A 288,358-nucleotide genomic window follows, 5' to 3' on the forward strand; every position below is an offset into this window, starting at 1 on the left:
CTGATCAAATTTCTTTTCAGTGTACTGTAAATTTCCACTGCAGCAGAATTAAGTGTTTGACATGCATGTTGGGGAAGTTGGTGCTGATTTCTTTAAGACATGAACCTAACATTTTAGCAGCAACTCTTCAACTTGTTCTATAACAATAATAAGTAGTGAAGTGATTAAGCAAGAGAGCTACGTTAATGTATGCACAAAGTGTAAAGATGAAAAGGAAATTTAATAGGACTGGGCAAAAACAATATTACTAGATATTAGAAGTCAGCCAAAAGTATATAAAAAACCATGCAAACATACATAGTGAGTATTTGACAAACTGGGATTGTCCAATATAGGATAGTCTTGTAAATGTCATGCTATGTCATGCATGGATGTATAGCACTATCAAACCTCTCATAACTACTGGTGAAATAAATCTGAAAAAAATCTGAAAAAAAAAAGTGTTTTAATCTAATTTTTCTAATGAGGGTACATTAGGATAGAAAAGTCATTACTTTGCAGAATGCTGCATTCTGTTTAAGGGGGAGGTTGTGATTTTGGGTTTGGTGAGCAGCCTGTTTGTACTCTTGTGAAAATCAAGATCTGTGGTTCAGATCTTTCTTTAGAAAAGACCCCAGTTTGCCTCATATGAGGCAGCAGGCCACAACTCTGTGTGGGCTGAGTAACTCCACATCCAGTGTAGACATGCCTGTGCTCTTCTTGTGTGGAACAGTTCTGCAGAAACTCTTCCACAGTGTCTTACACCAACCTTCAGGACAGAGGTCTTGGCTCTGCTGGCTGAGGTGTGCTCAGCAGAAGTTCCTCTTCAAAACTTGGAATAAAAACTGTATTTCTGCCAGCTCAAGCTTTTAAAGAGGAGCAAATGCTTCAATCCTGTTGATAGATCAAGGAGCTGCGAGGGCAGTGACCACACAGGCCACACTTCAGGGGAAAATGGGAAAGAAATACCTACACTCTGGTTATTAAAGGATTTTCAGGTACCAGGGGGAAGGATGGGAGGAGAGGCAGAGTTATATCCCTGCCAGAGATGCTGGGCTGACTCTTTGGAATAGGAAAGTGTTCATTGAGTGCTGGACTAAGTGAAGCCTGGTTTCCTGTAGGCACTGGTTGAGTAAAGCTCAACCAGTTTAACTAAGACATGCGGGGGTGATGATTTCAGCCCAGCCCTTATCAGAGCTCTGAAAAATGAGAGAAAAATACCAGGAATGTCTGTTCTGTGGTTCAGGGCTCAACTGAAATTCATAATGTGTGAGGTTCTAGAGAACCCAAGCAGAGGAGAACCCTTGGGTTACAAAGACTTGTAAAAAAGAGATCTCATCAGAGCCTTCTTTCCTCATGAAATCAAGAAAAAAGCTTTGGAGCAACTGTTGACTGGGTCTTTCTATAGACAGCCTCACCTCATTCTTCTGAGGAGGACAGAACACTGTGCAGCTTCAACTGTGCAAAGATGCCATGTTTCTGAGCTCCACAGGGAAGAGGTGAAAGAGAGGGAAAAGAACCTTCTAAAAAAGAAGGAGTAAGGTGTAATTACAGATGTAATTCAGGCTTTAAGTCATTTAAGCTCCACCAAAAGAGATAGTTACAGGAAACAAACAAATGTGAGGACAGCTCTGGTAAATGCAATTTTCCTTCCTCAGCAGCATATTCCTTGTGTCCTTCAACCTCCAATTAAGCCAGGTTTGAAAATAACTCCTTTAATTGCTCTATACATGTACAACAAGTAGGGATCAATGCTCTCTCAGCCAGTCACCAAGCAGTGGGGGTAAGAAGCAGAACAGTGCTGGCTGTCATTTTCTGCTTTCCTGACACAGATTATGAGAGGACATTTGATTTGTTTGAATTGTTTTTCCTTTTCTTATTTTTTTCTGGTAAAGGACCAAATTGAGGTGACATCTGTTTTTCCTTGGCCTAGGGCTTAGTGCTTCTGTCTGTCTGTCATCTTCAGCAGCAAGTCAAAGTAGCCTCCAATGGTAGCACTTCCAAAAAGTCACAGAATGTACTTAAATGACAGGCAAAATAATTGGATATGTGAATCTGAGAAGAGGGCTGGAGGTTTCTGAAGACAATACTTGGCAGGGTAACGGATTGGGCAGTTTTTAAGTGAAGACTCTACCTATAGCTGTTTAAAGTATCTTCAAGAAAACAGAAACTCAGTCTGGTTTTTCTTGGAATTCTGCAGATGTCTGACTCAGATTCCCCATTCCTGATTCTAATGGAGATAATGCATCAGGGCCCTAAACTCTGGCTAACTTTTTAACTCAGTAATGTGAATACATAGTGGTATGAAGTTGGCAGGCTCTGTCAAGAAAGTAGATAGTGTAATGAACATCCAAATTTGCCTACTAAAATTAATCAACCATTTCCCTTTGATTGCAATTCTGATCTGGTTTTGGGTTTTGTTTTGGTTTGGTTTTTTGGGTTCTTTTTTTTTGGTTTTTTGGGTTTTTTTTGTGTTTTTGGATGTTTTGTTTTATTTTGTTTCTATTTTTAACCATTAGATTAATTCATGTTCACAGAAGAATTGACATACCATGGAGCTAAAAACACAGGCAGAAACAACCCTACCAAGATTCTCCAGTCAGGTGTCTGCCTGATTCAATACACTTACCAACCAATCCATAAACTCATCTAAATGGTTTTATCCAGTGGGGAACCTGGGCAAGACACAGGCCTGCAATGAAGGCCACATGTTTATTAGCAAGAATCAGGTCATACAGCCAGGAAAAACTGTGGTGACTGTAGCACTTCAGCATTTTAGGTATCAGAATAATTTGTGTTTCTGGGGAGATGCTGTGCTCTGGGTTAGCACTGAATCTATGGAGACAAACATAACACCTGGAGAGAGCAACTCCTGGTCTCCTGTGCCTCCAGTCCCTGTTGGAAATCAGTGAATGAGACCATCTGTGTAGTTTAAGTTGAGTTTCAGACTGGAACAGACAAGTTTTCAAGCAGTTACAAACAGCTGATAACCGAAGTAGAGGATACAATCCTCACTTCTCCACATTAGCTTTTTAAATAGAGCATATGAAATTCTAGATATTATGTACCAAAGGCTCTAAAATAATATCTCTGTTCCTGTTGCGTGAAAAATACAGCATAAATGAAAATATTGTTTTTTTTAAAACAAATTAGGAGGTCTATGGATTCTTTTGACATCCAGATACTTCACATTTTAATTCCAAGGAAACTCTTTTGAGCTTATGTTTGCAAATATATTTTTATCACTTTCTGGCTTTAAAAATATTTTCTTTATTTGAAAAAGTAAAAATCAATCATTAAAAATGCAGCAAGGTAGTAAAAATCTGCAAAAAATGATCAAAACTGCAGCTTCTTGTCAGGTATATATTAGTACAAAATTAAATAATCCATACTTAAAACAACTTACATGTTTTTGTCTTGTAACAAAAAAATTATAAATAATTTCTCATTGTTTTGGGCAAGCAATAATACTCACTAGCAGCAAAAACTTATGTTACATTCAAAGCATGTAAATTGAGAAGAGAGCTCATTTTAGAAAACTTGGAAAAATCATTTCTGTGGAAGAAAGATACCGGTTTGTTATCTTGACAATTGAGTCAGTCTTTTCAAAATGAAGCACTGAGGTCAGGAACGATTGTTTATTTTATGTTCTGTCATGCGAGAAACTTTCCTGAAATTGGAGGACTGCGTCGTGGTTTTCATTTAGCGGCACATAAGCACCACCTTCTGGGGATAGCCCGTACTTCCCAATGGTTTACAGGACTAGAGCAGATCCCATTTGTTTATTACTGAAAGGATGTATTTGAACTTTTGCTCCTCGATGATATTGTCAGGTTTTGCAGTATAGCAAGATAAAAAGTTTAATTTAATTGATATTGTTAATAATAATCTTCATAATTATTATGCTTACCCAATAATTATTGTTACTGTTGTTACTTACATTACCTCAAAGAATAACAATAACTTTAATGCCAATAAATCTGATTCATGGACCAGAAGTTCACAGAATGATTTTTCCTTTTGGTAAATAATCTAATAGTAGAATAGTAGAATCTAAATATTCTAATAGTAGAAAACAAGTAGAATAGTAGAATCTAAATAATCTAATAGTAGAAAACAAGTGACATTAGATATCATCAGCTAAGCCCAAGGGGATGTTAAGATATCATTGGTCTGTATGATAAACAAACCACAAACTCAATCATCCTCCTATTGGCAGACTACTTAAGAGACATTTAAAGTGCTGTTTATAAGCAATCAGGATATTTCAGAAGAAAGTAGTTGATGGATACCAGAGTTTGATATCCCAGTAAAAATGGGAAATAGCACATGGGGCTGTGGGCCCAAAAGTCTTTGAAATGGGGAAAGAGGATAATGGCTTGTATTTTCTAGAGAATAAGGACGTAGTGTCAGTGGAAAACTGCCTGGAAGATTGTACAAGGAACAAAATAACAAGTTGAAAATGTTTTCCTCTTCATACATGTGAGCAGAAGAATATACCATCTGTCAAAGGCAGAAAAGGCCTAACAGAAATGTGAAAATAAAGCTTGTAGTTTTCCTGTGCAATTGATCTTGGCATCTCAGGAAAAAAAAAATAGTGGCAGTGACACACAGCTTCTGTGAAGCCTTGAACAAAGTGTGGCTTCAGGGCAATGCCCAGGTTACACAATAATTCTGGTGCTCTGAACTTGCCACCAGCCAGGGGTTAGAGGGGAAGGAATGAATGGGCTTTTCAACCCCTTTTGTTGCTCCATCCCAGGAAAGGGGAAAAATTACTGTTTGTTATATTGCTCCCTCTGTAGCTCTGTGGGCAGATAGAAATTTCTTATGGCAGAAAGCTGCACTGATCCTGAGTTTTCTAGATGGTAAGGGAAGAGTTTTAATGCTCTTTCTGTGCTGCCAAATACCCAACAGAGCAAAAAGGAAATAGGCCATATTAGAATGAGGACTATCAGTGTAATAAAGGCAGGCCCATGTGTTTCTGGGATACACTTCCTGAGAAAGATCTGGCTCACTCAGGGCAAGATAAAATAATAAACAATATTAATCACTAATGTCATAAAAGTGCTGTGCTTTGCATGGTGTGTCTTTGAACTATGAGGAAGGAGAGAAACACTGGCAAGACAAAACAGACTTCAGGAACTTCAGCAAGGAACTGCACAACAGGGAGTAGTTTTTAAAGGCACCAGCCATGAAAGAACTGGGCAACTTGTCAGACTGCTTCAAGATTATATTGTTAGACAGCATTTTTATTACAAAGCCTTTGGTTTGTTTTTTTTTTTTTTTTTAAACTTGCTCACAAAAAGCAGATGTTTTAAATTATTTGGTGTTGTTTATTCTGTTAATATTTTGCAGGTGGTAATAATTCTTCGGCCTTTGAAAACCAACATATCAGAAGAAGTAGAAAACCCTCCTTTTCCAAGAGTCCCACTAGGAAAACATGGGAGAAAGCCTCTAGATCAATTCAGAGTGTGATTGAATCAGTCACTGGAATTCTCTGCAGTTATCATGTTATGGTTTATTCACATACAAGATAGGAGGGTCCCAGTATAGAGGAATTTTTAGGGTGAATTAAATGGTAGAATTGTGGAAGAGTGGTGGTTGGAAGGCACCTCCAGAGAATGCCCAGTCCAACCTGCCTGCTCAGAGCAGGCTCAGCAATGGCAGGCAGCCCAGGACTGGGTCCTTCCATGTTTTGAATACTGACAGGAATGGAGACCCTGTAACTTCTCCTGGGCAACCTGATTTTCTGTTCAATCACTTATGCATTCATCACTTATGCATTTAGAAAGAGATTCTGCTGTTTAGACAGTGTTTCCTGTATTTTGGTTTCTTCCCATTGCCTCTTGTCCAGTCACTGGGCACCATTGAGGAGGCTCCATCTTCTTTAGTCTGCCAGCCCCATGCCCCTGATATTTATACACATTGATAACAACCCCCTGAGTTTTCTCCACTCCAGGCTGGACAGTCCCAGCTCTCTCAGCTCCTCCTTGTATGCAGGCAGTCCCACCCAATTGTCTTCACGGCCTCTCACTGGACTCACAACAGTATTGATGCCAATACCCAGCCCTGAGGTCAAGGGACTGGCTTCCAGCTGGATTTGTGCCACTGACGACATTATTTTGAGGCTGAAGTCCAGCCAGCTTTCCATCCACCTCTCTGTCCACTTACCTGGTCTGTATTTCATCAGTTTGTCTATCAGGATGTCTCAAGAGACTGTGCCAAAAGCAGAACTGAAATTGATATAAACACCATTCACTACTTTCTTGCTGTCACCAAGCCATCCAGCTGTTTAGTGAACAAGGAAGTGTGCAAAGTATTCAAACGTATGAGGGACGGCTGTAGCCACAGTACACACTGATTTGACTGCAAGGCTATACTGTTTGACTGCCATTCTTTTCTAGAGAGGTGTAAAACGTGTAATTTGAGGATGTGTGATCATATCAGAAATTGAGAACATCAGTGCTACTGAATTGAGAACATCAGTGCTACCTTGAATAATCACCATGGTGAAGACACAATCAGATCCTAAGGGACTTAAGCACATTTTATAATTGTTTTGGTAAATCAGATAGGTACTTGCATCCTTTTAAAAACTGAGTCTGAGGGGTAAGCTTTAATGGCATTTTTGCAATAACTGATTTTAATTTTCTAAAATGTGTAAAAGTCTAATCCAAAGTAATTGTATTTGTTATCTTCAGACATATCCACTAGATATTACTCTTTCTCATCAACACAAGTAGTGCTTCTAATATGCCCTAGCTTCAGCTACTCTGCTGCTTCTGGCCTTTTGATAAACAGGTCAGCAGGAACTAGAATCTTTAAATGCACATCTATTAAGAGTTGCATTAAAAAAAATTAAAATTTTGTTTCTGGGAAGCACTTAATTTTTTCTGGTTGTTAACTGCATCTTTCATTACAAGTATTTTCCATGATCTTAGTTGTATTTGTTATAGTAGGAGATAGTAATAAAAAACCTCAGTTCAGAAGAAGATGCTGTAAAGGATTTAATGCCTCACAATCAAGGTGAAAAGAGCAATGTGTCTGAGTTTCCAGACACCAGCAAGTCATAAAAAATTCTTTGTTCTTGTCTCAATTCCAAGAACACTGAAATGTCATTTTTAGCTAAATGTAACTGATATCAGCAATGTTGCTTTTCAAAATAATTTCATGTCTTTTCTTCTGACATCAGAAATATGTGAAATCTAATGTTGTCTTCTGACCTGTCATCAGCTCAGAAAAGTTTTTATAATTTACTAGTAGCATTCACCATTAAAACATATTTCTTACTTTTTGCTGCATCTCTGCCATAATTTTCTTAATCTAACCAATACTTAAGTGACAAGAAGAGAGGTTTAAATCTCAGTAGAAGCTGAAAGCTTAACATGTTTCTTCAGAAAAAGTTTACTAAACTCTAGGTGAGCTGCAGGTACAGGGTTTTCTTAAGAAATCTGAGCAGAAGCCAGCTCAGGTGGCAAAAGCAGTGCAGTGTGGCACCATAGGGTGCAGCACTTCCAAGGGCAGCCACCTGCATGAGCCATAGAGTAGCAGCACCTGGGATCTTCCCTGTACCTCCTGCTGTATTTCCTCACTGTGACAATTTAGTCCTTGCCATATGGCTAACTAAGATTGCTGCCAATTCTGTTAGAGAAATATGCTCCCCTATTTTATCCCATTAAAATAGATTGAGCAGATTGACATAATTTCCAATTTAGATATTCTGGCTAATTTCCTTGGAAATTTGCTTGCAGCAGGGAGATCATGTGATCTGTTTTTATCCATATGTCTGACTGTGTGCCTTGGGTGTGATTGTTGCATATTTTAAATTTCCGACAGGCCAAATTATAGGCATCCTGTGTCTAAAATTCTCTTCTTCACATATGGATGGGAGTCCATATAAAAGACAAATAACATCAAGTACACATGATACCACACAATAAATATGACTGCATCACTTGTGACCATTTTGATTTCAACCCCGGAAGTATGATCCTTTGTTCATGGCAGCTTCACGATTCCATACTGTGTTGGAATTTTGTATACTTTTTGTTTTAAACCTCACTTCAATTACAGTAGTTTTCTATTTCTTAGCCTTCCTTTAAACTGTGAGGGGGCCAACCAGATTTCCTTAGTGTTGTCCCTGATTTAACAATACTAAGAATAGATGAGGGTCAGACTTTTCATCCTCAGTGAGTAGTTCATTTGTAATTTTGACATTGTTTTCAGTAGCCATCAGTGGCTTCAAGAAATCCACGTCAATGAAACTGAAAGTCATTTGGATTGAACTTAGTAAAAGTTGTTTAAATTCCTACCCGTGGACCTTTTGTTAGATAACAGGCATAAGGCGTCTATCAAAAGTATCTGTCTTCTTTTGCTGCTATTGGCTTAAAAATCTATGCATAATACTTTGAAAAGCCTTTCAATCCACTCTAGGCTTGCCTTGATCCTAGCAGCCAGGTCTGTTAGCCCCACTGGACTGGGTATTTCTGCTTAGCTTGGTTTGTAATTCTGGTGTGTCGATCAAAACTTCATAAATTGTTGCTACTGACACAAATCTGGTATAAAACATTTTTTACCAGCTCATTTTAATGTATTAGGCACCTTTGTGCAGCACAGGGTACCATTGCTGCTCACAAGTATGTTCCACAGAGGAATGACATCACCCCCTAAACACATACTTGGAGTGTTACCCACTCAATATTACTTGACATCCTGGATTATTGCGTTAGTTATCACACACTATCTTCTACCACCAAACTGGATTTTTATCAAAAGGATATTAAGTAGCTGTAGACTTGGCTTCTCTGCATTTTTGCAGAATAATGTATTCTCTCTAGTTTGCAACAGTAATGATGGTTGGGACCGTGCCCCTCACCTCACTTCAGCCCAGGTGGAAGGACTGTGCTGGAAGATGAAAGCTCTGTGGCAAAGTAGGCTTGAAACCTGAGAATCCCCTCTCAATTCAATATTCTAAGTCTACCAGCTGTTGTAAAGTGGAGTTATACCTGCAGTTACTTTTTCCATTAAAAAGGTGTCTGGAAGATCTGGTATTCTTGGCCTGACTTCTGGCAATTGGAAGAATTAATCTGACAAGTATGGCAGCTTATTTCATCTGTGTGTAAGGATACAGGGTGAATTTTGATTTTGAAAATCTCTATTGGGAATATTTTTACCTAATTAATGTTTTTAAAGGTAGATGTAAAATTAGTTACAACACATTTGGGCCAGATTCAAATGTTCCTGTGAAACGGTTTCTGAGCTCTGTGTGGCTTCAGAAGGATGACCACTGCATTCCATAAAAATGAAAATTTCACAAAACAGCAAAACAAATCAAGGTAGGAAGCATCTGAAACAATAATGAAATTTTACATTTTTCTTTGTATTGTCACCTAAAAATGCTTGATCAGCATAAAAAGGAATTAGTAATTCACACAGTGCATAGTAAAGTATACAGAAGTAATTACCTTGATATTATCCTAGGTCAGCCTAAAAGTCCATCTAGGCCAAAATCCTGTCCTTGCCAATGACCAAAAGTAGCTGCTCCGGGGAAGAGTTTGCAAGCAATACAGGAACATATGGGTGTTTCCCTTGATATGGCCCTTCTACCCTGAGGCAATATGTGACTTATGAATGGAATTTATAAATGTGGGGTTTCTGTTTAGAAGCTTTTACTTACAGGTATTTTGTTCCATTATTTTGCCTAATTGATTTTTAGTTTACATTTATAGTGTTTATATTCAGAAAACCCTGTGACAGTTTCATAATTGAATTATTTGCTGTGTGGAATGCTGTCCTGTCTAAACCACCCCTGGCACGGCTCTGAACCATTCCCATGCATTCTGTCACCGGGCAACAAGGAGAAGAGCTCAGCATGTCCCTGTCCCGTCCCTCAGGAAGCTGCAGAGAGCAATGAGGTCAGCCCTCAGCCTCCTTTTCTTCAACCTGACAACCCCAAGCCTCGCCTGCTCCTCACAGGACATTCCTTTCAGGCTTTGTTGCCCTCCTCAGGATGCATTCAAGGACTTTCACATCAGCACTTCACACAGGCCCCAGGTGAGGCTGCCCCGAGGCTGAGCCCAGCAGGCCCATCCCCTCCCTGGGCCGGCTGTGCCCTGCTGGGAGCTCTGGGATGGGCTCTGGCTGTGCCCTGCTGGGAGCTCTGGGATGGGCTCTGGCTGTGCCCTGCTGGGAGCTCTGGGATGGGCTCTGGCTGTGCCCTGCTGGGTGCCCTGGGATGGGCTCTGGCTCAGAGCTCTGGACCAGAGCGCCTGTTCCCCCATCAGGAAAGGACTGATAGGCTATGTAAACTAAAGGGCAAGAAGGAAATGCACGGGCAGTGGAATCAGGGGTGGGTATCTTGGGAAGAGTATGGGGACACTACCCGGTTGTGTAGGAATGGGCTCAGGATGGACAAGGATTGACTGTACCTGAACTTCTCTTTTTGAACAAAGAATCAAAGGAAAGGTTAAAGAAAATGTGAAAGAAAATTTGCCTGATGAGTACAGCTGGCAAATTGGTAACAGTGAATAAGGAGAAGGCTGAGGTATTCAACAACCTCTCTTCCCAGACCTCTTGTCTGGATGGAGCTCCATCCAGGAACTGGGAGAGCCAAGTCTATCCCATCATAAGAGAAGATCAGGTTCGAGACCCTGAACGTATGTGAGTCTACAGGACCTGACATGCATCCCAGAGTCCTGACTGATGTAGTTCCCAGGGTGCTCTCCACCATTTTTTGAAGAGTCACGGCAGTCAGGTAAAGTCCCAGGTGACAGGGAAAGAGGAAATGTACCCATCTTCAAAAGGGGAAGAAAGGAGGGCCCCAGAAAAACCTGTCAGCCTCACCTCTGTGCCTGGGAAGATCATGGAACAGAATCTCCCGGAGATTGTGCTGAGGCACTTGGAGGACACAGAGATGATTTGGGACAACCAGCACAGCTTCACCAAGGGTAAGTCCTGCTTGACCAGCCCAGTGACCTGTGATGGAATGGCCACATCAGCAGACAAGGGAAGGACTACAGATGTCATTTATCTGGACTTCTGGAAAGCCTTTGACATGATACCCCACAACATCCTGCTCTTTAAATTGGAGAGAGCTGGATTTGATGAATTGACTGTTCAATGGACAGGGAATTAGTTGGATGGCCATATCCAGAGGTTAGTGTTGAAGGGCTGAGAGTCCTGAAGGATATCTGTGCCAAGTGGTGTCCCTCAGGGGTCTGTATTGGGACCACAGTTATTTAACAGTTACCTTAATGACACAGATAAGTACTGAGTGCATCCTCAGCAAGTTTGCAGATGACACCAAGCTGAGATGGTTTGACACACCTGAAGGACAGGATGCCATCCAGAGGGACCTGGACAAGCTGGAGGAATGAACCTATGGGAATCTGATGAGGTTTAACAAGGCCAAGTGCTGGTGCTGCCCCTGGGCTGGGACAGCCCCTGGTGCCAGCCCAGGCTGGGCATGAGCAGCCCCAGAGCAGCCGTGCCCAGAAGGGCTTGGGGGTGCTGTGGGTGAGAGGCTGCACATGGCCCAGCCATGGCACTCCCAGCCCAGAGAGCCAAACGTGTCCTGGGCTGCACCCAGAGCCCCGTGGGCAGCAGGGCAGGGAGGGGATTCTGCCCCTCTGCTCTGCTCTGCTGAGACCCACCTGGAGCCCTGCATCCAGCCCTGGGCTCCCAGCACAGGAACCACAGGGACCTGCTGGAGCCAGCACAGAGCAGAGACAAGATTATCAGAGCACCTCTCCAATGAGAGAATGCTAAAGGAGTTGGGGTTGATCAGCCTTAACAAGAGAAGGCTACAGGCACACCCTATTGTGGCTTTCAGTTTTTTGAAGGGGCCTACAAGAAAGATGGGGACAGATCTCTTAGCCTTGTTTGTTGGAAAGGACACAGGGTAATGGCTTTAGATTAAAATAGGGTAGATTGAGACTAGATGTAAGGAAGAACTTTTTTACAGTGAGGGTAGTGAGACACTGGAATAGGTATCCTGAAAATGTGGTAGATGCCCCATCTCTGGAAACATTCAAAGCCAAGTTGGACTGGGCTCTGATCTGATTGAATATGTCTGTGCTCATTAGGTCACTTATTAGCTAGGTACGACCTACACAAAACCCCTCCCCACTGTCCACCAAGTCATTGTTTATCTGGGCATAAACACACCTAGCCTCTTCAAGATTTTCAGATCAAACCCAAAAAAGTCTATATTTCTGATCATCTGTCATTTGCTATAGACAAAATATTTTAATTCTCTTTGGGGGGTTAGTTAGGTTTTTTTTTAAGGTATATGTTTAAATATTTGTTCCAAGTGATGGGCGTGATTTGAGGGTTCCTCATGAGATCTAAATTTTCATCTAGTCACAAGATCACAGAATCATAGAATGCTTTAGGCTGGAAAGGGTCTTTGAAGATCATCTAGATCCAACCACCCTGACATGGGCAGGGACATATTTCCCCAGATCAGATTGCTCAAATCTCCATCCAGTCTGGCCTTCAACTCTTCCAGGGTATCCACTAAGGTCCTTTCCAACACAAACTATTCTATGATTCTGTGATATTGTTTTATATTTACTCTCAGTCAAATCATTATTTTGAGTCACCTCTGATATTTTTCTTTTTTTAAGATGAAAAGTCCTTCTTTGCTCAGGTTCTTTTCATGTGGAAACCACATCTCTTTGTCATTCATTTCTTTATAACTTTTCAGTTTCCAACATATTCAATTTGGCTCTGAGAAAGGAACTGTGACCAGAAGTAAGGATTCATCAGCAAGATGGATTTATAAGGAAGCTTAACCATTTCTTTTAGCCTTTCATCATAATTCACAGGGTTGTGTTACATTTTGATTTCCACTTAAGGCAATTATTTATCCTGACTAAAGTTTTATTACTGATGCCAAAAACTTAATTAAATATTTGTACATCTACATAGTGACTTTTTTTATTCTGCTAATCCTTTCCTATCTTTTGTTTGTCCTTTCAATGCACAAACACTGAGCATTTTTGCAGTTCCTTCGCAGCCAGCTTAAATCTTGCCTGTTAAAAATGACACTGTTGCTTCACAATGCAAGGCCTTTTCCAAATCATCGACCAATAAATTGAACACCTTGGGCATCAGTACTGAGCTTCTCTTGACTTTCTAGGTAACTTCTCTCCAAGTATTCCTAACTTCCCTCTTGTATCCTATAACCAACTACTAGTTCAGAAGCTCAGGAACTACTCTTTTACAGACAGAAGAACAGATTTTGTCGTCACACTTTTCCCCCGTACCCATAATTATGTCTTTATTTCACCAAACTTAAAAAACCCACAGTGTTACATTCAAAAATAAAAATGGTGACTGAGTGAATGGTGACAAGGATTGGAGGATACTACAGAGAGTGCAATGTATCAGTATGAGAAAACAGTAGAGGAAGCTGATATGACCCTGCAGTTTTTCCTCAGGAAAATATCCCACAGATTTTAGTGGATTTTGGTCCTCCTGAGTTTTTTGGGGCCACGATGCACACTGCTGCATTGTGACCCCAAAACACTCAGGAGGACCAAAACCACAAACTGGTCAGAAAGCTGGAAGGAAAAATATCGTGACACAGCATTCCAAAGTGTTTATGGAGAGACCACACTCCCAGCCCCCCTTACCATGGGTAAGGCTCATACCTCTGCCAATAAAGCATGCAGTGGAAATTTCCACTGCAAGTTACAGCACATTTCCACCCTTTAACCCTACGCACACTGAAGTTTTGCAATTCTTTATGGTAGTTGAAATGTATAACCTTTACTTCACTAAAGATAACCAATCTGCCTTTTTGCTAACCTAACCTAATCTAATCTTTCTTGTTTAATTAAATAAAATGCATTGATACAGTTCTAGTGAGAAATATGAGGATGTAATAATTTGAATGATGAACAGACACGTTACCAAAATCATAAATATTTGTTTTAAATTTAAATAATTTCATACAGGTCAGTGAAACTGGTAATTATAGGTTTCTCAAATACCAGCATTTTTGTTTTAATAGTACATAGTTGTTAATATCTAATAAATTATTTGTTTTATTCACAGCATATTGTTTTTATCCTGAGAATGCTGATTAGCAGGATGCTTTGTGATCAGAAGACATCTCCTTTGCTGTTGGATGGGCTGAGGTTTTTAACCTGTACAACTCAGTATTGCTACCCAAAATGCATGCCCATAAGCCAAAATTTGCATTTGTGAACCACTCAATAAGGTCATGTTCTTACCCTAAAAGGATTAGTATTTAAAGCAGGTAGAATGAAAACAATGTATGAGGTGGGCAGAGTAGTGGCAAGGAGAAATAACCAGTAAAAGGGTAGGAAGCGTTTCCAGGAAAATGTTTTCTAAGGCAAAATTTTGTGAAATAAGAGAACAAAATATCTAGAAATGAGAATGGTAAGAAAAAACAACAATGTATTGGAACTAAGCATGAAGAAAAAATTATATCTGTCTTGGGCACATGAGAAAAGGGAAAAGGAAAGACTGCTTGTTTTCAAGATAGAGTGGAGACATGATAAAATTTCCCAAGATTCCTTCACCTTTGTTTGTGTTTTTTCCCCATTCTTCTATGACAATTCCTGGACAAGCTACACTCGCCTCCACACCATCCTTTCATGTTGTGGTTTGGGCTGTTACTTCCGACTGTGATTCCTTTGCTGCCTTCCTCCACTGTGCTGCGCAAACACAAAACAGCGAGGGAGGAAGGAGAAAGTGGCAAGGATGGTCATGCAGGGTCTCACTGTTCCCAAATATGAGCCCTTTTTCCTGGCAGTCTTAGATAGCAGGATTAATTTTGTTCAGATCCGAAGTTTGAAAACTTAAAAAATATTTGCAAGCTGCCCATTCTTCTGACATCACCAGTTTGTCTTCATTTTATCTGAACACTCATGATAGTGTTATGAATCCAGTGTTTTTAGTTGAAAAGATTTTTTTTTAAGTGTGATCTCAGTTTTAGTTGACCTTTGTAAGCCTTCTTCACTTCAGCTTTTTCATTTTTGTGCAGACTGGGAGATTTATATTTCTCCTATCTTGTCTCATGTATTTAAGCTGTTTATTGCTATTTCTACTTGTTTAACACCCCTTTTTCTTAACATTCTCAGTTGTATATCTTGATACCAAGCCTCATTACCTACTACAACATCATTTGCTTGAAGATCCCTTAAAGATGCTGACATGGAAAGCCATGATCCTGTCCCTCTATTTGACAATGGTCTTCCCATATGGGCAAGCTTTCCACCTGCTATCTCGTCAGATTAACACTTCTTGCCCACAATTTCTAAAAATTCTTCTTTCCTATCTTTTTTCCCTAACATAAAGGGATTTTCCTGTTTTCCAATGTCAGAAACAACTTTAAGGCACAAGGAATTGACTGAATATTTAAATCTCAAATCTTGCTCCCATTCTGTACTGGTGACCCATCTGTATTGTTGCTTACCAGCCCTCCAGACTGTGTCATGTACTGGCTTTAGCAATGATAATTTTACCTTTTTTCCAGGTAACTGGCTGAGATAATTCTGAGTATAGGGTCAGCTGTCATACACAAGGGTGAGAAAGGGTACTCTGATCTTGGCATCACAGTAAAAAAAGTCACTCGTGTTCTCAGGCTTTATTTTCATTGTGTTTATATTGACAAACATTTTTAGTACCATCTAAAAGTTCTATATTAATTAATTAATATCATGATAGATTTTACAAGAATCAGTTTAAAATGGATAAATTAGCAATTATCTGGATTGCCCACCTTTTAAATGCATGTGAAGCATTAGTTTTCTTTCCAGCATTCTGGAACTTTTCCAGTGTCCCAACAGTTACTGAAAATCAACAGTTATGGTTCAGACAATGCTGAACTTTCTAGGTTGTTAAAACTTTAAATGCAAATTACATTGACCTGCTGACTTCTCCCCTGCTTCATTTGTATGATATCCTTTCTTAGTTTTTGCATGGAAATTGTGCAATTATCTCTCTGTAATAAATTAATAATCTATGTTTTTTCTTCTGCAGATACTGTCCAGAAATAATAGCAAATGCTGCCTTTTAATAACATTTTACTATATCTATCTAGCTGTGGCCTATATATAATATTAGGAATCTATTCATTGTTCCTAATATATGAAAAATCTCATTATTATCCCTATCCCTACCGATCATAGATTTCTCTGTTGGAATGTTGATTTCTTTATCAATTATCAGAAGTTTCCAGATTTTAGTTTATTTTTCTTGCTGACAGTTTCCTGCTCCTTACTGCCGCCACATTTATCAGACAATAGGGGGTTTTTCCCAGATTTTTCATGTTATCCTTAAAATGCTTTCTATTACCATTCACACTTTTCTCCCAGGCAGCTGATGCACTGATTTTTGGCAACATATAATTAGGTTTTCCAGAAGCCAATAGAGATGTGTGTTTGAAACTTCAGTTTTCTTCTGTTTCACTTCGTAATCTGCTCAAATTAGAGTACTTGCCACTTCTGGCCACTTGACCTGGTTCTTACAGCATCATCTCCTGCTCTCTAGTGTGATGGGCACCCAGCCCCACACAGTGTGATGCTTTTTTAACCTTTTAGGACACTGATTTGTGAGCATTCAAGAGCTCTATTTCTAACTTCCCAGTGACTTGTGAAACAGCAATGCCATTTTTGATGTAGACTGAGAACTCTCACGTGTTGCCCACTCAGTTCTTCCCAAGTAGTTGAGACTGAGTGTGAAGTGGAAAGTTACAGGTATGCCGGAGAGCAAACCTTCCAAATTACTGGCTGAGGTCAGGCAAACTGTGAGCAGTATCTTAACAGTTCTTTCAAATGACAGCAAACAAAGCTTCAGACCTTGTAAAATATTTAAAGCTGTGTGAAACTCAGCAGTTTTTGCTGACAAAGGTTCTGACTTTGGTCTGGCTGCAGTTTGAATGAGGTTTGCATACACTGAGAATTCAAACAAAAATGTAAGAGGAAACTCACCTAATAGTATCATGGTTTTGATAAAAACCTAAAAGCAAATAATTCTGATGATTTTCACTAAAAATCCAATTATGGTATAAAAGTTATTCACACTTAGGTCCGAGTTTATCGGAAAGCTTAGAGTTGCATTTTCCCTGTCACAGATGTAAGGTCAAAATTCAAGTTGTATGGAAAACAGATGAATCTTATTGAATTATATTAATACAGAAAAATTCACAGCTCTGAAAATATTGTTTTTTCCTCTGAAAATTGCGATTCCCTGATCACTCTTGTAGTACTATTGTGGAGATTCTTTCATCTCATATCAGCTCTTAGCTTGATCTGTAGGAAACAAAATCATAGCATTAAATCACTCTAGAAGTACATTAATCTGACTTTGAAAAGGACAAAGAAAGGAATACCAGCTTCCTCTAACTCAGTACAACAACTTTAAGCTGGTGAAAAGGTAAAACTGAAGTTTGTCTTCTGATTTCAGTCCAGAGTTTCATTCATTGCAGTGAATGTGGAACATTGTAAGGTAACTAAATTCAGCAATCTCACAAACAAAATTAATTTAAGTTTTTTGACAGTTCTTAGAGCAGTATAGGGCTCTTTGTCATGTGCTTTCTTACATTCTCAAACACAAATTTACATCTGATAGAAATGAAATAAAGTGGAAATGTGGAGGCACATACTGTGTACACCTTCTTTCTACACATACTAAGATACATTTTATTGAGCCAGGCTGCTTAGGGCTCAGCAAACCAGACCCTTAAAAGAGCTGTGTGGTGCAGAATGCTAGAATATAATCATTATCACCTTCATTATGACAGGTGTAGAAGCAGTGCAGAATACCTACTCTGCCAGCTCCGACTCGTGTTACAGACAAAATTTGTTTCAGTGAGAGGATAGTCATAGAATCATAGAATGCCTTGGCTTGGAAGGTACTTTAAAGATTATCCTGTTCCAACCCCCTGCCATGGGCAGGGACACCTTCCAGCACACCAGGTTGCCCAAAGCCCCATCCAGCCTGGCCTAGAACACTCCCAGGGATGGGGCATCCCCAGCTTCCCCGAGCATCCTGTTCAGGCCCTCACCACCCTCACACTCAAGAGTTTCTTCCTAATATCAAAGAATTTCTTCCTAATATGAAAGCTAAACTTGTCCTATTTCAGTTTAAGGCCATTCCCCCTTGTCCCATCACAACGTGCCCCTGTAAAAAGTCCACTGAAAAGCAGCTCAAGGATCTCCTCAGAGCCTTCTCTTCTCCAGCTGAAGCACCCCAACTCTCAGCCTGTCCTTGCAGCAGAGGTGCTCCAGCCTCCTGATCATCTTTGTGGCCTCCTCTAGACTCACTCCAAGAGGTCCATTTCCTCCATATGTTGGAGATCTCAGATCTGGACACAGAGGTAGGGTCTCACCACAGTGGAGAAGAGGAGGATAATACGCATCTTTAAATGAAAAAATTAATGGTGGCATCCTTCAGGCACAACTTTCCAATGCTCAGATTTTCTATCACATATTCCTCTCTGTGCAGCTGGAACAGTTAATCACCAGACGAACTCAGCAGGTCCAAGTGTTATCTTCTCTCCTGTACACCAGCAGAAGGAAAATTTTCAAGGAATTTCAGCAGCAGTTACAGAGTGGTGTCATTTCTTTCACGTTGAAGGTCTCTGGATGAAGTGGGATAGCTACCAATCTCCTTAGGGTTTTGCAAATAAATTATTGCTAAGGCTGACTGGGAAAGCTCCAACATGGCAATATCAGAGCAAAATGCCTCTTTCTGTACAGCAGATAAATTCTCCATTATTAAAAAAAGTTTTCACATAAAGTAGGAAAATGTCCATAACTTTAAGATTACAACACTGTTCCATTTATAAATCACTTCATCCTCAGTTTCCTGAAGGAAAACTGAATGGGAAATCCAGGATGTTTTTCATACAAGACTGTAATACTTCTTAATGCTCAGTAAGATGCACTTGGCATCATGTTTGTCCCTTCTGGAACCTATTAATATTATAAGAAACCACTTTCTATCATTAAATAGTTAAAAATACCATCTGTTCCTCCCTTCACGCATGATTTTTCTACCCAGTTTATATTCTATAACTAATTTGGGCTTTGTCTAAATTGTGAAATATATACGTGGACATTAGAATAATATCGAATTAATAGAACACTGTAAAGAAAAATAAGTTTGTTTAAAGAGAGGCATTTACAGTTTTCTAGCAGCTCATAGGCTGTAGAAACTAAAGGGCACTATTATTGTCAGATGAAAAAGGGAAACCAGATGGATTAAAGTATTATAATTAGAAAAGTTCTTAAGAATCTTGTACTAATTGCATAAGAGTGTAATTTTTGTAAGGCTTGAAATAGGATAGAAAAGAAATATTTTGTAGATATTCTCAAACTTTTTAATTTTTAAGTGGTTTTTTGTTTGTTGGGTTTTTTTTTTTTTTTTAATTGTAAATAATGGTGTTGCAGAAGCCTGGAAGATAAGAGGATGTTATGTATATCTCAAACACTGTCAGCTGGGTGGCTGTGGAGCCAACCAGGGGCTGTTGGTAAGAACACATCTGTAAGCAAGAGCAGGATGTGGCTGCAGAAGAGGCCATACACACCAGGGACAGCATTTTTCAGGACAAATGTCCTTGTCCTGGCCTGGAGATATGCAGCACAGCCCAGCACAGCAGGAAGAGGATATGGACTGTGGTGGATATCAAGACCACCCAAGACCCCCAAAGCCTCCAGAAAGGTCTGACAGAATGAACAGCCCATGAAAGCTGATTTGCATAGAAAGAGAAAAATTTATCTCCGAGGTGTGAAAAACTTCTCTGTATAAAGGTGCCCCCTGAGTCACAGGACACCTCATCAGCTGGATCAGCTCTGGAGCCAGGATTGGCAATCTCTCCTCTCCTCTCCTCTCCTCTCCTCTCCTCTCCTCTCCTCTCCTCTCCTCTCCTCTCCTCTCCTCTCCTCTCCTCTCCTCTCCTCTCCTCTCCTCTCCTCTCCTCTCCTCTCCTCTCCTCTCCTCTCCTCTCCTCTCCTCTCCTCTCCTCTCCTCTCCTCTCCTCTCCTCTCCTCTCCTCTCCTCTCCTCTCCTCTCCTCTCCTCTCCTCTCCTCTCCTCTCCTCTCCTCTCCTCTCCTCTCCTCTCCTCTCCTCTCCTCTCCTCTCCTCTCCTCTCCTCTCCTCTCCTCTCCTCTCCTCTCCTCTCCTCTCCTCTCCTCTCCTCTCCTCTCCTCTCCTCTCCTCTCCTCTCCTCTCCTCTCCTCTCCTCTCCTCTCCTCTCCTCTCCTCTCCTCTCCTCTCCTCTCCTCTCCTCTCCTCTCCTCTCCTCTCCTCTCCTCTCCTCTCCTCTCCTCTCCTCTCTTCTCTTCTCTTCTCTTCTCTTCTCTCTCTCCTGCTCTTCAACCCACCTGTTTCTCTTCCTCTCTTTAATCCATCTCTCTCTCTCTTCCATTTCACCCTACCCTTTTACTCAAATAAAACTTCGCAAGCTTTTGCAGAATCTCTGACTTCTCTTCCTTTTTACCACCAGCACTGATGCTCCCCTTCCTCTTAAGGGTGAGATGCCACAGATGGATGTCACTGTATTTAAATGGATATATTGAAATTGTATAGAATTCATGGCATCATATTGGTAGGTTTATATTGGGAGACTGAAAGTCTTAGACAAAAAACTGCAAAAGTAGCAGTAACATAAATAAAATGTATGAGTAGATATGATGATGTTCAATAACGTAAAAATTCCTTTTTGCACAGGAATTTTAAAAGGCCCTTCTCAACATGTCTACTAAAACTAGGTACAAGCAAAATTTGTCTTGTGAATATTGTCCACCTGTTACCTGGTTTTCTCCTTTCTGAGCTTTAAAGGAAAAAAAGCACCAAATAATTGTTTCTTATACAAAGTTTTTTGAGGCTTCTCTGCTTATCACTCTGGAAGGATATCCCTTCCCATCTCAATAAATGTGCAAGTGTTCTTAGCCAGGTTCTCCTTGCTTCTGGGATAATTTCCCCATGGGTGTGTGCTCAGTTGTACCTTCTCACTCCTTTCATCCATAGTTCAGCAGTTCGGGAGTTCTAGGACCCACAACAGAGGCTTGAAATCTTTTGTTGCCCCTACCATAGCTCTCTTGCCTGCTCCTTAGTGACTGAGGGTCTCCTGTACATTTTTTTTTACTCCCTTCCACACTTTCATTCTACCAAAACTACTCTTCCCCTATTTAGAGTGTTTCTTCACTTTTCCTGGTGTTGGTGCATGGTTTGTTTTTCACTCCACTTTAGCTGAAATAAGCTGTGTTTTGGACTCAAAGCTGACCTTCTGCTCATTTGTGTATGTAGATAAGTACAGCTGTTATCTGTTCAAGCTGCTAAGCTGTGTATTCCTCACACGGGTCTGGGAAGAAGAAGCTGACTTTAATCTAAGCAGAGAACAAACTGATTAAGTGTTCTTTCAGTCACAGTGGGACCTTTAGTCAAATCTTCAATAACAACTGGCTATGGAGTTGGTGTTTTAAATTGTGTAGACAAAATTACTCCACAGCTATCGTCGGAGCCATTAGGGTGTTTTGAAATTTGGTGAAAGAACAAACTGTACAAAAAGAAAACCTAATGTGCACATTTCTGACAGCAGGCAGAGCTGAAGTTGAAAGTTCTGACAGCGTACTTGAAGTGGACAAACCTATTTTCAGTTCAACCTTTCAATTGCAAGATTGAAGACAATAAGCATATAAAGGAAACAATTCACTAACAATCAAAATCTGGGCAGTTAGGTTTTTTTCATATGGGCTAAAACTTATTACTACAAAAGTGCTTTTAATAATAGATTTTGCTTTATGTTCTGATTTTGGCCTTGAGCAATTAGACATAACCTTACTTTAACCAGGGCCAAGAATACTAAACCAGGATGCTAAAAATGTGCGTGAAACACAGCAAACAGTTAAAATGAATCTCAAAGCTGTTATAGACTCTGCAGTTGATGTATTTGAAGCCTTGTAGAAGCATTACATGTGTACAATGGGCTACATTATGCACATAAGGGACAGGAACCAGTAGTCATGTTGCTTCAGAAACATCCTCTAGTCCAGAAGAAAGCCTCTATGACTGGAATCCACTAGGGCTGAGATTCTCAAGCAGGTTTTGATCCATGACTTGTGATCTTAAGGAGTGGTACAGCCAAACAGGACTGAGCCACAGGCAGCATGCTTCTGCACAGCAAACACTGTCTTCAGGAGCGAGTTCTTCACAGTGGCAGCCAGAATGTTCACGTGAATTTTTTTTAAAATTTCATTTTAAATGGGTCTAATTAAAGACCAGAAAGGAAATATCCAAGCTAATAAATATACTTCTGAATTTTAAATGTCAAGTACAACAGGTAGAATATCAAAATAATCAAGTTGACCACATTGTAGCATTAGATTTTTAGCAAGTTGGATTTTAAATTTTTTTAAAATTAAATTTTCTAAGTTAATGAGATGATGTAAATTTTCCTCAATTTTAAATTCTTCCCTGTTTAAAGGTATGTCATACTGTGTTATTACTTCTTTGTATCTTTTACTTTCATATTCCCCCTGAAAGAACTCAGGTAAATTGAAGCAATGGAATAAAAAGCCTTTAAAAAGTTCCAAAGTAAAATCACAATTCTGAAGAATTAAAGTGGAAAAAAATGCACTTAACAGTTACAAATAAAGAAGATATAGAAAATAAGTATGTACGTATATTATGACTTTTGAACCTTCTAGGTATGGGAATTTTGCTGGCTGTTACAATAAATGAGAAACTCAGTTTTTAGATGGTTAAATGGATGTGACCTCAATAATTTGTGGAAGAATTCTCTGAGCAATATGCAGAATGTGTGAGGTATGAAAAATAAAAAATAAAGCTGTTTCAAAAAAGCTTGCAAACTATTACTGTTTATCTTGTCACCGTGGCAGAATATAAAAAGTACTCCAAAGAAACCTCGATTGAAAATTCTCAACTAATATTGGGGATTTGACAGAAAGAAATTAGATTTCTATCCAGTCACTCAGGAGGAGTGATCTCATGGTTTGTCATTTTATGCTTCTTAATTAGTTAGAATTAGTAACCTCCTCTCCATAAATCATTATCCTTTAAATTGCTGTTAACAACAACCCTGTTACAACTTAGTCACAAGTGGCAGCAGAAAAATTAAATCCTCAACCCTTTTAAGGATGAATTTTGGAAGTTAAATTGAAGAGGAATACTGAAATCAAAAAGTCAGTTACTGTATATAATACTGTATTTTGGCTTTACATATCAGCCATACTGTAGCTGAAATTCAGCAAAGAATTTGAGCATATGCTTAGGTCCTGTTGAAATAAATGGGATTTAAATCTGAGCTTATGCTATGTATATAGATATATATGCATTGAAAAGCTTTGTTACTTGGAGTGATTTGTTAAACTAGAATTAATCAGAATTCTTTTCTTATGATTTCCAAGTCTTCATTTAAATTAGACTTTGTTCTGACTTGAAGTTTATAAATTATTTTTAGGATGGGAAGTCTGCTGGCAATACAATATGATATATTTTCTTGCACTGAATAATATCCTACCAGTGTTATTTACTTTATGTATTTAAGATGAAAAAATAAAGTCAGGTCAGACTAGAAATACTTTTGTATGATTTAAGATTGCTATATATTTATCCAAATTAATTGTATAACTGACTTTCAAAAAACACCCTGCATAGCCTATGCAAAATGGTATATAGTATAAATCTGTAGCATGCAGAGTAATATACATTGCCCATTAGAAAGAGGAATAAGATTGCTTGTAAAAGTGTAAATATAAGGCAAATTATCTTCAGTAATTTAGTAATGCAGACTGCTTCCATCTTTCATTTTGTGGTCTGCATTCAGAAGGCATTTCATTAAACTTATATATTTGACTGTGAGAAGGGGAATAAGTCTCAAATATTTACACCTATAGGATGTCCTGTGTTTAGTATTATATGTGTGGGAAAGGTTTCTGATGCTCTAAGCTCTAAACTTGAATTTTAAAAAAGAGAACACAGTCTCAGTAAATGAAAAAATCTTTTAATTCCCCAATGAGATTATAGCTCTAATTAGTAGTATTAGAATTGACATTTGTAACGCATCAAATTACATTTTTGCATTAGCTTCTATAAATAAAATATTTTCATCAGCTTTACATTTGCCTGCATGGCAGATGTGCTGATTATTCTGCACTTGTCTGGAAAACACTTAGAAACTTGATATGGAGCCAAAATATGCATGGAGACAAGTAAATTGCCAATTGTAACATTTTTTTGCCAGCAGCTTCCTTAGTCAAGCAAATCAAGTACCATTCTATCAGCACTAAAATCAGACAGCTTGAGCCTCTGCTACCATTTTAAAACTTTCCCTTAGCAAAGACACTGTAGTGGAAAATCCCCAGCTCAGAGGTGGGGATAGAGAAAATGTAATCATTTACTTGTCACTATGTGTGCCTGTAACCGGGACCAGCTTTCCAGGTATTCCAACCCCCAATTACAGGGCTCAAGCGTGGAGAAGGATCAGAAATACGTTAGATAGATTAGAAATGAGACTGTTTTTCTCATTAAAAACACAGAGCTACAGCACAACTACACTGTAACCCTCAACAAACGAGGTTTGTTAAGTTTTCTGCAAGCAGGGGAATGATGATGTTATTGCATGTTCACCTTTCATTCCCCTCTCTGATGGAGCATTTGGGCCCTCTGAAATAGCTGAGACAGAAAGAAAAGATTTTTGGACAAACATCACAGGGTAAGGTCAGGGCATGGGCGATCTGAGAGCTGCATTAGTGTGACAATGTAGCCTAAATACCTGGATGACCAATGTGCCATACAGCTCCCTGTCCCCCGTTCCCAAGTTTGTCCCTTCCCCTTGCTGATGGTCTGTTAGTCTCTATGTTCTACTAAAATAATAGTAACACCAAACAAAAGGGGACCTTTCATATTATGGTCTCCATTCCTCCCAGAACTGAACTCCAGTGTATTTTCTCTTGAGTGACATTTTGCCTCTCTCAGTTTTCTTTACAGCAGAGTTCATTTGACTCATAATGCGAGTGTTTTTCCAGCTTTAAATCTATTCACTCAGAAGCCCCAGCTCTTCTTTCAGCTCAGGCTGGCTGTTTGCTCTGGAGTGAACTGGTCTATGGCTGAAACTGGCACAAGGCACCACAGCTAACACAGCTTTTCTGAGGAAGAGTTACTCCTTGGATTGAACTCTGCCAGGCCTTCATCAATAAAGGTACCAGACATCCTCCATGGCTCTCTAGGCAGAACTGTGGGGGGTGATTTTTAGCCATGCTGACAAAAACTCGGGGGGTAGTTTCTAGGAGGAAAACTCCTTCACAGCGTGGTAGTACCAGCACAGACAGAGTAACTCAAGGTCACAGCCAAACTCGGATCTGGCAGCTCAGGTGATTGGAATTACAAGTCTACTGGACCACCAGAAGTCACCTTCTCAGTAGCAGGAATTTTGTTTGTTGCTGAATGAAACTGTTCTGTTTTTTTCTTATCTGCCCCAGAATTAAACTGGGGCACTGCATTAAAACCAAATATCACTGATTCAGTTCTGCATTAACATGAGATCTCTAGGCTGTAGTTGCCATGTTCAAATACCAGTTGGGGGCTTCCTGCACAAGAACTGGGTTGCTAGAAGGGTGTGTTAAGCATAGCTGCCAAATCCCTCTGCTGCTGTCTGCAGCACACCTGAAGTAAACCCACCTTGATTTTAATTTGCTGTGGAGCTCTGTACTGACATCAAGCCGGGCTGTTCCTGAAACAGCTGTTCTGTGAACAGCTCAGCCAGCTCTGTGTGAGGAATGGGCCACAGTGAAAATGGAGATAAACTTTATCAGCTGTCCTTTTTCATCGATTTGGGACCTAAGGTAGATGAGTTAAAATGAGAAGATGATCTCATTCTTCTAATCCCCCTCAAAATCTCATTCTTCTAATCCCCCTCAAAAAGACAGACACAGTGATTGTGTCTGTGATTGACCTTTCCAAGCCTTGGCCCCTTTTAGCTGCAAAAATTTTGGACCTGATTACAATGCTGGAGATGATGCAGGAGCTAAAGAACTGCTGGATTTCCCCTGGTGGCATTTCAAGTTTTGCATACACATGAGTACAGCTAGGATAAAGCCAGTGGAAAATCCAGGTCATTAGGTTGGCACTGAGCTTTCCAGCTGAATCTGTCCCCATTACATATTACACAGGTGCATTATGGAGAAAAAGAAGTAAGAAAAGAGAACTATCAGTATGCCTGACTTGTTGCTGATAAGGTTTATAAAAGCCATTTGTAAGTGGTTTATCATACAATATTTCCTTCGCAGCCTCCCAGTTAACACAGCCTTATGGATGTTTAGGGCATTTAATTAGTTAATAACAGAATGTAATCAGGTGAACACAAGAGAAGTTTCACACCATTCACTTTCTTTTCTTCTGCTACATTTTATGCAGCAGAATATATCTCTCAGATATCTATAATCTCTCAGATAAGCCTGCAATTTTCTAGCAAGCAAAAGTTTCCCATGTTTCTCAGGCAAAACCTACAAAGTGGTCCTATATTAAAAAAGGGGGGGAAAAAAAGAACAAAAAAAGGCAAGTCATACAGAAGTCATACAGAAAAAGTAGAAGCTTTAGAAATGCTTTCTCAGTTTAGCAGTGCACTGTAGAATGGCATGCATTTGAACTATGTATGTCCCCTGGAAACCCTGTTATTCACTAATAAAGACTGTTGGTATGGAAAGCATGTTTAAGGCACGTTGAACAATAAAAGAACCATTGCACATGAGAAGCAGGAATACTTAATAAAATTGTTACAGAAGTAATCATAGATTTGAAAATTTTCTTTTAACCTTTAGTTTGAACTGGGCACATTTCTATGCCTCTTGTGTAGTTTAAGCAAATGTTTAAATTTTGGTGCAGAAATTGGCAGGTGCCAGAATAATTTTTATGGCCATTACACAGCATGGCCGGCTATATTATGCTAATAATACTGCAAGCATTTTGATTCCAGGAAGCTAACAAAGAGTTTCTACCCTTTCTTAAAATGGCAGTTTGACTGCGAAATTATGTAAAGGAGATGCATCAGCAAAGATGGTACTTTAAGTCACATATTGCTATTTCACAAATGTATGCTGTGATTTATTTTGCATTTGCATCACACATTCCCTCTCAGTTTATTTCTCCTTTGCAGTAAATTCCATGGAAACATTGTTTGTAACTGTAAGCAGCATTATAAAGCTCTGTTTTCACTCAGTGCTGCCTCTTAGTCTGGAAAGAGATGAAGACTTCAGTGAAAGATGTACTGAAGCACATATTTTTTTTTTTTAAGAAACCAAATGACAAGAAGTCTACAGAGAGCACGACATTGAACAGTTTCAAGATGCTAAAATTTCCCATGGGACTGCCAAGCCCACACAATCATCTACCATGATGTCTCCAGCATGGCATGCAGGTGACACAACCGTAATTATATTACAAAGGCATGAAATACGTCAGGTCAGATTAAACAGGTGGAGTTAGTGAAACTTTAATAATTGATTTAGGAGTAATATTACCTAGAATAAATTCCTGATTTGCAACTGCAGATTCATTAAGTTGCTGTAGTAATATGTGCCAGCTACTAGATTTATATATATAGACATATATGTATATATGCTGACTTCACCAACAAGCTTGAATAAGGTAATACTTGGCTCCTTCTGCCCTCCATAGTCAGGAAAAGAGGCAATCCACTCACCCACTAATGTAAATGGCATATTGCTTCTTTGATGTGCTTGGCTGTTCTCGGTCAGAGAATAGCTGACTCTCAGCATGCATTTCCAGCACACTTCTAAGCAGAGACTGTCTGTAAGGCAATCACATGATCTATTACAAACCAATACTTATTTGTGAAGTTTTTGTTAAGAGATTAGATTTGTTTGTGTTTCTGAATAGGAACAACTGTCAAAGGAATTTTTACTTTGAATGAGTCAGCACTGAATGCAATTTCTGTGCCTTCTTATTTTTAATCACAGAAATCTAGAGTTTTCAGTATCTGAGGCAGCACAAACAAAAGATTTTTCCTAGTAATGTATATTGTGTCACAATATAGGTGAATCAAGAGTGTCTTATTTCTTTGCATCTTTGAGAACATGATTTATTAAAGGAAACCCTGGTGTTACAAACACCCGGGACTTTGGGCAGTGGAAGGACACAAATCAATACATTAAACCAGTAGAAGTTAAAAAGAGATCTGAGGCTGCCAAGTCCCAACCATTTGCAATAGAACAGAAGTAAAAGAACATTACCAAAATAGATACTTTTTGACTTAAATACATGGGGCAATCACATACCTAAAGTTATGCAATAATCTTATTGTGAAAGAGTGGATCATCCTGAATTCAAACAAGACTTGCAAGTAGCAGAAGAAAGTAAATCTGGCTTCAGTTTCTTTCTGTCACTCAAGCATTTATTTTTGAAAAATGAGCAGTACCCCAGAATAAAACAGGAGAACATTGGACAGCTTTGGCTTCTTTATGGCTGGCATTCCCTGGAGATACAAAGACACTGGAATCACTGATAGGATTAAGATACATATATTTATTATTCACAATTATTAAGCACTCCAGAAATGAAATCTGTTTAATCAAAAAAGTCCAATACTATTGATGAATTTATGATTGAGAATGATAATTTATACTCAGCCTTTTAGTTAAATTGAGCAATACTGACAGGTACCATTGACTCCCCTTAGGAAAAAAGCATGAGAGAGAAAGAGAGAGAATGTATGCAAAGGTGATTGGGTATGTCTGTGATAGGTGCTACTAAAGAACCTAAATGGACAGGTAACATTTATAACCTGAGTGTGTCAGCTGGCACAGGCAAGACTCAGGAACAACCACAAAACCACAGGTGAAATGTGAAGGGTAAATTTGATTTTGTTACCTCACCAGCCAGGCTATCCCTGAGGCAGCACTCAGGGAGAGGCAAACACGAGGGGACAGAGGCACCACTTGGGGGCTTGGTCCAGGGATTCAAGCAGGTGTAATTTGGTAAGAAGGAAGGAAGGAAGGAAGGAAGGAAGGAAGGAAGGAAGGAAGGAAGGAAGGAAGGAAGGAAGGAAGGAAGGAAGGAAGGAAGGAAGGAAGGAAGGAAGGAAGGAAGGAAGGAAGGAAGGAAGGAAGGAAGGAAGGAAGGAAGGAAGGAAGGAAGGAAGGAAGGAAGGAAGGAAGGAAGGAAGGAAGGAAGGAAGGAAGGAAGGAAGGAAGGAAGGAAGGAAGGAAGGAAGGAAGGAAGGAAGGAAGGAAGGAAGGAAGGAAGGAAGGAAGGAAGGAAGGAAGGAAGGAAGGAAGGAAGGAAGGAAGGAAGGAAGGAAGGAAGGAAGGAAGGAAGTTCTTTCAGACCTTTCTGGAAATGAGTTGGAGGTTTTGGGGGTCCTGGGTGGTCTTGATCCCCCCTACAGCCCATGCCCACTTCCTGGCCTCATTCATGCTGTGCTGTGTTGTGCTTATTCCCAGGAGCCAGGACAAGGACAATTGTCCCCAAAAGTGCTGCCCTTGCTGTGTGTGTTCCCTTCTGCAGCCACATCCTGTTCTTTCTCACAGCATGCTCTTACCAGCAATTCCTTGTTTTTATCAACAATCCTCATCCGTTACCACATAACTTGGGTTGGCTCCACGGCCATCTATGGGTGTTTGAGAGATACACAATATCTCCTTCTGGGATTCTACAGCAACAATGCACCATTCTGGGTACAGTAGGTTTGAAGTAGCACTTGGCTGAGAAGCAGAAGATGTTAACTAACTTCTGGCAAGCCAAACAGCACGAATGACTCAAAGAATGATTCTGGAGGGGTTTTTTGCAATTTAAAAGTCAAATACTGGCAAGAAATCAACCAGCAAGCATCAAAACTGTTCTACTGTACTGCGAAATAATTGGGATGTCTTTGGCTACGTTGAAACTAATGTATTAGATCACATCGAAGGACTGTCCCAGAGGCATAAAGCTCTGCCATTTACTTAAGTGTCATCACACAACACAATGGCCTTGAATGTCCTTGGGTGATAAATTTCATCCAAGAGTCATTCCATTATCTCATTAAGGCCCTTAAATAACCATCTTGATCCAACTTCATACATACATTTGAAAGGTGCTCTACTTTATAATATATAAAGGATGCTGTTTCACTCCATTCACCTACCAGACTGGTGCAGCAAGAAGCAGAAGGATTCTCTGAGAAATCAGAATTCTACATTCTGCCCCAACTCAATACTGTCTGTCCTGACAGCTGCCATAAGGTAGGGCACAAGCTCAGGAGAAAAAATCTCTAAGATTTTTACAAAATTACATAAGACCACACTCTTCCAAAAGCCTTACTCTTACAAAAGACAAAGGATCTTTGTTTTCCTTCTAACAGTGCTTAAACTCATAGCAGAACAAACTCCCAAAACATGTAAAACAGGGACCAAAGATGAATGTTCCCAATGCTCTTGCTTGAAGCCAGGCTCCAGAGAAGATAAAAGCTGTCTGAAAGCAATCCAGTTTGGGGAGAACAGTAACCAGTCTCTAGAAGAAAAATTACAAAGTTAAAACCAAATCCTACTGGATGAGGGATTCCACTAGGCTTTCTCCCTTGTCCAGAACTCATGGTCCATGGGACCATCACATTCAGTCTACAAAGAAGTTTTTGATCATTCATTTCAGTCTTTCCCAAGTCTGAATATTTCAATTTACTTGGTTAGGAGAGACACAGCACCCAGGTTCCTCACAGGACCACCAACATCTCCCAGCACAGGCCATTCTCAATCCTTTTGTGCTGTGCTCTGGGAAGATGCAGGACAGTGAGGCACAGGCAAGGGTGCCTCAGAGAAGACAGAGTTACAGAGCCCATGAATGTGTGGGCTGAAGTGACTGTTCATGAATAGAAGAAAAGAGATGGGTAAGAAAGCCTTGTCATGGAGCTTTGCTCCATCTTGCAAGCACCCATGGAGGGAGGCATCTGTCATGGGTTCACAGACTGTGAAGCCACTGATTGCAAGGTGAAGTCTTATCTCTGAAAGCCCCCACATGGGAGCAGTGACCTGGCCAGCAGTACAAACATCTCCTGCCCCAAGCAGAGCTTAGCATCTCCTGCCCAAAGCAGAGCATCTCCTGCCCCAAGCAGAGCATCTCCTGCCCCAAGCAGAGCATCTCCTGCCCCAAGTTTAGCATCTCCTGCCCCAAGCAGAGCATCTCCTGCCCCAAGTTTAGCATCTCCTGCCCCAAGAAGAGCATCACCTGCCCCAAGTTTAGCATCTCCTGCCCCAAGCAGAGCATCACCTGCCCCAAGTTTATTATCGCTCCCCTAGCTCCACTGAAGCAATGGACACGGCTATTCCCTGGCCAGCCTGGAGGACAGGGGATACTTTCACCTAAAGGTGTTTGAATACACATGTAAGAGATTTTACACTCCTGCTCACAGCCTGCTTCTTATCTCCCTTTATTACTTCTATTCCCTTTATGTTTTTCTTTTTTATCTTTTTTTAGCTGCTCTTCCTAATAATATTCCTTCATTCTATCTAACGTAGGTATAAATATGGTTGGTCTATCAAATACAAATAATTGCCACTTATTATAATGTAAAATTATAAATTTCCTTAATATAGATCCTGTTTTACTGTGAATGTGCATAGCTTTTCATATTTCATGCTTCTTTATGTATATAGAATATTTATATAAATAATCAGAAAATCATCTGAATCTGGGTCAATCCTTGGAAGTGATTTAATACAAATCTAATAGAGATATAAAACACTTTCAGCTCAGGATCTTCGAGACTTTTAGAAAGTATATTTCTGTATATTTAGCCTCATACTTCTTGGAGTTTTGTTTGGAATTTTTTGTTTGTTTGTTAGGGTTTTTTGTTTGAGTTTTTGTTTTGGTTTTTGCTTTGGTTTTTGTTGTTTTTTTTTTTTTTTTAACCGGGTCCACAGCCTGTTGTCTAGGAAAACAAATCCTTTGCTAATCTATGAAGTTTCTGCCCAGTTTTAATTTATCCTTTTTCTTCTCTGAGGTAAACTTCCAAAACAAATCTGCTGGACTTTCAGCAGAAAGATCACGTCCTTTGATCAGCTATTGAATTTTGATTTAGGGCCAAAGCTTCAGGAAATAATTTTCTAGATTTTACTTAATGATATTTTATTTACATTAAAATGAACGGAAGAAACACACACTATTAATTGCTTAAAAGATGCGAGAGGAAAGATGCCTTGTACTTGTATGTCCTTGAATATGCTTGTATATGCACAAGCATAATCTCATCTCCAAATCCTAAAAGTGAAATACAAGCCAAGTTATTCTGAATCAAGTAAGAGTGTCTGCATTTAACACCAGGGAACTCCTGAGAAGAATAAACTTACTAAGCTTAGGGGTTTAATGACCAGTAAATACGTTTTCATCTTGGGTCTCCTTTGGCTTTTGTGCACCAGCTCACTGTAAATTCCAAGGCTGGGCACTAGAGAGTTAATTACTCCTGCAAAAAGCAGTTTCAGTCAGCCTTTCAGAATGTAAGGCTAGGATTTCAAAGGAGCCTAACCAAGTTAAGTACTTATCACCTAATGGATGTCAAAGGGGTTTAACTCCCTTAAAGATTCCTACAGGGAGAGGAGAAACAGTGGGTCTTTTTGATACAATAGAAATAAGAAAAGTCTTGTTCCAGGCAGATTTACAAACACAAAATATTTATTAGTCACCAGGGGTAAGTTTTTTTGCTAAAACTGCAAGAATTTTGATTCTTTTAATATTTTACTGAGGAACTAAGAAATCCTTTGCAGACAAAAAAGAACTCTCCTGGATACCATTAAAAACATTCATGTGAGTACAGTTTGAAATTTTTAATTCAATAAACAAATAAAATAAAATGCACAATACTACACAAAATGAAAATAGATCTTTCCTGACCTTTTAGAAACAAGGACAGAAGCCTTCTGGAAGGCTACAATACACTCCCATCACACCATAAATCAAGATTACCTTTCCAGACTCACTCTTCCCCTTTTGATCTACATAGGCTTGCAAATTTCTTTAAAACTGAAAGCAGAAAAAACTAAAATAGTAAGGATCCTGAATGCACTTTAAAAAACCTGAGTATTTGAAAAGTCCCTTTAGCTTTTGACAGTGACATTTGACAATACTGACAATTTAAATTCACATGACTCAGAAGAAAGAAACAGGCTATGCTACTTAATTGTCTGTCTGGGAAATTGCCATTTCTTTTTATATTTTCTTGTGTTCTTGACTGTTCAGTTATTTGTGTCAGGACAAAAGCAGTATAATTTCTACTTAGAGACAAATAATTTTCAATGTAAAGAAGGCAGTGGTTGACGAGATTACAGCATGAAAGAAGGAGGCAATTTTGAATGAAAGTGCATTTAAAATGAAATGCTTCTCTGGCTATGGAAAGGTTTTTTTACATTAACAGTGATGAGAAAGAAACATAGCTGTAGATAGAGGTTCCATAGATATACCACAGCAAACTCTAGGCCAGCACATTTGTGTAAAAAAACCACTTCAGCTATGTCATAGATCTTTGCTGTTGCTGCCACCTCACTGAAATGTGCTGGCAATGTGCTCCAACATTCCATGTAGAGACTCTCACAAAAGCTTCGCAAAGCCAAGACATTGAATTCTAACACTGACTGTCAGAAGGTAATGACGATTCCTGAAACAGTAACAGAAGCGACCTTTTTTCCCTTATTCCAGAAATCCTAAACAAACATTCCAATGTTAAAAAGATAGTCAATAACGATGCATAAAGAATACTAAAAAGACACTTCTGCAACACAAGTGCCTTACAGCTACCTGGGATCTAAATATAATTAGTGTTCTTCATATCCTAAAGAAAGTGGCTGGAAGGATTCCATGCCTGTAATTGCTACAAGCCTCTGTACTCTCCATCACAGAGCTGGCTCTGCACAAGTTGTCTTTGGCCAACATTCCCTTGGACTGACGTGAGGGCCGGATTTTGACTAATACCATAACACACTGGAAGATACCAAGATACCTGTTTTCCTTAGAATTCATGACACTGCTGACTTTAGCCTGCTGCAGATGAATATTGGGCTCACCCTTGTGCACCTGATGCTGCAGAGCGTGCGTGGCATCGGATCTGAGCAGCCTTCCAGACCGACAGCTTTTGTGGCCTTTCCTCAATGCATCTGTGAACAGGTATTTAGAGCAGGTGCAACAATATAGATCAGGCTCTTTATATAACTTGAGTTTGCAATCTTGTGTCCAGATGCGACATTGATAATCAAGATAACTTTCTTTGAAGCAGTAAGTCTTTTGAGTTCTGCGTACAGGTCCACTTCTGCCTCAGAGGAGAGGTGAAAAAGGTCAGAGAAGGAGACAGGCAGAAAGAAGTTCATATTCTAGTCCCACTGAGGAATCTGAGTTGTAGTCTCAAAAGAGGAAGAAGATACACACCTAAATAGGAAAAGGGTATGATTTACTTGAACTAGGGAGACAAAGGAAGTACCTGCCTGTGTCCTTATTAGGGCTCTCTATGTACTCTTTTAATGCCAGAGAAACCTTTGGGAATCATAAAGTCCCATTTATTTCGGTGGAAGCCTTGCCAGTTGACAGAATACTAACACAGGGCTTTTACTTACGGGGCACTGTTGTACAGTGTAGCAAAACAGAAGTTGTCCCCAGTAGCAGGATTTCTATCCCTTCCTTGACCTGGATCCTTTGCCTTGAAAGCCTCTCATTTTAACATGTTATGTCTTGAATTGCTGGTTCTCTTCCTCCAAATCTTTTATTTATTTCAGCACCTTCTCCCTTTTCCCATACCCTTATGTGCAAATCAATTTGAGGAGCAATGTTCGTGCAGATGGTTTCCTCCCTTTTTTGGCTTCCTCCATCTCTTCCCAATCTAACTTGTTATTTTATTCTTTTACCAAAGTATTATCAGAATATGCTCAGGTCTTTAGCAAAAGTAACCTGACTGTGGAAGTCACAAAATATCTATTAACGAAATCACAGAATCAGAAAACTTATGTTTCGACAGGAAGCAGAAAAAGTTTCCTTGCAAAAAGAGATTGTGTGACTAATGTATTACATTTCCTATCATATAGGGAAGTGACAGAGCTTTCTAAATGAAAAGAAGTCCAATGATTCCCAAAAGGTTTCACACAAAACTAAATGGAGGTCTTTAAAAAAGCCAGGTCCAGCTTTAAGACTGTTAGACACATGAGATAAATGTTTTCCCATTCTGTCCATGAAAGCAGCTTGAGTGAACTTCAGAGGAATGTGTAATTCCACAACACCTCAGCTGGGTATTTCTTCCCACCTCTAGCAAATGCATTGGTGGTTTATGCCTTGGGTCATAAAATTCATCCCTTATTCATTTATGACTCTCTATATAATTGTAATTCATATATATAGTATTTTTACACACTTACTGCTCTCTTGCTGAAATTTGTCTTGTAGCAGTGTTCCAAGTTCTCTTTGTCCATTGTGTTAATAATGTTTTTGCTCAGTTTTAGGGGTTTTATTGGACAGTTTCAGGATATGCAGCTGTTATCTGGGGCTTGGTGCAGGAACACTCAGCTATTATACACAGATATAGTTATTCTCAGGACATGTGTTGAACAGTAAATTGGTTTGTTGAAGGGCTTAATGGAGTTGTGCAATAGTATATAATACTAGCTAGCTCTCATTTCTCACTAGTTTTACACATGTAAAGTATCTTAAACTTCATTTTCAATGAAGATCAGTTATGGAGAAACAAAGGTAAGTAGTTATATTTTAAGAGTATGGAAATATTTTATAGGCAAGACACAAAGGGAGGTATCTGTCATCATATTTCCTCAGGAAAAACCCACAAGAATGTATTTTTCAATGCTGCATTTTAACTTTTATCACTTTCTTTTCCCTAGCAATTTATGTCCAGTAGCTATGGGTTTTATCACCTTCTTTTCCCTGGCAATTTATGTCCAGTCATACTGAGGAACTCTGTGAACACTATTAAAGAATAAAAGTTTTTCTGGTATATAGCAAAACCTGTCATTATCCACTATTCTTGTTATTATAATCTCCACGTAATTAAAGAGGAAACTGACAAAGTATCTGTGATTAGGAGAGGCAAAACTACTTGAGTTTACCTCCTGATTTTCTCTGTCTAGTTTTCTCTTAAAAGAACATAAGTACTTCTCTTTCTCCTTGATTTTCTTTCCACTTGCTGATCTCTTACACAAAAGCCCAATCTGTCAATCTTCACATTTGCCATAGCCCCAGTGACTCAAATCAGGCTTTTGGCTCTAATGTTGAGCAATAGCTTTTGATTGCAGCTAACTTTGTGTACTAGCCTGCTCTGATTTTATTGGAATAAAGGATAATAAAAATACAGCATGTGTAGCTTTGTTCCTGATTGTGTTTGTCTAATGACAAAAAACTCAACTGATAGTATGATAATAGTTTCCACAGTAGCAATATCAATTATAGTAATTTTAATATACTGTATCACAGCTATCACATAAAAACCTATTCATGCAGAAATGCTTCCTTTATCTCTTGTTTACTCTAAAACACCATGAGCTGGCAGCTCTGAGTAGTTAGCTACTTGATCAGCAATGTACATGCACACACAAAGGTAAAGTAATCGAAAGATATTGATGCTGAAAACAAAATCAAAACAAATCATTCACTTATAGGGAGATTCTATCAGCACAGTAGCTTTCAAGAGGCTTGAAGAAGTTTCTCTGACCAGTAAGTTAGTTGATTAAGAGGAAGTTCAGGGCAGCAAAATGCAACCTTGCCATCTCTGTGTCAGCAAGGTCGAAGCCTTTAGGATGTGGGAACTGAGCTCCTTTCTCTCCTTTGTGCCAAACACTGAGAAATCATTCACACACAGGTAGAGGAGCTGGGCCTAAAGCCTGGCAGTGCTGCAGAACCCCTGGCAGCTGCAGGACAGGGTCTGCAAGGAGGGAACCCTTCCTGTACCTGTGCCTGCCAGCGTGCTATGGCAGCGGCTGAAATTCCATTTTCTTCCACTGGGACCTGCCCTTTTGCTCACCCTACAAACCACAGCACCAAACTCTTGAAACTGAGCCTAAACAGGAGGCAAATCAGGGAGATTTCAGTGTTTATCAGAGATGTGTGAAATATGACACTTGCATTCCACAGGACTTGTACAGGCTTTTTTTATAATTTCACTTAATGTAGGCTTTAACAGCCCAAGGTTTGCTTTGAGTATCAGCTTCAAATGAATTCTAAAGGATTCAGAATCCAAAACCATTAAAATATGAATTCTATATAAGAAAATCGAGTCCACAGCATAAGCCCAGGTAATTTAATGACACAGGAGGCAATAAAAAAACCAGTGACTGCATTGTGTGTGTGTGTTTTATACAAAAAGGACTAGACAATTAATCTCTATTTAAGCAAGGTGAAAGAGTGGCATAAATAATGCTTCATGTTTCATATCACAAATCTGTCTGGTTGCCTGCTTAAAAGAATTAGAGCTTAGTAAGTTTAATAGGATTTATTAAGGGTTTGAACAGTCTCTTGTTGAAATCAAAAGTACTTCCCAGACTTCCATAAAGTTCATGTGGTTCTGGCCTTTAGATGCCTCAGGTTCTAGCAAAAAAATCTGTGAAACATGTTAACCATGGTTATCTAACTGATTTCATGTACTGTTACTGACAGACAATTCTTGTGCTTTAAAAAAATTACTAATTAATCAATTTTGAAGTGGGGTTATGTTTTGCCAACACTCTTAGAGAAATACTGTTTCATTTAGTTGTATTGTATAATTAAGGCTTTGTTTTTTAACATCAGATTTGGCAAGGAGCACTATATATTTTTGGTTTGATTGTATCCAAGTTTCAATTAATCACAGCAGTAGAAAGGGACTTAAGGGTTTTATTCCTCTCCCAATTCTTGGGTAAATGAGAATTGAGTTGAAGAATGTGATTTCTTTCCCCACCAGGGGAAAAAACCCCTATTTTTAGCAATCTGAATAGTTATAGTGATCCAACTTTTGCACCCAGAAAATGATTAAGGAATTTCCTCTTCATGTCTCCAGAAGCAAAAGAAGTGAGAAGGGATTGTTCTGCATGTGCTAAAACACTAATGAGCCCTAACAGCTGAAGCAGCTTTTGCTACTCATTGATTTACAGATTAATAAAGATTATTGTTAAAAGGGGTAATTCTGAACATTTCATGACCTCCTTGCACAGTGCAGCAAAGAATTTCATTTATTCTTTGCTCCAGGAATTCACTTTTTACTTGCAAAGAACCAAATGAAGACACAAAAAAATGTAGTACTATGGGACCACAAGGAACTTAATTGATTCTTACAATTCAGTCATCTAATTTGCAAATGGTTGAAAGATAACCCAATGGATAATGAAATCTAGTTTTGCCTGAAGTCTGAAGTAATCATCAAAAGTGTCTGTTCTACTGCACAATAATCTGCTGATGCCTCTTGGAGGCTCCTTCCAGGAGCACAAAGGGCTCCAGCCTATTTTTTTTCAGTAAATATGAATAGTGTAATTGTCTTCCATCTGATGGGTGGGAATCTTTTGGGAAATTGCTCCTCTGACATAACAAAATAGTGAAATAGAAAACAATTTTCCTATCATATTCATCCATTTGCTCTTGTCCTGACAGATGACTGAAGCAGTAACAATCCTTTCCTCTACATTCTTGTCCTCAAAATTTATGCACCTTCAAGGCATAATTGTGTTAGTACCATAACTTCATCCATTACTAACCAGTGTTATGTCTTGCGATACTAAACTACATTTTCTTGCTATTTAGCATTTACTCAAATGCCACTGTACCCTAGGACAGCTACACACAGCTTGATGTCCCCAGTCCCCAGAAAACTTGCTGAGGGTGCCCTCAACACCACTGCTCATGCTGCTAACAAAGATGTTAAACAGTGCTGGTAAATGAAGGTAAAACACAAACCACAGCTAAAGAAGATGCAAACCTACTGCAAAGAGTGTAATGGTTTCAATTTAAGACTCATTCCTCAGCATATGCATCATTAAACATAAGCAGCCTGTTAATCAGTGAATTTTCTGCCACTCAAATGCATTTCTGCAGTACAATCAAGACTTTACAGATGTTTGAAATATCATGCGTATATAAATTAAAGCATAAAAATGAGATTTATAGTAAGTCTTGCAGTTTATTGTGCTTCTGTATTTGATTACAGGTCTGATGGTAATGAGTCCATTTCCTATCCCCAGAGGAATGAGAGTTCAATGTCAACAGAGGAAAGAATGGAAACTCAATGAAAAAGGGGTGTATTAAAACAGACACCAAAAGAGAATACAGTCCTTGTTAACAGCAAGGCAAAATCTCCAGTTATTCCTTAGCAAAAGCAGGTTTTCACTATAATTGTCAAGGCATGTGTGCACCACTAGACCTCATGGCATATTCATTTAGCTTTTGTTTTAATCAGTATTTTCTTGCTTTCCTAGGCATCTCTTCTTCATTCTTTCTCATTCTTTCAGTTCCATCTCTGGACTAGCTCTTAGAGAAGTCTTTGAGGTGGCTGTTAACATGGCTTGAGGTCAGCTGATAGAGCAGATTTTTGGGAAATTGGAAAAACCTTTTCCAGTCTTCTCCTCTTGAAGAGCAAACAAGACAGTGCGTGGTCTGATCCTGTCAGGCTGAGCACAGCAGGAGTTTTATGTCCTAGTCCTCCTTCAATTTTCTTTCACTAATTACTGGAGGCACATTAATTAAAACCGAGCCTTTTGTACATAGCATTAAGTGATACCAATGATGTCCTGGCATATCTATTACAGAACAACTGGAAAGTTGTCAGGATGTTGCATGGAGTTGATTTACTGAGTCACTTACAGCAGAACATGCAGTATTGTCATAGCAACCATGCAGCACAGCATCAGATTTTACATTTTGCAATGCCATGTTGCTGATAACACCCTGTGAAATACATCAGATGGATGAGAAAGGCAGACAAAGAAAAACAAGAAAATATTCTTTATATCTTATATTTGAACACAAAGATATAACTACAAATGACTGCCATAAAAAAAAAAAAAGCCTAAGAAAAAGGCCTGTCTGTTGTGTTTTACAATAAATGGCAGTAAGCATTTTAATGTACACAAAAAGCAGGTATGAATCTACAAATACTTAAATGTTGTGGTTTTTAAAGTATTTACTTTTATGCACAAGCTACTGAAAAGTATTCCACAGAGTTCAGAAGGACAGTTGCCTCAGTGTGGACTACACAAGAAATTATTAATGTCTCTCACTTGGAAGTTGTCTGAAGGGAATCCTTGAGAGTCCATGCTCCTTCTGCAGTCACTAAAGGGACAGTGTCTGTCCAGAGGCAGCTCAGATCACTGGAAAAAATCACTGTAGCAAAACAGCTGCACCTTGCAGGTGAGTTTTGCCTTAAAAAAGCTGGTTTTGAACTAAAAGACAAGTTGTCCTTAAGCAATAGATCCCGGCTGAGGCAGGGTAGAGGTTTTTTCTCTGATGGTCTCTTTCTCAAAGCACAATCCACCACTGTGCCAACACACAATTCTGGAAGTTTCCTCAGGAACTTTGTCCTGGCACAGACAGATTCACAGACAGTCTGACCGCCTCCTCTCAATGCCACCACACTTCCAGAATGTTCCAGACTGACCATGGCCAGAACTCCTGGCGGAGGTTCTGGGGCATTTATGGGGAGAACCAGGGTTATAAAACTCCAATTTCTGATGCTCTGATGTGGGTCCCCACCTGCAACAGACCAGGGCTCCATATCACAACCGCAGACAAGAATCACCCACACACGGCTGGAGCCATGGGTGGTGATATCTTTCTATCTCTTACAGTATCATATCTCTCCTTCCCCGTTTTCCTGTTTCAATATTTCTTCTCTTAGGGTGATCACATCCTCCAGAACAGCTATATAACCCTTTTCATTTTTTCCAGTTACAGTTTCAATAGAATTGTTCACTGTTATATAAGTTATTTAGCACTGTTTTGCTTTAATCTTTTAAAAAAAGGATTTGCTAACAAGGAACCTTGTTGCCCTGCCTCAGGGGCAGATCCCAGCCACTGCCCTCTCTGAGTACAGAGTAGAAGCAGAGCAATGGGGCTCTTAATCTAGATGCATTACTTGAGTGCTTGAAATTAGAAAGTAATTGTAATTTAAGAAAACAGGGATACGGATACAGAAAACAGGAATGTGTTTTCCTGGAGGCCTTAACATCTCTTACAGTATTTATTGACAATTCTTTTCTTGATTCCTGCCTGAAATCCAGAAATGTCAGAAGTATTTTGCTTAGTTTTTACAGTGTTGGATGACTTGTTGAATGCTCACTCATGATGTAGTCCAAAATGTTGGATCAAATTAAGTATTGTTGTCTTGCTAAATACCATGAGTGATTTAAAATAATGGTCCAAATATTTCAAATTGAATCATAAAATTAGGCTCTGAAGTAAAAGTTGCTCTGTACATGTGTGTTTGGATTAATGATACTGCCCTTACATATTTTCAGATAAAGTTTTTCTAGTCTTTTGACTTAATACTGCATCAAGTCCTGATGAAAAATTTGTATACTCTACAATATAAAGCTCATATAGAATGAGTCAAAAATTGGCTGGTGTTCCTCAAAAAGTAGCTGTCTTTGGGGAAATCACCAGTGAATATGTGTGGGTTTTCTAGACATTGGAAGCCTGCAGCTGTTCTACACTTACATCAACAATCCACAGATGGCATAATGATTTAGGAGCTGGCTTTGTGACTCAGGCTTATTTAAAGAATAAATGCTTTAATAAGAAAAAATACCATGTTAAAAGTCTAGCAGTGGGAGTGTGTGGTTCTGCTGAGAGTGGAGAAATGCACTGGGAGCAGCCCTGGCTCTGGGAGGACTGTGTGTGCACACAACAGCCCTGCTCTCCTGCCCTGCACGTTCAGAGGACGTGCTTGGGACAAATACCGTCTGTGTGGGCTCAGATGTTCGTGCCATCACAAAAAGAACCTGTGATGGGTAGAGAATGTGAAGAAAGGCATTTAAAGAACAACAAAACCATCAGGCGCAGGCAACATGAGTTCACAGAGGGAAATTTACGTTCATCTCATCTGGTATCTTTCTACAAGAAGGTCAGCTGTGTAGCGGGTGAAGGGAAGGGAGTGGATGTTTTCCAGGTTTTAGTAAGGTCTTTGATCCTTTTGTCCTTCATAGCATCCTCCTGGGAAAGTTGTCCAGCAGTGGACTGAGCAGGCTCATGGTGTGCTGGGTGAAGAACAGGTTGGATGGCAGGGCTCAAAAGTGACTACATTGACTGGTGACCATTTCTCAGTGGTGTTCCTCAGAGATCAAGTCTAGGGTAAGGTCTGTTCCATGTACTCATCAGTGCTCTGCATGCAGGAGGTGAATGCACTTGTGCTGGTTTCAGCTGGGGGACAGCTAATTTTCACAATAGCTAGTACAGGACTATGTTTTGGATTTGTTCTGAACATGGCTGAGACTGCAGAGATGTTTTTGTTATTGCTGAGCAGAGCTTACACAGGGCCAGGGCCTTTTCTGCTTTTGAACGGCGATGCTGGCAGTGAAGCTGGGAGGAGACAAACCCAGAACAGGTGACCCAAACTGACCAAAGGGATATTCCACACCATGTGACATCATGCTCAGGATATAAACTGGAGGGAAGAAGCAGAGGGGAACATTCGGATTGATGGCATTTGTCTTCCCAAGTCACCTTACATTTGATGGGACTCTACTCTTCTGGAGATGGATGAACACCTGCCTGCCCATGGGAGGTCGTGACTTAATTCCTTGTTTTCCTTTGCTTTTGCTTTCCCTATTACACTCTCTTTATCTCAAACCATGAGTTTTCCAGCTTTTACCCTTCCAGTTCTCTCCATGATACTGGAAAATGAGGGACAGAGTGAGTGGCTGCTTGGGGCTCAGCTGCTGGCTGGGGTTAAACCTCAACAGCACTGTTACCACATTTGATATTAATTATATTCCCTCCTAACATTTTAATAAGTGGAGAATAAGGGTTTGGTTGAGTGATTAATGTATCTATAAATTAAAATGAATGTATTTTGCTTATTTTATTCATGTTAAATAAGGAATTCTCAAATGTTATCTTTGGATAAGTACGAGTAATGTGAGTGCATCATGCTGACATTCCCAGAACCTGTGCTGTCCTTGGAGGTTCTGTTGATAGATACAGGTCTGCAGAGAAGAGTGCCAGAGATGTCAATACAGCAGGACATATGCAGGCATTTTCAGGATTTTGTCTGAACACTAGTTGCAAACGCTTGGTTTTGTTTATTATAACTGAGTGTTCAGAAAAGTGTTAGACTAATAATTAAATTATAATGACTTTGATCTAGGATTCATAGTTACTTTGCCTATCAAAGAACATTGCACCATTCAGAGCTTGAACTAATAGGAATTCATAGGAATTCATTGTGACCTAGGTAAGAGTAGACCCAGGTAACTACTCTGCTTTTTACTTTTCTCTCTCTTAATACAAAATTAATTTCATCTTGATGTGATGAAAAACTACTTATGGAGAAGCTAATTGTTGATTAACTTCCATATTCACAGTTAAAATGTCAAGAAATAGATATGTGTGCTTTATGATTTCCAAATTATCTCACCTTTCTTTTTACTTTTAGTTGCCAGTTTCAGATGATGTTATGTACCAGCTTGGCTGTCACAATATATTAAAGATTTTATTATTTAACGGAGTTTGACAAAGAAAATGAATATAGTATTATGATAGGATATAAGAATAGTGATGCTGAGTGGTACCACAGAATCCTTTCTTGAGCAGTGGTGAGCAATGGATGCTGAGGCTGAGAACAGGAGAGGATAATGTGATGTTTCCACAGAAATACTTTCTCCTTCTCCAGCAGTTATCCTTATGGATATCTATTGATACCACACAACTCTATAAAGACAGTTATAGGGACTTAAAGGCATTAATTTCAAATATCTATATCTGTTGTACAGTTGGTTTCACTGGACAAATTAGACATAGCTCTGTGCCATTACCTTTTCTGCAACTGCCTAATGGCCACCTCCATCTGGAGCAGGGTGTTTGTGAATTCAAAAGAAATAATGACTGAAAAATATTGAACAGTGTATCTCAGAAGGTAACCAGAACGTATGACAAAAGTATAAAACAATGAAATGTTATTCAGAAGCTGGAATAGTAGTGTTGCACATAACAATAACTAGACAGTATTCAACTTAAACTGAAAACTTGCAAAACAAAAATTACAAACTTCATGCAAGACTGTGACTGCTGTGAAATGTGACGATGAAGTGCACACCACAAGTCAAGGACTTACTGAAGTTTATACAGAGGTGGCACATACAATTCACAAAAATACCGAGTTCTAACAGTTAAGGCTCAGGTTTCTGCACCTCAAGGGTTATGTTCAGTTTGGGACTCTCACCACAGGACAATGAGGCGCTGGAGCATGTCCAGAGAAGGAGGGTGTAGCCAGGTGGAGCTCGGCCTCTTCTTCCAGACAACAAGCACCAGGACAAGAGGAAATGGGCCTCAAGTTGCTCCAGGAGAGATTTAGATTGTGTATCAGGAAAATTTCCTTCACCAAAATGGTTGGCAGGTACTGGAACAGGCTGCCAAAGGAAGTGGTAGAGTCATCATCCCTGAAGGTATTTAAAAAAGGTTTAGATGTGGTACTTGGAGACATGGTTTCATGAGGAACTTGGCAATGCTGGGTTAAGGTAGGATTTTGATCTTAGAAGTATTTTCCAGTTGAAAAGTTTCTCTGATTCTTCTGCAGAAGGGTTAAATGGCACACTTTAGAAGTTATGCCAACACACACTGAGTCTCTGACGGAAAACCACGGAGCATCTGTGTGCTTTTGGACTTTTTGCATCTTTTTTTCTTTGTTTCTTTGGAACATTTGATATTGGCTGTGCAAAGACACCAGATTAGACAAGACATAAGAGTCTGTTTCTGCCTTTTTGTCTTGAACTGTTATGATTACAGGCAGTTTGACACCAGGCCTGCAATACATTATGGCCTGAAATCGCTCCCACTTGAAGAATCTGGGGCTGTTGCCATTTAAGAGAGCAGCAGGACGCACGGGCGAAGCTTCAGACCTCGCAGCACAGCGCGTCTGGAAGGAGGGACCGCAACACCTTTTTGTGCTGACGCTGCACTTGGTTCACGTCAGCCTGAGAACAACCGCGGTGCTCGCCTACCCTGCCTGATATTTCATCTTCTTTTTGACAACAAAAAAGCCAAAAAAACCCTCCACAGCAGGCACAGTACGCACGGGAGCTCACCCGTGACCGAGCCCCGCAGCTCCCCCGCCCGCCCTCTCTCCCTCCCCGCGTTCCCGTGACCGGCTTTCCTCCCGAGTCCCCTCCCATGTCCCGCCCCGCGGGCGAGGAGCCGGCCCCGGGCTCCATCCCCGCGCTGTCCCCGCCGCCCGCCGGCGCCGCTCCGTCGCTGTGCGGCTGCGGGAAGCGCCGCCCGCCCGCACCGGCGTCCCGCGGCCCCGAGCGGCTCGGGGGCAGCTTTACAGAGCCGGCCCCGGCGTATATAACATGTCTGATTACCTATAGAGAGAGATGTGTGTAAAAGGGTACTCATGCTGACCTCATAATGAGAAGCGAGCCAATTCCCGCTCGCAAAGGGAATGTGTTATGTGCAGGCACGCCGTGCTCCTGCGCTGGCTGTGACAGAGCCCGGCGGGGTGCGAAGGTGCCCGACCTCCCCAAGAGAAGGGAGTGGCCCGGTGGTCCCCGGGTTCCGCGCCGAGCTGCTCACCTGCAAGAACAGACCATGCCCAGGCCCTGCCGAGGCTCCCGCGGCAGCACGCTAGATCCCAAGGAGGAATGCTTTACAGGTAGGTTTGGTTAGCTATTGTCTTTTGCATGCCTCTTGTGTTCCCCCGGTTTTTTTTGGGAATGGGATAAACACAAAGAATGTGTCGGTTGGTAACAGTGCAGTGTGTAATGCAAAACAAGAGCTTGGCTGGCTGTGCTGTTTTATTACATTGTTTTTATTGGTAATCTGTCGGAAATCTCCAATTCATATTTTACTCGAGGAAAGGACACTACCAAATGTGTGTATGTGGACTCTCTATGTTACTGACAGTGTTAACTCCCCCGCCACTCGAGCTTTCTGTAGCTTTCCTAAGTGCTGTGCCTGACAATGGGTGGGAATAGCATTGGCATTCCTGGCCATACCTGGAAGCAACACTCGTTTTCCTGGACATTCATGCCCTGACGTGCCCTGCACCTTGAGAGCAAAACTGTCCTGCCCTAGCTCCTCAGACTGATGCCTGTCTGCAGAAGTGGACAGCAAAATCCCCTATTTAGGTAGTGAGGAGAGCCATGAATTAAGAGCATTTATCAGTATCATTAGAAACCGATGAGGATGCATAACGAAAACAAGTGCTAATATAAAGGATTTTTTGTAGACAATTCCATCAACCATTGTTTACTACAGGGGTTGATGAATGAACCGAAATTACCAAGAGGACTTTCAAGGGATAAGCCTGATGTTATGACTGATACATTTTAGAGAGGTTGGGCTAATTTGTCAGTTGACCAGCCTTTCAGTTTTTGCTTAATATTGAGCACACAGTCCAGCTTACTCACTGAAATTTATGGATGTGTGAGTGTTGGTGGATCATGACCTCATTACCTGTACAGTTCAATTTCTGCACAAACCCCCTGAGGATTACTTCTGTAGGGATTTATGAAATTTAAATTTGTACAATGCCCTGAAAAGGGTAACAGTTTTTATGCCTACGAATTTTATTGCCCTTGCATTGGGTATTTTACCGGCTTTTACAATAGATTAAAAATTCTAAGCAGTGGGATGTTTCAGTGTTTCTAAAATAATTTTTGGTTACACTTTTTGGCACAGTCCTGCTGGTCTACTGACACAGTTACTTCTGAGCTTGCAGCACTGCTAAAATAACACTCCAATATGAGACTCTCAAAAATACTTTCTTCACTCTAATGTTTGAAATAAAGCCAACTGGGTTACATTTCTCTCAGAAATTATGTTACAATGTTGCTGAGATAGGGTAGTTTTTATTGCTATTTTAATGCCTGTTTATGTTATACCCAGATAAAAGATGAGAAGTGTGCTCTACAGAGGTGAGTGGGTGTGACATATGCTGTATCTATAAACACTTCCACAGGCTGTCACCTGAATTTCCATGGCTAAAGAGAAGTATTTTAAATTTTAAATCTCATCTCTCACATGGCATGCAATGAACCACAGTGGGAGCTAGGGGCATTAGATGGAATTTTTTTGATAGAAGAACCCTTTCCACCCTAATCCCTATCTGCGCTTAGAATCTGTAGCATTGAGAAGAGTGACTTAGGAGAGGATGAACATGTCTTAAAATGTTAAGAGTCTGATTATGCAGGACTGTGCCCTCATGAAGAATCCTTGCTCTCATAACTGCTGCCACTGATGACAGGGAAATTATTTATGTGGGTTATGAACTATTTCTATAACAAAGAGTGTGCAATATTGGAGTCCCAAAAATGTAGCAAAGCTGTCCTAGGAAAAATTCCTTCAGGAGTTTTATTTTGCAAATTGTCAGTTAGATGAACTGTATTCTTTCTGAGTGCAGTGAAACAGAAACTCCCTTCTTTGATGATATACTCTGTGCTGATCCAGACAGGGAGGTGTGAAGTTATTTATTGGTTTCCCTAAACTGTATTTACAGGATGCTGTGTGAATCCAATATAAGCAATGTGCCCTTCATATTTACTACAAGGTGTTTGAAGAGAGCCCAGTGCTGTGTCCAGCAGTCTCTTCGTGGGCCACTGAAGTACAATTGCTCCTGCAGCAAGGACAGCCAGTGGCCAAATATCAGTGATAAATGTTTAAATTCTCTAGAAATAAAATTCAAAACAATGGGTGGTCCCTTTTTTTTCTAATAATAAAAAACTGTCAAGGTTTCATCTCAAGAGTTTTGAAGTACTTTATTTTAACCATACTCAAAATATTTTTTAACTATTTAGAACGTTTACTGTTGAACTTATTTGGAAAATCAGGATTCATGAGGAATTGTTGGAAATTTGTTGATTCACTGACATTCAGAAGAGTATTATAAAAGAAAAATTTCCATTAGCATACAGGTCTGGAACTATGACTAAGATACTGAAGCTGTATGTTGTTGTATAGCAACATGCATCTCTGATACCATTGTGTATGGGAAACTCTCCTGATTAGAATTTAATTTGATTTATTACCTTATTTTTATTTCTTATTTAGTGTTTACAGATTAAATAAAACCCCTTATGTACATATAATAGATGTAGATGGAAATTAAAGCAATCAATCTTGTATTACAATGTCTCTAGCAAAAAAAAAAAAAAAAAATTATGTAAGCTTGCCTGGAAAATCCCCAGTCGTGGTATTAAAACTGATCTTATTTTTTAAGACAGTTGTCTTAGAAAGGATTAAACATGCTTCATAAGAAGAATCAAAAGTATGAAGACTAATAGATGAGACTCTGAAAGTAGGTTTCCAAGGTTTCCAGGCCCACATTTAGAGCTCTACTTAGTGACCTGTTTTTACAAAGGTGCTGCCAGCTGTGTGTGTGAATTCCATAGGAATGCTCACCTGCCCACCACTTCTGGGAACAACCTGTAACTCTGGGTCAGCAATGGGAAATTTCATAAGCCTTTTCTCATAGTCCTTTTAAGTTGATCCATTTTATTAATTTGGTTGCATGAAGTTCAAGGACACCCCCTCATGTCATCTGTTTTAAATATTTAAGTTTTGGCAGAGGAAACCCTGGCTTACATAGAGGGGCCATGGAGGGACTTGAGATGCTGGCTGGCAGCATTGCAGCACTTTCTCTTGGCTGTGAACTGACTCTGTTTGATGTTGTGAACTTCCATGAGTATTTTAAAACCAGAAACTATGGTTCTGTTGTGGGTTTGGCAAATCCTGTTCTTGAATTCTCCTTGAGAGAAGGCAAAAGTTTTTGTTAACTTCCATCTAATTTTAGATGAAAATGGTCCATCACTGGAAATATTGACAGATGTCTTTTGTATCAAAAGCCAGAAACAATATTTAGACATTACCCCAAGCTTAGAGAGTATAGTATTTTGTAAGTTTATCTTGTTTCTTTTTTTCACTATATGTATTTTCTTCTGCCTGTTGCAGTTTTGCGGTCTAAAGTATTGATAGTTTTCTATCTTTTTGCAGCATTTTGAATAAAAATTAGTCATATTATTACAACTCTAGTGCTTCTTGAAGTCACTAATGTACAGACTATCATCTAGCATAGTGAAAATAAATAATTTTATTAAATTCTTTTATGAATTTTATTTGTCAATGTAAATTTCTCAATCCATGTCTCCCACTTAAATGCTAGTCCATTGTTGCTTCTTTTCTTTCACGTATATTGCCACAAAATTTTGACTTAGTGTTTTTTCAAGTAATAGCTTACTTAGCCCATATTCATTAGTGACAAAGTCAAATTTTTTCCATGTGTTTTTTTTCCCTTATTACTTTAGTGACATAAAACTACTTCTGGAGATGTAGCAACTGAAGTCACATTAAATCTGCTTTTCTTCTCAACATCCTCCCAAATTACATGTTCTCATTGAGGTAGTTTAAATGTGAAACAATCAAAATGGCAGTCTTATGTGCAAGAATTTGTTATAATAATAATCAATAGATTCACGAATCAATATATTAATTTCTTTTGGTTAGAGTTCTGTGGGAACCAGCAATCTAAGCTGTAGCATCAAAATAGAGCAGAGTCTCTGCTTCTGTTTTTGCAAATTATAGCAATAACATGCAAAGCTTCCAAAATATGCTGTAGCATATCAGAGCACAGAAACTGGATAATTCAATGTCATAGCCTTATCATTTGATAGGATAAAATTATAAGCTAATTATAAATTGTCATGAAGCATTTGTGTGTTGTGCAATGCTTACTAGGATGCTGTAAAGCAAAAGTTGGATGCAGTTAAAGGTTTTTTAAGTCAATGAAATTATTTGGAACATTATGCAGTTTTCAAGTATCATATTCTATTTGAGAAATATTTTTTTCTGATTAAGAAGGGGATTTCTGTTTGGTTTTGGTTTGTGCCATTATTTTTCTTTTTGTTTGTTTTATTTATTTAATGTTATGGTATGTTGACCCTGGCTTAATGCTAGGTGTTACCAAAACCACACTTTCACTCCCTCAGCTGGACTGGGGAGAGAAAATTATGGAAGGCTTATGAGTTAAGGACAGGGAGAGAACACTCAGCAATTACCATCAGAGGAAAAAGAGGGGAAGTAAATTTAGTATAATACCAGTCAAATTAGAATTAGAATATGCTAGTGAGAACTTAACCCAATTCTTAAAAAAAAAAGTCTTCCCACCCTTCACAGCCTTAGCTTCACTCCCTCCTTTCTCTGCCTCCTCTCACTGGGCAGGTGCATGGGCGATGGCGGCTATGGTCAGCTCTGTCACACGTTGTCTCTGCCACTGCTTCCTTGTCACAGGAGGGACTCCTCACACTCTTCCCCTGCTCTGGGATCATTCCCACAGAAGACAGTCCTCCATGAACTTCTATGGCTTGAGTCCCTTCCATAGGCTGTCATTTTCCATGAATTCATCCCATATGGGCCTACAGTGGGGTCACAGCTCCTGCCAGGGAACCTGCTCCATCATGGGCTGCTCTCTGCACAGGCCACAGCTCCTGCCAGGAACCTGCTCCAGTGAGGGGCTGCTCTCTGCACAGGCCACAGCTCCTGCCAGGAGCCTGCTCCAGTGAGGGGCTGCTCTCTGCACAGGCCACAGCTCCTGCCAGGAGCCTGCTCCAGTGGGGGGCTGCTCTCTGCACAGGCCACAGCTCCTGCCAGGAGCCTGCTCCAGCACGGGCTTCCCATGGGGTCCCAGCCTCCTTCAGGCACACCCAGCTGCTCTGCTGTGGCTCCTCCAGGGGCTGCAGGGGAATCTCTGCTCCCCCCTGGGCCTGCAGGGCCTGCCGGGGCACAGCTGCCTCACTATCCATGTTCTCTCTCTATTCCTTCACTGACCTTGCTGTGTGCAGAGCTATTCCTCTCTCGCATTCTCACTCCTCTCACAGCTGCAATTGTCCTTGTGCAGTACTTTTTTGCCCTTCTAAATTCATTTTCCCAGAGATGCTGCCACTGCTGGGCTCAGCCTTGCCAAGCAACTGGTCAACCTTTACTTTAAAAAATGTGTAAGTTTTTGCTATGGATATGAATTAATGAATTTTCAGTCTTCTGGTCAGTTTGTTAATGATGAAGATGCAACAGATTTAATTTTTAAAAATTGAAAGCATAAAAATTAACTGTTTCAACATCAGAAATAAAAAGTATTGAGATCACAAGTCCTATCTTACCTTCTGAAAGATTTGAGGGAATTTTTTTGCATTTCTTTGAGAGGAACAGAGAAACAGTACTGTCACCACTTTTGGCATAATTTCAGGTGTAGTACTGCCTGAAAATTAGAAACAGATAGGTGCTTATATTCTCTCCACTGTGTACTTAGCCCTCAAAGGTTATGGATCATTTATCTGTGTTTAGGGTAGTATGGAACAAAATTTTCAAAATCATCAGCGTCCCACTTATTTTTTAATGTGTGTATTTTGTGAAGTCTCAATAGCTTTGGAACAGGCAATAGCAATGGAAGTGGAGAGTGGAATGTCGCAGCAAAGACAGAGAGACTCTTACATCTCGTGGACAATGCTGGCTTTTAGGATAGAAGCAAATCTGGTGAAAGCGATTTTACATTATTTCTTGTATGTTATTCTGGCTAGTGCTCCTAAGGCCTCAGGCAGCATTTACTTTTTCCCAGAATGCTCTTTGAAATGGAATGCAGTCTCCATCCTGCAGCCTGGGCACCTTCCATGTCAGGTAGCTCAGGTGCGAGCACATTTGATAGGGCTTCTGTGCAAGACAGGAGGCTGGAGCTGGGACACCATCCAGGTGAGATCTCAGACCAATGCATCTTTCTAATGCATCTTCCAGGCAAGGGCCTATTTTGGTCTTTGAATACAGCAAACATTTTATTCTGATTCAGCAGCTTCAGGGGAGCTGTAGCAAGGGAGAGAGAGCCCAGTCTGTGGTGATTATTCATGTGCAGACAGGTTCTGTGTCTGGACTCTTGGCTGAGGCTGGTGGATTATTCCAGTCCCTGCAGCCAGAGGCAGCTCATTTGGCATTACTTTCTGGTAACTTTTCCAACAACCTCTTTTATCCACAAGTGTCAAGCTACCGAGGACTGGAGCGGCCCGGTCTGAAGCAGGCACTAGCCAGCCCATGTCTGTCTGTGTCCTGGTGGTGCTGATGAGGGCGAATGGCTCCAGCCCACCCATTCCTGTTCCTCTGTGTGCATTTGCTGTGCCTGGCCTTGGGGGCTGCTCCCTGTTCCTGTGGCTGAGTCTGGCACTTCTCTTGCAGCCAGCACAGCCACCCTGCCAGAGGCAGACTCAGAGCAGGGAATGAAGGGGAGAAATGCAGAGGGACAGACCAGTGTTAAAATTACCACATCAACATCACTGTGGTAACTCCTTGATGGCCTTGTGTTACATCCACAAGAAGTTCTGGGTGTTTTTTTCTGTGGAGATCAGCTGCAGATGTGTTGTGCCTGAATATCTGAGAAGCTGAAAATGTAAGTGGAAATTTATGCTTAGGATAAATATATATATAACACAAATATATTTTTAAAACTCCGTTATGAACAGCCTGATTGAGGAGTGAAGATCTTACTGATGAGCTTTGTAGAGTATGCTTCAGGAATTACAAAAAGGTTTTCTTGATTGGAGTAGAAGCATTATAGAACTGTACAAACTATAAATAACTGTGGCAGCCTCAGCAACCTCTGACTTAATCTACAGGCAGCTCTTTGGCTCAAGAGCAGTAGCTGGGATATATTCTTTATATTTACTGCAATATTAAAATACGGATATTTATCTTTGAAGGGTACCATTATGCCGTAGCTTCATGTATTTCTGTTGGTAATTAAGCAGTTATGGTTTTTTTCTTCTTTTGGGTTTTAAAATATTATTGGAATCTTCTCACTATTTCAAATGTAGTGGGCTTTCTTAATTCCTTCAAATCCCCTACAGCCTTTTAGGTCTAGGAAAAGTTAATTCTGTCAGAGAAAGTCAATTGCTTCTTCACAGCAGTTCACTCTTTGCTAATTCCGTTCTTTGGAGCAAAAACACATCTTTAAAAATAGTGCAAGCTTCTGAGCTTGAGGATTACTGAGAAGAGTATGAAGGTTTCTGCAGTTACTCTTTACTTTTCGTATTTTTCCTTAATTCAACAAGAATGCCAGTTTGGGGTTTTTTGTTTGTTTTTAAGGGGACAGAAAAAAGCCTATTCTCTTCAAAAAAATCATATTTAAGTGAAATACTATTGTTCATGTGTGCCACTCCCCTCTAGTGAATAGAAGTGGAATTGCTTCGTGTTGTGCCATGTCATTGACCCCCTAGCTGCAACCAGATCATGGACTTTTTCTTCAACTTTCAATGACAGAGAGTTATCTTTATTTCAGTGGAACAATGTGAACTTTTTTCTGCTTTTTCTATTTAGTAAGAAATAGGCTTTCATTGCAAAGCATGCTAAATTTGTTAAATCCTGTCCTTTGCACACACACAATGCCCAAGTAAAAATAATAAAATTAACTTTAACAACAGCAAAACTGTAGTAGTTTTTCCTCTGTCTGTATATCCCTGGGTTTGAGTGAAATTTTCATGCTCCTTGCCCCTTTTTGCATACATGAAGCATTTATTTTAACAATGTTTACTTTTTCCTTGATAGTTGAATAAATTTTTGGTATAGTAATCTTAACTCTTCCATGATAGGTTGATGTTTGCATTATTAAACCTTTGAGTAATTGATACCAAAGCTCGAGTTGTTTGGTCACAGATAGGTGTGTAGTTCTAGGTAAAAATATCTATCCACATATTTTCACTTGGATATTTTTGTTAAAGAGGTAACAGAGGAAAAGAGTTTTACAAAAATGTTGTGTATGTAATAAGTATTCTGTCAAATGTCAGCTAACAAGGCACCAAGTGTGAGATTTCTCTGGCCAGAGGCCAGTGAAATAGCTCAGCAGTCACCCTAGTCTGAACTCTGTACTTATCAGCCCTGGAGAGAAATACATGCATTTAGCTTTCCATTTGTCATCGAAAGTACACAGCTAAAATATGCTCATAGCCAGAAGCTGATTGTTTCTGTTTACTGCACATGACAGATGTATCAAGCTAGAATGACATGAATCCTGTATGGGGTGGTCTTTAAAAAAAGATCTGTTTGTGTCTGCTTTTTTGCCCCTTAATTGTGTCCTTAATTCATATAATACATGTGTCATTAATTCATATAATAAATGTGTCATTAATCAGTAGTGCTGGTGAAAACAGCTTTTCCTTTTACACTGACAACCAAATTTAGTCCATTAGAGTTGCACTGGCTGTGAAGGCCACAAGCCTAACAAAGTAAACAGCCTGAAGAAGTTGTATGAGATGTAGAAGTAGTGAACCCTAAATCAACATAAACTCTGATGTGAGGCATATGCAAGCAGAAAAATATTTCATAGAAAAAAAGAGTATAGATCCAATATATTTAGTTATGTCTAAGAGATGCAGAGGTATGCTGAGACTAAAATTTGCTCTATAGAGTTCCATATGTTTATTTAGCATACACACTCATGAAAACTGACCCTAGATATCCCCCTTCCTGAAGCTTAAAGAGCAAAATGTATGAATGTAGCTGAAAGTGTAACACATTCTCTTGTTTTCCTTCCTTTAGGATAGTGTACATTTCACATCTTTGCTCTTTTCTGCTACGCAAAGATGAAGTTCACCCTTGTTCTTAAAGGATGGCAGATGTTTCTTTAAAGGTTAAAACACTTTTTTTTTTTTTAAGATAAATATTAAAAATATGAGGCCAAATCCCATGGCATATAGTTAGGCAAAACTCATACTCAGATTTGGGGATTTTAGTTTTTCTTTTCTTAATGTACTGTACTGTATATCACTGCATCTCTTTAGTTTCTTCCTTTGTAACAAAAGGATAAATTCCTGTTTGTTATTGCACAGCATTTTCAAAGCTCTAATTTATAAATACTATTATGGAATTGTTATTGAAAACTATCTCTTCTCTTTTCCAGAGAAATCAGTGCTTGCCCAGCCAACATTTGTTTTTGAGAAGAAGGATCGTTCTTTGAAGGTAAAAAGCCTTTTTTTCCTCCCTTTTTCATTATTGATAAAAATTGGTAAGAAATAATGATTCTGTAGACAATTATCCTGGCAGCAGTATAAGATTTTAGCCCTGCTTAACAATTGTAATAAATGGTCTGAAAATAGAACAAGGAGGAATAGAAAACAGAAACAAGACTTAATGCATATATGCTGGACTGTTATACTTTGTGTCTCTGTCTAGAAAATGATTGTTCTATTTCACTGACCTTTCCATGCTTATTTTTTTTTCCAGCGGCCTGCAGAAGACCCAGTTTGCAAAGCTGAAAATGGTAATCAGCACCTCACTGAAACAGCATAATATAACCGAGTTATTCATAGGTCTGCCTATTTCCTGTGAAAACAGTGTTTGCACTCTTTCTAGGAGCAGGGGCAAATACCAGTTACCAGACTAAGATGTTGTGGGTTGTAGAGCCACCTACTCTGTCCTAATATACATGTCCCTGTCTTCCCTCAAGTTCTTCCATCTTACCTCTCATATTTACCAGAAAGACAAGCTCCAGAAGCCATGAAAATTGACCAAGTGTATTCAGCTGTATGAACTCCTAACTGTCTTTTTGTTTGCTTGGGTAATGTTATAATGTAGCTCCTCATTCTGAATGTTTTGTGAGCCCATGGGCTATGAACTAATTCAAAGCGCTTGCTTTGGGTTCCCTGAACTTAACAGAAATAAAGATTCCCCAGGGCTTTGTGACAGGTGTTGACTTAGATTCCAAAGCCCTCCTGCTCTTAGGTATTGCCTTAAAGCTGTTCTCTAAGTCCCTCCTAGAATTTATTTTGTTCAGGTTTTAATTCAGTATTATAACATGGTGCTGATGCCTCCTGCCAATTACATTATATTTTCTTTTCTCTAGATTTCATTAGTTGCTCCAGAAAACGTGCAAGATCATCATCTTTGACTTTCCAGAAGTCTGACTCTCAGTCTAACACTGGTATGACATTTACCTCCAGTCATGTTTTGATTGGAGTTCTGTATTCTCATCTGGCAATGAAAAGAATGAATTCTCCTACCTAAGACGTGTTTCTGCATTGTAAGCATGCTGCAAGTCATGAAAATTTAAACATTGATACTTGCTGGTAGTTTCCAATGAACACGTTTTTAATTAAAAATGCATTATTTTTTCCATACTTACATAATATTACATAAAGTAGTGAAAAATCCATAAATTTAATATAATTTTTCTGAATTGCTCACACAGTTAAGGGAGGATGAGGTCAGGAAAGGAATTATATCCCTGGCTTCTGGAAGAGATCACTGTTCCGTGGGCAATCCTTTAAGATGTGATAGTTTCCAGAAGGGCCCTCCTGCCCTCCAGCCATGAGCTGACTGGGACGGCTCATTAAGGACTGTGCATTGTTTCCATGAAAATGAACACCAGTCCCTGAGGCTACTGTGCAGGAGGACTCATCTGTTTTACACAATCTGGATTTAACATATGGATGGCACCAAAAAGTACTTCTGAATTCAGGCATTAATATATGTACAGTGTGGGGTTTTTTTTTAATCACATCTAAATGTACCCAAGAGGACTTAAGCTAAGTTCGGTTTACTCTGAAAGTTAAACTAGAATAGATATGTGAGAAATTTTAGGGCATGTCTATTCCAAAAAATAAAGGAGAGTGCAGGAGGAAGCTGGAGCGTTTCCCTCTGACTGCCCACACTGTTTAAGGGATAGGTCACTGTCTGGTTCTGTTTTGAACCTGGCAGTCTCCAGGAGCTGATGCAGAGAGCGTTAGCTGCGTGCCTGAGCCAGGCTGTGCTCCTTGGCCTCAGAGACATCCTGGGGTCAGCAGCATAGACATAACCTAACAATCTGCTTCAGAAAGATGGTGGGTAGCAGACAACAATTTATTCTACTGTCAGTGAAAGCATGACATCAGCCTGGCTAACCCTAAAACTTTTCTTTTTTATTCTCCAAACAAGTGATAATTTATTCTCTTATTCTTTTAGATACAGCTCTCACACAGCAAAGAGGGAGATCATCTTCATTTAACATCCTTCCTACTTTCCCTCCCTCCCAGGCAGGTAAATGAAAATAAATATTTATGTAGAAAAGCAAGTATTAGGCAAAATAAAGATGTGTGCAGAAATGCTTTTCCTGCAAGAAAAGCTGAAGTGTGTTGGACTAATCTGATATTTAGATGGCAGAAATGATTGTTTTATAAGGAGGACAGGTATTTCAATAGAAGATAAGTTTCTTTTTCATAGTTGGGGAGTCCTCTGGGGCAGGGGTGGAATCTTTGAATAATTTAAAAGCGTGCATTTACAGAATGTGATACAAATAATACTTAAAAAACCAAAATGAAATGATGGTAATTACGTGAATAGTTTGCTTGCAATATAATGGTGATGGTTTCTACAGGAATATAACTTTCTGTCCTAGGAGTCTGTCTTCCACCTAACCAGGGATCCAGGGAATATCCTCCCTCTCTTAGCACTAACAGGAAAGATGGAGTGGTTTCAAATCCTAGCCTATATCTGTTACCAGAGACAGGTTCTTGACAGAAACTGGCATAGAGGATTTCTAAACAATGTTAAGAGTCCCCAGCATTTTAAGAGCAGCAAAACACACTTTTGCAATGAAAAAGTGGTGATTGTATGTATTGTATCAGTTGTGCCGTTCTACATGACATGGTACATTGCACCCTTAAGGGGAAGGCAGCACCCAAGATTTACAAATCTTGGGTGTTCACAGTGGAAAGGAATGACAGAAGTCAGAGGTTCTGCAAAAGCTTAAAAAGTTTTACTGGTAAATTACACGCTAAGCATGAAAACTGGTGTAAGTCATGATCTCTTATTGTAACCACGTGATGGGTTGTGGATGAAGGGTTAAGGTGAAAGGGAAGAGAGAGAATTAAAGAGGATTAAAGAGGAGAAGAGAGAAAGCAAGAAAGAGAGAAAGAGAGATTATCAGTCCTGGTTCCAGTATCAGCACTGGTCTGGCTGAAGGCATGTCCAGGATCCTGAGGCACACACCTGGGCTTCACAGGGTACCTTTATATAGAATGGTTTCTTCACCCTGGAGATGAGTTTCTCTTTTTTTATGCAAATCAGTTCTCATGGGCAGTTCATTCTTTCTGGAAATAGGTCAGAGGCCTTGGGATGGTCTGGATGGCCCTACAGCCCATGCCCACATCTTGGCCTCATTCCTGCTGTGCTGTGTTGTGCTTATGGTTGTCCTGGAAAAGTGCTGCCCTAGCTGTGTAGGTACCCTCTGCAGCCACATCCTGCACTTTCTCACAGTGGGTTACTACCAGAAGTCCTTGGTTGGCTCCACAGCTATTTGGATATCAGTGACATACAAATTATCCCCCTTACCTCCTACGCTTTTACAGCATGGTTGGATGGTTGCCATCACCTTCTCACTGGTGTTTGATATCTTTATTAAAATGGTGAAAGCATCAATAGTGCACTGCCATTGTTCTACTAACTCTCCTCACAGAGCAGGGAAGGGTACATTTATTTGCTATTTATTTATTTCTATGTATTTGGGCCTCACTTAATCATCTTAAAAATGCCCAAAACTTGACCAGATAGCATTCAATGTTTCTACAAAACAGGAACACCAGTTTTAAAAGATGAAGAAAGATTTTCCATTAAAAACTTTCATTAACATCCAAAAGACTATGACATAGCCAAGAAACATCTGGTGTTTTCTTGTGCCAAAGTCTGCCCACCTGTAAAAACTGAGACAGTAACAATTATTTTGGCAATCTTTTCCAGATGAATATGCTGGAATATTGCTCAGGTACTACCAAAAGAGGGAGTGGATACAGAAATATTAATTAATGGTTAAAATTTGGATGTACTCATTATTTCATTGTAAATTCCTTTTCTGTAGTAAAGAAGAATAACATATTCATGACCTCAGCTCTTCTTCAAAGAAATCCTGACATCATCAAAAGTCCAAGAGAAGGTAACTGTCATTGTAATGGTTTTTCACTGTAGCTCCACAAAAATATGAATACAAAAAAGAGCAGCTCTTTTCCATACTGAATGATAGCTAGGTATCTTTATGCAGTTCATAACTTATTGTTTGACAGTGTAAATGTCCTATGAACTCTGGTCTCACCATCTGCTCTGACTACTTATTTCCTGAGTGGACTGAATGTAACCTTCCATAGTGAAATTTCACATTTCACATTTTACTTCGGCTCCTGGAGGAGGCAATGGAGAAACCTTTTGGCATCTGAGGATGAGAATTAAATCTGAAATGCCAGAAGACATATCTAAAACAAAGCAATAAATATAAGTATAAAGATATACTTAAATATATAAATACAAATATATTTTTGTAAGTACAAATAGAATGTTTATGTATATAACACATTACTTTTTTATCCTGATAAGATAACACATTGGTTTCACTTCAGAGTTGTGAAGTGAATTTTAGAAACCATTACAATTTTTCAGAATATGAAGCAAATAAACAACAGTAAATATTATTTTGAAATGTTTTGAAAGTTTCAGTTAAGAGGCAAGACATATAGGTATGAATTAGATGTGAAGAAAAAGTGTATGTTTAAATATTTTGTCTTTGTATTTTGCAAGGATCCTTGTCACCAAGTCAATTGTGGAATGTCATTAGACCTGCCACTTTACAGCCCCCACAAGCCCTGACCTGTCCTGAAATTCCTGTAGTATCTCTAATGACTAAGAAAGAAGCATGTGTTCAGGTAAAAAGAAAAATAATTTTACTGGAACTCAAATTAAGGAAAAAAACCAAACAAACATAAACACTCAAAACAATCAAAACCAAACACCAAACAAACCAGTGCTGTTTTAAAGCAATTAATTAATTACTTAATTATGCAGTTAATTAATCATGCATTAAAGAATGCATTATTTTCAAGATAGTTCCCATGTAAGTTTCAGTGGAATTACTGTATCACTAACATGATATGAAATGTTAAACTCATGCTGACTGTGTTTGAAAAATTATCTCTTCTCTGCAGGCTGTCTTACCTTTCTGATATCAGGTTTCTGCAGGAAAATCACCTTTGGGTGTTTTGGATTTTGTTTATTTCGAAAGTGAGATTTTAGTATTTTAATTGAGGGCACTGATTTAGTACCCAGCTGGAGGAAGCTCTGCCAACTACAACATCTATCATCCATATCTGTATCTGTCTGTGTATCCTTATACCTTAGTGACTCTGGATTCTAGCAGATCTGTTAATAGCAGAAAATATACTAGCTCTAATTATCAATTTGATTTTATTATTCCTAGCTATCTGAAGACAGCTCTTATTCATCCACTGAGAATTCAGTAAATTCCAAAACAGCAATGGGGTCATCTATTACCATGAGTCTTTCCAGCTCTCAAAAAAAACAGTAAGATTTTGTTTATTATGTTTCTACATCATCTTGTCACTTGGCTGGTGGCATGCCCTTTCATCATCCATGTCTAACATGATACTAAGCCCATGCAATCTGCACCCACACAGGCTCTCTGGTGTATGTGTGCAGTGCCAGGATTTGTGTCCATTCATATGAGCTTCATATGCCATAAAAAAATGGACTCCTAACTGCAGTTAATCTCTGTGGGACAGGTGGTTTCTCACTAGCAACCAAGCCAGAAACTATTCTGGTTTGCCGTCTCTCTTCTGACTGCATGTCAGCTGCATCTCAAAAAAAGGGTACGTAGAAACTCAGGAAATTTCATTCTTTTGAGGAATAACCCATATATTTCAGTATATTGGACACAAGAAGCATAAAGGAAAAAGAACAGGATTGATTTGGAATACCAGGTGAAAGCTGCAATTGATGCTCTACTTTCATTCACAAAGCAGAACTTCTGGCACGAGAAGCTATTTGTGGTGACTGTGATAGGCTGGCCTTTTTGTGCAGCACAGACTTCAGAATTTGTGTGAGGAGGCTGATGTCCTTGGAGAAGGATGTTTCCCCATCCTCTTGACACTGTATGTGATGGAAAGAGCCCCATTCTTGGAGATTAATCAGATTCTAACTAAAAGCTTGGAAAACTTGTGTCATACGTGACAGAAATACAGTGCTGGGAAAACACTGGCTTCTGGTCATGTGTTCAGCTTTGCACAAGGTTTTGCTTGGGAAACAGAAAGGGTTCAAGGCCAGCACTGAGAAGAAGCCATACTGGTGCAAAAGTGGGCTATTACCTCTCTCTGAGGGCTGACTTACGAGAACTCTAGGTCTCTGGTTGTCTCATGTATTAATACTGCTTGCTGATCTTGATGAGAGTTTTTAACCTGGAAATTGTGAGCATCAGGAATACACCTGGTATCACTTTTGATGAGAGAAGGACTTTTCAAAATTGCTAGGGCCACAGATAATAGATTTCTAATGCTGCCTAATTCCCTCTCCTACCCAAGGAGAGCATAGAATATGTAAATTGCAAAAAAGTCTGTGCCAGGGCTAAATGGACCACAGATAAAGGTTGTGATGCACAATGCCAGGGTACTGAGGAGGCAAGGGAGTTTAGATGCACGAACAACATAGATTCTTAATTCCTATTAAAAAAAAGAACCATTAGAATCATTAGAGGGCAGACACTTGCTGTGATTTTGGAAGAACTAACCTTTTCTATTACATTTAGTGCTGTTGTGATGCCCTCTGGGGACAACATGCAGCCACAGAGTACACTGGGTTTTTAGGAAAATCTGAATGATGGTAATGCATGTAAGAAAAGCTAAATCAGCTGCTGTTGGTACTTTAAATTTAAATTTATTTACCTTCTGTCAGCTGCATAATATCTAGGAAAAGATTGGTGAGTGATTTTCTCCTGTGAAGTAGAGAAATGCAACACAGTGATTCAGTGCCAACAAGTTAACTTAAAGGTACTTGTGGTATTTCTTTCCCTTGTCTTTTTTTTTTTTTTTTTTCACAAACACCATGCTTGGGGTGTTTGGGCCTCATGAATTCTAGAATATCACAACAGTAGTTCTATCATAATCATGGTAAATGTTGGTTCCTTTGACAGTTTAAAACTAATTTAAATACTACCAGGTGCCTACTGCTATTCTGAGATTGCAGAAGGATATAAGTGCCATTCTTCTGATCCATATTAAGTGACTGATGCTGTAAAATACTTACGTAAAATCTTTCTGGCATTGCTGTTTTCTCATCAATAAGAAGCAAATTACTTTATTAAACTCTGTATACATGCTGAACAGTAAGTGAACATTGCAGCCAGACCTCATTGCTAAGAAAACAACTTTTTAGGTTTGCTTTTAATTTCCAACCAAGGCATAACTGTTGACATTTATTTATAAAATAAAATGCAGAGATTGCTTTGCTCTCTCTCACTTTTGCTCCTCTTCCACATCTTCATCTATCCGTTATATGATTCTGTGGAGAGGTGAGTGAAAATACCTTGTTATCCCCCTGCAGTTGCTGCAGCTGTCCATGTTCCATGAAACCACTAATTTTCATTTCCTGGGCTGACTATAATAATAAACTGCAAAGGACAAAATTCCAGTTTGTCGATTCTGATGAAAAGCTTGGAAAACTTGTGTCACAAGTGACAGAAATACAACAGTGGGAAAATACAGGCTTGCACTCACATCAACTCAACTTTGCACAAGGATTTGCTTATATAACTGAAAGGGTTTGAGGCCAGCACTGGAACTGGCAGCTACTCAGACCTTTTTGGACACTCTGAGAAGGCCAGTACCTGAATCATTCCCCTCATAATCCCATCTGAGTACTTGATCCATATTTCTCCTCCAATTGTTCGTTGTTAGTGATCATTCCCTGATATCAGGGACTGTGTTTTGTATCTCCATGACAAATGCCATCCCTGGGGCAAGAACACTTTGCATCCCTGACGATGCATCCCTGGCAAGAACACTTTGTTCTTGTCATACAGCAACATAAGGCTATTGAGGTTTTAATAACATTTTAAGGCTGGCACTTCCAGTTAACTTTCTCTTAAAAGAGAACTGATTGCATTGATTAATTTTTCTTACATTTCTGAATATAATCAAAACAATTTCCTACATTTTTTCTCGAAATAAGCCTCTAATTCTTGTTGTTTTTTAGCTCTTTTGCGGTGCTGTCCTTAAGCTGCTATTGGAACAGCCTAGAAGTAGCAGTTGAAATGTCAGTATGGAAATTGGTCACATTCCAGTGAATTTTAGTGAAAAATGTGTTTAAGAATAAAAACTCATTAACACACTTCAGATTTCCTGTTCATGGCCCAGAACATGCATAGAAGCTTTAAAGGCTGAAAAAACAAGTATTTACTGATTTCTCTGTTTTGCTCCTAGCAAATGTGTTGTCTTAGCAACACATCAAGCATAAGAATGCTAAGGAGTATATTTCTCATTAAAAAAGATGGAGAGAGGTAGTACTCTGTAAGCCCTTCATCCTTGAAGAGGTTTTAAGCACACTGTAGTTGTGAACAGAGAAACTATTTTAGAGGAAATGATCAAAGTTCTGCCAACAAACCCAGCTAATTAACAGGAATATCCTGTACATGACATATGTTATGTTAAGCCCTCCCGAGGATGATAAATACTGTGAAACAGAAGTAAGTGGTGCTGAAGAATGCACCACTTGTGACATAGTATCAGGCTGCCTTTCTGCCAAGTCATCCTTCTGGAACAGAAAGTGAAAATAACTTGCATGGTTTTACCTATGCCAGTAAGACGTGCAGGATTAAGTTCTACAGAAAGCACAAACAATGTACAACCCCTTCATAAAAAGAACAAAACCAAACAAATCAAAACCAAAACCAAACCAGCAGCAGGAACAACTTCCACATAAAGGAGTTTACAAGGATTTTTCTAGTGACTTTTGCAAAAAAAGAACCCTGGTAATTTAAATTGGCTATGTAATTAGCAAGTCCAATCACAATTCTACTTGTATAGAATATTCTTGAATGTAATCTCTAAAATATAGTTGGCCAGTACCAAAGGATTGCAAGTATTGAGTTCGCTTCTCATCTTACATATATCTCTGGAACAGGTAATTGAAAAATGGAAACACTTTTCCCTCCTGTTTTACTCACACCTCATCTTAAGCATTCTGCTATCAAATCTATACATTTTTTCAGTGTTTGTGTGTGTATGTGAATACATTGCCTTCCTGCACTTCCAAAACATGAGGATGATGAAGGAATGCCTGTAAGGCACCAAAGTGTACATTATTCTGCACAGTAGTGGAGAACTTGAAAGGATAGGTGTTAATTGTTGGTAGTCTTTTGGAGGAGCAAAAGGAAACTAAAGCAACTAATTAAAATTTATGGAGTAAGACACTTCCCTGAGGAGAAGTGGCATGCTGTTTTGCTGCTTGTTCTTTGGTCCTAAGGAATGGCCTCAATAATTTTAATGAAATTCACTGTGATACTCTGTTCCTTTTGTGAAATTTTCCATAGAGAATATTCTCAAATTCTCTTAAAGAATTTATCTGATTACTTAGGTGATTACTCTTTAGTTTTTCTTTAATGTTAGGTGTGGTGAATCTTTAAAGCGCTTTAAATGTGGTGAATCTTTAAAGTGCTTTTAAATCACATTCTTATGTTATTTTGTCCCCACAGAAGTCAGTTGCTTAAAGAAAGAAGTGTACAAAACAGCAGCAATTCAGATTTTGTGTTTGGGGAAAACATGGTTGAAAGAGTTTTGGTTGGATCTGCACATGCTGGCAGACTTTTTATCAAGGTTAGTGTACTTAAGAGTGCGATTACTTTTTCAGATATTGGTTCTTTTTAGGTCGTGCTTCTTTTAAAGATGTGAGTAATTATGGTTCCAATGTCTCGTGAGGAGAAAATACCTAAGGATGTGCTGCTGGAGGAGTAGGCATTCCTATCTTCACCACCCTAGAAAGGTTCTTTAATTACTAATGCTTACCAATATGCACTCCTGGATTTTTACTAGAAAAAGAGTTTTTTATCTCTTCCATGTAAAGTGGAACACCCACAACATGAGATAAAACAATGTGGTGGTTCCTACTGCTCAAATAACTTCCATAGTAACTGTAAGAGGTTGGATGGGTTCCCTTCCCGAAGGGAAGCCGACAAGAAAGCTGAAGAGAGACTGTTCACAGGAGTGACAGGACAAGGGGAAATGACTTCAAACTGAAGGACAGTAGGTTTGGGTTTGCTATTAGGAAGAAATTCTTCTCTTTGAGGGGGTGAGATCACTGTAAAACATATGCCTAGAAATGCTGTGGAGGCCCCATCCCTGGAGGTCATCCAGGATGACCATCCAAGGCCGAGCTGGATGGGGCTCTGAGCAGCCTGGTCTAATTAAAGGTGTTCCTTCCCATGGCAGAGAAGCTGGAACCAGATGATTTTTAAGGTATCTTTCAACCTAAACCATCCTGTGATTCTGTGATAAAAAAGTGTGAAGGAAAAAGTGGACACCTCAGAGAGTGTCCATGTTAAAGCATAATGTGCCTGCTTGTGAGGCAGCTTATGCCCTGAAGGGCTCTGGGACAAAAAAGTGGTTCCGAAGCTGAGGACTGCACCATTGAAAACAGATTTGAAATTCAGTTTTCAGTTGAAGTAGGATGAAAACTGTATGCTTATCTGGCAGGTAAAAAGCTTGGCAACCATAGGTTTGGGGTATGTCTTTTGGTCACGATTTTTTTATAAGGTATGAGTTGAGACACTGAGCATTGTCAGGAGCCACAAGAATTTATTTAGACATGACTAAGAAAATTTATCTGCAAAACTGAAGGTGATAGAAATTTTTAAGTCTTCTGAAGTTAAGTTTGTGGTGTCTGGGCATTTTCTACTACTCTTCTGGGAACTTAGGGGCTTGAACTGGAAATGAACCAGTACCTTAACACCTAAATTCTTCAATGGATTTAAATACTCATCCAGGATCCACACAAAGAAGTTATTCTTCTCGAAGAAAGAAAGGTGTTCTGATTCTATGATAGCAGTATTACTTCCTCTAGAGACTGAAATTGGATCATGTGGGCTACTTTTACTCTAAAGCTATTAAAATTGGTTGCCTTCAGCCTAGCATGCTATCATTATTCAATGTTCTATTTGATATAAATGAACATAGCCATTTTTTAAAATAAGAATTCTTATTTCTCCTGTGTTTTTCCAGAGTCCTGAGAAGCATCCCAAGCTGTGCAATGAAGCTGATTTACACAAAGGAGAAATAACGTCCATGTCCACAGGATCTTCTCATGTCAGGCCGCAAACAAGTAAGCATACTCAGCAAACAAGCACAGTTGGCTTTATTGTTATATCTCACTGTATTTTAGAGGATGTCAAATGAGTGGTGGTCAATAATTTTCATCTATTCTCAAGATATCCAGTCATGAATATGCTTAGAGTATGTGCCAAAATCTATTTTCAGAAAGCAGGCAGAGTTTGTTTTATGACATGTGAACTGGACTAACTTCAGAAAGCATGATCTGAATTACTCAAGAAAATACTACAGAATATTATTATTTAGTACAGATTATTATTTATTGTTTGAAGAAAAATGCAGTGACCTTTGTGGACATTGTTGAATTAAAATTTTAGGCTGTCTGCTGCTTGCATTTTTCAAATTCTCATATCAATTACTTTGTTATTTTGGATTATAATTGTGGGACTGAAAGTTCAACATAGACAGATTTCAGGGTTTGTTTGTGACTCTGGTGTGAGATTTCTACTAAGCAAGCCATGTAAACCTAGGCTGTGAGGGAGTCCCCAGCAGGCCCCTGTTGTGAGCCTTCTTGATAAATTCTGCCCTCCTCTTTACTAACAGATGTATCAGATCCTATGATTTGTGTAAGCATTCTTATAAGTAAAAAATTCTAAATATAAAGCCTTCAGAACATGTGTATAGATTTTGCAAAGATACAGAGCGTTGTGATAATGTTGTTCCTTTCAAATATTGTCCTTCTCTGTTCCTGTTAAATATTCATTAGAAATGTATTATTATTCTGAATATTTGGATATGTATACTTGGCATAGCAATATATCAGATTAGTTTAATTTGGAAAATCAGCTTCTAAATATTTAGGCCTTGTTTCTGATTGTTCCTGTTTGTCCCTTGGGACAAACCTCTGCAACTATAAACAGCCCTGTTCAATTCTGTAAAAGGCTTTTTAGTGAGGTATTTTGTATTCCTGCCTTTTCCTCTAATGTTTGTTCCTTTGGCCAAAAACTTATTAATAACACTAAACAATGTCAGATACCACAGGTCTACTGAGGTCACATCCTGTGTGACCTGTACTAGTTTTGTTATCCTAAAAATATTCCCAAAATACTCACTGTACAGAAAGAATTTTTTTTTTTTTTTCCTACAGAAAGACCTTTGTTGAAGAATGCAACACTAATTGAATCAGCAGCTGCTTGTGTTTCCAAGCCAGTGGAGAAAATCCTGTTAGATAAAGTTGAAGTTATAACTGGAGAAGAAGCAGAACAAAATGTATTGCAGGTGTGTATTTCATAAAACCTTGATGAGTAGTTTAGTTGTTGAAAAGAATATCTAGATCAGCTGCAGATGCAGCAATCTGAAAATAACTTCAATTTATGTTTTAAATTTTTGCCTTTTTTTAAGCTATGCCTCAGCTAACCCATTTTTCTGTAAGCTGGTATGTTCTTTTTCATACTATATTTGTTCATTTTGTAGTCTCTTTTAGTAAGTGCCTATTTCAGTGGTATTTTATAAGCATCTACATAGTATACTAGCTGTAATCACAACCTTAGAACTGGAAGTGATTTCAGTAAAGATGGGGTTTATGAAAAAAAATTTTTAGGGAAAAAAAGCAATGTGTTGTAAAAGTAATTTCTTTTATAGTTCAGCTAAAATAGCAATTATCTTTCCAACCTGGCTGAGCGTATCTTGTTATTCTTTGTCTTCAAAATATTATTTTCTCAGAAAATAGCAATTATGATTTAAAAAATCTTAACATTATTTTATTTGTGATTAATTTTTCTGTCTTAGCAGAACACAAAAGTTTTACTATCTTTGGAGCAGTACTCTTCTAGCAGTACTGGTATCCTGTTGCATAACATTTGTGAAGAGTGAGGAAGTAAGGTTGTACAACTTTTGCAGCAAATTTAGCTATGCTGGTGGATATCACAGACTGCTGCTACCCTTAAAAACACAGCAGCAGCAAAACTGAAGGGCCTCAGCAACTTTCTCAACAGACAAAGAGTTAATAAAGATGAAATAATTGAAAAAGTAAACTGGGACTCATGCTGAATGTTTTCTATGGTGAGAAAAGAGTTCACAGATCTAAGAGCCCTTTCATTTTAAGTAATAAAGGTGATATATTTATATATCTATGTATAGATATATCTGTGTACCTTTCTGTACATGCTGTGTAATACATGGATGTATTAAAAGCCATATCAAAAGTTTTACAACCATAAAGTTGTAAATGTAAAGTTGTTATTTTAGAGCCAATAAAACTAGCATTAGCTGGCAGTTTTCATTATGTATTTCTCTTTCAGATTAACTGCAAGCTTTTTGTATTTAATAAGCTTTCTTTAAGCTGGACTGAAAGAGGCAGAGGATCCCTGAGGCTTAATGACACTTCTAGCAATAAGCATGGAATGTTACAGTCAAGGCTAAGTACGAGTTAAATAAAGAAATATCCCATACAGAAAACATCAAATAACTTGTATTATTGTTGGCGAGAGTTTATTTCAGAACATTTAAATCTGAGAAGATTGTTGTATTTAAGTCAAGTTGCTAAGAATCTTTTTACGTGATAAAGTTCCGTGTGTTCCAGACTGAGGAACTGGACTCACGTACATCGTTAGGTTCTCTGAGGTACTTCTCTGTGTACTTCTCTGATGTACTGTGTCTTCAGCCCAGTCACCAGGCTAACAGTTTGCTCTTTGTTGGTTCTGCTTTTTCAGCAGCACTGTTTCAAGACTCTTCTGGAATGTTGTTTTTAATGTGCTGTCACTGTTTTGTACTGTATTGCACAGTTTCAGCAGATTACTTCCTTTGTGTGCCAGACATATTGAAACAAACTACTATATTTGGATACTAAAAAAGTAAAAATCTCACTATATCAGGATTTTATACCAGATCAAAAAGAATAGTTTTTGAAAATATTAGTTGTATACAAGTGCTGGAGAAAACAGCTGCAGCATATCTTATCATATTAACCTTCTTATTTTAGTTATGCGAAATCAAGGTAGCTTGAGACTGATTCTCAACACCCAGCTGTGGGAACAAATGGTTATAAAAAGAGCAAACAGAAAGAGCCTGTGCTTCACTGCCACAGATCAAGAGGACCATTCTGTTAAAGTATTTCTAACTCAGGTGAGTAGGAGACAACAGCTGCACCCAAAACCCTACTTTATGTAGAATTCTGAAGGGTTGTTGAAGGTTGGTTTTAGCAAATGGCCTTCATGCTCTATCAAACTGTGCTCAGCTTAGATGTTACATGACTTTTATTATGGAATGCATTAGAATCAAAAAACAGATGTAATGATATGATCTGGCCTTAAGACAGACATTTCCAGACTCTGGTTCACTTACCACCAATGGAATAGGTATCGTTCCAATAATGAGCAGAAATGGCTCTTCTTTAATGAAAGCAATACACTTACAATTTCTTCACAAGTAGTTAACATTTTGTAAATTACTCCGGTAAAAGGCAGCAGCTTTCTGCCATAGTTCTCAACATAGCACTTGCAATAAATCCAACCAGGGCAGGACCTCCATTTCTCAGTTGAGAATACAGAGTTCCAATATCACCTTGTGTAAGACCCAAGGATGTTCTGGGAACCGTGATTTTATCCAGCAAGGGCTAAATTGAAGAAGGAAGTGTGCTGGACTTATTTGCAAATAGATAGCCCATATGTCCCTAGTTGGAAAGTGAGAACATCCACATGAGTCTAAGGATGTTTATGGTTTCCCCAGCAGATCTTTCTAGGAAGGATTCAGCTTGCTGGGAAAGACAAATAAATCATCATTTCCAGGAAGTGTCACATATCATACACAAGCAAAGCACCATGCACTGTATATGCAAGTACTGTAAATCTGTCACTTCTTAACAGGGATTGACTTAAGACTTAACATTGACTATGGCTGTGCTGGACTGCTGGTCTGCATGTGAGAATTACAAATGTCCTGATTTCCAGGTGTACTGCACTGTTCTCATAAAGAGTGTAATTTACATTCTGTAAATTTGTATTGGCACTACTGGGCAGTAAAAATAGACATCTATGAGGAAGTCACAATATGGAGAGCTGCATGGGTGTGGCAAGGGTTGCAGGAACCTGCTTCTACAGACACTGAAGAGGCTTGTTATCCATCCCTACAGTATCCACCTGGAGACTGTATATATTAATATTGTCAGGGCTTTCCTGCTTCTAGAATCAAGCTCAGGAATCATCCAAATATCAAATACTCCATAAAAACTGATCTGTTCTCCAGGGAAAGTAATTTTTAAGCTTATGTTTCTTGTAACTATAGAGAAAATAATCAACAGCTGCATATAAAGCTCAGACCACATAAAAGAACTTCACATTATTTGTATTTAATATTTGGATGTTAATTATTAAGTGTGGATCTTAAGCTGATTGTTTTGATTAGAAAGGACAAAGTACAACTCTTTCAATACTTTTAAATTAATGTTTTAAAATAGAGATTTTTCTCAGTTGGTTTGCACTGTATACATTTTATGTTCTGCAGGCAAGCTCAAAAGACACTGAACACCTTTATGCAGCAATACATCATCGCCTTGTGGCCTTGCGAAGCTTTGCTGAGCAAAAGCCAGATGCTCATCAGGGAGACACAGAGTCAGAAACAGCTTTTCAGCCATTAAACTGTGATAGTGATGATGAAGATGATGAAGAACTAAGTCAAGTGAGCAGCACTGGATCTGGTAAGTGGAGGTTTTGCTGGAAATGTGTAATCCTTTCAGGGTATTTGATTAAAGTAATGAAAATCAGACCTTTTTTTTAATGTTGACTATAACTTTTACCTGATACAGATACCCCTTTTTCAAGTAGAAGTCAGGTAATTCCTTTTAGTATTTTGATTTATTACTGTTAAAATGTAAGATTTTCCCAGCTAAAATATCAACACATATTTATAGCTATGGAATACTCTTGACAAAAGCTTCAGGTTTAAGAAATTTTATATTACCAATCATTATCTATATGCTTTTTCAGTATATTTCAGTAGAAATTACTAGGGATGTTGAGATACTGATTTTACCTTGAGTGAGTGAAGAATGAGTCCATTCACATCAGTGACTAGCTTGTTACTAAAAGCCTGCAGCACAACATCTTTATGAAGATATTTATTATGTCATGGTTAACTTTATTTAAAACATGTTCCTTGATTGTAACTACTAGCTCAACTAGGAAATCTGCACGACAACATTTACACACCAGTTCTGCCAGCATTCTTCATAGGAAAAATGTAGATTTCTCAGAGAGAAAAATGCCACTAAAATAGGGTATTAATGTCTTAACACTTCTTTTAATGCAACTCACAACAGGGATACAGTCACATTTGCAGACAGTAAGACAGAAAGAGCTGTTAGACCCAAAAGCTCTTCTATCTCAGCAAAAGACAAGTCATATTTCTGGAGCAAATTCACGGCTCTTGTCAAACTGCCACAGGGGATACAGGAGCTTCTAATTAGGTGTGATTTTTCAACAGATGGACTACATCAGGCAACTGTGAGTTGTTGCTCACAGGATTTGTTTCCCTCTGCAGCTAGGTAACATACTTCCTTATATTATAAACATTCCTTCAACAACTCTTCATGAAGAATCAAGAAATGAACAGTAACAGCTATAAGTACTGTTCTCCTAAGGGAAAACAATTCCCCTTTATCATTGAATCATAGAATATTCTGAACTGGAATGGACCCTTAAGGATCATTAAGTCCAACTCCTGGCCCTGCACAGCACACCCTCAGAGTCACACCATGTGTCTGAGAGCATTATCCAAATGCTTCTTGAGCTGGATAATGCTGTGACCACTGCCCTGGGGAGCTGCTGCAGCGCCCAACCACCCTCTGGGGAAGAACCTTTTCTTAATATCCAGCCTAAATCTCCCCTGAAACAACTTCAGCCCATTCTCTTGGGTGCTGTCACTGGTCACCACAGAGAAAAGATCAGTTTCTGCTCCTCCTCTTCCCCTCATGAGGAAGCTGAAGACCCCTGTGAGGTGTCCCCTCAGTCTCTTCTTCTCCAGGGACAACAAGCCAAGTGACCTCAGCTGCACCTCATGCAGCTTCCCTAAACGCCCTTCACCATCTTGGTTATCCTCCTGATAGAACGCAATACCAAACAGATATACGAGTTATATATTTATTGTGATTTGCAGAAACTTCTGATACAAATATTCAGATCACAGCCTCCAAAGATATTCTGAAATGTGTGAGATGTTGGTTTTTTTTGTCCTTTCAGTCTAAGCATCTGTGCCTCATTTATTCCAGTTTGTAACAACAGTTTTAACAATCCCTTTTCAAGCACTTTTTTAAATGGCTTCTAGCTCTTCTGCTTATTTTAGTCTCTTCTCAGAGCCATAGGATTTTAATTTGCACAGATTTCAGTTACTGGTATCCAAGTCACTCTCCACCTTCAGACATTCAATCTCACTCGTGACTGTCCCTGGAGCTCCCTTTTACAAAAATGGAAGAATAATAGGCCTTATGAATTTTTGGACAGGAAGAGGTCAGTTTTAAATATCAGCATACAAATGTCCATTTAGATACAAGAGAACAGATCGTGTTTTTTTAAGAGCATTAGTTTTAACATTTTTATTTTCATTCTTTCATTTTCATTGAAGGGTGTATGTAAATAAGTAATCTTCATACTGATGTAACTCAGTCTCAGAGATTACCTCTCCTTAAGAAAATATAAATGTTAAGAAGCCTAAGTCCTCAGGAACTGTTTCTTTACAAGAGATATGAGAATTTACAAAATATGCCTGCATTTTATGTCATTCCATTCTATTTGTTTTTCTCACACCCCCCCCCCCCCATGGTTTTCTTTTCTTAATATAGCAATTTCCTTCTTGTTAAAATGAACTCATGCAGTTGCCTAGATTATGTATTTCATGACACTGTAAAAGACATCAAAATTAGATCTTTATTATCTTTATAGTATCTTCATAATGATTGTCTTTAATGCTTGAGACTGAAGAAGAAAGCAAATATGATATACTTAGTAAGTGAATTATGGATGTTTAAGTGATTCTGAATATTTGCAAGACTGTTGTAGGCATTCCTTACAGAAAATTCTTCATCTACAGTATGTTAATGCCATATACAGACAATGTATAAGGTAGTAGAGATTTTTGTATGATTTCATGAGTTCAGTATAGATATTTATTCCAATATTTTTTAAAATTCCTAGTTGATTTGCTTTACTTTTCATAAAGTCCATAAAGAGAAATTGTGCCTGATATTTTTATCAGATCATATTTTACCAGTTACAGCCTAAATATTTTTACCAACAAAATGCTCTGTAAATCTAAGTGGAGAGAAAAAGAACAATTAACCTTTAAATAGATTTTGAGAGTGGATGGGGCCAATAAGTCTTTGGAAAGTATTTATCTTTTCCCTTTGCCTATAAAGTGAGCTGAGGAAGTGAATTTAGACTAAACAGTAAGCTTATTGGCTGAACAAATTCAAACAAGTAAAGGACATGGGAGGTACAAGGACAGCACTGTCACTAGGCAAAGAAAAGTGTTATGCATTACTCCTTATACTCCACCTCACTGATCTGAAATCTTCTCCTAACGTCATCCTGATTGAGGAATCATCTCTTTTGACTGAGGTGTCCTCTCTGTAATTTTATCTTAGAAGCTATTAGAATGAATTCAAAGATTCTGGAATCTAGGACTGGGTAAGTCCCAAGAAGTCTCTCCAAACCCAGCCATAGGCCTTACAAGGAAAAATCACAGCATGCAAAGACATAAGAATGTACCCCAAATGGATCCACAAAGAATTGCATGGGTTTTCAAGACTGCTGGTATTGAGAGCCCATAGTCTCCAAACACCAGCAGTGTGCTGGTCCAAGAGAAAGACAGTGTCCTAATATAGAAATGCAAAAAAGCACATGCATTGGCAGAACTGAAGAATGTTTTAAGGACCCTTTCTGGTCCACTCTACATGTACTTCCATCTCAGTTTCATGAGGAGTCTCTCTTATGCTGCAGTTTATCAAGATTTAAAATGCCGCAAGAGTTTTCTTTCTATTTTGCAGTAAAGTACTTTTAAACTTCTTAAAGGAACTGGCTCTTCAGCAACACCACAGTAACTCGTGAAAAACTGCTTTGTTTGGCATTTCTTGTTAATTTACTTTAAATTCTTCTCAGTTGTTAAGGATTCCAAACTATAAAGCTAACACACACATACCTAATGGTGATTAAAACTGAGGAAAAAGGAAAAGTTAAGAATTAACTTCTTTGTTGGAGTTTCTCTATTCTTTTCAGCAGGCACCAGTAATATCTAAAGCAGACTAAAAAGATACTCTATGATTGGTTTTAAATGCTCCCATATCAGGAAAGAGAAGGGGGAAGCTCAGTTTTAATATTCTGACAAACACAAGCTTTCATTTCACTTGTAAAAGATTTTAAATTCTTGGTAAGTATTTAGGGGTGGCCAGATGGTAGTAGCAATTTTTAAGCAGATACTGTGAAGTGGTATTATGTGTCTGACATTATTAGTCAGTTCTACCTACTTTCTGCAGATGAGTCAAAGTCACAGAGATTACACACCAAAACCACTTTCTCATAACCAATGAGCTGTTTGAAGGTATGTTGGATTTCTCACAGTTTTCTGAGCATCTGTAATGAAGTCTTAAAGCAGTGTACCCTCCACAGAGTGAGATAATTTGCATCCTGGGTACATTGCCCTACCTAGACATCAGATTCCTTGGTGTTTTTTGTGCTTGTCTTTATTGATTTGGAGGGTCATAGGCTTCATTCATGATTCACATGCTCAAATATTTGTGAATAATCCTGTTATCTAGTTACCTATTTACCTAAACCAGGAACTGATCATATCCAAACTTTAACCTACTGCTTTTGTATTATGAAATGCTGGATTGTTTCAAAACATGAATATACTCAAATAAGCAAGATTTCTTTCAATAAATTCTTTTCCAGATCATTCTAGATGGAACCGCAGGCGGTCTGTTGTCTGCTCATGATATCTGCCAGAAGTTACAACAGCTCAGCTGGGAACTCATCTTCCCAAAATGTCTAAGCTGATTTATCAGCCCCTGGAGGGAGGAAATGAGATGCATATTACTTTACTTTTAAGTAGAGCTTAATTTTAGAGACAGCTTAAGTTTAATTCATTGAGAAAGAACTTCAGATGCACTATTGAGGATTCCAGGCAGCCTGCTTTGCACTGAGCTGTGAATACACTGAGCTGTGTAATAGCACTACAATAATAATGGCTTCCAATAGTCGAGAACTGTTACAAAGTCTTTCAATTTTAGAATTAAATATATTTAGATACATTATTAGAGTGAGGAATTTTATAGGGAATACGTATTTGTTCATCATATTGATGGATATTACCACATAAGCATGAACTAATAATATATGTGAACAGATATTTGTTACTTTTAATCTATTATTTAAAAATACATTTGGAAAGCTTTAAATTTTGCTTCACTGAAAACATTTATTTAAAATTGTGTGGTAACATTCAGCATCCTGTTTGTAAGTACATGCAAGCAAAACCTAGGGTGGAAGTTTAGCATGACCAAGGCCTATAGAAACTAGCCCCTATAGAAACACCCCCTATACAAGGGGTTATAGTTAATGTTTATTTTGAAAATATCTGGAGTGGTATACTTGCTGCAGAATTTTGTTTAAGGGAAAAGAACCATGATCTGCATCTTTCAGCTGTATGCAGCAAAAGAATTCACCATGAAGAAGTAAAAGCCTGTTCTAAGGGCTATATCAGCTTTAAAATTTTAAATTGTATCTGCTTGCTCATGAACACCTTTCTAGCTGAACAAAACAAACACCTGCACTTGTGTATATTAATTGTCCATTTGATATACACAAATAAATGCATGCACAGTACAACAGGATATCTACATTAAATGTGTGAGATTATCTGAGATTATTTCTGCCTTAGCTGTTGCTATTCCTAACAGCATCATTCATAAGTATGTTACACATTCTCATGTGCACAGTAAGTCCAACAGTGACCAAGACACAGCTGCTCCATAGAAGTCATTCCACAAATTAATGTCTTCTACCTAAATATTTTTGTGAGAAAAAACTCCAATTCACCTGTGAATCAAGACTTGCAGGGTCATTCATAAGCCCATGCAAAGTAAGACACACTACTTATGTTCCATGTTTTCATTCTGTCAAAATTAGAATTTGTCTGCAATCTCTCCACTGCCACTTTCCTGATGTCCTGCACATTGTTTGTCATCCTCAGAGCTGAAACAATGTTCTGAAATATCTCAAGTCCTTTTAATTAAGGTAATTGTAATGATTTCTCAATCTAAAAAGCTGCAACACACCTGATAAGTCAAGTTACAATTTGGTTTCCCATTTGAACATGGTATGAAGTTGGAACAATACTTGTTTCTTCCTGAATTCTCAGTGCACTGCCAAGATTAGTATCCAGATGAAGCTGAAATAGTTGTACGGATTACACTGAATGTAATGGCCCACCAAAATTAGCACTTGTCTGACATTGATTTAGCATTTGGATGACAGTAAATTTAAGTGGAACTTGATTTCTGCCTTCAGAATAAAGGAACTGCTTCCCAGCAGAGCACCTGTGTCAAATAGTGAAGCATGGGGATTCTCTTTGATTCCAGTCTGCCAATAACAAAAATATTGTTTCCATAATGAGCTGTACATTGTGTCCTTTGTTATCAGCCTCACTCCTGACCACAACAATATTTACATCACTGACCTTCATATTTCATTGCTGCAACTCATCCTCAGGGACAAAGCTCCATGTTATAAAAACTCAGGCAGTTGTAAAACACAGCAGCCCTATGTATTTAGCAACAGGTCACGGTTATATGTTTGCCCTGGAGTTCAGCTGGCTATGCGCTGAATGCAGAGTTTGATTTCAAAGTCTGTCCTGATAATCAAAGCTGTCTGTGGAACAGGATTTAAGCACCTCAGTGACACAATACCCCTCTAAATTCTACTACAGCTGTAAAATCCTTGGTAAATGAGGGAGGTTTCCAGGGCAGGGACAACAGAACTTTTTCAGACACAGGACTTAAACTTTGTAATTTGCTCCCAAAGCATACAGAACAAGGTTTATAAATAAAAGCTGTTTTGATCTGCCTCTTCCCAAAATCCTTAATGTATACACAAGTATACATATAAACACATACACTCATGTGCACACACACTCAAACATGAAGCTTCATCTTCCAAAAGCTGAGGAGGAGAAGAGATGTTTATTTTAAAGACATTGGATACTTTGGTAATAAAGGAAAAAAATTTTTGCTCTTAAAAACCTAATTATGTGTTCTGTTTAGTTTCACGGCACTAAAGTTCACTGTTCCTCAAGCCTGAAGGTACACCATTATGTAATGTATTAAATTGCTTTTAAAATGTAGTTTGTCATTTTATGACACCTGGAGAGCAATTTCTGCACCTCAACAATAAACAATTTCCTTACCACTTAAATTTCTGTGTAACTAGGAGTCTTATTTTGCGTCCCAGTTAGAGCTTCCATTAATTAAGAGTACCATGCTGCAGAATCTCAAGCTTGCTTTCCTAAGGAAAGAATATGTAAGTGGTTGTGCATGCCATCCACCTATCTGTCAGACCCACACTGAGTCCACTGTTCAGTTTCAAAGAATTGCACAGGAGTTAGAATGCTCTAAGACAATTTAAATTCTTTATGAAAATTAGCAGTTGCTGAATAACAGAAATCAGAGAAAAGCATCCTTTGAGGAAAAGTTTTCAGGGTAAGATTGGTATTTTCTGTGGTGCTGGTGGGCCTAAGTGGTGTTTTTCTGCTTCTGTACAGGCTGCAGCACTTTCTGGGAGGGAGGAGAAGTAGAGCATGGAAGGATGGGTCCCTGCGGCCTGAAGAGACGTGTAGAGACATGACTCAATATGATACCCGTATGAGCCCATGTGAAACTGGACATGATTTTTTTTTCCAGATAGAAAAATCTATTTATGAGAAACCCCAGTGATTAATTTATATACATAAGGGATGTAGAGGTGGAAGATCTTATATATCCATACAGTAGTAATTTTCCCAAGGAGGGAAAACTAACAGTTCATAATAATATATTCTATAAGATTAGGAATTTCTAGCAGAATCCACTTGGATGGGACAAACTGAATGTCCTGCTTTACATTCTGGAGGCATTTGTATCTCTTCATAAATCTTGTCCTGTCCCTCAGGTTTTTATGCCATGCTTTTTAGTGACCTTTGAAATAGTTTTGGCAGAGTGTATGAAGTTAAGAGTTAGGTAATATCTCTATTGAATAAATAAATACAGGAAAAACTTCTAGCACATCTGCTTTCACTGCTAGTGACAGCCAGTATGACATGGACAGGGAGGGAAAGAGCATCTTCATTTCCCTTAGAGGCCTTACCACGGGGCCATGCTGGCAGGAAAACTTAAAAAAGCATGCACAGCCCATTCTACAGCAGTTATCTGTCTAAAAAGTGCTCCCAAAATCTGAGGACTTGGATTTCTGAAATGTTACAGTGATGGTGTGTTTACCTTGTCCCCTGTGTATGCACCTCACACTGACAGCATCACCATTTTAAACACAAACAAACCACAAGCAATTTCTGTTACCAGTAGCACTGAGGGTCACATAGAGTAAGTCTAGACAATGCAAATAATTGGGTAAGTTAAAGAGATACTAGTTATTAATTAAACTATCACAAGAAGGCATTATTCAAAGACTTCAAGAAAGAGTAGAAATGAATAGTTGTCCCAGATTGTAACTGCACTACAACCAACATATACATTCTTTTGGGTGGAAATAAGCTATATATGGAGATTATCTTATATAAAACGGCCGGCACAGTTGTGCATTGCCAGTTTTACAGCTAGTGAAATAGTTTAGGGAATAATTTATTGTTTATGTAGAAATTTTTCCAGTTACTTTGTTACACAGAATTTTGTGTATTTTGTGTATTACATAGGTATTTTTTAAAGTTCACAATATAACTTGAAGCATATAGAGCTGTCTGGTTTTTTATGGATTTGTGTCTTGAAATTTACATCATGTGTTATAACTCCTTGGTGTCTAAAATGGGCATTTTTCTGAAGCATTTTTTAACTTCAGGCAATATTGAGGCATCTGTTTCCATTAAGAATTTTTAAACACTCTATGCCCAAACCAAACTTAGTTTTGGCCAGCAGTGGGTTCAAAAAGTTGTTACAGTAGAAATTCACTCCTAGTCCACATTTGTGTCCTACAAGGATACCAGGTTTTAATTCCTACATTTATTTGTTTAACTTTGCATGAATTAATCTGTCCTCTAATCTACTGGGTATATTGTTTTAAAGTAATTGAAAATGGAGCATGAAGAGACATGTCATATGTCACAAACTGAATATATCTCAAAATAGGCAAAGGGTCATTTGACAGTATTGTGTGTCTTCTTGCTTTATATCAGGTGTATGCTCAAATCAAGAATTCTATGTGGGGGAGGGGCTAGTGTCTAATGAACATTTTGTAAGTAGGTCCATTTATATAAAGTAAGATGCAAACTGTAAGTAATATTCAACAAACTGTATTTCATATGATATAGAAAGTTTAAATCCTTTTCCACAAAGACAATGGGGTATCAGACAATCTGTGTACTCTGACAAAGAGCTAGCCTGTCAGAGACTTCCTTAAACTATGGATTAATCACATCATAGCCCATGCTTCAGCATTGTTTCCAGATCTTTAATCATCTACTGATTTGAATTTACATTTTAAAATACATATGTCATATTTTATGATTATAAGCTTGCTGTGGGAATTAATTCAAAAGACCATAACATGATAATTGCATGATTTCAGAATAAAATACTGTTCAATATTCAAACTTAGTGGTTGAAGCTGATTTGATTTTCAAAAATCAAAACAATTCAATAGGCAATACACAAAGCACAAAAATCTTAGACGAGCAGCTAAATGGTCAATTAAGTTATAAAATAGATACCATTCAAAACAGAGTCATAAATTTTCGAAACCTCTTATATCTCTTAGGTCTCAAGGATGTTGTATTACCTATTGCTGTGTACAACCTTTAAGTTAATGGTTATACAGAATGAGGCATTTTCTGGTCAGCAAGGGAATTAGTTATGTTTAATTGGTTTCCTGGTAATCTGTTTTGTGATATTTTCCTTCAAGGCTAAGCTAATCAGTAGACAAAAAAATCCTCCTACCCACCAGCAAAGACTGGAGAGAACCTTTGTTTTGTGGGAAGAGCAGAACAGCTGCAGCTATGCTTATTTCCTAAGAGTTCTGGCAAAGCACTGTAGAGGAGTGCTGCATTGACAGGCAGGAGTTGCTGCTTCGATCCCTTCCCCCAGGGAAGATGAGATACAAGGTGAGTAATGAGAAATGTTCAAGTGAAGCCTTCAGTGCAGAAGGACCGTCTGTGGCAGTCGATGCCTGCACATGCAGTTATTGATAATCACGCAAACCCCCACAGAATTTCTGGACAGCTTGCTTAAAATATTAAAAAGTAACTCAGGATCGATAATTTTTTTTTTTTTTTTAACCTGGACTTGCCAGACGCTGTCTCGCAACGCTGCGGCCAGGTCCCTTCTGCCCTTCCTGACACCGGCAGATGTCACAAAGACCAAAACAGGCACGGACAACAAAATGAGCTTTTAAGCTACATGTATCTCACCAGCTCTGCGCACCAGATGCAATATTTAGTCCTTCTAAAACACAGCACGTGCTGTGTTTTCCCATCTCTCTGAATTATTTTCCGAAAGTTTTTTCCCGTCCCTCCTCAGTTTCCCAGGGAAGCAGGCCGGCGCCCAGCGGCGCGATCCCACCTGACTTCCTTCCACCGCCTGTATGGTGCCGGCCCGCACCCTCTGCTCCAACGGGGTGAAGTGTCACCAGTAATGAGAGCACGGTCGCTGTCCCGTGGGGTGTGGGGGACACTGTTGAGGAACACTGCTTAGTCTCAGAACACTGCCTGGTCTCAGAATTCCTGTCTGTTCCCCCAAGCTATCTGAAGCTTCGCTAATGCACTATTATCAGTTCGTATTTGCCTTTCTGCCGTGCTATAAAGCTATCACAAAGGCCGAGGACAGGAGTAGCAACACGTGAGATTTCCACACAAGCGATCTAAGACCAAGTAATTTCTCCCTCTTTATCTCTTTTAACACTATCGCTGCCTGCCGGGACACTAAGAGTACTAGCGGGGCACTGATGGCATTGTCGCTGTCCTCTGGGACACAGGGGAGCCACTGGAGGGACGGGTACTGGGAACACTCTGGAGCACGGGAAGTACCGGGGGTGCTGCTGCTGAGCCCTGGGACACGGGGGAGCAGCGGGAAGCGCTGGGGACGCTGTCACTGTCCCCTCACGGCGGGGGTCGGCCCCGCACCCCTCACAGCGCCCGGGAGGCCAGGCGCGGGGACATCCACCGCGCGCCGCCTACGTGCCTCGCGCCCCGTCCCGCGCGCCACCAGGAGCCGGGGCGGGGCCAAGCAGGGGCGGGCGGGGGGGGGGAGGGGGAGAGAGAGAGATGTCTCCTCTACGCTTGCGCAGGCGGCCCTCGCCGGGGCGCGGGGCGGGGCAGGCGGGCACGGCGCGCTGTGCCCCGGTTGGCCGGGGAGGGCGCAAGCGCCGGGGATAGCGCTCAGGCCCCGCTCCCATGAGGGGCGGGTACCCGGCGGCGCAGCTCGCTATTGGCGGGGCGGGCGGCTGCGCGCGGGGAGGGCGGGGCGGCGGGCGCGGCCGGGCCATGTGTGCCGGGCGCCGCCGCAGAGCGGCCGCAGCCGCCGCCGGCAGCGCCGCGCCCGCGTCGGGGAGCGGCGCAGAGCCCGGGAGATGTTCTCTTCTTCGGGCTTCCCCTGCGGCCGCCTCCGCCTCGCCGGCCGGGCGGCAGCTCGCCGCTCCCCGCTGCTCTGCCCGCGGATGGCGGCTTCCTCCGCTCCCTCCGCTCCGCCGTGGCTGCCGCTGCTCGGCGGCGCCCACCGGCGCCTACTCGCGCTCGGCGGGCTGAGCCCCTCCGCAGCGGCGGCGGCTGGGCGGGGGGCGGCGGGGGCCGCGCCATGCGGGTCGGGGGCGGCGGGGGGCGGGTTCCGGCCGTCGCGTGTGGCGGTGGTGGTGAAGACGACGCGGTACGAGTTCGAGCAGCAGCGGTACCGCTACGCCGGGCTCTCTGAGGAGGACCTGAAGCAGCTGGTGAGCGGCGGGAGGGGCCGGCGGTCCCGGACAGCGAGGGCGTTGCCGCGGGGCTGTAGCACGGTCGGAGGGTACCCAGGCTGATGCCCGGCTCCGGCGAGGGATGACCGGGGTGATGCCCGACTTCGGAGAGGTTCCCGGGGTGGTACCCGGCTCCAGGGGCGCCTCCGGGCCGCTGTGTCCGAATGTCCCCGGTGCTTCCCCGGGCCTTGGTGGGGCGGAGCCGGCGGCTGTGGAGGGGAGCGGGGTTGCGGCCGCTGTCCCCGGGCTCTGCCCCTGCTGCCGGCGGCTCTGCCCTCCCGCCGCTTCCCTCCCCGGCCCCCGATCCCGATGGAGCCGCCGAGCGGCACGGCCTGGAGAGGGGCACTAGTGGCGGCGCTGGACATTCGTCGCTTGCAGGCTGCCGAGAGACTTGTGTAGTAAGCGTGTTTGGGTTTTACCCTCGGAGGGATTCCAGTGGCCCTCAGCAAACTGCAGTCTTTTACTTACTGTATGAAGTATAAACATTAGAGAAGTGCATGTTGTGGAAAGCACAATGTTGCAAAAAATCCCCTCTGTGTCTTAGCATGGACTGATTTGCATTTCCTCCGTTTTTTTGCCTCACATCTTCACTCCATCCTTACATATTTTCCTCCGTTCAGACAGCCACATCTCTCTCAGATCCACCCTTCTTGTTACAGTTTTTAGAAAAGCATTTTTCTTTAGTCTCTAAGAAACCTGTAATGTAAAGGTCCATTACTGAAGGTATACTGAGGAAACCAAGTGTCTCTGAGAGTTGATATGTGTACCCAGTGTCTTGTCTTCATTTCCATCATGCTTAGTGACATCACTCATTTCTCCCTTTAGCCGGTGGCTGTCTTCCAGTGTTCACGTGCAACTGGTGGGCTGAAGGATGGTACCTGCAGGAGTTACTTTGGCTGTCAGCAGTCTGTGAAGTCCATGTCATGAGATTTTTATGCCTTTATTTTGGATAAATCCATTACGTTAATTTGTCCACAGATTCGTTTGTGTCTGTCAAGTCTTTGGTCTCTTACAACTGGAAATATTTTAAATCTCCGTTACTTTGCAATGTTTGGACTAAACTGGTACATGTGCTTAACTTATGTGGCAAGGACAAATGGCTGCATGGCCTTGCTTTGTAAAGAATCAGGGATAAAATGTTCAGTATCTACAGCAATGTCTTTGTGCTTCATTTGGTCTTCTACCTCCTATGGAATTCCTGTCCAGACATTTTTTACATGTTTTGTATAGCTGTGTAGTTACAGTTCAACAAGTTGAATGTCAGTCTGTGTCAATTCTTGTGTAGCTTCCTGTTGCTGAGGTGTCCCAGTACTTCCTTTCATACACTGGTTAGGGGGAAAAAAGGTGTCTTATAGCTCAGCTGTAAGACTTTTTATTGTCATTTAGCTATTTGTGAGAAATTATTTCTTGTTGTTCAGTACAGAGGTTGTCCTCAGTGTGCAGTTAAGCCCAGGAGAAGCAGACCGGGTTTGTTTGGTCACTTTTCCCTAACTGCTTCTGTACAGGCAGGACTGGGACACTGAATCAGTGAGCAGCATTGCACATCCCTTAAGGTGCTCATGACTGGATGGTGTGGTAGCTGCAGTTTCTTTTTTTGTGAGAATGCATATTTTGCATGATTGGTAACCTTTATTGCCCTCAGTATGCATTTTTAAAGAAGTAACTGTGAACTCAGTGGGTGATTATAATGGTTGCAGAAACACCCTAAAGTTTGTCCTTTTGGAGAAACTTAGATACACAATAATTCTTGGTATTTGTGACAGTTCCAGAATTTATTTTCTAGGACTGGTGCTTTTTTAATATCTACCTTTCCCCTTAAAATACTGCCTTGTGAGGAATTGTATCAATAAAAGTTGGTGTCGCCAGGTAGACAAAGCCCAACTTGCCTAACTATGTGTGTAGCAATATTGAGTTAAGCTCCTGCTGTATGGGCGGGAATACAAAGATTTGTGCAAGAGCACATTGAAAAGGTCTTGCAGAATTTTTTGAAACAGAAAAAAGAGAGTAAAGGAATTACCCTTGCTGCCCATTTCTTTTATAGCTAACCTGTAAACATTTCGGTATTTGCGTTTTGCTGTGACTCTGGTCTCAGTTCTTTTTTCCTCAGACTGAGTTAATGGCACCCTCACCGAATATGTTACGTGAAGTTTCAGAAGACTCTTATCCTCACCGTTGGGGAGATCATTTGTAGCTGAGTGGTTGCTGTGAAGTGTCCTTTCCCCACAGCGCCATTGTGGGCAGCTTGGGAACAGGATGCATTTTGCTCCCTGGTGTTAGCTGCGATCCGTGTTCTCTGTGTCTCTGTTTCTCCTGGGGAGACTTTGGAAGCTGCTCCAAGGCAGCTGATCTCAGAAATGAGCTCAGGCTTGCTGTCTTTGGGTTTGCAGCTCAGTTGAAGGGCCACACAGAAGGCAGGGTGAGAGTTGAGTGCATATGAAAGCCTCAGGCTGGGATACAGGTGAAGAGTGAAAGCAAAAGAGCACAGGAATGGTTTGGCTCCTGTGATGCTCCGAGCTGCTGGCTGACCCAGACCTGTTGGTGGTGGGGGTTGCACCAGAGGGGGCTCAGGCTTGGGTGATCCTGGAGGAGGCTTGTAGTGTAAGGGAGAGCACGGTGCTGTTATCCTCTGTCATGGACCTTCAGATGTCCAGATACTGGCTATCTGAAATACAGAAATTCAGTTTCAAGGCAATGTTGGAGGTTTAGATTTGAGCAGCCATACCTGGGCTTGTTGCCTTGCCTGTTGTGAGCAGAAGAGGTGTTTGCAAGTTTCTAGAAGATAGCTGATGTCTGTACTTGGAAACTTCAGATATCAGTACAGCACAATGAAAATTGGAGGCTTAATCAGTTCTGCCTGATCCCCAAGACAGAGAGCAGTCCTGAAGGTAGCTGTTTCAATCAGTGTGTTTATGTATTGAGGGTAAATATGCAGGAAGTAACTTAATGCAGACATGATGGTGCCTTTGGGCACTCATCTTAATGAAATGAGATTTGTTTCATGTTTAAGGAGGCTGAAGATGAATCATTGGCATATGCCAATAAGTACTAAAATATTATACAGGTCATAGTATATGTCTTTATCTATGATATACACAGTATAAATCACAGTATCCTGCAAGAAGCAGAATACCGGTGATGGAGGTGACTGGCTGACATTTCTTATAAGCCATAAACGCCCCGGGCACCTGTAGTTTAAACCCTTCTGTGGCTTTACTTTTGGATGCTAAGTGAGTTGTATTATACAAACACTATGAAATCTTGCAAAGTCAAAGCTGCAGGGTCACAATTCCAGAACTCAAATATTCTTTCTCTGTGCAGACAGAGATAGGAGAGGTAAAGAAGCAGTCCAGATAGCAGAAGAGCAAAACTAATGGTGGAAAGATGGAGAGCAAGGGCTACTTTTACAGGTCTACTAAATGCTGTCTTTGCTTTATGAAATTTAAAGGGCTGTTGGATTTCTAAAACTTGCAGTTACCAACTCTAAGTTATACTAATCTTTCTCCCAAGTCCCTGCTAACTGTTTGCCTACCAGAAGTTACAGCAATTTGCATTTCTTGTGACCTAGCTTACTGGGATTGGCATCTAAATATGACTAGTTACAAAAATGAATGATCCAGTCAACTAGTACTGAAGGCTGCTGCATGTTCTGTTTATTTCACCCTCAGTAAATCCATGCAGAGGAACCACTGCTGTTGTCCTTACATAAACTAAGAGAATATAATGCCCCAGTAATAGAGCTTGTTTCCTGACTTCTGGGTTTTGTTTTGTTTGATAGTGCAGATGTGATAGGTTGCCGACTTCTCACAGCTGTAAGGTATTTAGGGAAGGTGAAAATGTTACCTGTACAAATACATTTTGTACACAATTCTAATTATCTTTGAAAATATCTAACATAATGAAAAGTTATGTTTGTCTTGGTGTTAGTTGGAAGGAGGTCGTTCAGTGTGGTCTAGAGTTGATATTCTGTTGTGGCTTGTTTATGAGTCTTTATTTGGAGCAGGAAGGCAAGTTGGAGGTTTGGAACAAGTTTTGACTCTTTTGGACCACTGCAGCTAGTTGCTAGGGGTGGTAATCTCAGTGATGTGAAGTTCATACAGCTTTATAGAAAACTGGTGTCTGGGTAGGGAAGAGGTAACCTGTTGTCAGGATATTGTCTCCCCTGAATGCAGTCAATATGAACTTGCACAGGTGATGCATGGGGCAGCAGCAACATCCTGGGCAGGGCTGGCCAGGAAGGAAGGAAGGAGTGTTGCCCAGCAGGTAGGTGAGCTTCAGCTGGGGCTCCTGTTGTGTGCAGAGCTGTGGGTGGGGTCTGGGGGATGTGTGCAGCAGGACACTGTCCTCCCGCCCTCCTGCTCCTAATTTAGATGTGTACAGCCAGTTGTTGCTAGTCCATGCAGTAAAGTTTTCACGCCTCTTAGAAAATTCCTTCTTGTGGGAAATGTACTGTTTTACCTCTAACTTGATAGGTGATGGATTTTTGGTTTTGGTTACAGAAAAAATTCTCTGCTATTTTTTATATTAAATAGTATCCCTTTCAGTATCACTTCTGAATTACTTTTCCTGAGTACTAGTGTTACAGGCTTGTAACTCTCGTACCACCACCTGAAGATACAGTTTTGGAAAATATCCAGGCATTTTGTTCTTAGATTTTGTTCTGGTTTAGAAGACTGTGCTTCAATGCTGATGACTGTGATCCTCTCAAACACTTACTTAGAAAGTAGTCAGATATTTTCAGAATACTGAGTTTTGCAAATGCAAAGAAGGCAGCAGAATGAAAAAGCACTATGCAAGCTTCAAAGTTCAACTGAATTGTAATTTTAAAATGAAATCTAGTAATTTAGTAGACAACTAAAAAAAAGTTGCTTTTCTGAAAATCAGTAAGTATGAGGGCAGTTAACCCTGTGTCCTCTTGTGGATCCATATGTACAGGGTATATTTAAAGTAGTATTTTAAGTAAAAACTTCCTTAATGAATGAGGTGATACTGTGAAGTTTTTCATTATTCTGTTGAATTCAGACTGCCATCTCTTCTTACCTTGTAATGTGAATTTTTTCAGTGGATGTTCTTTTACAGAGCACATAAAGTGTTTTAAAGCTGTTAGGACTCTACTATTCTCTACCTTATCCTGAAAAAAGGGAGAAGTACTAACTCCCTTTAGTGAATTGAAGCATACAGAATTCAAGACACAGTTTATATTCCACTAGGATTACATAAAGCTAAAGACTTCTTTTTTTCAGAAATAAAATTTTTGAACTAATCCACTGGAAACTGAGATGTGTGCAAATGCTTTTCAGGTTACACGAACATGGTGTTCCTTTGTTTATCTTTACCTTTGAAATTTGATATATTTGCATCAGTGTTAAGTCACTGTACTGGCATCTGCTTTATTAAATTGTTCCTCCCATGTTATTATTCTAAGAGGGGTCTGGAAAATGATGGAAACAATTAAATGTGATGGAGTAATTGTTTTTTCCATACAATTTGTTTTTCCAGTATACCATTCAAGTATACTCAGTTGCATATAGCAAATAGATATAAAAGTAGGGCATTTCAGTGTAATTCACTTAAATTTAACTTCTGGGACTGTATCACCAATCATACTATGCTGTATACAGCTGAAGAAGGCTACTTCGTGGAAGTGACTTTAATGCTGGCTTTAAGTACTTCATTAGTTTTGATTTACAGCATCATGTTGGTGTTGTGCTGTATTAATGAGAATGATTGAATTGCCTGGATTACACAGGATTTTTTAGAAATCTTTTAGTGAAGAAACCAGTTACCACTGTTTATAGTTAACAAAACAATTTGCTCTGCCTTAGCCTTTGAATTGCAAACCACTATGTGTACTCCTCACATGTGGTTAAAATGACAATAATGCTTTAATGTGGTGGATGAACAATTAGAAAGCAGTTCATGGCATTTTAACTTTTTTTCATGTATGCATCAAACTCTTGTCCTTAAACAGCATTTCTGTAAAACTTCAGGAACATAATGTTGCAGTTAAATCAGCTATTACAGAAGTAATGGTTTATAAAATGCTACAATATCTATACTTCATAGTCATTATTCTACATAATAGATACATTAGAGTACATTAATGTACAGCAGCATTTGAAGGCTTGCTGTGATGGTGTAATGGAAGTGAGGGGTCTAAATTACTGAAGAAGAAAGTGAGGAAAATATAAGGCAAAAATATTCCTAGCTGAAGTAGTCCTCTGGATTTCTGCAGTGTGGGGGGTGGTGCAGTAAACTGCTGAAAACGTAGCAAATAGCCAGGAACAATACTGGCAAAAATACCGAGCAATTGACAGCAAGTTAGTAAATCAGTCCTAGTCAGGTAACTTCAGCCTTCTGGCCTTTCTTGTGTGGTAAGAACTGACTTACTGCATTGGTTAACTTAGCACATTTTTTTGAAAGCAAGTTGCTAGAGCCTGTATAATATGTAATAATCCTGGGAAGGGTGGAAGAATTGGATTTAATGCTATGGCTTGCAGCTCAACAGCAGTTTGTATTGGAAAACGTGATTTGTGTTCCAGGCCTTATGGGAGACTTAAACCTGAGCCTTGGTACTTCTGATCCACTGTCGGAGCTTATTTCAGGAACCTGATTGGTTTCTCTGGTGCTTACTCATTATTAAAGCCTTCCTGTAAACAATGCATTTATGGATTTTTATGGATTTAATTTTTTTAGCTAATAAATGATCAGAAGCCAGTGCATTTGAAGTTCACTCAGAACCTGCAGCTGCTCACTGGGACTGGTTGTAAGGTTCACTTTAGAGAGAGTTTCAGAGCACTTGTGCAAGTGTGAATGAGCTAGACTGCAGGGCCTTAAAGGAGCTGGGTGTCCCAAAATGGGTTAATCCACTGTATTACTGTACATTGCAATTGCAAACTGTACTGCCAACAGAATTCTACTGAAACTGGCCCTGTTGATAGCAAAAGGTTGAGGGTATTGGGTTTGTGTGGCCGGGTTTTGGTAGTGAGGAGGACTGCAGCTGTGGCTCCTGTAAGAAGCTGCCAGAAGCTTCCTCCATGTCTGACAGCTGATGCCAGATGGATCTAAGATGGACCCTCAGCAGCACAGGTCAAGCCATTTAGAGATGGTAGTGTCATCTCAGTTGGTAATATATTTAAGAGGGGAAAAAAATTACTGTGCAAATGTAATTGCTCTCAGAGATGAGAGAGTGTGAGAGGAGCAGCTCTGCAGACACAGGTCAGTGAAGGAGGAGGGGCAGGAGCTGCTCCAGGCCCCAGAGCAGAGATTCCCCTGCAGCCCCTGGTGCAGCCCTGGGTGAGGCAGCTGTGCCCCTGCAGGCCCTGCAGGCCCAGGGGGGAGCAGAGATTCCCCTGCAGCCCCTGGAGGAGCCACAGCAGAGCAGCTGGGTGTGCCTGAAGGAGGCTGGGACCCCATGGGAAGCCCGTGCTGGAGCAGGCTCCTGGCAGGAGCTGTGGCCTGTGCAGAGAGCAGCCCCTCACTGGAGCAGGCTCCTGGCAGGAGCTGTGGCCTGTGCAGAGAGCAGCCCCTCACTGGAGCAGGCTCCTGGCAGGAGCTGTGGCCTGTGCAGAGAGCAGCCCCCCACTGGAGCAGTCTCCTGGCAGGAGCTGTTACCCCAGTGTGGACCCACAGTGGAGCAGCCTGATCCTGAGGGACTGTACCCTGTGCAGGACCCAGACTGGCGCAGTTTGTGGAGAACTGCAGCCCATGGAAAAGAATTATGCTAAAGAAGTTTTTGAAAAATCTCCTGTGGATATCTCCAGCCCCCAGGCTGGAGCAGGGGAAAGAGCTCCTCTAGTTGAGCAGAGACCAAAATGACTTGAGACAAACTGACTATATCTCCCATGCTTATGTCCCTATTCTGCTCATGGGAGGAGGAGGGAGAGCTGGGACAATTGGAGGGATGGAGGGAAGGTGTTTTTAATATTTGTTTTACTTCTCATTGTCCTGCCCTGATTTTGATTCATAATAAATTCAGTTGATTTCCAAAAGCTGAGTGTATTTAGTCTGTGATGGTAGTAACTGGTGAGTATTCTCTTCCTGTCATTATCTCAGCTTTGAGCCTTTCCTTGCATTTTCTCTTTCCTATCTCATTGTGAAGGGGTTGTGATAAGAGCAGCTTTGGTGAGCAACTGGCATCCAGCCAGTCAGGGTCAATGTGCAACATTAAGTCAGTGACTTAGCAAATGTTGTTATTGAATAAGTCTGGAATTTTTCAGTAAATACTTAAATTTGACCAGGTTTTTTTTTCTAAATACGGTTACCTTACTGTCTTGAGTCTTTATCTATAGCCAAACTATATGACATCTGATAATGCATTTACTATTTCTAGTGCAAGAACAATTAGACCACATTTCCCCTTTTAAGAAGTCAGGCAACTTCTGTGAAAGGAGTAATATTAAGGATCTTTCTCAGACTGTCTTCACAGAAGAGGTTCTCCAGCCCTCTGATCTTTGTGTCTCTCCTCTGGGCTCACTCCAGCAAGTGCCTGTCCCTGTGCTGGGAGCCCAGGGCTGGATGCAGTGCTCCAGGTGGGTCTCAGCAGAGCAGAGCAGAGGGGCAGAATCCCCTCCCTCCCCTGGTGCCCACGGGGCTCTGGGTGCAGCCTGGGTCCATGGCTGGTCTCAATCCCTTCATCCCACAGCCAGTATTGGTACTGCCCCAGCCCGAGTGCAACCCCTTGCATTTGGCCTTGTTGAATTTTGTGAGGTTTGTACAGACCCAGCCCTCAAACCTGTCAGGGTCCTATGGATGATGTCTCCACTCTCCGTGTATCAACTGCAACACACCTTGGTGTTGTCTGCAAATGTGCTGTCACTGGTGTAAATACAGCCAAGTACAAATGGTACTTACTTTCTGCTATAAATCGAGGGTAGGTGTGCTGTGCTTACTGTGAGTGTCATGTCCAAACCTGGATATCTGTTGTGTGCAACCACCAAATTCAGCTCCCCTGTCACTTCAGCTGATGGCTGGTAAAAATGCTAACCATTCAGCATTGTGGTTCAAGCTTGCTCTGCCTGCCCTAGGAGACCCTTTTCTGTGGGACACTTGAAATGTGTCTCCAAGGTACAGATTCCTGTTGGGCAAGTTCTGCTAAGGCTAGCTCCTCAGCTTATCTGTTTTATTGTTGGCATTTTATTATCTAAGATTCAGAAGGTGCACCATGCTTTAATCCTATGTACTTGTATGTGGATTACTTTTGAAATAGAGAAGCTTAATATTTCATTAGAGCTCCTAAGAAATCCAGAAGTTTAGTGTGTGCCTGACCTTTTAGGAAAATTGCATTTGTTTTTAGCATGACAGATCAAGCTTTGTCTTAACTAGTTAGCACCAGAACAGGGTAATTACTTGCCTGTAGATTGACAGTCTGACTTTGATAATTAAGGAAGTTTTGATTGAGTTAGTCAGGAATGCTAAGGGAAGTGTATGGCTTGAAGCATGTCCTTTATTCAAAGCTGTTCTAGTTCTAACGTTAATGTATTGAGAAAAATATTTTTTCCATAAGTCTGTCAAAATCTTGTTTCTTTTAAGCAGAGTAAAAACTGAACACTAACTATGTCTGTACTTGGGACACATGGTTAAATCTCAAGGGACAGTTTCTGAAAATACAGGACTTGAAGTGCCATACTCTGCTTAGAAACAGATTGTTATGTTAGTGCTCATTGTATTTTTATCTTGAGGTTAAAATCACATTTTTGCTATTCAGCTGTTGATCTCTAAATCTGTTTGTATTATTTTGTGGTTCTTTCTGTAGAAATCAGGTAGATTGTAAAGCAGTGATCTGTTCTTGTTTTCCAGCTGGGGTGCATGTGTGGGCAAGTTCATTGTGGAAATTTGAGGGAGTAATTGTTTCTAGATCTATGCTTTTTGTTGTTAGGGTTTAGGGGGTTTTTTGGATTTGTTTTTTTTTTCTTCTTTCTAGTCAGTCATTTAGTTTAACTCCTCAATGACCAACACTTGTAAAACAAGGGATTGGTATTAACTCCATCCTGGTGCAGTTTAAGACTGCATGACGGTTAGGGCTGTAAATTAAGCGTAAGCCTAGTAATGAGGGTATATATGCATACACATAAGGCCAAAGTACATTGGAAAAGTTCCATTTAACCTTACTGGATAAGTCCAGAGGAGGACCAGAAAGATGGTCACGAGGCTGGAGCACCTCTCCTGTGAGGACAAGACAGTTTGAGCTGTTCAGCCTCAAGAAGAGAAGGGTCTGGGGAGAGCTTAGAGCAGTACCTGAAGGGACTCCACAGGAAAGCTGAAGAGGGACCTTTTGTCAGTGAGTGTATTGATAGGATGAAGGGAATGGCTTTAAGCTGAAAGAGGGAAGATTAGCAGCTTAGTTGTTAGGAAGGTAGTGAGGCTTAGGCACAGGTTCCCCAGAGAACTTGTGAATGCACCCTCTGTCAAAGTGTCCAAGTTTGGTTTGGATGGAGCTCTAAGGAACCTGGTCTAGTGAAAGGTGTCCTTCTCTGGAACAGGGTGACTGGGTCTAGATCATCTTTAAGGTCCCTTCCAAACCAAATCACACTGATTCTGCTAGGATGAGATGCAGAAGGTGCTCAGTTGACAAATTCACTCCAGACAATATCCATGTTACTGTATTGAGAGAACATACTCTTTTATCCTTATGCTTAATAAGCAATGCCAGTAGGTCTCAGTCTTCTCATTTCCCATTTTCTAAATCAAGAGTCATAATCCACATATGTAGACAACAATGGGTATTCTGATGTTACTTGGCTTGTGTTGGCTTCTGTATTTGTGTCTAGAAGGCTTGTCCTTGCTGTGCAGCATTGTTCCTGCAGGGCAAACATTACTAAAGGACAGCAGGCCCACAATTTAAACCAAATTAGTTGGGACTTGCCAGAGGTACAGGCTTAGACTACAGAAGGAAGGCTTATTCTTGCATTTTATTTTGTGTAGTATTAAGGTCAGATTAACAGGCCTAATTCTAAATCAAAGATTTCTCCAAAGGGAGAAGAGCTTGAAAGTTGTCTTCATGCAGAATCTAATACCTCTGTGCCTTTTTGAGGAGTCAGTTGATAAAAGCCAAGCTGGCATAGGTTTGGGGGCCTGTTTTATGATTGGGCTTGAGAGCCAGGCTGTCCTTGTGCTGTCTGTACATCCCAAGTGTCTTCAAGGCTCTTTAAGGAGATGATCATGCACACAGCAACTGGACTGCCTGATCTTTGTCTTCAGCTCTTTTGAAATAAAAAGCAGGCGCTGCTCTCAGTTTGGTCTTACACTTTGCCCTGAGTTCAAACTCCTTTCCAGCAGCAGCATTTGTCATAGTCTTAGAGCGGCACTCTGGTGGTGGATATGAGGCAGGAGCAGAGGCAGTGAAATACAGGTACATCTGTCTGAACACCCTTTTCACTGTGAGGGTGACTGGACACTGGCACAGTTTGCCCAGAGATGGGGAAGACGCTCCATCTGTGAAGATCTAAAGCCATCCAGATCTGGACAGATGGCCCTGTTTGAGCTTGGGGTTGGACCAGAGGTGTGTTCTAGTTCAGCCACTCTGTGATTCTGTGCTTCTGACCACAAGGACTGTAGGCACTTCCCTGGTTCTTTGGAGTAGTGGAGTGAGAGCAGCTGCTGATTAGCATTCCTGTTGGATATGCTTGACTGTGGTCAGGCTCAGTTGGGCTTCCCTTTTGTCAGTTCTTAGATGAATGAACTTGCAAGTTATCTCTGAACACAGAGAATGAGGCTGGAGATGAACAAACTGTTGTAATCTCTGGAGCCTTTTGCAAATCAGGACAATTTGATAACTCCATAAATGTAGCACGGCCATTTAAACTAAAGGGCCCAATTTTTCATTTTTCTTGCTTAGTAATGTGTGCTTACTTGTTCTAGATCTAATGTCAAAGAGGAGATCTACACATTCAATGCCTGTTCTACAGTGCTGCTGAAATGGTTCATCCAGTCAGAATACTGATAGTTTATTTGCTGAGCAACCTCTTCTGTTTTCTGAAGCTGTTGATGAAATAATTTAACTCAACTATGGCAAATGTTCTGTTCCATAGCAATGGCGCTGCTCATACCTCTCCTTCCTGGTGATGCCAGGGAAATGCTAGCTGTTGGCTTGCCACTGATGTTGATGGCTTAAAAACCTGCAAATGATCACACAGAGAATATTACATTGTTATGTTCAGAGATAAAAGCTCTCTTCCATCAAGTTGAAAGATAGCATGCTGATAAATTAGCCAAATAAATGAGCTACATAAAATTGCAAGATGGAGTTTGTGGTTTCTATTTTGTGTGGAACTAACAACAGCCTGAAAAAAGTGTGCTGTTACAGCAGTCTGCTTGTCAGATGCTTGTTTCATTCACTACAGATACTTCTAGAGGAACCTGATTTTAGTAATGGTGTTTTTTGGAAATTGTTTGATTGTGGATTTTTTATTCTTGTGGTAAGGCAAGATGAGTTTGTGCTTTGAATGTGCAGTTGAAAATTCTTTTAGCAAATTACATCTATGCTGCTCAGCAGCAGGTGTCTATGGGAGACAAATACCTCCCTTTTTCCTTTCTGCCTTTTCCTTTCCCCTCCAAGTGGATGATGGGAGGCTGTCAGCAGGCTGGCAATGGTCTGTGCTGTAACTAGCATAGCCCTGTGTAATCTTTCACTCCCCAGAGCCCACAGGGTTCAAGTTCCCAGTGCAACACCATGGACTCTGCAGGCAGGACCAAGAGGTGTCTGGGGTGCACAGGCATTGTAGCTCAGGAGTAGAAACAAAGGATTTAAGTGTGTGAGTCAATTAATGGGACGTAACACCCTGTATCCCAGTAAACCAATGTGAGCAAGCTTTGGAAAAACTTGTAATATTTATCTGGATGTTTTCTGATCATCCACATACCTGTGTCTGTGTGTGATCATGCATAGCTGCCAGGCAGCTGCTGTCTTCCTTTAGTGCTGTTGATGCATCCAGGCGGCCTGTGAGTCTCTATTGAAAGTGTTTTCCTGATCCTAGCTCTAAGACCACCTAAAGATTTTCTTCCTGCAAGTTAAGTGCCAATTGTAAATATACTGAGTGGAACAGCAGTGCAGTTCCAGAGCAAGCAGTTACATCCTTGTCTGTAACTACTTTGGTGCTGAGTCTATCTTCTGTGCTTAGCTCATGGTTGGATGTCTTGACATGAATGGGTGTCAGATGAATAAAGATTTCGTTTCCTGGGTATTGGAGTGTGGTTGACTTCAACTGTCATATCCTGACAGTCCTCTGCCCTTCTCTATGGAGTTGAGAAGTCTATGAAAATGGGATTAGACAAGGCTGTCTGGCACCACTTTCTCTTGGAATGATATAAAACTTTGAATAAAGGCACTTGAATAAATTGCTGGAAGTAGCTGTTCAGCACTTCTGGCACAGATTAATTCCTCTGGACAAACTATAGGAGAAGTTCTGTTTCTCTGCTGATAAATTCGTTTTAACTGTTCAGGGAAAAGGAAGCAGTGACAGTATAATTGTGGAATAGTTCAGGCTAGAAGGAGCATCAGGAGCCTGCTGCTCAAAGCAGAATCACTTTCACTGTGAATGTATTTATAGACTCCTTTTGCTTAATATCCTTTGCACCCTCTTTCTTTCACTTTCTTTATCTCTATGCGCACACATGTTTGGCAGTATCAGCCCCAGATGAGGCCCCCCTGCTAAATAAGATAAGGAACATATGGTGACTGAATTACTCACACAAAAACTTGCTGCCAAACTAATCTGCAACAAGTCAATAATCTCACCTGCCTGCTTATGACTGTATCTATATAAACTGCAAAATGTTTCTGTGGTCTGAAGAGTGTGTTGAGATTAATTAAGTATTCAAATTCTCCATTTTCCAGAAAGGATGAGACTAGAATGCACCTACAGTGTTCGTCTTGTTATTGTTACCAACTTGTTTAACAAATGTGGTGTAAAACCCAGGGAACAGTATCAAATGTATTAGGTAGATTGTCCTTAAGCTTTTTTTGATCCAGAGAAAATGTCACCTTTGTCAGCATTTGGCAGTCTTCCATTTTAGCTCAAATACAATTTGAAGGGTAATGCTGGAAGTGTTTCAGGCGCTGTTTCCTTAATTGTCATTCCTGTTGCTTTTTTTGTCTGTCTTCTCTACAGCACAACTTTGAGCTAACTGGGTGTTTCAACACATGGCAGAAATATACTTAGTGTAACTGTGTGGATTCATGTAGTCTTTATATCAGTTGGCAGATTCAGGAGGAGCAAATGTCTGAAGTTGCATGGAAGTCAATGTAGTATGCTTGTTTGCATATCTGTGATTCTTGAATGCTGTGGCCATTTGATTCACTTAATGAACTAGTCAATATAACTTGACTGCTGTGTACATTGAAATGTAATTAATGGAAGGCTTATAAGAACTTTTCTCTGCTGAGAGAAAATAACCTGCTTTTTTTGTAGGTTCTATTTGCTTTGCTCGAGAGCACTCACTGCACTTCTACAAATTCCATTTCTGTCTTACAGCTTGCCTTGAAGGGATCTAACTATGCTGGTCTACTGGAACGGCATCGCATTCATACAAAAAACGTGGAGCATGTTGTGGACAGCTTACGGTAAGGGTGCATAGGTGGGAGGATGTTGGGAATTTAGCTGACTAGAGACTGGAAAAGTACAAGGCCATGGCTACTTCCAAGTCCTGCACCTGCAAGATAGCATGTCCTTGGGCCTAACTGAGTATGATAAAGGAGTAGACAGAGAGACGTGGGAAATAGAGAATGTAGGCCCAAAGGAATGAGGAAGAGTTGATGGTATAGTTTAACCAATAGATTGCTTGGCTTACAGAATATTCATAAGCTTATTACTTGCTGTATAAGTGTTTGATGCTTTCTTTAATAAATTGGACCTGTGATGAACCATCTGGTGTCCTGGTCTCCTTCCGTTGACAGGAGGATTTCAGACACAGTGCAAATATCCATGGATCGTGTGAAACAAAAGAAAGCCTCGTGTTACCAATGCCAATAAAATAGGAAAAGAAAGAGAGAGGTGCAGATGAGCAGTCATTCCTGAAAGAGCCGTCATGTGAACTGACTCTGTTCAGTTGACTAGCATGTTCGATTATTGTCTTAAAAATAAGCAAGAAGGTGGTATGTTGAAAGCGAAGGGAGCCAACCCATCTTGTTGTTGATCAGCATCGACTCCGATTTATTGATCAAATCAGCCACTTTATATAACAGTGTTAATTAACTTCATGCATATTGCAAAATTCGAGCTCACAATAGGTTACAGAGAAAACTCTAACCCCTCCTTTTGTTTTACAATACCTGTGGTTTGTTTATTGAAAACAGGACCAGCGTTCTCACTGTGATATGAAAAGTTCTCAAAACCTTCATATCTGTTCCCAGAGCAGCTATCTGTTCCCAGAGAGCCCAAGGACAGAATGTTTTGCCTGTTATGGGAAGACTGTCTGAGAATCCTGCTGTTTATAGAAAAGGTGTCTGAGAACCTAGTTATTTACAAAATCAAGCCTGGGAACTGCTGCTTTACAGCTGCCTTTTACTTTCCCATCAGCTGTATACCTTCATGGCCTCTTTCTTTAAGACATGCTTGAACCAGGCTCTCCACAGTGGTACAGGATTTGTGTGTCAAGTGTTTTTAAGCCAAATATGATTGCAATTACTCCCTACCTGCATGAAAACTTTCCGGAAGGCTGTGACAAGAAACATTGCATATTGGAATTCAGACTTTCTCTGAACTTTACAGGAACGAAAGGATAGAAGTTCGTCTTGTTAAGCGTCGAGAGTATAATGAAGAGACAGTTCGGTGGGCAGATGCTGTTATATCAGCAGGAGGTATGACTTTATGGAAAGGAAGTATTTGTTTCAGTATGTTTTCAGAGATATGTTTCTCAAAAATACTTGGCAGTGTTTGAAGCAACTGGAAATAATGCACATTCTGAAAACAAATTGCAAATCTGATTGTCAGAAAATCTGACAAAAAGCAGTGGTTGTCACCATCTTGTCTACCTCTAGTACCTAAAATTGTAGCCCATGGAAGTGAACCCCAGTGCATGGCCACTTGAAAAGTTTTTCATGTGTGAAACAATATAAACTGCTGAATTTACTATAGTTTTCAACTAAAGAGGATAAAATTCTTGATGTCATGTAATTTTATGTAGCCCTAAAATCTACTCGTTGTTTTTTTGGAATGTGAGGTGTAGACTAACATACTACCTCATGGTCCCCTTGCTCAAACTGTCTTTCTTGCTTTCACACTTAATCCAGTGACTGGCGTATCAAGTTGGATGGTACAGGTAAAAAGTCTGCAGCTTCTGAGCATCTTGTGCCACTGATCAGTGTTTTCCAGATGAACCAACAGAGCAATTAACCTGATTGTTTATCTTTAATATTGGATTGCAGCACTTCATTCAGTGTTGTTTTTTGGGATATGCTGCAAATACAGCCTCATGTTGCTGGGCTCTGACGTAGTGTTCACTCATCTGTGGCAAATAGGCTTGACCACAGCTTTCTCTCTTCCCACTAGTCCAGTTTGCCCTTAGGTAGTCATCACCATGAAGAATGGGTAGAAAGGTTTATTCCTGAAGCATCCTATCAACTCTTGTGGATTTCAGAGAACATCCCCAAAGTGCCAATTTGTCTTTGGGAAAAATTTTCATGGTTGAGGCAAGCAGCTGGGAGGTGATAATACATCATCTGAGGTTTTCAGAGCTTTATGTCTTTGTGCTGTTCAGAGCTTACATCTTCTTGCAAAGACTGAATGAGGTTATAGTTTTCTTTCTGTTTAACAGACAGGAAAAAATACCAATATCTGCAAAAACCAGTAAATTTAAAGATTTCTAATTCTGAGATTTCTACTTACCCAAGACATCTTTTCCAAGTGTGCCTGTCTGGGGCCAAATAAGACCTTTAAATTGCCTTTTAGGAGGACAACTGGGGTGAAGCTAAAGTCATTGTTTTTATGTGACTCACAGTAACATTTGGTTTTGTTTCCTGTCTCCTGTGGCTTTGTTTAGCAATACTTTCTAAATTTACTTTTGCTAAAGAATTTCTCTTACCTGCTGATAAATGTACAGAAATTCCCATAAATCTCTTTTAAAGCTTGCTTCTGCCACATTCAGTTGCCTGGGCATGTATAGCTGTCAGATAAATTGTTCTTTTTCCAGTCATGTTTGCTATCTCAAATTCAGTTGTCACTACTCTTATTTGATAAGATGTCAGTAGTTTTGTCCTGTTGTATTTTTGTCCAGCTTGCCTGATGTGTTGTTGATATAAACGCACATAATGCTAATGCTGGAGTACATTCTCTTTGGGCTACTAGAATGTGAAGTGAAGCTAACTTTTGATCTGTTTTCTTTGTAGGTGATGGTACAATGTTGTTGGCAGCCAGTAAGGTCTTTGATAAATTTAAACCAGTCATCGGAATAAATACTGATCCTGAAAGGTAAAAAAAATTTGGAAAAGCAATGTTTTATTTAATATTAGGCACACTGTGCATCTGTTTTTGTGGTACATGAGGCATACCTGTAGCATTTGGCAGCATAAATGTCTGTTTTAGTGGGTTGTAGATACCAAGGGAATAGTTTGTTTTTTTTAGAGAAGTTTGCACAGGGAGTTATCCTGTCTCACCTGAGGACATTAAGTAGTATTGGACAAGCATGCCTGTGTGCCACAGATGTTCTCACACACCAATGTAACAGCACTTGCAGCTAGTTAATTTGTATTGCTGACCAGAAGTTTGAGGCTAGATTGGCAGTGTAGAACTTAAGAAGAAGGACTTGGTAAAAGCAGTTAACTGTGGTGTCTGAGCACACAAAACCTTAATTTTTTTGTGAAGAAGGTGGATTCAGTAGAGGCTCAGATGAAGAAATTTGTTGTTGTTTCTTGATGTGAACCATAACATACCTCAGAAGATTCCTGAACCAATTGTTGGCACTTAGCTATCCTATTATAAACTCTGCACAAGCTGCACCCACCTGCCCACATCAGTCTTACAGCTCAGTAGGTGCAGTGTGTTAGTATTGCTTGGTTGGTATAACCTTCAAACAGATGGCAAATAAAACTCAGAATTCACCAAGGCTCTGCCTGCTGAGAAGTCCAGATTTAGATTTCTGCTTGTGATGTTTCTGCTTTTTTTGATACTGACAGTTAATTTATTCCTAGTACATAAAGTGGTGGTCAAAATGTTTAATTTCTTTAATACCTTCTCTTCCAAAACTTTTCAAATGCTCTGAGTAGCTATTCTGCATTATCAAGCCTGACTAGTAGGGTTCAAATAGCAAGTGCCTTCAAATTGTCACATACTACTAATGGAAGGGAGCACTGTTTAGTCTTCTAGTTTTGACAAGAGATTCTTTTGTTCTTAGGTATGTTGCTTAGCTGTTCATTTTGCTAACTTGGGTGTAAGTGCAGATAGATTTTTTTCCTCACCTGCCAGGTTTTTTAAGCTTAAATTGCTTAGTATGGTGACAGGAACTACATTAGTGCTTACATACTCCTGCAGGATTATTAGCTGGACAGTTTTTAGGGTAAATGTGGGAGAATTAGCTTGTTTCTGACACACAGACTCCAGGAGCTGAGAGCAGTGTTTTGTTGCTGATGTGGTACTGTGCAAGAACAGTAGAGATTCCTAAAGGTCTAAGAAGTGTAGCTTTGCTAGATGTACCACATAGGGAGATTTTTGTTTTGTTTTCCAAAGGTACCAAATCTGAACAGTAATACTATAATTTTCATTGTCATTTTTTGCTACCAGATCAGAAGGCCACCTGTGCTTGCCTGTGAGATACACATACTCATTTCCTGAAGCACTACAGAAGCTTTATCGTGGTGAGTTCAGGTAGGATTCACTGATCTTTGGTTTTGAAAAACATGGAGAGATTGGGAAACACCTAGCCATATGCAATTCCTAAGAAGCCGCTGGAGCTTAGTAAACTCTTAATGGCTCAAATAGTGAATTCTGTGTAGATGTTTATAATGTTGAAAAATGAGGTTTTTGGTCAAGAGTGAGACTAAAACTGCCAGTTCCAGAAAAAAGTTGTCTGGGATGACATGCAATAAGTGATTTTCACTTCTGACTTAGCAAATTCATAAATGAGGAGCTGCATCCTTGTAAGGGGTATATTGATTTATGTATTTTAGGACTGTCCTGGTTTAGAGCAAATTTTAGATGAAACTTTTGAAGTAGTCTAGAAAGCAAACTCAAACTGCCCCTCCCCCAGCCAGCTTGGAAATAAAATATCTTTCAAGAAAAATGGACAAAACTATTTATTTAACAAGAAAGTACTCACAAACATGAAAAAATGAACAGCATTAAACAATGGGACCTCTCCCTGTTCTGCAGAGATGGCAGACTCAGAGAGAGGGCTTGTCATGGGCTGTAGCTCAGCTCGCTCAGTCTCTCATCCATCCCTGTGGCACTGGAACGCAGCGTCCCAGCCCTGGTGCCATTCTGGGTGTTCAGGCCTGAGCGGGGCTGATCAGTTCCAAAAAAAGGAGAAGCCACAATCCAGGGAACTTCTCTGCCTAAGCCAGCTAAAAACTGACTAAAGGCAAAGGAGAGCTCTGTCCCCCTGTCTGTCCGTGCTGCAGACAGCGCAGTCCGTGAGCAGGAATGCAAGAGAGTGAGTGCAGTGTCTGATAACAAATTCTGCACTTCTTCTCCTCCCTCTCGCTCTTGGAACCTGTCTTAGAGGTGCAGAATTTATATCCAGCATAAACTGAACAGACAGTTGGGGATTCAAGCATCATAAAGTCACTCTACAACAAGGACTCAAAAACATACAGTACAGTGATGGCCATAAGAATAGAAGCTAGTGAAACACATACAGTTAGGAAATGGTCAGTGTGTTACATCTAGGGATTTGGTGATTGAGATAAAGTGGCTTAAATTTTGCTGACAAGTAAGGCAAACGTTTCTTCATGCTGAATATAGCTTGATGTTTCCAGTACTAGATATTCTTAAAACAGAATAATCTCAATTGATTTAAAAAGAAACAAGCTGAATTTTAAAGGACAGACTAGAGAAGAGTTTTTAATAACTACTTAAGAAGAGACACTGTTCTGTAATATAAATACTTTACAGAATATTTTTGTGATGACAGACTATCAAACAGAAATCAGTCACTCGTGTGAAAGTATATAGCAATTCATTTTTGTTTATACTTCAAGCATATTAAATTTGTAACTTGAAGTGTAACTGTTTTTGTGCCATAGAATAGTTCTGAAATTAAATTAATAGAATTGCCAGGATAAATAACTGAAGAATTTCAATACGTATTGCTAAAGGAACAGATACTTTCTACTCACATATTCTAAGGTTTAGAAAACAGAAGCTTTTTAGTCTCCATCATTCTAATTTGCTTAAACAAAACTCCTAGTGCTTATTCAGATAACCTCTCCTGACATTTGGCAATTTTGATGTTTTGTTGGAAACAAAGCTATATTTTTTGCTGAAATTCCTGTTATTGCTTATTATGGAGCTGAAACCTCACCAGAACAAAACAGAAAGCAGTTGTCTAATTATTTTTCTGAAATAATAGAAGATAATAAATAACTAAATAAATAATAAATTAAAGAAATAAAATAAAAATATATTTAATTAATTAATTATAAATTAATAAATAATATATTCTTAAGCAAGGATGTGAGCAAGTGTTTCATTTGAGAGTTCTTGTTTGGCCCTATGCAAACTTTGGAATAGGTGGGTGACTGAATTGTCTGGAAGGGCTTCTGGTATTTTGGAGTTTTGGTGGATGGTGAGTTGCCAGAAACAGAAAAGGGCAGTAGGCTTTTTACCCTTATCCATGATGTATCAGTCAGTGCAACAATCTGTGTGAAAATTGACCTTGTAATCCTTGAGAAAACCAACGTTATTGATTTGTAAAGGACAAACTATATCAGATTACCCACATTTTTTATCTTGGGGGTCAGTGCTGGAGCAGGTTCTCAGAATAGGGGTATTAGTAGGGTACAGTCCCATTTTCTGATTTTGAGGGGGATGTGATATGTTCTGGCCAGGACCTTTGTAAGGAGGCTGGTATAGTGATACTCCCTGCATGCTTTCTGCGTGACTACCTAAAATACTTAGTTTAAGGGCAGATAGGATGTGTAAATGTAAATCTATAAAGATGATTAGAGGAAAAACTAGCAACGTAGTCATATAAAGCATAAGTCTCATGTAATTTTAGGAAAAAGTGGGTAATGTCACCTGGTTATCGACAGTATGAGCAGGGAGAAGATTTGCTGATAGAACTCTCTTGTGATTTGCTTTCTTAGTCAAAACTATTGCTACTTTGTTTTATGAAATATCTTAGGTTGTAAGAGGAAAAGGAATTTATTTCTCTAGGGAAGAATAAAAAATCAAAATGTTGTAACATGGCTTTTATATCCTTCTCTTGCTTCAAATGAATTTCTTTTAAGCACCCTGAATTCCTAGGGTAGGAGGGATTGTTAAAATGAGAGGATACTTGGGGCCTTATACATAAAGGGATGCATAGAGCTGCTTTTCTGGACATGTCAAATACAAACAAAAGATGTCAAAAATACAGCATGTATTTCTGTGTAAATTCTTGAGAGCTCTTTATTCTTAAAAATATTGTATCAGCATTCATTCACATATTAGAATCACATAACTCAAGAGGAGAGTTTGTTACATACAGTTTTTGTAGGCTACTTTTGGCCAGTGGCCTCTTATTTTACACATGCAAAAAACATTAGGTACCAAATTGGTAAATGTAAAGAATTTACAATTGCATATTATTAACTTTTTAAATTTAGAAGTTATAGTAGAACCTGTAAAACTTGAAATATGACTTTGAATATATTTAGCTCCTTCTTGTAAGATGTTCTGCTTTGAGAGAGGAGACTCTCAGATCCTGTCTAATTTTGTAATGAATATTTCTTACTGACATCTTTTTCCTCTTGTAGGTGGCAGTGGCGGCAAAGAATCCGACTGTATCTTGAAGGAACTGGGATTAACCCAGCCCCAGTGGATTTACATGAACAGCAGCTAAGCCAAGAGCAACACAGCAGGGCTCACATAAATGAAAGATTCCAGGATCAAGGTAGGTTAACATCTGACAAGAATATAATCATTTTGCTATGGTAACTTGGAATAGAAAATAAAGACTTGTGAAAGTTTTAGTATTTGAAATACCTGCTGTCAAAATTCTTGATCTTTTTTAAAATGCTGTCTCTTAGAGTTACTGTAAATACTTGAGCACATGTGTATGTTTGTGTACACATACCTCATATAGGACCTCTGTCTAGGTCCTATAACTAACTTTTAAGTTAGGTTAATTGAGAGTTGTAAAAGCTGGTCTTGGACCAGCAAATAAGATATTAGATGTGAGAGTCTGTCTGTAGATAATTCTTAAATACCTTCATCTCTTTTCTTTATGGTGGGTTGAAAGATGCATGGTTCAGTGCCTAACCTGTGTCCAGTACTTCATTTGCTCACTTAGTCCTTGTCAACATGAACAACTTGTTAATCCCCTTTAATTACCTTGTGGTATGAAGTATAATTCTCTTAACTTCATCAGAAATGTCTGTTAAGTCATTGCCAGTAATTTAACTTGGCTGGAAGTGTGACTGACAGAAAACTTCATTCTGCCTAGTTGCCTGTGACTTTTCAAGGAAAAGTGTCCGAACTTCAGTGTCATTGCCGACCTTGGTTTAAATATTTATTGTCTCCAGTAAAGGACAGTGACTGGCCACAGAGCGAATCAGTGAAAAAATGAGTCCTTGAAAAAAATGGAGCATGAGGTCTAGAAAACAAATCCAGGCAGCAGAATTTGTCTTCCAGTGAATTGTGAATGGTTTTTGAAAACTTGTGTTTTATATCCATGATTCAAAACTCTTATATTTAATATCTGCAGGATCTGATATTTCTGGCCCACATCTTTTACCAGTGAGAGCACTCAATGAAGTCTTCATTGGGGAATCTCTTTCATCCAGGTGTGTATAATTGTTTGTTGTTACAGCAAGGCACAATTGACTTAATTTCTTTTTATCACATTGCAATGGACAATCAGTGATGAGATTTTATTGTCAAATTGCACTTCTATTCTGTAAATATTTAACACTGATTGTATTATTGCTGATTACAAAGTGTATTTTCAATGTTGATTTCTGGTTTTCTGCTTCCTCTCTGGTTATTCTTTCATTTTTCCTGACTTTTTTCTTTCCCTTTTATTGATGACTTAAATATCAGTCCTTGAACTGCCTCATCTCCTCTACATCTTAAATATCTTTTCATAAGCTTTTAGCATGACCAAGCAGAGATAGGTTTTATCATGACTCCTTTTTCTGCCTTTCTGTCATTAGATGCAAAGGTACCAGCCTGCTTTTGGCAGAAACCTTGTTATTGATGGAATACAATAACAGTTTAAGAACTGTGTTTGTATCAAATCATGGTACTGCCTTGTCCAGGATACATTTGACTGTCCTTTCTGTCCTGAAGATCAATGCATTTTTGGCAGCCAAACAGTAAGAAAGACACTGGGAATATGACCAGGGCTGCAGTAAAAGGAGATTTACTGTTTATCTTAAAAAAAAAAAAAAAAAACCAAAAAAAACAACAAGAGGAAAGCCACTTCAGAGTTTAACAGCTTGTGTTTGTACAGTGCTTGGGACACTGATTGATGCTGCAAACAGTATAAGTGTTCTGTGAGCTTTATTTTTTTGTGTGGGCTTCAGCCTCAGACTGGCAGAAGGAATTAACCTCAAAGAGATTAAAATCCTGCTTTCTACTAAATCAAATCTAATTTTATCAAGATTCTAACTTTCTTTAATGTGCAGTGATACAGGAACACAAAGCTGTTTTCCAGTGCTATAAGTGTCACAAGTACATTGTTCTCTTGGTATTTGAGAACCACTGAGGAAAACAATACTCTAGAAACAAACCTCTAGAAATAAGTGTGTTACTGGGACCTTACACTTGAAGACCTAAATGTTGTAAAGACGAATCTTCTATTAGTTTCAAATACACAGGTCTGCTATTTATTTAGAAAGAATAACTTTAGGAGCTTCTTGTCGGGTCTTATTTTGCATGTTAGTGATGAAAACAAGTAAATTGAAGAAAAAAACCCCAAGAAAACCTGTCATACCCAGCTTGTAAAAATTACATTTAATTGAATCAAGTGGTGCACCTGTATTCTTAATTTACTTTCAGTTCTCTAATCTCCCTATCTTTTCAAGAGTGATTACAAAACATGCCCTTAGTTACTGAGAGTATAAACTGTTTGGCACCAAGCAGCCAAGAGCTGTATTCCTAGACTGAAATAATAGCCCAGTAAGATCTGTTTACTAAGAAAGGTGAAACTCAGTCATGCATGAAACAGCAAATGTGGTATTTCTGAGAGTATATCTATTAATCTGAAACCTGTATCACATTTTGAAGACAGCTGTGAATATCAACAAGTTAAGTTCATAAATACACTCTTGGATATTCTGAAGCTTGTAGAGAGAAACTTTGGTCTCTAGGCCTAACACTAGAAACCCCCTGACAGATGAACCATAACATGAAGAAGATGATTGTACATCAAGACATAGTACTTTTGAGTTTTAGGAATAATTTGCCCTGGAGAGAAGTGTAAGCCTGTTTGTGTAAACTTATTATTGAAGAATCACTGGATTTTCAATTACTGAAGTGATTAGGAATTCGGTTCAATCATGCTATTGCTTACTGATGTTGAAATGTTTAGTGATAATTAATGAGACCCAATCACAGCATAAACACAGGTTTTGTGCAACAGGTACACAAGGAAGGTAATTATTTACAGTTTTATTTGTAAGTCCAGCAAGCCCTGCAGATGAACCACAGAGGTGGTTTTGTGCATAAATTAACGGAAAAGTGACTGCAGAAAAAGTGCCTGAAAGTTCATGCTAGAAATCATTTTAGCCAATTATAAAAACTACTGTAAAATAGTGAATCAGAAGTTGCTGTCAAATGGGAAACACTGTACAAAGTCTGTGAAATTGTGATCCAGATTTGAAAGTAGCCCCTCTAAATTGTAATGTGCCTGATAAGGCTGTGTGTTCTGTCTTATTCAGGGAGAACTTTAAGTCCTGCAAACCCAGTTTTAAATTCTCGCTTCATAGGGCCTCCTATTATGAAATATCAGTTGATGATGGTCCTTGGGAGAAACAGAAGAGTTCAGGGCTTAATGTGTGTACTGGAACAGGATCAAAAGCATGGTGAGTACATGTTGCTGCTTTGACAGAAAATACCATTTCAGATAAGCCAGATGAACCTATTTTGCCTATGCATTTTCTCCTTACTGAGACTCTGTTGGGCTGTGGGTAAGTCAGTCTGATATTGTCACTGTCAGTATGGCTCAGAGCTGTTCCACATGTATGAGATGAGTAGGGCACTCATTACTTGTGGGTGCAGAGGGAAGCCTAGAAAGGGTGAGGAGCTGTGGCACTGAGACAGAAGCTTGCCTTAGATGTAATTTCAGTGAAAAATGTGGCATGCCACATGTGAGGATGAGTGGTTGGGAGTGGTGAGGGAAAGAGATTTTTGCTGTGACTAGCAGAGAGCATACTGAGGTGATCGATGAACTATTCTTGTTGCCCAAAATGCTTAGATGATGTAGCTCAGTAAACTTATAAAAATCTAAGCTCTAAGAAGAATGGGAAAACATGTATTAAATGCAGTGTTAAATGTGCTCTGGCTCATCTACTGTCCATTCTCCTTTGAAAGAGAAAGAAACAAGCCTCCTGTTTCTTTCATATTTATTTGACAGGGGACAATCTCTTTGCCAAAATACTCCCCTTAAAAAAAGATGGCCATATCTACACAGAACTGTGCTAGCTTAATCAGGGGGATAAAATATTTAAACTTCAGTTTAAACATGTTTTAAACTTCAGTTTAAACATGCTGCAGTACTTCATGTAAGTCTAATCAATTTAGTTTTGAGATGTGAGAGATGTGTTTGTGCTCATAACTTAGAGTTGTACAATAGTCACTGGATTTGTGGAGTAGGCTAAGATGACCTAAAACAGAAGCTTTTAATGAAATTCAAAAATAAGTATTCATGCTGTAACCATGGTTACTAGGTTTTACTCTTCATTGTAATTCAGAATTTTGTATTCAGGCAGCATAGCTTAGTTCTGGAGCCTGCCAAGGATGAAATTGGCAGACTGCTAGGGAAACTTTCCTAGTGTTCAGTACCTTGGGAAAGTACAGTCTTAATTCAATGCTGTTCTTACACATTTCTTTTGCTTATACACTGTGCTGAGCAAACCCAGAACCAGGCACCAAGCTCCAGGATTGCTCCTCTCCATTGCTGTAATCTGTATGTGCTGCTGGACTTCTCTAAAGTGAGGCCAGGCCTCAGTGGAGTGACCCCCTTAGCCTGTTGTTTAAGGGCTTTCCTGCAATTTCAGACTTCCTGGGACTGAGAGACATTTAAATGTCTAGGTGTTTTCTGTAGCTGCCAAAACTTGTGTAAAAGGATATCTTGGTAGCATCTGCTCAGGCTTGCAGGTAGGCAGTAAGTGTAAGAGAGGGAGCCTTGGGCACACCCTCAGCAGCTCTGGGGTCAGATAGGGGTGGAGTGGATCTGTACTGCAGTCTGAGGTGTTTTACTGCCATGACAGAAGTGCTGGACTGAGGATTTTAAGCTGTGTTGAGACCTGGCCATGTGAGATCTTCATGGTACTGCTGCACAGTGTCTGTGGTTAGCACCTACTCCCTTTTGAGTCTGAGCAGAGGAGGGAGACTTTCTTAGGAGTTTTGCCTTAGTTCAAACTGAGGCTATGTTAACTCGTTCATCCAAACGTGTCAAATGCAGAAGTGTCTGATCTGACTGTTTATTTTCTATGTACACCAGTTCTTGTGAGATTCAAGACCACATCTTAGGGTATAAATAAAGAGGTAAAATATTTGTGGAGAAGTGTTGGGTTCATAAATGAGAACTAAGAGAATAAATCAATTAGCAAGGGTTGGATAGACAGGGTAAGAACACAATCTCTAGAGCTTCTGTTTTTTAATGCAGACTTAATGCAGCAGTTATTGGGGGATTATTGACAAGCAGACTACTTCCCATGCTCTTCTTTTCTGAAGACTTCACTTAATGGATTTTTAAGGTTTACAAGGCCACAGGTAGATGCCAAAGCAAGAGTTGATTTAAGACCTATTTTTTTAAAATTACTGTTATCAGCTCACACTTAACAGCATTCTTTTTCCTCCCCGAATGTTGATTTTAGTTTTTCATCAGTGTGAAAGGTTTTTTGTTTTTTCTCAGTTTTTTCCTTAGTTGTACTGCTTAGCAAACAAGACTTCTTCTCTGTCTAGGTCGTATAATATTAACAAGGTTGCACATCAAGCTGTTGAAGAGATCCTTAAGATGGGTGAGTGAGCAATGTGGCATTACTAGCCAAGGTCTGTATAGATAAATCTGTCTAACTGGGGCTCTTTCTCTCGGCTCAACAGCGAAAAAGCATGGAAGTCTGAATATGCCATTGAACACGGAACTGGTACAGAAAGGTTAGTGAAAAAGGCCAGATTTTTTTAAAAGTATCTTTGACCAGTTCATTTTGTTTGTATTCTGAACTACTCATTTTTCAGTGTTTTAGCACTCTTGCAGTAGTAGTCTTTCTTACAGACATTAATTAGGCACAGTTGGCAAACAATGTCTTACTTGAAATGAAAGCACTTACATAGACTTCTGTCTAAATTATCTACTTCAGGAGAATTTCAGTTCTCCTAAAATTTGAAACGGTTAATATTTAATCATCAGGAGAGAGCTATTGAGTGTTCATCTTGCAGCAGAACTGAAAGGAATTTTCCCTAAAAGTAATTTTTTGCATGTAAAGACTATTAAACACCTGTCAAGACTTGATGGTCCCTCTTGATAGAGAAGCCACTCTTCCCTGGAGGAATGTGTGTTTCTGAGAGTAAATAATTTTCTCTGGAAAAACTAATGGCTGACTCCTCTGCTTACAGTAACAAATGATTACAATGACTGTCTGCTCTACAGTCCAGAGGAACCAAAGATGTTTTTCAGTGTTCGAGAGCCTATTGTAAACAGAGTTTTCTCAAGTAGCCGTCAGCGTGGCTTCTCTTCAAAGTAAGTGTTGGCTGCAATAGCAAAGAGTTACTTAGTTCAATGTATCTGTTAAAGTCTGAGCAATCTAGGACTTTCCCTTTAAGTGTTTCAACATCCAGTTTGTGCTTTGAATTACTTGAGTATTGTTCTTGTAACAGCAGGATGAAAATGTTTCCTAGTTGTGTTATGGCTTTTTAATGTTTGATCCCTGCACAATCTTACAGAATAAAAGAATCTCACTGTGCCCAGTTTTGGTTATGTGCCATTTCCCTTAGTATAAGACACAGTGACAGAGAGAAGTGAATTCAGGAAAGGGCCACTGGGAGGATTACGGGGCTGGAACAAGTGGTTTATAAGGGAAAGACTCAAACAGTGCTTTCCTTTAGCCTGGAGGAGACAAGACTAAGGGGGGGGATCCAGTTGCTCTCTTCAGCTACCAAAGTCTGGTTACAGAGGAGGCTTGAGTTAAACTCTTTTCAGAGCAGAGTATAATGCAACAGCCATGATTTTATAGTAAAAATTTTATAAGAAAGTTTTCTCTATAGATTGTCTTGTGACTGTTCTTGGAGATACTCAAAATTTCCCTGGGCAAGGCATTAAGCAACCTAACCCATCTTTAAAGTAAGGCCTGCTTTGAGCGGAAGGTGGGACTAAATGCATTTCCAAACTGAATTATTTTCTAATTCATCATTTTAACTTAGGGCATTTGTGCCAGTGGAGGTTTAGATTGAATATTAGGAAAATTATCATAATGGAAGGGTTTATAAAGCAGTGGAACAGGCTGCCTGTGGAAGTGGTGGAGTTATCATCCCCAAAGGTATTTGAGAGACATGTAGGCATGGCACTTAGGGACATAGTGGTGGGCTTGGTAGTGCTTGTTTAATGGTTGAGCTCAATGATCTTACTTGTCTTTCCCAATCTAAATGATTTTATGACATGTGGAGCTTGCCACAATTAAATATAAACACATACAGCCATTAGTTATATTACCAGAATTACTGAACATACAAACAATAACATATAAACTATTGAAAGCAATACAGTATTTTAATTGTAATTAACTGTCAGTTCAACCTTTTATATCAAAACAAATGTCTAAAGGAGCTCTGAGCCAAATTCTTTTTTCTGTCTTGTCCAGCTCTAAAAGAGATGCCTTAAATTTTGTAAGGTTAGATTTAAACTTATTAATTATAATATGTCAGACTCTAATAATAATAATGTCTTGACAATAATATGCTGCAGTTCTTGAAGTTGCCTGGCAAGCATCCTGACCTTCAGCTTTGTGTTTGTAATTACTTTTCTTCTCTCTGAATGATTATTGTAACAAAAGATTACATTAATGTCCAAATTACTTGAACCTTAAGCATTGCTACTTGAAAATACATATTTCACATAACATGAAGACCACATATTAGAATCTTAAATTAATTGTGATGTTTTCTGTGAAGTTCAAGTAAATGGGATCATCAATAGCTTTCTTTGAAAATTACAGCTAAGCTTCAGCTTCAGCACCAAGTGTTATATTATAGGCTGTGCTCAGACTGTGGGAGCATTGACTAAGTCCTTCAGTCCTCTCTGGACTCATACCCATATAAAGCACTGATAACTTGGGAGGTTCTAGTGCTTAGTGCCATGCTAAGTGGAGGTTAAGCATTTATTGACTCAAGCAAAAGAATGTCCCAGTTTTATTGTTAACTGCTTGTGTGAAATACTTAATTTTTTTAGCTGTTTTGTGATAACTTACTTGCTGGGTTTTTGCAGAGTCTGTGTCCGTTCCCGTTGTTGGGATGCTTGTATGGTTGTAGATGGAGGAACATCTTTTGAGTTCAATGATGGGGCAATAGCTTCAATATTGATTGACACAGAAGATTCACTGTGCACTGTTCTGCTGGAAGAATGAAGGACCCTGATGTCTTTTGCTGAAACATTTATGGATCCATAGAGGGAAACCATGGGGATATCACAATGCTGCATTATATTGGAAGTTGGCCTTTTCGGATGCAAGAGCATTTGGAGGAAGCTTGAAATGCTTTTCATTCCTTTGGGTTGGGGAATCATTAGCCTGATATTTAAGCTTTTTTTGCATCTAGTGTAAATGTCCGAAGTGTTACCTCTAACTTCAGTGAAAATTGACATTTTAACTTGTATGGCAAACATGAAAGCTTCATAAACACAGGTAAATGGGTTCAAGTATTAAGTCAGTAGCATTAAATATTCAGATGTACAGTTTTATAGTAACAGTCTGGGACTGATAAAACTAAATACTTCATACACTTTTGTAGAAAAGTTGACTGTCAAACTAGCAATTTGATGCAAGGATATATAGATTTTGGTAAACCATGGTGTTGAGGTAAAAGAAATGAAAATACAAATCTTTTGTATGCTTTTCAAAAATTGTACAACTTTGTAGTTTCATACAACTTGTGGCAATTTTTTTTTTTTTTGTTCTTCCAGTATTTTTTCTACATTGTAGACTTACGTCAAGGGTATAAGTCTGGTTTAGTGCATCTTGACTGAGGTAGCTTTTAGTTTTTCTGTTTGGCTAGATAGGGACTTGAAACCCAAAGGTTTTCTTGAGCCCTTCATGAAGAATTTACAAATTATAGAAATCATGTTGTAGTAGGATATATTTCTTCACTGAATGGATTAACTGGCAAGCAGATTATCAGAACACTAGTGTATGTAAGTGGCTATCGTAAGACTTATATTTGGCCTTATTAAGTTGAATGTTTGGAATTTTAGATTTTGAATTTCTTATATTTAAAGAAGAATGAGACATGCTGGGTATTAGGAGTGGAGCACAAGCTAATACCTATGTCTTCCAGTTTTCCCAGCATGTTTTTACCTTCTCCAGAAAATTTACATTTCCAATCTTATGCTGAATTCTAGTGATATGTAAATGACAACAAATTAATTTCACATGTCTCTCTCATGTTAGGTAATCAAGTAGATAATAGAAAAAAAAAGCTCTGATTAAAGAAGAGCAAGTGACCTTTTAAATCTTTTAGAGATACTGTGAACTGTGACTGCCTTATAACTGCATAGGTAAGGCAGAATTTGAGAAAACAAATATTCCTACAGCAGGAGCTCTTCTGCTACATGACTTGAAAATAGTATGTTTTGTCTTCTACAGATTTGTTTCCAAGAGTGAGTTTTCTTAAAATGACTTTTGAATGAAGAGACTTCTGTAACAGATGTTCTCAGGTCTAATGGAAATGTTCTCCAATGTGGCCAATCAATCAGTGTATTTATTGCCAGTTGCAAAATGTAAACTGCTCTTTATTGGTGGAGGAAATGGACAAAGGGTTTTTTGCTTCTAGACTTAGAGTGAATAGAACTTAAAACATAATTTAGAGGATATTGATTTGACCAGACCATTCAGTTATAGGAAAATGTGAAATTGATGGAGATATCTGAATAAGCTATCACTGCAGAGTTATTTACACTCTGGTTGTCGTGATTGTAGACCCAGAGGGGAAAAGCAAAGTAGCCAAATAAGCTTTCATAAGTTGGTAAGTTCAGGAACTATCAGAATAAAGCTCTGTCTAAAATAATGTGCATAGCTTGTCTAAAAGTAAAGACACAAAAGACTAATCTTTCTAAAAGTTGTGTGCACACAGACTAGGATGTTCCAGTTATTCTCAATCCATCTGTAACCAGTTAGGGATTGTTTATTATGTGCCTCTGTTATGTACACTAGTCAATATGCTGTTAGGATTAAAAAAATCCTCAAAAATCCTCCACCAATGCCATTAACACTGATTTATTCCTTCCTAGGACTCTTACCACTCTCACACTAGATTTAGGTATTGAACATGTGCACAGCAAATCTATGGCAGAAATCCCAACAACTGCTTATTTACACATTTGTGTGCTGTTAAGTTTTAATGGAGACTGGTTAGTCAGATCAGTAGGCATACCTCTTAAACATGCCTGTCATTCCTTATTATCAACATCAAAACTAAAAGGTAATCTTCTCAGGCCCTACAGCCCCAAAGTATGATCTAGATTAGGATTTAGTAAATTTTCAAATTCCTAATTTAGCAAAATGGAAGCCTGACCTGCTCATGAGTGGCCTCTACTGGTTTTGTCTGTATTAAATTACAGTTCTGTTGAAGCATTTACTGGTGAATGCTTAAAATTGACATGGTGATTCAGAAATCTATTTTTAATAGTAAGCAGCTACCTTTTTATTTTTTTTAAACAACTGTAGGACCCTTTTTAAGGATTATTTTTGACAAAGGATTGCAGTACAGACAACTTAGTTGGTAGACACTATTGCAGGACAGGACTGAGTTCTTGGTTTAACATTGATTTAATCTGCGTGGACTGGCAGTTTTTGCACCTCCTCTACCTGCTGAGTCAAGTCCATGGTATTTTCATTTAATGCTAGTCTACACTGTGTTCTGCTAAACTAGACCTGTTATTCTTTGGTTTTTTTCTCCAAGTGGTGTTTATACATTATGTAATAAAAATTAAAATCTTAATTGATAAATTAAGCTATCCTGTGCCTGATTTCAACGTTCAAAAGTGTTTCCATGTGCTCAGTTTCTTCTCACTTACTGTTTCAGGTTGTTTTAATGGTTTGTGAGCCTTCATGCATTTACATGTAGTACAGACAAATCAATGTAGCAGGTAGGTTTTGTTATGTAGTGTTTAGAGCTACTTATTATTTCCCTTAGGAAAGGTTCAGTTGAGCACCTTGTCCAAAGGGCTTTCATGTCTACTAAAGCTGTCATCATAACTATTAAATAGATATGCAACAGTGATGCTGATCCCCTTCCAACACTGAATCTGGTATGTAAAATTTTTCCTCCTAGTCAAAGGCCTACTACTGTTCCAAATCTGCACAGGGTTTTAAAGCATAGTCTAATAAATCCTGAAAGTAGTTTTCATAACACCCTGTCCTTCAAACCACCACTGCTTGGAGAAATTTCTTTTTGACCCATGACACAAAGTTGGTGGCAAACCAGGGAAAGCACTCTCCCATCTATCAGTCATTCTGTAAAATAAAGCAATTTCTTAGATATTTATTAAATGCAAGAGAAGTTTCATGGAATTACATTGTGCATAAGAAGAAGAATTTTCAGTAAAGCTGTGCTGCAAGGATTTACTTTTTCTTCTTGAAGTAATTTAAGGTATAATTCTAAGGCAGCAAACTGAGGCAGTAGAATATTCTGTATCCTCCAACTTCCACAAGATGTGTTGCCCATTTACTCCTTCACAGGGGATACAAACCCATTATTAACACCTGTTATTTATATTTACACTGTTAAATTTAATAAAAACAAAAAACCACCTTAGGTTAAAAAGATAATGCTTTATTTACTATATTCTAGAAGGTCAAGTTAAATATCGAATTCTAGTACTCATACAATCTTTCCATAGTAAGCAATCTGTTCTGCACTACCAGGTATTCATTTCTGAATGCTTTCTCTCAAGAAGCTGTATCTATGTAAACACCTAAAGTAATATGTTGGCTACTCTTAAAAACATCCATGAATAAATTCAGCTGCTTGCTTACTGCATTCATGGGAAAAACAGCAGCATGTTTATGTCCTAGAGAGGGTCCAAGTTTTGCTAAAACACTTGCTGGAACATTCTAGGCTTATGCATGAGGAAGGACCCTGATAACAGATGCAAATGAACGGTTTATTTAAAATCATTACCTGTCCCTATCTTTTGTTTTTTTTTTTTTCCTTTTTGGACAGTTACTCAGCTTCTCCTATGACTTTAAAATAAAAATCAACACTAGATAATAGTGGTTAGTGATACAAATACAAGAAGCAAAGTGCTACTACAAACAAACTAATATAAAAAAGAAATGTATGTCTCTTGATAGCACCAAAGCATCTCTCCCTTTTAGCATTCTTACACTGTAGTCCCAGGTTCTGGTTTTTGGTCATATCTAGAACTCCTTGAGCCCTCCTCCTGCTAAACTTCTACCAATGTAACAGTTGCACTTAGAAAAGATCTTAGAGAAAGTTTTATCTACGATCAGGCGCACAAAGCTACTAATATGTAATCAGAAAACCCAGGACCACAACATGAAATAATGGACAACCAGCATCTATTTTTACAGATGCTAATTCTGAACAGGCTACTCAGACTGTATTTGGCAACAAATGAAGGATACTAACGACAAAAGTTTCATTTGTGGCCTCCTAAATAAAAACTTCACTATAGCTCCTTTATGCTGCTTAACTTGTAAGGTATTGAGCTCTTAGCTGCTTCTGTGTAGATATCCCCAATTTACTGTTTTCAAGCTTGATTCATTCATCCTGCAGTATCTTTTCTTCAGTCAACATAGCTGAACAGATTTAATACATAGAAGTATTCATTTTGAATTCTGCAAACTCCTTAATAAACTCTACAAAGATTTCTAGCACCTCTGCAAGCTGTTCCAGAAGCTGCAGACAGTTGCTAGAGGCTGACATTACTTATCAATGTAAGTAATTGATTTGTACTTATCAAATCACTTGACAGTGATTTGTTTCATTTTTTTTTTTCAAAGATCCCCTGTAAAAAAGAAAGGCTGAAAGAAATATTCTGTAATTGCTCACAGATCCACAATTTCTAAAGGCTTTAAGTACAAAAAACTGATATAAAATATTATGAAACATTAGGGTGTAAAACCAAGTTAGACAGTAACAGTACTATGATAAAAGGTGCTCCAGCACTTTTTTTTTCCTAAGGAGCTTCAACGCACAGTGTCCATGGCATCAACTGCATTGTACATGATCACAAGAAACTAGGATTTCTCAGTGTCAATCTGCATTTGATGCCCCAAATCTCATGGCTCTTTTTATTGCCAACAGTTGGCCTTGCAATACTGGTAAAGTGTGAACCATTGATCTTCATGTCAGGTAGTGCTTCCTCGAGGAGCTGCAGCGAGCTATCAGTGACTATTCCAAATACCTGAAGAGTCTTCAGTGTTCGAATTTCACCAAGCTCTCTAGAAAGAGAGAGAGATAGCAAATTAACCATGAAACTGAAAACATTTTTTGGGGTTTTTCAGCCTGTACCCAAGCTACATAACACCATTTTTACTAATTTTTTAGAAGAGGGTAAACTACTTAAGCACATTTTTTATTGAAACTAGTACTCAACACTGATACTTCAGCAAACTGGCTGAATAAATTACTTTTTTGCTAGTCTCTCTCACAAACTGAAAACAAACTGATTCTTCCATTTTCATATCCTTGGACTTAAAAATCTAGAACAAGTGAAGTAAATTGCACAGATGAAGTTCCAGGATGTGGCTCAGGGGAAACAAGCCCCTGAGTACCATCAATAAGTCCCCAGTTTGGAGCAATATTTTGGTGAGTAGCCAGACCCAGCTTCTTGATTGCTTTACATTTTCCCAGTCATCATCTGAACTGTGTATCTTACAAGCAAGTACAGGACAAAATCAAAAGGCTGAGGCATGTGCTGCCACAGCAAAGTTTCTTCAGATCCTCATTTTCTTGTTCCTCTCAACCTTTTTTCTTGTTGTGTTGACATATTTCCTGAAAGTACTGGACTTGAAAGCTTCTATACTAATAAAAAGCAGAAGGACCTCATGAGCAAGTCACTCTTAACCATATTTGAATCACAATCAATAACTGATATAAATGCACACAAAAGCAAATACACACTTACTTACAGCTTACTAGTCCAGCCGGTACTGTCAACTCTGCCAGCTATTCCAAACCTTCCTCCACACTCAGTCTGACATCAGTCCTGGTCACTGGCAGGACTGCAACCTCCCATGCCAGCAATGAGTACCACTGGTATAATGCCACTAACACAAGACACAAGGCATGCATGGAGCAGCCAGGTCCATGAGTACAGACTGACACCACTGAAAGATTATCTCAGCTTCATTCCAGTCTGGATTCTCAGAGGATAACAGGTTCTAACAGTTGGGTTCTTTTATCTTAGTTTTACACGTGATTCCTCGTACCATTAGCTTTTTTGAAACAGTATTTGCAATTCTAAACATAAAATAAAGCAAATTTAAATTAATTCACCCTCTGCATGAACAGCAAATCAAAGCTAATTAGAGGTTACTTACACTAAGGCAGCAGGTGATATCTGGTAACATCGGCTAAGGCACAGGTGTTGTAGGAACACAAGTTGTTTAAAATACTGGAAGCACTCAGGCTTTAACATCATGCTGTCACTGTACAGAGAACACATTAAATAAAGTCTTAAGTACACAGCAGCAGTAAATTTGCTATTTTAAAAATTCAGCCAGAGGAATTCACTGAGTATCTACTTTTTCTATCACCAAAGTATGTTTTCACTGACTGTGGAAGCAACCCATCTCTCATGTATGTGCTGTGCATGCGAAGGGGCAGGTGAAGCAGAAGTTTCTCTTCATACAGATACTCTGCAGCAGAACCTGTGCCATGAATAGGCAAGTTCTCCAGAGATTTCAAAATACTGAAAGTCACTAAGTAAAAACCAAAACATACCTTTTTTTACAGTTATATGGCCAAGTACCAAATTAGTATTAGAGATGACTTAAACCCTCTCAGGGATGCTAGGCTAATGAACTGTAGGCATCTAAATATTTCCTTCCTTTCTACCTATCAATTACCACCTCTGGTTAGTTAACAAACCCTGTAGGTACCTGACATTTATGCTGGGGTAACAAGACATCTTACCTGCTCCAGATTAGGTCATGTCAGATAGCAAATCTTTCGTAGGTTTAGCTTGAATAGTATTTTCTGGATGTGCAGTGCTACCTACACAACCTTGCCTCAGTGCTAATCCCCTGAACCACAAGGATTTAAGGACTGGCTGCACAGGTTTTCTTACCTGAGATCTAAATGGACAAGCAAAGGACATCTCTCCACCAGCGTTTTCACATCTGAAAAGAGATAACACAGAGTCAGTCCGTCTTTCAGTAGCAAGAGGATGTGCTTTACACAGCCTGCTGATGTCCACACATGTTCATTTATGTGTTTCCTACTGGAACCCCACAACTGAAGCACAATTTTTAAAATAAAAGATACATGCTTAAGAGTTAGAGCATACAGTCTGCCTATGAAGATACCTTACATGGACTTCTTTTAACCCCCTGATTTAGTTAAGAGGGTTAAAAGAAGTTCAGAAACCTAGATTTAGTTCAGCAAATTATCCCTAGAAATCAGTTGCATCAACCATTAAATTAGGAAGGCAATAATTCAAATAATATTTTTGTGAAATCTACTGAAGACCTAGTAATGGTGAGCTGCCTGAAATATTTACATGTAGTGGAAAAATAATGAAAATTTTTCACATATCAAATATCCTTTCAGAGCACCAAATCCTTTAGACATGACCATTTTTACCCACAAAAAGTTCTCATGACAAAAAGTTATGTTTTTTTCTGATATAAACTAAATTTTTGACTTTCTTTCATTGTCTGCAAGACGCACAGATCAGCTGTAGTTCAGGCATTACCTAAAAGCCATTGCAAGGTGCTCAACAATGTGCAACAGAATTTTGATATTTCAGAATTCATGTGCAGAAACTAAACAAAACAATACCTTGATTATGTCCTAAGTCTTATGCCTGATACATTGCACTGAAACAGAGTAAAGACACTCAGAGAAAGTGTCTGACAAATGGAAGAGGTCAGCACATGGTCTCTAATGGTTCAATTACAGGGATCAAGGTTCAAATTCCTGATGTGGAGAAGATTATGTAGCATATTTGTTTATGAGTTTGGGGCTGAGATAAGATTTGCCTATTTTCCCACAAAGAGAATGCATGAGGGTGTCTGTGTGATGTTTAAATAGAAATGAGAGGTCACCTCCTGTATGTCATCCAACACCCCACTGTCATATTCACTCATTGCAAAATTTAAATTCTCTTTACTAGAAAAGGACTTTCACCCTTTAGCTATGCTCTTTTTCATTTTGATGTACCCTCCCCCAGATCTTGACTTACCTGCATTTTCTATCACCCTCCAATTTAATAGAACTTTTCTTTCTAGAGCTAGTAGCAAGTTAAGTGGTTAAATGTTGATTGCTAAGATTGCCGTCCAGATTAACTCATATCTGGATGTCAGTCTGAAACTCAAGCACGTACTATGACTGTTCTCTTTTAGAAGATGTTTCCAGCAGACACAACATGAGAAGGCTTAAGAAACCCTCCAGATACTGTTCCTGCAGCTAATTCATAGCACACAAAGTCCTGCTTCCAGGACTTCACAAGTAAAGTGAAGAAGCTTTCAGCTGAACAAAAAAATTAGTTTTCACTTGACTGTTCCTAAATTCGGAAGAAAAATCATCTCACCCTTCATGCTGGAGCTAGAACTCTGTAGTAAGAGTCTCTGACAGCAAGAATTTCAAACTGTACAGAGCACAAAAGTTACTGTTAGTACATGACTCTTCTATACAAAGAGTGAATGCCAAGCAGAAGAAAACGTAAAGCCTACTGCTTCATCCCATAGTGGGATTGTTTGCCACACTGCTGTTTACCTGCTATTTGTAGATTCTCTCTGTATCCACTTAAATTTAACTGGGTGATCTTTGAAGTAACATGATTGACTGCTGCTTTGACGTGAGTGGCTGTGAATTCACACCAGGACAGGTTCAGCTCCTCCAGCCTACACAGAGACAAAGTTGTTAACAAGAATGGCTGGAATGCAGTTCAAGTTCTGTTATTTTCTATTACACTTGATACTTTTAAAGCAAATACTTGTAACATACCAACTGCGAACTTACTGTATTCATGCCTAGAAATTCTAGTATGACAATAATTAAGCACTAATGAATGGAGCAGGTTACCCAGCCAAATCTGTCTCTGGAGATTTTCAAGATACAACCAGAGAACATCCTCATCCACATGGACAGTGCTAATTTTAGCCACTTTCAACTGGAATGATTCAGTAATGGCTTAGGAAGTAAAGGCTCTCTCCAGGAACTGCCACAAGGAGACACTGTCTTTTCATCGGGTTTGTGACCTGAATCTGTTACAAATGAACAGATGGTCACATTGAGAGGAAAAACTACCATTCATTATTAGCATTGGTCAGATGACCAATTAATCCTAATTAGCATAAAATAATTCATAGTTTTATATAAACACTGGTCATGCTGTGAGCTCAACTCTCTTTACGTGCTTGATTACCTATAGCCTGTCACCATAGGGCTGGGACAAAGTATTGTTCTGTGTGCAGGTGTTGTAGCTGTAACCAAGGGACAGAGACACAGTGAATGCACAACTAGAGCATTTAGCTGGCACTCTACATAAAATGAAAAAACAGTTAAATTGCCACTAGCATTCCTAGGATCAGATTTGCCATCTGGTATTCACTGCACACTGCACCGACTGCCATCCCCTAAAGAGCTCATGATCTGAGTAATCAGACCAAGCGACAGAAAGATTAAGGCTCTGGCTGTCCACTAACTCACAATTTGATTAAAAAACATCCTTTCGCAGAAGGAATGATTATGTACATTGTCCTGCAGGTCACAGCAAGTCAGCAGAAAGATTGGGATATAAATCCCAAATTCACTGGGGCCCAGTTCAGTGACGTTCTGTCAGCAGATGGTTTAATCACTGGAGCTGTCAATCTGAACACAGCCCTTCATAAACTAGAAGGTTACTGAAGGATTATTCTACCATGGAAAGGCACAGTGTTCTCGGCGACTCATCCTGTACTCTGACTGCAGAGGGAACTTTGCAGTTCCAAAACACACACTTGGTCTTTGTGAGAATCATACGTTATTTTCATAAAAAAAAAAAATCAAATTTACATGATGTCAAAGGAACATAAATGGGGTGTACCCAGCCAAGCGGATGATTCAGAAAACCCATGAAAAACTACAAAAGTACATCTTTGTTATTAAAGAAGAAAATAGCTTGATGGGAAGAAATTACCTGATTATTCAGCCAATAATCAACTGTTAGGCATTTAGGACCAAAACCAGGCATATTAAAAAAAAAAAATACAAGAATAACTGGGATGCCCAAGGAAAAAAAAATAATTTGTTTCAGGAATAGCAAAACCTGGTTTTGTCTTACATAGAACAACTGCTCAACATCAGCTCCAAGGCTTCTGCAGAAAATCCTGAGCACCCACAGAGATTTAGTCGTATCAAACTGGGATTTCTAGCAATGCTCCTGTAGAGAGAAGAAAAAAGAAAAATATGATAAAATTTAAATGTTGTAACATTGCTTGCTTTGCTATGATGTGCCTTTTTTTAAGACCTAATTTCCTGGACAGGCAATTGTTCATTAAATATGAAGTACTGCATATTTAATCAGCTGACTAACCTGCGTCACTAAGGGCCTAAACTCTGTACTACTGCATCAAAGCACAACCTTAAAAGGGACACTTGTCTATGTATGACACTGCTGACAAGTCTGCATATTTATAAACAACCAAGTTTACAAGGAAATGGTTTCTTTTCACCTTCTACTGTTGTATGCCAATAAACATACATCACAGCTTATCAGAGATTACTACAGCTCTACAAAAGACAAAGCAACCATCCCATTTCTGATGTCACCCCTCTGCAAGATGGAGGTTATTCCAGGAAAAAGCCCACGTCCAAACAGCATCCCCTGAATGCATTTCTTTGCAAGACTAGAGCACATATCCGGTTAGCAAAACCTGGAACATTCAGTATGCACATTTGTTCAGAAGGTGATAAAATTCCATAATTACTGCCAGATTAGTACCCAATTTTCTGATAGTTTTAACTGTTACTACTAATGGTATAAAAAGCCAAACTATACTGGTTTATTTTTATTCTGGTTTATTTACTCCCCTCTGTGGAGTGAGGAAAGTATCAGAAAGCCAGGGTCTCTGCCATCTGACCTAGGTGGCACCTCTGACATCTGTCCATAGGTGGCACCTCCACAATCCTGTGGTGTGATGGAACAGGAGGTTGACTACAAACCCATTAGTGTCTTTGCAGCTAACCAAAAAACACTTCATCTGCTTGACTGAATCTGTAATCTTCAAAGACTTCATAAGTTCAATAAAAAAAGTGAGCAACAGTGCAGAAGCACAATGGGTACCTGGTGGGAGAGCTACTGAGAGCCCTTGGAATAGAAAAGAACCTACACACCAAACACAAAGTTCTCTTGGGAGCAAAAAAACGGAAAAATAAAAGTAGCTCTGCTGTACAGCTCAGCTGTGGGAATATGGATCCATACACAGAGAGGTGAGCAGTTTCTCCAACCTCCTGCTACTCTGGAGAATTGGGAGGAAAAAAACCCCAAAACTAAATGGCCACCTTAAACTAGTCATTTCAAAATGCACCCACAATGAACAACTTCCCACTGCATTCTTTCATTAGCCTGCACAAAATAATGGCACCAAACAGAAGGCTTTACTGAATATTCCCAAACATGTCACTCACTTGATGATGCTGTCAGAAAGCACTAGACCCTCCAAGCTGAGGTTCTGCAGCTTTTCACACAGACAGAGAATACTGTGGAGATCTGCAGCAGACACTGTGCAGTTTGACAAATCCAGGTGTTGAATTTTAAGAAGACTAACAAAAAAAGAGAAGGAGAAAGGTTACTAAAAGTGCATTAAAACATGCTCCATAAATTCCCCACATCACAAATATACCCCATACACTAAAAGCATGCACAATTTGCAGAAAATTTTTCTACTGATTCCTCATAACATCTGAAAATTTATCCTGCTGGAGTTTAATGATTTTTTGAGTGTACCACATAAAAATGCTGCAGATGATGATAATTCAGGCCTCTACAAGATAGAAACTGCAAGGGTGGTGCTTGATATTGAAAAAAAAAAATCACATCAACTTGGTTTTAAATAACTGGCACGTGAGTGCAGATCCTCCTTTTTCAACACATGCCTAACCACTGATCAGCTCGTCCACACTCCACACACAGCACAAACACTGCTGCTCGCTGCTATTACCTTAAAACCAAAACCACACAGACTGAATATCTGAGACAGTTTCAGGGTTCAGAAGATGCAGAAAAAGCCTTACTTGCTTGTTTTAAACAACGGATCCCCAATGCAAGACCTTGGGCAGCGGAACACAGTAACACCTGCAGGCAACAACTGTCCAAGCACTCCTGGCAGCAGATTCCCACCAGTCAAATCAAGAGTCTGCCAGAGAGATTCATCAAATCTGGGGGAATGAATATTACTTGTTAGTGAGTTCAAATGGGTAACAGGTCAAAGCTGTGGGTAGAACCACAGAAAGTTTCTGGTGTCAAAAACAGGCAGAGAAGGGAAAGCTATTTAACAGACTACAATAATGTTAAAACATGTGAGGCATCTTTTGGTTATACATACCCACATATGGTCTAAATTGAACTATATATGTATAAATAAGATGAGAACCAGACCATTTAATGGTCTATGGAAGCAAAGATTTTCCTTAGTACTGAATGAAGAGAAATAGCACTTACGAAAGTCGATGCCATCTCTTGCAAATCATAGAAACTTTCAGTAAATCCTTTAGGGGCAAATAGGCAAAGATTGCCAGAAGCAATTCATCTGGAAGTGCATCCAAAGAAATACCTTTAGGGAAAGAGCAAAGCGCATTCTAGTTAAAGCTGGTTCATTTTTGCCTGCTGGTCAGATGCCTTGCTGGGTCTGGTTGTTAAAAGCCCCTTTACAGTTTCTCTGTAGGCATCAGCCTACATCAGGCATCAGCCCCACTATTCATCTCACAGGATGACATTTTTACCATCTTTGCCTAGGCACAACTGGTAAATGCAAATGTTCCTGTAATAGTCACTCTCTATACACAGTAAGGCCATGGACACTACTCACATACTCACTTGGGGAACATGAGCATCTTAGTTACTGCCTTTGTGACCTAATGCTTGTATGATTCTCTGGGTTTTTTCCCCCTCAGCCAAAATGCCCACTCTTCCTATGCACACAAGGGTCCCAGAAGGGAGCTCAAGGTAAGCTATGCTTCTGTGTGATACACAGAAAAAAATCAGGTACTACAAACTGCTTCCTAAAACACACATGCTATCACCACGCCAAGAATTATGTGAAACAATGTGGTACAAATCGCAGCTTCTCTCAGGGCCCCAGAAGGTGTCCCATGATTCACATGGGAGATTTCTGGATGGTGGAGCTCAGCAACAGCTGCCTTTGACCCAGCACTGCATCTTATATAAAACAGGAGTGTCTGAAGGCACTTCCACCTTCTGTATGACAGCATAATGTCTGGAGAGAGCTGCTTATTTATTCTGCACCCCATACTCATCCAGACTAAAACCACATTTTGACACCAGGGAAAGGAACCCAGTATCTTTTTCAATATCCCTTTCAAGAGTCCAAGAGCTCTGCTCTCTCCCTTTCCAGCCCTGCAGGCTTCCAGCCTCTGATGTGCTTTCCCTGTAGCTCTGGCACAGTCCCTCACGTTGCTTGCTTCCATCAGGAGCTGGAACACTGCTGGCACACCTCAGCCTGCACTCTTTACCTACCCTTCTCCTCCTGCCTCCAAACCGGTAGTTTTTGGATTGACTTTGGTTTTAAACTGATTGATTTTAGCTTATTTTTTCTCTGTGTGCTTTAACCATCTGGTAACTAGAGTGAATGTTGCCAACAAACCTTTTCATTAAACCTACTTTTGCTGCCTATTCTTTGAGCGACCTTAAAACACTGATTCACTACACAGCCCTGCTGGTTCAAAGTGCCACCTGTGTCCCACAGACAAGAGCAAACAAGCACAGGGACACGCAGGACAACCCCCCAGCACGCACACACACACATACAGGTGCTCATGGGGTCAGGCAGCAGAGAACCATGGTTTTAACAGATTACAATTCTGGAGCCAGACACACCACCTCGGCTTAAAGGCACATGTAAAAGAGGATTTATCACCCCAAGCCTGAAAGCCACTAGATCTAAAAGTGCCATTCTGCTGGGTAAGAGCAAAAGAACTAAACACTAAAGCAGGGTGGACTTGTGATGCCCACTCTCCATCTCTACCAAAGGGCAAGCAGAACCTGGGACAGGGGGACAGTACCTGACTCTGCCTCCCGGAGCAGCCATGGCCGGCGCACAATAACAAAGTCCTTTTCGTTGTCCTTCACCTTCTGCCTTTTTGGAGGAAGACAGGGTGACGACACCAGCAGGTCCTGTGGTGTGTTTTCATTGCCCAGCCTGTCTTTCTTAAGGGCCGACACTCCCATACCCGAGAGAAGCTCCGAGGTCTTGCCGGGGTCCCATTCCAAGCTGGTGGAAACATTAGTGCTAGAGGATGGGATCTCCTGGAGGTGCTTTCTGCAGACACAGCAAAACCCAGAGGCTCTGAGGGTACTACCAGACTGACACCAAACACAGGATGGGGATCCTTGAAGCATTTCAGTCACTCGCACTCCACAACCATACACAGGGAGACTAAGTGCGGGATCTGCGGGCGCTGGAAGCACAAACAGCGGCCACAGCGCAGGCGTGTGCTCGCTCTGGCAGGCTTTGGGGAAGAGCCCGCCAGGGATCGAGCGCGCCCCGCTCCCGGATGGGGCGGGTGAGGGGCCGGGGAGCGGGGCCAATCGAGGCGGCGGGACACGGCGGCCTCCCAACACCACCGAACCCGGACACTGCCGCGACAGCACCGGGGAGGACCCGCGCACGACGCGGCGGCAGCGCGGGCAGCGGGACGGGATGCTCGGGCAGGCGGGGGAAGCTCTCCCCGAGGCCGGGAGAGAGGCGGCCCGGGGACTCCGCATCCCAGCCAGCCTCAAGGACAGAAGCCCCGCTCCCCCGGGAGCACCCGCGGGGCCGCACACACACCTCCGATCCTGGCACCGCTCCCACGCCCAGGAGCTCCCTCCCGCTCCCCCGGGTCCCACAGCCGCTCCCGAGGCTCCACCACGCAGCGCCTCAGCCATCCCCGCGCAGCCGGGCCGCCCGAAGGGATCTGCGAGGGCTCACACGCAGACCGGGCGCCACGCGGCTCCCGCGCAGCCCACCAGCTGTACTCGTATGCCCGTGTCCCGGCGCATTCCCGGGTCCCCGTGCCCCGGTGTTCCCGCGTCCCGGCGCTCCCGTACCTGTACATGGCGCTGGGAGGCCCACGCGCGCCGCCGCACGCCCCGCGCCTTTCAGCACCGCGCCATCCCGGCGCCGGCCGGAAGGTGCAGTGGGAAGGGCGCAGAGGCTGCTGGGAGCTGTAGTTCGCAGTCCTGTGCCCGCCCGGAGGCGGGGCCGTGCCGGGCCGGCGGCGGCGGGCGGCGAATGGCGGCGGCTGCGACGCGGAAGGAGCCGGGAGCGGCTGCCGCTCCTTGCGCCACGCTCTGAGCCCGGTGCCGGCCGGGATGGCGGGCGGCGGAGCCCCGCGGGGGACGCGACGCTGAGCGGCGGCTCGGCCGTGGTGAGACGGCGGCGGGCGGGACGCAGGGCCGGGCGGAGCGGGGCCGCAGTGCCGAGTCACGGCCGGGCCGTTCTCCTGAGCGGAGACGGGAGCCGGGTGGGAAGCGGCAGCCCCCGGGCGCGTCGCCGGTGACAAGGGCGCGGGGGGAAGGGTGGTCGCGGGGCAGTGCTGGGTGAGGGCGCGTTCGTTTCCAGGCTCTTATCCCGGGCACTGCCCGCCCGTCAGGGACCCCGGGCACGTAGCGCGGGGCGGTGCTGGCTCCGTGTCCCTGGAGCTGCTCGGTGCTGTGCCGCACAGGCCTGGCGCCGGGGAGCGCTGGCACATTCCAGCGTGGAAGGTTTCCTCTGGGAACACCTGAAGCTGTCCGTCTGTGGCTGATCCTGACCCTCACCGTGCTTATTCCAACCCCGCAGTCTTTTCACACTGTGTTTCACAGCCCGCGGGACTTTCAGCAATGCAGCTCTTCCTGCGTTTTTTTTTTCCCCGAACTGCTTGTTTTGAAATTGGTGGGGATGGAGAACTAGGTCTGAACACACCTACAGCCCCGCTATTAGTCAACCACTTGCTTCAAATGCTGTCTTTTGTTTACTGCATAACGATGGAGAGACGCGCCTGTGAACTTGAGGGTGGTAATGGAGCCCGTAGCAAAGAGTACACAGCTTTCGGTCACGTACAGAGAATGAGGTGACACAAATTAACATCCATGTAATTTTTAAAAAAGTATCTTTTAAACGTTTCCAGTTTTAGCTTAATTCACGGAACAGTTGTTCAAAGATTATTTAAGCAGATAATCAGATGAAAAAGAGGTGGAGTTTTGGTTTAAAAAAAATCTGAGTTTATTTCACCTTTTCTGCAGCCCCTCTTTTCGCTGCGAATCATGTCACTCTTCTTCATTAATGCATGGGTAATCAAAAGATGGTTTTGTGGAAAATGCCAGTGTTTTTTACAGTCTGGAAATTAACAAATAGTGTGTTTATCTGAATGCAGTGTTGGGGCAGCAGTCATGTGACCGCCTTGCTGACACCTGCTTTGTGTCCGTGCATTAGTCTGGTAGCCCAGATAGTGATTTCTGTTCTTTTTTTAGATTCTGCATGCAACTGTACAATGCTTGTATTTGATTCTGTTTCAGTTCCTCTGATAAGTGAGTTATTTTCTTATATGTGTTATTTTCAGCATACTTCCCTAAACTGTTTGAAAGCTTCAGCCTCTGTGGTATTTAATATATTAGAAATTGGACTCGATGATCTTGGCGATATTTTGCAACCTTAAAGATTCTGTGATCCTTTGGTAGAGGACAACGCAGCACCATGTAAAACAAATAAGCTTGCTTGCATTTGAACACAAAAATCTTAGTGTTCCTTGGTCAAGCACTTGTCTTGCATTTAGTGCTACTGTGTAGAACCTAGTCTCCTGCAAAATCAGAGAGTACTGCTATTTTGGGTGGTATCAGCACAGCATTTTTTTTTTTTAATTAGAAGATAGAAAACTTGTTTCCCTAAACATCGAACTATTATGAATTAAATATCGATTGGTCCGTATCAATTAAATATTTAGCCAATTTAAAGTTTTTCTTCATTACAAAATAGTTTTACTGACAGGTACTAATAAAGTGTCAGTCAGTACATAGACTGACGAGTGTGTCCTAGAAGAGCAAAGCCATGCAAATTGCTTTCTGCACTAATCTCAGAGGTTGTTTCTCTCAAATAGTGCAATCAGATAATTTCTCTGGTTTTCTTGGGCAGTTTGTGGCTATTTTATTTCTTTAGATAGCTTTCTCACTGTACAGAGATAAAGCAGCTCTTTGTCTTTATAAATACTTACTATTTCCCCCAAGCTGTAAGGGCCAGTGTGTAGTAATAAAGTAAACAGAAAAACCCAAACCAGCCAAAGAAAAAAACCAAACAAAACTCATGATGCCACCCCTCCTCTAAACCTGAAACCAACCTAAAAGAAACCCCCACAACACACTATGCAGACTTGAATACTGAAATAGCTGAAGGGACTACTTGTGTCGTTTCTTTGCCTCTTGTTCTTCTCTGTTTATCAGTTCTGAAATAGTAAATTAGCCCATTTTGTTGTTTTAAGAAGGAAGTATCAAGGATTCTTGGTGTGGGGCAGTTCTGTCAGTACTGAAGGCTGTAGTCTGCTCCTGCATGTCTGTAGAGTGAAGTCTTTCTTTATGACTCTTAGCAGCATAATTCTGCTGAGCAGGGCAGGCTTCAGAAACCAAACACTGGGGTTTTTTTGCCAAGTGAAGTGTGCTAGTAATAAGAATATATAATAAGAACTAGCAGATTATTCTCTGACAGAAAGGCAGAAGGTCATCATTGAGCTGGCCATTGATATATTGCTGGAGATGGCAGCTTTTGTACTTGCAGGTGAGCTAGGAATTCAGCTTGAGGTGGCAGATGCTGTTGCCCAGATATATAATTTTTCTATGTTAAGGCTCTCAGTTCTGTTGCTGACTGTCTCTGATAATCCCTTTCATAGTTTGGCAGCTTTTTTGGTGACAGATTTTCTCCAGACAGATGTAGTTATGATCTTTAAAAATACAGAGTAAGTATTCGGTTTTTCAGGTGTTTCAGCTGAAATATCCAAAATGTCTAGAAATGTACCTTTTTCAAATTAATTTGATCTCCACCTGAGAATGCTTGAAGAACGATAAAAAAAAGTCTTTAGTATTCTAGAAATGTCTGGGGTACCAGACAGGAAAACCAGAAGCATGGTTGCTGTCTTCATTAGTAATATTTGAAGGACAGGCAGAGCTACAGATAGGCAGATTCCTCTTCTTCTTGAATTCCTGAAAAAAAAAATCTGGTGCTAAAGCTACTTGTAAGTACATAGAATATAATAGGTGAGTAAAAGTCAGCATCGGTTTGTCAAGGACAAATAGTTGAAGTAATCTAATCTATTTAAGTAATGACTGATAGACCTACTGTATACAAGAGGATCAGTTTATAATCTTATGTATTGCTTAGTAGGACTTTGATTGTTCCTTAGCATGTTTTTTCTTGGGAAGCAAAGCTGGGAAGAGCCACTGTTGTGGCTGAGGAGGCCATTTCCTTGTCAAATACTTCTAATGGTTTTCAGAGTTCCCCTAATGAAATAGTACGGTGATTAAAACTATAGAAGGCACAAAACTACCAGAGATTTCAGGTCTTTCTGAAAGTGGTAGTGTAAATCAAAATGCCTTAAAGATTTGGAAACTTGCGAGGGGGCGGGAACGGATACAGCTGAGCAGAGTTTTGTTCCTGTGTTAAGCAGGAGCAATCAACCACAGAAATACAGGATAGAGAAGTAGTGTTGTGTTTCCTGGAGGGAAAGAATTTGGAGGCCTTAAGAAAGCTGAATTTGTGAAGGAAACATCCTATTCCTATTTAAACTTTTTAGTAAGGCATGTGAAGCAGTGTTTAACATCTGTTCAGGCCTCCCCAGTTGTTCTGTTGGGAGACTGGTGGAATCCTTCACAGATATGCTTTAGTCTTTCTAGCCCTTCTTTAGGAATATAGTACTGGGGTGTCTTTGGTAAATTTGGTGCTGCATTAAAGCTCTAAGAAAGTATGGGGTTTTTCATTCTCTGCTGTTTCATTTAGTAACCTGAGATTTCTGTACCAGGCAGAGTAGTTCATTTGTAATGTAGATGTTGTGAGCACAGTTACTCTCAGGTTGGCAGGGTAATTTAATACTGTTGATAGTAGGGAGTCTGTCATATAAAAGGAATTAAGCCTGAACTGAGCCCTTTATGATGCATGTAGTGTTAGTAGCTGGGTAAAATTAAGAACTTAGCTGATTTTGTCTGTGTCTGAAAAGAAGCAGGAAAATCCTAAGCCAACGCAAGAGCATGTCCTTATGTTTTATTGGTTAAGTTGCACTTCTCGTGCCAGTGTTTCAGCTTTTAATCTTATTTGTATTAATCTGTAGTTGCGTGGTTGTTCAGAAACTGAGTATGCCCATAAATACTTCTCCATTCACGGTGAGGGCTCTTGTTACTTTGTCGTTGCTTTAGCAGGAGCATCCTCTAAGCCGCTGAAGGTTGTACAGTACTAGAGAACCCTCCTGAAGTGGTTATTTCAGGACAAGATTTTTTTTTAGTGATTCTGGAATTCCAGTCAGCTGATACTAGGTAGCTGTATGCCAATAGTGAGACGGCTGTCTAAATAAAGTGATGAAGCAGGATGATAGGTAAGAAGCTTACCTTTCTTTGAGCTAACAACCAGGTTCGGTGGCAAGTGCTGCTTTCCACAGGAAGGCATGGCTTTATAGCCTGCAGTAATGTGTTTTAAGGCCTGATTCTAGTAGCACAGGTCTAGATATGTCTGCGCTGTTGAGTTGGACTTAGTTCATCAGAAGAGCTCCTCTCAAGCATTGCATTTCTCACTTTGTAGAGTTTCTTCTGTTTAATCTTTCTATGTGGAGAGCTGGTTTTAAATCGTTTATATCTAAAAATTTTAAACAGTTATTTTTAAAATGTGTATACAGTAATTCAAAACAACTCTGTTATTAGTCTCAGTTTTTTGAAAAAACAGGCCTTTCTTTTTGTGTTTTGAGATTAAAATAGGAACCAGAAAAGAACATAAAGATGTAGTTTACTGATAACTACAAAGTCACTTCTGTCTTTGAAAATTATTTAAGTTGTGGTAGGAATCAATTCCTTCTTTATTTTAGCATATTGAGTACATTTTTATAATACTTCTGCAGGTACCCTTATGATAGTAGCTGAGTGCAGCATCTTGCACAAAAACTTTTTACCTTGTGTTTTGGTAGAAGCTTTTTAGGTGTGACGGTAATAAGACTTTGTGACTAATGAAGTGCATGCTGTATAATTTTTTTGTTTACATAGCAAAAGGTGTGGCTGTAATGGGCACGAAAAGCTGCGTGCCAGATAGCAGTGCCTTAATGAACCTGATTCGTAATTGTTTTGTTATTTTTGCTTCTCTGGAATTGGCTGCTATACTGTAAATTGAAAAGGCTTTTCTGAGGAAGCAATAATGGTACGATAGAACAGTCAAGAACTTGCTTTGAATAAGTGATTGAGAAATAGGTGAGATATCCTGAGTTTTTAATGTACAAATTATTCAGCTAAAGTAGAGTACAGAAAGATAGTAAGGGGGTGATTTGTCCTAATGCAAGTGTTGATAGTTTGATAAACACGTTAATGAAAGGCAGTAAAGAAAAAGAGTGTGAATCTTTGACTAGAAACACAAAGGTAACTCGATAGGGGGAAAAAAGGAGTCACAGAATAATTGTTCCTTTTTGTCCTCAAGGTAGTAATGGCATCACAAACTTTAGAGGTTTTTTAGTGTAAATAAGAGAGTTTTCCCTACATAGTGCCCTGAAGCCTAATAGATCTGCTTAAGCAATTTACTGAGAAATTAGTAAAAGAGATGCTTCACTTTACCAAGTTCTAAAGAGATTTAAAAGTAAGTAGAGGGGAATTTCAGTAATAGCATTTCTTTTAGATCTCCAGGAAAGTGAAAGTACTGGAAGTCTTAACAGCAAAGCCATAGCAAAAACTATTTCTCTCAAATCAAATCAGCAAAATGTTAATCTTGATGGAGAGACAAGTCAGACTGGCCAGAGTAATAAACTTTTTTTTTTTTTTTTAACAATGCATAAAATGCCTGTGATAAAATTATGCTTTTTCAAAAGGTCTGAAGCAGTTTAAATAAAAATGTAGCAAGTCAGTGAAATTTTCTGTAGTGGATTTGTGCAGCTCACTGTCCATTTGTATCATAGCTTGTCTGTATGAAGCAATATGAACTTTCTTACAGCAGTCCTGACTGTAACAGAGTAATTAAACACAGAAGGACAAGCAGAGGAAAAATACATCATGGCAAACTATACCAAATGAATTGAGACCCTTGTTTCTCTGAATAGCACTGGAGGAGTAGGAAGGTGAATTGAAATTCTTGAAATTTCAAACCTCAAAGAGGTGCATTACAAGTAGACTAACACGTTTGTTGCTGCGTTTTTATGCTCTGTTAACTCTTACGTATAGATTTTAAATATGTATTTGAGGTACACTGCATTAAAATGTTGTTCATTAGCTATCCAGAAATACTTGATATAAATATTTAACCCTTTGTAGAAATTAGTTGATTGCTTCTAAAAGGAGAAGAAAAGAGCAGAATAGATTTTCATCTTGAAATTTGTCCTGGACCTAGAGTTGGGCTAGTAGTGTATTTAAGGACAGAGATTTGCCTCCTGGATCTATTGTATATCAACATGATGACCAGGAGTTTCTCTAATATGTTGCTGGAAATAACAGCATTGGAATGACATGTTTTGATTTCTTCAGAGGACTTCAGGGCACCTGGCTGAAAATCTTTGGTTTTGTCTGATAAGAATCCTGGTCATGTGAAGTATGAAAAGTTGGTTAATATGTTCAAAGTGTCCATTGAACAACTCTTCTGTGTAAATATCTTCTAGAGATTTTAATGTAATTGAATTTCTTTTTGTCTTGCAGTTTTGATCTGCTTTCCCAAGTGCTTGTGGTGTGGCTGGGGCCAGCATTTAACAATGAGTGGTGCAGCGTTGGGCCTCGAGATAGTGTTTGTCTTTTTCCTGGCCTTATTCCTACTTCACCGGTATGGAGACTTCAAGAAACAGCACAGGCTGGTGATCATAGCAACATTATTGGCTTGGTATCTCTGCTTCCTGATTGTGTTCATACTGCCTCTGGATGTCAGTACGGTAAGAAACGTGCAGGACTTCCTGCTTAATTGCATCAAATTTTTACGGTATTTCTCTGAAGTAGTGATTGCAGGGGACCATCTCTTAGAAACACCAAAGAAATCTTCCATGTAGTATCTTAATAAATTAAACATGACAATGCCTTGTGTTCATAATTAATTTCACTTTTTGTTCGTCTCATCAGATAACAAATCTATTTAAAACATTTTAAAATTTCATCATTTGTTTGTAGCAATTTTTTTATCTGTTTAGGCAGCATAAGGACATTGTCAGCATTTTACTTACTTGACTGCTGATTGTATGTTGATTTCAATGTTTATTGGTATAATTAATTTCAGATGTAAACCTGGAGTACAGGAAATGTTTTTAAAATCAGACTTACTACTTTTAAATAAGTATTTTACCTCTTTGATCACTGATATAAATTGTCTTTTAGACTATCTACAATCGATGCAAGCTTGCGGTTAACTCCAGTCCTGCAGAAAGTAATGGCTCTTATGTTACTCTTGCTCCAAGGTATGAACTACATGTTTTTTTCTTTAGACTGTATTTTATTATTTTCTTTTTTAATTGATAGCATATTGTGTTTTTAATACTGATGAATAACTATTATCTGTGTGATGCAAATTTTGAAGTTTGTGAGTACACAGGAGAGTGAGAGAAAAGGTGATTAAAGGTGGATCTTTATCTGCTGAGAGTAATTACCTAGTAATTATTTAGTAGTTCTAGGTCGTTACCCAACTATTCTTTTTTAATGTCACTGGATTTCCTTTTTCTTGTTAAGGCAATAGGACTAAGCTTTTTGAGCAATCCTGGTTATAAGGAGAGGCTTTGATGAATGCTTATCCTTTACAACCTTAAAGACTTTAAACCTGAAAATCTAATTTTATACCTTTAATTTATACCATATGAATGAAATCAGCTACTTGTCTTATATGTCAGGGATATATCTAATCGCTTCTTATCATTACATATATATGGTAATTGCAGTTATCTGAAATGTGCTGTATTCCACCAAAGTAATGGTAGCCTGCTAGGGGTGTCCTGACAGGAAGAAAGTAATCCCTAACCATGGAGAAGTGGACTAATGTGGGCTCTTTCCGTAGCTGCTCATCCCTTAGCCTACACTGGCTGTTTCCCTGTGTTACTGATGTGGGCAGTGTAGTTATCTGTAAGATGATCTGAGCCTTTAAGATATCAGCTGATATGTCTGTGCAAAGTCTTGCCAGTCTTGCTGCCCCAAAGAGGAGCCTGGAAAAATGATGAAATGACAGTCACACAATATTGCACCCTATTCTTAGGACCACCAAGTGGATGTTAATTAAACCTCTTTAATTATATACACAATTTGAAAACTATTCAGTAACCTTTCAATTTACCTATAGCTTCAGACAAACTTTTTTCCTTAGAATCACAGAATGATTTGGGTTGGAAGGAACCCTAAATATCACCCAGTTCCAATCATCTTCCAGGAGCAAAGACACCTTCCACTAGGCCGGGTTGGTCCATCCAGCCTGGCCTTGAACGCTGTCAGGGACGGGGCACCCACAGCTTCTCTGGCAACTTGTGCCAGTGCCTCACCACCATCATAGTAAAGAATTTCTTCCAAATCCCTGATTTAAACCTGCCCTCTGTCAGTTGAAAACCATGGCTCCTTGTCCTGTCACTTTGCCCACATAAAAAGTCCATTTCCTTCCTTTTTATAAATCCCCTTAAGGTACTGGAAGGTGCTGAAAGGTCTCCTGGCACCTTCTCTTCTCCAGGCTGAACACCCCCTGCTCTCTCAGCCTGTCATAGAGGAGGTGCTGAAACCTTTAGTCATACTACCTGTCATTCTATCTTAAGTTGATAATTTTGAAAATATTTAGGCCGTGCACATAAAAACTTACGACTCAGGCTTAACTAGTTTGACCCTGGAAAATACCAATTATTTCTCATTAGGTAATCTCATCTAAGTTGACTTTATTGCGCCTTGACTCACCCTTGCTTCATTACCCAGCCAGGTGTGTGGAAAAAAAATAAACTGTCTTAGTTTAGATGGACACCTTTTCCTTTCTTTTCCTTTTCCTTTTCCTTTTCCTTTTCCTTTTCCTTTTCCTTTTCCTTTTCCTTTTCCTTTTCCTTTTCCTTTTCCTTTTCCTTTTCCTTTTCCGGACTCATAGGACTTTCCTGTCTTCTGTAGTGAACATTACCTGTCTGAAGAGTATTGGCTTATTGAATCAAAGTTTATATAAAACTGACTTGATCCAGCTGGGTAGCAAAAGAAACAACTAATATGTTCTTTGTATGACTGAGTGCTCTAGATGATAATGATGTGCCTCGATATTTTTTAAAAACCTGCACTAACTGAAATTTAATGCTTCTCTGTTTAAACAAGTGTTCTTTCTGTGCATGAAATAATTACTACTGAAAACCAACAACTGTAACCTTAAAATGATTTATTGAATAGTGCTCTTCAGTCTTGGAGCTTCTGGGTTTTTTTCTCTAAGAAAAATGTCATGTCCAAATGCATTATTTGTGGTTAAAAAAATTATAAATATTTCTAGTGATTATTTGGTTTATTTATTTGGGAGACAGTTGATTGTTGACTGTGTGCTTGAACAACATTGTACTACTTCTATGTTCTTTTCAAAGAACTTCCTAGGTAGGAATTTATGGAAGTTGCTTTTTATACTCAGGGCTCTACAACTAACAATAGTCTTCTTTACATTGTAACAGCAAACAAAAATGTTTCAAACCCTGGAGTTATATTCCTGATGGAATTATGCCAATTTTCTGGCGTGTTGTGTATTGGACATCTCAGTTTTTAACATGGTAAGTAAGGCAAAAGATTATGGCAAGGAGTAAGATGCAGTTCTTAAATGGACCATCTTAACAGTCATAGCATTCTTTAAAAATATATATCAGTATGGAAAAGAGCTTTTAAATTGCATATTATTTGCTAGTAGTGAAATTTCGATAATAATTACTATACTAATTTAGTCATACTTTTTTTTTCTTGCTTCTATGGAAGCAACGTTCAGGTGGCAGCCATTTATCCTTGGTTCCCTTTTGTAGTTGAAACTAAGCAATTTACATGTGTAGGTGTTTATGGATAAATTGTCTGAAATAAATGGGTTTTAGGCAGCCAGATACCAAAATAATTCTATTAATAATTTGGGTAATTTTTAAGTAATATTGTAAATTAGTTGGTTTTATCAGATATATTGCACAAAGATTTAGGTAGAACTACAGAAAAAAGATTTGTGTATGGGGTTTTGGGTTGTCTGTGCTTTGTGCAGTTTCTGATCAACCTCTTATCAGATAATTATTTTTGTAGTTTCAGGGATATCAGGGTTGGTAGTTCATTCTTACTTATCACAGATTTTTCATAGCAAAGCTAACTGTATTGTTTTTATCTGCAGCTTGTGTAAGGTTTGCCATCAGACAGGTACATCTAGAATAAAAACATCTAAGTAGCTAATTTCTTAGAAGCTTGGGAGTCTTAAAACTTTTAACACCCGTGCCTCGGTAACCTGACACTGCTAAAGTTCTTTTTTGGGGAGGTTGGTGGTTTGGGTGTTTGGGAGATTTTTTGGTGGGGGTTGATGGGTTTTTTATTTTGTTGGTTTTTGGTGTTTTTTTTTTTTTTTTTTTTTCTGATTGGCTGATGTGGTTTTGTTTTGTTTCGTTTTCTCCTAGGATTCTGCTACCTTTTATGCAGTCATATGCTAGATCAGGAGGGTTCTCCATCACTGGAAAGATTAAAACTGCTCTGATTGAAAATGCCATCTATTATGGCACTTACTTGCTGATTTTTGGAGCATTTCTAATATATGTGGCTGTAAACCCAAACTTTAATTTACAATGGTAAGAATAAGGCTGTAAACACTTCCATGAGTTCTAACACAATTGTCATGGATAATTTCTTCTGTTGATGAAATGGGTCTTTCTGAAAAAAACTACTTTTAGTCATAATAATATGCTAGTCAGTTAGAAAACTATGTTAACTTTGTATATGAAATTGGCTTTTTTGAATATTTATGGAAAATTGGGGTTTGATACTCTGATTTTGTTATGTATAGCAGAGGAATCCTCTTGTATTTACAGTGGTGCTTTTTTCTCCATACAAACACATTTGCAAAGTTAGTGCAGAATCTTCCAGTGTTTTCAGAACAACATATTTCAAAAAATCTGTATTTCCTATGCAGTGCCTCTAAATACTGTAGACTTTAATGGTGAAAAGAAAAGTTAAAATAATTGACATCAATAAATTGCTTATAGTATCCATACCAGATGGAATAGAAATTCCATCTGAATAAAATTCCTGAACACAATATTATCAATACAAATCTTGGATTCTGAATTTGTTTCTTACAGTGACTGCCATTATGCTATTTTGACCTCACATTCAGTCACATTCAGTAGGTTTGGTAAGTTCATGTTGTTTCCTAAGGGAACACATTCCTTTAGGAGAACAGTTTCTTTGGGAACAAACAAACCAATTCTTATCTGCCATCTGTAGTGGGCAGAACAGTAGATACAGGAAAATTGTGGCAGCTTTAAATACGGCCAGGCAGCAGACTGGCTCCAGGCAAAAATCTAGGTGATACCAGAGTCTGTTCCTGTAAACTTAAAAACCACATTGGTACGTATTGATACCTCAAGGCTGGTTTCTTGCAGCCAAGATAGGAGAATGTTGTTTGTTTGGGTTTTTTATACTGTTGTTTCCTTAGGAACCAGCTTCAGACTATTGGAATAGCTGCTGCAAACACATGGGGTCTATTCCTTCTTGTGTTGCTTTTGGGTTATGGTTTGGTGGAAATCCCTCGTTCTCACTGGAATGGGGCCAAGAGGGGTTATCTGCTCATGAAGACTTACTTCAAAGCTGCCAAACTGATGACTGAAAAAGCAGATGCAGAGGAGAATTTAGAGGATATTATGGAGGTAAGTAACTAACCTTGTCTGTGGAAAAAAGTGAAGGCTGCTGTTAGTCATGTGTGAATTCATTGGTGTTGGACACTTGTAGCATGAGCTTACCATCATAGTATGCCCCTTGACAGCACTCAATCCTATGCAAAAGGCAAAACAGAAATAGTCCTTGCTGTGACAAACTTAAAAGTAATAGCTACTTGATAACCATTATTTTATGAGTCTATTCTTTTATTGACACTTTCGGTGTAGTACTGGTCACTAACAAATAACATTTCAGAATGAGCTTGAATAGGCAGTGTATAGATGTTTCACTAGTGTTAAAATTTGTACTTCTTCTATGCTCTGCTCGCAGTGTATTTCTGGACTCTCAAGAAGAGTTTCCAAATTGTGGGGCCGCAATTACATACTCTTTAAGAAGAGAACATATGGATAATTGTTTCTTTCAAAGTTTGTTTAGAGACTCTATTGTTAATAGAGTATCAGTGAGCAATAGGCTCTACTGTAGTTCAAGAACAGAACGGAAATCTAGCCCTTTGAATAGCTATTCCGGTTCTTCTGCTGGGATACCATGGCTTGGTTCTTCTGCTGGAATACCCTGTTGTAGGATAGGGTGGCAGTTCGTGTTTCGTGTTATTTGTACTGACACGTAACACAAATAGACTCTTAATCACGTAACAGTAATAGAGTCTTCGTTCATCCATAACAGCATTTAGAAGAAACTGCTTAAACAGTTAAAACATCTTAAGTGGGACATAACTACAAAACTTACTGGAAAATAAGCAATGACAACCCTTATTTACCAGGATAGCACTTAAAACAGATAGAATATTTCCACTGGAGGGCACCAACAACAGTCATCTGATGCAGCTGTCTGAGCATTTCAGAGCTGACCAAAAGTTGAAGCAAATTACTAAGAGCATTGTTCAGATGCCTGGAGAGGGAGATGCTGATCTCTTTTCCCTGGCAGCCAGTGACAGGATGCGTGGGGAAAGCTGTGTCCAGAGAGGTCCAGACTGGACATGAGGAAGCAGTTCCTTACCACCAGGGGAGTGGTTAGTCTCACCCTGGAACTGGCTTCCTAAAGTGGTGGTCAGTGCCCTGAGTCAGACAGTGGGACTTATTCTTTATATCCTTTTTATCTGTAACTTAAACAAGAAAGTCTTTTCTATTTCAGCCTTCATGCATAGAAACCAATCCTCCATGTATTTATGTAGTTGCATATTTGTACACTGCTGTTCTTTTTAAAAAAATACATTAAGTGTTCTTTACAATACTTCATTTACCTTTTATGAGATATTTAGTAAAACTATGGCTTTTAGGAAGCTGTATTTTTTTAAGCTTTGATGGCTGACTAGGAGGGCTGCAACTCTTAATTGACCAGTAAAAATTTATAGTTAATGAAATTTTTTTTTATTGATATTTTACTATAGCATAGGTAAACTATTCTGTTTTTTTTTCTCTCAACAGGAAGTCCGTAAAGTAAGTGAGAGTATCAAATATAACCACCCCTTGAGGAAATGTGTTGATACTATACTGAAAAAGGTAACCAATTGTTCATCAACCATAATTACTCAGCTGGGAGAATGTTTCCTGCACATATAGAATACTTGTACATTACTTTCTTTTGCTCTTAATATAAAATCTCTAGTTGACTTCTGAGTTTCTGTTGAGACTGAGTTGAAATTCTTTGTGAAGTATTTTCTTATGACATATGGAATTATCAGATGTATTTTGACATAGCATTGTAGAAAGAGAGAAAAATGTATCCTTAGAGTGAGCTTTTCAGTTGTAGGAAACTTTTACAAATAATTAGCCAAAGCTGCTTGCTACTCTTTTGTCTCCCAGTTAATTTTCCCTTTTCCTTCCAGTGCCCTACTGAGTACCAGGAAAGAATGGGTAGAAACATGGATGATTATGAAGATTTTGATGAAAGACAGAACAGTTATCCCAGTGAAAAAAGTTTGGCCAAACTTCACAAGCAGGTATATTAATATATGGGAGAATGCCTCATTTAGTCTGTTGTAATGAGAGTAAATGCTAGTCAAAGATTTCGAACGCACTTCATCTGGACTGTTGAGTACAGTGGGTTTAAGCTACTTAACAGAAACTTTTCTTGGTGAGAGAATGCACAGACAATTAATATACCAAGTGATCTAAGTTCTGGATGTGTAAAAGATGTTCTTCTTGTGTTGTATCTTGATAGGGTTAAAGCTGTCTGTGAATAAGCCTTTTAATGGTTGACTGACAGTGCATTCTGGAAAAGAAATTATAGTAAAAGCTTGATATTTACTGAGATGCAAAAATAAAGAGGTAGGTTGGGAAAAGTAGGATTTACCTGCTACAGATGGTTTGTGATGAAAGAGCTGCAAAACTCAGTAATCGTGTATGTAGTACTTCCATGATTTATGTATTTTAGAGAATTACCTACCTGCATTTTTGAAGATACAGACTTTGCAGTTCTGCAATGCATGTGTTTTCAAGGGATTTTGCAAGAATTTTCTGCCATTTTTTGAAACAAGTACCCTGAAACGCTAATTTCTTGCAATTTATTGTAGGTAATCTATTCAGTGCAGAGACATCGTCGTACACAGGTCCAGTGGCAAATTCTTTTAGAGCAAGCATTTTACCTGGAAGATGTGGCAAAAAATGAAAGCAGTGCAACTCGGCAGTTTGTTCATACCTTTCATTCCCAGGAACCAGAAAATAAAATTATTCAGTACTTCTATACACCAACGGTTGGTAAGTGCTGTCATGCAGGTTTTAGGTATGTTAAAGCATAACTGATACCTTTTTGTAACAAGAACCAATTGTTTTATGTAGGAAGTTCAGCTGCAGCAGAGGGAAGCATGTCTGGAATATTAATGTATTTATGTAATACATAAATACATTAGAAGAGCTATCAGATCCTAATTTATGCTCTTGGCCATAAGCCCCAATTTTATTTACAAATTCAGTAGCAGTTATGTTATAAAGCAATAAAGCAACAGCAAACTTTGAAGCCTTTTGAGAGCGAGTTCTGTTTCTGGTTGTGTAATTCTCATTAACCCGTTTCGGATATGTCTGTGTGTTTGTTTTTCCAGAGTGGTACTGGGAGTGCCTTCTCCGACCATGGTTTTACAGAGTGCTTGCAGTTGTGCTGGCCACGTTCTCTGTAATTGTTGTGTGGTCAGAGTGCACATTCTTCAGCACAAAACCAGTTCTGTCGCTATTTGCGGTTTTCATACAGCTGGCAGAAAAGACATATAATTATATATACATAGAGGTAGGTTGGAGATGGTCACTTGGAAAAAAATACTTTCAGATCAATGGTTATGATAACAGCAGTAGATAAAATAGATTTTTAAATAAATCTCTAAATAATCTGTCAACTTTCAGAAGGTCTCTAAATGTATGGTACTGAACTTTCTTTGTGTGGAGGAAGTCTGCCTTTTGCCACTTGTTAAAACTCAGAAATACCTGGTGAAGGCAGGCCTGAATATAGCTGGCCTGAATATCATACACGAGTAATTTCTGAAACAGTAGGTTGGAACATAGGTGTGAATTAGACTTTCTGTCTAAACAGTCATGTGTGTGACCTCAGTTCCTAAACAGGGATTTGCAAATGACCAAGAATCCTGTCAAAGGTGTGGCTAGCGTATGTGTGCACAAATTTATCAGTAAAATGCCGAGCTGAAAAATTCTTATATACTTAGCAAAGGCTGATTTGAAAACACTTGGTTTATGCCTTTTTTAGTGGGAATAAATGCCAGATCAGGCATGGTAATTATTGAGGCAATTACAGCAATTTATTTACATTAACAAGAAGTAGTAGAATGTTTCTAGTGTCAGCTGTGTTAGCTTATGTGTAAAATGTTATAATTTCCAGTTTAAATTGCTCTGAAAAACTCCCAAAACTCTTCTCAGAGATGGTGGTGTTCTCACATCTCAAAATGAAAAGTAAAGGCTGGAGATGGTCTCTGCATGTGATAGACCTTTAATAGAATTCTACATTTAAGCAACTTAACAACACCTTTTTTTTCCCCCTAGATGGCCTGTTTTCTTACCATATTTTTCTTAAGTATCTGTGTTTACTCTACTGTCTTCAGGATCCGTGTATTTAACTATTACTACTTAGCTTCACATCATCAGACAGATGCATACAGTCTCCTTTTCAGTGGCATGTGAGTATTTGGTATATGTTTTACAGGTGTTCTATCAAATACTGAATTGAAAATGTCCATAAAACTTCCATTTACATTCTTTAATTTGTAATTTATGGGTATAATTCCTAATGAGCTCTACACTGTTGTTCCATGATAGATCCAGTCATGACTTTGTAGGCTATCTAAGAAACGCTTTTAAATGCTGTTGCCTCTTGCATTTGTGCAGGTTATTTTGCCGTCTTACTCCACCATTGTGCTTGAACTTTCTGGGCTTGACCCATATGGATGCAACAATCTCTCACAAAAACACTCAGCCAACTGCTTATACATCTGTAAGTAAGAAAAGAGGGGTTTGAGCTTTCAATATGGTTTGGAGAATAGACGCAGTATTTTTAAATATATCTTATTGTAAAATACAGATATTCAAATGTTTTCAGTCTTTCCAACGTGGTAAAAAATAATTGGTTATAGGTGAGGAGTTTGGTAATGATTTCTAGAAGTGATCAATAGCTTCCCCCCCCGCTTTATCTTAAGAAAGTAAAGTATTGTACTTTAGAGTTCAGGGTGTTCTTCATTTCCTAATACCAATTTCTGTAAGTTTTAGCTTTCAGTGGCTTTAGCATGTAGGCAATCCCTATAGATCAGGACCAATCCTAACTTCCTACTGAAAATTAGTGAATTCGGTTTTATTGAATACCTTGGTTTTGTGTGGCAAATTATATCTCATGTCTTTGTTGTTAGTAACTAGATTTTTTGTGTGAAAAACTGGAGACTTTTTTGCAGCAAATGAAAACAATCCACCAGATTTGCCCTTGTTCTACAGTGGGTGAGACTACAAAATCTAGCATTTTAGAAATCTCAGAGTGCTGGAGGTGGCCATTACATCTGTTTATTCTCAAGCAGACCTGATGATATTGATAATATTGATAATATTGCTTATGTTTCAGTTACTGTAAAGGATCATGTATTTGTGAGAAGGCACAATCTTCATGGGTTTGTGTAGAGTATAGCTAATTAGAGCTTGTTCTTGGGAATGTTTGTTTCCTAGATAATGGGATCCATGAGAGTGCTGTCCTTCATTGCAGATGGATTCTATATCTACTACCCAATGCTTGTTGTCATTCTCTGTATTGCTACGTACTTCAGGTAAGTGATTTGCAAAATAGATCCTCTGTGCTTCTTTACATTAATAAAACTAGTTTCATCTGTTTCAGGAAGAGATTCAGTACTCCTTTTCCAGCAGTTGTTGTGTCATTCTAATAAAAATGTAAAACCTAAATCCATAGATTGCTGTTTATATAGGGGAAATGTATACATTTTAAAAATACAGATTGTATTAACTTGTAACTGAGTTAATTTAAACTTCATTCCTAGATCTTAAGGGGTGATCTGTTCAAACATTGGAGCCTGGGGACATTTGGTTGTGCTTTTGAGATTAAAATTATAATGAGAAAGCTGTTTTCAGCAAAGTTTTCTAAGAAATTAAGGACCACTAGCAACATTTTTAGGTATTGAACTTTCTAAAGATTGATATCAAGTTTCTGATGTGTTACTAAACTTCTGGTAACACATGCTGGATTAAGTAATTTGATCTTGTTTCCCTAAAGCACAGTTTGTTGGAGGCTGGAAGGTAACTGCAGAAAACATCATTATATTCTTGCTTTATAATTTCAAAATGTCTGCTTTTGATCACTGTAAGGGATGAGATACTTTTAGTCTGATCTTGTTGAAATACAGATTTATGTTAGTATCTTCAATTCTGCATTACCATTCAGTCAGAAGCAATCTCTGTGTTTTTTAGTCAAGTACAATGTAGTGAAATGCCTCGGATATCATTTTATGTGTATCCATAGATAGTAAGTAACAAGTATCTAGTTGTGAGTTTTCCCTTTTAACTTGAAGTTAAGTGACAAAAGTGGTGGAGCTAAAAAAACAAACAAAACAAAACAAACAACAAACAGGAAAGCAAATTACAAGAAAAGAGAAATTTGACCTCTTGTCCATGATGATCATCCTGCGCCTTGAATGACAAAATGAAAAGGAAGAATAAAAATTAGAGGAGAGAGGGTTGCTTTAATGACCTCTGCTAATAAAGATGCATGCAAAAACTAAGATTGAATTAAAATCTGTTGAGGAAAGATGATTCTCCTTTGCTTAATCCAGCAGTCTTAAAGTTAAGGTAGTATCAGGAAAAAATATATCAATACTCCAGTTTGGGGGAAGGAAAACAGTACAAAAACAGCAGTTGTGTTTTCTGGTGTGAAGTTGAAAAGATGAAAGCGATTTCATGCTATGTAGTTCCAGGATTGGCTTAAAAAAGGTGGAGCAAGCTTTCTACCTGACTGCTGCCAATGGCTATCCAAATGGGCAGCCAGCATCCCTAGAGCTTAAAAGTATGCAGTTCACATTCTCCTGAGTGAAACCCTGAGGTGAAAGTGGATTTCCTTGTTGTTACTGTTTCAACAACGGAGAAATCAGAATACGGAGAATTTTTATGGTAATTGTCTTCTGACAAAGAAGAGTTGATGACATAGGAACAAATTCTGTTATATCTTAGAACATTTAAAGCAAACGTCTCATGTTAGACACATTTAAAGCAAGTGTCATTTGCACTACTCTCAGATTATACGCATTTTAATCTCTGTTTGAGTAGGATTATTCTATCACTTCCAGTTGTATTTAGGAATGTGTTACTGTTCTGGGTCACCTAGGTCACCCTACTGTTCTGGATCGCCACTTATTGTTCTGAGTTCGGAATTTTCTGTTTTCTCAGCTGGTGTAATAGTCCATCTTTTCTTCTTTGTTTTTCCTTTTTGCTTGGATTGTTCATACAGTTCTGAATAGTTTGTTTTACATTTTGTTCTGTAATGTATCTAAATTACTAATTGTAAATTAACAAAGGAAATTGCTTCTTCTTTTACCAGTTTAGGAACTCGTTGTTTGAATCTTTTGGGGTTCCAGCAGTTCATGGGTGATAGCGAAATGACCTCGGATTTGATTGATGAAGGAAAAGAGCTAATCAGAAGAGGTAAATTAGGTCTTCTGTCACAGTCTGTCCGTAAAATCATACTACTATAGAATCATCAAGGCTAGAAAAGACCTCTAAGATAGAGTCCAACCCTTATTCCAGCACTTACAGGTTCACCACTGAACCATGTCTGCAAATGCCACACCTGCACATCTTTTAAATATCCTCAGGGATGGTGACTCCAGACTTCCCTGAGCAGCCTATTCCAATGTCTGACAACCCTTTCAGTGAAGAATTTTTTCCTAATACCCAAACTTCGTAGCACAACTTCAGGCCATTCCCTCTTGTCTTGTTGTTTATTACTTAGAAGACCAACCCCTACCTCACTACACCCTCTTGTCAGGGAGTTGTTAAGTGATAAGGACTCCTCTGAGCCTGCTCTTTTCCAGGCTCAACACCCCCACCTCCTTCAGCTGCTCCTCATCACAATTGTGCTTCAGACCCTTTCCCAGCTCCATTGCCCTTCTCTGGACTCAGAACTGGACCCAGGCCCAGAGCTGGACACAGGATTTGAAATGTGACCTCTCCAGTACTCAGCACAGAGGGGCAGTCACTGCCCTGCTCCTGCTGGCCACACCATTGCTGATCCTGGCCAGGTGCCTTTGGCTTTCCTGGCCACCTGGGCACATCCTGGCTCATGTTCAGCCACTCTCAGCCAGCACTCCCAAGTCCTTTTCCAAAAGGCTGCTTTCCAACTGCCCTGGCTGAGGCCTTTAGCATTGTGTGGATTGTTGTGACCCAATTGAAAATTGAAAGGAAAGTGGTTTGTGAGCATTTTGACCAGCTGCCTCTGTCCTTCTCGGTCGATCCCATCTGGCCCCACAGATCAGTGTCTGTCCATGCAGTGTAGCAGGTCACAGATCGTATCCCCTTGGATTCTGGGGACTTTAAGCATACTGTCAGTCAGTATTTTGAAAGCTGTACTGAGGAAGGCCACAGCACAAACTGCAATAAACTTAGAGCACTCTGGTCACTATGTAAAGTCCACTGATGGACTTCATTGACATCTTAAATGAAGTACCAGTTTTACTCATCCAGTATCTGAATTTTAGATATTTATAAATATGTTACAGTGTGTTACTGAAAAATAATACCTTAGCAGGTGCTTGTGTAATCTGTCATAAAGGATGATTAACATTTACACTGTCTTTATCATCAACAAACTAATCTTTTTTTTGTGTGTTGATTGAGCTGCACAAATTCAGTCGTCTCTTCAGTCTTTTTTATTATGTCAACTAGCTGTGTTTGACTAGAGAAGGCATGTTTTTTTGTGTAGAACTGGAATTATCTGCTGGTATGGAAAGCTTTTAATTTTGCATTTTTTTTATTGAAAGTATTTCTTACAAGTTGCAAGAAGCCATTGTAATTTTTGAGTAAATGTTTAGAAATTAAAATTTCTGGAGACAATGTTATATTATGGAATTCCTTTATTCCAACAGTTGATTAAAAACCTGGGTTTACTTAGAGTAGTAGTATGGGTTTTTTTGGTAAAAGACCAAAGTTTCATTCCCTTAAATAAAAGGTAATGATGACATTGATATTGTAATGTTGTATATCTTGATTCAAAAATGCTGAAGTTTTTTCTTAATTTCTTTTTCTTAATATCTTACTATCCCAGTTATTTCTAAGGGTTTGTTTGACTTTTTTTTTGTTCTTTGCTCGCTGATATCCAAATGTTATGCTGTGATCCAAGATACCATCATGACAAAATAATTCTGATGGGAAATCCCATAATGATAGACAAGCTGCTTTTTGGTTTTGTTTAATTGTAAAAGACATGTATTTCAATAAGAATCTTCATTAGTTAACTTCATATTTTTATTGTTTATTTTTAAAAAATGCTAATGATTTTCCATATATGGAGCTCAGATAAAGTTTCTTTTTTTTTTATTTTTAGAGAAAAGGAAACGACAGAGGCAGGAAGAAGGTGAAAACAGAAGAAGGGTATGAGATTTGTTTGGCTAGTTATAACATTACACTGCAATATCTGATAGGATTTATCATGGATATTTAATTCAGAATTGCCTATTTCACAAAAAAAAGAGTCCCAAATAATTGATGGAATCAGTTTAATCTTGATGAATAGTCTTGACTAGGTTATTTATAGGTTAGAGGACAATTTTAATAACACTACTTGGACACCATTGTTACTCAGTGTGCTGTGGTGTACGCCAATAGGTACAACAAGCATTAAAAAGGGTCCTGATTACTAGGATACAGAGTAATCTAAAATGGCATATTGCCAGTATCTTAGACTGATACTGCTTTGCTTGAAATTACTGGAGTTGCAGAGTTGTCATACTGAAATGTAGACTCCTCCCAAATTTATTGTTTTGTGTGCTCATTGGAAAGTCATAGGCACAGGTTCTATTTTGTTTTTTGCCAGAGGAGGAAATTACACTTAAGACAGAATTAATAGTTTCTGCTGAATAACAAACAGAATGTTTGATTCAAATAATGTTTTCTGTGCATATTGTATTGAAAGATTTGTGAAGCTTTAGTTTTTCACTAGTTTGTAACAAAATCTAGTATAGAAAGTCACAATAAAAGGTAGATGAGAGAAAGGGTGCCTGCCAGACAATACTGGGAATAAAATCTCTTGGTTTTCCAAGATCAGGTATAGTTTAATCCCCAATGACAGCCAGTGCTGCATAGACCTTTCTTTTGATCCTGTCCTGGTTTAGGGCAAATTTGGGAGAAAACCTCCAAAAGGGCCCCCCCTGCAAGCAAACCCACACGGCCTCTTCCCCGACTGGATCAGGAAACATTTCCTCAGAGAGAAGCGGAAAGAACCTGTTCATTTAACAGGCAAAGCACTCCCCAGCACAATATGAACAATACCAGGTGTCAAAACACTTTCACCGCTCTGAAGAGATGACAAATTCAGAAAGCCTCTCCTGTGGGTGGTCACTCTGTTACCAATCCCTCTGGCACTGGCAAAGGCTGCTGCCCACAGCAGGCCCCAGTGGCCACAAAGTGCAAGCTCTTGGTGCTCCCCAGGTCCCAGTCCAGAGCAGGCTCGAACAGTTCCAAGGAAAAGGAAAGAAAACCAGTCCAGGGAAATCTTCTCTGCCTCAGCTAGCTAAACTAACTAAAAACCAATGGAGGGCTCTGTTCTGATCCATCCAATCTGGAGGAGTGAGTGCAGTCCCTGATAACAAACTCCATGCTTCTTTTTCACTTCACACCTTCACTCTCAGAACCAGTCTTGAAGGCATAGAATATAATATCCAGCATAAACAGAGCAGACGACTGGGGATACAAGCATCATAATGTCACCCTAGGACAGATCCTTTCCCTCCAGCTTGTAGTTTTAAAACTTGAACTTGTTGGGAAGCAAAACAGCAAATGTATGATACATTTAATATACAGTGAAATGACCTTACACTAAGCTATGAATTCTTCTGTGCTATGTGCATCTCGTTATTTTTCCATTCTGCCACTAGATGGAAGTAGTGATCAATAAAAGCAGCAGTTCCCACCGTAACTTAGAGCAGTTAACTGAACTTTGAGAGCAAATTCGAGATGCAATTTCTTTTATAGAAAGAAATTTTCTTTTTCTTAAGAACAATTATGATAACTTGTTTATTGAAGGAACACATTTTGAGTTAAAATGAAACAAAAATTCTTCCTGTATTAAGATACTGAACTGTTAGTTACTCTGTTGCTTTTTCCCTCCCAACTTAGATTTTTCTTGGTGATCTTTTTTCCAGGAATGGAAGGAGCGGTATGGAAATAGAGAGGATTCCACCAGAAGCAGAGCTGTCCACACAGATCAGAAAGAAGCTAGCTTCTCAGAGACCAATGCCAATAGACGTAAGCTTTGTGGGTTGGAGGGGAAGTATGTTTTGTTTTGTTTCAGTACATTTTCTTCTCAACACTGGCTGTGAAAGTAGTTTCAAATATTCTGCTTTTTGTCTTAGATGCTGTGCCGATAATGTTCACTTTTGTGGCTCAGTGTCACCTTGCCATTTAAGGCACTCAAAAGAGTACTGTATTTCTTTCCATCTCCAAAGTTGGGATCGGAGGTTCTTACTATTCTTCAGACCAATTACTTGATCTTATGGGATATATAATGATTGCCATTAGGCTAGCACTTGTCGACAATGAAACTTCATGATGCACTTGAAGTTGGGTGTTGTAAATCTTAAAATTCACCTCTTCTGCTTGCAAATGAGCTGTCTCAGACTGGAATAATGGAGCAATCAGATGACCAACAAATGTGACACCACATAAGTTCATACATTCATTTAATAATGTGTATTAGCAAAATACTTTTTTTTGTGGATGCTTTAAACTTCCAAAAAAGTTTGTCAGAATGTGAATTTTTTTTTTCTGTAATTTTTGTACTCTTGTAAGCTAACAACAAGTCAAATGAAACTGAAGGAAAAGGAGGAAAAAGGGGAGGAGGAGGAGGGAAGCTTTGAATATGCTTTTAAGAAAATACTGATAGATTTCCCTCTCCTCTGTACAAAGTTACAAATCCAGATTTTTAGTGGTAGAGTAACTGAAATTGCATTCAAATGTTCATCATGTTGTCATGTAGCATTCCAGCCTTAAAACAAGACATAGGTACTGACCTAGTGAAGGTCACAGAATGAACTGCAAAACAACACATGAGATTGATTTTTTAAAAAATAAACAAAAGCAAACAAAAAACCAGTCTGAACAGCTTAGTTAAAGCATGAAGCTGGGAGGATGAATGGATGATTTAAAAGTAATGCCTGCCAGTAGGTTCTTATTTTCCATGATTCTTTGCAAGATAGATCTCAACCTACTGGAGGGGCAAAAGTTGTAGTTGCATTTCTGTGCAGATACTAAATGGAAATACTACAAGTTTGAGCAAGTTTGATTTAAAATTAAATCTACTCCAAATCATTGTGCTTTTGCTTTGGATGAGATTGCTTTGTTATTCTTAGTGGTTTTTTAGATTTAATGTCTTCATACCCCTTCAGGCTGTTTACAAAGCAAATAAGTGTCTTTCACTCCTTTTACTTATTCAGCACTATCAAAGTATACCCGTTCAAATGGTAGAACTGAAAGAGATAGAATAGAACTCCTCCAGGATGCAGAACCTTTGGATTTTAATGCAGACTCTGTTAATGATGACCCCCTTGAATCGGACTCAGGAAGGTGAGGAATGTTCTCTGTAATTTCCAGTTAAAAGTTTCTGTTGTCTTCCATTTTCTGACCTATGACAGCTGTATTAAATGTTTCATAATAACAGTTTTGTAAACGAAGTTTGTAATTTCATCTAACTTTTTTCCTTTCTTCCTTTTCCCCTATAATTAGGAAATAATTTTAAAACCCATTAAAACCTGAAGGTGTTCCAGGTTTTTAGAAACATCAGAATAAGATTTGAGCTGGATATAATGTTATATATGGAATAACTTGAAAACCACTGCATGTAAAACTAGTGAATTACGTGCATGTTGAGGAAACATTCCTGGTGTGACTATCTGTGGCCATTCATGGTGCAGGGGATCAAAATTGTGCCACCCCAGACTTTCACTGCTGGGACTGAAGCCCCTTCACCACAGGCAGCTCCAGTGACCCAAGGACCAGGTGGACCAAGTCCCCCTTTCCCTCCCTACTCACCCCACTCTCACAGTCAGAAAATTTTCCCTTTCCAGCTCAACCATAGGTTTCCCATAGCAGAGTCCCAGATACCTGGTTCCTTTAATCATGGTGCAGTGACAGCATAACAGCTTGAATTGGTGCCTCTAGGAAGGAACCCCAAACAAAAGAATCCCGGAGCTTTTACACCCTCACAGCCCATGTGCACCGTGTTCCAGGCTCTTCCAGCTGAACCCTTGGCTCCAGCACAGTCTCAGAGTGTCCAGTCCACTGGCTGGGCCAAAGGTCCCTGTGCCCTTTGTTAGTTGTTCTTGGCACCTTGCCTGGGGCTCCCATTTCCTGACATCCAGGGCACAGCCTGCAGCTGCACACTGAGCTGCCAGGTCTAGGTGTATGCCTCAAGAGACAGAGGTGCAGTGTAAGGTTTTCCCTGATTTCCTACAAAGCTCAGCTGGAGAAAGCTCACTTGATTTCCTAGTAAAAAATCCATTATGAAAAGGCTGCAGGAAATAAAACTGAATGTTACAGGATCCGCTGCAGGAATACAGCTGGGTATCAGATCTTGGAGCTACTAAAGTAAATTGAAATCTGAACTTCCTGAACAGAGAGTACCAGACTGCACTGTGTGGCTCTGTCTGTAGTAGAGAATTTTGTGATTCTCTGGTTGTGACTGCAACACCAAATTGCCTCAGAGTACCTTATGTAACTGCTAAGCTCTGCTTCATTTAAGAAACAAGCAATACATTGTATGGGTGATTTTTTTGGGTGGGGGGTGGATATAGTGTAGAAATGACAAATAATACAAAATTCACATATAAAAACTTATAATTTGTTGGTTTTCAGCTAAAACTATTTTACCCCATCACAAAGAGTCACAGAAAGTCACTGTTTCAGTGGACTTCTATCTGTAATGTCAATAACAAATGCCAGCTCAGAAACATGTAAAGAATGCTGTGAAATTGCACTGCCAGGTTTCACAGGTTGATTCAGACAACTGGTTTAGTCTCGTGTCACCACATTTGAGCACTTGGGGGTTTCTAAACACACGAGTTTAAAGAGGAGCTACCCTAGAATTTCTGTCAGCAGTTGGCTTCCATGCAGTGTCAAAGGGATTGTCTACTATAAACAGGAGTATGCATATGTAATTATTCTGGAGCAAATACTTTTCAAGCACAGTGTCAGAAGTCTCCAGGAATCTATATATGCTTTGCAAAGTACAGACATTCTAAACTTCTAAACTTCTTCTTTAAAAAGAAAATCAGGAGCTTCAAAGCTTAGTTGGGCTTTGCCTAGTAACCTTCATTTCATTTCATGGAGGTAATAAGTCAAGAGTAATTGCATATGGAATTTCAGTTAATGTAGAAGTAGCTTATGTAACATTAGTTTTCAAAACTAGAGCTCCTGCAGTAAATAGAACACTTTTGGACTGTAAGGGCAGTTAGGATACCAGGTTCTGGCTTTGTGTTCATTCATATTTTACTAGATACTACAGCAAGTAGCTTCGTTGTGCCTGTGTTGGACTTTGTGCTTTTAAAGTGTTTCTAAAAATATGTTTGATCAACAATTTGTGAAATTTCTCTTTTACCAATAAGCATGCAGGCATTTGTTTGATGCAGGCGTTATCTTTGATATTCTTCTTCTAAGAATACCCCATGAGATGTACTGTTAAGCACCTGCAGCTACTTTATGGGTGCCCTTGTTTGTTTGGATTTATTGCGTTTCGGGTTTCTGTTGATTTGTTAAGTTGTTGGTGTAGTTGGGATTTTTAAAAAGGTCCTGTTCAACCAAAACATCAAACTTCTTTCCTTTGTTTTAGGAAACAGTTCTTTAAGACTCCCAGTATTCATATAACTGTTTCTCTTGGTCACATGAGGTTTAATTTAATGACTGTCTTTCAAATTCTTATGGATACTAATTCAGTAGAACATCAAATTCATCATCCACTAGAGTCAAGGAGAAAGATTGCAGTGAGAGTTAGATGATCTTTAGAGGGTCTTTATTTTTCTATTTCCTGTGACACTTTTTCACTTCTAAAATTCATTCTGCAGGTACCAGCCTGGTGGAAGATATCTGTCAATGTCTCGAAGCAAAATATTTGATGATGTCTAAGCTCATGAAAGCTAAAGAAAATTCAGTGGAAATCTAGCTCCTACTCATTGCTTGGAAAATACTGCATTTGCAATATGTCACTGAACCGTCAAAGACTCTTTAAAAAAAAACATGAAGGAACAACTCTTTTGGGAATGCACGTGTATGATAACTTCACCTCTAGTGATAGGAATATGTTCTGCTGTTGTAGATACTGTTGTGCATCAGTGTGGGCTTTTGTGTCATGACCAAAAGGAGAAAACTATTTAAAGTTAATAGATGATAAACTCACTAATATACCTAGGGCTCAACTTGAACTGTAACAGTCTAAGTTTGGGGAACAGATTTTCTGGAATTTTTTATTTTGTATTTTAACCAATGCTGTGAGAGCATATTGATGTATCCAAAGTGCAGTTATATCAGCTATGCTTTTGCTGAGAAAGTTAGTCACAGAATGGTTTGGGTTGGAAGGAACCTTAAAGATCATCTAATTTCTAAGCCCCTCTGCCATGGCAGGGACACCTTCTAGTGCTGCTCAGCCCTCCATCCAGCCTGGCCTTGAACACACCCAAGGATGGGACATCCGCAAGTTCTGTGTGGCAACCTGTGCCAGTGCCTCACCACCCGTACAGTAAAGAGTTTCTTTACATATCTAATCTAAATCTGTCTTCTTCAAATGTTCAGCCATTTCCCCTTGTCCTGTCACTACACTTCCTGATATAGAGTCTCTCTCCAGCTTCCCTTTAGGCACCTTCAGACGCTGGAGGGTTTTTCCTGTGAGGTCTCCACACAACATTCTCTTCACCAGGCTGAAAAGCCCCAACTTTTTCAGCTGATCTTCACTGAGGGAGGTGCTCCAGTCCTCTCACCAACCTGGTGGCCCCCTCTGTGCTGGCTCCAGCAGGTCCCTGTGGTTCCTGTGCTGGGAGCCCAGGGCTGGATGCAGGGCTCCAGGTGGGTCTCAGCAGAGCAGAGCAGAGGGGCAGAATCCCCTCCCTGCCCTGCTGCCCACGGGGCTCTGGGTGCAGCCCAGGACACGTTTGGCTCTCTGGGCTGGGAGTGCCATGGCTGGGCCATGTGCAGCCTCTCACCCACAGCACCCCCAAGCCCTTCTGGGCACGGCTGCTCTGGGGCTGCTCATGCCCAGCCTGTAAGCTGTGCCTGAGATTGCAATGACCCAGGTATAAGACCTTGCCCTTGCTTTGTACAGACACATCTCTCAAGCCTGTCCAGGTCCTTCTGGATGGCTTCCCTTCCCTCCACTATCAACTGCACCGCACAGCTTAGTGTCCCCAGATAGCCCTTTAGGTTCCTTCCATCCTGGTACTCTGTGATTCCATGAAACTTTTTGGTATAAATTTTGGAGCGATGTGTGGTGGTCAGAAAAGGCTGTATTTTTTCTTTTCCAACATTATAAGCAGATACATGATTTTAGCATGTGTAAATAGTTGAAATTGAATATGGACCTGAGTGTCACTGTCATATGAGCGTATGTGCAATAGCAGGAATACATTATTGAAGATACAATGTCTGCTTAAGATCTTTACAGATGTAATGATTCAAAATCATGGCACTAGTGTTTTTGTAACTGTAAAAGAAATATACTATAAAGATGGAATTAAATACTGAAACATGATAATTTGCACGCACCTCAGGCACGGCTTCAAACTCTAGACTATTTCTTTAAAAGAAGGGAAATACATAGCATGACTAGGTAATGGTAAACACTTTTTATATTCTAAATACCCTGGTTGCATTATATGTATCAGTTTTTAAGGTGCCTGTATTTTGCAGTAGGTTGTCACAAAAAGAATAATACTTTGCCATTCAAAAATGCCAATTATTAACAGTGTAAAAAAGCTTCACATTAATTTCATTAGTGTAGGCAGATTTTTAAACCATAGTTAGTTGTATGAATTTTCAAATATAATCATAAGGTAAAAGATGTGGTCAAATTTGTGATAACTTTGAAAATTTGAATAATTTAAAGCATTTTGGTTTTTGTCGGAAATCTTTGCCACTTGGGAGCTTTCTTATATGCTTTTTGCAAAATTGTGTTGAAAACTAAAAGAGAACATGTTTTTATCATACATTCTTTATCATGCTTAAAAAACACATCCTTAAAGCAGCTAGGAATGAATTATTCTGAAAAGTAAGTTTTCATGAATGACATATTCTAGTAATTTTTAACAATAGTCTGTGTTTTCTCAAATAATTGTTAATGGGGATCTAACTCTACCTCCTGTGATTTTAGTATATGTGTTGTAACAGTAGTGGTATTTGTAATACATTGATCTGCCTGTTTTGAAACACTGAATTGTTACTATGAAGGAGAAAAAAAATCTTTATTTGTATAGAAATAATTATATTAATAAATTAGCAGACATACAATAATTGTCAGTTTTGTTCTTAGGCGAATACAGTGAATGTCAGCCATGCCCACAGGCATTCAAGCTCATACAATTTCCAGACCACTCATATGAGGTCACTTTTTAGTTTGAGTACTTTGTGTTTGTAAAAGCTTGTTCCAAGTCTTAGGCTTGAATCTTATCAGGGACTGGAAGTTGCGAAGATGAGTCTCTCTTTATTCAGATATTTCTTTAGGAATTCTATGGTAACACCTATTTAATTTATTTTTGAACTACTTAGTAGTACTATCTTGAATTCATCCTTATATGAAAGGCGTTGTATACGTTCTTGGGCACTCATCCATATGACTGTTCTTAGACTCTATATTTCTGTTTTAAAAATTTATATCAGTAGTTTATTTATGAAAACCTGTGGCAGAAATAAAATTCAAACTCTTTATATAACTCTTGAGATGTCACTTCAAAGGGATCTCATCAGAGCCAGTAGAAAAGCTATTACAAGGAGCTTCTGTTTTCTGAAAATCTGTGAAATAACTTTACCTCCTCCCTGGTGACCAGATAATGGGATTGAGCCTTCTTGGGGCCTGTTTTTTCCCCTCTCAGTGAAATGGCTGCAAACAGAATTTTCAGAGGAAACATGGTCAAGGTTTTATATAAAACAGGTAACTAGTCCCTAGTGCAGATTTCATTGGAATACAGTAATTTGAAGAGTTGACTGTATAAATTAATGGCAGTGGGATTTCAGATTCTAGCATAGACATTCCGCGCTGAACGTTTTTGACATTGCAGTGCAGTAAGGGAGAACCAGTGGCTGCTTTTTGAGCTCTGAAAAGCTGTAAAGAATTCTCTGTATTGTGCTTGGAAATGCCTGGTGTCACATCCTCTCTGGATGGTTAGACAGGGAGTTGATAAGTGAAGTCAGGTTTCCTCCATTGTATGTATTGCTGACCAGGAGTTATCCAGGCTCTAATTACATGCAATTTATTGCCTAATTTAAAGTATGTTTTGAAAACTCACTATGGGTTCATATGACTGAATCTGGAATACTTTCAATAAAGAAATAGTCATGTACAACTATAGAAGAATATTATTTTCTGTTCACTTGAGCTAGTTTCAAACAAGTTTGGTTACTGCTAGTACAAATAGTGCAGAACTTGGCTGGGGGCTGTGTCCCTAAGGATTTACCCCTCTCCAGAGAGCTGTGGATGCCCTGTCCCTGGAAATGTTCAAGCCCAGGCTGGACACGGTTCAGAGCACCCAGTTCTAGTTGAAGATGTGCTGGTTAACCAGGAGGGCTGGACTAGGTGGCCTTTACAGATCCCTTGCAACCCAAACTGTTCTGGGATTCCATGGTGCTTCTCAGACAGATTGTGGCAAATCTTGATGGGTTCTTTCCTGCTACAGCTCCAGTCCTAGTAGCCCTACAGCTAAATGAAGTTAAAACTAGCTTTGATGTGTTTAAGCAGTGACTGTATTCTAGACTAACAGTGTTCCTGCATCACTTCTGATGCTACAGATTAGGTGATTTAAATACAATTCCCTTGCAAACTGTGCTGTTGGAAACTGAGTGTTAACGTATTTTTCAGTCAGTGTATTTATAGAGTCATATTTATTTGCTGCTAAAGAATGTAAATTTTATATATCTTTATTGTTTCACTTCCTGAATTGCTGAGCAGTTAGTGTATACTTCTTGCCATCATTTCTGCAGTTTTCTCTCTATCAGTGAACACCAAAAAAAGCCCCAAAACACCAAAAATCCCACCCAAGTTAAGTACAAATATTTGAATGTCTTCCTGTCAAAGATTTAAATGAGTGAAAAAAATGTGTGCAAGTCACAATGAGCTTCAAAAAGCAGTGTGAAAACAGTACCTATTCAGTGTTGGAATTCTTAAAAAGTATGGATAGGCAAAAAGCTGTAGTCAAACTTATTACTCCTACTAGATTTGTAGTTCTCCTTTTCTTAATACATATTTTGATACATTTATTGGGAAATATGTGCCCTACTGAGCTAAGGAGGAGTGCATCTCTCAGCTGTGAAGTGAGGCAGTGTATTTATGAGAGAAGGTAAAAGATAATGTAACTTCTAATCTGTGCTTATAGTGATAGTTTGCTTTGGGCAAAGGACGACATCGCTTCTTATTTAACTACAGTAAAGTGTTAAGAAAAAAAGAAACTTTATGCTTCTATAAATTACACTACTGGAAAAATCATGGTATGTAATCTGACTTTATTTTGCAATCAAGCACTTGTAAAGCAGTCATTAACAGTGTTAACAGGAATGGTAGAAAGCTGCTGTCTTTTCAATATTTTTTCGTGCTATTGTAAAATATAACATGAACAATGATTTTTACATAGGAAGTATTAAAAGTTATTACTATGGTTTTCTATAATTATGATAATTTGTATTTTATTAAATTTGTCTTGGAATACTGTAAATACTATGTGAAAAATACTATATTTAGTTTCAGTTTTCATTATTGCTTTAATTACTTGAAATCTGAGGGGCATTCATAATACCAGATAGAGAACACTTTATGAAGGAAAACTTTTTATGAAGCTTCTTAAAAAAATCTCACTGGTTCATTATAGAGATATAGGTGCATCTTAATTATTAACAATAACATTACTAAGGGGATATAGCGTGTCCTAGCTTTTTAATTTTTCTTTGAAATTCAAAAAATTGTTACTTTTTTCAGAGCAGCTTAGTTGTGAATCTTGTAAACTTTCTGAAACTTTTACATTCCTTTTCCCTAATAGGCTCTGCAGGAATATGTACTGCTTCATGGCAGTCCACCTAACACTAGCTGTGCCTCTAATTAAGTAGTCTAATCTGAAGCTGAGACACTCCTACACCATTTGATTATGTTAACAGAAATTTAGCATTCCTAGCCAAAAAAAGAAAGGCACGTTGAATTTGATCCCTTTTAAATACATTAATTGCTGTTGTTGATTTTTTTGCATTGTATTCGATACCCTCTGTTTGGGTCATATCATAAGCCCAATCAGCTTTATTCTTTGTTTCTCTTAGAATGCATTGGAATGAAGTCCTCAGCATGCTTTTGTGTGCATGTGTGTGTTTTAGTATGCAGCTTCACTTATTTCCTCAGGATGATGTTGTTATATTTGACATATTCCTGTGAACTAGTAGTTTCAGAGTGATACTTTCGCTGTCACTGTAGAAAATAATTATTTCCAATAGAAATACATTGTGTTTCTGTAGAGGCATCTGGAAGATAAGGGAATTCATTTGTAAGTATAGGTTTAGTCATAGGCCTCCATTCTCCAGTGTATATCAAGATAGGCTGTAGGAGTGCTGCTTATGGATAGACTATCTTCTTTTGCCTTATGATACAAGTATGTATGCATAAATACCTTGTTTTGAAATTCACGGAGTTAAACATTTTTCTCTGTAGTGTTCTGAATTACTGTTGTTACTGGATTATATTTTTGAAATGTGTGTTACAATATATATAATCAAATGCTTAAATTGGCATGAAATAAATAATTTCTGCAATACATTTTCCCTGGTGTATTTTAGATATTCATACTTCTCTGAGGTGTTTTTGAAAGTAGTCATTTAGAGAAACTTGATCTATTTATTTTTTCCATGTGGAAGTTTTCTTTTATTAAAAGTATATTCATACTTTAGAAGCTAATCCAACCTTGTTTTGGTTATCACTTTGAATCTTCTTGAAGGCAGATTAAGAAAGGAAATCAAGAAGAGTACTGCATACGTGTTGTCAGGGAAACCTCTGAGAACACTGTGTGCTTCTGGGACTAACTTGGCACTGTGGGGCATTAGGTGGGATGAAAGGTAGGGTCTGTACATCTCTTCTTCTTTTGTGAGAACTCATACTAGGACAATTCCTTCTAGTTCATCCAGGCCCCTGGGGACAATGAAGGCAAGAGACTGATCCACTGCAGCTGTGAGGAGATGGACACAGCAAAGGAATTGACTCCATCCCATCTTTCTCATTCTTACATGTGTTTTGCTTTTATCTTCCCTACAGAAAAGAAAAAAAAAAAGGTAAAGAAAGAAGAGAATTTTTTAAAATTTAAATATTTTACTATGTCTGTAAGTTGGGGGAGGTGATTCTGCCCTTCGGCTCTGCTCTGGTGAGACCCACCACTGCTGCATCCAGCTCTGTGGTCCCCAGCATGAGAGGGCCATGGATCTGTTGGAGCAAGTACAAAGGAGAGATGCAAAGACAGTCAGGGAGCTGAAGCACCTCCTCTGTGACATAAGGCTGTGTTGAGTTTGTTCAGCCTGGAGAGGAGGAGGCTTCAGGGAGATCTCACTGCAGCCTTTCAATACTTCTGGGGGGTTTACAACTAGGATAGAGCCTATAAGGGATAATGGTTTTAAACTGAAAGAGGGTGGATTAAAGTAAAATATAAAGAAGAATTTAACAATGTGAGTGGTGAGATAGTGGCACAAGTTGCCCTGAGAGGTGGTGGATGTCCCATCCCTTGTAACTTTCAAGATCAGGCTGGAGGGTGCTCTGAGCACCTGATCTAGCTGAAGGTGTTCACATTCATAGCAGTGAGGTTGCAACTACATGACCTTTACGTTCTTCCAAAACAAACTATTCTGTGATTCTGTGAGTGATCTGTGTATATATTTTTTTAGAGGTGGTTTGAATAGGGAAGTGAATCATTTTCCAGGTAGTTAACCAGCCACATTCTTCCTCCAGAACTTAGAGTGATAAGTTACTACTCTTAAATCTACCAGTCTACCGTCTATGCAATTCAGTTAATGGGTATTGTCCTTATTCAATACAAACTTTCAGTTATTTGTTGTCAGATCTTTATTTTCTCAGAGAAGAATATAAATTCTGGTGTTTTGTTGTTAGCAGTTGCTAATGGAACTACATTGAGTGTTCAGTGGATTTTACATCTTCTGAAATACCATCTGCCTGACTGTGAAATTACCAGACTTCTGATTTAACTACCCTTCCCTCTGCAGCTCCACCTGCAGAGTGCCATGGTGCTTGTTCATCCTGGTTTCTGCTCTGCATGCTGTGATAAAGATCTTTACCCTTTCTCTCCGTAAACATCCTGTCTTTCGCATCTTATTCTGCGCTGGCTCATTATGTGCAATTGCCTTTGGGATTTTTTGAGAGCTTTATCAAAAAGCCAAAGTTGGTCAGGGCCCAGCTGAGAGAGAAGACAATTTCCCTCCACAGGCAGTATGACCTGGACTGCAAAGAGAGATTCAGCTCATGAACAGAGGTCAGATATTGGAGTGATTTATGAATCTGGGCTGCACACAAACACAAGAAAAGCTCTCAGGTTCCTCCCACAGAAATGTCTAGTTAAAAGTGTGTGTTTTGAGTTGCTTGGCAAGATGTTGTGCTGTAACTGAGCCAGTGCCTAGGCATGTCTGTGAAAACCTGCTAAGCCTTTGCAATCTAAGTGAATGCTTATAGTTAAATCATCCACAGTCAAAAAAATAATTTCCAGAGTTTAGGAAAGGTCATCTATTCTAAGTAAACTTCATAAAGACCGGATACTGCTGAGAATTTTCCATGTGTATTCTCTGTTCATCTTTTCCCCAGAGGCTGCTCCTTTCATAAGCATTTGTCGTCATGCTTTTTATTTTGGAAGATTTTGCTGGTTTTAAATCAGTCCTGAACAAATGTGCTTGAGATCACCCAAAAAATCACCAGCAAGGGCATGAGCAAAAGTCAGAATTAATATTAAACTACAAAGCACAATGAATGCATCAGTAAGATTCACTCTACTTACAATGGACAACTGAGGCACAACAAGGGAAAGCAAGCAACAACAAAACCAAAAAAATCCAGACAATCAAAACAAAAATTATTTGAAAACTGCCTACGGCTGTGTGTGTGGGTGTGGGTGTGTGTAAAGACACTGTTTAAACAAGTGTCAAACAGTCTAGATAAAGTGTAAACAAGGATGAAAAGGAATATGGCCTACAATTTAACAATTTATACCTTAATTTATAGCTTCACTTTAATAATCTAACAGAGAAATCACTTACCAGCATTTAGCCTAAATTGTAATTGTAACTTAACCTAACTTCCAGATTTGCCATAGCATATGTGCAGAGGGTATGCAGGCAGACATAGTCAGGGCAAGATAAGGTTGCTGTGGAAAAATCTCCCTCAGAGCTTGATGAAAAAACTCACTTTGGATGCTTTTGAGTCTCCTGATGGGCAAAGGGCTGGGCCTTGAGGAGTGAGGGTGTCGGCCTAGGACGCATGGTGGTTCAGTGATCATCCAGGTATAGCAATCCTGGAGTTTTGCTGGCTCTGAGAGGCGTCCCCCTCGGAGGGACATTGCTGGTCACAGGCCTGCTGCATTCCAGGAGAGCTCAGTGGGCCGCCTCTTGGACTGCTGTTTACAGGGTTGCAAAAGAGAAGGCTTTAATCACAACAGTGTTTCATCCTGGCCACAGTTTGGGTCGGTACTTTCTTTGAAAGTGTGAGAATCAGAATGTTATGCCATTCAGGCCAGAGAGATGCTTTCCAAGGCTGCTCATGAGAAAAACAAGCTTGTTAGGAGTTCCTGGGAACAGACTGTTTCTGATAAGCTCAGAAAGAGCTGAGCCCAGGTGGTGTTTCCAAGGAAAGGCCTAACAAGCATTTCTCAGATCACACTGCAGCCTTGGAAGGAATGGCAGGGGGTGCACCATCACAAAAATCTGTGGGAATCATGAAGGTAAGTGGAAGTGGTGTATAACTTCCAACACATTTCAGTGAGCAAGCAACAGCTTTCAAGCCCAGGTTTCACAAAATAACTACCAAGTCTGTTGCATGAGGCCCATGGCAGCCAGTGCGGTATAGCACCACTCCCTTCAGAGACAGCTTGTGTGTGGAAAGGAATGAGGCTAAGCCAGCCTAGGGCAGAGAGAGACAGGACACAGGAAGCATGTTGAGAGGCAAAGTGAAACATAAGGGAGTGTTTGAGCTGTGGTGGGAAGGGAGGTGTGAGTTCTGCTGGCTCCTGGGGTGAGCTTATCACCTTTTGCTGCTCCCAGCCTCACCATGTATTTTCTGTAGGAAATCTGATAGCAACATGCTGGTTGCTGGCCCTTAAGGCCCAAGAATATGTCGCTTTGACTGCAGAGGAGTGACCAAAACCTCTGTTGGGCTTAGTACTGTGCCACACCTTGTACCTTTTGCCTTTCATTTCTGGTATTAAACCCAAGCACAGTTCATGGCTTGAAGTTAGGGATTTCCTGACATAGGGAAATTGAGGAAGTGATTTGGAGGGAGTGTGAGTATTCATGCAATTCAGAGCACCAAAATAAAATACTTGTTGTTTTGCCTCTCGGACAATTCAGTGGTGAGCTGGGAAGACAGAGACACTGGGAGTCACGCCTTCTGAGCTAATGCTTAGAAGGGCTTCACAGATCACCAGAAACTTGTTTTCTCTGAGCAATAAACATTGCAGAGACTGTAGTTAAAGAACACTGATGAAGTGTAAAACAGTAGCCAAGCAAGTGTAGAATCACAGAACTGGGATCTGCAGGCTCAGGGCAGCAGTCTGTCCCAGGTACCCACAGAGGTGGAAGCCCTCTGCTAGAGGGGATGACAGCATGAGTTATGGTGAGTGTACCCCTTTTGTTGGTTCTGAATGATTTGGAATTTATTTAGAAATAGAAATAAATAAAAACCTTAAAAACACTTCCAGAAAATGGGACGAACTTGTTTCCTGTTGAAAGGCTGTTGAAATATAATCAGATATTCAATCACAATTTACTGGGAACAAAAACACTAATGAGCTCTAGGAATTGCCAGGAGTCATAATTACTAATGAGCTATAAGAATTAACAAGCTTGATTCTACTGTCATTGAAATGAAGGCCTTTGTCAGCAGCAGTAGCAAACTATGTCTTAGGTGGTTATTTCTCTGGGAACTGTTAATGGGCTTGACTGAGCTCATTAGTACATTAGAACAAAGGACAGATATTAAACCAGTCATTAGATTAGCTATAGATTCTATCCACTGGAGCCCATAGCTTGTTGATCCTTCAAAGGGATCCGAGCTGTAATGTTCAGTGTTGCAATTTGAGCTTATCTAAAACACTTCATTTACTTTGGAGTAGATATGCTGATAAATACTAAACAGTATCCCTACAGAAAAGTATGCTCAATGTCACAATGAAGAGATCTGAGCTTTTGTTTTTTGCTTGGAAATCTTTTAGCACTTGCAGAGAACAATAAAATATCACAGTCTGCAATATTATTCTTGGGTTCCAACAGTATAGTATTAGATTCATAAGTTGTTTCCTTGGATGCTTACACTCAAGATACTTTTCATTTCTCGGTTACTTTAAAATCAAGAACTCCAACTCTGCTATCTTCCACCTTGGCTTCTGCCACAAAATCAGGAAGAGCACCATAGCAACTCTTAACCTGTGCAGAGTCAAGTTTCTGCTGGATACGAATTTTCTTTCTTTGGCAACATTTTCAAATTTGCTGTGTTCCTGACTTTCTGGTGATCCTAGAAAGATGCAAAAAACTTTTCTTCACATGGCTTGAGAAGCTTGTCCCCAGCTAAGTAGGGGTGAACTACAGAGACACATGACACAGGAGCGTCCATCCCAGCTTGCAGTAGGGCACTCTGCTACAGCACACACCTTAATTTTCTACAGCAGAGCTGGAAGGATTTAAAAATATCACCCATGTTATGCCAAAATTCTCCTTCAAGGAACTGAGGTGTTTGTGCATAATGGTGGTATGCCAGTTGATTAATAAAACTCACATGAGTGCTGAACTTCAATCTGTAATGGAAGAAAAGCAAGGCTCTTTACTTGGGTTCTATTGCTTTTGTACATTTTAATTGCTACTTCCTTGTCAAATCTATAAATTGTGAATTCTTTAAATTTTAATAGTTTAAAAGTTAATGAAGTTAGCTAACTCCTCAATTAATCCTTTTGAAAAGAATAAAAAATATCCTTGAAGAATAGAAAATATCTTTTATTCCTTTTACCTCTTCAATGCATACTTGAAGATTAAATTTCTTTCAGAGCATGTCTGCTTAGAGCAGGAGCACATACCTTGTTTCAGCAGCCTCTTTGTCAGCTGCATGTGTGATTGTCCCACCCAAACACTGCCACTTCCATCCCACACCACCACACACCCCTCTGGACTGCTTGCTGCTTTCCTTGCAACAGGAAACTGTGGGCTGCTTTCCAAGAGACCCCAGTTATGGTAAGTATCCCTGTGTTTGAAATAACCTTGGCATTCACGTGAGGCAAAGTCCTGTGTTCCAGAAAACCATGGACAGCCTTCAAAAACTCTACACAACAGATTGTGCCAATGATAAAGGTCTATTTAAATACCTGTCTATGTGTACAGCTAACTAGCTGTCCACAGCAGGTGCTCAGTGAGAAACTTACTGAATATTCTATAAGACTCACTAAACCCCTGAGCTCAGTGTAGCGATCCTTTCATCTTCCTCATCAATTGAAAAGCCCCTTTCAGAACAGTCTCCACAAGTCTAGAGCAGAATTGTTCAAGAGGACCTCCTTCCCCTCCCTTGCAACAGTGAAGGGCTGAATTCTTTGGCAGAAGGAGTTCAGTGGGTTTGGATGTGAGCTGTGACATTTCACAATTCCCATGTCAGGAGCCCTTAACACATTATCCCTTTCCAGGAAACTTTTCTAGGAAAGTCCCTAGGCTAGATATTCAATGAATTGAGTGCTTTGTAAACTTTGCAAAGAAGCCTTGTACCCTCCAAGGGCTGCTCCCAGTGTGTTCCCTGGGTCCTGAGCTAAACATTAAGGCAGGGGACTGATGCCTTATCCATTCAAACTACAGAAGATTTCTCATGTTGATGACCAGGGACATGCCAAGCAAAAATCCAAAACTTTGAGAAAAAAAAATGGAAGAGATGTATTGCTTTATGTGCTTTCTTTTCTTTCCACATGCCTCAGTTTGGGTAGCAAACTGTTGAAATGTTGATGATAGATAAAAAACTACACTGACCTGGATTTCATACCTAGGAATGTTTTGTGTTTTATTCAAAGTACAAGATCCACCAGGGGTATACCTGGATTTGAAACTGCGGGACTTAAATCCCTGAATGAGTTTGTCTAAAATCTGTTTTATCTGGCTGCATTAGCTTTGACTAGGAATAACATGGTAAAGAATTGGACGTGCATGGGGAAGGAAGAGTTAACTTCCACTTTTGCAGCCTTCACTATTTAGAAAGACTGTTATTTATAAGCCACTGTCAGGGACTGTGAGGAATGGAGATGGGCTTTGCAGATAACCCAAGCTGCTTAAGGAACTGTACATTACAACAGTAATGACAGGGTACCTGTCCTCCACAAACCTGTCAGTGCTGCTGGAAAACCCTTTTTTATATACATCACTGCAGTCCTGGCAATCAGAGTCGTTATTACCTTGCCAGGGACTTGACTACTTCCATTTCAACTCCCATGATAGTTCCAGTATTTTCAAGTGCAAAACATTTTCATATACTGCCTTTTTTCCTGTGGATTCTTCAGAGGCTGAAATTAATCTTTTCTTCACAAACAAGGAATAAGTAACAAATGCTTTCCCACCACTTTGGGGTAAAAGGAGGCAGAGAGTTCAGTTTGTTGTGATTTGAATCACATTTGTGACAATGTCTGTAGGAGAAGAGGTGGGGCACCAAACCTCTCAGAAAGACCCACTGCTTGGGGGCAAAGCCACTCAGTCCTCATCCTCCCACTTTACCCTTAGTCCCTAACTAAGAAACAAGCACAGTTTTGTGTCATGTAATGACAAATGCTGCAATATATGGCTGGAGCTCCAAATTTTCCCAAGGTCCAGTGCCCTCTGTTTTTCTTAAGATGAGGTCTGGTACCTTATAGGCAACAAGGGACCGGTGTGACAGCGCAGTTAGGAGTGTTTACCTGACGTTTGTGCCAAAGCATTGCTGAAAGCAGCCAAAACCACCTTCTTTCTTGCTGCTGAATGCCTTTCTGGAGATTGCAGGACAGGGCTGTGCCAGGTCAGTGCAGGCAGGGAGCCATGTCAGCAGAAAAGCTGGACTCCCACACTGGAGTTTCTGCTCGGAGGAGCCTCTTACGCTCCAGGAAGCTGCATGTCGTGGACTGCAGCACAGCACTGCAGCCTCTGTCCTTGGCAGACACAACTGGTGGTAGACTGAACGCGCCACTCTTAGAGCTTACATAATATTTATACTATAATTAGAATGAACATTTGTCTTGTAATAGTCTATTCTAAGAAATGTTTTGTTACTTTTTGTAAGCTGTTTTTTTTTGGTTTTGAGTGGGCGTTTTAGTTTGTTTTTTTTTTTTTTTCTTCTTGGCATCATCGAAACAGCCATCTTTGGTGGCATCCGGGTGGTATGACTGTTTGTACAGAAACTTGTGAGGTTTCATCCATCAGAAGATAGTGACTTACCCCTGCAGATAACAAACATACCAGATTATGCAATTTCTGGGTAGATAATGTTAGCAAATTCTTGATAGCATTATCTGGCCTCAAATGCAGAAATGGTGTATCAGAAACATGACAGTAGTTGTAGTCTGGTTTCTTGTTCACATGTCTGAACTAAATTTTTCACTAGCATGAATCCATTTGAGACAATATGACTATTTTTTTTTTTTTTAAAGGATAAGCCTTTAGACAGACAAAGTAGCTTGCAAACACTTAAATGCTGACTTGTGGCAGTATCCTACAATAATTGAGTCCTGGTAGCTGCTACTGGTTTTTGCTGTGGCAGGATGCCCATCAATATCAGTGTCTGTAATGGAGATGCACAACAAGACAAGAATTTTCACACATGTGAAGGGCTAGGGACTGGGTGACTAACTTTAAGGAGCAATACAGATACCAGGCACTTCATTTCTGTTGTCTCAGGCCTAAACACAGATTAGATGCTACACTTCTAAAATCATCAGAAACTTTGCTAGGGAGTAAAGTTATGAGTAGTGGAAAAGATCTTGAACCACACCAGGGTCTGTAACATGTTGTAATTAGGCAAATGGATTTTGAAACGTTTGGGGAGCCCTGCTACCATTTCTGCAGCATGGAGTGTGCCTACTTCTCTGCATTTCCCTGTTTGATGCCCTCTGCAGCATGTCCCTGTAGAATGTGTCACTGTGCCACTGTTGAATCCTCCTTGGTCCCTTCCCACACAAACCACACAGATTTCTACTGCTCTGTACAAGATGAGAGCATGAATGATGGCCTGGGAACAATGCTCTCCTGCTCCTGGTGGCTCCCACCCAGCCTGCTGCTAGACAAGAAAAAGTGATTTATAAAAGAAAGCCTTGGGTGCATTTGGGGAATTTAACATATATTTTGTTGCTCCTGGCAGTTGCTAGACTAAAGGTCAGCTAGAAGCTTTCTGGCTGGTGTGCAAGAAAGATTAAGTCACAGATGGGGCATGTTCCCTCACAGGTTGGACAGGAGGGTCTGTGGTGGATGATCCAAATAACTGATGTCAAAATCTGCTGGGCATCACCAAGACATATTACCATCTCTGTTTAAAATCATTCTTGATTATCTGCTAAACAGGGTCAAGTGAGGGGCCTACATGAAGACATCATTACCCTGCAGTCCATAGAGAGAGAGAGAGATATCACCTCCCTAACTTCCCAGCTAAGAAGAAAACCACCATCCCATTTCAAAGGAAACGGTAACAGGGAGGGGCAAAGCAATCTCACTGCTGAGACAGACCTCAGCTCTGTGGGTGTGAAAATAATGATACACAACATAACAGTCTAACTTCCCATTAAAGCAGTTCACAGCTGGCAAAATGTGTCACTTACCTCAGAAAGAGCAGGAGAAATGCTACAGACTGCCTTTTGGCCCCCTGCTAGGAGCTGAGTTTGAAGAGGACCTCATACTCCTCTCTCCTGCTTTATGTTCAAGGTCTTGTTTATGGGCAAAAAGAAAGAACTTCTTACATGAAAGTAAAGCCAAGATTTTATTGTTAATTGAGATCTGCAGAGTATGTTATCTTTAATCCAAATCTGATAGAGAAAAAAAAAAAACCCAAGGCAGTTAAAATTGCAATATGGTTAAAAGTGTCAATAGTCATATTAGTAATACAATTGCAATACACTTACTTTTTGTCCTTTTTTTTTTAGGATTATGCTTACCTTTCCATTGCTCTTCTATGTCTTAAAGTAATAAAATCATAGAACAGAATATGATGAGTTGGAAGGCACCTATCATGATCATCTAGTCCAGCTCGTGGGCCTGTACAGGACATCCCAAGAGTCACACCATGGGCCTGAGAGAACTGCCCAAACACTTCTTGACCTCTGTCAGGCTGGTGCTGTGAGCACTGCCCTGGGGAGCTGTTGCTGTGCCCAAACACCCTCTGGGTGAAAATATTTTTCCTGATATCTAGCCTAAACCTCCCCTGACACAACTTCAGGCCATTCCCTCAGCTCCTGTCACTGTCACACAGAGCAGAGATCAGTGCCTGCCCCTCCTCTTCCCCTCATGTGGGAGTTGTAGCTGCAGTGAGGAGTCCTCAGTCTCTTCCAGGTTGAACAGCCCAAAAGACCTCAGCCAATCCTCACATGGCTTTCTATCCAGACCCTTCACCACCCTCACTGCCCTCCTTTGGACACTCTCTAATGGTTTCACGTCTTTCTTACTCTGTGGCACCCAAAGGTGCCCCAGCACCCGAGGTGAGGCCGCCCCAGCTCAGAGCAGAGCAGGACAATCCCCTCCCTTGCCCGGCTGGTGATGCTGTGCCTGATGCCCCCAGGGCAGGGCCGGCCCTCCTGGCTGCCAGGGCACTGCTGGCTCCTGTTCAGCTCCCCATTGACCAGGAGCCCCAGGTCCCTTTCCATGGCACTGCTCTCCAGCACCTCCTTCCCCAGTCTGTGTGTTCATGCAGGGCTGTCCTGGCCCAGGTGCAGAGTCCAGCCCTTCCCCTTGCTGAGCTTCATGCAGTTGGTGATTGCCCAGTGCTCTCATTTGTCCAGGGCCTCTGCCCTCAAGGGAGTCAACAGCTCCTCCCAGTTTTGTGTCATCTGTGAACTGGCTTAGCCTCCGTTCCAGTCCTGTTTCCAAATATTTATAAAGGTGTTGAATAACACAGGGCAGAGGATGGAGCCCTGTGGAACCCCACTAGTGACAGGTTACCAGCCTGATGTCACCCCAGTCACTGTAACCCTTTGTGCCCCACCCATGAGCCAGGTGCTCACACATCACAGGATGTGTTTATCCAGCTGTGAGCTGGACATTTTGTCCAGAAGGATCTTCAGAGACATTATCAAAAGCTCTGCTGAAATCTGAAAAGGTTATATCAATTGGCTTCTTTTGATCAGCTAGGTGGGCTCCCCTGTTGTAGAAGGAAAAGAGGTTCCACAAAGCAGGACTTTGCTCTCATGAAGCCAAGAGACTCTCTTCATCCATCATGCATGCTGAAGACATAAACAAGGAATGTATTAAACAAGTCAGAATCTTCAGCCTTCAGACTTTAATTCTTCAGCTTCTGGTGTCCTTTCTTGAAAAAATATCACATTGATGCACTGGGATGTGGTCCCCGTCCCTCTGCTGGGCATTGTGAATGTCCCTGGGAGACATTTGCTCCCTTGGGAGCTTTGGGGGAGGTTGACCCCATACTCCCTTGGGCTTGCCTGGAATGTGCCAAAGACACCACCTACACATGTCCACTGTTCAGGCAGGGAATGCATGCACTCATTTTAAGAGAGACACTTATCCAGAGATCTAAATTTTAGAGACTTATGAAATTGGAAGGGGTGCTAAGAAATTTTAATTCCACCAAGGCTGAAAGTTAGAATGCTCAGAAAGCCTAATGACTTAGCCTGGAACTACAAATCTTTAAATCTGGCTTCTCTACCAGGGCAAATGGGAAGAAATGAGGAGTTTGCCAGTGTGTGCCCAGGTGGCCAAGAAAGCCAATGGCATCCTGGCCTGGATCAGCAATGGTGTGACTGTTCCTCTGTGCTGGGCACCATACCTTGAACCCTGGATTCAGTTCTGGGACATTCACTTCTGAAAGGACATTGAGGTGCTGGAGAGAGTTCAGGGAAGGGAAACATAACTGGAGAAAGGTCTGGAGCACAAATCTGATGAGGAGCAGCTGAGGGATCTCGGGTGTGTTTAGCTTGCAGAAAAGGAGAGTCAAGGGAGACTATATCACTCTCTGCAATTCCCTTAAAGGAGGATGTAGCCAAGTGGGAGTCAGTCTCTTCTGCCATGTCTCAAGCCAAAGGATAAGAAGAAATAGTGTTAAGTTATGCAGGGAAGTTTCATACTAGATATTAGGAAAAATATTTTTTTCTGAAAGAGTGGTCAGGCATTGGAATAAATTGCCCAGAGAGGTAGCAGAGTCATCTCTGGAAGTGTTCAAGAGGTATCTGAATGTGGCATTTGGGAATATGTTTAGAGATTATTTTTGTGGTGCTGGGTTGACAGCTGCACTTAATGATCTTGAAGGCCTCCTCCAACCTTGATGATTCTGTGATTCTGTCACTCTGAAGACCATGCTTAGACTTTTGTCTCCTGTTCTTCTTGGGCATGTGTATCTGTGCTATGCAGGCACTTGACCTGGTTGCCAGCACTGCTGTTTCCAGTGCTGGAAAATGTTAGAGCCATCCCATACCTCTCCTCTTTCTCAGGCTTTTGTCGTGTGTCCCAGCAAATCTGCCCCCGTTGCAAAGTTGGCAAGCCTGTTGGCAGAGACACTCTTGTGGGACTTTTACAACCACATCACCTCTTTCCTTCCTGCCCTTATTTATAAGTGAGGATGCATTCATCTGTTTTGAGACCTGACTGTCTCTTCTATCTGCTGACTCATCCCTGAGTCTCTTATTCACACACAGAGAAAAGAAACCTTGACTGAGGCAACAGCAGCTCCTGTGCCAAGGTGGCAGCCTGGCACAGGCCTGCTGTGCAGAGGAGCCTGGCAATAGCTCATGCTCTGGGTGGCAGGAGTCAGTTCTGAAATGCAGAGGCCGTGGAGAGAAGGGGCTCTGGGACACCACAAAGCCCTCCTAGACTGATTGTGTATCATCAGCCGTGCTGATGAGTGTCCCCAGCAAGCTGAGTGCTGAATTTGCTGCTATGTCAAGCAGGCCCTGGTTCCTGGCTGGGAAAAGCATTCAGCTCGCATACCACCAGTACATTTCTGAAGTCAGGAACCAAAACAGTTCCTGATAATTTAGAGAGGAAGCTCCAGTGAATAAAAAGAAAAGAATACATACCATTTGTGGTTGTTTAAGCAATGATACCACACAGGCTGAAGTCATAGCTGCAGTCAGTTTGGCTCCACGGGCTGGCAAGCACAGAGTTCCCTGCCCTGGCAGCCAACACAGCTCCCCCCTCACCGCCCCCTCCAGATCCTCCTGCAGCAGTGCCTGGCCTGGCTCTGCCCTCTCCTGTATGACTACTGACATTACTTCCCACCACCTTTTCCTCTCCTACCTAGTGCTGCTGGCATGGTCCCAGACAACTGTAAAAATCCACTATTCAGAGGACTAGCAGGGTTGTAAAAAAACGATCAAGACTCCCCCGCTTGGCATATGCCTGTGCCAAGAGCACACTTCACAACCACTCTTCCTTCCCCAGGACATTCCAGCACGTGGTGACCGCCTTTAGGGAGGCCTCTCTGAAGAACAGCTTGCTGAAACCTTCTCCTCTCTGGTTTTGGCTCCCTCCTCTTTGCCCCCTTCAGTGAGGACAGATTGTTCTGGTTGTTGTTGAAGCAAGCTGCAGACTGTTCTTGTTCTATTCTTTGCTACTTCCCCCACTTTGCAATGATTAAGGACAGCTTTTCAGCATCAAAAGGTATTTGATCCTAATAAATGCTGGGGCAATTTAACTGTTTTCTTCTGTGGACAAAAGAGAGGGTTGAGCACAGAAGTTTCTCATGCATGTCCATCACATTGTTTCACTGTGGTTGACAGAAAAGTGCCAAAATTTTTGAGAAATGCAGTAGAAAAAAAAAAAAAAAAAACAAACCCTAACACCCACAACATTGTTTTTTTTCTATTTGGCCTGAAATATTCAAGAACTTAAATTGACATTATTTCAAGGCACAAGATAAAAATAATTTCTAGTAAACATCAGTTACTTAACTTCTTAAAAACTGAAATATCTAGTGTTTTCATTTTCCATTCTCCAACTGGAAACAGATTTGTTGTAGATTTTCAAGAAAAGAAAAATTTTAAAGTTAACTGCCTCTTTTTCTGGAATGCTCCTGGTCTCAAATCACCTTCAAAAAACCTTGTCAAGTGCATTTAGCACCTGACATAGCATTAAAAAACAAAACCTGCTTGTGCTTCCCAAGAGCAAGGGGAAAAGGCAATTAAAGGCACTGGTTAGGAATGCTGTAGCTGTGTGGCCAGGCAGAGCAATCCATCACGCAGGCGCTGCTGGCAGTGTGCACCGTTTGGGCTGGAAATGCCTCTCAGTGCAGAGGGGTGGGGTGAGGGTCAGACCCCCGTGGGGACCGGGCTGGGGCTCTGTGACAGGGCTGCTCTGGGGCCAGCACCCAGCAGGCAGGGTGGTGGTGACCGCTCTCTAGGGAATCAGCTCAGTAGCATGAGCGCAGTCTGCATGTGCCAGCTGTGTCTGCTCTGGAGAGCAGACAATTAATTTCAGCTGGATAACTCCAAACCACACAGGGAGACGGCATTTTTGGATATAAGAGCATTTTATTTAGAGTCAGAGTTCAGTTGTGTTTGGAACTAGATGATCTGTAAGGTTCCTTCCAATACAAACCATTCTGTGATTCTGTAATTTAATTGGATTACATCTTGGTTTAAAATCAGAATACTTTCCCCTTGACAATGTACTTACCACACGGGTTTCTTTTTTAGTATATGTGAAATTTTCTTAATTTTAATGGCAGGAAAAAAACACAGAGGTTTATCCCGTAAATCCTGATTTATCCATCTCTGCTACATAGTGTTCTGGGACTTCATGCTTGCTATTTTTTTTTAATCTGTATTCCACACAAACAACCCTGCTGATTTTTCTACCAACGACAAGCAGATATGCTCATATCTGTTATTCTTATAGCTGAAGATCTTCTCCACAACAATGGTCACAGGTGGCAGATTAAGAAACAGTGCTAAAACTTGTAAACTAAAGGGCCACTTTTTTTTGAGACACTTCTTATAAAGTTCATAATGAATTATACCTTCCCTCCTGCCTAAATTCAACACAAAATCTGAATTTTTAGAAACTTCAATTGACTTAAATTGACTCTGTCATGACTTTATAGAACACATTAGGCCTCATAGTATATTTTCTTTAGTTAATTCAGTCCAGTGCTGAACTACAAACTGAGCAGACAGCCCAGGCTGTTCAGAAAAAAAAAACAATCTACTAGGTATGCCTATATTCAGTGCTAGTTAGAAAATGATGAGGAAAAATGTCAGAGTTCTGATGAAATCCCTATATTCTTTATGATAAATTCTGAATTCACTGAACTCTGTTTACAGCTCTGTGCACAGTGACAGAGCAGGTACAACCAAATAAATTTCATCACATCCTGATGTAATCTGAGACACCTGAACGCCTGTTAATAATTTTTCAGATTGGTAAACCATTAACCAATGTCATTAGCTGGACTGTGCCAGAAATGGCCCAGTCCAGTTTCCAGAGGAGTGTAGAGTAAATATCCATGTGTTTCTGTGTGTCCCTGGGCTCACTGGCAGAGGGAAGAAAAGGCAACAGAATGCAGCTGAGTATCCAGATATTGAATGAACTTTTTTTTCTTTTTTTTTTTTTTTTTTTTTTGCTTTCAAGAGCCCACCCCTGTTGTTTCAATCTGCTGCAAACCTCTGAAAGTCAATGCAAATTCAGCACTTGAAGAATTTCTTTATTAGGGTGGGAGGCTGAATTCCAAGGACCAACTTGTTCAGTGAAAACCATTTTTCTGGCCCTCAGTGCCTCTGTTTTTTCTTAGCAGAGTGTGTGACCCGGCAGCAGCCCAGATAATGTTCATAGCCCTTTATCTCTTCTGCATTCCCAGAAGGTCTCTGGAGATCAATTCACGAAAAAAAGATAGTGGATGGAAGGATGTTACATTTTCACAAAGGCAGTATTTTTGAATCAGTGAATGATTAAATTAGCCTTGTTCCCTGCTTGTGCATTAATGTGCAATCAGCTGCCACATGAGAGATATAAAAGAATATTCTAAGTCTTGCACAAGCTTTGGTTTAGTACCAGGAAGTACCTGTTGATGAGAGATAAGCAATAAGCAGCCTGCCAGGATGCAAGTGGTATTAGTCTAGCAATTGCCTAAAATAATTTTCTGCTTTTGCCAGGAAGCGACTTTTTTGTTATTGCTCAGTGTTTCATCCATGGCCAGAACAGGGCTCTCCCTTCATTTCCCACGTGCTCTCACACTGACTTCTACATGCTGCCTTTGCCATCAGCCTTGATCTTACATGTTCACCTTGCTGCTGCTGCCCCAGAGGGCCAAGGAACACACACAGGCTATTTCATCCCCCTAAGGAATCTAACAACATCTTGATTCCCTACCAAAGGGGTACATTATCTTACTGACAATGTTTGTGACCTTCTGCAGACCAAGTTGCTAATAGCTGTGTCTAGGCAGAGAGCAATTTTTCCTCATCATATGGGTGTTTAACCTTTTCAGCTTTCTTCTTGCTACAAATGAACACAAGCTCAGCATCTCCCCAGAGGTTCTAACCACCAGCGGGTCTTCAAAGTGGCAATTAATCATCAGGGAAAAAATATACGCTGGTGAGGGGTTTTTTTCTTTGTGAACCACAACTGACAGTCTTTTACTTATATGTTTCTACTATGTTTGCAGTAAACAATTGAACCAGAGAGTTTTTTCAACCCTATCAACTATGAAAGCAGGGAAACATGTTCTAGAAACACAACCATGCAATGCAGCACTTTCCCACAGCCACTCTCCCTCAGTCTCATCACTCAGCAAGGGGCAGCACAAGGTGTCTCCCACTTTCCCCTGATCTCCAGCTCATGTGGGCAAAGATAAGAAGAAAAGGAATTATTTTTAAAAGAAATAAAATGAAAAGGCTCTCCAAACACCAAAGCAATTGTCCAGGGAAGCAGCGTAATTGCAGGCTGGGCCAGCCACAGCCTACAGTGTCACCTTGGAGACCAGCTGGCAAACTCCAGGCCTCCCAAAAAAGGGGGGCCAAGGCAGCCGTGTGTGTAAACAGGTAAAACGAGATGGATAAGGAAGCTGTGCAGTGAGGCTGTGGCCCATTGTCACCTGAACTTGTTGCCTGAGCCAGGAAGCACAACACTATCCAAGCTTCCAGCCCTGAGTGGAAATCCCAGGTTCAGAAAAACATTGCACGTAAAGGATTTTTTTTTTCCTGTTTGCTACCTCACAGTAAGTTTTTCTGATCAACCAAGAGTAGTTTAATTAATTTCAATTAAATCTAATTTTTAAATCTAATTTTTAAAAATATTATTTTTATTTAGATATATAAATATACACATGTATTTATAAATGTATATGTATATATGCAAAAGAGCAATTGCAGTAATGTCCACCTGTCAGAAGGTTGAAGCTGGATGAAGCTGGTCACGATGGAGAGAGACATGGGAGGCTGCTGCAGAGGGGTCAGTGAGGCTGGGAATTTTTAAGGAGGTGTTTAGACAGTTGTCAAATACTCCTGCAGCTTTTGTGCTTTTAACGATTCAATGAAATTATAAGAAGTAAACTAAATGCATGCAATCGGTTTAATTTGTCCTTAGATCCTGAGATCCTCTGCTCTGGGGTGGGTGGTGTGCCACTCCTGTCTTTGGCCAGCTCAGGGGCTTTCACAGCCTGGGCAATCCAGATGGGACTCTGTCTGTTCCACTGCAGTGGCTTTTAGGATTTTCATAGGAGGCTCTTGGGTGGGCTCAGCTGAAGGACAATATCTAAACAAATGTTGCAGAGCTTAGACTGAATCTGACTCTGTCCAAGTTTAATTCTCAGGCACAGAGGAATGTAAAGGGATCTGGCTGCTGAACAGCACAAGATTCTTCTGGAAAAATCCAATCCAAAATTTAAGGTCTTGTATTTGCTAGGAATAAATGCAATCAGTTTTGTTTGGCCTGCACAACACAACATCACCTATAGAAACAAACAATGCTGACAGCTTGGGGTAATTGATCATAGCCTAGGCTGTTAAAACAAAACTCTCCAGCATTCGAAATTAAAATAAACACTGCTGGTTAATTTCACTGAGGGAGATACCTGATGGTCTTGGATGAGATACACAAATTAAAACCATTTGGAATTACTTTTATGACCTGTTCTTGTTTTATTAATGGTATTAAGATGTAACACATTTGTACACTATGCAGAGAATGGTTATACTCAACAAGCCCTGACTGCATCTTTAATTACTTCACATTATTCAGAAAGGAGCAAGAGCAAAATGAAAGGGGAGGAAAGAGCATGTGAATTACTGTGATGCCGCCCTCCTTGCACTGATTTGAAATCTCTTTTCTTACAATATAGCCTAGGAAGGGTTTACCTCAAACTTAAGCCTGCAGCCAACAGAAACAGGAAAGTGATATAAGTGTCACTATGGGCCATGCTTGCTTGTCGCAGGTTTTATATTTAACTGGTTTTCTGTATTTTCTGGACATACAAAAAGTGTTATTCAATGCTTACTGCCATGAGGCACAGGCTTTATTTAAGAGGCTTTAGTGTGATGTGAAAACTCAATTACTTCGCAAACAGACTTTAATTGCTGAGTTTTGTATAGAAACTTGTTGTTGGTGATTTAGTTAGTCAAGTTATAGAGAATGCAGATTTGCAAAGAGCAGCAGAAATATTTACTATTAGTGGTTTTAACCATCATATTTGGGGAGACATGATATTAGTGAGATTACTGGACTGCGCTGACCCATTTCAGAAAGAACACTGGGAAAAAATTGAAAAGTTGAAGAGCAATAACAGAATTACCTGACATCTGGAAATCCATTTTGTACCAGGAATCTTGAGCTATGCCTAGTTACTAAGCAAAAGTGAGTTTAAAAGGGACCTTCAGGTAATTACACCTGGACACATTTTTAATAGGTGGCTCTTTAATCTTGTAAAAGAGAGTAAACCAGCATCTAATATGATGGAGATTCAGACTAGAAACAGTATATATTAAAAGAAAAATTATTTAGTGCTGGAACAACTTAGCCTAGAGATGGTGAGTTCTGAGGCAGAAATGCTTTTATTCTTACTGCAGAAATTACAGAAAATTGGCTAGTTTCAGTGGCTTTTATTGAGGTTCAAGAGATCATAACAGATAACCAATCAGATTATCCCTCCATATGCTCAGTTCATGAGTATTATTGCAATGACTATTTGATGCACATGGCAGTATTCTGGAAATTCCTCCGCTGATCCAGAAGCAAGGAGATGCCTGACTCTTTTCATGGGGTGTGTGTTTGTGTAGATTTTTGTAGTGTGCAGTAGAGATTAATTATGTCCTTGTTGGTCTCAGTATTTATAGAAATCCATAATGACATAACATAGTGTGAGAGACTCACACTGCACAATGATACACTTGCATCATGTACTCTGTATGTAGATGTAGTGTTGCTATACATTATATATAAGCAATAGTATATTATTATGTAATATAAATATAGTTTGCACTGTATTTCTGTAACCTCATTGTATTTTAAAGTCTTTCCAGCTAAACATTTCCCCTTTAAGGACAGGTCATTGTTTGTGAAAAACATTTTTGGCTGCTGATCTTACACAGCTGTGAGATCTTCCTGATCACTGGTTAATGAGTTCCCAGAAGAACTTTGCTTGCTCTGTCTGAAGCAAAGGCCAAAATGCTCTGTATTTTACTTCTCTAGACTTCTACATTAAGCTAGTACTGAAACCATTTGGGGAGTACAAAACTAATTTTTTTCTGGTTTTGCAAGCCCAGCTGGAGTAATCTAACACGGTTATAAAATTCAGCATATTTGGCATTACCAGCAGTCATAGCCAATGCTCTGTAAACGGGAGTGGCTGAACAATTAAGATGAAATAGTTTAATTCCATTTTTCTTAGAAGTTTTGTCTGGTCATTTCAATTCACACTTCTGCACATGGAATCACAATGGGATTGGAAGTGTCACGTGCACAGACAGTGCCTCACAGGGCTGCTCAGCTTCATCTCCTCATCCCAGCATGGCCTCAGCAGAGCACCAGTTGCCCTCTGAGTCTAGAGCTGTAACTTCTGTGACTCTTGTGTGCCCTTATCCTATGATGCTTGAAAGGCTGGAAAATATTTTGGGAGTCTTCATGGCCTGCTGCAGACCCATCAGCCAGGCTATGGGGCAGAAGTCTTGGCACTGAGCATGTGCCCAGGATTCACAGTGGCCCCAAAATATCAACACAGGCAGTTCCACTTTTCATAGCGCTAGGCACAAATAATCCCTGTGGGAGAGGCCGTGGGTCTCTGCCAGCCTGGGCACGCCTCTCTTGGTGGCGCTGTTGCAGCACTGCAGAGTCACTCACAAGCTGGTTTTCCCTATTTTTATTCCACTGTTTTCCTCCGAGGGAAGCTGGAAGGCCTTTGATGTCAGATGTGAAGTCCTGGGGTGCTAAATACTGTGAAAGTTTAAGGTATTAATTTATTTTTCAGTTGTGTTAAAAAAGCAGTAGGTGTCATGTGTAGGTGGCTGCTGCTGCTCAGACATGCAATGGGAGAAATCTCTGCTCTGCAGAATCGGGACCTCAGTGGAACAAAAGTGAATCACAGGCAAAGGTCTCCAGCCGGGGTAATTTTTGTCTTCCTGTGGTCAAATGACAGCTACAAATCTGGCCAGTGGAAGAGGCTTGGCAAGGATGCTGTGGACACAGAGGGAGCCACACACTCCTGAGTGCACCCACCACTTGTCACAGTGTTCTCACACTGTAGGCAGGAATTTTTACACACCGTTTCCTGTCTGCATCTCAATTAATCACAGGGTGGTTGGCTGAGCCCTCCTTTCATGGTCACTGACCTATATTGGCAATTTCCCTTTCTAATAGAAGGCTATAAGGAAAAGGAAACAGAGGGTCAAAATGGGTCCTCGTGAAAGAGTTGCCACCAGCAGTTTGCAAGTTAGGAATTTGGGATACTTGGTATACTAAGGCAGGTTTCAGCACTGTGTCTGAATGTGAATCCACACCACATCACTGTTTTGTTCTTCCAGATGGGCACAGCAAGGCATGACCGAGAGATGGCAATCAATGCAAAAAAAAGCCTGCCCACAATCACCAACCCTTTAGAAAGACTTCGCCTGCACTGTTTAGCAAGGGGATCTGCAGGCATCAAAGGACTTGGCAGGTGAGTAAGCAAAATGTCAGACCCATTATTCAGCCTAATAATTTTAGCTGCAAGAGGATCACACCCTAGGAACCAAAACTTGAGTCTTCAAGTCTTCTTGAGTTTTCTCATTTCAGTACAAATGCCACAACTCACAGAGCCTGCCACTGGGGCTTTTTTTGGGACACAGGACTGACCTGATCACCTTTTGAAGGGTTGAAGACTGTGAATCCCTCATGAGAAAGTCCATCCAGAACAACCCCTGCCAGAGAAAAGAGGGGAACATTAACCATATATATCTCCTTGGTGTTTTCTAAAATTATCTTAAGTATTTCAGCACTGGAGATTTTAAGCTTCCTTCCCTTTTAGGTATGACGCCCTTGTTGTAATAGTCCTGTCCTGTAATTAGCTGTCTAGTTTAGGGGAGGCACCTAAAAACTTTTTGCAAGAATCCCATCCCTAGGAAACGGGTGTTGCATCACACCCTGAGATCTCTCCCAGGCCCCATACACCACAAATGGATCTAGATGGTGACCAACTGGAACTCCATCTAAATTTGGAACTTCTTTTAAATGTGCATCTTGCAGGGGCGGAGGGCTATAATGAACAGGAACATTATGGCAGCCTTTCCCTCATTTAACTTCAGGCATGTAATATTCATACACCCTATCTAAACAAGTAATCTCTACTGCCAATAAGTGTGGGTGGTTTGTTGGTCAGGGTTTTTTATTTATTTCTTTTTTCCCCACCTCAGAACACAGAACAAGGAGGAAATGTTATCTCAGTAAGGTGCCTCTCTACTCCAGTACTGTACTAACCACTGCAGTATTCTCCATGTTTTCCTATGCATTTTCCTCAAATTTCATGTTTTCTACAGAGCATTTAGGATTATTGATGATAACAATAGCAGAACTCTTGATTTCAATGAGTTTCTGAGAGGACTGCATAATTATGCTGTGATGATCAATAAAGAAGAAGCTCAGGAGCTTTTCCAGATATTTGATAAAGACGGCAGTGGAACAATTGATTTTGATGAATTTCTTGCTACGCTGAGAGTAAGTCTGGGAATTTATGCTGTTATTGCGTTAAATTGATTAAAATATAGCAGAACAGAACAGAACAAAGTAGAATGGAATATTTGCAAATAAACAATTGTGATCTTTTTCCAATTAATTGTAGCCTTGATTTAGATACTGAAATTCCTGAGCTGCAGTCTGGGTACCTGTGCAGTTCAACCCATCAATCTCACTTCTTTGTCAGCCGTTTTATGATGCATCTCTTTATAACATGAACTTATTCAGGGGATGTTTTCTCCATTCCACCACAGTGATCGATTTTGTCTAAAGTATCTCTGCTCTGCTGAAGCCTAAACAATTAAGACAGAAAATACTAGTACTCTGGATAATTAGTAATTTCTTCTTGGAAATATTTAAAATGGGCAGATCAGAAAAGTGTTCTAGGTAGTATTTTCTCTCTTATTTTCCATTTGCTATTGTATGGGTAGACACTGAATAGTCTTAATCATATTGCTCTTTTGAGGACATATTGCCTTTTCTAGCTCCTGTGTAAACTATCACCAGTATATTGTCCCATCTCCCTTGAAAGTTTTGCTACTAGCAACAACAAGTACTTGAATTTGGAACTGGGCAAGTAGTTGGCAAAAATAAAATTATTCTGTTAATATTTCTTGACAGCCTCCCATGTCCAATGCAAGAAAAGAGATTGTCATGCAGGCATTTCAGAAGTTAGACAAGACTGGAGATGGTGTCATAACAATTGAAGACTTACGTCGGATGTATAATGCAAAATATCATCCCAAATACCTAAATGGAGACTGGACAGAAGATCAAGTTTTTAGAGCCTTTCTGGATAGTTTTGATTCACCCTATGACAAAGATGGGAAGGTAAGTGAAGCACCTCATTGCAAGCCATGAAATCACCATCTGACTCAGAATTTGACTTAGGTTATAAAGTGGGGGAGTAATTGCAGTACCAAACATCCATTTGCATCACATTTATATGGAAAATCAAAGTAGATGCATAACCTGTGCACAACACTCATACAGCTGGCTTGCACATTCTGAAGCAAAGGGGCTCTGCAGGAGGTACTAGGGTGGTTATGAGATTTCATTAAAGCTTGTAGCCTTAATAATTGAATTTCATAGATTACAATAATTACATCTTCAGACTACCCCACAAAATTGCAATTTCTAGGAGAATAAACACTATGATCCAGTTCAAAAGCAGGCTCCCTGCTTTAAAATACTTTACAGTTAGTTTTTCTCCAGTGTAATTACTGAGACACTTGACTTGGAAATCAGTCCATAATAGAGACAGATTTACCTACAGAGAGTTGGAGGGAGAATGGGGCTGGGACTACTGCCCAGGGGTGTGTACCCTGAGGACCCATGAGCTGAGACAGAGCTGGGAGCCCTTCCTGCACTCTGGCACTCTGGTTCAGGTACAAAGTCTGGCACCTTTTGTGATGAACTTCTTACACATCTGCTCTGCAACCATCTCTTTTCCCTTGCTATGTGTCTGCAGACTTCTTTGGTCTGAACTTACATCTGTTGACCAGCTTAGAGCAATCCTGTATCTCTGTGGTTCACTTGGCCATATTCTCAATCTGAGCAGTTAATAATAACCAATGAGACTGTAGGTTTTTATCAGTGCTTTGTGATATGTCTTTAACATTTCCCACTCTCCAGGGCTGCATTGCACTGGTAACTTTACTTGTCTAATGCTCCACCCAAACCTTTCACTTCCTTGTTCCCACCACTCAGGGTCTCTGTTGTGGAGGTGATGGGGCTTATCTATTTAGGCATGACTTTGCACTTAGTAGAGCTGAGTTTCATCCCCTCTACTGCAGTGTCATCCTCAGAGATACCAGTTCAGAGCCAGCTATCCCCTTCCACTTTCAGGGGTGACATCTAGCAAATTTCAAGGAAAACATTCCTGCTTTTTGTGCTGAGATCATATATGAATGAACACATTAAACGAGTTCCCAAACTGACCCCTGATGAGTTCAGTGCCTGGTTACTCTGAGCATCTACCGCTTGGTCAGCAATCCTGATATTAGCTCACTTGATTACTGTTTCTTCTGAGAACAGACTGTGGCTTTCCCAAATCAGAAGACACTAATGATACTGAACACCCAAAATGTTTTTAGCAGAAATGCCTCAAGGTTGAGCATTTGCTAGAAATGCCCTCTTCATTGTGGTCTTGCTGGGAGCCTCTGAAACAGGCAGTTTCAGTGAGGCTTGTAATCATCTTGTGATGGTAGGACAGTCTGAAGTGGTCCCTTCTCCCTGTTGTCATGCTTTTCTAAGTTCTCAAACACACAATGCAATCAGAGCAGACACCATGGAATCACAGAATATGCTGAGTTAGAAGAAACCCATCAGGATCATCAGGTCCAACTCCCAGCCCTGCACAGCACACTCAGAAATCACACCCTGTGCCTGAGAGCATTCTCCTAACACTTCTTGACCTCTGTCAGGCTGGTGCTGTGAGAACTGCCCAGGGACCCCATTCCAGTGCCCAGCCACCCTCCGGGGAAGAACCTTTTCCTGACATCCAGGCTAAACCTCCCCTGACACAACTTCAGGCCATTCCCCTCGGGTCCTGTCACTGTCACCCCAGGGCAGAGATCAGTGCCTGCCCCTCCACTTCCCTCATGTGGGAGTTGTAGCTGCAGTGAGGTCTCCCCTCAGTCTCCTCCAGGCTGAACAGACCAAGAGACCTCAGCCACTCCTCACACCGCTTCTCCTCCAGACCTTTCACCATCTTCCTGGCCCTCCTTTGGACACTCTTTAATAGTTAAATGTCTTTTTAATATTGTTTTGTATTTTTCAAATTTTTCTTTGTTTATTCAAAGAATAACCTACACAATTCAAGAGTTAAGGCATCACAAGAGACTTGCACAGTTTTTCTCTTGGTTAATTTGTTGGTTTTTTTTTTTTAATTGTCATTTTTAAACCTCAAAATACCCATGAAAGCTATTTAAAACTCAAATATTTAAATATTTGAAAGAATATTTGCTTCATTAAGGGAAACTTGTTTAGAGCAATGATATTTTCTCTCTAGGGGTGGATATAAAGTTCCAAGCTGTCTCTGAATTGCATCAGAAACCTCACCCACTTTATTAATAATTATGCAAAGAACCAGATTATAGCATCCCTGGAAAAAAGAACATTAAAAATTTGTTTTCTTAGGCAGCAGTGATTTTAACCTCAGTTGCTGGTAAAGTTAGTTAAACTCCACGCTTCATCTCCCTTCAAGTGTTGTAGAGGACAAGAGCTCTTGTTTCTAGCAAAGTGAAATTAAGGAAATTATAAGTGTCTTAATTCCTCCTGTTGGATTCCTTTTTGTTAGCCACAACATGAAATAGCAGATGTTCCATTTCATTCATTCTTCTCTATTTGTTGTTTTGACTTACAGCATTAAATAAAAAGCAAACGTTCATTTTCCTATTCTTAATTTCTCTGTCTCAGGTCACAAAAGAAGAATTCATGAACTACTACGCTGGAGTTAGTGCTTCAATAGACACAGATGTCTACTTTATCATCATGATGAAGAATGCTTGGAAACTCTAATCATATAGTTAAAGGGGCAATACTCCTCTTCCATCTTTTATAGGTTCCTCTGATAAAGTGTATGCACAACAACACCCTCCTGTTCCATAACAGCAGTTTCCAGTAACTGTGCCAATTACTTTCTATCTGCAGAATTAATTCCCAGATGCTTCAGTAGGCTCAGCCTCAGGGGATCAGAGCAGAGAGTAGATCTGGCATTTGGCCACCCCACATATCTGTCCTTTTTCTCTTTCCATCCCTGGCATGTTTTTTTCCTGAGATTAGCTGTTCTTTTATTTTCTGACATCTGCAGCAGGTCGCTGTGGCTCCTGAACATCCCTTTTGCAATGTTAGATCAGCTCTGTTTCATAGAGCATGGAAGAGATGGTGTCCTGGTTTAGGGTAAATTTGGGAGAAAACCTCCACAGAGGGCCCCTCCCCCTGTTGTCATTATAGAGCAAGAACTCTATTGTCATTACATTGCAAGGGTTCCATATTGCCAGAGTTTCATACCTCCTTGATGTTTCTTGTAGGCAGCTCCTCTAGGCACTGATTCTTCCTTGTCCTCACAGCAGCCAACATACTCCAGTTCCCCTCAACAAACCAATCCACTCCTTTATAACACTCTTCTTATTGGCTACAGCTGTGGCCTGTTAAAATCAGGCCTGCTCCTAATCTTTAATAATTAACCCAGCTGCAACTTTTTAGGGGGTAAGATTACTTTCCACACCACCTTCATCTACCTATATTCCATCCCCCTACATCCCCCCAGCTGGTTCGGGAAGGATTCTTCGGAGAGAAGGGGAAAGAACCTGTTTATTTAATTGGCACAGCACCCCCCCAGCACACAAAATGAACAATATTAGATGACAAAACTCTTTCACTGCTCTGAAAAAGATGACAAATTCAGAAAGTCTCTCTTGGGGGTGGTCGCTCTGTTCTCAGTCCCTCTGGCGCTGAGGCAGCTACTGCCCAGAGTAGGCCCTGCTAGGCCACAGGGTGCAAACTCTCGGTGTTCCCAGGTCCCAGTCCAGAGCAGGCTCAAGTAGGTTGAAAAAAGGGAAAGGAAAAACCGTCCAGGGAAAAATTCAGCCTGCTTAGCTAAACTAATTAATGCCCTATGTACTGCCCCATCTGTGTCCCCCTGACTGCGGGGAGAAGCAGGCTGATAGCAAAACAAAACTTCACTTTTCAGAGCCAGTCTTGAAGGCACAGAATATAATATCCAGCATCAACAGAACAATGACTGGGGATACAAGCATCATAACACCACCCTAGGACAGATGGAAATCAAAATATTCTGAGGTGTGGTGGTCTTGGACAGGCTGTTATAAATGGAAGGAAGTCTGTCCCAAGAGGGTCAGACAGACCTTTTCACCTGTGGCACTGCAGTATCTCTTGGGTCTCACTGGGGATAGAGCAGCTGCTGATCTTGCTGCTGGGAACATGTGAGTTCCCAGTACCGGGAGGCTGGAGGGGCAGTCAAAGATGGGGAGACGTGGACCACGATAAATGCAAAATGTTTTTAAAGACCTGTTTTTTATCCTGGCTCAGGATCATTTTGATTATGAGATCATTTTTCTTCTATTTTTCTTCAAAGGGGATATATGTGTTACAGTATTTTTTTCTCTATGTTCCTAGAATGTTTGCTGACCTGGTAGTTGTTGCCTGTACAGACCTACACTGAAAGTTGTTTACTACTTATTTGTATTTGCAATGACCAAGATATGACTTCAGAGAGCTCTCCAAAAACAAAGAACTCATAACTTTCTTATCTTGTTGTCTTCTGTTTCGGATGCTGAATAAAGACTGGGAACCTACCTTTCTTGTCACATCAGTGAGGCTGTCTCAGTTCATCTTTTGTCCTTTGTCCATATAGACAGGGCAGAAATGGTACTCAAAGGAAACTGTAAAAAAATTCCTGACAAAACCTAGTGTGTGAGTGTATGGTGTCTAATTTTTCCTGCTTTGTTACTTTTTTCTTTTTTCTTCTACTTTCTGCTCCTCTCTCATAATTTTGCTGCTCTCCTAGACTGAGAAGCTGCTGCTGTAGCAGAGAGTAAATGCATTGTGCATAGCAGCATTTGCTCCATTTCAGGCTGGTAGACAGCTAAAAGCAGTATAGGATTATAGAATAGACTTCAAAACAGCCTTTCTCATGAAGTTGCTGCTCTTAGCCTGGGTTGCTAACAGTTCAAACACTGAAGTCCTGAATGCTTGCTGCACTAATCCTCTGCAAACCCTATTTTTCTTTTGTCCAGCAGTGATCTCAGTATGAGCAATAGCTACTTCCAATTCCTTAGTGAAGGTTGTGTTAGCTCTATTAGTTTCTTGTCCAGTAAGACTCTGAAAACGTGTATGGCTGACACTGGAAAATGGTGGAGAAACTCTCTTTATAATTGCCAGCCATCATATGAGGAGCCTTTACTTACTTCAATAATGCTACTGAAGTGCCAATATATATGAAAAACAAACTTACTATCAAATAGGGGCTGTACGTGGTCTGGCAGCTTGAATACAATCCATTCACTTCTCTATGATTAATTGATTTCACAACATGGTGTCATGCTATATCTCTTCTCTTTAAAACAGAAAGAAAGTGATGTGGATGGATTGTGGGAATCAGAAAATGAAAGAAACATTTCCTTTTGACTTGCTATCTCATGTCTTCACAGCCTGAAGTGATCTGACAGGCTGATATTTGTTCAAGGGAAGTAGCAGTTTTGAGTAACTGCAGCCAGTTTGTCCTTGGTACTAATACCTTCCAATTTTATTTAATCCCAGACCAATATACATTTTCAGAAGGGAGGATTGGTAGTGAAAGCAACTGTACTTTTTGGGAACCAGCGGAAGTTTTGTCACTGGGTTCTGGGAGCCTTAGCGGAGCCTGTGGCAGCTGGGAAAAATCCTGTGCTTCAGGACAAGATTTCTGCACTGGGCTGGACTAATGAGGTTTGTGATCCAGGAAAACTTAAGCCCCCTCACCTTGGTGGTGTGTTCCTGATGCTTTCAGAACAGTTCCCAGCTCAGGTCTGCCTGTGTGTGGACCTCATTGCTCACTGGATATGTTTCCTGAGAGCATGGTTCCCAGCAGAGTAATTTCAACATTTGTACAGAATAATATTTTCCAAGGGCCGGTTTCATGAGCTTTGGAAATCAGGAGCAAAGTTTCTTTTCACTTCTATGGGAAGAGAGTTGCTCTTAGAGCAGTCTGAATAACAGCTGGTAACTTCAGAAAAGGTATAGTGCTTGCAGAGGAAAAAAATCTGGGAACACAAAACCCATGATTTTTCACTAGCAATCAGACACTGTAGAACTCAAATTGGAATCTGTCCTGTACGAAATGTAGTTTGATTAATATGTGTGCAAATTAATGGAACAAACACTGGCATTAGCTGTTAGGTAGTGAAATCTCTACTGGGGAACGTGCAGCCATAATGGCACACTGGACACACACATTGGATGTGCAGAGGAAGTGCTTTTCAGAGATTAAAGGAAAATTAAAGGGATTTGAACCAGACAAGAGGGATTTTCAGGACTAGCACCAAGCTCTCAGAGCCTCCCTTCAGCACTTCTCTCTCCCTCTCTGTGATCTGGGGGACCCAAAAATGAAGCTGAAAGGCCCCTGTTCAGCTGCAGCTGCAGTGTGATGGTTACAGACCCAGCAGATGCAGGAGATAAGTGGTGATGCTGTCCTGCCAGCCTGTGGCTTCACAGCACACGCAGCAGATTTTTTGAGATAGTTGGCAATGTACATCATTGTATCTGGTGGTAGCATCAAGATGGGAGATCTTGGTTGGTGCTTCATGTTCAAAGCACTATTTCTTCATTCTGATTGTGCAACAGCTGCTGAACAGGATGGCACAAACCACAGGAACATCTGATTATGCAGGGCAGGGGGGCAGTCCCAGAGGTGGAGGTTTGGTCTGCACCTTGAGTTCCAGTCTGCTGCCTGGCACAGTGTCCTGTCAGGAATAAGGTCTACACTCCTCAACAGCCTGCACTGAAGTTTGCTCCAAAATTGTTGGTAGAGCCCTGCAGGAACAAGGGAAAAGGCCCCTATAACTCTCCCAGAACACTGCCCCCACTTCTTGCCTCTGCATGAGCCATCAGAGCACCTCAGTGACACCACCCCACTACCCCAAAAGAGCACCAGGTACGGGAAAAAAGATGAGTGAGACAGCCTTTTCTTCTGGTGTATTCCTCTTGGGAAGACGGCACTTCAGCAGCTTCCTTCACTACATTTTCATTCTGGCCTCCCTGTGCTCTTTGTGGCTTCATGTTTCTGTCTGTGAGAGGAAATTTTTTGGCTTGATGTGATACAGAAATGTAGGGGGGTTTTAATACTGTCTCCTGTAAAACAAAATTCTGATTCAAGCACCTGAGTTTAATGCAAGCCCCATTCTCTGCCATATATTTTTGAAACTAGACCACAGGAGATTTTCAGTGATCTGATTCATTCTGCTGCTCTTGTGACACAAAGCTATCTTGGCAGAGGCAGATGGCAGCAGCAGAGGTCTTGCAGATGAAATCACCTGTGCACATTGCTGTATGAAAGCCAGCTTGCCTTTATGTAATTCCTTGCGCACAGTGCTACCTCAAACCTCTGCAGCTGTGCGGGCAGAGCATGGCTTTGCCATCCCAGAGCTCTCCCTGGCAGAAGGAGCAAGACCAGTGATTTTGCTGATTTTTGTCTTGCATCTCCTATCCTCCACACTGGGAGCAGCAGCAGCAGCAGCAGAGCAGCAGACTGAGGTTTCCCAGTAAAGAGGTAATGCCAAGAGCAACCTGGCACTGCCAGCAGCTGCTACTGTCTGTTGTCACTGTGATTACAGCTCACCCTGTTTCTTTAGCTTTCCCCCCTTGTAGGGTGAGCAGAAAGCAGGATTCCCAGTAGCCAGTGCTCAACACCAAGCCCTCAGGTGGCTGAGAGCTGCCCCTCTGTTTGCAGCAGCCCCTGGCCATAGTGGTGTGCCTCAGCAGAGTCTGAAACCCCTGTGGTTTTAAAGTGAGCTTGGTTTGGGCTCCAGCACCTCTTCCACGCTCATGCCTGGAGGTTTGCAGCCACCCCAGGTACAGCAGCCCCAGCTCCACAAAAACATGGATCCAGGCTTCCCCCCAGCTCAACCACTGCTGCAGATCCCAACAGGAGCTGCAGCTGGAGGCTGGGGACAGGATCCAGCCTTTGTTGAATACCTTGGAAAGAAAGGAAGCACAAGGGTTTGTGGAAATTGAATCAAGTCTGGTTTTCTGTGGAAAAGCAGAGATTGTGGTAAAATGTGGGAAGTATTTATTTTCCTGAGATAAATTCTGTTCCTTTTTTCATTTAAAACATTTTTTTGGTTGGGTTTTTGTTGGTTTTTTTTTTTTTTTTTTTTTTTTTTTCTTTTGTTGGTTGGGATTTTTTATTTTCAAAAGGTGGCATTCTTTTTTCAGCTTATGTACATTTTCTGGAAAAACAATTGTCAGACTGTTTTGGAGAAGCTCCAACTTTGAGGCATAGATTTATTCCTTCAGACATTTTCATCAATGCATTTCTGCTTTGTGTCTCATTTTTTATGTTGCTTGACAAAACTTTGGGGCTTTTGGGGCTTTTTATATTCATTCAGTGGTGGTCCTGATGTTGGACTAATCTAATCTAATTTTGCTGTAACATATAAGTTATGCATCAATATTTAACAGTAACTCGGAATTTTTTTTTTTTTTTTTTTTTTTAGCCCATAGCAGCAGCCCTGTTTCCCAGAGAAAGAATCTCAATCCATTGGTCTTAGTGTCATTCAGCTAAATTCTGTGTTGGAGCTTGCTGCAGTAATACATGTAAAAACAGACTTCCCTGGAAGATGCAAAAGAAGTTTTGCAAAATATAGAGTCTGTTGAGCCACAATCTACAGCCATCACCCTTTAAACACTGGTTTTCTCATTCTTAGGTAACAAAAGATGAATTTATGAGTTACTGCTATGGAGTTAGTTCTTCTGTGGATGCTGCTGCTTACTTCATTTTAAAGATGAAGAAATCCTGGAAACTCTGTCTTTTGCTTTTATTTGCCCAAACTTCATTAGGGCCATAGACTAAAAATAAGTGAAATACTGCTTAGCTTGTTGTGGGCTTGTTTTTTCCCCCAGGTCCGATCTGAGCAGCGCTTCTGGAGCTGCACGATGTGATGGCAGCAGCGAGTGTCCAAGGGCTGGGCTCTGACGCGCCTCGTGTTTCAGCAGGTGGCGCTTGGAAGCCAAGGAAAAGCGATCCTGGCTGAAACCTGGAGCTGCCGCGTGAGCAAGGGATGATAGAGTCGGTATAATTTAGCAATTGCATTTTCTGGCATTATCAGTTGTTTTCTTGTGTGTCTGAGCATTAGATTTGTTTTGCCAATGCTCTGTGACACACAGGAGTGTTAATTTGGGTGGCTTCATGATCACAGTAATAAGGAGGTGTTTGTCTCTACAATAATTCCTCACAGAGGTGGTAAGTCTTCTTTATATCACAATTTATCTGTTTTTAAATGATAGCTTCAGAAACCCCACAACCCCAGAGATAACTAGCTTGATTTAAAAGTGTATTGACTAAAATCCAACTGCCTCTCCCCCCAGGTTGCAGCACTGCTGTATTGCTGTACCAATACAGGCCTTCAAATCAATAAACACTCCTGCTAAGAAGCTGAGAAGGGGCTGTACCCCTGCCCTGCAGAAATGCCCTGCCAGCATCACCACATCCTTTGCTGCCAGGAGAGATGGTTTCATAGTCAGCTTCTGCCTGCCAACAATTGCCCTGGACTCAGACACATGTCCCTTCAGCAGTGCAGGGACAATGTTTATTTTGTAGCCCAGATTTCACTGCCCATCACAGGCATTTAGCCATCCCTCCACCCTGGCAGAAGCAGTCCTCCTGCCTCCCCACACTTAGCTAGATGGTCTTCTGCTGCCCCACCGACACACACAGCATTTGTGTGTGTTTTTTCAGCCTGTCTAATGAATGTGCGCAAGGGGAGGAGATGTGGTAAACAAGCTAAAGCTTTTAGCCAGGGATGACTATTGCCTTGAGATGTAATTAGCATTTTACAGCATCATTAGAATTAGACCATGACTCATTGTTATAACTGACAATAGTCTAAGTTTGTTTGTGTACAGCTAAGAGACGTTTGCATAGTGCAGGAGAGGAGCGCTCACAGTGCTGGGAGGTGTTTGCATGGGCTGCACACAGGAGAGGGGAGAAGCAAAGATGGGAGGGTGACTGTGTGTCCCCACGACAGGGGGACAGGAGAGGGGCTGGAGCCCCACGGGCACACAGCAGGGAGGAGCAGGCAGGTCCAGGCACTGTGTCATACTGCAGCTACAGAGAAACCAGTGCCAGCAGACTGGCTCTGGGTGTGCAGCTGAGCAAGGGCTCTGGGGGCAGAAGGGGGAGAAGGAAAGTTGTGCTGAGCTAAAGGAAGTGCATGGAGTATGTGAAAGCTGAGCACAACTCCTGTGTGATTACTGAGGCAGATGGGAATCTGTGGACAGCTCTGGAGAAATTGTCATGTAGAGTAAGGAGACTACTTGACAGATTGTCCAGACATAGCCGTGGCTGTATCCTCATATATGGACTATATATAACTTCGCAACAGACAGGAAATGCTTGTGGTGTTTCGGCTTTGGTGCATATTTGGCTTTATTTTTTTTTTCCTGAAATAAAGCTGAAAGTGGTTATATCTGCATACATCCAACAAATATGTTACAGAAATACAGAATTACAAAAATTGAAGGAAGCATAGCACATACTGTAGAAGATTTTCCTGATGTGCTTTTTTGCTTCTTCCTCTATCCCCTTTTTGTTTGTCACTGTGTCATGGAAGAAGGTATCATTCTAGTATAGTCTGTCCGTATCTACAGTCACACTGTGCAATTTCTCATAGTATAAGCATTATCAGCAGCTCTGTTTGAAAAAAAAAACCACAAGCAGTATAAAGAAAATGAATGCCCAGGGCTTTGGTCTTTTTCTTCTGCATCAATTAATGCTCCATTTGGCAGTAAACAGCAATAAAAACCATTCTGTAAAATGTCACTGGAATGCCTTGAGCCAAATGTGAGGCCCCTTTGCACACAGTAGCTGTTAAGCTCTCCCCACTTGAAAGTTTCCCTTGCACTGGGTGGAGGTGGAGGAGGTGGAGTGCTGTCTTGGGAAGGCTGGTTTTGGCTTGATGTGCTCCAGAATTGCTGTTTGGTTTGTACTGTCTCCTGCAGCATTCAATTCTAATTCAAGCAACTGAGTTTAATGCAAGCCTCACTCTCTGCCATATATTCTTGAAACAGGGCCACAAGAGATTTTCAGTGATCAGATTCATTCTGCTGCTCTCCTGGCACAAAGCTGTCTTGGCAGAGGCAGATGGAAGCAGTTGAGGTTTTGCGACATCTCTGTGACCATTACGAGTCAGAACAAATGAGCATCTCATCCTCTGAGGATAAGAGAGGACTCTTTTCACCATTTAGGCTCTGGGAATGTGAATATAACCAGGTAAAGGAGAATTTCAAAGAGCTGGAGGAACTGAGACTGCACAGTGAGGCGAACCCTGAGTCCAGAGTGCAAGAAAGCAGCTTGGATGTCCCATGGCCACACGCTTTGCTGTCATGCAACCATGTGGCTGTAGCAGCTTTACCTCCAAGTGTGTGCTCCAGAATGTGCAGCATCCAAAGAGGACTGTGAAGTGGCTCAGCCATAATGTAAAAAATATAATAAATGTAATACCATAAAGAAAAAAAGTCACAATGAAAAAAAAATTAAAAACTAAAAAAAAAAAAAGAATAAAAGAGTACCAACAAACAAAGAAATCTCATGGCAAATTATAAGATATTTTAAAAAAACTAAATTAGGTCTTGTGATGTCTGGCAAGGATCCACAACATTCCATCCATCTTCCTATGTCAGATGTTGCATGAGAACATTGCCTGTCCAAAGTCATAGTACTTGTGTGCAGTCGCAGCCATTGGGAATAATGCTAGTAAACAAACATGGTCAGCCCAGTCTCTGGCATGGAAAGCACTTATGCTACACTAATAATTGCATAAGACCTGCAGAAAAGGAGAGCATCATGCAATTTACAGATGTAATTCAGCTCCTAGGAAGAGAAAGGACTTTGCTTCTCATAGTTGGTACATGAAATGTTGAAGACCTCAAAAGTATTAGCAGAAGTACCCGTGCATCCTGTAACTGGCTTAAGGGCAGATCTTTGCCAATAGCAAAAAAGTAGTGGCATTTAGGGTTTGCTTTGTTGTAATTTGAGTCTCAAAACCCCCACCCAAAAAAACCCCAAAACAAAAACAACCAAACCAAAAACTAAATCCATCTCAGGAAACATCTTCCTCAGGTGGGCCCATGTAACATTTTTGCTGGGCACTCAGCCAACTCTCATTGTGGTGCTCAAGCTGCCTGAATTGCCAGGCATCTAATATTTGATTGCAACTCTAATTTCCTGTCTCTTTTGTCTTTTTACTGTCTTTTGACTGTCTAGGGGGGTGTTAGTCTTGACCCACCAGTGTTTAAAAGAGGTTGGGTTCTATTTAAAAGGAATTTATTGCCATATTTCTTTCTAAGGCATTACTAAGAGCTTAACTCTCAGTAACCAAGAGGGTAACAAAAGAGTTCATTAATTTCTACGAGACATGCTGTGATCCTCGGCTGGGATTGCATTGTCACTGCTCTGGATTACACAGATTTGATGATCGGAATCAGGCTGAATTAAATTTAATTTCTGCTGCAGTGAAGACTGCTAGCAGCATACTGAATGCTGAGATGGGCTGCTTCTCACTGCAGTGTAGGAGATCCCCCTTCCCTGCAGGTTGCACCGTGAGCAGAGCGCATGAGGGAGGTGGGAATGCTCAGGATACAGGAAAACAGAGCCAGGAACCTTCAGTATCCTGCGTGTGCTGGAGAAAAAACTGCATGCTGTAATTCTTGTGAGATTTACTGGATTTTGTAGAAGTTGGACATTGTGACGTAGGCTTCCTCATTGTTCGCTGATCTCATGTCACTCTGGGGCAGCATCTGGCACCGGGTGTCGCCGTTCAGGGGCTCTGGATGGGGCTGCCCCGAAGGATCCAGGGCACGGGTGGAGGAAAGGCTGAAACCATCGTCGTGCAGGGGCGCCCTGTTGCCGTGGCAAAGCTCATAGGTGCTGGAGCTGCAGCTGCCCTCGGTGACTGCAAACTGGCTGGGGCCCAGCAGCCTGTGCAGGGCGTCAGCCGGCCAGACCCCTTCGTAAGACACTGGCAGGTTTGGGCTGGTTTTGTCTGCCATTGCAGGGATCATCTTCAGGTCTGATCCACTCCTGAATTTTTCTGGAAGGCTTGTCTCTGGAGCAGTTGATGGCTGCAGAAAATTTTCCAGTTCAGCTTTTGCCCAAAGGCCATCCACTTTATGGATATGAACATAACCAAAACTCTCTGGGTTAAAGCTTATATCAAAATTCTGTGTGGCAAAGGGAACAGCACAGTTAGTCAACAGTGGGTGTTAGCTTAAGATAAAAGATACTTTGATAATTTATTTTAGAAGGGTATTTATTATTTCTTTAACTCCAGATGTAACCCTGAGCAGGCTGAACAATAGGTTAGCACAGAATAAATTATCACATGGCTGAAAATCCCTTTTTCTATTAACTTCATTCATCCAGTGTCCTCCTCTGGGCAGTACCCCCAGAGAGTGTTTTATGCTCTATACAGTGTTTCAGAGACTTTTGTGAGACACATTTATTGCCTGCCTGCCATTTCACAGGAAGGAGTGTGCCCACCCAGGTGGTATCTTTCAGTTTTGCCTTCCTAATTTAGCAGCAAGGGAAGTAAAAATTTGCCACGACTTCCTGAAAAACGTTAGGAATCCCTCAGCTGGGGAGCACAGGGGCTGGGGGAGCTGTGTTAGGCCTCCTATGAAATTTATAATATGTTAATAATGTACCTGGAATGAACAGCACTAATGCCTTACTCATCGAACTGGCTTTTAACTGGCAAAGCAGTTCACATACTGCATGATGTATGAACAATGCTGCTGACCATGTCAGGGTGCATGGACACCACCAGGGATGTTTGCAAGAGGTCGCCATCCAGCTCATGATCACACTTTTGTAGAATCACCAAAGCAGCTTGGTTGGAAAGGAACTGCGGAGTCCAGCTTTCTGCCAGAAGCAGGACCTGGATTAGGCTCTTCAGAGCCCTATCAAGCCATGCCTTAAACATAATCCCAAAGGGGAACCTACCTTGTCTTTGGGCAGGCTACACAGTGTTTAATTCTTTTCACAAGGAAGATTCTTTCCTTGTATCTGAAAGAAGTTTGCCCTGAAGCAACACATGCTTGTTGCCTCTGTTACCAGAGGCGTGTGTTTCCTGTCTCCACACAGCTGTGTGATGAGAGCACCTTTCCCATCTCTCTACATATACCTTAGGTATTGGAAGGTTGTAAATAGTATTCCCCACACCAAGCTTCCTTTTCTTCTGTAAAGAAACTTAATTCCTTCAGCCTTTCTTCATACATCAACTTCCCAAGACCTCTGTAGATATTTTGCGCAAGTCAAACTTCAGGCACTAGGTCAATTTCGTGTTATTTCCATACCCTTGGCTGACATCTGCATGAGCAAATGTGAGCTCTTTTCAGTGAAATGTAGAAGTAATTTCTGAAAGATGTCCTAGCTCATGCAGCACATGCACATACTGCCTCTCATGAGTGTTAGTTTTGTCCCCAAGAGTCTGCGCTCAGGTGGAAAGATGGAAGAACAGATAGAAGAACATACATACGTTTTTTGGTTTCTTGCATAGTTGCTCCAGTGTTTTTTTATGGTCAGGAAGGTTTGGCCATACAGCAGGCTTGATCCTGAAACAGCAACAGTAGACAAAAAGCAGCATGAGAGAGGGCTATGTTGAGGTGTCAGAGGTTCATGTTGCATCATTTGTACCAGTTCTCACAAAGCCTTAGGGCTGGCTGGCATTATCCAGAATAAAGTCAGAGAAGCCTCAGAATAAACCAGACAAGAGAAGAGGAATTGTAAAGGTCACCAAAAAGTCATTGTTCTTTGGAGCGCACAAATTGTCACAGTTAAAAGAAAACACTTCACTAAGTACTGGAAATGCAGCAAATTATGCTGGCAAAGAGTTTGTTGCTTGTTTTCAATCTAGCTGTGTGAACAGGGCTCTCTGTGGTGAAACTGTTTTCTCTAAGTGCAAGAAGATGCTGTGGTTAAAGTGGAAATTTGCTGATATTCGCTTCTGTTCAATTAATTCAAAGAATGGCATATTGTCCCATTCCTTGGCCAGCAATTTGAGTTTCAGACATCTCTCCTGTAGTCTTATTCTACAGGTCTCATTTTTGCTACCTTGATCAGCAAAGTTCTCATGTTGTGCTGCTTGATGCTGTCACCTATGATGCATCTAGAGAATGTTGTCCAACTGATTTTCAATCATTGCAGTGTTAAAATTATACATGTATATGAATATTTATTTAATTTTATTTATGTGCCTGTGTGGCTGTATATATGCACTTGTATAAAACCCTCTTCTTTCTAAAATGGAAATATCTGGGATCAAAAAGTCTCACCTGTTTTTTGCTGCAGTTATATATAAGCAAGACTTCTAGCAAAGTTAAATAATCGCAGGTTCTCAGCAACAGTAAAATGCAAGAACAAGAAATCTCAAGCTCCCTCTATACTTGTGAATAAAGCAGCACTAGAGCAGATAACTCCAGTGTCTAAAATGTGTAATTATTAAAATAGTTTGTGGCATGGTATGGCTGGGCCAACTAACATTGTTCAGATAATCCCCATGTGTTACTCTGGAGTTGGCACAGCCCAAGTGTTGCCCCAAAAAGGAGCTCAACACAGAGTTACCTCTCTTGAGGTGGGTGTCATGGACAGACTGCTCTGAGTGTTGCTGAAGAGTCCTGGGCTTTCTATCTTGCAAGAAGTTCATCTTCTACAGATAAACTTGGATTTCATCCCTCCAGATTCTAGTTTCATAACGTTATCTACATATCTGTTCATTTTCTTAAGCTTGTCAGCTCTACTGAGCCATGTCATTAAAAACATATCTGCAGTCATCCATCTACTGCTGTGTAGCAGATATATGAAAAACCCAACTGCAGCCCAAGGACTGCTTGGGTAATTAATATCCTTAGACCCAGTTCGGGCTGGTCTTGCCTCGTGGCTGGCTGGAAGAGGATTTGGCCAGGCTGGTGTCTGGCACCATCAAGGCAGAGGGCTCTGCCCTGGTGCTTCTGAAAGCACCACAGAGCAAACAGCCCCCTGACTCAGCCTGTGAAAGGGAAAGAGGTCATCACTCTGGCATGCTGTTTCCACACTTAGGAGTTTGCTAAAACCCGCAGGTTCCTTTCTTTTCTGGATTTTGCTTGAAGTTTGTGAGTCAAATTTGCCTCCACTGAGACACTGAGTCTGTAAGTGCTCTGTGGTGACTTTGGCTCGCTGGAGTTCCCAGGGTTTTGAGATCAGGACTGGAATCTGGTCCAAGTGGCAGGTCATCTTCTGCCTGCCAACACTGTCTCTTGTATTGCTCATTTCTACTCTTTGCTTGCCATCAGCTTGATACAGAGTTCCAGAGATGGAGAGAGAATAGTTCACAAGTATAACAGGGGAAAGCAATAAGACTGTCAGAACAGGATTGGGTTCCAAAACCTTTTCTGATACAAAGAGATTACCTGTTCTCCCAAAAAACTACGATCAGTGCAATCACAACAATGGACAGCATGAATCCCAGGATGGAGAGTATAACCATGACCACACTGCTGTCTGAAGGAAAACAAAGAGCATCAGCCAGTGCATGTAAATGTCTCACTGTTAAGCCACCCTAACAGTGATGTCTTTTCAGATGATAAATTACGAACTAACACCAAGTATTGCACTTGCTTATCACTGGGCTGGGCTCATTTCTCCTGCCTCCGTGAAGGAGATGAATGATAGACAGCCACAGCCTCAGCACTTGGCTGAGCTTTGAGCTGGGTTCACAGTCTGGATTAAAGCAGCTTAAAGTGTGCTGTCACCTTCTGTGCATTGAAATCAGTACTCACTGTGTCCTCACAGCAGCACAGAGATGACTTCTAACACCTGCAATGCTGAGGTGCCCCTGGGGACTGGGGGGACCCAAGGACCACAAAGATTATTCATGTGCAGTGATGAGATTTTATCCTGTGTTGCATTTGTGATTCAAGTGCCATGTTCACACCCAAGCCCAGGGTTCTGAAATGGGTCATGCTTCGCAGCTCTGTGCCTTACCCAAAATGTAAGCTTTTCCTTCCCCTGGCAAGCCAGCCAGCAGCAAGCAGTGAGTCAGCCTTCATCTGCCTCTGCACCCACACCCTCATGCTCTCATGGCAGCACTTCCTCTGACCTTATTGCCCTTGAGTGAGATTTAAATCTTCCTGGAGAGCCAGCCCCAGACCAGAGCAATCCAGCTGCTCTGTGAGTCACCTCCCTGGAGTGCCTATGTCTGTGAGGGCTGAGCCTGCTGTGGCTGTGGGCTCTTCCCTCCCCATTCCCTCATCCCTGCTGCTGCTGAGGCTGGCCAGGGAGCCCAGACCCCACCTCTGCTTTCCTTCAGGAGGACCAAAGTGTTTTCAGCTCTTACAGCTTTCTGTGGAGTGCTGCTCTCTTGCTGTTTTGAAGCTCTTGGAAGTGCTCCATTCACTCCATGTGCCCTTAAAATAATCTCCATTGGGCTGAGAACGTACTTTCACCTCATACGATGCTTCATTTTCAAGGTTTTTCCCCAGCAATTTTATCTGAAGGTATGGTGACTCTATTGTCTAAACACACACACACACACACACACACACAAAAAAAATACAATTATTTTTCCAACAGACAGTGAAGAATTACCCTCGAATTCAGCAAAATATGTGAGATCAGGTGCATCCCTGAAATGCTGTGCTGTTTACTCCATCTGCCTAGCTATTACACAGGTGCTTATCAGGGCATCAGCCTAGTTAAACAGGAGCATAGTCCAGATAGTATTAAGAAGAGAGACAAATGCTGGATAAAAGCTTTTTAGGAAAACAGCTGCGAGTATTAACTGTGCTTTGTGGCAGCTGACACTGCTGTAGGAAATATATGCTTCCATGAAAAGGCTCAGAGGAGAGATGGGGAAAAAATATATTTCTGCAGCATAAAAAGACAATGTCTGAGAGGACAGTTACAGGGAAGAAGCAGAAATCCTGCAGTGCAGCTCTGGTGCTCTCCATTTCAATATATTTTGCTGCCTGAATCCATTTTCTTTTTTCCTTAAGTTCTTTGATGTTTGATCTTTATACATTTTCAAGCCTAATCAACCAGGAAGGAGATTTAATCTGTGAAACAGAGAGCAGTTAATAAGCAAGCTCTAAATGATGTCCAGATGTTAGAAAAACAAATTACTGGTGGGTAGAATTGCCTTGTTAAGGTTTGGGTCTTGCCATGCTTCGATGCTGTGAGACCTGGGGGGAGGTTAACAAAGCTTGGGAAGAAGGATGCAGTGATGGTAATGGACACAAAGAGTGCAGAATTTTTGGGCCATAATAGAGGACATTTGGCAGAGCCCCCAAGATAAGGAAGAAACTAATAAAGACCACTCAGTGACTGTGCTGAATCAGCTCTGAACTGGCTAGAAGGTAATTCTGGCAGGAGCAGATCACGACTGCTGACTCATGGCCCACCTGGACAAGGGAGCCACCAACTCAAGGGAAGACAAAGACTGAGCCTGAGGGCTAATTAGCATGAGATGGGAGAGAATCATTAACCTATAGAAGATGGAACACTAATTAGTAAGAGAAGTATGTAACTTGTGGCCAAGGAACAATAATTACTTTGTTTGCTAAAATGTATTAATAGTAAAATGTTTTGGTAGTGCTTGATTTGTGGAATACCACTGAGCACCCAGGCTTGTGCAACTGGAACAGTCAATGTTTCTCTCCACTGTGTAATTACTGCCTTGTTGCACTCCAGGTAACAACTCTGATTTTGGTGGAGAGCACTGTGTTCCCTCTGTAGTAGGGAACACAGGTGTAGTCCATGCTCTCAAACGTTGTGAGCAGCTTTTGCATGCACACCCTGGTGACAGGGGACACAGAGATCCCTGCAGCCCCAGGCAGACCCACTCCACAGCCTCAGACAGCCTGAGGGTGGGAGAGCTGCAGGGCTGCCTTGGGAGCCTGGAAGGGTTCAGTGGAAAAGGAGGAGATGTGAAGAAACTTGAAAAATAAGTAGAGGCAACAAGTTTTACTGACTGATGAGCACAGAAAGTAACAGCAAAACCACCACAGCAAAGAGCAAACTTAGAATGGTTCAACACTTGGTGTCTTCTATTCCCACTGCAAAGCCCAAATTATTGAAACCTCTTTTGACTGATAGTCTAATATTAGTAATATTTGAAATTTCCAAATGCCAAATATTGCACCTTTCCAAATTTTCAGATGGAGATCTGCAGAAATGAAGATTTTTACATTTTTACATGCTACAGGTAATTTTGATAATGTTTAATTTTGGAAATTAGTGTGAGCATACCAATACATCACCACTTACCTTCCAAGGACCTTCTTTCTGCCGATAGGCTACTTGGTGCACTAGCTTGTCCTTTAAGTATTTCTTCCTTGAGTGTGGCGTGCAGTAACGAATGAGATATTCATTTGCCTCCCTTTCATAGGTGATGTTTATAGCAAATGGTACTTCGGGCTTAACTGCAAATGACAACAAACCAGGGTAACACAGGAGCAGAATAATATCAGAAAATAAACAGGGTTTGAAATGTGAACAAAAGTCCACTTTGAGTTACAGCCCTGCAGGGTGACCTATCTTGAGGAAGAGCTGTCCTGAGTTAGGTAATCCTCATGCTGAGCCCCAGCTCACCCTTGTGCCCTGATCCTGAGAGGGGTTGGGTTTTGACCTGCTAGAGAAGGAGACTGACCAGCGGGGGAGCAGCTTCTGAGGGATGTGACATTTAGTCTTGGAAAACAATTCCTGACCATGCACACCCCTGTGGCAGCTTGAAGCCCTGAAATTCAGTCCCTATAGCCATTGCTCTGAGATGGAGACCCCTGGCAAAACCCAGCTGGGAGGAGGTACTTGGGAGCACCCTGTGCTCAGGTACCACTGTGGCTGTCTGTCAGGGCAGTGGGACAGAGGGAACTACAAACTCTGATGGTGTTAGATAGACCAGAGGGGGCTGTGGCTCCACAATCTTGCTGTGAACCCACATCTGACCTGGTCTGCTGGAGACTGTGCCAGAGACCACCTGTGCAAGTAAATCAAGTCCAAAATGCAGCCCTCAAGGCTCCTTCCTAGCTGAGCCTGAGCTGGACGGGCTTGAGACCTGCAGGCACCTGTGGCTGTGTCACTGAATTCATCTGGGTAGGTACATCAGCTCTCACAGCAACACAGAGCCCACACCTCTCTCCTCTCAGGAAAACACATATAGCCATAAATTGTTCTTGCTCCTTCTACAACCCCCATATACTTAGATCTTCCACAGTTTTTAGAGTAGGCGCTGCCAGAGATGGTCCAGGCTGGCCCATAAACTAAGAGGTAATGTAAGATTATTACAAAACTATTGGACTGTGGCAGAAATGTTTCACCAGAGAGGGATGCTGTAGTGCCTACTGCCAACCAGAGACAAAGCAATGTGGCACCAGAGAAGAACAGTCAAGAATCTGTCCTACCCAGGCTTCTCTGCCACCCTGGAATGACACTGGTTACCAAGAACAGTAAATCCTGTGAATCCCCTTGAATTTCCTATTTCTTGGCTCAGGCAGGTCCCTGGTGAGTGTTAGCCTGATCACAGTTACCAGTGCAGGATGCACCTTGTTCAGGCTACAGGATGCACCATGAAGTGAGATCTAGCAGCCTTGTGCTCCCTGTGCTACTGGGCTCATGCTATCCGTGGGCTGGCCAGTCCCTAAACTGCATAATCCCTGTCAGAGATTAACAAAATGTCCCTTTTTGGCAGTTCATCCTCACTCAGGAACAGCAGCTTCAGGCCTGGATTGGGATTCAGTCTATGTCCAGGTCTGGGCAGTGTCACTATCAGCCTGAATTCAGCTACGCATTTTGAATGGAGGCTAATAATGATGGCTTTGAGTCAGGGGAAACACCACACTCTGATAACACCCCAATCCCGGCTACACGCCCTGCTAAAATGCTATTTTATGCTGCCTTCATCCCGATTGACCCTTAGGTTTTGTGCTGGGCTATTTTTTCCCCATTAACCCCTATAACATAACATCCATGTTTTTAAACTTCTTAAACAAAATGTTAAGTGTCTCACCAATGTCAGTTACAACCAGACTCCTGCAGACCCTTCTCTTCGTCTCAGAGTACATGCAAACATCTCTGTTTGAGAGTATATCAATGAACTGTAAGAAGAATATATCTTCCTGTTTCTTCATGTTGGAGCAGGCATAATTGTTGTCTTCCTTGGTACTGTTGGCCAAAGTGACACAACAATAATTTCTTCTCAGTGTTAATATGACTTAACTACTTACTATAAGAGATCTATCCTGCTTGCACCTTTCACTTATCTCACTGAAGTGAGACTCCATGTGAAATAAGAAATAATGCAATGCAAATAAGAAGTTTGAGAGATTGATAATGTTTTTCCTTGTGGTCCTTGAGCACAATAAAAAAGTGATGTGAATCACACTGAGCATCACAGAGCTCTTGAGAAAAAAATGCAATTATTTAATTGGAGGTGCATGTGTTAAAAATTTGCATCTTCAAAAATAACCTTACCACTGCTATTTTTAAGTATAAGGGAATGTGTTTTGATGTTTTCTGAAGATACAGAGAAATTTCTTATTGACTTAGGTGGTAGCAAGTAGAGGTCAACAGTCAGCCTGTCCTTGAGGGAATCACATGGTGGTTTTAAAACTTTTTTTCCATTTGTGTGGTTCCCATGTTTGAGAACTGCCATAAAACTTCAGTCAAAACCAATAACAAGTCCCATAAAAATAGAAAAATTCTAATAAACTGTAAGGAATAAAAGGAAATAATTAGCTACTAGTATATAAAGATTCACAAAAAATATCCACTTCTTTTTTTGGCTGCCACACAGCTTTCAGTTTCAGGAAAAGCAGAAAATGGGAAAAGGATCTGTATGCTCAAGAAACAAAATATGACCTTCAGCTTTGCGCAACAGCAAAAAAAAGAGGGTGGAAAGAGTTTCAAGGCCTCAATAGGAAGTGGAGATGACTGATGTGTTTGATAACTGTTGGAGGTTTGTGTGCTTGTTCTGGTGTATTTCTTGTATGTCTCTGTGTGCAAAAACAATAGCTGAGTTTTTGTCTTAACCTAGATGAAGGCATTTTCTCAGGCGCAGAAAATTAACCTTCTGCTGAAGAATTTTCTGTGGTAAGGATTTAGTCTTCAAAAACATTTTTTAAAATACCATTTAAATTAGAGTAAAAAACTCTCAGTTCCTGCTTCATATTTCAGAGCAACAGAGGCAAGATTAGAACTATTGTAGGCACTATAATCCCCTTTAGAGGCACTTCCAGCTCTTTCTTTTTTCTCATTAGGGAGTTATGTTCTGCTTCAGTAAACTCCTCTTCTTTGCTGAATATAGTACTCAAACTTGGCAAAATAGGAATTTGTCTAGCTTTGCTGCCCCTGTTTCCCTGCATGTTGTTTACCAAGGGACAGACTGACAGCACTTACCACAGAGACAGGGTGTAGTTAGTGTTGTAAGGAGACAGCTCGGTGAAATTGCAGGTCAGGCTGCTGAAGGAGTCCTTAATTTCCAGCTGGCTGAAGCAATCAATGTCAAAATTGTCTGGTTCGTCATCCCCGAGAGTCCCTAAGGAGATATTCACAAGACGTTACTGAAGTAAACCTGTGAGTGTATTTGATTTGCAGCTCCATTGTATAGGAGGTTGTTTCTTTATGTGGTTGCCTGAAAGAAAGAGACTGAACCCACCTGTTTTGTAAGAATCAGAGAAACCTTGTCCAAAACGAAGTTAAAAGACATTTGCACCTCTCAAGATTGCTCTCCCTTCATGCCAGCCAAGTCCACCCACACGCAAGAATATTTTGGTGCCATGAGGTGGCTAAGCCACATTTTGGTTGTACTAGAAAGCTTTTTGAAATGTCACGAATTTGGGCTCAGGAGGAAAATCTTAGACTTTCTGCCAGAATGCATGGCTTCCTGCAAATTTGCTTCAATGACTAATAACACAATCATGATTTGAGTAAAAGCATAATTTTAAAAACCTACACTTGGCATGTTTGAGGCCAGTGATGTAAAAAATGACGCTTCTGAGAGAAGTCCTTTCTGGCAGAAAATGCCAGTTTAGCCTCATTTCATGAAAGCTCACCCACTATCGCCAAGTTGATAGGGAAAGGGTTCTTGTTATCAGCCCTAGAATGGATCCTAAGGGCAGGAATGCCTCTGACTCCTTTCACCAATGGTTAAGGGTACATAAACCTCTTTCCTGAGTCAAGGGATTATGCTCGATCCCCTGCTTCATCCTCCGCTACTCGGACAGGTCCTTGCCATATAGGACACCTGATACAATGATAAAAAGAATCACAGAATCAAAGAAAGTTTTGGGTTGGTAGGGATCTTAAAGATCTTTTAGCTTTATCCAGCATGAGCAGGAATGATACCCACAGATCAGTTTGCTCAGGAGCTCATCCAAACTGGCCCTGAACCCTTCCAGGGATGAAGCATCCACAACTTCTTGTGGCAGCTCATTCCAGAGCTTCACTATATATAGAGTTTCTTCCTGTCATCTAATCTAAATTCCCCTTCTGACATTTAAAACTGTTCCTCCTTGTCCTATTGCTATCTGCTGTGGGGTGTCAGTGACTCAGAACTCACAAACACAGTGGGGAAATGCCTGTTGAAAAATTTCCAATGGAAATTTTCTGGAGAAAATGTTCTGGAGAACATGATGGCCAACTCTTGCATCTGCAGTCAGACTTTGAGTAAGAGAAGTCCAGAAGTCAGTCAGAAATGCAGAGAAACATGTGAAAGCAGTGCAGGCAGAGGCTGGGAAGGGGACTGCTGCCACCAGCATGAGTGATGGGGTGGGAGCATCGGAAGCTGCACTAATCCAGATCCCTCAGTGTTGTGGTGTGTTGTTGGTATGTTCTGTTTCTCCCCCTTTGTGTTATGATGGTTCTGTCCTCCCAGTTTTCCCCGCCCTAGTTTCTGTCCATTATTCGGTTGTTATGGTTACCCTCATGTTATGTAATTTCCCCTCCCTCCATTCCCAAATATGTATACCCTTCTCTCCTCCCTGGGCCCAGTCAATCACTCCCCACTCCTCCCAGGTTTCCAGAAAGTTCCCTTCAGTAGGAGTAGTGATTGGCTGAGGTCCCGGGGCCCCTCCTCTATATTGTATCAATTGGTTCTCCCTTACCGTCTATTATGTTAGGCTCGTCCCCTGCCTCCCCCTGATTGGTTTTCTGTAACTCCCTCCCCCAGTTACCACTTCCCTTTATAATCTCATGCCCTACCTCTTTTTTTGGTCATTCCCTGCTGGTCGTCCCCCTGGACATTAAACCAGTTTGGACCCCAGGAAGTGTCCTGCTCTCATTTCGCTCCGCCCTATTCAGCAGCTTTATACCGAGACCTCGTCCTGCAGGCACAGCCCAAGGCTTCTACTGCCGAGGGGTGCCTGAAGCTGCCAGTCCTGGGGCCTTGCCACCGGGACTGACACCCCCTGCTGCAGTGGGGCTGTTGGCCGCCCCTTCCACTAGCCGGGTCAACGAGTCTCAGGCCGCAGTCCACGCTGCAGATTGGCGCCCAATGTGGGGCCTGGGCCGTCGCTCAGACCCCGCAGACGAGGTCATCGGACCTCTGGACATTAATCTACCACCGGTCACAGCAGGCTCCGTTGTAGGAGCGGCGCTCCTGGTGGACCCGGAGCTACAACTCTCGTCACCCAGGGAGAGCTCCGAGGGCGGAGTCCTGCCCCCGCCGGATTTTGTTTTGTCCGTTGCCTGACTGTTAAGCCCCTGCCTTGGGGGTCTTCCCTTCCACCTTTTTAATCTCTCCCGGGACCTGAGCCCTGCTTTTGGGACAGCTCCCAACCCCTCTTCTCCCTACACCCCTTCCTTTTTTGTTTTTGCTTTCCTGTGGGAGTGCTACTCATGCCTTTCTTGGGATCGGTAGCCTAGTGGTCATGCCCTACTGGGACCGCTGCTAGAGAAGCTCCTACTTCCCTAAAACCACTTTCCTGCTGTCTTGTTGCTGGGGGGCTCATGCCTGCTGTGGGACCGGTCTTCTAGGCAAGCAGCAGCGTGGAAGCAAGCGAGCAGACGGTTTCTTGTTTTAGTTGCTTTTGTTCCAGTTTTGGGCAGTTTTTGTCATCGGAGGGGTACTCTTTTCTTTCTTGTTTTTTCTTGAGTTCCACGATGGGTGCGCGGCAAAGCACTCCCCAAAAGAGAGCATACCACCAGGTTAGAAGTTTGTTGATGGGGGGAGGGTTGGATCCCTCAGAAGTTGATATAAAGAAGTTGATAAAGTGGATTTTTTCCCAGTTCTCTAACACTACCCCAGAGCAGCTTAAAGACCCCCTTTATTGGAGAGCCGTATTGGCCAAATTAGATCAGGAGGTCAGCTCTGGGGAGGCGAAACTTTACCCGGCCGCTTACTGGGCGGGTAAAGTTTTGCAGTTATTGTCTCCGCAGGGGGAACTGCAAAAAAATCCATCGGCGTCACGGTCTCACCCCAGTTCTCCCAGTTCTGTTGTCCCTACCCCGTCTACCTCACCCCGTGTTCCTCGGTCGGAGCCCTTGAGGGGGGTCCTCAAGGCCAGCACACAGCAGAGGCTCCATCCTCCCTCTGCCCCCTCTCGATCGGCCCGACCTGGCCCTCCTAAAGGAGGACTCCGAGGAGATCCTGGCCAGACTCCTCGGATCAGGTTTTCCTACCTCTTTTCCCAACCTCCCCAGTACCCAGTTGATATTCCCAAAACTGTTAGGTTTAATGTCCCTCCGCCTCCACAAGATGGCTCCCATGGAGCCCAAGATGGAGGCGGCCACATGTCCTTTCCCGCCAATTTCTCCTTCCCACAATCCCTTCGCTCCTCAGCCCAACCCCTTCCTACCCCGAGATCCACCCCTTTCTCCCCTGCCTCCGCCCTCTGTTCCTCCCTGCGCTCCGCCCCTTAGTAGCCCCTCCTTTGTACCGCCTCCTCTCTCCGCCCCGCCTCCGGACTCCACCTCGGAGGCAGAGAAGGTACAGCCACCACCTCCTGTTCCGCCACGCCCCTCAACCTGCCCCTCCCAGATGCCAGGCCCCGCCTCTGCCTCCCTCCTTTCCGGTTCCCATGCCTTCCCTTCCGGTTCCCACGCTTCGTGTTCCGGGGGGGGGGGGGGGGTAACCGGAAGCCAGGGCGAGCCCCAGTTTTTGAAGCCGCCCCGGTTACCTACTGCCTGAGCAGAGAGGGGAGTTCCCAGGCACAGTGGGTGCCAATAGCACAGGACCGCATTAAGGAACTGTGCAAGGCCCAGAGAGAGTATTCCCAGGAATCGGAGTATTTCCGGGGGCTCCTCTGTTCGGCCCTTGCACCGGGAGATCTGGTCCCCGCTGACCGGAGGACTCTTTTCTAGCCTTTTAGGCCCTATGGAATTTAGGGCCTGGGCAGTAGAGTGGGGGAGGGAGGTCGCTGAAGTTCTCCCACTTCTCTGGGAGAACCAGGCGACCTCGCATGATGCGGATGGCCAGCTGGTATCCACAAATCATCTCGTGGGTACAGGGGCATGGGCTGGTGGGGCAGTTCAGGCATGGGTGCTCTTCCCGGTTCACATCTCCGAGTCCTGTCGTGCTGCAGAGAGAGCCTTTTTTAAACTCCCAGCTGTCTTCTCTCAGCAGGACGAGGAAGAGCCACGGCAGGCACCACAGGAGCCGTACCTGGTTTTCTTAGAGCGGCTCTATAGATATGTAGAAACTCAGGCTTCTGAAGAAGGAGTGAAGGAAACATTACTAAAGCAGATGGCATTTAAGAATGCTAATGCCGAATGCAGGAGAGCCATCCGGACCCTGCCCCGTAGCCCACGACTGACCATCGAGCAAATGATGCGCGGGAGGTCCCCCTACAAGGAACACCAGACGCAAAACCTAAAGGAAAACGGAACTCGGTGGCATTCGCGTCGCCTTCCATCTTTGACGAAGACGATCATGATGCAGCAGCAGTGGAGTCTCTAACACCAGGGACAGCCAGAAGGAGCCCAGGCACCCACCTATGCCACCTTTGTAGAAAAACTGGGCATTGGATGCCAGACTGCCTCCTGCGGGAGGAGTTCCTAAAGTACCGGAGAAAAGAGTGTCCTGCGGGGGTGCAGGAGGGAAAACAACAAAAAACTAGGCAGTGAGCACAGCCCCTCCCTGCGCCATGACATAAATAAGGCGGGCAACTCAACACCAGGCAGGGAGGAGGGAACAGAGAGAAGCCCACCACATGCCTTAACTAAACGTGACCTTTCTTTCCCGGACTTGACATACTGCACTTGTTGGTTACAGCCTCAGCCTGCTTTAACAACTACTTCTTCGTTCTTTCCATACAGGCTGCAGCTGATCCGAGACATTCGCCTTTCTGACAGAGATTTCCACCTGGTGACTGCCGACATCCGACATCCTGGCAGCTGGAGGAGACTTGGACGTAGCAGGTGGATCATTGTTGGGGACACCAAATATACACCAATAGATCTACACATAGTCCCGGGGTTGGTGACAACCGACTGGGACAGATTCGCACTAGGGCTGTACTGCGTCCAGCCCCCGCTTTCTCTCCCCAGGGGCCAAGTCATCGCCCAAGCCATCCCGGTGCTGGAGGAGGTGCAGGACTCCAAGTCATCTCAAGGGTCCTCGCCTCCAACGGTTGCTTGGGCCTAGGTTGTGGGGAGGGAGAAGCCCAGGCTGACATATCAACTGTCCCTGGGCGCAGACCGTAAGATCGTGCGGGGGTTACTGGACACAGGAGCGGATGTGATGATCATTCCCTCTAGGGATTGGCCGTCACATTGGGATTTGCAAAACGCAGCCGGACACATTCAAGGTGTCTTAAATTGGCAAAACAATCAAAGAGCGTTGTGCAAATTACGGGGCCGGATGGGCAATTGGCTTCAGTACGCCCATTCGTTTTAGATTACACCGAGCCCCTGTGGGGAAGGGACCTGCTAGCCCAATGGGGAGGCAGAATTGACCTTCCAAAGGCTCCCCAGGTTTTTCGGGCAGTGGCCACTGAGGAGCGCCCTACCTGGAAGCTGGATTGGTGATCAGATGAACCAGTACAGTGGCCACTCAATAAACAAAAATTGAAGGCGCTCAACAAGCTTGTTCAGGAGCAGCTGCTCAAAGTCAACCTGGTGGAGACCATGTCACCTTGGAACTCCCCAGTGTTTGTCATTAAGAAGCCCAGTAAGGACAAGTGGCGGCTCCTGACCGACCTCTGTCAAATTAATGAACAGATAATTGATATGGGTCCCCTCCAACCAGGGATGCCATCCCCTACAATGCTCCCCCAAAATTGGAATTTGGCCATTATTGATATCAAGGATTGTTTCTTCCAAATTCCCCTACATCCTGATGATGCCCTGCGTTTTGCGTTCACGGTTCCCTCCATCAACCGTGAGTCCCCGGCCAAGCGCTACCACTGGCGAGTTCTTCCGCAAGGAATGAAGAACAGCCCTGTGATCTGCCAGTGGTACGTCACTTCGCTGCTGTCTCCTGTTCGTACAGCCCTCGGGGATGTCGTCCTGTTACATCATTATATGGATGACATCCTCGTTTGCGCCCCAACAGATGATCTACTTGCCCATGCGCTTGACCTGACAACCAGTGCGTTGGTTGCTGCAGGGTTTGAGCTCCAAGCAGACAAAATTCAAAGGATGCCACCTTGGAAATACCTGGGCCTTGAAATCACAAAGCGGACCATGGTGCCGCAAAAATTGGCTATAAGGACTTCAGTCCAGACCCTTGCGGATGTTCATCAACTGTGTGGGTCTTTAAATTGGGTGAGACCCTGGCTAGGTATACCAACTGAAGACCTAGTCCCTCTTTTCAATTTATTGAAAGGGGGAGAGGAGCTGAGTTCTCCTAGGGAACTCACCCCAGAGGCTCAGGTAGCCCTGGAGAAGGTTCAAAAAATCATTTCGGCCAGGCAGGCCCACCGCTACCATCTGGGCCTGCCATTCAAATTCATTATTCTGGGGAAAGTGCCACATCTTCACGGCTTGATCCATCAGTGGGACAATAGTCGGAAGGACCAGGGTCTGGGTGACCCCCTCTTAATCATAGAGTGGGTGTTCCTCAGCCACCATAGGTCCAAAAGAATGACAAGGCCACAAGAGCTGATAGCCGAACTGATCCGAAAAGCAAGATCTCGGATCAGGGAGCTGGCAGGCTGTGATTTTACATGCATTCACCTTCCAATTCAATTGGTTTCGGGCCAACTCAAATTGAAGACCTTCAATGAACTGCTGGAAACCAATGAAATGCTCCAATTCGCATTAGATAGCTACACTGGCTGCGTTGCGGTCGATCGGCCAGCCCATAAAGTTTTTAATTCGGAGTTTAAATTATCTATTAAAGGGATTCAGAGTAGGAAGCCTCTAGACGCCCCGACAGTGTTTACTGACGCGTCTGGAGCATCCCACAAGTCTGTAATGACTTGGAAGTATCCTCAGACTCAGCGGTGGGAGGCTGATGTCACCATTGTGGAGGCTTCTCCACAAGTAGCTGAGTTAGATGCAGTCATCCGGGCATTTGAGAAGTTTCCTGGTCCCTTCAATTTGGTCACAGATTCTGCATAAGTAGCCGGTGTAGTATCTAGAGCAGAATCAGCAGTTCTGCAGGAGGTCTCTAACCAAAAATTGTTTAATTTGCTCTCTAAACTTGTAGAATTAGTCTCCCACCGAGAGCACCAATTTTTCGTGATGCATGTAAGATCGCACACCGATCTGCCGGGGTTCATCGCTGAGGGCAATCTCAGCGGGCCGACTCTTTGGCTGCGGCTGCTGTCACGGTGGGCCCGCTCCCAGATGTGTTCGGCCAGGCTAAGATCAGCCATTAGCGTTTCCATCAAAATGCGCCGGGTCTGGTCAGGCAATTCCATCTTGCGCAGGACCAGGCCAAGGCGATCGTGGCCACATGTCCCCAATGCCAAGCCCATCAAATGCCTTCCATCGCGGCTGGGGTGAACCCCCGGGGCTTGGTGAGCTGTGAAGTGTGGCAGACGGACGTGACACACATTCCGTGCTTTGGGAGGCTGTGTTACGTCCATGTCTCCATCGACACCTTCTCGGGAGCTATCTTTGCCTCTGCCCACACAGGTGAGAGGGCGGCGGATGTCCAGAAGCATTTGCTTCTGGCGTTCGCTGTCCTGGGCATCCCTAGGGCCTTAAAAACTGACAATGGCCCAGCGTATACTTCCAAGGAGCTGCGGAGCTTCCTGCAGCAATGGGGAATACAACATAAGACCGGCATCCCCTATTCCCCGACAGGTCAAGCTATGGTGGAGAGGGCCCACCAGAGCCTGAAAAAGACACTAGATAAACAACGCGCGGCGGTGAAGGTGGAGACCCCCCACGTCCGGTTGTCGAGAGCTTTGTACACCTTGAATTTCCTAAACTGCTCTTTCGACAACCTGAATCCTCCAGTTGTCCGACACTTCGGCAGTCACCAACAGCTGCAGCCGAAGGCCAGGCCTCCGGTCCTGATAAGAGATCCGGAGACCTGGCGAATGGAAGGGCCATTTGACCTGGTTACCTGGGGGAGGGGATACGCTTGCGTGTCCACTCCCTCAGGGCCAAAATGGGTACCATCCAAATGGGTCAAGCCCTTCCTACCGAAGCAGGCAAAGACATCGGAGGCTGCACCGCAAGTGCAGGAGGCATGCTGGCGGTGGAGGAGAAAACCTCACACTTTCTCTCATTTTTATCTTCCCGACAGGTTCCCTCTGACAGGGTCCCCTTCCTCACCTCCATTGGTCCGTGCCCCTTTCCGAGTTGTCTTTGATTCCTGACCTTCCTCCCCTGTGTCCGACTCCTCCTCCGAACTTGATTTACTTTTTGGGACAGAACCATCCCTTTAAGAGAGAATTTAAGTTGTAACCATGTTTATTTTGTTCTTTCAGTTCATCTCCCCTGCAACACCAGAATGGCCCAGCTCAGCCCTCAACCGTGGCAGCTCCCAAGCGTCTTCCTGCCTCTTATGATCTTCTGCCTCCTCGTGCCACCTTGCGCAGCATGGATCGTCCCTCAGCCAAAGGTGAATGTCTGACGTACCTTGGCTTAAGCGTTGGGGCTCACCATATTTGCCTCGACGCAGGATCAGCAGAGGACCGATGTCGTCGTGCCTTGTGGGGATCCCTTTCTCTCCAGGTGAGTTCCCCCCTGCTTTTCAGTCATCCCTTTCCCCGATTTTGGCCCGGAGCCTCACAATCCTTCCTAGTTTCGATTCCAGCAACGCCTGGAGAGACGGAGTGGTCAAGCTGGATCCCTTACCCTCCGAGCCCACTGAACTCCACCTACTCGGTTCTGCCAATTCCTCTATTTGTTTTCAATTCGAGTACACTTTTTCCCCTATTGAGAAGGGCAACGAAGTTGTGCAACAAAATAAAGCTGAATACCAAGCCCACCAGTGGTGCAAGGCTGTTTTAAAGATCAGCGGCCCCACCACCACGGGCTGCACCCCATACGTCCTTCCCAGGGGAGCATTTTTAATTTGTGGCGACCAAGCGTGGGCAGGCATCCCCTCTGGTCTGGTCGGAGGGCCATGCACATTTGGCAAGCTGACGCTGTTTACTCCCAACATGACACAAATTGTTAATTGGAAAAGGACGAACATCACAGCAGAATTGGCTAGGTCTAAAAGAGATCTTAAAGATCTCCCTGAAGACTGTGATGATCAAATTACACATTGGTCACATTCCATAACCATCGCTTTTACCATTTTATTGCCGTGGGTATCGGTGGCGAAGCCTCTAGGTGAATTGGGCCGCCTAGAGTGTTGGGTGGTTAAGCAAGCCAATTTGACCTCAGCTGCAATATACGACCTCCTCACAGACGAGGAAATAACAAGGAAGGCGACACTCCAAAACAGGGCAGCAATAGATTTTCTATTGCTGCTCCACCACCACCGATGTGAGGAGTTCGAGGGCCTCTGCTGCATGAATTTATCCTCACAAGCCGAGGACGTGAGACACACTATCCTGCACATGAGAGACCAAGTTCACCGCATGGAGCAAGAAACATCAGATTGGCTGAGGGACATTTTTAAGGGTTGGGGCTTGGGCAGTTGGGCCAGTTCTGTTTTGGAATCCGTTCTGAAGGTTGTTTTAGTTTTGTTTTTACTTTTAATTTGCTTTTCACTGATCCGTGGGCTGGTCCAAAGACTCCTTAATAAGATCGCAGCTCCGAGTGTTAACCAGGTGGTAGCAGGAGAATCTGCGGAAGTGGACACCTACCCTTCAGAGGCAGATGGATCCGCAGATGAAGAAGACCTCACTACACCTCCCCTGCACCACCAGGAACTGTCCTATGAGGAGGAAGTCTCCTGGACTGACCAGCCCTGGAATCCTGCCTTTTGAACCTTTCAAGCACAAACTTTTCCGTTCTTTTCAATTTTATTTAACAAAAAACAGGGAGATGTTGTGGTGTGTTGTTGGTATGTTCTGTTTCTCCCCCTTTGTGTTATGATGGTTCTGTCCTCCCAGTTTTCCCCGCCCTAGTTTCTGTCCATTATTCGGTTGTTATGGTTACCCTCATGTTATGTAATTTCCCCTCCCTCCATTCCCAAATATGTATACCCTTCTCTCCTCCCTGGGCCCAGTCAATCACTCCCCACTCCTCCCAGGTTTCCAGAAAGTTCCCTTCAGTAGGAGTAGTGATTGGCTGAGGTCCCGGGGCCCCTCCTCTATATTGTATCAATTGGTTCTCCCTTACCGTCTATTATGTTAGGCTCGTCCCCTGCCTCCCCCTGATTGGTTTTCTGTAACTCCCTCCCCTAGTTACCACCTCCCTTTATAATCTCATGCCCTACCTCTTTTTTTGGTCATTCCCTGCTGGTCATCCCCCTGGACATTAAACCAGTTTGGACCCCAGGAAGTGTCCTGCTCTCATTTCGCTCCGCCCTATTCAGCAGCTTTATACCGAGACCTCGTCCTGCAGGCACAGCCCAAGGCTTCTACTGCCGAGGGGTGCCTGAAGCTGCCAGTCCTGGGGCCTTGCCACCGGGACTGACACCCCCTGCTGCAGTGGGGCTGTTGGCCGCCCCTTCCACTAGCCGGGTCAACGAGTCTCAGGCCGCAGTCCACGCTGCACCTCAGGGAGATCTCTCCCCCATGCACTAATATTTAGTGCCCATTTGTCACCATGAGCAATTGTGCTAAGAAATTACTACTGGTCTTCTCAGCACAGCTCAGGGAGCCCAGATCTCCCTGAAGGACCACAAATGCAGTGTCCTCTAGCAGTGTTGCTGCTTTGAGGGGAGAACCTGTGCAGCACAGAGGCAGAGACAGAGACAGAAATGCAGGCACATACAGACACAGATACAGAGAGATGCAGAAATAGAGCTGCTGTATTTAACCGTCACATTGAAGACAGAGACACAGAGAGCAGCCCAACTCTGGAACAAGTTCTGCAGCAGTTTCACAGAGGTGAGAGTCTGTCCAGTGCAGCCCTGTGCCATAAGGGCAGACATGCTCGTGCAGGAATATGTACCACATGCAGTTGCATATTTGTGGGTAAAAGTGTGTGCGTAAAAATATGTGTATTCAAAATCTGGAGGATACCAAGTAAGCTGAAATGAATCTGTTTAAAATGGAAAACAACGCACCATATTTTATACAGATATATACATCCAAAACTGACATGCACAGATATGTCATTTTCTAAGCCTCTCTTTATGATTTTACTTGCAACTGCCAGAAGACTTGCTTTATACTCAAGGCAATGTTAAAACTTAAAGGTTAGGATGACTAATCTGCCTTTCTATATGACTGCTTGGTGATCTCTGTAAATGCAAACTGTATACACCAGATTTTGCATCAACTTCAAAACCTGACAATAAATGGCTTATCAAAAAAAATTTCAGCTATTCACTATCAATTTGCTGAAAAGTTACAGAAATTTGAATTCATTCCCTATCAGTTTGGTTGCAAAATGAAAAGAAGACAAGGTTTAGTCTTGTAGTTCAAACAAGCATTCAAGGTTTAACCAACACAGTGAAGCTTTGCTGCCACACTGGAAGGAGAGCTGACCTTACCACTTAGACACTGAACATTCACATTGCGATTATGTGGTTCCTTATTCATGGAAATAACATAATAACCATAGAATGCATGATAATTAAACCTCAGGAACAGTGTTAAGTAAGCAACTTGAAATGTTATTTCTGCTATGGTTTTTCCATGGGCTGACTAATTTTTTTGTCTGACATAAGCACGCACACAGTCTCAGCCTCACTTCTGCCCTAAACCTCAGAACCATCACGCACAAATGTGTTTGCTACGCGAATGGTTTTGTGAGTCTGACATGACTCATACTGCTAAGGACTCTTCAGTGAATTAAAAATTTACAAGACTGTTGTAATATTTGCTTTGAGAAGTGCAGACCAGGCAGAGCCATGAACCTGGCTCTGCTGAAATCAAGGCAGGGCTTGGGAAGGAGCGATTCTAAACTGGGATAGAAACTGCTGTCATAGCTACAGTCATGGCAGGTCCTTCACAGAAATGGTTCTCTCTTGGGTTTGGACAGCATCTAGCAGGATGGTCCAAACCACAGCAGGAATCTCAGGAGCCTTTAGAAAGTGCAGGGTGTTAGCAGAGGCCAAGAACATCCTCACATCCTCGAGCTTCGTGCTCTAGAGCCACCAGGACTGACAGCAAGGCATGACACCAGAGGCACAGCTAAGCGCTGCTGTCTCCATGGACAGAGCAGTGTGAGACTCTAGCATTGATGCGATTCAGGCAGAACCTGTTTGAGTCACAACAGTTTAGATGGGTTGGACAAACCCTACAAGTGTGGGTAGGAGAACCACTGAGGTTGCCGTGCCCATGAGCCTCCTCTGCCACCTGCAGCCTCCCTGCCTGCCCCTCCTTGGCTCTGCCTGGAGCTCCCTGAGGCTTTTGGGGGCCTCCACCGCTTCTTCCTGGCTGGAGGACAGCAGCTGGGAGGCAGCCTGGTGCTCAGAGGAGAGGAGGAGATGGAGGCAAGTGCTGCAATTAGCTCTTCCCTCCTCTGCCCATAAGAGTGCCCATAAGGGCAACTTCATGCCTAAGTTGGCTACTGGCACTTAGTAAGGAGCCAGGGCAAGTCAGAGAGGCAAAGAGTGAAAGTCAAATATCTATCACGGGTCATTTTACCCCAGACTACTTAGTTTGTTGGCCAAACACAGGAGATTCATAAAGAAGTCATAAAAGCTGCTAATTGCACAGTGGGGATATTCTGAATCTGTCTTCAAGTATAAGGAAATAATGATTTACTCATGTTAGGGACAAAACAAGCAAAGGTCTGATCATATCTGATTTTGGAAGCCCTGAAGATTTCAGCAAAACCAACAATAAATCTCTGGCATTGAACATTCATCACCATAGCTGCTTTCCAAAGCTGGCTCTAAACAGCTGCCAGTTATACAAATAAATGGCAAATAAAAACCCCAGGGTGGTTAGATGCAGTTCTGAGCCAGTGCCTGTTTTCTTTTAATGAAAAAAACCTATGCATGTTCTGTCTATGTACATATGTATGTACAACTGTCCAGATACATGAGTTAAAATAAATAACAACCAAGGAAAAATGAGATTCTCTAACTGAGAGAGAGCCTAAAAAAACAACCATTCTTCTCCTAAAAATGAAAACTCTTTTCTTCCCAGACAATGGAGCTCTAACCTACCAATAGCTGAGTGATAGCCCATATACTTCAGGCATAGTGCACAAATTATTGTCACTGCTGTTTGTTTAAGTATCAGAGAAATAAGTGTTTAGCAGATTGGGACTGAATCTCTAAATCAAGCTTTTCATCTCCTTGTTGAGAAAATGAATAGCAGCCTGAAACAGTGGTTTTATTGCTGCTTATTTTGTTTTTATATTCTCCTTATTTATGTTTTTCATCTTGATGCTGCTAAATACTTTTCACTCCCCTAAATGAGATCATAAAGTCTACAACAAGGCTGAATTTAAAGTGTTGTTAATTTATAATTATTTGCTGAGCACAGCATGAATGCTGTTAGTGATGCACTGTGAGAACCCCCTAGCTGAGTTGCTTCATCAGCCATGCTACAAGGGAGACTGGCACTATATCCCATGTACAGCTGATGAAACTGCTTAAAGAAAATGTAAAAGTCTGGCTTTTGAAGTGGAACAGTTTGGGCCAAGTTTGAGTTACATCAAAAAGTTTTATTTGGAGGACACTGGCAAGAGCAAAAGAAGGCAGAACCTCACCCCTCTCTAGTAGCAGCTCAGAGTGACCATGGGCTGCAGAAGGGTGAGGTTATCCCTGTTTCCAGGTGTAAGTCCCCACACGAGCACTAGCTACAACAAGGATTAACAGGTCTGGCACTGCATGCCCTGTGCATACAGTTATGGGCTCCCTTATTTCATGTGGATTAGAATGTTACAAGGACAGCAGATTTGGGGATTAAATTAAATAGGCATCCCCCAGCTCCCCCTCAGGCACTGGCACTAAAGAGAGACTGGAAGTTAAAACACAAATGTGTTTAATCACACAGTTGCATTCTGGATCTCTTAACCGAGGTTTTTCAAGATCATACGTGAGTGGAAAGATGAAGATGAAATGACTCACCATCACCGTCTGCTGAGGTGCAACCACTTTCCCCAAAAGTGGTGTGGAGGAACATGGCGAAAATGCTCAGCACGGTGGTGGGCTGTGTCATCCTGAGCATGCTGCATGTGTGCACAGGGGGTGTGTGTGCGAGAGCCCTGTGCCGCTGCTTTATAGCCCCAGCCTGCCTGCACCTCGCCAGGGGAAATGTAAACATGCCTACGCACAGCCAGGCTGGTGGCAGCGGGCAGGAAGCCAAAGCACAGATAAGTGCTGAGCTTTTACTGCGAAACTGCTTCCCGCTCCTGGACTGAGCACCTTCTGGATCAGCTCGTGTGGGCAAGCCTGGGGAGGCCCAGAGGGGAAGGGAGCACGTTCCACTGACAGTGCTCCTGACTCGGCTGGTAGGACTCCTGCTGCAGGTTCCCTGAGAGCATGGTTTAGTCCTGGCATCCACTTTGCTCCCAAGAGAGGTGCATAGGTCCCAGGGAGAAAAATATTCCTGAAACATAAGGTGTTTATGAAACATAAGGTGTGATTGCTTTTGACCCACCAGGGTCAAAAGCAGCACTGCAGCAGGTGATTCCTTAATGTTGAGAGATCCTACTTGAGCACTCCATTCACCTTCAGCATAAAAAGGACACAGACATATTGAATCAAGGCAAGACAGCAAGATGAGGAGAAGGCTGGAACACACCTGCTGCACAGACAGATTCTTTACTCTTGTGAGACCCTATCTGGAGCACTCTTTCAGCCCTAACATAAAAAGGACACAGACCAGGCCAGAGGAAGACAGCAAGATGAGGAGAAGGCTGGAACACATCTGCTGCACAGACAGGCTGAGGGAGCTGGGGTTGTTCATCCCACAGAAGAGAAGGCTGCGCAAAGATTTTATCATGGCCTTTCAGTATGTAAAGGATGCTTATAAGAAAGATAGGGAGAAATCATTTACCAAGGCCTGTAGTGAGAAAGGAGAAAAGTCTTTAAAATAAAAGAGGGCAGATTAAGATTGGGCATACAGGAGGAAATCTTCCCTGTGAGGGTGGTGAGGTTCTGGCACAGGTTGCCCGGAGAAGCTGTGTCTGCCCCATCACTGGAAGTGTTCAGCTTTGAGTAATGTGGTCTGGTGGAAGTTGCCCGTGTACCTGTCAGGGGGTTTGGAACAAGGGAATCTTCAAAGGTCCCTTTCAACCCCAAACCTCTGGTGATTCTGTGAAGTCCTGCATGAGGCAATGCTGACCCAGAAGAACCTGTGGTTTAAAGGGCTAATTCTGCAAAACCTGGCTCCTGAGAGCAAAGCGGCAAATCACATTTTTTTCGGGCTTTGGACAAAGCAATGGTGGAAAGTGAAAGATAAAGAGGTGTTAGATATTTCCTTTGCACCCTTTCTGTGGCTGAATCCACCGACGCACGCCAGAGTGCAAAGCAGGGCTGTGCACAGGGCCTGACTGATGTGGCTAACTACAGGTGAGCTGAGGGCCTGAAACAGAAGAGCAAACTCTGGCACAGCCCTGGCTGCACCAAAAAAAGCTTCAGGTTGGAGGTGCAAAGGAAGCTGAGGGCAACGTTTGTAAAAATGCCCAAGCAAACAGAAAAATTATGACACTATAATGAGGAGACTTAACATGGAAGCAACATCAGCTTTTTTGTTTGCAAGGAAATAATTGAAAATGCTCACCAGAGTGAAGAAAGCTCAGGTCTCATAGCTAGAAAAGATTCCTTCTTCCCAGGACATCAAGCACTGTCCTGCAGTGTCTCTCACTGCCCTAGGCAAGGGGCACTCGGTAGCAAAGGCACAGTTTCTGGACTCGCCCAGTTTTAAGAGAAAGAAATGTCTCCCTTTCCACAGGAGTTTGGCGAGGCTGACTGGAAGATCTCCCAACTCTGTGTCCAGCCCTGCTGATGGCTCCTCCCTGGGGCTCCCCACAGCCCTGCCTGGAGGTGGCCTGGGCCTGGGCAGGCTCGGCAGGGCGGGCTGGGCTCCCTGGCAGCCTCCCAGGGGTGCACGCTGAGTCAGGGCTCCCCTTGCTTTGCCGCTCTCTGGCCGGGGAGGAGCAGCTCCATCTCGTCCTAACACAGACGAAATCTAAACCCCTAAATGCATTTATTTCTCTCCACTGAATTAAGGGAGAGCCCAGGGTGAGGCAGGCTAGGTGTCTGCTCAGCAGAGCTCTACAATGCCTCCAGCAGGAGAGGGACCTGCCTGGGTACCCACACAAAGCAGGATGTGTGCAGGAGCCACTGGAGGTGGCACCACCGTGGGCTGACCGACCCTCACTCAAGAGCCTGACTTCTGGTACAGGTGGTATCCCTGGTATCCCTTCAATAAATTCCTTCTCTCTGAGTCTGACTTCAGCAGCTCCTTGTACTCATCTCTCATGCTCAAGTTTTCTGTGCTGGACCAAAGTACATTGCAGCCAGACTTGAATTAGTGACATTGAGTCCTGGTGGTTTCTTATACCTTGCTTGCTTTGGAAAAGCCTACTTGTGAATTTCAACACTTTTCTTAGTAATCTTCCTTATCATATTATTCTAAAAGCCCTTAAGGTAATTTCTATCTCATTTTCAGCCAGAAATGTCATTAAAGAAAGGCTCTCCTGTGCAAATTGGTCACTGTGTAGAAATTACACCTTCTCACTTTAAATTTGTCTTGTTTATAATTGAGTGGGCTATCACTTTGATCTTTTTTTTTTCCCTTTTTCCTGTTTCAGTTCGAGCAAACTAAAAGAAAAAGTCTTTTCAGACATAATATTTTTGTTGAACATGAATAATCTTATTATCAGAGCTGCGCTGCTCAGGGGATTTCCATGTTGTCATGGCTGCATTTTGTCTGGGTGGGGAAATGAGGGACCACAATGAAAAGAAAAAAACCCTAGTATTGAGAATACCCTGAAGCAAAAGTACATTTTGTTTTAGTTCTGTACCTTTGCTTCAGAAACTGTTTCATTTCTAGGAGATATTTGCGTCTATTTGTCTCACCCTGTTGCCTTTCTCTAACGTCTGGGACACAGGAAATGAAATCTGTGAGTCTCAATCTTAGGACAGCTGAAGGTTAGTACCCAGAAGAAGCCAAAAGAAAGATTGATTACTTTTCCCTTGCAATAATTTACACTGCTTCTGCCTCCTCACTGAAGGTTCCACAAAAACCCCCAACAACCTACCACCAACAAAACCGACTCACAACAAAAGCTCTCTCCAGTTTAAACCTAAAGGTAACTTTTGAAGGTCCAGCAAAAATGTACCTGTGCTTCTTTGGTATGCCAGCCCTCTTTGGGTCCCAACAGTCTGCTTTGGAGCTTCTGAGTCATTGTGTGCTCTCTTACATTTTTAGCCATTAGCAAAATCTAGGTTACAACCTCTGTGACTATGAGAAGGAAGTTTTTCAGTGCCCTGTGGTGCATAAGTGTGGGCTGTCCATACAGTGTATCGGCTCCTCAGCGCTTTCTGCTGACCCCTACACATCCTCCAGAGCTTTCTTGGATTATCACTCTCGTCGCAGCTCTTTACTAAAAAGGCAAATAATCCACAAGTGACCATCCATCTTTGCTTCTTATACTGTTTGTGCTCTTCTGTTTGGGTTTTTTTCCTCCTTAGGATACAAAAGTATTTTTTGATTCTGCTTTGGCTCCAAAACTTGCCAAAGGTTTCTGCACACATGCTAAATTTAAATCTGCTCTCAGTATCTGTTTAGAAAGATGAAGTGAATAAATCCCTTCCTTCTATCAACAACACTTTCCAAAGGCTCCAGTTCAGGGAATTCCCATGACCTCTGTGAGAGATGAGTAGAGTGGATCCTCCAGACACATCCCACTGCACAGGTCTGAAGACAGGACATGTGTATCCTTATGGATGGAGGATACAGACATCCTTGTGTTTGAGGAGCTCAGTGCTCTGTCCTGGTTAGAGATCCACGAGCACCCATGGTCCGAGCTGGGACTGGCTGTGGGGGGAGCTGGAGCTTTTCCCAGGGTGGTCGTGGCTGGCAGGAGCTGTGGAGCCTCCTGGCCCTCTCTGGGGCACGGGGCCTCCTCTGTTCCGTGGGCTGGTAAAGAACTACCTCAGTGTGCCACAGAGTCTCGTTAGAACTTGTGTTATGTACATGCTCAGACTTCATTCTTTGACTTTTATTGTTTTAACCAGATATGCCAGGAGCCTGAAATCTTCTAGCCAGCATCAGATGTGAAGAGGAGGATTTCTGGACTCCTACATAAAAAAGAGAAAAGAAGGAAAGGAAAGGGAAGGGAAGGGAAGGGAAGGGAAGGGAAGGGAAGGGAAGGGAAGGGAAGGGAAGGGAAGGGAAGGGAAGGGAAGGAAAGGTATAGAATCTTTGTTGTTGTTGTTGCTTCCTGACACTTCTTGCCCTTACCTGCTTCACAAACCTTGTTGCATGTATCTTCTCCCTGGCAGGGGCATCTCTCAGCAGTTCCTCAGCTGAAGGTCTCTGGGTTACCCTCGGCCTGCTCTAAGAATTGTGCTGCTGGCCCTAGAGCAGGAGCATGTGGGAGCCAGTCTTGCTTAAGGCAACCCAGTCATTAGCATAATTGAAGCCTTGGGTGAAGAACAAAACCCTGAGATTAAATGGATTTACTCTGCAAGATGAGTTTCACTTGTCACCAAATTATTTTGGCCTGCAAAGTGTAAGAGCAATGCAGGGTGGAAGATACACAGTTGGTCACCATATGGTTCTGAAGAATGGATCCTTGTGTGACAAAGAGAAGAAAATTGTAAAAATTTTTCTGAAATGTCTTTGAGGTTTTGCCACTTAAAATTGCTTTGAACTTCCTCAGGACTCATAAATTGGCACCATAATAACAAGGACGACTGTTATATTCAGGGAGAAATACACATAAGCTGGAAAAAACACTGCTGGTTAAAGTGTAAAGAAGGAGGAACTGATGTGCACTTTGGTCAGGCATTTAAGTATTCTGAGATCAGACTAAAGACAACAGGACAGGCTTCAAAAAGTGAACTTTTTTCCCTCTCCTTATGTAACAGATACAGACAGCAAGAGCAGAAACAAGAACAGTCATATTAATAGGTCTGTACTTCTTTTATTTGCTTGCTGGTTGTTAAGTCTCCTGGTTGCTCAGGATATTATTTTCAAGTGTCCTCTACAATAACCAGAATTAAAGAATAAAGACATGAAAGCTTAAATTGTTTAGATGTTACTTGTTTTAGGTCTAAATAACATCTGCAAGATGTATGATTACTCAATTTTGAGATCTGGTGGGACAACATCTGTACTTGCTCATATACATTTTTCAGACACAATGCTGGGCCAAACCCCAGTCATTTTGGTGACAATGAGGCATTTTGTGCATCTATCTTAATTCTGTAAAATGCTTAATTCTGACCCCTGCAACTTTTAAATTAAAGTTTTAGATTTTCATTCTTCTTAATTAATTAATTAATTTGGTTTTAGAATTGCCTCTAGTTTCAAAATGTGAATTACTAAAAACTGATTTGGTTGAATCTGAATACTTCCTTTAAGAATCTGTCCACACCAGGTGTGGTTGCTTTTGTATATTTAATATCTCACCATAGCCTTCCTGCATGCGGACCCCATTCCAGAAATAAAAGCCAAGAGAATGTAGGAGGCACAAATCCAATATATGACTACTACATGACTCAGATGTGAACTTTTTTGTAAGCTTCAGATGAAAAACAGGTGTAGACCTCAGCAAAGAGGAAAAAGGGAAGGGGCAAACAGAGGTGTGTCCCTGAAAAGCAGAACAGATGAACAGAAAAAATCTTGAGGAAGCTGAGGTTGATGGTATGTGGGAAAGAGCAAGAGGAACCTGAAATAGTGTTTGTAATATTTACGTTTATTGTGCCCTGGAGGTGCTGCCACTCTCCCTGCTGCCCTTCCCCACCTGGGCAGGCGCAGGTTCCAGTGTGCCAGTGCTGCCCGCCGTGCTCCTGCAGTGGTGGGGAGCAACAGCGGGGACTGAAGCGTCAGGGAGAGCAGCCAGGGTGGAGTGCAGGTGCTGAGGCAAGGGCAGGATGCCCGTGGCCCCGGGGAGCTGGCACAGGTGGGGTGGGAAGGACAGTGGCTCTGAGCTGCCCTGGTGAGAGGCTGACCCTGCCCATGTTTGTTTCTATGGGTTTTGTGCTGCAGCCCTCAGGTGCCAACCCCAGCGTGTCCCGGTCCTGATCCTGCTCCCACAGAGCCCTCAGGGAGAGGCAAGTCCTCCAGGGATGGGCTGAGGAGGATGATGGGTCTCTAAACCAAGGTTTGTGCTGTTTAGGTTCATGTGGACTTGGTTAGCAACTTGTGTGGATCACATTACCAAAGGCAGCCTGGAATATCTGCACAGGCTCCCTTTGCTTCTCCTCGCCCACCTCAGCACACCCCAGTCTTCCAGTGGCTCAGCAAGCAGCCCTGAGGAGGCAGCTACAGCCACGCTCCCTGTTAGCCACAGGGATAACAGAATTTACTGGTTAAATATACCGTGATTTAATGTAGCCTTATTGGTAAGGCTAGAGTCCCTAAAATGTTTTGAATAATTTTTTTTTATAAAGCATTTACATTAAGCAAATGAGCACTACATAAATATTAGATAACAAAATGTCACAGGGGATGGCAATAATTCAAATGCTTTTACACTTGAATATGTTTAAAAATCTCTTCCCTGTTATAAAACCAACTTAAGTGCAGAGGAACTGAGAAAATCAGAGAAGAAAATGAAATCACAACTGGTTGCAAACAGATATTATCAAAGGTAACAAAAAGGTATGCATTTAATGTGACTTGGTTTGGCCCAAGTTTTATGCACTGAGATGTTTGGATGTTCAAAATTAATTACATCTATGTTGTACCAATTATATAGTAGTAATGTTTGAGATATCATTAGATTGATATCTATAAACCACGGGAAAATAGATGTGATCTGCTTGAAGGATTATCCTCCTTTTAAAACATGAATGTGGGGGTAGGGAAATCTCCATAACAGGGAAATATAATTACACATTTTTTCCCCATTCATGATGCCAGATTAGTGAGGAGAAGAAGAAATATGCAGAAAAGGCATTGATTTCAGAGGGCTGTGACAGGACCCCATCTGGCAGAGCTGGCATGAGGATCTGTTGCCATCTTGTCATAACAGAGAGCATTCAAAAACCGCACAGAGATAGTTTCATGTTTGGAAATGCACAAACTCCATCAGATTTCACTGCTGTCCAGGATAACATAGGAACAATCTCCAGGCTGGCTCTCAGCCCAGCCACCAGCAACAGCCTCCACTCTTCCATCCATGCCCTTTGGGAAGCCTCTTTCTGTTAGTCTCTGTTAAAACCTGCTCCTGGCTGCCTTTGGCTGTCCACATTCCTGCTGCAAAATACCCATTTGCTGTCTCACTCCTGTTCCTCCCATCCCTCCCTGCTCCTCATGCTCCACATTTCTCTTCAGTCAAGCTCAGGGACAGAACTGCTCTTGCCACATCCCCCAAGGCAGGCTGTCACAAGTGTCACAACCACCACCACAAGGCCAGCAGGCAGTGCTTTGCCCTGCTTCTGCCACAGCAGGGAACAAAGAATTTTATTCAGCCACTGAAAAAAAATGTGATGAGTCACAGGGAAAATGTAGACCTGCTGGATACCTCCCTAATCTCCAAGGACACATTCTTAATTGCTTCATATTTCTTGTTTCATTTTTAACTGTCTCCTCCCCCAAGCAGATCAAAGCAGGCAAAAGCCCCAAACCAAGGATGATTAGTCTTTCTTTCTCTAGGGGATTAAAGTGGCCTATGTTAATGATATAAAAAAAAAAAAGAAAAGTGACCTAGGACCAAAATCTAGAGCACAGTGTCTGCTCAACAGGGATCTTCAGCTGTGGGGTCCAACAGGTCTACTTAGCACAGCAGAACACTGTTTGACATTTTATTATTATTATTAATAATAATATTACCATCATCATAATTGTCATCATCATCATTCTCATCATTATTATTCTCATTCTCACTATTTTATTATTATTATTAACATCTACATGGCAATTCTTTATGAGTGATTCCTGTGACAGTGAGTCTTTACTGTGTAGTCATATGGGACTAACAAGACTTTCCAGCCTTTGCTTCACAACAAAGTATGTCAGAAAATATTGAAAGATATTCAAGGAATTTCACCACAGCAATGTAGAAAATGTAAGAAAGAATATAACACGATTCAGTGAGAATTTCATATTATCTGAATGGAAGAATTGAGTGAATGGTAAAACCATAAAACCTGCTCCCAGATATGCTGAGCTTTTAATGCAGTGTGTAAACTGGCCCAGGAATATTCTTAGTCCAAGGAAGGTTGGTGGTACAGACAGCACCTCAGGTTCTGTACCCCTGTAGGTATGAAAGCTAGTTGCTAAACAGCATTATTAGCACACAGCTCTGGTGGCCCTAACATACTGTGCTGAGAGTGGGCTCAGAGCACTCTGTGTCAGCACAGCTCCATCGCCACTGCTGCTCACTGCCTGGATCCAGACAAGCTGGGCTCCTCTGGGTGCTCTGAGTGTAACCTGGGGCTCTCCAAGGTACAACAGACTGCCCTGCAGTACAGCACTGTCCAAAGAATATCACCTTCTCTTTATCAGTTCTAATTGTGATACCTGAGTTGTTACATTGCTTCTTCTCAAGATCTGAAAGAGGAATCAATGCGCACCTGTAAATTTGCCTAAGCAACTTTCAGACAGCAGACTTTGCCTGTTTTGATTTATAAAAACAAATTGTCAGAAATCCCTACTTACACAGGTAATTGCAGTCAACAACCAAATTATCATTTTATCGTTTATCAAATTATCATGTTTTTGAACACGTAAACTAAACTGTAAGGCTTTAAATGTCTTACTCAGTAAAGCAGGTCTTCCTGATACCAAATTTTCCTTCAGCTTTTTGCTGAAGTGCCCAGAGCCAGACACAATACTCTCAGTAAGAGTCTCACTAATCCTTGTGTGAAGGGATATTTTTGCCACTGCAGTTCTCCACATTCTAGTGCTTGTACACTCATTCTGCATTTACTGGTAACACCTGTTGAATTACGTGTCCACAGCCTTTCCTAACTTCATTTTGGAATCATTAGCCCCATGAACTCAGAGCTTTATCTAATAAAAGGGCTGAGAGAGTGCAGACATTGATCAGATGACATACATAATCTGACTTCTGGGAATGTGAGGCTGCTGCTTAGCACACCTATTTTAGTCCGGCCCATTCAGGACACTAATTGTTTAATTCCATGGGCTGTTATTGCCTTGCTCACATACCTTCCCTACAAGCTGCAGTCAGCCTTCCAGCTGCTCAGTCTGCCTATCTGAGGTGTCCAGCATAGGCTGAACAGACATAACCGCAGTTAAAAATTGTGTCATTAGGGAACACATTAGCCAGAGTGGTTCTGATGAGCAAAGAAAGGGTCATTATTCTTTATAATTCTAGCACTATAGTTTAAGAGCTATCTTGCCTATGCAGAGAGAGTAGAAGAACAAAATTGAAAGGAGAGTTAAAAATTGTGGTGTAAAACAGCTCTCAGTGCCTGCAGGGGCAGCAAATGCAGGATAATTTGGCCTGAAGTGGGACATCCTACCCATCTTACAACTTCTGATGGGTGACCATCATGGTGCTTGTGGAGAGGTCTGTCAGGAGCTGTGCAGTGTCATCATCACAGGAATGCCTGTGTCCCAAAGAGAAGGAGCACAAAAGGCCTGACCAGTTTTCGGGTCTTTGCACAGAGGCATGGTGCAGAATATACCAGCCCTGAAGCTCTGGCTTCCTGTAAATTAAGGGAAGATCCCACCTGCAGCATCACAGGGCTTGTTCCTTGCTGTGGGTAGAGCATAGGCCAAGAAGGAGCTTTTTGTTTGCTGTTCACCTTACTGAGCAATATTATAGAATCACAGAATCATTAAGGTTGGAAAAGACCTCCAAGGTCACTGACCCCAATCTTTGGCCGAACCACTCTCATGCCAACTAAACCATAGCACCAAGTACCACCTCAATTTGTTTCTTGCACACCTCCACTATGTTGACTCCATCACTGCCCTGGACACCCCATTCCAATGCTTAACCACCCTTTCCATGAAAAAATTATTCCTGATAGCCAACCTGAGCCTCCCCTGGCACAGCTTGAGGCCATTTTCTCTGGTTTTTGGGGCTGATCCTCGCCTAGCTACACCCTCCTTTCAGGGAGTGGTAGAAGGTGATAAGATCTCCCCCGAGACTCCTTTTCTTCAGGATAAACATCTCCAGCTCTCTCAGCTGCTCCTCACAGGACTTGTGCTCCAGATCTTTCTCCAGCACCTCAATGTCTTCCTTGCTGTGAGGGGCTCATCTGGACATGGTGTTCAGTGTGTGGCCTCACCAGCACCCAGCACAGAGGGGCAGTCACTGCCCTGCTCCTGCTGCCCACACCATTGCTGATACTTTCAGGATGTCCTTGGCCTCCTTGGCCCCCTGGGCACCCCCAGCTCATGTTCAGCCACTGCTGACCAGCACCCCCAGGGCCTTTCCCACTCAGCAGCTTTCCAGCCACTGTCCCAGCTGGAGCTGCAGGGGCTGCTGTGACCCAGGGACAGGAGCCAGCACTTGGCCTGGTTGAACCTCACACAACTGGCCCTGGCCCGTGGATCCAGCCTGTGCAGAGCCCCCCTGCCCTCCAGTGGATCAGCACTCACACCCAGCTTGGAGCCATCTGCAAACTGCCTGAGGGGCACTTGATTCCCTCATTGAGATCTTTGATAAAGGTACTGAACAGGCCTGGGCCCAGTACTGAGCCTTGGGAAACCTCACTAGTGACTGTCCAACAAGTTGATGCAAATATTAACTTTGCTGGCAAGATCTCTTTGGAGTCAGCAGAGGTGCATTTGCTGCAGGAGGAGCCAGCCACTGCAGACCCTCAGAGGGGCCGGGCAGTTCCCCTTCCATCCTTGCATGTACTCTCTCTTTCGCACTGTTTGCCACAATTTTCTGTCACTACACAAAGCTGCTTTCTCTCCACTATAATGAATACAAGGAAGACAAAAACATATGCTGGTTCTTATTGTCTACCATGGCACAAATTAAAATCAGATACTGCTGTCTGACTTGCAGAAATGACACTGAGTTTTGTATGTGACACAGTTTTCAACTTGAAGTTTTCACTTCACAGTGGTTTAAATGCCTTAAAAGCCAAGGAAAATGTAAAAACTAAGTCAGAAATTGATCAGTCATATGAGCCTGTTCCTCATGAAAAGGAAGCAATGTCAGTAAAAGCAATAAACATGGATTGTTTGCTGGTTATGCAGGCTGCCCCACCTTTCAGTGACCTTGGCCTGAGGTTTGTTTGTTTGAACATAGAAACACACCTACCTCCCCTGCTTTCACTTTTGAAGGCAAACACAAGTCTGGCCTCAGAGCAGCTGAAGCATGACTGCCATGGAGCCTTGAGGTTAAGGTGTTTCTGCTCATGGCCAAAATATTCTGCTGAACTAAGCCTGTGCCAAATCAGCTCACCTTGTAAAGGAAAAAAAAAAAAAGGGGGGGGGGAAATCTAGGGAATGAAATAAAATTTCTAATATTGAGCAGCCAAAGAGAAAAACCACGCCACAACAGCTTGCAGCTTGCAGCTTGCAGCTGCTTTTCAGCAGCTACTGAAATGCACACTTGTTAGAACCCAAGATTCAAGTGATCAGTGAGGTACTAAGGGCAGGTACAGTAGGAAAGGATGGCCCTTGACTCAGGGATGGGGCAATGATACTGTTAATATCTCTCTGTGATCAAGTAGAAAAGCATATCATGAAGTGCATACCTCTTTTCTCAAGGAGACAGTGGTGAAAACTGTGGAAGGGTTGAGGAGCTGATGCTCTGGGGTCTCAGCTCTCCACTCTCCACAGCTCAGCTGGCTGGAGGGGCCAAGCATTGCAGTGAAGGACCCAAACTGCATCTGGGCATAGAAGAGAGCAGGTTCCTGCTCCTGTGAGGAGTAGGAAAGGCCAGGTGAGACACAGGACTGCTGAGACGAAGGCAAGCCAGAAGGCAAGGTGATAGTGCCTTGTGGCTTGCAACCTGCTCTGGTAGCAGTACACTAAACTAAATAACTAGAGTATAATATCAGCGTTCAAACATTTCCCCACGTCACAGAATCATAGAACCACAGAATTACAGAATCCAGAATGCTTTATTTTGGAGAAGGCCTCCAGGATCAAATGCAACCACCAGTGCAGCACTGCCAAGCCCACCACAAAACTATATTACTACAATCCACATGTATGTCTCTTAAATACCTCCAGGCATACATCATGAAAAATGCCATCCCTCCTTCCCAGAAACTGTGCAGGGTGACCGGACCTTCACTTGAGCAAACTGAGGCCAACTTCAGCATTTGCATTCCCTTCCTTAAATCTTTCAGATCCAGTAAATTTTAATAAACCATCCTCCATGGACTCAACCACACTTGGAGGAAAACCAGACATTTTAACTGTTGGCTGCTCTAAAAATTGAGAATCAGGAGTGTGTAGTGAGATCTTCCACCACCACAGATACATCTGTTGTAATTTCTACAGGGTAAGGTTGTAATTCTCTGTAGAAACTCCATTTCACTTTCCAGTGAACATTTTTAGTGCTTGCCAATGTTTCTCTAATTGGCTTCTCCTGTCAATACCCTTTTTTGCATGCTAAAGCACTCACCATTTGTGAATTCTTATGTGAAGTGAACTTTGCAGGGAAAAGGGAGTTGCAAATGGACTGGAATCACAGCTTTGCACTTTCTCAGCTGTTACATTTACGTTTCTCAGCTTTCTGATTATTAAGGGAAAAAGTTCCAAGTGGTATTATCCAGTTTAACTACTGCTCAAGTAAAATATTTTCAAAGTAATAAAATAAAAGAGAGGGAGGAAAGCAATTTCAGTGGGATTTGTGCTTTCATAGCAAGCTTTCAAAACTCCCATGATAAATATTTTGTTACCAAAAGTTTATCTTGATTTTCACAGATGATCAACACCTTACATTTATCTGTAACAATGTACTTGAGTAATGTATTTGACCATTATTTGAGTAACTAGAAATGGATTTCTGTCCCTGAATTTTAGGAACTATTTTGAGAAGAATTGTTCATGGTTTCTTACACAGAATAATATTCCTTGTATTTCACAGCCCTGTTGCCGAACTGTGGGGGTACATGGGGCAGTTTTATTGAATACTGTGCATTATCATTCAGCAGTTAAGGGAAAATGTATGTAAAATATTTCTGAGAAATGCCCATTTAATGTTGACTCACTCATGGCTTAGGCTGTGCACAAGGATTTCTCTCTGCAGTCTGATGCAGTTACCTTCAGCCTCACAGCAGAGAGGATGTAGACACCATCACAAGCACACATTGAAAAAACAGAGTGGATTCAAGCTACTTACAGCACAATGATTGGAGCTATTGATAACAAACCCCACAAAATCTTGGTTTTTAAGATAAGTAAACACAAACTTCATTTCACAGAGAAGAAACACACTCTGCAATGTGAACTATGAATCCTGCCAGCATCCTGATCATTTAGCAACCTTTTTTTCTTTTTTGGTCTACTTGTCTATCAAAGTCAAGTACCTGAAAAGGATGAAAAATTTGAAAGAGGAATTGAGAATTGTTGGTTAGGCAACCAGATTGGAAAGGGCACTATTTAAACAGAACCACATGGTTTGGAATACTTTGTACTCCTGTGCTATAGAGACTTAATGATGACAATCTTAGCAGTAATTAGTAGCCAGAGGCACTACATGAATAAATATGCATTTCCAGTGAAGTCATGGTAGCTGTCAAACAGCATTTAGGAAAGTCTATTACTTAGAAAGTAATAACAATAAGAAATCCTTCTGCTCCTTTCTGAAACCACAGAAAGACTATACAAAAAAAAAGTGCTTTCATGATCATGAGAACTTTTCATTTGCACTTTTATATCAGTTTCACTTTATTTTCTCTGAAATTGCTCACACAACTAAAACCATGATGAGAGCTCTGGATTTCACTATGTACCCAAGCCCAGCAACAGGCAGTGTAGTGTGGAAAATGTACTGTGAATCAGAACAGCACTTGGCCATACTCTTTCTCTGCCACAAATACACAGCTTTGGGTCCCACATAGGTGCACTCTATCTACCCCAGGCACCTTTGCTATCTAACAGAGGTTTATGCTGTCACAGAAGTGGTATTTTAAAAACAAATGCAGAATCTAGAAGTTTCCTGACAATTGACTCATATGCACATACAAACGAGAAAATGGTATTCAGATAGGAAGTTATCAAAAACTATGCTTTCCTGTTTATGTAGTGGGGCCAATACTTAGTGCCTGAAAAGCTTATTATAATCCTGAATACTATTATAATGCTCTTACTAATATAAAAATGACCAGCCTTTCATGTGCACTGAATTTTTCCGTTTCAAGGTAAGACTAGGCAGCTGATGAAGCAGAGGGTTCAACATGAGCTAGAAACTGAAAACATATCTGCACTGAGGACTGAGGAGAGTGAAACAAATTCGTTTGGATTGAACTTATTATTTAGTTGGGGTGGAAGTCTACATAACAGAGATTTTGGAAAGAGAAACACACTTGATATCTGATTTGTTGTCGATCCAGGTCCACAAATGTTGCTTCCTGTGCTCGGGGGCAGTGGAACGGGGCAGCAAGGGGGTGACTTCCTGTGCAAGGGATTTTATCATAGGCAGCAGCGAGGCAAAGATAGCTTCCAGCACCCAATCCATGTAGCTTTCTTCTTCTGTCTTCAACTAATATTAACAAATACTTTTGTGAGGAGTATTATTCTTATATAAGCACTTGAAAATTGATCTCTAATTTAGTTGTTACAAACAACTGCATTATCCACGCAAATTACTAAAAATATGTAGGACTGATACATACAAACTTAAAATTCGTCTTCCAAAAGCTAAATTAGATTTATGAGTCATGAGTACATTGCCACATCTCTGGATCAGTTTATGAAGGCCTGGCAAAGATGAAAGGAGCCAAGTGTTGTTTTTTTTCCAAAAAAATATTTGAAAATAATAATTTCAATAACTACAAACAGTGATGAATTTGATGGCTCTGCTAATGATGCTTGTCAGGCAATTTACTCTAAAAGGCTTCCATCTATCGTAAAACCACAAAAATCTAGTGCCTCCAAATCTGCTGCAAGAATTTACTACATTTGAAAGGGCAGTCTGTGACTGCTATTTTAGTGAGCTCCAGATTTTTACCCAAAAAGAAACTCAGATGTCTTGCTAGGTTTCCCATACTGAAAGAGATACAGAATCTCCTGCTAGCTTGTTTTATTCCATGTCTTCATTTAAACACATTACCCAATAGACTGTTTTGTTGTGCAAAAATAAACAAAAGTATTTCTGAAAAGAAACATTTGCCTAGCTATGTTTTTTTATTTACCCTAAAGAAGCAGAAGTGGTTCATATAGGTGTGGGTGCGACGTGACACTTTTGCCTGTGGTCTATGTGCTAGAATGTTTTATCTAATGAGCCACTAGCGTGCAAGCAACCTGCTGCTGGCTGTACGTGTTGGGAATGAATGATTGTGGTCTGCACGTTTCTCATAGATCAGCACTCTGCAGTTACCTAATTGCATAAGAAAATCTCTGTCTTTTGAAGAAGTTTCACTTCTCACAGGTGATAATGGAAAAATCTAATGCTTGGCAAGATGCACAGTCCTTCTCCCTTCCCCTTCTTTAACCTTTCCTTTCCCTTGCTTAACCCTTCTCTTCCTGTGCCTTCCTCAGCCCTTGCCTTCCTTTCCTTAATAATTTCTTTCCTTAACCCTTCCCTTCCTTTCCTTTTCTTAACCCTTCCCATCTCCTTCCTCAACCCTTGCTTTCCTTTCCTTAACCATTCCTTTCCTTAACTCATTCCCTCCCTTCCTTAATCCTTCCTTGCCCTTCTACAGAACTGAAAAGAAGAAAATCATAGCTTCCCACTACAATGCCACTACCACTTTTAAAAAAACATTTTTAACAGAAGAGGTTAACTGGACCAACTTCAGGCCCTCTCCAATCCTCAGTCACAGACCCTCTGAAGAGGCAGAGAGATGCTTCCCCTTTCTGACTACACAGAGACAGGAATCTGTGTGGAAAAAGAGAAAAGTTACTGATTAATGCTGTTGATTTTGCATTTCAAAACCACACAATGCTTTGACAAGGAGGATGAAGAAACCCTCCAGTGCTGCACTGCTGTGACAATGTGTGTCTTTGCTATCTATTCAGACAGGAGGAAGAATACTGACCTGATACGGAGTTTCCTGATGATATTCACTGTTTCAATATTTAAAACATGGGTTAAACTCATCTATGTAAATGATTATATCTGAGTTGCTGCTGCTAGAGCAATTGGTGAGACAGTAATTTCATTTGTTTTGTCTATCTGAAAAGTTTGCAAAGCCCTTCACTTTTAAATAAACATGACAATCAATTTAAAGCAGGGACCTTTTAACCACAGTAACACAGTAATTTAGGTCAGCTTATGCTGGTGAGTTTGTTAGAAGAGGGGCCTACTCAGTCAAATTAGGTCAGCTCACAGTGTCCTGCTTAGTGAAATGTGGCTCTAGAGCAGGAGATGCAAAACCTTTCAAAACAGTAACTGAGAAATCCAGAGCGATGTGGGAGTACATCATCTTCTCTTTCAGGTCAGCATACCACATTTGGCTCTTATAAACAGAAGTGACAAAACATATGCCAAATATCTTTCCTCAGAAATGTCATTATGTATTTCTTGCTCCAATACCATTTACCTGTTCATTTCAACTGTATGTCTGTGTGAATACAGTTGCTTTATCAGACAGGTGAATATCCTCCAGGAAATTCTACAATATATTCTCTGCACAGAAAGAAACCACAGCAATAAAACTTTCATTTCCTTCTTAATTAATTCCACAAAAGTATACCAGTCTTTCTAAGTGTTATTTTTTTCATGTCCATGCATTCTTTGGCTAAGGAGAAGCAATAGATAACATTTATTGACATTTTCCTTTTAGTTACACAGATTCTTCCCTCACTAAATCCTTACACCTGCTTTTCCTTCAATCATCTGTTTGCAGTCTGTACTTACTGGGTATTTACATTTTTTCATTGATTACTACCTCTTTAATGATACAATTCTACTAGAATAAGAATGATTTATTATCTTACAGCTGCGTCTTAACAGTATAAATTCCCTATCAATAATGCTGACACATAGAAACAGAGGAATGCACTTCACTACAGAAAATGTGACCCTCCTTACATGAAACTAAAGTATCTGATGTGCAAAACCTTTCACTGCAATAGAATTTGCAAAACTTTTAGCCAGTCATCCCCAAAATCTGCCTGGCCTCTGCAATGTGTATGCTACTCTCAGTTGTGCTTAATAGACTTTTCAAGAGCAGTAGTTTAACAGAGCTACCTCCATTAAAACATCAATGCAAAATGTTATATTGAAAATCTCTGACAAAATATTCCTAAAATACTGTGCAACTACTGCCCAAAAAAAAAAAAAAAATCTAGTTCTACTTGATTTAATGTATTGATTTGTTATGAGAGTTGAGTTTGCAGTTCTAAATATAGAGCAGGTTCAGAACTGGTATTGGCACTTACCTGTAGATCAAAAAGGACAAGTGAATCGATCTGAAAACCCAATTTACAATGCCTAACTCCATTTAACCACTTAGCCTCTTGTTCCACTCTGACAGTGCTTAGACCACTTATGAACATATATAATCTAACATAGATATGAGCTCTGTTTCATAACTAAGCTTCCAAGAACATTAATGCAATCAAGATCAGCTGTAAAACTGTCCAACAAAGAATTAAACATTAAATAGTTTGCCTTCAAATGTTCTGTACTGAATAATGATCTCAAAATACATTCCTATAAATACATTAGTATTTATAAACTAGACTTGTGTGTGTCAGCATCAAAAGTCTCCATTGTGAATTAGTGGAGTTAAGCTGCAGCTGTGAGATGCTTCATCAATCTTATTCTAGTTGTATTAGACAGGCATTAATCAATGAAGGAACATATGGTACAACATAAATACCCAAAATGGCACTTTCCCTGAATCCTCCTCAGTCCAAGCAGAGGATAACTGCTGCCAGTAGGACATTTTAAAGCAAATTGTATCCATATTCTGCAATTATTAATTTTCTAAGGGCATTTTTTAACCTTTGCAACATATTCGCTTGAAATTGGCCTTTTTTACTTTAAAAACACATCAGAAATCTTTGTTAGCTACTTACTGCGGAGACAGAATAAAAGATGGGAGAAAAATTGCTAATGGCTATGAAGTCTGACCAGATACCTGGGATGCCTGATTCCAGAATGTGAACTCATTAATGCAGAGAAAAATCCATACAGACTTATGGGAAGCAGCATCAGAACTCTTTTTTTTTTTTCCTCCATAAAATAACAATTAAGAAAACATGTGGTCATTTTATCTAGCTGCCAAAAGAAAGAAGACTTTTCAGCTTAGAACAAAAAGTATAACAAAGTCACTGAACCGTGGAGTTAGAATTCAACCTGAACAAAAGTGGAAGGTTTTCTAGAACTGGAGTGTGAAAATAAATCAATATCTGATGTTTTGTGTGCTCTTTCTCATATTCTCTTGCAATTATAAATTAACACTTTACTAAAAACTGCCAAGAGTGGGTTTTTGGTTGAGAGTTTTGGGATGAAGTTTCTTGCAGTCAAAGGTGAATCTCCATATGTAAACACAGTTTAGTTTGAAATCAGAATTAAACTTCTGATTTCAGTCCACTGATTTCAGTAGAGAGAAAAATTCAACTTATGAGTATAAATACTCCAAAACAAACTCTTGATAGGAAACAGTCTTTGATTTTATCTGTGTACCAGCACGTTTTTTTTTCTCTTTTTTGAGTTTGTCCTCATTTTGTTCCTTACCTTACCATTGTTTTTGTTGTTTGTATGTTCAGATGTGGGTAGTGGTAGAGAAGAGGAAACCTGTGTCTTACTTCTAATTCATCTGTTTCTGAGAAGCCACCCTAGCCCTTCATTTGCTCAATTTTGGATCTTTTATGGAGTCTTGCATTTTAAATATTTGGGTTTACAGTTGAGCATGAGAAGAATTAATTAACAGAGATTTTTCTTCTTTTCCTTAGAACAAGATTGAAGAAAGATCAATTAAAACTAGAGTAGTTTGCTTAGGGAAAAAATAAAGCTGTGCTGATTGTCGAGTAGCCTGTATAATTCAGACAATCAGAGGTGAAAATATGCCATGGGACAAGCTTCAGAGTTCTCATTAAATTCAACCGGTTTTAAAGGAAGTCATGGGGGAGGAAAAAAGCCAAATAGACTGAGGTACTGCAGATATATTTCTTTTAGAGTAAAAGCCAATTGTTGATAAGAGTGTTAAGCATAAAATGTGAAGAAGTTAATGTTATTCTCTGAAAATTAGGAAAATAAGCTTCTACAGATTCTTTGAGATCCTTTGAAAAAGAAGCTGAAACCTTCTATCTCCTCCTTCGTTTGCCAGTGGCAGAGAAGGAAAAGGGCATTTTTTTTGAAAACTGTATTTTTTCTCCTAAGCATGTATGTATACTGCAGAAAAATTGCTAGCCTTTGATTGTTTTAGCAAGATTACATGTCTAAACTAGGTCAATAAGCTGTAGCCAGTTGTGACACCTCCATATTACATTGCACTTGAATTGGCTTCATCTTAGGTCCAGTTCTCTTCAACATCTCCATAAATTAATTGAATACAGGACTCAAAGGAATATTAAGTAAGTTTGCAAATGACGCAAAACTGGGAGGAGTTGTTGACTCCCTCGAAGGCAGAGGCCTTGCAGAGAAACCTCAACAAATCAGAGAGATGTGCAACCTCCAACCACATGGAGTTCAGCAAGGGGAAGTGTCGGATTCTGCATCTGGGATGGGGCAGCCCTGGATGTACAGACAGACTGGGGAATGAGAGGCTGAAAAACAGCACTGTAGAAGGACAGCTGGGGCTCCTGGTTGATGGCCAAGTTGAATACGAGCCAGCAGTGCCCTGGCAGCCAGGAGGGTCGGCCCTGCCCTGGGGGCATCAGGCACAGCATCACCAGCTGGGCAAGGGAGGGGATTGTCCTGCTCTGCTCTGAGCTGGGGCGGCCTCACCTCGAGTGATAGGGTGCCACCGTATATAAAGGACATTAAGCCATTAGAGAGCCTCCAAATGACAGCCAGAAGGATGATGAAGGGTCTGGAAGGGAAGCTGTGTGAGGAGCAGCTGAGATTGATGGGAGGCCTCTCTGCAGTTACAACACCCTCACAAGTGGAAGCAAAGGGCAGGCCCTGATCCCTGCTCTGGGGTGACAGTGACAGAACTGAGGGAATGGCCTGAAGCTGTGTCAGGGGAGGTTTAGGCCGGATATCAGGAGAAAGTTCTTCACCCAGAGGGTGGTTGGGCACTGGAACAGGCTCCCCAGGGCAGTGCTCACAGCACCAGCCTGACAGAGCTCAAGAAGCATTTGGAAAATGTTCTCAGGCACATGGGATGATTTTTGGGGTGTGCTGTGCAGGGCCAGGAGTCAGACTTTAATGATTCCTGTGGATCCCTTCCAACTCAGGATATTCTGTTAGACATAACCTCACTGCAGAACTCTAACCACAAGATCTTCTTCTCTTTTAGGCATCCTCCTACAAACAATGTAAATGAAATGTCCAGTTTAAAAACATCCTCGTTTCATCGTATCACTAGTAATCATTATGAGGTTAAGGAGGAAAACATGATCTAAATCAAATGCAACATATACCATCTGAGTGTCAGCTGTTATGGTATTATAAAGATGTTTTCATGTTAATTGAGGCTTGAGTATATTGAACCTTGAATTCCAAGAGATTTCAGCACATGTAGTTTTTAAAATATTAGAAATACTAATTTGATTTTTGTACATGCTGTTATTTCCATTAACAAACTAAAAATGCCCAGTGAAAATCCTACACTGACATAACTAAATATTATTTATCTAAAAGTAGTAACTTTTCCACAGGATGAACTAAGATTAAGACCTTCTCCTAAACTTTATCAGAGCTACAGTATATGTGAAGTTCTGCAGTGGATCAGATTTTGAGTTCAACAGTTATAACTTTGCACATTAAAAAATTAATTTACAAAACTGTCTTGAGGACTGGATGTCATTTGCTGGAAAAACAGCAATTCATGGTTAACCAGGATGAAATTAAACTTCCTCACATGAAAATGTCAAACTGATGCCTTAAGAAGGCTAGGCCTAAAACAGAAGCTAGACAGAGTTCAAGAATAAAGTAGGTAATCATGAAAAGGCCTTAATGGATCCATCTTGGGCAGTCCAAGAGCCCAGCCAGGGCTATACCCAAGATGTCACAAAATGGATGACTGATCATGAGGTCTCTCACTTTTATATGTTCTGATCCATTTGCATATTGGAGTTAATTGTCCAGTTATAGCTTTAGCTTAAGAAGTCCCACCCTTTTTGTTTTCTCTCTTCAGTGCACTGTTGTTTATGCTCTTAGGCCTGAAATTTCTATCAGTTGTCCTTGGTCCCAAGCTAGAAAAGAAATTGTTTTGTCTCCCTCCAATGTGAAGAGAGCTTACTGTCCCCTAATATGAAGCTCAGAATTACACACTAAAGCACCACAGAATCTGAAAAATATAAAAGCTAAAACATAAGGTATCAATCCTATCTCTAATTAAGCAAGAAAAGATTTAGCTTTCTCTATGTATATATGTATGTGTATATGTGTACATATGCATAGACATGTGTACATGTAGATGTGCACAGGTATACATATGTGGCTATATATATATTTATAAATATATATACACATAGATATATATATATAGACACACACATGTATTGGAAATAAAGAGAAGGTGAACATCTGTCATGAGAAAAATGAGGAAAAGTGAAGGTTTTGCCTAATTTAAACCATTAATCTCATGTGTGGGCACACTCCTTCTTCCTGCCAGGTACTGCTGCTAATTTTTAATTAACAGGTACAACATTCACAGCTCAAGATAAGTACAAATTTTCCAAGAAATACAGACAACCACTTTTGTTATGTTAATGTAGCAGGGTCATGAGCTGGAAGCTTATCAAGCCAGCACTGCTGCTATGAAGTGTAAGGGTGTCCAAAGCAATGCCCCTGAGGCCAAGAATTTGAGAAGTCCTGAAGTCTTGATGCAAGTAAGAAGAACCCTAAATGTGAGTGTTGATGCCTTCCTGGTATTGTGAGGTCCAGAACTGTAGTCATCACTGTAAACATGATGAGTGCTACTTGCTTGAGGGCAATGACTTTTCTCCATCTACTGCAAGCTGTGTTCCTGTTAACACATGCCAAAACTGCTCTTGCTGCCAGGGCACACCATGTTCAGCTTGTTGTCCACCGACACCCCCAGGTTCTTTTCAGCACAGATGCTCCTCAGCAATTATCATTATGAGTAGCTACACTTCCCAGAGGGGCAACCTTTTGCACCTCAATTCTTGAATTTCCAGGGATCTTCTACGATGAGATGTTGATCTGCAGAATTTTCATGACACAGTTTATCTAAAATAAACTTTAAAGAAAATGGTTGGGTTTTTTTTTTTTCCCACTGCCAAGGATATTTTATAAAACTGGGAGTTAAATTAAAATGCTTTTTTACTTACAAATAAACATATTTGTTATAAAATTTATTGAAGACAAAAAAAGCAGTATCAACCCAGTTAATTTCTACTGATAAAGTGAACAATACTACAACTTCTGAAATTTTCTGATTGATGTTGCTTTAATTTCATAACCATAACATTGCAAAGAAGTTTGTGTAGTGTGCTTGATTTTCAGATTGCATTTATCAGTGTGTTTTTTCAAAGGTTTGGAGAGCTTCTCTTAAGCTGTCTACCCACTTAGAAACTTCAGCAGAGCTAAGAGGCTTTTAACAAAACAGCTGGCTTCACTTATGAAGAATAAAAAAAGAAGGCATGTCTGAACCTCATGCTCAGTGGAAATTTTTAGGTAAGGACCACAGAGCAGATGGAGGAACTTTTCTTGCTATTATGGCAACAGTGTGACATCACTCAGCCATTTAAAGCAAATTAACAAAACAAAACATAACTGTCTTTTAAGGTGTTTTGGGTATTGCAAAAGTTTGAATCTTCCTGTAAGAAACTGTTTTCTGAGGAACAAATATGGAGGTATTCTACTTATATAAAGGAATGGATCATAGCCCTGAAAGATTAATATGGAGCCTGAGTTCTGTACAGAATGAAATGTTGAGATTGATTTATGCTGGGAGATTTTATGCAAATTAATATAAGTATAGAAAACATCTTAATTCAGCAACACCTTTTGGTTTGTAGCTTTTTTGAAAGAAGATTTTGCAGGGATTAAAAATTTTAATTTGCAGGGATAAAAAAATTATTATGAAAGTATTGATAACATAAGCTTCATTACATCTTTTCTAAAACAAACCATCCAAGGCATTTTCCATGCAGCATAGACAAGAATACCTGATATAAGTGAAATTAAGGAGTAAATGAAACATTAAAAGACAGGACACTGTGAAAACAGGATTGAGCATGTTGCCTACAATTAACTGAAAGCCAGACTAGTCTTTCAGGTTCAGTTTTTGAACTCTGTGTGTTAATATCAAATAGATAATTATTTCTTTTTTTAGTTCCTGTCACAAACTGTGTCTAAAAGAATTATCTATCTGGATTTTACAACTCTCTGATGAGAAAATTAGCTCATTTAGCCCATTGTTGCTTCAACAGTTTATCCACTTCCCTATTAAAAATCTGCTTGTTATTTTGAAGCCAAGGGTTCCAGCAATTGAATCTACATGGTGTCTACCAGAATGAAGATGGATTCTTGTAAAAATGATTTTTGAAACCCCATTACATTTTCCTTTGGTAAAGAGACCAAGTTCCTCATGCTTTCTTATACATAATTTCCTACCATCCTTGACATTATTCTCTGAATACTTTCTAGTTTCAACTATCCTGCTTGAAGTGTAGCTATGAAAGCTGAACATGATATAACTGTAACTCTCCTGCTACATCTGAATGCAAAACTACTCAACATTCCCTCTTCATAAAAACAAGGACCTCTTTCATGCCTGGGTCACAGCTGGGCTGGGAACTCAAAATCTCTTGAATAACTCTTGTGATACTCAGCTGTACTCAAGTAATAACTGTTGAAAAAATACATTGCAATTTTCAGGCCATACATTCTTTGCTTTGTAAATTATACCTTTACTTTCCCACAGAAAAGTGCCCACTGCATGAAGCTTGACACTTCACACAACCTACTTCACTTTTTACTATTTCACACTGCTCTGAAATCTGCACTTAATTTCAAACATTATCAGTAATGATTTTATGTTCCATTCTGGGTTACAGGTAAAATCTATGAACAGTGTATGAGAAAAGACGAATACTTGAAAAATCTTACCTAAATAGAAATTTATGATTTTCAGTAGTAAAGCTTCTTCTTCCTTCACTCAGGTTTATGAACTGCAGGGAAGGCTTTTTGAAAATAATACCTTTTTTATTTTGTAATGGAGATCTCCAGTGTGCAAAGTCAGAATTAAACACTTAGTAATTAAAGCTGGTTTTTAATAAGAAACTAAATGTGGAACAAAAGAAATAATTTAAAGATTATGAAATATGCAAAAGGCAGAGAACTAAACTACAATTATTTTCTATTCATGTAATAATTTAATATGGAGTAAAAAGCCAGATTTTTGTGTGAATATATACCCTTTATGTTTAAAAAATATTTGGGATAAAACTGACCAAATTGTCTATGTTATGTGAAGAAATGATTCTGGTAAAAAGAATTTGTATGCATATCATGAAGTCTGTTGTCACATGTAAAATGAGGATGTTGAGGTTTTAGCATGGTTTGTGGAGGCACAACAAAGTTACATCTGTTTCTGTGCTGGTGTGGTTAGCACAAAATATGTAGACTGAAGAGACATTAACATTTTTGCCTGCAGTGATAAGCTGACTGGGTCCTATTCTGAGAGTCATATATCACATATAGATGCTTTGATCTGCTACCCCTAGATGTTCCTTTCAAAATGTGACTGTCTTTAATCAAAGAAACAAACCTGCCATTATTGACATCAGGTTCTAAAAATCTGAAAAACTATTTACTGCCAAATTTATCTGGTCTCTTAGTTCTTGTCTAAGAATTCCTTCTTTTTTATATGCTGCTATTGCTTTTTCAATACAGAATTGTTTAATAACTTATAACCCAGTCTTTTACAACTATATAACCAAGTCTTTGATGGATGGAATTTTCACAAAACAAAAAACCTGATCTACCCTACAGCTTCTGGGCTGTATAGTTGATTTACACTGCAAATTGGCAGTATCTGCATTAATTACAGGTACATTTCTGGGACAATGCAAATTTAAGCACGTGTGCTTACAACGTCTTCGGTCCCAGGTAGGAATACTTACAGGAAGTTTGTATTCTTGGCATGTGATAATCAAAGACAATCTAGAAATCTCACAAGGAACACCATCATATCTATGCTATCTCATGCATACTTGGCTAAAAAGTAATAAAGATATATTAAAATGAAAAACTATTCTGTGCAGATAGCATTCTCAGCTAAGGGTAAAGGTTTGTGGTTCTCTATGGGTTATATGACTTCAATGAGATTATTTGTATTCTTAAAGAGCATCATATGTTCAAATACTTTGCTGAATTAAAACAGGGAAAAGACCATTTAAATTGTGCAATTTTTATGAGGGTAATGATAAATGCAGAAAAAATATACTCAAGAATGAAGGAGCAGTCTTCAGATACAAGCTACTAAATCGGTGTACAGTGCCAAAATTTTGCTAATATCTTGGGCAGCTGACAGACTAAAAATTAGACCCTGTACTGAGTTGAGATAATCACAGTTACCAGTTTCATATGTTTAGTCTTCAGAAAACTTTACACTGTAGATCAGAGGAATACCAGAGTACCACTGAAAACAGAGAATTTTTTATGCATCTCCATTTTCAAATCCAGGGGAATTATTTACAAAGAGTATTCTGAAATGCACGTCACACAGATCCATGACAAAATAGTTCCTATCAACTTAGAGTCAGCCATCAGACTGATGGCTGTCAGACACAAGAGAATGGAGCAATTGGATAAAACTGCATTTAAACACAAAGATCCTATTATACAGGAAAACCAGTAAGACTCAGACTTCACAGAGAAAAATAAACACCCACTTAAGCTGTAAGGAGAGCATTTGACCAAGACTCTGTTTAATCTGCCAGAGAAGTCAACATTCTCTGGGTGTCATGGTATGCCATAGATATCTTTAGACAAGCACCTATCACACATCAAAATTTGCAGCATGTCTGGAGTATGTGGTGCCCTTGAATACAATGTGTCAATAAAAAAAGGACAGAAGGCAGGTCTTTAGCAAGTCATAGAGTTGAGATGTACTGCAATGTTAGAAATAGAAAGGTTCAGTGGCAAAGATTCATCATCTCCACTGTCAACAAACACTCCATTTTTATGAACATGATGCCCAGTTTATCCTGGTCTTGGAGAAAAGAGTTGTCATTTATTTTATTAACTAGAAATTACAGCATGCTTTAAAAGATTAATTCACTACAGCATTTAACTCATTAAAATGAATTAATGAATAAACTATGCATATAACAAAAGCTGTATAGATACCTTAGTATGTTTAGAAGAATTGGACATATTCTTTGAACAAATCTTAATGACAACACTACCATCTCTATTTAACTTCAGAAATTGGTTTTATTTAGAAATAATCATCAGACTATATAAGATGAGCGAACCATAAGTTTCCCTTTTTGTGGTTTTGTTGTTTTTATTTTTTTTTGGTTTTTTGTTTTTTTGTTTTTTTAATTTTAAAGTAACAGAAAATAGAAAATGTGTAGCTGGAATGGGATTTTGCTCTTGCAACAATAAACAAAAAAACTTTTCTCATGGAAGAGAGGACTGGACCTGTAAGACACATTTCTTACAAATTTTGAGAAAAAATATTCCTTAATGTTCATAAACAGTAATTTTTCATACATTTATGTCTTCACATGTGTTTTGCTCCCCATCAGTTGATTGTGCTTCTTTGGATCTTTGGAGAAAGACTTTTATATCCTATGAAAAGGAAAAAAGGTATATTAAAAGTAATTTCATGTTGCAGCCTGGAAACTGCAGTAATAAGACCTTAAACTTGCAGTAATAACACCTGTCTATCCTCGGGGTGAGCTTTCCACTGACTAGATTATGGTGATAATCTAACTTCAGTGGAGGCAAATTACAGATTCCCACATCACAGACAATGTCTTCCAGTAGGGCACTGGAACTCATTCAGCTGAGGTGCTATAATATCACTGAGATGATGTTTTAATGTTATCCATGGGACTTAATTTCCTTTGGTGTTTTACAAAACGACACTATGTTAAAAAGCAACTCTGTTTTTAAACAGAGATCTTAAACATCAGCTTAATATTATTGGTAAAGAGAGGTATCAAGACTGTTGTTTAAACCAGTAAGTGTTATTCAGAACATACAAAGACAAATTCTACAATTAAGTGGGTTTTTTTAGTATGCCATATTTCAGACTGAACTTTAACAATAATTCCAGAGAATGGATACTAAAAATAAGTAACTAATACTTTGAATAATATATACCCTCAGTAGGTTAATTTTTTGCTTAGTTCTTTATAACACATTGTCTGATTTGGTAATTTTCAATAATTTTGTATTAGCAGAATCTTCTCCATTTCCCATTTCAGCAATACTGTCCATTGTAGGATGTGTAAGTAGGATGAACAAGGAATTTCTGTTTTAAAATAATAACATGCTGAACATTCAATACAAAGATAAATATTTAACTGTCTAGCATCTCCTGATACTGTCAGAATAAATATTTTATCCTTTTAGGAAATTATTCTCCATTTTTAGGAGAATAATCAACAGTCAGATTTTTTATTTATATGTAGTATTTTATAGACATGTAGTGCAATATATATTTTGTGCATATTTTGAAGATACAACCTTTTCTCAAAAGCAGAAACTGCCTGTATATAGTGATGCCTCACAAACTTGTAACATACCAGAAGCATTCCAGTGAATAGAGAACTATGCTAAAAGGAAGTATTACCAGTCCTTGGTTTTAGAGGGTTGCTCTAAAATTTATCTTTGATTCTAGGAAACACTTCACTACAAGGAGGCATTTTCCAGCAAACTGAGTCAGAAAAAGTAGCTTCAATCCTGGTTAGATAAAAATAAATGTAGTACTAAATGCTGTCAAAAAATTGGAGCTAGAATGCTCCAACAGTTTTACTATGTTCGTCTTCAAAGAAGGAAACTTTTTTTTCTTTAAGATGCAGGCGTATTATTTATATTTCTTTAATATAAGAAACAACACCTTTTATGTACATTAAATTTTCTAAGATTATTTAGGGATGGGATACATCATCAAGAGAAGCATAACATAGGTCTCTTTTTTCAATGAGGTACTTAGACACTGAGTTAGATTTTCCTTTTCTTGCACACTGGGACATTTAAAACACCACATGAAAAAAGCTTCTCAAGTTTCATAAGTATTACAGTTACAGCTTATGACTAAACAGTGATTCAGCAGTACTTTTTTCTTCTCAAAACCTTGATATATGGTCCTGTTCATAAGATGTATTTAATATAATCTGTATGAACTCTGCCTATGCCAAGGAGCTCTTTTACTTTGTGAAATGATACATGGAGTTATGAATGTTTGTTGTGTAATATTAAATGGCTGCTGTGGCTATAAACAGGTTTTGTAATATTTCTTCAATGTACTAATAAACTTTTTTTCAAAAAGCAGTGTTAACTATAGATTAATAGAAATTCCACTTCAGTGGAACTCCTATCTGAAAGAATATCTGGATTATGTTGCTGAAATGATTAGCAGAATGAACAACATTAACAGCAGTAACCATATGACAAACAATTTAGATGGAACAAGCATAATGCAAGAGCCTGCTAAATGTATTCAAAACATAAACACATAGAAATATGATGTGATAGCCCTATCTTCAAAAACAGAGCTTTTTTAAAAAGGGCTATTCAGGATTTGAAAGCAGAATAAGAAATACAATGCAATTTATCTAATTCATAATATTTTTGATATTAATAAACTGAATGCTAATTATCAAACTACCTTATCTTCACTAATTATAAGAATGTAGTTTACTCAAAGTAATAAATACTGCATTTAGCATTAAGAATTATAGAAGTAGAATATATCCCAGACCCTTTCTTTAAATTTATCACAATCAAAATTCAGAATTACTAAAATATGTGGTTGCTTCTGTATTGCCATATCTGTGACAGTCTCAGGACAGATGGTAAAATTTGTAACAATAAATAATGAGGTCTAAAGAAAACCCCTTAACTGACCAAATTGAGTAGATGAACACATGCCGTGCAAAAAGCAGATTGCTTGCCCATTTGAATCAGCTGGTCTAATAAAAATCTTCTCTCATTTATTATTAAATTTATTTAAAGAAAATTTAATTGAGTGTGTAATGAAGTTCCTTCTATTCTCATGGAATAAATTTTATCTGATAAGTGAAAAAAATGCGTTGATAATGGCAAACTTGAAAGTTCCAGTTAGGACCAGAAAACCCTGTAATCAGATCAGAAAAGACAAGATGAAAAAGTAATAGAATTTCTGGGCATGTTAATTTGTAGACATTTGTACTAAGGCTGATAGAAAGGTCAATATCCTGTAGGATGCTGCCAGCCCACCAGCAGAGAAAACAAAATCCCTGCAAAAGACAATACATTTCACATGGAAAAATTTTTTTTTTGAGATATGACAGACAATAATGGTTGAAATTGAACAGGTCATCAAGATCCAAAAGAATCATCAGGTATTCTAACTTAAATTTGAAAAAATGTAAGCTAGATTTTCCCTTTATAGTTTTCAGCAAAACATTTTACTTTCTGCTGTTCATGACTGCATTAGTACAAACATTTTAACTTTTAGAAACCACACCCTGACTTGCTATATTTATCTTGTACAAGATCTCAAAATAACAGCACTGTGGTTGACTTTCATTTTTATAGACATCTCTGAGGAAAATTTCTGCAAAAATAATTGATGCTAAAAATACTGTCTTGGAAAGAAAAAAGTTCACCTGTTCCTCAAATAGGGAACCGATACAGGAAAAATCTTCCTGGAGTCTGTATGTAATAGACCAGAATTGCAACATACTTAAAACAGTGGCCCCTGGGTCTCTATGCCTGTTTGCTGGTGAATATAAAACTTTTTTGGTAAACCTGAGTGTTGATTTCATGCATAAAACAAAAGTCTGTATTTAGCAGTACAGTCAAGGAATGAAATAGTTTGGGTTTAGGTACAGAAACCAAAGAGTACTATATTTGAGATACAGTATAAGTCTTTTCAAGAGGAAATTTTAAGTACTACAAATGATAACTGAAGCTCTGCATCACCTAACTGTTGAGTCAGGAGATACAAGAATCAGCAGGACCTGCCAAATAAATGGAAAAATGTCTAATTTAAATGGAGTGATACCAATATATAAACAAGACATGGGGCTAGAATATGTCACTGAAACCCTCAGTTACTACCAAGATTCATATGCACTATCCTGCAGCTTTTCTCATAGACTGACAATTTTTATACCTGAATTGCCCTGAATATATCCCATATATCTACCAGCCAGAAATAACACAGGTAATTGATGGTAGCTAATACAATTCAAACATGCTCTCCAATCTACTCTTTAAACTATGTAACAAAGTACCCCCTAAAAATGGTAAAGGAAAATCAGAAATTTTAATAGAGAATAAATATTGCGCATTTGATTTTCAGATATTAGCCAATGTGAAAATGTTTTAACCAAGAGTCTCTGTAAATTGCCTAGCATATAGATATGGCTTTAACTCAGTTTACGCCCTTGTTAAGTTTTACTTTAGGTTTCATTGCATTTGGTCTTCATGAAGAAGCTGCATTATATTAAATTCTACAAAGTCAGTGAGTGTTTGTGTAAACAACAGTTCTTGAGGTGGAGCACATCTAGAGAGCTGGTTTAAAAAATGCTTTGGTCTACAAGAAATTCAGTGAGGTTGGAAAAACAAATCAAATTAGAAAATGCAGTATTCAATTAAATAAAAAGAATAGTCAGGAAGAAAGAATGGGGAAAAGAAGGGAGGAATGACCTAACATTGCATGGCATCTGTCCTCCCAAATAGGCTGAGACATCAACATAGGAAGGACGGACACACATGGATAGTTATAATCTTCAATTTTATTGTCTTGTCTTTGTCTTACATTTTCTATCACTTTCTACACTAGTAAATGGATTTTTAACCCTCACTTTTACTGAATAAATATATTATTTTATTCTTATATTTTATCTTTTACTTACAATGATTATGAGTGATTCAATAAATGCTGGGCAATTCACATCCTACAAGTGAGGAATATAATTAAGAAATAGCAAGTTAATCCTAAGATATCGGGTATTTTATTCAGATTTACATTTTGTGGGACACTATGGGGGTGATCATCTAAAACTTGTGAAGATGTTTATTGACTGTTTATTGTCCCATTCAATGTGGGACATCCACAAGCAAGCATCCTCTCATCTTCTCATGCTGTTTTCTTACATCCTGTGTATTGAGTATTTTTGCCATAGTTTGATACCTTAAACAGGGTGATTCTCTGGCCAAAACTTGCCTTTTGTGCAACTCTTTTAATGCATGTTTAAACATAGGTGCAGGCAGCAGGGAAGCTCTAGACAACGGCAGGGAAGAACACTTGGACCTGTACTGCCTCTGCATGCCTTTTTCTGTTGCCTGGTTGGCCTGGGGTGGAACGGGATCTACCACATATATCTCCTACGGTGTCCTGCAGTATGATCCTGCAGGGAGGATAATACAACCAGACTCCTTTCTATGGATGAGGAGAAAAGCAAAGGCTCATCAGGCAGTTCCAAGCCAGCAAGACTTGCACAATAAACAGGTCTGAAGGCAGCCCAGTCTTTGATGGATGGAATTTTCACAGAAAACCAAAAACCTGATCTACTCTACAGCTGCTGGGCTGTATAGCTGCTCTACATTGCAAATTGGCAGTATCTACATAAATTACATGTACATTTCTGGGACAATGCAAATTTCAGCAAGTGTGCTTTACAAACCTCTTTGGTCCCAGACAGGAATACTTACAGGAAGTTTGTACTCTTGGCATGTGTCAATCAAATCTTCCATGAAAGGATGCTTCAAAAGGAGTTCAAATGCAATGGGTGTCAGGTCTTCAGCACCTAATTCTTGGTACACCTTGATGAAATACTTTAAGTAAAAATAATCTGTGGTCAATTTACTGTTAAAAAAAGAAAAAGAAAAAGAAAAAGAAAAAGAAAAAGAAAAAGAAAAAGAAAAAGAAAAAGAAAAAGAAAAAGAAAAAGAAAAAGAAAAAGAAAAAGAAAAAAAGAAAATGAAAAAGAAAAAAAAAATGGAAAAGCAAAGATCACAGCATATTTTTTTAACATATGATGCAAGCTACACAATCATTCATTAATCAATCTGCCTACCTTATCATAGCTGCCTGCCTTCTCCAGACAGCTAAATCTATTATAATCTTCATCTTTACTTCTTCCAGTATGAAACACTTTGAGTAGAGATGCCACTGAAATAATTTCTTCACCTGTGTAATTCAAGACTTCTTTTTCATCCTCAATTAAAGTCTTTTCATTTGACATTATGTTGGGGCTTGAAGAATCCTAAAAATTTAGGCACAGGTATCATACTTGGGGATAAACAGTCTGTCAGTAGAGGGTCTGTTTCAGTTAAACAACAATTAAGAACCAATGGATTACAATTCCAAACTTCAGTTCTTACAAAACAAAAGTCATCAACTCACACAAAATTGTCTACTGCACCATAGGATGGAGGAATAAATCCTGGCAGTCCAGAAATATCCATATTGTTGGCATTACCAGAAATTTAATAGACAGCTTTTTCCAGGAATGTGGCCAACATTGCACAGAAAAACTAGATTTCTCGGAGCAACAAAACATAAAAATATTTCATAGTTACAGACTACAATACCAAGAAATTTGTGTTTACTTAAGGAGTAAACTTGGTCATTCTGGATGTTCACATGAAAAACAGCCAGTATGAATTTTCTAGTCCAAATCTAGTCACTGCAAGAACACTGTTTTGGCCAGCAGTTAACCAGCTCTCCACAGAAATAGATATTTTCTAGTTTATGCAGAAAAATTAAGTTTATTTTAAGCAAGCAATCAGGTAATTTTAGAGTTAGTCAAAGAGAAAAAAACCCTCAAAACTAAACAAAAAAAAACCTGCTGTGGAGATTTTTGAACACAAAGATGAGAAAGGACCACACATATGTGAACAGTGCTTTGACTAGATTACGTCACAATGTAGACTAACCAGTAGCAACAGAAAATTGCATTTAATTGAACAAACTATTTCTTTCCTCATTAGGAGGGAGAGACTGCTGAGGTTCAGTCACACCTGTGCTAGTGCCTTGGGCCTTAATACATTTCATTTTGTGCACAGGAGAAGTAGAGTCATTTGCAGTCTTTTCAACACACAGTAACCAAGATTACAGAAATATCAGCACTGAAGGTTTTTTGTCTGTCTTTGCATTGCTTACACTGAGCTGTGAGACCTATACAACCAATAATAACATTCTTTAGACTTAAAATGAAATTTGTAAAAGAAGTCTCAAGAATATGTTAGTCTGAGCTTCTCTTAACAACATGAAGGCTTCAGATGTATTTCTGCAGGCAGATATCAATGAGATGATGTTACAATTACCAGCACAGAACAAGAAAAAGAGAAGAGGCAAATTAGGTGAAGTTCCATAAGTGGATATGTATGAACCAGCTACCTAAGGTATAAAATTTCTTAGAGATGAGCCAGATAGCCCTTTATATTCACTGATGAATGTTCTACTGATAATATTTACAAAATTTCCTGTACCTGCAGTGAGAATTGGGATACTTAGATCACATGTAAACAGCCACAGGGAAAGATTTAGGTTATTAATTTGATGCTGAAACCCCTTTGGATGTCTTCAGGACCCTGTGTATTTGATGGAGCTTGGCTCAAACCTGACACAATATTCCATTTTTGCCCTATTGTGTTTGTGGAATAACCTTCATGAAATACTGGCTCTACTAAAGTCTATAGAGAAAACTCCTTTACTTCAGTGGTATGGGATTTCTTTTGTTGCCTTCTGTCCATATTCAACATTATCACTTAAGTGCATAGGCATGGAACACAAGGCATAAGAAAAAATATTTTAAAAATGAAAATATTAAAAAAGAAAATATTAAAATGATGTTTTAAAATCAATCCACTGATTCTGTACGCCAGCCTAGACAACTATAAAGTCAAAGAGAATCCATACAGGCAAGATTCATTTAACATCTAATTTTTGGATATTCCTCAATTTCTGAAGGACTCTCCAAGGTGAATTAGGCACACAATCTGTCTGTTTAATACACTGTGAGACATACATCAGACAGAGCTCAGATTCACAGAGACAATGCCTTGAGTGAGAAAGCAGGCGTGAGGCCATGCTCAGGTTAGATGGGACATCTCTTTCTCCTCAGAGATCCAGTTAATTCTGAGCTGAAGGCAAACACTCCCCTTCACTTGTGACTCGCATCCCTAGGAAGTTGTTGACACAGAGATGATACTGCCAGTCTCTTACTTATATACTACCAAACTCCAGCCAAACAGATGAAACGAAGCAGAAAACGGCAAAGAAGAGAACAGGTTGTGTAGCTTTATATCCAATGAGATGACAGCTAGAACTTTCCACCAAAATATAGGAAATTAATATCTAATTGGGAGCATTCTGTGCTCGCCTTCATCCTATGAAATGTGGAAAGTCTTACTGTCTTATTGTCTCATTCAGTCACTCCAGTGTACAAAAACTCTGTTGTGCCAAACAAAACACAGGGAAGTATAGTAACTTCTGTCATTTAAATCACAAAACGCTATTTTGCAAATGTATATTATTACCCTGTGTAGTAAAGTGATGCCTTTTCTATGCTCTTTCTAGAGATCTCAATTTTACTTTAAGTTCTGGGCAATTGCTGGAGTCACTGTGGTTGCAACAGGGCAATGAATAATTTTATTATCTTGAGCAGCAACCTCTTTCCAAGATGCAGATAAATAATTTATGTCTCAAAAAATGACTTATACTTCAATAAATATAAGTATTCACTAATCAGTAACTGATGCATGCAGTGGACTAATTCCAGTTTTAAGACTTTAATAATAAAAACATACTACAGAAATACTAATAATATTCAAATGATGAGTTTCATTTGAATTAACAATGCATTCATCATGTCTGAAAAAGTAATTTTAAAATTATTTTCTATGAAACAAATTATTATTAAACTGTCTGGTTTACAGATAAACCTAAACACTTGGAAATAACATAACAAAAATGTGTCTGAATACCCCAAAGAAACGTAGTGAAAATAAAGTAAGACCAACAACAATAAAGTAAGTGGAAAATAAAGTAAGACCAGGTCTTACATCATGACATAACATTACTGTGAGTCATACTGCTGTTTAATTCCAAGGGACTGATGGCTGGTCAATTAAGCAAAATAATTACTTCCATTCATATGCACAAGGAGTAATCACCAGTAAGTATCTTAAACTTTCATTAATGGCAAGCAAATTTCCAAACTTTTGAAAGAATCCTTCTGAGTATTATTACCAATGCAATGTTCCTATTCAGTGAGACTACTTATAAGAACTGGAGTTACCCAGGATAAGCAAATATAGAGAAATCTGGGCAATTTATAAATTGAAAGTACTACTACTATTCTCTAGTATTTTTCTGTGATATTTTACCACACACGGAAGGGAAGCTTTCCTTTTTCTGTGAATATATGCTCCAGTAACAATGCTAAGTGCTCTGTATACACCTTCAACTGGATCAGAGTGGGAGGCGAAATAAAGCAGCATCTCAATATAGTCCAGCAGAGCAGGGTCTTTTTTGGTATCCGCAAATAAAAGGAAGAAAAACTATAAAAGGGCAAAAATAAGCAAATTAATTTCTGTAAGTGGATTTAAATGAAATACAAATCAAGGACTGTAGAGAAAAGCATGAAATACAGTAATAATACAGTACTGCTAATAAGAGCTACTATACTTAAGAGCATGTTGAGACTGTGCAAATCAAGGCTGTGATAAATCATAAATGTGTGTTAAGTAATTCAAGGAAATAGAAATTGAGTTTCGCAGAAAAGATAGAAATTAATACAACCTTGTATCATGACAAATATGTTCAAAGCATTTTTTATATTCAGATTATTATTAGCCCTCTCTTTCATGGAAAAATCTACGTGCTCAGATGCAGTGATCATTTGCCTCCCATTCTTTACAAAGCTGGTTGCTGTGTAGCAAAATTAATGTCATTCAAAAAAGAATAGGAGTAATTAAGTCTTTCTGAGCAGACTATGATTTAGAATGCTCAGGGCTGACTCTTAGATTCCTCTCTACATTATTGTGAAGCACCACTTGACCTGAAAAAAAAATAAAAAAAAATGCAGCACTTATTGAAAAAAAGAGACCCAAAAAATTCTAAAATGAGACCTATCATGTTTGAATAGTGATTTTTTTCAAAATATCTATGTTTTCAGTTACCTCTGTGAGGTGTTTTAGCCTTTCTGAAGACTCAGGTTCTTCACAACTTTCTGTTATGCTTAGATCTTCGTTTCCATTAAACCATAAGCCCACCTGATTTAATAAATAAATAAATAAGTTTGTTTATTTTCACACACTGAAATAAGGTAGTCTTTATACTCTAGCTGTTCAACACACAGGTTACTAAGAGCCTAATTTCTGGACTTAATCAAACTGAATTTCTTATTCATATACAACGACGACAATAATTATAATTTGTTGTTTGTATGTTGTAACAGATATTTGAGAAGTTACTGAAAATCAAATAGGATAGAAGTGAATGTATGCTTTTGAAAAAAGTGAAAATTAACTAAGTAGTTGTAAATCTATGCTGCTGAAGAAGCATAATATGATATGGAGTTTCTATGCATACTCTGATTTCTTCCTTTGAGGATATCCTTCGCTAATCCCTACAGCTTTTGTCCAGACTTTACTTTTAAAAGAAAATGTCCATACAATTCAGTGTGATGAAGGATGGAGCCGCGGCTCTCCCCATGCTTGCCTGCTCCCAACAAGATGCAATGGGTGTCAGAGAGACAGAGCTACAACTGTAAATTAAAAGTGCTCAGAACCAATTCTGTAGTACTAGACTCTAGACATAGGAAGGATCAGCTAGATCTGGATAGGTATGAACAAACTTCCAACAGAAAAATTCACCTGTGTGAAACCACACCAGGCTGTACAAACAACATCACAGCAGGGACAACCCACCACCATTACCTGGAGATGGGCCCCAGCACTGTGTAGTTTACCAGTGTAGGTGCAAAGAGGGAGGACAGGTGAAGCAGCTCAAATTCCCAGTGGAAGGTTATTCAAACCAGCTGTTTACTGCATATTTACTACCTTGTAATACTGAAGTGATTAAATTAAGTGCTTGGTTAATATTATACTTGAAATAGGATCGTATGATAAAAATGTACATTCTCAGTCTGCATGTCTTGTAACTGCTAGCTTATTTGCAAACTCTTCAGCAAAACTTACAACAATAGAAAAAATAAATGCATATAGACTTGTATTTTTTGTGGGTTTCCTGGCCTTGCAGAATTTGTTTCTTAGAAAGTCTGTGGTGGGAAGGGATTGGCAGGTGCTCCTGGAAGTTTTAAATTAATTAAAGTCTGAAAACTACAGGCCTCTGGACTAACACAGCCTTTATTTAGTCTTTTTTAAAAACTAATGCTAGGTGAGTGGAGAACAAATTACAATAAAGTTTCTATGAAATTTGTTCAGAAGTGTTGGAAAATTATATTTAATATCAAACAAAACCAGAAACTGGCAAAACTGGAATATCTACACACATCTATATGTGTATATATATGATACTTACAGCTAGTATAGCCAAGAGAGTGAACCAGCAGTAAAATGAAAAGTAAAAGTAAGTGAAAATTAGCAGAATTTTGCTAAAGAAACAAAAATGTATTCATAATACTCTTTCTGAAAAACCTTGCTGAACTATGTCATAATTCAAACAGAAGTTGTCTTCAGAAAAATGATCAAAGAATTTTATGATTTTCCATGCATTCAAGGCTTGAAGAATGATCTTGAGAAAATTAATTATTGGAAAAAATCTAGAAACATTTAATTAAAATGCAGCTGATGAGATGAAACTGAAATCCTTACTTTTGCTTGGAGCAAATTATCTTATTCAGTGTCAAGTAAGTTAATAGTCATCAAAGCGCACACAGAATGGTTTCTTTAAAACAGAAAGGATTTTCACTTGAGATTAATTTATGGTAAAAGTAGGAAAATCAAGTTTAAAGTATGTTTAATTAGCCTGATTTGTGGAACTATGGACAAGATACATATTAGGCCATCAAGTTCCTGAAAACACTTTTCAATACAAAGCTCCCTCAGACAAAAAGCATTTAAAATTCAGACTGAGTTTCTCAAGGCGAGTAAGCCAAACAACATATCATTCAATTCAGGGAGTTTAACAAAATAAATTTTGATTGAAAAATTAAAAGGCTGATAACCTGTAAATAGTGTTCCTGTGTAACGAAGCCTGATCCAGTGACATCAAGAGACTTGAAGCCATGCAGTGTTTGGAGGAGCTGCGTCACAGACGGCACTGGCCAAGGCTGCGCTGCTGCCAGCAAGAATCTGCGCCAGTCAGTGAGATGTGAGTTCACCGTGAATTCACACGCCAGTTTTTCTAACTACAAAACCAAAACAGCAAATATTGTCAAATGTGTACATAAACAGTCTTTCGATATCCTATGTATCCTTAGGTACTTCCTGGACAGGATGAACAAGGTTCTGCAGTGAGTTTTAACAAAACAAAATAGGCCACAGGCCACTGTGTGCTGACTGCCATGTGCAGTGGATATTGCTCTAAATAAACACTCTGAGTGCCCAAATAGGCATTTATTTGGGCTTGAGAATTTCCTTTATTAAGTAAGCTCATGCTTCCACGATAAATTTTAAAGTTTCATTTAAAACTGGTCCTTTTAAGGAAAGAAAATTCTATTATTTAAATAAAGGTAAGATTTATTAACATTAAAAGTTCTCAAAGAATACAGAACATGGGATACATGCCCATTTGGTCTATTAATAGAGAATATTTGACTCATAGCTTTCTTTGGATAATTGATTTCCTGTGCTGAGATTAGGTTTTATACATTTAAGATGACAGATGTGCTTAGTTTTCACTTAAATTACTGCAACTATACCACTTTAACATTAAAATGTTTTACTCATGCACTTCATCTGTGTAAAGAATATATTAGTAAGTGATGAAATCATGTGAAATCCAATTAAAATCTTAATGTGAATCATGGTTTGTTGTGAGAAATAGTTACTAAAATATGCTAACACAAGTAAATATTTTCAGTCTGCAGGTTTACCTACATCTGATTGAATCTGAAAGAGAAATTAATTCAGTATGGAGCATTTGAAAGTTTTCATGTTTCCTAATCAGAAAACCTTGGATGGTGTCTTAAGAATTGATATAACTTGCAAATTGTAAATAAATAAAGTGCTGACAAAATGTCTGGCACTGTGACTTCCACAATCCTTCCCTAGTGAAACAGAAGAATTTTAAAGAAAAACTGATAATATCCTATAATATTATTATCTTCATTTTAAGGACAATGCTTCATACTAAGGACAATGCTGCATCTTCTGCACAAACCAATATCCCAGTCGAAGAGAATATAGGAGTTCACTTACATCTGCAAATGTTAAGTTCTTCCATGCATCAGGGTAGCAATTTATTCCAAGATTCAAATTAACCAAGCCACTAACAGTTTCAATAAATACTTTCTTTAGTACAAAACCTGATAAAAATCAATATAGAAATATGTTTAGACTTTAAATAAACCTCTTCTGTTAAAAAATTTAACGGCAATATGAGAAAGTTACTTACTTTCCTATTATGCACTATTGATAATGCTAATATTTTTCAAACCAAACACAAAATCTCCTTATTTAAAATTAATCATATGTGACCCATCTAATAGCAAAACTTATAATATTTCACTGCACTGCAATTCTTCTGGTACATGTCCTGATCTGCATTAAGATCACTAATCTATCCTCGTATGGTCTGCACTGACAGTTAATGAGCATTCACAGACACCAATCTCTCAGAGTTATGTGTACTGAATACCTACCAACATTTTCTTCCACTTTGCTTTATTTTAATCAATCATAAATCCATCTTCCCTCTCTAAAGCAAACGTAAACTAGAGGATAGGGTAGAAAACATGCACTGTTGTCTGTTGAATTCTGAAACAAAATTCAACTGTTTGAAAATCTTCTCCGAATTCACATGTGGGAGTTAGAAATAGCTCTGTTAATTTTATTTTTAAAGCAATCCTAAGAAAAAAATCAGTTAAGTGCAGCAGGAGTAGATTTTTTAAAGCAGGAATAGATTTGCTCATGAGCAAACAGAAAATTCAAATTTTGTGCTTCATGGAATCAAAGCACAAAATAATGTAAAAAAAAAATTAAAAACAGAAATGAATCTCTTATTTCAGAAACTGACTTTGCTGGGTCACTGAGAGTTCACTGCAAAACCTCTGCAGTAACAACAAAAAATGTAAAATAAGTTTGAAGCTATTTAAATTTTGAGAGACAAAGCCTATTTGGTCAGGTTGTGATCAATTCCATGGCATCAAAACAGGACTTTTCAGATTACCTTTAAAAGCAAACACAATCAGTGAAATGCTGGGAAGACTTAATTATTTTTTTCCTTTTTCCAGTCAAACTTCTTGTCCATTTGAAAAGGCAAAGCTGTGCACATTCTATGGCTAAGACACTTTGTTTGAAGTGAAACAGTGAAGCGTAATTAAATTTTATGAAAAAGATATGTGATAGGAATATAAATAACCTGCTTGAGTATTAATTTCATTGTGTCATTATTCAAAATCAAGTTGCCAATTTGAATGAATAGTCTGCACCTCTGTAGACCTGTTTATCTCCAATCAGGAAAACTAGGATTAATGCCCTCAGCACATCTTAATACAGCAGAGAAATCCTACATGTATATAAACTTGGAGAGAAGACAAAAATAGATTTGGGTCTGTTGGGACAGAAAGAAGGAAGGGAGAAACCCCTGGACTTGAAGCCTTCATATCCTCCCCCAAATTTCAGCATGAAAGCAAAAGCTGGGGAAAAAATAGTCAGACTGGTAACAGTGTTCTGATGTCTTGAAAGCTTTTGAGTTATGTGCATTGAGAAAGAACATCTTCTATAAAGATGTTTTTAGAAGAACAGCATATCATGTGCTGTTTCCTGAAGCACCTTGGATTGCTTATATAATCAATTTAGGGTAAACAGAAATTTGTTTTTTTCATTAAAAATTCAATCCTCAGGAATCAGATTATTTTCATATAGCACAATGAAGCCTGCATCACTGGACCATCATTACTGGGACACTTCCTCTAAGATTCCATAAGCCAGGTAACATTTTAGTGATTCACAAGGAAAACAGGCTATGGTGCATGAAGAAGCCAGTGAACAACAAAAAACATCAGGGAAAATTTTTACATCTTCTTTGCACTACCAGTGCTTTATCATAAAGAGCCCAGTGAATAATTTTTGCAAAACATTTCCCTTTCCATTTGATCACTGGCTTTCTGTCACACTATCTTATGTTTTAAACTGTTCAATTCCCACCATGATCTCCCTACATGAAAATAAAAGATGTAGTTCCTGTATGTCTTATGATTTTCTGACTTCCTGAAAAGAAATTTAATTTTTATTTTCTTCACAGAATTCTAAAAGGATACTAATATCCTAATATCACTTTTTTGCAGCTACATGACTTCAGAAACATACGCTGAAAGTATCTGAGGGACATAGAATTTCAAGAACTTGCATCAAAACTAATGTCTGAGATGGGATTAAAGGATTGCAATCTAAATCACAATTTACATAAACTATGTAATTGTTTATATTAACTATAGAATTCCTGATGTGCTGTAGGGCTATTTCTTTTACTTTACTACCTCCTCCTGAAACATCTGATGAGGGATAATTCCTAAGTTATAGTAGTTCCAAATGGACCAACTTAATTCCTCCTACTGATATATGTAGGAGAAAGGAGGGAGTCTCAGAAGGAAATCCCACATAAACATGAGGGATGAAATATGTTCATCACTGTGTTTTTAGGATCTTTGTTTAGACTTAGTGGATTTGGGTATATATTACAGAGAACAGAACTGGTTTTGAGTATCTGATTACAATACCAGACAATAGGTGATTCATCATTTAATCTCAAGGGCTATCAGTGCTCCATAATAATGGAGAGATGCTGAGAGTGGGCAGCAACACAGATGGTACCCAGAAAAGAATACTGGTGTCTGCAAATGGTACACTGCAAGCAGTGAAAGAAAATAATGTCCCCTAGGAAGGAAAAAGGAAGACAATTCCCAGAACTGGCTTTTTCCACTTAGAAAGACTCATTTCAAAACAGGTATGCTCTTTACAAAATCCTTTTATAAGTACAAAATAAAAGAAACCAAACCTAATAAGTTTCAGTTGAATAATGTAGGAGACTGAATAGAAAATTAAACATTTTTAATTAGAAGGAGCAGCAGGCATCTTGTAAAAAGAATCAGTATTCATGTAGATTTTGAAAACCTGGAGAGATGATCAGGGTCAGTAGGTTTCACCAGAAACAGATCAAAGTACTTTCTGGAAATGGACTGCACAAATTGACGCATTTATTGCAATGTACATAAAACAATTCAGCAGCAGACTGCTAGCACATTGGAGAGCAAGATTAGAATTCAAAGTGAACTTTAAAAATTTGAGATAAACTCCAGAATAAAAGGACACTATCTAATAAAGATAAATGTCAAGTGCCCCACTGGGCTGACATAATGAACTGAATGAATGTCCCAAAGGGAATCTTACTGCTAAAGTAAAATTTCTACAGAAAAGTCTCTAAGAATTATAGCAGACTACAATAATATGAGAAAGTACATGGGAAGTAATTGGAAATAATCCTTTTTTTTTCCCAGATGTTAAGGCCTCTGCTATAATACAACTTCAGAAATTCTAGATCAAGAAGGATAAATGTAAACTAAAGACTGCCCAAAAGAAAGCAGCACAAATAATCACAGGCTTAGAATATAACTCCTGAGATGTGAGGTTGAAGGAATTCCACTAGTTTCATGGATGAAGAGTATGAGAAAAAATGCCCCTGCCCTGCATCGTGGAGGTGAGTTTAATGTTACAGATACAGAACCACCATTTTTTGGTTTTTCTTTCTTTCTTTTTTTTGTTTTCACCTGTTGGACATCCTTAGGACACATTTTCAAACTTTTTCTAATCTCAACATAGTTAGAAATCTCCATTTGAAAACTTTGAGGGAAAAGAACCCTCTTGGTATTATGCGATTTAAAAGAAAATTCTTGAATCCACAATTCTAATATATAACAAGCCACATATTTAATAAGGTAATCCATGAAATATATACCCTGTTGCTTATTAGGCAAAGTACATCTAAACATTTTTTTTTGACTGCAAAATCACAAGTTCAGATATTTTATACAATGCACAGTACTGATTTCTATTTCTGACACAGATTAACTCTACTGGAGCGGACCAATATGCTTTAATGAGGCATTTCTTCAAAACCTACTCAATTTCTGACACATTATTTATACCCAGAAGAAGCATGAACATCTATGCAAAACAGCAAAGAGACTGTACATACATATATGTGTGCATTTGTGTGATATAGCACAGCATAGCATACAGTACAGAGCAGAGCTGAGAGTACAGTAGGGTGTGGGGTATTGGTATTACTACATACATTTTAAATTGAAAGTAGAGTTATCTTGATTTAGCTCATGATTGATTCAAAGGTGAGCGGCCTCATATTAATTTCTCCCATATTACCTCTAGTAAATCTTCATTTGCTGTTGGAGGAACCAAGAAGGGTCTTTAATGATTTCATTTTAGCTATTTTCTGATATAAATCATTGCTATTTCCTTGATGGCAAAAATATATTCTGTTGGTATGCTTTACCTTTTGAAATTACAAAGTAGAAAGGCGCATTTAGAATATGTAGAATTATGAAAGTAAATATTCTCTAAACCATACTCATTCTCAGCTCCTAGACTAAAAAAATCAAGATACAGTAATCTTATGGCAACCCTTAAAAATATTCTTACAGGGAAATAAAAAGTAGTTCAAGCTGTGAAGCGTACTAATCACTTCCTGTCTGTAAGAGTACTTGTTATGGGACGACTAATTCATGCAATTAATAATCAGGAATGGGAAGATGGATCTGTTCTGCCTCTGTAGGGAAGTCTTCAGAAGGACATGCCTGAGAAAGGTCATGTTAAAGTTTATGTGGTTTGTCCATTCCATCAGGGTCTGTATAGGGAGAGCCAGATTTAGCAATAGCATGATATCTTCTAAAAATATTTTCTACTCTACCCAATGTTATGGAGTTCATGCTCTTCAACATCTGCTCAGCAGAAGCTGTATCTGGTGAAGCAGAACTGGCAGCTTCCATGCAGGTAGCCCAAGCATGAGCTTCACTACTCTGGTGTGTGTTTATAAATTCAAGTTTGAAGTCATCAGTGCCAGAACAAAAATTATGGATATTCTCCCCCAAATCCACATTATGTTTACGACATGGTACACAAAACATTATTCCTCTTTCTTCATCATATTTTAACCAGGAGTATTTTGTTAGCCATATTTTTGGAAACTGATGATTCCTCTTTGTTTTCTGACGTTCCAAATCTTTCTTCTCTTTCCCTCTGTCACCAACTTCTCTGTTGCTAGAAGAATTAGTCTTGCTTTTAAATTGCTTCAGTGCTTTTATGGCTATAATTTAAAAAGAAACAACTAAATATAAAATAATTTTTATTTGATAAAATATCAGCTGTATCTTTTATTTTTTAGTCCATTTTTATCTTGTTAATTTGGAACTAGAATGTGACTTGAAATGAACAGCCATGAAAGAGAACAAGGAAAGCAGATCTACTCTTAAATCAATTGAACGCTACGAAGGATTCTTGTAAGAAATGGTCAGTTTTGATTTTGACTATTAGAAGTTTGTCAGAGTATGCAACCCATGAAGTGCCGCAGCATCAATGCTATTTTTGAAACAGGGAAGAGCAAAGTTATGAAGAGGAATTCAGAATGGTCCTTTAGGCAAAACATCTCCAGAAAATACTGCTGAAGTCACTTACTATAAACTCATTATAATGTCCATTCATACCTGGCATTAGCAGAAATGTTAACTTGGAGTAAGTCTGTAAATACATAATCAAAAACCTGACACAGAATGCCTAAGATGCTTAATGTAGTAGCTGACATGATCTTCTTAAAATGTGTATGCCTGCAAATGATATTATTACTGCTTTCAGAACTGTATATGTGTTCTTAATGCTCTGAGATTGTTCTGAACTTTTCCCCAGTTGTTCTGAAGATAGTCAATCTTGTGTTTTGTAGGAGCAAATCCCATAGGCTGACATTTTAAAAATTATATTTCTAGATCCCATTTATCTCCTACTTTTGGCCAGCAATTTAGTGATTCTTTTAGTGTACCATTGCCATAATTATAGGTCTTCGAAAAGAAAGCAATAAATAAGCAAGAGAAAATGCATGCAGGATGGAAGCAATAAAGTGGGAAATCTATTTGTTCACTGGGAAATAACAAAAGTAACACCCTACAGATGACTTAAAATCTGACTCTCTCTCCTTACTGCGCTGTGTACGTCAAGAACCAAAATTAATGAGTACATAAAACTAATCACAGAGAGAAATGCTATTTCTAGTGCTTTAAAAGGTCTTGAGAAAAAGAGTTTTTGTATGCCACTCTTTTCTACTTTAAAAGAAGGAGGAAATTTTTATATATATATATATACTATATGATTTGTGGGAATGGATTGTTCCCATTGTTGAAAAAAGTGACAGTTTTTTCCATTCTACTCTAAGCATCCTGAAAGACCATAATATTAATATGAGAAGTAAGAAACATGCAGTTTAAATACATTTCCAATGTGAATGATTCTTGTAAAGAACCTAAAATCTGAGGTAGCAGCTGTGGACAGCAAAATGAACTGTCCCAGGAGGTTTTTCTGACATGTGCCCAGGTGCCATAAACAGAACTGCAAAGAAGAAGAGAAATATTCCTAACACACAGTAAAGATTAAAAAACTTAGGCAGACACAAAATCACAAGGTAAGGTGAAAAGAGGTGGAGGGTTGGAAAAATGGACCTGCAACTTGAGAAGTAAAAAGGGTATAAGGAACAAAAACATTTTAACACCTCTAGAGTGCCTCCTGCTTCTTTTTAGGCATAAGGAAACCTGTGGAAATGTGCTGTTGATTAGGGAAATAGGGATCAGAGTAGACCTGTGATCCACTATCAGGGATAATACTCCCTGTAAGATTGGCCTTCAGTGTTTCCAACATTTTTTTTAAATTGACATGGAGAAACTGGGAATATAGAAAAAGGTGGGATCTGTTGCAGTGATGCCATAGAAAGGAGGATACAAAAGGAAGCCAGCCTGTACTACATATGAAGCAATTTATGAAGCAACTTCTTCACATTAAGTTTGTTATCAAACGAAATCAAGAAGAAAACCAATGTTGGAAAAGCTACATTAGGTAGAATTATTTTTCATTAAAATATTCTTAAAAGGCAGTATCATTCCCTGATACACACAGTGACTGGCAAGCTTTCATATGTTTCAATAAACAGTGCAGAACTTCAAAAAAAGGCAAAAAAATTATTTAGTGAAGGTATTATGACCACTAGTGAAACTGAAAACAGAAAAGAAACCCAAAACTTTTAAAAAGGAGCATGATAAATGGCAACAGCTTAAGTTTACACTAGACCCTGTGAACCAGGACTGTGACATTTTAAATGGAACCTGTGACATTTAAAGAGCAATCACTATCCCTCGGTTATTAAGGCAGATATACAAAAGAGACTATTTCTTAATGATACCCCAGTCAGCAGAGTATTTTCTATAGGCACTGTATAAAAATATTTCCATAAAGTGATGAAGTAGTAAGTCTCTATTAAACATTCAGATTATACACTTACACAGGTAACAAAGTATTAAGAGATTGTAAACTTATACTAGAGATGAAAATTATGTTACCATTTATTCCCTCATCATCAAATTTTATCAAAACATTTGAACAGATTAATATTCCCTGCTATTTTCAATGAGAAAAATGTTTCCATAGCAGTTCCTGACTAAAGATTTGGATAATAATCCCTTGCAAATTATACACCAGACTCTGTAGAGTGAATGAGTGAAATAAACCCTGAAGGCTGAATTATATTCTTTTAACTTAAAGACTCTAAAAGATAGTAATATGGGATACTTCTACCCTTATGTGAAAAAGATAGGAGTCTCAAAAACATGATACTTTTCATCCAAGTTGACAGACTCATCACTCCCTACAGTCAATTTCACTTGTAAATATTTGCACAATTTTCATACTCACTAATTATTACTGGTGCTGCTATATGTCCAGTCTTTGCTAACTGGCAAGAATTGGGATTTTAAACTTAGAAGCACTGAGAATTAAGCTATTTTAGTTGCTGCAGAGATGTAGTGAGGGGTGAGAGATCCTCTGCCGTGCTGACTGAAATCTTCAAATTATATATATATACATATATATATTATATATTCAAATGCACAGAAACATATACAAACATGTTAAATATGTTCCACAAATTTCTGAAATTAAATACCATACATGACTTAGTAAGAGACATAACATATAAATTAAACTAGTGGTAGAATTACTAAGTTTTCACCTAAAAAGAGATACGTCCTCTGTTCACAAACTTAAAACTTTCATATTTTCAAGTCTCAAAAAACACATTGAAGTTAAATAGTCTTTAAAAGATGTAAGTTAGAGATGACGAAACTATTCCTATGCTCTCATATGGACTTCAGTCTCTATTTGCATCAAAGTCAGGCAATTACTATTCTTCAATTGTTTCTACAACAATAGTGCTTGGGGAAAGAAAGCATAATCTGTAGATATTATCCAAGGTCATCCTATAATCCTGACTAAAAAAAAAAATTACATTGAAAAGGTAACATTTCAGCTGAGCTACTGCACACTTTATTATAACTGTCTGCTCCAAATCTACCAATACAGTAAAACTCAATTCACAAGTTCACAATTTGAAAACACACAGCAATGCAATATGGCCATTGGTTGTCTCTTATGCTTACATCTTAGCAGACTATTTGATAGTTTTATAAAAAAGCATTTTAAACATTTTTGGTTATTGGATATAGAATTTTTTTAAACCAGACTGGTGTCTGTTCTATCTAATTATAGAATCACTTCCATAATTATACTGAAGGTTCATAAGGATCATGCCTATGAAAAAGAAAAAAAATTAAAATGCTCTTGTGTGATTCAGTCATAAGATAGAGAACAAATCTGGCATAGAATCTACTTTGATCTGTTTGTATTGCAAAACCATACCCAAATTGCATTCTCTGAAACAGCTTTAGAAGAAAACTGAGACATTCCATATGTGTGCTAATAAAATGACAAGAGATGTGGTTATAGAAGATCATAGTGCTCAAGGGAATCAAAGGGGATGAGATCTAATGAATATTTTAATTTTTTTGATAAGAAAAGCATGCATTCAAAAAGACTGTAAGAGAGAAAACAGAAAAATTGAATGTTATTAGCTCCATTTAAGAGTCGTCACAGCTGTTCCTATGAGAAAGCACTCTGAAGGTAATATATTAGAGCACTGTTAAAAACTTCATCAAAGAGTTAGTGAAACTAATTAGTGCAGATTCATATTGACTTTGGACAACAGTACTTGGGATAATAATAAAACAAGAAATAAACTTTTTTCTCAAATGAACGGCTGTCAGTAGGTAGGAAGGTCCAGCACAGGCTGTTTTTATGTCCGTTGGTGCTTAGAATGGAGAATAATTTGCTTCCATGGAGAGCCAAGTGTGCAGGACAGCACAAAGTTGTCTGTGAAGAATCGGTAGTTCTTTAAAATTTTAGATTCCTAGGAAACACAAAACTGTTTCATAAGAATTCTTCCATGAATATCAAACATTTTTTAAGTATACTGGCACTCCCACTTTTAGTTTTAATTTTGGCAATTTGTTAAATATATTTTGAAAACATTTCCTTTTGACAGGTACCAAATATCTTGTGACAAACCTGTTTACATGGTAATTTCTTCTAATATAATCCCCCCTCCTTTGTTGCTCTTTGTTTGCATTTCTAAGTAAAAATATGCTTCATGTAATCTCCATGATGCTTTAGAAAAGCCTAAAAATTCCAATTTTCAGAACAACTTCAGGAAATTTATTGTTCACTACTACTTATTCTAGTACAAGGAGATTGGTAGGTTTATTCTATTTAGACTTGTCAAATAGCCTGTGCTCTGTGTGCTTTTTTATGTGAATTTCCACTATGAATGCTGAGAGATATGCTGGGGTAGGTAAGAATAAGAAAAAATATGATGTTTGGCAGCAAATCTAGATCTGTTTGGAGGTTCTCCAAGGCAGGGGCTTGTTTGTTACTTTTTGGTATCTCCTTTAGAGATGCTGTTCAACAATTTCACTGCTGCTGTGCAGGGTGCTTTAGTGTTTTTCCCCCTTTCGTTCAGTGAGGGACTAACTACTGAGATGTGTATTTTCTCTTGAACATTCTATTGAAAAAGGGGAGACAGAAGCCTATGAAAAATTTTCCTGATGTTTTAGGAAAGAAAGGAGTCCATAATGAAGTGAAGTGATCACCTTAGGAAACCTAGGATGTGATTTATGCAGTCTTAAAATAAGAGACGGGAGGAAGTATTTTAAAGATGACTTGCATAGCTTGTGCCTTCCATCCTAATTCAGCTATCCAAAAAAGGTAATAGTCACCAGAAGAAGATAATTACATCAGGTATGGGACCTTATTTTGAACAATAATTCTTTCCCATTGCCTCAGAGAACAAGCAACAGCATTCTTTGACAGCCTCTTGACTGCTAAGGCAAAAAATTCCCTTTTTCAGATAGTCACGCAAGTAATGTTGGGTGATTTTAGGGAATATAATACAATCAAAAGGGAAATACTGTAGAATGATAAAGACTTCAATTGGTTTTTTGCTAATTATTATAAATTTACAAAGAAAATAGTTGCTCTGTCCTAAATATGTCAAGAATATTAAAGTTTGCAATAGACAATTTTTTTTGTTTTAAGTATCTTAATCATGAATGATCTAAAACAAAAAAAAAACCTTTTAAGTGAAAATGCCAATTAAACTGGTATCTGTGTTTCACTTCTATAGCACTGTAAATGATTACAAACATATAGATTTTTAGTTTCATGTTGTATTATATATGCATTACTATCTGCAGAAGAGGTCTCTACAGGAGATTTTGAAATGCTTACACACACATTCCTACACTAGAGGTAAGATGAATATGCCTCTCTCTACAGGAAAACTGTAAAGATCTTTCTCCCTAAAGTGGTTTTATATGCAAAAAAGAGAGCAGAAATTGGAATTGCTCTATAAATATACATGAAAAGAATTTCCCAATAAAGAATTAAACTCGACTTCATTGTGCCTTTGTGGCCTTATTACACTGGAAGAGTTAGATCTTGAATTGTAAGCACTTGTTTACACATTGTATTTCACAGTCTTAGTGGCAATAATACTAACATTATAATTTTAATATGGAACACTGATAATAAAACACTCTGCAAATACACATGTAACTACTTCCCATCTCAGTTTAAAACTGCCTTACCTAAGTAACTTTGTAACATTTATACAGTCCCAAAAATTATTGCAAGTTTTTTAGGCTTCCTAAGACTTAAGCTCCCATAATTAGGGGGTAGACATACAAAAAATGCATGTTTAAAAATGCATGCTAAAAAAAAAATTCCATGTCTGAGCTAATGCTTGCAAACCACCCAGACAACAGGCACACATTGATTTGAAGAACATAATGGTTAATATTTATAATAGACTCTATATAATAGTTCTATGAAAATACTGATAATTTAAAAATTGTGTTTTAAAATAATATAGCCTGAGTTCACTGAGCTCTCAATTAGTAAAAAAAAATAAAACTTGCATATTTAAGTAAAGCAAGCATGATATACACTGTACTGAAAACCTATTACTGAGACACCTGTTAGAGGAATACTAAACATGTAGTCTTGACAATAAAAACCCCTAGGAAAGCCATTAAAAGCTTTCAACTGGTCTGTTATTTCACATTTTCAATATCCCCTCACTATGACTTTGCTTTTTTATGCAGCAGGATCTTTAACTGTAGTACAATCTTTAACAATATAGATAACTAATGTTATGTTTAGCAATACAGACAACTGACTAAGCTCCCAATTACTCTAGATTTTAAGTAGATAATCAACAGTCCTTTGGGAGTTAAAAGGAAAAAATTTCTTACCTTTAGGTGCCAGCTGCAGAAACTGTGTATGAAGTGTAGTAAGCTGCGAAATAGTTAGAGTACTGCTTTCAGAGGTTTCTATGCGTTGAAATTCTGGTGGAGGATCAGGGTCAGGAATAGGGTCAGGAACCATTTTTACATCACCATTGATGAAGAAATCTGTTCCTTCTAAAGTCATTTCATATAAGATTTTGCTAGCACTCTCAATATGATGTCGTGCAACCTCTACCAGTCTTTCAACACTGAAAACATAAATGAAGACACTCATGAGTATAATACACAGTGTTAACAACATGGCTTTGAATTTTAATATGCTTATGATTTTAAAGTTTTCCTAAAGTAAGAATTTCAAACCCTCTGTGTGGATTCTGTAACTACCAAAATCATTATGAAGTCTACTCTTCCTGTGGCTGCAAGAAGTCCTTTGACTGCAGCCAGAAATTTATACAAAGTCAGATCTAAGACACAGAAGAGACCTGGTGGAAAAATACGAAAGCACTTCCTAGGCTGGCATACTGGAGAGGCACAATCTCCTCCTTCGAGTGCAATGAGTACAATTTATACAGGGACAGACATCAGCTGATGTCTTTGCAGATTTGGCTTGGAGTGTCAGGTCAAAGGATATGATATTCCTTAAATACTGTGTCTTTGTTAGCACATCAGGAGAGCAAATAAAACTGGCTGGAAGGAAGCAGCTTTGCCTCTGAGCTATTGCCTGTTAAAGCCTTCACATCTTCCATTTATGCCTCTCTTCTTGGTCATGCCCTGACATGGATCAAGCAGCACTGTCCCAGCTATATTCAAAAGTTAGTAGAGGCCAGAAATACTTTGTAAAAGGCAAAGCCACTCCTTTCCTTTAGAGAGGAAAAGCCATTTAATAATACAGACATTGGTCATTCTATGTCAGATAGTCTAAAGTGCTATAGTGATCCCAAGTACATTTTATTTACTAGGACAGAAAAAAACTGTGAAGGAGAACTTTTTTTAATGGTCCTTGAAATAATTTTGAGAAATGTAATACGTGGTGATAAGAACAAAAGATGGAGCTTTCCAGTGTGTGTAAAAAACAGGAAAGAAGCTACTGAAATGATACAGAGCTTTCTAATGAATGGAATAACTGATTGTCTGCTCAGCAATCTGCTAAACCTGTAGTCAAGAAAAATAGCATACCATGATAATTACCTTTACAGCTACAAGCAGAACCTTTTAATCAGCCAAGAAATGAGTTAGTAGCAGTCAGGTTTCTAAGATACCACTACATGAAATTATTATTTTCTACATTTTTTCTAAATTACTTCTCTATTTACTACCTTAATCTAGGTTAAAAAAAAGACCCCAAAAAAATCCTGCTTAAAATTTATACATGTTACCTTGATCTTTCCTCCAAGAAGGTGGATCCAAGCCACTTTTCCATATCTTTATAAGCCTCTTCTGCTTTAAACTTTAGATCCTCAAGAAATGCTAAAGCTTTTTCTTTTACAAGTTCTAGCCGAGATTTTGTGGCTGCCTCTGTTTAAATGGTAAAATCATAATGAATAATATTTATAAAATGTGAGGAATGTTCTCCATCTAAGCACCTAAAGTTCAGCATATTTAACTGTTTTAGCTAAAAGTACCTTAGAGGATACTTGCTGCCTGGCTAGTCACTTTTCTGTAGTACTGTTAAGGCCTGATGTAATTGTGGCTTCTGTACATGTTCTTTGAGCAACTGCTATCAGTATGTTACAGAGGTAAGTGCATGACAATTTTTGTCTCCCTGTATTTTCAGAGATAGGTACTGCATAGACGACTGATAAAACTGCTCTCTTACCACTAACAGAATAAAAGGCAAGGTACATTGTTGCAACAGAGAAATTAAATATTAAATCAATGTTAAAAACTTAGCAACTATACACAACTAGTGCTTTTGCTAGACTCTAGGTATCTGCATAAATGAAAACCACAAGTTCCCGAAAGGTAACTGGATAACAAAGCTGCAAGCAAAACTATAATTCTCAAATACCAGCTATGTGCCTGTGCAAATAGGAAAGAGTTCAGCATGCTCAGCCAGCCTTAGGTTCTTGAGGTTTTTTATTAAATATAGGATGAAAATGAAGCAATGTCAAGAGAAAAAAAATACATGTTAATGAATTACTAAAATTCATGTTCATGCATGATCTTCAACGTATTACTATTCATCTCATTTGGCAATTTTATTCTTGAACTGCTTTTGTATTAAACCATGATCAAAGATGTAGATGTACAAGCATTTGGTCCAACTGGATCTAAAGAAACCTTATGAGTTTGTGGTTTGCTCAATAACTGCTGTTTGTCCTCTATTTTTCATAATAAAATACTACGCAATAGGTAGCCCACCAAAGAGGTACCATGTGATGATGAGCTTGCCAACAGTTGCCAAATAGAAACAATAAAAGCTGGGTTCTGTCTTCCCTTTAATGACAAAACAGTCTTTCTTCTAGTCTAAACCTATCTTTAAAAAAAATTCTCAAACCATTTTCAATTTGGGACTTCTTTCTTCAAACATCTCCTTTTGGCTGAAATGAATCATTTTGTTTGAAAGTTATTGGGTAAGACAGAAAAAGAGACAGAATGCCTGAGCAATATGTAAGTTTTCGAAGAGTCTGTTCATAAAGCAGTTTGGAAGAACAAACAAAATCTATGTCCTGCTGCTTGAATCCCATATTGCTTGAAGAGGAGGGAATCAGAGAAAAAAAAATCAAAATATGCAAATGGCAAAACATTCTTTCCCAGAACAAAACATTTCAAATACTGAATCCAATTCAATTGAATATTGAAGTATGAGTAACAACTTATGCAAAATCTTTACTCTCAGGATGAATATTTGCTTAGTCATGACAATTAAATTAGATTAAATTATACAGAAGACAAAAGGAATGAAAATAATATTACTCCCTTTAGTATATTTACCACAGAATGACTGATGATTAGCACACTAAAAGTATTTCCTTATTTCTCCAGACATGACTGACTCTCATTCTTTTTCTTTCTTATCCATCCATTTTGCCTACTGTCTCTGGTTAGTTTTGACTAGCATACTAGTCAAATTAGGAATAACAATCACATAGTCAAATTAGGAATAACAATCATCCAATCAACCATAGGGTCTGAACTAATATAAGTAACCAAATAGTAACATACCCTCCTGTTTCAAGGCACTGAAATATTCTTGCTTTATTTTAACTGCCAGTTCTTCTTTCCTTAATTCTTCTGGGTCTATAGGAGCTGGAGTGGCTTTTGCTCCTGCAGGAAAACAGACCTCTCAGTCTTTAGATTTGCTTGCTTGTATCATGAAAAAATTGTGTATTGTAAAAAATTACATTTTCCACCTTACTTGATGTGACCATTTATGAGAATGCAAAGGTGGATACTCAGCTGCCAAATGTAATTTACGTCTGCAAGTCATGCTAAGGTTAACACTGCATATAAATACCCCAGCATATACAACTGTACTAAAGTTTGTTAAATAACATCCTAAAATGTATTTCTGAGTGGAAAATCATGACTGAATAAGTGTGCCTCTCATTTGATCCTAGATGGTCAGAATGTCCTGTTTTATCCTAGTATTTACCTATTTTTTGCAACCAGAACACAAATAAATGTCTTTTGAATAATACTTGTTTCTTCTGGAATAAATTCAAATTTAACAAACTATAGTAAATATGTTATGGTAGTAGTTACCATCAAAGAAGTGAAAAGAATTATGCTATTAAAATAAAAAAAAAAAAAAAAAAAAACAGAAAGAAAAAGGAGATCTGTTATTTCATGCCCCTTCAAACCTGCACTTCCACCTTGTTTTGACTTACTTATCTATGAACAGATAAAGGTATTTTATCATGTTTTTAGAGATTGCACGAAATTCTGTAGCCACACAGAATTTCTATTACTCAACAAAATTAAAATATTTTAATTGCTATGTCCTAGAAGAAGAGCAGATGGAGATGTTACAGAAAAAACATAATGATATCTGCATGATACATAAGGTCAACACAAAACAAATGGTCAGTTCTAGAAGTGATAAAACTACATGTGGTAAGATGTATCACTCTGTTACCAGCCCACAGCTCCGTCCTTGAGAGCTCTCGTGTTACAGGAACACTGCAGTAACACTGTATTTGAAATTAAATCAAAGTCAATACTTCAGTCACAAATCCATCAGTTCATACCTCATCGTCTACTAGGAAGAAGACACAGCTTTCTGGCTGCAGTTCTGGTTTTCTGATTTCAGATAATCTTGTACCAGGTCTCAACAAAAATTTGGTTCCAATAAGCAATTCATAAACTTCAAACCAGCATGCAACAGCTGCTGAGATTTATCACAAAACTTCTCTAGAAGTGAGAGAATCTGCTACTCTCTTGGCTAAACTGAGATGCTAAACTATGCCTAAGGCTCCCTGGGGCTCACAACTGGCTAAGTATTTGCAAGGCTAAGCTTCTGCTCACTCTGTATGGGCAGAAATAACCAGAGAGAGAGAGAACTGAGCACAGTGCAAAAGAAACTTCTGCCAAAGAAAAAAGTCAACTGTGTTATGCACAATAACTCTGCAGTTACGGCTTTCTAATTTGGAGTATACAAATTTCAGGCTACCCTATACCTACAGGGCCTGAACTTCTCTCTTGTTATATAGAATATCTTAACAGAAGATACAAAAGTTTAGGCTACAGGCATTGCTTCCTAATGAAATTATGATATATTACAGCCAAAAGGTGAAGATTACATAAACTACTATCTGCACAAAGAAATAGTTGTCAGAAAATGTATAAACAGCCTTGAATGCCACAACTTCTTCCAGCACACTGCCTGCTTTTGCTCTCTTGGAAATAAATTTTGTGTTTTCACCTGGTGGGATAGATTCTTGCCAGGCCTATGTGCAAAACCTACCTCAATAGGAATCTGCTCTTTTTTAGGACTTCAGCAGTCAAATAGGCATAACTTATTTTACTTGATAAACTAGCTTTAACTGTTCCATTCCAATGCAGAACATGAAGAAAAAATAATATTTACTTCCCATTTAGAATATTTACTTTTACATATAAAAACTACACATGTTTAAACAAATGCAATTGCCATTCAAATGCCTTTCCCCTCATTTATCACTATCAGCTTTTTATACTGACGTCACATTTTAAAAGAGAAATTATATCTAAATTAAATATGTTGGGTTATTAATTTCTGTATTATTCACATATTTACATTTCAGTTATTTCAAGCACTGCTAAAACAAAGCCTGCATTTTAAATACCTTTTTTTTTAGGAGGTGATTTCGAAGATGCAGTTTTGGCAGCTTTGGTATCTCTCCCAGCCACTTTTGAAGATTTTGAAGATTTCTGTTTTAGCTGACGTTCATTTTCTTCCTCCATTTCTCTAAACTCTATTTCAGCTGTTACCTTGACACCACAGTCACACATAGTACAGTGCATAGTATCAGCTCTGTGCAACTACTGTTTTAAATAACCTATGCTTGCTGAAAGTACTTGATGAGAAGCAGACACATTAAAAAAACAAAGGAGATATTTTAACTACTTGAATAAATTTTGATTATTTATCAAAAATAAAATTCTGCAGCAAAAACACAAGACAGAGCCATACTGAGTTTAATTCTTGCAGCCACTGTCTGTGCTTGGGGAAAACGTTAGAAAAGCAAGAATCAACAGTACACAAAGCAAGCCTAGAGCTTGCTAGATAAAGGGGCATGATAAAGGGGCAGAAATTAATTTCTTTTAAATGATCAAAGAGAATCTAACCTAGAAACCAACCATTTGAAAATCTTACCTAATTTACTTTAAGCTATATAGAAAAAAGAATGTAACCATAGGGTCTGAACATATGAAAGGTTTGAGCAAACACTGCATCACAGGATTAAACTTAATCCATCTTCTCACACTTCTATTGCGGGATAAGAGAAGAGTTTACGATGGAAGAAGATACATAGAGGCAACATTTCAAATATTTCTCAGTAATGGAATGAAAGGCTCCGTTATAAACATGGAGGTCCTGAAAACACACACTCCAACATTTTCCTCATAGAACTACAAACATATTAAATGGAAATATCAATGGTGGAGCAAGACATATGAAACTGAGATAAACAGTGCAAAGATGATGTGTTTAGACTGCCTACTGAATGGGGGGGCTTTGACTGTACAATCCAGAAATCTTTAAGTAAATAAAACATTCCATACCATATCTGATACTGCTGTTACTGCTGCTTGCCATGCATCAATGACAAGAGTTTTATCATCCCTGCAAGTGGGCACTTCATTTTCAGATCTATTATCCTTAAGACTCTTCTTCTTAGTTCCACTCTTTTCTGACTCTGTATTACTTGGTGTAGGTGTTTTCAAAGAAACTAGAGGAATCCTCAAAAATAAAATATAAGGAATAATTTAGATACTGCTTTATGAAAAGTTTAAATATCTACGTTAGAGAATATGCTGAAAGAATGGAAACGTTATTTTCAAATTTGCAATAGCAAAAAAAGGGAGGAACTTTCCTTATGACTAAAAGTGATGAGCTGTGTATATGGCCAGAAAAATGTCCAGTTTAAGTGTAAGACCTAAAACATGATAACAGATGGATAAAATTACATCAAATGACTGTGTGATCTGCTGATGAATTCCACAATCAGACACATTATTCAGATAATTTCTTAATTCACTCTAATTAAGTTAAAAATCAGGTGTTATTACTGTTGGCATTTTCTATATTGTGAAAGTATCAGGTGGAATCCCTCATCTTTTAATATGGCATTCAGTTTGGTACATCTTTATAGGTTGCTTTGACTTACATCTTTTATTACATAACAGTTAATTTGATTTACATTTACGTAAAATTGATAACATTTAATCTTATTTATTGGCACAAATTTTAAATCAACTAATGTTCCACAACAATGCTTTACACACATGAGGATTGTGCTGTAAACTATCAGCAATATAAAGGAAAGAAGGAAACATTTCTATAATAGTAGATTTCTCCCCGAGGCAGCTTTTAAAATGTTTTGCGATTCAGCAATGCATTGGTGAATATGATACAGGTAAATAAGTAAAAAATGAGGGATAAATGTAACCTCTAAAGTTATTTGAGATTCATCATTTGACTATAATCCCTGGTTAAAAATTTCTTATTTCTCCATCCTTTGAAATATACATATATCTAATTCCATATACTCCAAAAATCTATCAGTGCATTCTATTTGTTTATTTTATGTGCTCTATTTGTTCCATTTTATGCTGCATTTCTACCTTCTTGGTTCAACTTGATCTTCCTTCTGCTCTCCATTAATAATATCTAACAATGGGATTCTAGTAAAATCTTGAGTGTCTTCTGTTGGGATTTTTCCTTCCATTGCCCTATAATAGTCATGAAGAAGTCTCTTTGTATCTTGGAAACGATCCAGTTCAGCCTGAAGAAGAAAGGACAAAGAGATTGCAATTCAACATACCACAGAACAAATTTTTGTTATCACATGTTAATAGAAGCAATTCTAAATCTTAAGAATTTGAGGAGAGCAAGAAACACAGTCATATTTGTTTTAAAATTTATAATATACTGCATGCATACTTCTACTTACATCTATAATATATTCACACTATCATTTCTAGGCAGCAATAAGAATCTTAATTGTTAAAATAGGAAAAGCTATTTACAGTAAAAAATGTTAAACGCATTCAGTTTAATTCAATATATTATGATGAATATATATATATTTCCCAGTAGCAAGTACACTAGTGCTAACAAATTACATGGATCTTCTTGTTCAGAAGAAATAAAGTCTTAAAAGCATAAAATAAAAAGGGTTATATGATGGAGAAAATTTTTAAAGTCATACAGTTTTTCTGTACCTAAGTAATCAACAGACTTTGAACACCTAAGTGTCGTGATCTTTTTGTGTGAATCATCTCAGAAGAAATCAAGTAAGATTCAAGAAACATTTAACACCTGTCATGTTTTGATTTATTGATTCAGTATGGTGTTAGTTTCTAACTGACAAAACAGTACTAAATATTCATGGGAAAATGTACAAAACCACATTCACAAAACAAAGGATAAAACCTTTGTGGTGTAAACCAGCACTTATCCATAAGTTAAGGAGGAAATATCTTCTAGTATAACTGTGTGCATAGAAAGGAATGAAATCTGATAAACAGCATTTATACAAATCTATGTGTTTACACAGTTACAGAGCCACCTGGGGAATATATGTAACCTCTAACAGAACACCCCACAAATGGAGAGCTCAATGACAAAGAAGCCTATTTTTGGCTGCTTCTAAAATGAACAGTTATTACATGAAGTTATATTTTTATTTTATATATATATATTTAGTCCTGTAGTTTTAGGATTAATAATTCATTTATTTGGGGGAATATATACTTAGTAAAGCATGAAGTAATGTTTTCTATTAATTTTTTTCTTTATGAAAACAAAAGCTTATATAGGGTTAATATGTGTTAGTCATTTTAAACAGTTATTGTGCATGTCCACAAAGATTCATAGTGAATCTCTGCTGAACTCCATCATACATGCCCACAAAATTCTGTTAGAACTAGGATTGCAAAGATATAACTAGGAGAATAATAGAATATTAAAGCTCTGTAGTATAACTTTGTCTCCTTTATGCATATAGTTCAAGATGGATTTTTTTTTAATATTCAGGACTATAAATATCCTAGTTACATGACCAATGAGGTTCAGACCATCAGCAGTTATTTGCTGTTTTGACCTCTCTTTGTCAGTGGCCCAAAGTCTTTATTTAGGGCATTATGTAAACTCTTTGAAAACAAAGTTAACAATTTCCTTACTATAGCACTGACAATTTCACAAACTTTTCTTGAATTACCACAACACTCACATGAGATAAGAGAGCGGATCCCTTTTTTATTAAATATATAAAAATAGCAGAGAGAATTAAAGGGCTGAAACCCCACCCTAAACTGCTTAGGCCTGATTTTCTCAGCTAAATTAGCATCACAAGGCAGGTGTTTAAAACACTGTTCTCATTGTCTTTAAATTTGCCAAAACTTTCACAGAATGGTCACTTCAGTTTGCAAAAAAGCCTGTCTGGCCAGTCTAGTCAGGAATACTCCAATCCAGTTCTAAACTAATTTTACACACCTAGAACAGCAGTAACAAGGAAATCTTACTTTACTGCAGGAGTGAATGGACTCTTGAAAACTTTGAAGTTACATATCTCAAAGTTCAGTCATATTTGAAAAACAGCAGCAAATGACATCTCTATCTCAAAACGTAACTTGATTCTTTAGGGATTCTTTTTGTTGGTCAGCAGATAAATTCTCAAACCACATCAGTGAAATAAAATTGAGACATGGGAAATACTGTAACAGCAAGCTGTGAATTCATAAATTCACAAGATGTAATTCATAAATTAAAAGGAAATGTCAATATGATCACAGAAGGATAAAGAGCTGTAACATTTATGTCACAAAACTCAAGATTATTCATTGGAGCTCAAAAAATCCGAAAAGTAGCAGTATATAAGAGAGATTGAAAGTTTTGGGGGTTGAACAACAATAGTATTTTTCTTAATCTTTCCTGTATTCCAAAGTTAAATGTATGGAATATTATCTCTTTTTTGTCTCTTAACTTTGTCTATAAATTCAGAAAACACATTAATATTTGCTTAAGTAATTTTTAATCTTTCACATATTTGGAGCCAACCATATGAAATTTCTCTCAGGCTAAGTGTAGCAGTCCATACCTGCATAATTGTAAAGAAATGGTTCATTGCAATCCCCCTACGATCTGGTAGCCACCCTTCATTCATGATACCAATACGTTCCAGCTCTGCCTCTTCCCTTCTGGTGTTACAGATATCCCAGAGAAGATCTCTTAGGTCCTAAAACAGAAAATCAAATATGGTAATTCATTATGAAAGAAAACATTTTTTAAAATTTTATTTTTATTGCCTGGGTATAGGGCAACTTTCTATCTGGGCTTTTCCTTTATTGTTATAAATATCAACGTCTGGTCAGGTCACATGCCTACAGAGGGCTGACAGAAAATTTCTTTACAAGGGTGCCAGAGAGAAGAACACAAAGTTATGAGTTCAGCATGCAGGCAGCCTTGCTTTCCTCAGGCAGAGATAATCTACCTAAGCTAGACAAATATGACACTATGAATAGCTAAGCTGCCAACTGCACAAACAACTTTGCACTTGAATGGTTTGCTAATTAATATGCTAAGAATAGTACTCTCAAGGGATGGGCAATATGAAAAATAATGAGAAAATTGTGGCAGATTTCAAGTGATTTTCAAACTTGAGTCTTTTCCATACCAGTTTTCTCTGATGTTCATTTAATTAAGGGCTCTTCAGCTAGTGACTATGTCAAATAGCACTATGGGGCTCACTGACAGCACTGAGGGCCTACTAAGCATAAAACATTATGCAACTCGTTTGTTCCCTATTGCCATCTTTGCATGGATTTCGTGTGACAGCTCATTATGTGTAAGAGGTTATGGGAGAAGGGTGCTGTTAAATACAGTGCCAAGGTAGGACAAGATGAGATGTCTCCAGCTCCAGGCATTTCTACACTACCTGATCTAGGGCAGACGAAAAGGAGAGGAGCTTAGGCTTCTGGTGAAGTGATTCCATATTCACCAGGTCTTGGTTACAACTTATTATGTCAGATTCTGTATCTCTTCCCCTTCTGAAGACTTCAGATAAATCCACTTGTTTTCTGTGGTACAAAAGCCACAAGGAACTCCCTGGGCTATCTAACATATCAATGATGGCTAGAATGTAGTCAAGATGCAGGCAATCAGATATTCATGGCTGTTCACACTGCAGAATATGCACATAAGAATGTGCTGCTGGATGAAAAATATTTAAGTGTATGATATGTCTATTGGCAGCGGTGAGTTGCCCCTGGCTGGGTGCCAGCTGTCCACCAAACTGCTCTATCACTCTTCCTCGCAGGAAAGGGGGAGAAAATATTATTGAAAAATTCATGCATCAAGGTAATGATGAGGAGATCACTCCCCTATTACCATCATATGCAAAACAGACTTGATTTGGGGCAATTAATTTAATTTAAAGCCAATTAATAACAAAACAGAATGATGGGAAATAAAACAAACTGAAAAACACATTTCCTCCATCCATTCTTCTTTCCAGGCTTAATTTCACTCCTGACTTTTCTCCTTCTTAAATGGCACTGGGAAAATGGGGAATGAATAATTAGGGTGAGTTCACGATATATTTTTATCTGCCACTCCTTTCCCTCACACTCTTTCCCTGCTCCAGGGTGAGCTTCCTCCCATGGAAAATAGTCCTCCATCAAATTTTCTGATGCAAGCCTTCCCAAGGGCTTCAGTTCTTCAACAACCACTCCAGTGTGGATCCCTTCTGTGTGTGCAGCTCTTTAGGACTGTACTTCTCCAATGTGAGTATTCCATCAGCCACAGCTCCTGCCAGGAACCTGCTCTGGCTGAGCTCTCCCCAGGCTGCTGCTCCTTCACAGCATGCCCACCTGATACAGCCTGGGTGGACTGCATGGACTGCAGGGTGGAGATCTGCTTCCCCGAGGTCCCTCCATGGGCTTCTGTGGAACAACCTGCATCAGCACAGCCTTCTCCCCAGGCCACAGGGGAATCTCTGCCCTGGTGCCTGGAGCACCTCCTCTTCCTTCTTCTTCACTGTTCTTTGTGACCATAGAGCTGTTTCTCACATTTTCTCACTCCTGTCTCACAGCTGCCATGCTTTCTTACAGAAGCCACCTCTGCAGCCCCTTTACCACAAAAAAATTTCATATAAATGCAATACCACGCAAAAAACCACACTAATGTTTTGTACAACTGATGTATAACTTTTTCCAGTATGTGTCTAAAACATGTAACATGAAGGATTTTACTCTTTGTCCTCATATTGTTTAAGTCACAGTTTTGATTTACTGTAAGCAGTGGAGAAAACTGCAGAGGAGTACAGTGAGTTATATTCCTCTGGCAGAAGCTAAAAGCATGTTTTATGAATATCTTCTTTTTCTCTCTCTTTTCACAATGAAGCAGCTTTTCTCTCCTTTTCTTGTAGTGAAGTGGTGAAAAAACGAAGAAAGGATGCATTAGCTCAGTCCTCTCCTATTTGGAACAAGAGAAGTAGTGATAGCAAGCAACTGATCACATTCAATGATAGCAGTCCAATGAAAGAATTTGGAGAAATTTCTGGAAGACAGATAGGTGCTGCTGAAGTGTGTTCTATCCATGGTAATTCTGTGTTTGGATATTTTGGATGTGAGCTGGTTCTGGCTGGAGAGGAGTTAATTTCTTCAGAGCAGTGACTATGGGTTATGATTTGGACTCGTGCTGGAAGCAGTGCTGATAGCACAGGGATGATTTTGTTACTGCTCAGCAGCACCTGCACAGAGCCAAGGCCTTTTCTGCTCCTCACCCCAACCCACCAGCAAGGGGGCTGTGGGTACCAGGGAGCTGGGAAGGGACACAGACAGGAGAGCTGTCCCCAAATGACCAAAGGGACATGCCACACCATATGGCACCATGCTCAGTATATAAAGCAGAGGGAGAAGAAGGAAGCAGAGGGCACACTGGGGGTGGCTGTGTTTGTTTCCCAAGTCACCACTGTGTGTGATTGGACCTGGCTTTGCTGGGGATGGCCAAACACCTGCCTGCCCTTCGGGAGTGGCGGATGAATTCCTTGTTTGCTTTGCTTCTGTGCACAGCTTTTGCTTTGCCTGTTGAATTGTCTTTACCTCAGCCCAGGAGGAGCTTTCTCACTTTCACAAATCTCTCCCCCATCCCACTGGTGGTGGGTCAATGGCCGTGTGAGGCTTGAGTGCAGGCTGGGGTTAAGCACAACATCAGGCCAAAGTCTTGGCTGCCCTCTGGGCTTTGGGCCTTTAAGGAATTTTACATGCATCACAAAATGGGGTGGGTTTTACATTTCCTGGTTGATACCAGAGAAATTTATTTTTCAGATATTACAGCTGGCATTTGCCAGTGTATTAGGTAGAGTCCAGATAAGATGATAGTGTTGAGGAGTCTGTGAGTTTGAAGAAAAACATTATGAAGATTGTCACTATTTAATTTCCTCTTTCTTTCTAACAGCAAGGAAGGATAGCTGACAGAATTCATACATTCAGGGAGATACAATGAGCATGGCTTTAACAGCATATAGGAAGATCATCCTCACAATCACCCAGTGGTTTGGGATTCACTATAGGTGAATGGGTTATTTTAAAAAAATCTGAAAATCATATATTCAATCTAAGTGCTTAGGCTTATCACAGTATCTGAGTTTCACTGCGTCATACAGAAGTATAACCTCCTCTTCACATACCTTGAGCTGGATAATGTCAAACATGGATTTCTGTTATGAACAAAAGGCCAAAGATTTTAATTTTATCCTTTTAAAATATAGCACAGAGTGATTCCAGTCTTTTTATAATGCCATTCAGTAGAAATTAGGAATATGGATGATGATTTTTCAGTCTTCTACTCCATTCTCTCAGAATATTTCTACGGAAAAGGAGGTCCAATGCTTTTTCCATCTCAGATGAATTAATCCATTATTCCTCAAATATGTTGTCAGTATTTCTTTTCTCCTTTTTGGGGAACATATCTGATTGTGCTCAACTAAAAATCATGTCTGTTCTGGAATGGAATTTGATGAATTCAAAGATAGCTCTACTTTTGCCTGATACTAAATCTGGCTCTGAATTTGTTAGGACATTTAGTTACTGATTTTTGTGAAAAAGAACTCTCAGGACATGATCTAGAAAAGATATACCTGAATCAAAACATCCCAAGAAATTCTATGTACTTTGTATGAATCAGTTTTAGAAAGCAGAGACTATCATACATAATTTACAGAAAAAATAAAACACTGCCAAGTTTTTTTGGATTGAGATAGAAATGTTCAACTTGTAAAATCTCTAAAAACCACAAAATGTTAAAAAAAAAGAGAGCAGAGAAATATTTATTTTACAGTATACCACAATACCACAGCAAGATGTAAGAAAATTAGAGGCAAAGAACCAAGGAATAATTTTAAAGGACAGATTATGCACAAGAGGAAAAGACATAGTTTAAGAAGAACTGTAAAGAGGAAGAAAGAAGTTAATAATATGATTCATCAAGTTGATGTTATATCAAGCTTGTATACAAGGAAATAATAGTCTAGGGTATATTGTAATTTCTGTCATTTACTTACAGTAACCCTTTGGTGTAGTTCAGCTTTTGTTTCCTCATCATCTTGCAGCTCATTAGATATTGAATTAAAATCTGCTTGCCACAGAGATACAAACTCCTGCTTAAGATGTGGACGTTTCAAATAATCTTGAAATTTTTTTCTGTAAATTACGGTAAAAATAACTTTTGGGTTACAGAATGGCCCATGAAAAATACAAAATGCTAATATTAATGTAATAAGATACTATTCCTACTTACCTAATATCTGCTGTGTAATGAATTATAGTGTACTGTTCATCCCTTAGACATCTAAGTACAGTTTTGATTGTATTCATATATGTATTTTCTACCACTTCCCAGTAAGGTACTAAAAAATCAATCATCTCCTGTGAATTGTTAAAAACATTAAAATTAATTGATTTATTTCTTGGCAATTAATCTATCTGTAGCATTAGAAAATACACAAAAACATTATTTCATGAAACCATATTATTGATTTTTTTTCACTATGTATTTCTTTTGGTTTACTGCTGATTACAGACATTGTACCAACATATACTTTTATCCTGTGATTTCTCTGGGAAAAAGTAGTCAGTCTCTAAAGGAATGTGAAATTCCAGCAGAATATTCCAGTATTTGGTTTGGATATTCTCATAAAATAATGATGATACTGAATGATCACTGAGTAAGAAAATTTTGTCATTCATAATTGTTTGGGCTCCTAAAAATCTAAGCTAACTGCCTAGTGTTGCAAAAGTGATGTTTGACTCACTGACTGTTATGAAATGTAAATAAAGGCCATGGCCAGAGGAAACCCAACATATGTGAGCTCATTGCAGTTAACAGGAAAAACTGGTAAACATTAGGAAAACAATTACAGAACAAATTTCAATTCATCATTGTCCACCCTTGAAAAATCTGCATCTCAAAAACTGCACGCAGTCCCAGCCACTCCTCTCAAAAAATTTACAGAAGAACTAGAACAGATTATAACTGGATTGGAGAACAAAAGCAACATCCAGCAAAATGAACATTTAAGAGATGCTTGTCATATCTTAGATGCCCTCAGAGGTTGATTATATAATTATTACTCATTGTATCTATCAATATGTGAATTACTGTCACCGTGGATTAGGGTCACCAAATGATCCAAGCAAAGATCATGGTTTCAAGTGAAGAAACAGAAATATTTTTTCAGAATTAACATAATTATACAAGCTATGTCACAGAGAAGAAAAAGTAAATGGCTTCAAAAAAGCTACTAAGCCAACTAAAAATCATAACCATTCGAAGAAAAGTCCATTGAGAGCTACTAAGCACAAGATACAGAAATACAGCCATTTCAGAAAACCCCTAAATTTCAGATCACTAGAATCTGAGCAGATGTCCTTGGGGAGAAAATATTAGGGAAAAAATATACTAGGAGAAAGATTAGTGCACACTCTCCTCATTCTTACTGTTTGTATGAGAACCACAGCTTACTCTTGCCAGAGAAAGAAAAATGATCTAGTAAGTTTGTGTTAGTATTTCATAATAGTAAAAAGCATTACTGTTTTGACAGCTGTGTTCTTCATGATAATTGAAAGAATTAAAAAACAAAATTAAATTTGAAAGTACGATTCCTTTTTTTATGTATTTTAGTAGCAACTGTCCTTCATATATCTATCACAAAGTAATAGCATACTTGTTATTGAAAAATATTGAAAAAAACAACACGCAATGATGCTAAAGGTTTAGGTAGGACATACATAAAACACTAATAAAAATATATACTTTGATATTTAAGATTTTCAGTTGGAATTTAGTGCACCTGGGGAAGTGGTTCCTCTACATAAATCCATTCATCCGATCCTGGTTCAATCACTGGTGGTGCCTCAGATGAGGGAGGAGACTGATCTGTAACTGGTAAAACCTTTTCTTCTTCCTTTGTGACTGGTAAAACCTCTTCTTCATCTGTAACTGGTAAAACCTCTTCTTCTTCTTCTGGTGGTGGTGGTATTTCTTCAGCAGACCCTTGATATGAATGTGCAATTAATACTTCCAAATGTATTTTAAGTATCAATAAACAAAATTAGACATCTTTGCTACTCTCACAGGTTCAAAATAATGTAACAGATTCACTGTTTCATTACTTAGGTGTTGTTCATCAAAAACATACTCATGAATCAGGAATTCTCAATGAAGATTGGATCAGTTAACACCTAAACAAACTCGACATCCATAAATCCGAGGGCCCTTACAGGACCCATACCCAAAGGCAGAGGGAGCTGGCAGACACAGCTGGGAGACATGTGCTCCCAGCTCATGACATCTTTGAGAGGCCATGGAGATCAGGAGAGGCACCTGAGGACTGGAAGAAAGCAAATGTCACCCTGGTCTTCGCATCAGACAGGAATGAGGACACAGGGAACTACCAGGCAGTCAGTTTCATTTAAATCCTTGGAAAGGTGATGAAGCACATCATTCTGGAGATCATCTCTATCCACATGGAAAACAAGAAGCTAATCAGGAGTAGTCAGCATGGATTCACTAAAGGGAAAACACACTTGACTAACCTGATACTCTGTTCTGGTTATATGAACCTAATAGTGAAGGACACCTTGAAAGCTGCGAACATAGATATGGAATTAAAATTTATTTGTTTAATATCCCAGGTATTATTTTTAATTACCCCAGGTAATAAAATTATTATTAATAATTTAAAATTTCTATTAATTTTTAAAATTATATTAATTATTTTTATTACTCCAGGTATTCTTCCTTAAGGAGTAAATAGGCCTTAAATACTTCTATATAACAGCAGGATTCTAACTAGAAAATCTTCACTTCATTTGCAACAATAGGAAGTTTGCTGTTGAATCTAGCAGGGCCATTAATCATATACCAAGCATATAAAAATCCTATGAACTAGAAACTGTGCACAGGAATAATGGCATAAACTTTTACTATTACAAGTGCTTTTCAAAGTAGTTTTTTTTTTAGTGGTAGAAGACACATGAAGATTTTCTTATTATAGTTATGCAAAAACCTCTGATTATTTAGAGATCACTATCGCTGGTTTACATGATGCATTTGTAACCCTGGATGCTTCATTTGTTTTTCTTTTCTTATTTTTTTTAATAATTTTAAATTATTCTTTCTTTCTGGATAATAAGGGAAAAATGAAACAAAGATGTACCAAACTTAAATGTCAAAACCACTTATACTTATCCATATTTTTATGCTGCTACTGATATATGATATGAGATACTGACTCTTTGTTCATAAATAGCAAGTTAGACATTCTTATACAATTATATTGTCCCATAGATGACAATGATGGCTGTAATTTTTAAACCAGGAAGAAAGGACTGAATTTAATGCTTTAATTTTTATGTGAAATTGGTCCACATACTCCGAAAAGGTGAAAGCACAACAAAAAAGTTCAGGTTTCTGGTGCAGTTATCACTAACTTGAAAATCCTCAGATTTTTTCAGGGGCAGCAAAAATGTAGGTTTGACATATAATTTTATATAGTAATTATTAGTCTTAATTATAAAAGACAAAGTCTTTTGTTACTGAATTCTAGAAAGTAA

General features: G+C 39.9%; 6 protein-coding genes across 12 annotated transcripts in view; 4 read left to right on the forward strand and 2 right to left on the reverse strand.

The window, feature by feature from the left end:
* Nucleotides 1–45,532: 45,532 nt before the first annotated feature.
* On the forward strand, nucleotides 45,533–74,787 carry RANBP3L (RAN binding protein 3 like). The gene is made up of 15 exons (XM_058824153.1): nucleotides 45,533–45,776; nucleotides 55,050–55,108; nucleotides 55,373–55,409; nucleotides 55,992–56,069; nucleotides 57,089–57,163; nucleotides 58,980–59,054; nucleotides 59,690–59,814; nucleotides 60,366–60,469; nucleotides 64,650–64,770; nucleotides 66,172–66,271; nucleotides 67,367–67,497; nucleotides 68,520–68,640; nucleotides 69,200–69,342; nucleotides 70,720–70,912; nucleotides 74,741–74,787. The coding sequence occupies exons 1-15, from the start codon at nucleotides 45,533–45,535 to the stop codon at nucleotides 74,785–74,787; spliced, it is 1,653 nt and encodes a 550-aa protein (XP_058680136.1).
* A 7,244-nt stretch (nucleotides 74,788–82,031) lies between these two features.
* On the forward strand, nucleotides 82,032–114,925 carry NADK2 (NAD kinase 2, mitochondrial). Of its 3 annotated transcripts, none has more exons than XM_058823304.1 (12): nucleotides 82,032–82,388; nucleotides 96,878–96,966; nucleotides 98,114–98,202; nucleotides 99,730–99,811; nucleotides 101,120–101,203; nucleotides 104,293–104,429; nucleotides 105,243–105,321; nucleotides 107,419–107,562; nucleotides 109,667–109,722; nucleotides 109,805–109,858; nucleotides 110,318–110,441; nucleotides 112,182–114,925. In XM_058823304.1, the coding sequence occupies exons 1-12, from the start codon at nucleotides 82,032–82,034 to the stop codon at nucleotides 112,318–112,320; spliced, it is 1,434 nt and encodes a 477-aa protein (XP_058679287.1). In that variant the 3' UTR covers nucleotides 112,321–114,925. The 3 variants fall into 3 exon arrangements, with proteins under 3 accessions (XP_058679287.1, XP_058679288.1, XP_058679289.1); XM_058823305.1 differs by lacking the exon at nucleotides 82,032–82,388 and adding an exon at nucleotides 96,248–96,344; XM_058823306.1 differs by lacking the exon at nucleotides 82,032–82,388 and adding an exon at nucleotides 96,396–96,438.
* Nucleotides 114,926–115,720: 795 nt separating this feature from the next.
* Nucleotides 115,721–127,478, reverse strand: SKP2 (S-phase kinase associated protein 2). 3 transcript variants are annotated; one of them, XM_058823690.1, is made up of 10 exons: nucleotides 127,410–127,478; nucleotides 126,383–126,639; nucleotides 124,803–124,914; nucleotides 124,376–124,519; nucleotides 123,770–123,904; nucleotides 122,424–122,522; nucleotides 120,875–121,002; nucleotides 119,226–119,277; nucleotides 118,477–118,584; nucleotides 115,721–117,375 (listed from the first exon to the last, which is right to left on the reverse strand). In XM_058823690.1, the coding sequence occupies exons 1-10, from the start codon at nucleotides 127,415–127,417 to the stop codon at nucleotides 117,162–117,164; spliced, it is 1,257 nt and encodes a 418-aa protein (XP_058679673.1). In that variant the 5' UTR covers nucleotides 127,418–127,478; the 3' UTR covers nucleotides 115,721–117,161. The 3 variants fall into 3 exon arrangements, with proteins under 3 accessions (XP_058679673.1, XP_058679672.1, XP_058679674.1); XM_058823689.1 differs by lacking the exon at nucleotides 127,410–127,478 and having other exon boundaries at nucleotides 126,383–126,720; XM_058823691.1 differs by lacking the exons at nucleotides 124,376–124,519; nucleotides 124,803–124,914; nucleotides 127,410–127,478 and having other exon boundaries at nucleotides 126,383–126,636.
* Nucleotides 127,479–127,576: 98 nt separating this feature from the next.
* On the forward strand, nucleotides 127,577–160,120 carry LMBRD2 (LMBR1 domain containing 2). Of its 2 annotated transcripts, XM_058823657.1 has the most exons (18): nucleotides 127,577–127,729; nucleotides 134,196–134,422; nucleotides 134,859–134,938; nucleotides 137,141–137,236; nucleotides 138,104–138,271; nucleotides 139,138–139,348; nucleotides 140,804–140,878; nucleotides 141,205–141,318; nucleotides 141,892–142,075; nucleotides 142,417–142,598; nucleotides 143,363–143,496; nucleotides 143,705–143,810; nucleotides 144,527–144,624; nucleotides 146,403–146,506; nucleotides 148,404–148,450; nucleotides 150,220–150,322; nucleotides 151,510–151,639; nucleotides 154,132–160,120. In XM_058823657.1, exons 2-18 carry the CDS (start codon nucleotides 134,249–134,251, stop codon nucleotides 154,190–154,192), a joined length of 2,067 nt encoding a protein of 688 aa, XP_058679640.1. In that variant the 5' UTR covers nucleotides 127,577–127,729; nucleotides 134,196–134,248; the 3' UTR covers nucleotides 154,193–160,120. The 2 variants fall into 2 exon arrangements, 1 of the variants encoding a protein (XP_058679640.1); XR_009275940.1 differs by lacking the exons at nucleotides 148,404–148,450; nucleotides 154,132–160,120 and having other exon boundaries at nucleotides 151,510–151,641.
* A 3,065-nt stretch (nucleotides 160,121–163,185) lies between these two features.
* On the forward strand, nucleotides 163,186–187,069 carry CAPSL (calcyphosine like). 2 transcript variants are annotated; one of them, XM_058824053.1, is made up of 5 exons: nucleotides 163,186–163,227; nucleotides 180,655–180,788; nucleotides 181,645–181,822; nucleotides 182,462–182,671; nucleotides 185,261–187,069. In XM_058824053.1, the coding sequence occupies exons 1-5, from the start codon at nucleotides 163,222–163,224 to the stop codon at nucleotides 185,360–185,362; spliced, it is 630 nt and encodes a 209-aa protein (XP_058680036.1). In that variant the 5' UTR covers nucleotides 163,186–163,221; the 3' UTR covers nucleotides 185,363–187,069. The 2 variants fall into 2 exon arrangements, with proteins under 2 accessions (XP_058680036.1, XP_058680037.1); XM_058824054.1 differs by lacking the exon at nucleotides 163,186–163,227 and adding an exon at nucleotides 176,757–176,858.
* An 8,208-nt stretch (nucleotides 187,070–195,277) lies between these two features.
* SPEF2 (sperm flagellar 2) overlaps nucleotides 195,278–288,358 on the reverse strand; it is a 124,593-nt gene continuing 31,512 nt past the window's right edge. Inside the window, exons 18-34 of the mRNA XM_058823982.1 lie at nucleotides 286,594–286,796; nucleotides 285,042–285,169; nucleotides 284,806–284,944; nucleotides 280,342–280,479; nucleotides 277,865–278,025; nucleotides 276,803–276,980; nucleotides 275,863–276,007; nucleotides 273,761–273,862; nucleotides 271,972–272,110; nucleotides 270,602–270,843; nucleotides 204,987–205,125; nucleotides 203,599–203,753; nucleotides 201,861–202,015; nucleotides 199,933–200,110; nucleotides 199,007–199,097; nucleotides 197,098–197,173; nucleotides 195,278–195,781 (exon numbers count right to left, since the gene is read on the reverse strand). Of these exons, the coding sequence (XP_058679965.1) occupies nucleotides 195,278–195,781; nucleotides 197,098–197,173; nucleotides 199,007–199,097; nucleotides 199,933–200,110; nucleotides 201,861–202,015; nucleotides 203,599–203,753; nucleotides 204,987–205,125; nucleotides 270,602–270,843; nucleotides 271,972–272,110; nucleotides 273,761–273,862; nucleotides 275,863–276,007; nucleotides 276,803–276,980; nucleotides 277,865–278,025; nucleotides 280,342–280,479; nucleotides 284,806–284,944; nucleotides 285,042–285,169; nucleotides 286,594–286,796 (2,873 nt within the window). The remainder of the gene's footprint in view (nucleotides 195,782–197,097; nucleotides 197,174–199,006; nucleotides 199,098–199,932; nucleotides 200,111–201,860; nucleotides 202,016–203,598; nucleotides 203,754–204,986; nucleotides 205,126–270,601; nucleotides 270,844–271,971; nucleotides 272,111–273,760; nucleotides 273,863–275,862; nucleotides 276,008–276,802; nucleotides 276,981–277,864; nucleotides 278,026–280,341; nucleotides 280,480–284,805; nucleotides 284,945–285,041; nucleotides 285,170–286,593; nucleotides 286,797–288,358) is intronic.

The sequence above is a fragment of the Ammospiza caudacuta genome, chromosome Z, assembly GCF_027887145.1.
Source record: "Ammospiza caudacuta isolate bAmmCau1 chromosome Z, bAmmCau1.pri, whole genome shotgun sequence".
NCBI lineage: Eukaryota > Metazoa > Chordata > Aves > Passeriformes > Passerellidae > Ammospiza > Ammospiza caudacuta.

What these genes read in the sequence shown, in the direction of transcription:
- RANBP3L (XM_058824153.1), top strand. Translation starts at nt 45,533, where the DNA reads ATGAGAAGCGAGCCAATTCCCGCTCGCAAAGGGAATGTGTTATGTGCA. An exon ending in TTTCCCTCCCTCCCAGGCAG is followed by an intron (nt 57,164 to 58,979) that starts GTAAATGAAAAT and finishes CCTTTTCTGTAG; the next exon opens with TAAAGAAGAATAACATATTC. An exon ending in CTGGCAGACTTTTTATCAAG is followed by an intron (nt 64,771 to 66,171) that starts GTTAGTGTACTT and finishes GTGTTTTTCCAG; the next exon opens with AGTCCTGAGAAGCATCCCAA.
- NADK2 (XM_058823304.1), top strand. Translation starts at nt 82,032, where the DNA reads ATGTTCTCTTCTTCGGGCTTCCCCTGCGGCCGCCTCCGCCTCGCCGGC. An exon ending in AGGAGGACCTGAAGCAGCTG is followed by an intron (nt 82,389 to 96,877) that starts GTGAGCGGCGGG and finishes TCTGTCTTACAG; the next exon opens with CTTGCCTTGAAGGGATCTAA. An exon ending in GGAACAGGATCAAAAGCATG is followed by an intron (nt 107,563 to 109,666) that starts GTGAGTACATGT and finishes TTCTCTGTCTAG; the next exon opens with GTCGTATAATATTAACAAGG.
- SKP2 (XM_058823689.1), bottom strand. Translation starts at nt 126,719, where the DNA reads ATGCTTCAAGGATCCCCATCCTGTGTTTGGTGTCAGTCTGGTAGTACC. An exon ending in AAGAGATGGCATCGACTTTC is followed by an intron (nt 124,520 to 124,802) that starts GTAAGTGCTATT and finishes TCATTCCCCCAG; the next exon opens with ATTTGATGAATCTCTCTGGC. An exon ending in CTTGTCCATTTAGATCTCAG is followed by an intron (nt 118,585 to 119,225) that starts GTAAGAAAACCT and finishes TTCTCTGTACAG; the next exon opens with TGACAGCATGATGTTAAAGC.
- LMBRD2 (XM_058823657.1), top strand. Translation starts at nt 134,249, where the DNA reads ATGAGTGGTGCAGCGTTGGGCCTCGAGATAGTGTTTGTCTTTTTCCTG. An exon ending in AGTCTCCTTTTCAGTGGCAT is followed by an intron (nt 143,497 to 143,704) that starts GTGAGTATTTGG and finishes GCATTTGTGCAG; the next exon opens with GTTATTTTGCCGTCTTACTC. An exon ending in AAGGTGAAAACAGAAGAAGG is followed by an intron (nt 148,451 to 150,219) that starts GTATGAGATTTG and finishes TCTTTTTTCCAG; the next exon opens with GAATGGAAGGAGCGGTATGG.
- CAPSL (XM_058824053.1), top strand. An exon ending in GGCATCAAAGGACTTGGCAG is followed by an intron (nt 180,789 to 181,644) that starts GTGAGTAAGCAA and finishes TGTTTTCTACAG; the next exon opens with AGCATTTAGGATTATTGATG. An exon ending in AATTTCTTGCTACGCTGAGA is followed by an intron (nt 181,823 to 182,461) that starts GTAAGTCTGGGA and finishes ATTTCTTGACAG; the next exon opens with CCTCCCATGTCCAATGCAAG.